Here is a 288,358-nt window from a genome sequence, read left to right as displayed (position 1 = left end):
CAGTATGCACAAAGGATATTTTACAATCAATTTTTATCTTTCTTTGTAATGTGAAAACTGGAAACCAAATGCAGGTAGCATATTGATTTGACAAGTACAGTTCCTGTTCAAAACATGTCTGTTTGGAATGGGCCTATTGCTTGGCCTGTGGTATTGCAGCTTGTAGCTTTCTATACCCAAAACTTACTTACAGAAGGACCTCAAAGCACTTAATATGAAACCACACTGTATACTACTGACTTACTGTGTACTTCTACCTTAGAGGAAAACATTGTACTACTACATTTACCTGACAGAGAAATGTTACTGGTTACGTTGCAGATTCAGATTTTACTCATAATATGGAGTAATCAGACATGATTCACCATGCTCCTCCCATCTGGCCCGTTTTGAGAGCCAATCGGCAAAAATATGCGTTCATCAACCACCAGAACCGGACAGAGCCTTTTCTAGATGGTAGAATTGGCACTGCACTAACATTGTGCATTGAATAGACTGTCTGCCAAACGCATCCAGAGGCTGGCTAATAGTCAAAAGGAAGACAGATGATGATCAGGCCAGGTGCAGACAGGTAAGAAAGTGATTGACAGCTGTTCTCTTCAGGATGCAGCAGCTGTCACCATGACATAAATAAGGAAGAAGGATCTTATGCTTATAACAGTTTTCCTGTAAAATTAATGATTAATGGGAAAATTGAACATACTACAGCATGTGAAGGAACATTTTAACAAACTGTTAGAGACAGTCAGCTAATAATTTATACCTCACGTTTGCAGTAATGCCTACACCTCTGTCGTTTTATCAAGTGGATTACTGCTTGGTATTGAATAAAAAGTCAATGGCAGTTTCACTATATGACATAAATCCATCTCTAGTCTTAACGACCTGTCAAAGCCCTTGACACTTACTACAGGCAGATTCACCCACACAGCCGGTGCCAGCTTCTCATCCGATAAAACTTCATGCACGTTCACACACCCTGTGCCATTATTTCAGTGTAAGCATTTACAAAAGAAAGAAAGCTTCATTAAATCTTTCATGGGTATGATTTGGAAATTTCATTTTAGAAATCCCTGGCGTTAGCTCAACAGTGAGTTTCATATTTTGCATAAGCTTAAATCAGACGAGACATAAAATCTCTGCCGAACTGTTCTCTATTTCTCTAGCCTGTTAACATTGCTGGTAAAACCTAAGTTGGGTTTATAAAAAAATATGTTTTCACATTGCTGGCTGGGTTATGGTCAAGGTGCATTTTTCATAAAATGCACTCCGTGCAGTGCAGAAGCAGTTTTTCTTCCATATAGAGACAGCTAAGGCTTCTATTTTTCAACTGACAACATTTTTGTTGACATTCTCATGTCTTTCTTCTTCGCCTCCTTTTGAATCAATCTGAAAATGTAATTTGTATGCCGTCTTATCCACAGCCTCTTACTGGGTAGAAGGCAAAAATAAAAAAAAAAAAAAAAACTCAAAAATCCTGAAAAAAAAAAAAAAAACAGAGCCTCATCTTGCATTGTATGGGTCACCTTATATGCTGAACTGTGTAAATAACACATCACAGAGCCTGAATATTGTTTTGTATGTAGGTCACCTGTTGGCAAGCTTCAAAAAGCTTCTAGTTAATTTTACCCACAGAGAGGGCACAGCTTTGTTCTCCTTAATTTATTTCATGGGAAAATATAGCCGTACTTTTCAGGTCACCGCGGGACTTCAAGCTGTTAATAAATCTGTTACTAAGGGTGTCTCAGTGGAAACAGCTACTGTACCCAGGGTTTTATTAAAATTCTAATGGTTATATATTTCTCTCACCTCATCTCAATTCAATTCAATTTTATTTATAGTATCAAATCATAACAAGAGTTATCTCGAGACACTTTACAGATAGAGTAGGTCTAGACCACACTCTTTAATTTACAAAGCCCCAACAATTCTAATAATTCCCCCAAGAGCAAGCAGTGCGACAGTGGTGAGGAAAAACTTCCTATTAGGAAGAAACCTCGGACAGACCCAGGCTCTTGGTAGGCGGCGTCTGACGGTGCCGGTTGGGGATGTGATGAACAGTGGCAATAATAGTCACATTAAAGATAATGGAACAGTGACTTCAAATGGTAGTTGTAGTAGTTCATGTCAAAGCAGAGCACTGCAGGGCTCTCTTCCTTAATTCACTGAGTGCACCATTTTTCTAAATTATGCCATGAGGTGGTATTCTGTATTTTTGTATTGTGCTTTGAGTTTACAGTGCAAGTTTGTTAGGCCAGGTAGTAAAGGTGGAAGTTACACAAGCGTGAAACAACTCCACATTTGTGTGCTGTTATTATATTTTTTTATATATAAAATCGGAAATCAGGTTAATATTTTGATTTCTTGTCCTTTGTGTCTTTTTTGCCTCTTATCCTGACAATCTAAAAGGTTTTAATGATAGAAGCCAAAAAATCCATGGTCCATGTTGAGTTATATCCTATCTGTTTAGAAATGCAATATGTCACCTGTTCCTTAATGGTATTTTTATAAAATAAAGTTACTATGCGGACTTGTGCTCCTTAAGGTTTCTGTTCTACTACTACTAATATTTTGTTGTTGCCATTTGTTGGTTTTCTTTTGCTTTTTTGTGGATTACCTACATGGGCATCAGTAGCCATCACATCTCATTACTCAGTATGTATAACTTAATAAACAAAAAAACTAAATATCACATCTAACGGTGCAGTCACTTCAACATAAAAAATACCCCATTACTTAATTCCAGTGCAACTGACAATCAAATATTTAGGCCTACAGTAAACGCATACATTTTGACTCAGAGGGCTTTGCAATCTCAATTAAATAATATCAACACTTGGAAACTGAAAACATGTCAAGAATGCTGTGTTTCCTGTTTTGGGTGGGGCAAAGCTAACCCCTTTATTCAACTTTGACCTTTTACTTTTTGAAGAGGTCAACCGCAACAGGTCAGCAACATTTGTAGTATACAGAACAAGTTTATAGTACACTAAAGTAAGTGCAGGGCAAATTCATTTGAACCATAACGTGGACCTGTTTTTTGTTGACCAGAAACTGTTCAAAGAAAAAATAAATGCTAATATCTTATTTTTTCATATTTCTGATGTAGAGCATCAGCAGGTTAACGGAGTGAGTGACATTGACTCGATGCCCAATGTCAACACTAACATTGAAAGCAAGCATTTCAAAGATCCTCTCTGTTTGACAAAAGCAGCAGGGACTGGTGGACCTGCAGAAAGAGAGCAACGTGTGATTGCTCAGTGGAGTAAATGGACAGCATAGTGCAGTCCTTAGAAAATGTGTATGTAAAGCGTGATAAGGCTGTGGTGTTTTTAGTCAAGAACATACTTTATCTAATCTCTGTTTCCAGGGAAATGCTCTCTGCATGATTACATTAGACTACAGAGAAAGAGAGAAAGGATATTTGCCCAGAATTAATAGAGCTAAGAAAATTGCTCCTTAAAGAGCCTAACAGCCCTAAACAGTAGCACCAGCTGTTAGCAGAATGATGTTTTTATTTTGAGAAGCACACCAAAGAGAATTTAAGGAAACCTTCTCTACAACCTTTAACTTTAGTTTAACTGTTGTTTACAAAACTATGGAAGTAAAACTGTTTCATCGGATTTTGAAATTAAAAAGCCATCGAATTTCTACCACTAAATATTTATGCATTGAAATCATGTATCTGAATTTTTTGCCTCTGAATTTTAATCTTCAAATTTTCAACAACTAATTGTCACCTTTATTTTTTTTTTTTTTTAAAATTCAGTGTTGACCTCCGTTAACACAAGGAAAAGCAATTGATTCTAGAATCTAGATCGGGAGTTTGCCATAGTAGCAGCAGCCAACAACTGGAAACGTTTTACAATTTTTGTCCGCTATTTCACCACTAAATTCACTTCAGGCTTTTTTATGTGAAAAATCAACTGTGTAGAGCAGGGGTCGGCAACCTTAGGCACGCGTGCCACCATGGGCACGCGGGACCTTAACCAATGGCACGCTGGCAATATGTGTGCAAGAGAGTTATTGATGTGTTGAAATCATGGTTGAAATGCTGAAGCACTCTCTCATCCGCATGCCAAATTACAACGTTCACAGTTGCCGACCTCATAGGTGCCGATACCGTGGGTGCTCCGGAGCTTGAGCACCCACAAAAAATACTGAGCACCCACGTGTGCCAGACTGCCAGTTCATTTTTATATTAATTTAATATTAAACATTGCAGGTGGTGCTAAGTGGAGCGTCTGTCATAGTGTGATTGGTCATGTCGGTGGCATTGATTTATAATTTCCCACGAAGCTGATTAAACTTCTCATCTCCAATCCTATCTGTGAGAAGTGGCGCTGTCCTGAGTTGAAAGCTAGCTTACTTTACGGCGTGTGTGTTCGTGTCGGCCGCTGTCCATTTCCTAAGGTTCTGAAATGCAAACATTGTTGACTACTTTTTTTTTTAAACTGTGTGCGCGTGTGAGCACCCACGGAGGAAAACATAAATCGGCGCCTGTGCGCGACCTGTTATTTACGGTAGTTTGATTGACTCATATCTCTGACTGGGAACAATACAAAGAGGATTACCAACGGCCGCTGGGGCAGATGAACTAACGCTAGTCTCGTTGCTGTAAGGAGGCTACAATTAAACCTTCGTGAGTTAAAAGTCAATACTTATCAGTGCACTCAGCTGTGTAGACTGGCATCAACATGTAGAAAGCGATATTTCAATCTGTTCTGTCTGCTCAGTCATCTCTTGTCCACCGCACTGTTTTACGCAAACACAGCTCTACTCTGCAAATAGCTAATTTTTACAAAACAAGCTAAAAGAAAAGCTGTCGGTTTGTAGTCTATTTTTCTTAGTTTGCAGGGAATCTTGAAATTTGGACAAATTCTTATAAACTTAAGCTGTCTGAAGAAACCATCCTCTCCGCTGGAGCGGTAAATATGGATGCATTATTAGACCAAAACAAATACATGTGGCTACTTAATATGCACGTGAATGACGCAATAGTTATGTTGGTGTTCTTCATTCTTGATAATGACGCTGGTTCTGTTATTATTTTGCCACAGCATTGTTTCATTGAAAATGAGGCATACAGGACCTGCTTATCAGTCCATTCGTCATTAAAGCTGGGCTTTTCCACAACTTTTCGCTTCAGGCTCTTTGACAGTGATATTTTTGTCAGCCCATTTTCCACCAATCAGGACTGCATACTAAAACCATGTTTCCATAATAATAATATACAATAATAATAATAATAATAATAATAATAATAATAATAATAATAATTACAAGGTCCTGATTATTACAGATTCCCTGGATATTACATTTTGATGTGATGTCATAAAAAAAATTTATGTTAACATGGCACACTAATAAACAAGAAATTTTGAAAAGGGCACTTCATATCAAAAAGGTTGCCGACCCCTGGTGTAGAGTTTGAATATGGGCAGTTTTACAAAAGTTGGTGGTGATTTGCACATTCACAACTGCTGGCTGTCACGTCAGACTGGAGAGTCTCAACTCCGACAACATGCAATTGGCCATCAACTTTCGTAAAACTGCCCATATTCAAACTCTACACAGTTGATTTCTCGCATAAAAAACTCTCAAAAGTGAATTTAGTGATGAAAAAGCAGACAAAGTAGTTGTTGGCTGAAGCTGCTATTGCAAACTACCGGTCTAGATTCTAGAATTGATTGCTTTTTCTTGGATTCCTGGGTGGTAACACTGAATTTTAACCATTACATTTTGCAGCTGAATTTGGCCTGTTGAATTTGAGGAAGTTGAAAATATATTAGTTGAATTTTGTATCTGAGGTTGGTATATTGAAATTGTTTATGTTGAATTTTGAGTTCTGAATTTATTAACTTAGAAAAATAAAGGTGAGAATTAGTTGTTGAAAATTTGAAGAGTAAAATTGAGAGGCAAATAATGCAGATACATAATTTTAATGCATAAATATTCAGTGCTAGAAATTCAATGGCTTTGTAATTTCAAAATCTGATGAAACGAATGTACTTCCATACAAACCTTATAAAATGCAACTGCTTGGGCTGCTTTGTTTTTTCTCCTAAAGCTTTAAGGGTGGTTGAGTGTGTTCACGCAGCGTAGAAACTGTTGAGAAAACAATTTCACCATGGGCCATTTAGTAACTTTGTAGCTTTTGATCATGATTTCCTTCAGTGGATGGAGTTGTCAGGGAGTTGTTCGGTAATCAAATTTCCTTTTTTCTGAGCACTTAAAGGTTGTCTCGTCCATATTTGCCTAAAAGCTAAGGTCCAAAGTTTGTTCCTGAGGTTGAAATAATCTCACTATGGTCACATTCACAAGACCTTCATTAGCAACTTATTATTGGGTCAATATGATTTGCTCAGAAAAGAAATAATTTATTACTTAAAATTATCATTTTCAATTCCACAACATTGGGCAAAGTCCACCTGCTGATGAAGATAATGTGACATAATCAAAACCTCCAGAAGTTGTAGCCCTTTATATAGATAATGCCCCAATTTTGGGACAAGGCAACTGAACAACCATCTAAAAGATACACACAAGGAGTTTACATGTGACAACACTGAGCATGAACTGCAAAAAGCTGTGGAGCTAACCACTGTTTTAAGGGTATTCAACGGCACAAATCAACTTTACATGTTAGGCTATAGGCCTTATTTTTGAAAAGGAAATCTGATTTGAGTTGTGGTTTAAGGCTCCATATTTTAGTCAGAGCTGCACTTTTGGAAAAAATAATAGAAAAAGTCTCTCCAGCCTCCAGAGCAGCTCTGATTTTGAGAAATTATTGTAATAAACTAATCTGCAAGCTGTCATTGCATTACAGAATGACGCATTTTACTGCAGGTTGTATTCATTTAATTTGTAGTCATAATACATACTTGACATCATGAAAATAGAGACAAAATAAAGACCACAGCCTCAGGTGTTAGAGAGCCATCTGATACTGACAGTCTGAGAGATAATAAAAGATGACACCTCTCACAGATCTAAAGCTTTAGTGTGGCTCAGAGTTTCAGGGCAGGTTACAACCCACCAGAATTGAGTATTTTTGAATGAAATGCTTTAACTCACTTTTGTGATGTGGGCACCATAGGAATTATATGCTATTATGCATCACAAGGCCAGCTACACACTGGCTGCGTGGTGGGAGCGTGTATTTTTCTGACTCGGCGCTGCTGCTGCTAGTCTTGTCTGAACACATGTATGTTTCCCATTGATTACTGCACTCAAGCAGTAGTATACTTCATGTTAAACATGAGGCATTGCTCAAAATTCTGGGCCCTGTGGAAAGGCATTTTCTATGGGCCCCTCCCTGCATCCACAGCTATTAATTCTAGTATCTTTTTGGGCCCTCCTCACATGAGAGCCCTGGGTTACTCAGTCCCCTTTTCCCCCCCAGTCCAACGCCCCTGCTCACGCCACGCAGGCAGTGTGAAGCCGCCTTAAGACCTCCATCTGCTGATGTTTTCTATCTCAGAAACAGACTGATAGAAAGAGAGAGCCAAAGTTTGATGTGCTCAGCAAACAATTTGTATTTACAGATCAGATCTGTCCGCCTGCACCAGTGTTACAAAGCTAAACTTGATAGGATTCAGTCATTCACAGCAGTTAGCTGCACCGTTTTGTAAAATCGGGGTCCTAACTTCTTTATGCATTTAAAAATTCATTTAAATGTATGTCTAATGCATTGTTACAACTCTGTACTTCATTGGGCTAATGTCAAACTTCCCACCCTGGTTAATGCCATCAACCGAATGTTTTTTGGATAGTGAGTGTGGAAGCAGCAGGGTGCATGAACCAAGCTTATCTGAACCAAGGCAAGCCAATTGCAATCAACGGGATAAATACATTAGCAACTCAGGAACTCAGTTATGTACAGTGCATACGGAAAGTATTCACAGCGCTTCACTTTTTCCACATTTCATTATGTTACAGCCTTATTCCAAAATAAATTAAATTACTTTTTTTCATCAAAATTCTACACACAATACCACATAATGACAACATGAAAAAAGTTTTTTTTTTAAATGTTTGCAAATTTATTAGAAATAAAGAACGAAAATATAATATGTACATAAGTATTCACAGCCTTTAATCAATACTTAGTTGTGGCACCTTTGGCAGCAATTACAGCTTTTTGGAATATGAAGCCACAAGCTTGGCACACCTATCTTTGGCCAGTTTCGCCCATTCCTCTTTACAGAACATCGCGAGCTCCATCAGGTTGGATGGGGAGCGTCGGTGCACAACCATTTTCAGATCCCCCCCAGAGATGTGCAATGGGATTCAAGTCTGGGCTCTGGCTGGGTTACTCTAGGACATTTACAGAGTTGTCCTGAAGCCACTCCTTTGATATCTTGGCTGTGTGCTTAAGGTTGTTGTCCTGTTGAAAGGTGAACTGTCGCCCCAGTCTGAAGTCAAGAGCGCTCTGGAGCAGGTTTTCTTCCAGGATGTCTTTGTACATTGCTGCATTCATCTTTCCCTCAATATTGAATAGTCTCCCAGTTCCTGCTGCTGAAAAACATCCTCACAGCATGATGCTGCCACCACCATGCTTCACTGTAGGGATGGTATTGCCCAGGTGATGAACGGTGCCTGGTGTCCTCCAAACATAGCGCTTGGCATTCACGCCAAAAAGTTCAATCTTTGTCTCATCTGACCAGAGATTTTTGTTTCTCATGGTCTGAGAGTCTTTCAGGTGCCTTTTGGCAAACTCGAAGCGGGTTGCTATGTGCCTTTTACTAAGGAGTGGCTTCTGTCTGGCCACTCTACCATACAGGCCTTATTGGTGGAGTGCTACAGCGATGGTCGTCCTTCTGGAAGGTTCTCCTCTCTACACAGAGGAACCCTGGAGCCCTGTCAGAGTGACCATTGGGTTATTGGTCACCTCCCTGACTAAAGCCCTTCTCCCCCGATCACTCAGTTTAGAGGGACGGCCAGCTCTAGGAAGAGTCCTGGTGGTTCCAAATTTCTTCCATTTACGGATGATGCAGGCCACTGTGCTCATTGGGACCTTTTAAAGCAGCAGAAATTTTTCTGTACCCTTCCCCAGATCTGTGCATCAAGACAATCCTGTCTCGGAGGTCTACAGACAATTCCTTCGACTTCATGCTTGTTTTGTGGTCTGACATGCACTGTTAACTGTGGGCCCTTATATAGACAAGTGTGGACCTTTCCAAATCATGTCCAATCAACTGAATTTACCACAGTTAGACTCCAATTAAGCTGTAGAAACATCTCAAGGATGATCAGTGGAAACAGATTGCACTTGAGCTAGATTTTGACCTTGATCGCAAAGGCTGTGAATACTTATGTACAATTGATTTCTTCGTTATTTTATTTTTGATAAATTAGCAAAAATCTCAAACAAACTTTTTTTAAGTTGTCATTATGGGGTATTATGTGTAGAATTTTGAGGAAAAAAATAAATTTAATCCATTTTGGAATAAGGCTATAACATAACAAAATGTTGAAAAAGTGAAGCGCTGTTAATACTTTCCGTATGCACTGTATGAAGAGCATTATGAATGTGGTGTTTCAATTTTGTGGTATTCCACGTAAAAAAAGTTACCTAAAGTTTAAAGCGCGTTGACTAAAGAAAAGATCCAGTCTATCTTCAGTTTGTGTCTTTGATTACATTTAAATGTAATGCTATAACATGAGGTGTGCTGCACACTAACGCAACATTACATCATCCTAGATCTGCCGCAACTTGACTTCAATCATTTTAAGCCTTTACAACCTGTCGGTTGAACAAAACAAGAACCTGTATGACATCACCTTGGGTTTCAGGTAATTGTGATGGCAATTTCTTAACAATTTCCCGACACTTCATTAGCCAAACAATTATTTGATTTAATTGAGAGTAATTTGCAGAATAATCGATGATGATAGTAATGACTAGTTGCAGCCAAACTCTTATTAGAATGAAAAAACGGAATAACTAGGTAAGAAAAGTCACACTTTAACTGTGGCATATCATAAAGTTCTGCTTCAGAGAGTGACGGAGCACAATTTTCCTTTGATTTTTCTTTTCTCCCTGTTGTATCACTACATCAAAACAGCTTTTTAGCCTTCACCACCAGAATACATTGATTTGTGCTGCTGTAACAACCTTACCTCTGCTTAATTGACTCAATTATTCAAAAGGGGCTTCACCACCAGCTTATTATATTTTGCCTTTCCTTCTCTTTTGAGGAAAATGTTTTTTCAGTAGTGTCCTAATAACACTACTGACCCTCTCTGAAGCCTTTTGCAGAGGCATTCGAATTTCAATACAGATTTTTAACAAAGTGTAACTCTCGCCAAAATGCAACATAGGGTCTTTTTGTGAATGTACCCGAGTCAAACTTTCGTTTGAAAGCATAATTAGGACGGAAACGGTATTCTCGTTTCCGGTCAAATGGCCTTTTGAATGGGAGACACTACTATGATAGCATCAAAATCACTATTTTTAAAACACTAAGAAGGCACGACACAACATGTAACTTCGCTCGAAGTATCACCAGGGGCTCTACACATGAACTCGAGCATTAAGAACATTGTTTGTGTACACAGTTTACTAAAAAAGGTTTTGAACAACTCACTTTAGCTGTTGGTTTTTCCGGTCGCCGTCCATCTTGCCAGTCAAAAAGAGTCGATCTCCAAATGCAACGTAACAGGGAGGACCGTAAAGATGGAAAGCTCCTAAAGCTTAGTTCCATATAAATGCACGGATAATTTGTTGTTTTGTCGTTAGTGAAAAACAATATTGACCTTGTAGTTGAAAAAGGAGCCTCATATAAGAATGACATTTCCTCCTATGTGTCACGTCTAGTCCCTTTGTCAAGTTTCTTTGTTTAGTTTTATGTTTTCTGTTGGTTTTCCCATTTCCTGTTATATTTTGAAGTCCGTCTTTTCTCCCTAGTCTTTTCTGGTTTACTTCCTGTCTTTTGATTTTCCCGCCCTTGTGATTGTCTGATGTGTTTTACCTGTTCCCCAGCCCTAGTGTCACATGTCCCTCGTTTCGTCACTACCCTGTGTATTTAGTCCCTGTGCTTTCTGTGTCTGTGGTTGGTGGATTGTCATTTGTTTTTCCTCGTCAGTCTTTGGTGTAGAGTTCTACTTGCTGCTGTGTTTTTGTGCTCCTGGATTTTTACCCGTTTCTTCCTTGTTCCTGGATTTATTCACCTGCCCTGCTTACAAGTTTAAGTCTCCTTGTGTTTTCATTAAAATTCTATTATTTCAACTGCTGCACTCTCCTCGCCTTCCTGCATTTGGGTCCAAGCCTACAACCCTGACACTATGGAGTCCGTTCATTCGCATTGGGAGATCGACACTATTTGACTGACAAGATGGTGGATAGTCGTTCAAAACCTTTTTTAGTAAACAATCTGTACACAAACAATGTTTGTTTTGGTGAGAGTTACGCTTTAAGAAATGCTGAAATAGATTTTTAAATTGCCATTTTTGTCTTTTGCAAAAGATTGTATGGAACAATTGTTTTCTGGTTTGAAACTTAGGCTTGTTTTGGACTGTTTATCTATGTTGACACTTCTATTTCATATGGGTAGGTTACTTTGATGTTATTGAAATTATCCCTCCATTCCTTTTATTCATAGATCTGACCTCTCCATCTCATAGTATCTGATGTTATGACACCCCTTAGAAAGTAACGCTGTGGTCCGCATGTATACAGTACAACAGCCGTAGTTTTAGCCGTACACTTTAAAGCTATAAATATGAACATCACACAAATCTCTTAAGAAGATAGAGGTCCAAATTATAGTATAACGAGTGTTAGTCCAGAATGAATGACACATAACTGTTTATTATAAGAAAAAGCAGGATTTGCTGTTTAAGCAGGAGATTCTTTTGTCATATTTGTATCTGTCTCTATAAGTAGAAATGTTTCTCTGAGCCAATCCCAAGGATAAGTGGATCGGCAGTTAGTGCTGCTTCTGAATTGTATTTGGTTATATATTGACAGGTGTTTTTCTATTCATTGAAATGGGGTGGATGAAATTTAAGACTTTAAGACTAAAATAATACAATTCAATGGCACCACAAAACTGCAGCCTCAAATGACCATGCAGTTGAATTAATAACACCTTTTTAGAAAACCATTTGAACAAAAGCTTAACATTACAACCTTCTGTCAGGGTATGATATTATTGCAGGACTGAATTACTTTTATCCACCAACTGAGCATATCTCTACATAGATTTAAAAAAACAACAACAACAATCTCTCTAGTATATACTACTATATAGTATTAAAATGCAGTGGAGCATTGTTGTAGTAGAAACGGGCATCAGATTTCCAGCCATAGTTAGAAAGTTGCTTCTAGGTATTTTGTAGTCTATACCGACGACGTTTCATTTCCAGAAATGCCAACGGAAATTCCGCCGGATGTCCGTTACCTTCCGCTTTCTTTGTCTTGGCAATTTAAACTTTGTTTAATTTATGAGGAATATGGTTAACTGCTCCTCAGATCTCTGCAGGGTAAATCAAGAAAGCTAGCTAGAGTATCTGTCCACTCGGAGTTTTCTGTTGCATGACAAAAACATTTTAACGTAAACATGTTCCACCAAAACAAGTTCCTTCCCGAGGCTATTTTGCAGAGGCACCGTGGCTCTGTCCGGAGTTTAACACCGCCCAAGATGATTGTGATTTGTTTAAAGAAATGGCAATAAACCAGAGCAGAGAGGAGAATGCCAGCCACAGTGCGCTAACCACAGTGCATTAATTGTTGTCTTTGCACTCTGCACTTCAAAAGAGTGTTAAATTCAAACAAACCCATAATGATTGAATATGCAAAGGCATGTAGAATTCTTAAAAAGGTGCTCTATCATGTGACCGGTCGGCTAATCTAAGCGACCTGACAATGTTACCATCATTTTTTTTTCATTCAAACCCATTAATGAGAATGCATTGACGTGTGAGATTGGTTTATTACACAAAGTGTGAATTTAACTTCTTCCTGAAGCTCTTAATGTAAAATGTAGTGAAAAAAATATAGGGAAATGTTTTCTGCATTTTCTGATTTATTCTCAATATGCAACATTTCACTTTTAGCTGTCTTGTTAGTTCTGCCTTCCTAGCTGGTCCATCTCAAGCCTGAACACTTGTTACTCATCTTGATGGGCTGTCTAAAACACCATATTGCCTGAGGGTAAGACAAATTGCAACCAAAAAGCCACCGCATGAGCTGAAAGAGCAGATGGTTCATGTACTGTAGAGGATCTGCCATTAAAGCTGTTACACAGCAGAAATATGAATGAGTCTTGTCTGCTGCATGTTCTTTTGTTGCTCACGTCTTTCCACCATCGTTGTTGCCAAGGTGTCAATGCATATTTTATTTGGTTATTTGAATGTGAAAGATCCAATGCATTTTAGCTTTAAAGCTTATACGGGTAATTTCACACGCTAGGGGCCTTAAAAGGCATAAAGTATGAAAGGATTGAATTTTGAGGACTGCATTACCTAGAAATCATGTAAAGCAAAGCCATACACTGCGCATTTGTTGGATCTATAATTGCTTGCTGGTGGGGATGGAGTTGGTGAGAAACAGGTTGAAGCACTCACATGCTGCTATGAGTTTTCTATTTCACTCTCAAGTTTAACTTCATAACCACCTGTGCAACAAGTGGGCTTCCCATCAACAACTACACACCAATAACACTAAAATTAGGGTAAGTACACATAAATATGGTCAATCACTTGAGATTGGAGGCACAACACGCATGCAGTGCAATTTTCTGATAGGATAGGCATGGTTCAGACCTATACTTTATTGCCATATGCAGATTTAAAGACTTTTATCTGCAAAGATTTATATTCATATAGGCCTACATCAGCAAACATTTTTCTGTCCTCGCTTGAAAATTGGCAGCCCATAAAATTGTGTGTGTTGGTGGAACAGTTTTCTCTTGTCAATTTAATATTTCTGTGTAGTGTGTCATTTTACAGGTAGTTTTTTTTTCTTAGATCTAACCTTTTGGAAGAGACTTTTTATTCCAGTTCTGCATAGATTACAAATAAAATGGAGGCCAGCTGGCAAGTTTTTTTTGTACTGCTTTTTATTCATGTTTTCAATCTCTGCAAACCATTCAGAGAGCTATTTCATGAAAGTTTGATTCCACTTCTTTGATCAACATTTATAACCATCAAACATGGTTTGCCGTTTTATACAGCAGCCTCAGTGAAAATCTTCCCGCCTGTACATTGAAGGTTTCTGACATTTGTTTGACACCTATTTGCTGCTTCTGTCCATCAGTACAGAACTACATTGTCAGTTAGACCTTCAATTTGACACAGGGCAAACTATTATCTGATATTCAGTGGACTGTTAAATTACTATTTTCTCTTCAATGTAAAGGACAGGAAATGTTGAGATCAGGCATATTGACAATCTATTTTTTCTCTCAGCTCTGGTGAACGACTTACAGTACGATGGGATCAATTGTATTCAACCTGTGAAGTAACCGTACATTATAGCATGAAGGAAACAAAAATATGACACTTTTGATGATAATTTATTATCATAAAGTGCTCATATCTAATTTGCAATTCTAGAAAACAAGTGCCAGTTAATAATTTTTACACATACCCGTAGTTTAAAGTTTATTCAGGCATAATTAAATACTGTTTAAATGCCTCCTTAAATACTGCAGTTGCCCTGAGCTGTACTCATACTCTTACTTAACTACTGTTTAGTTAAATGCCATGTAGCCCTTTAATGAAACATGTCACTGTATTTACTCTCTGGAACACAGCGAAGCATGTAAACGGAAGAAAACTATACTTGAACAAAAATGTATTTACATAAAATCTGTCTGGGTTCCTCCAGAAAAAGCCTGAAAAGTAAAGACACAAGAAACTCCAGTAATACCATTACAGCTGATTTTTATTTTTAAACAATCTTATATTATGGCAGTTGTTAAGATAATTAGAAAAGGCTGATCAAATTTCAAATGTTTTAAATGAAGTCTGTTGCTAAGGGCAACAATGCTGTACATGTGTGTTTCTACAGTGGACCAATGCACCTTGAATTATTTTAATTGATTAATTTTGTTTAATTCTTTAACAATAAAGGATCATGTTTGTTCCTTTTCCAAATTGTGAACATCATCGCCAGATACTTCAGCAACCTGCACATGTGTTTCACTCTAGAGGGCTACACAACAGGATGGCAGCAACTAGAACGCGGAATTGCGATGGGATGCGCCTTCTCCCCCATCCTGTTGGTGATGACCTTCGAGGTATTCCTCCTAAAAAATACGGTTATGGGTTTGGTGTGTTTTGTCTTATTTTGGTAACTTTTTTTTTCTGTTTTGTATTTTTGCCCCGTTTCCTGTTTTTATTTTGACGGTCTGGTTTTCTTGTCTTGTTTTACTTCCTGTCTTTTGTTTTTTTCCAGCTCTTGTGATTGCCTCATGTTTTGCACCTGTTTCCCAGCCTTGTGTCACCTGTCTTGTGTTTCCTCGTTACCCTGTGTATTTAGTCTTTGTCTACCCCCTGTCTGGTGTCTTTTTCTTCTGTTTTTGTGTTTGCGCGTGCCTGTCGTGTCTCCCAGTGTCGGTTTGTTTCTGCTTCTTTGCTCCCTGGGTTTCCTTTGTTCTCAAGTTTCTGCTCTTGATTTTTGGTTTCCCAGTTTTTGTTTTCTACACTCTGGATTAGTTTTTGCCTGCTGCTTTCAGGACTCCCTTTGTTTATTTGTGCTTTGTTTTAATGGACTAATAAATCTTCCACCTCAAACTTTCTCCCGCCTGCCTGTCTGCCTGCTCTCTGCCTTTAGGTCCTCAACTTCCCTGAACCATAACACTCGGAACCGATTACTAATATTTAGAACCAATATGCATTTACTGTGAAAATGAAAGTAAAGTCAAAATTAGGATTTTTGAATGTTACAAACTCCAACACAAAACTTTGTTTAAATGCTTTAAGCAATTAATACATTTAACGTTTCAACCTAATACACAGTAAAAGATAGTCAGTCAGATAGTGTTGTGGGCGGGACATTAAAGGGGTGATAGAATGCAAAACTGATTTCACCCTGTCATAGTTGAATAACGACAGTTCGGTGGGTAAATAGGACATACATAGAAGTTCAAAATCCCATTGACGCCCCTTTACTATGAAAATCTCATATTTTGAAACTGCCGCTGAAAACGGGCGAATCTCAACAAAGCTGGAAGTTGACGTCAACCTCCCAAAAACCGGAACCTTGGTCAGCCCATGGGTGTGTTAAGAGAACGGTCACGCCCCAACATTTACATAGGCTACACAACTGACCTGAGATCAGGTAGTCTTCTGAATCTAGGTCACGCAGATCTCTGCTATTCCATTACAAAATTAACTTCTGAAACTTTTTTATGTGAGAAATCAACCATGTAAAGCTCAAATATGGGCCACTTTATGAAAATGGATGGCTAATTGCAAATTTTGTCCAACTGTGTGTCGGAGTTCAGCGGCCGCTGCTGCCTGTGTTGCTGCCTCGCCGCCTGGCCTGACTTCCTTCACAGACCCCGGCCTGCTATGAGGTAGATGGAGCTCCGTCACGACTGGCAGCCCACAGCACTCCATACCCGCGCAAAGTCACCGTCTCTTGGGGTAATAGACAACCAAATGCCCCTGCCCTGACAGAGCTCCAGTGCCTGTAACTCCCCTCTTCCTGCTAGTTAAATGGCCCGTTGTGTGAGTGAGAGCGCGGTCAGCGAGCTTGTTACACCAGCAATCTCTTACCACATGTTACACACAATGTCACGCCACTTAGCTATACAACATCTAAATGTCTTATAAAGCTAACAACGGAACGAAGGCAGGCCAGGCGGCGAGGCAGCAGCACCGCCGCTGAAGTCCGACACTTACCATACGTCTTACCATATTTGCAATAAGCCATCAATTTTGGTAAAACGGCCCATATTTGAGCTTTATATAGTTGATTTCTCGCTTAAAAAAGTCTCAGAAGTGAATTTGGTAAGGAAACATTGCAGTGTCTGGAATATGAGATTCTGTCGCTTCTCTAATGTGTGTGTATTGGGGATTCACTCAACCAATCAGCGCGCATCTCTAATGTCTGCGTATGGCAATTCGCTCAACCAATCAGCGCAGCTCATCTAAATATTCACGAGCATACCATATTTGGAAGAATAGCTCTTGTTACAAATAGGGCCAAAACACAGTGATGCATAAGGGCCCATACATTATCAACCAGGCCATTTTCAGCCCAACCAATGTTACATACCCCATTAGGAGACCATAAGAAACGGTGTGAAATACTCTATATAATCATTCTATCACCCCTTTAAGTCAGACTCTGTGGGTAACCGAAGCAGAGGGACAGACACAGAGCTGTAGCTGAGCCAAAGTAGCACAATTTTTGATTAATTGACTTTATCGTTATCAGGCAAATAAAACGGCGATACATATCTGTACAATCTGGAAACTGCCAAAAACAGGCCAGGGCCGATAATCGGTCTATCCCTACTACATGGGGCAACAACGTGCAGCTGGAATTGTGCTGATCCCCAGAGCAGGTTTGAATGAATCTTGTTCTACTACTTCTTTGACCTGCTCAGATGTAGCTGTGTACTTCCTTGTCTTTGCTGGGCCTACAGAAGGTTAAAATAAGTCTCCATTCCCGCAACTCTCCAGGCTTCTCATATTCTCCTGCCTAGATTAATGTGCATCACCTCATCATACCCTCAGCCAAATTCCATTTTTTACCCTGCTTATTTATTAGACAACCCTTGGACAGACTTGATATCAATTCATGATGATAATACTTACTGTAATGCCATCTCTACTTTTGAACAGGCCACCCACTTCGGTCTTCAGGCGGCTGAAGCAGCTGTTTATTTCACACATTTCTCACCGCTATTTTGAGTCCTTGAACTTGATCCTCGACAAAGAGACGGCAAGTTCCGCTTTTGCCCCAAATTCAGCTGAGCTCCCAGGAGGGAAGCACTCCTGAAGGTTTCCTCAACTTGAGCGGAAACAGACGGAGAGGGAGCAGATCAGGGACACTAGGAGAGAGATGGACGGCCTGTCCAATATAGCTAATCACAGAGACCGCTGGAAAATCTTGAAAGGATGGACTTTGATACAAGTTGGAGGATGATCTGTCCACTTCAGTTTTCATTATTTTAACACTCTGGACATAAAATAATCACCAACTGCTGCCAGCCCCTTGAAGGCTCAAAGGAATTAGATTTGCATATTCGGTTCCAGAGGATCAGCATATTGTCAATCAAAGGAGGCAAAATATACCATAGACGGCTGATCAGATATTAATGTACCTCACACATGTTTGATGCATCTCATTTATAATACAACTAACTGAATTTTTAGATTAGACAAGACCAGGGGCCTGTTGCACAAAAGTAGAATGAAGAAATCCAGGATAACTGAAAAAGTGCAGCTTGACTTAGTGTGATCCGCTCATCGCTGCTTAATTGGTTGCACGTTTACCGAGCCAGGATAAGAAGGTGAAGCTATGTCAAGCCAGGTGTGCATAGTTGGGATAAGTGCAGGTTCACGGCTTTCTTAAATAGACCACGGTATCGATCACAGATTTACTGATGCTAAAATGGAGAATACGCATTGTGTATTCTTTACACAGAGTGAGCAGCAGCTTCATATGGAATTATGACGTGAAACACATTTGTAAAAAACAAACAAAAAAAAACAGTGCCGCTGTAATAAAACAGTGAGAGAAAGCGAGGCGATCACGGACCGACTGAATGCGTAAGTAGCCTAAATCTATACATTTACTGACCACTGTTCTGAACTGAAACTGCCATACCATTCAAGAAGTTAGGCTAATTATTTGCACAAATGAGCTCTCTCTCTCTCTCTCTCTCTCTCTCTCTCTCTCTCTCTCTCTCTCTCTCTCTCTCTCTCTCTCTCCCCCCCTCTGTCACTCTCTCCTTCCCCTCTGTCACTATATATATATTAAATGGTTTTCATTTAAGAGCAGTAGTTCGTAAAGGTATATTTTTAGATATATCAATAGGCTAGATATATCAATAGGCTCAAGTCGGACAGTTTTCCAGCTGATTCCAGCAGCCTTCAGGCTGAACAGGAAGTGACACAAACACAGTGGTCTGATTCCGATTTAATAAAATGTTATCAGACCCATATATCAGCTCCTACACAGTCTCCAGTTGATTTTATTATGACAGAGTAGCTGTCAAAATTCTCTACATGCGATCTGTTGCTGATTTTAATTACCAACAGACTGTAGATGATCCATAACCTGAACAGATAGTCTCTCTGACTTCTAAACGTAACTATCGTCCTCACAACAGGTGTTCTGTACAGAATAAGCCTTTAAATCAGACAAATAGCAGTTAAAATCCCTCCGATTAAAAATCAATAAAAAAGTTTATATAAAACGTCATCATGTTGAGTCGATTCTGAACCAATCAGCTGTTCGATCAGCTGAGAGGCCGGCGTTTCCCAGCATGCCCTGGGTCCGCCTGCGTCTGCCTGGCTCTTGCAGTTGGTGAAAAGCAACTGCGCTACCTGCGTCTCAGAACTGCGGCCGCCTTGGTCTCGTGAGATTATCGTTGCCCACGTGTGCATGACGTCAGAGCAAGTTGGGATCAAGTCGGACAAGAATCTAGGCATGCATTGGGCGGCGATCGCCGGTGATCGATTCTGCGCAGATCTGGCTCATCTCGAACGAGCCTATTCAGTCAGTCCGCTTCTGCCACGCCTTTTTTCACTTTTTTGTTTTTTACAGAGGCAGTTTCCTTCTTTACATATTATATGCTTTGCTTCCTTTTGTTTGAAGGCTTATTAATGGGCATATAAAAAAGAGACGCTAAAGAAATTGGACTCTTAACATCTAGAAACTATAAAGATAATTAAGTGATACATGTAATGCACACTGTAAACAATGACTGTAACAGTGTATTCATTCATTCATTCATTATTTTCCCCCAGCAAAATATAAGGTCAAAAACCATTGAGGTGTCCTCTCCCTGTTTCATGAATGTACAGTAGCCTCAACTATATAGTTACTGGTCCAGTGAACTAAGACTATAATTAGGGAGGATTGTACAATTATAAAAACTTATAATTGTTCAATCCTTCCAAATTATAGTCCCAGTTCACTGGAGAGAACACAAATTGTGTGCTAAGAATGCCAAATACAGTGCACATGGAAGAGGAACATACATGGTCCTTTGTTAAAGAATACTAAAAGAAATAAATCAACTAAAATAATTAAATGTGTATTTGTGCCTGACCAGTCCGCCATTGTTAGAACCACTAACATGTGCATAGGACTTTATATAGTATCCATCACTGACTTCATTTAAAACAACTGCATTAGCCTTTTCTAATTGTCTCAACAACTGCCGTAATGTATTCATCAAACTTATAAACAATATGAATAGCGGTTTGCATACAGCCATATAACCGTAACAATGACTGTCACATAAATAATTATTAAAAACAATGGTCACAACGTTATATAACAGTGCTTTACTGAACAGCTACAATATGCACCTGTTGTATTTTAATGCAGGCTAATAATAATAATAATAATAATAATAATAATAATAATAATAATAATAATAATAGCCTGAGGGGGGCATTGAACCCGAGTGGACAATGTTCAAAGTTTCCATTGCTGAAGGTGCGGCGAGGAGCTGTGGTCTTAGGGTCTTAGGTGCCTCAAGGGGCGGTAACCCACGAACACCGTGGTGGACACCGGTGGTCAGGGAAGCCGTCCGACTGAAGGAGTCTTTCCGGGATATGTTATCCCGGAGGACTCCGGAGGCGGTTGCAGGATACCGAAGGGCCCAAAGGGCTGCAGCCTCTGCCGTGAAAGAGGCAAAGCAGCGGGTGTGGGAGAAGTTTGGAGAAGACATGGAGAAGGACTTTCGGTCGGCACCAAAGTGCTTCTGGAAAACTGTTCGCCACCTCAGGAGGGGAAGGGGAACCATCCAAGCTGTGTACAGTAAGGATGGGACACTGTTGACCTCAACTGAGGAGGTAATAGGGCGGTGGAAGGAGCACTTTGAGGAACTCCTGAATCCGACTAATACGCCCTCTATGTTAGAGGCAGAGCTGGAGGATAACGGGGGATTGTCGTCGATTTCCCAGGCGGAAGTCACTGATGTAGTCAAACAACTACACAGTGGCAAAGCCCCGGGATTGATGAGATCCGTCCAGAAATGCTCAAGGCTCTGGGTGTGGAGGGGCTGTCCTGGTTGACACGCCTCTTCAACATTGCGTGGAAGTCTGGGACGGTGCCAAAGGAGTGGCAGACTGGGGTGGTGGTTCCCCTTTTTAAAAAGGGGGACCAGAGGGTGTGTGCCAATTATAGGGGTATCACACTTCTCAGCCTCCCTGGTAAAGTCTACTCCAAGGTGCTGGAAAGGAGGGTTCGGCCGATAGTCGAACCTCGGGTTGAGGAGGAACAATGCGGATTCCGTCCTGGTCGTGGAACAACGGACCAGCTCTTCACTCGCAAGGATCCTGGAGGGAGCCTGGGAGTATGCCCAACCGGTCTACATGTGTTTTGTGGATTTGGAGAAGGCGTATGACCGGGTCCCCCGGGAGATACTGTGGGAGGTGCTGCGGGAGTATGGGTTGAGGGGGTCTCTACTCAGGGCCATCCAATCTCTGTATGACCAAAGTGAGAGCTGTGTCCGGGTTCTCGGTAGTAAGTCGGACTCGTTTCAGGTGAGGGTTGGCCTCCGCCAGGGCTGCGCTTTTGTCACCAATCCTGTTTGTAATATTTATGGACAGGATATCGAGGCGTAGTCGGGGTGGGAGGGGTTGCAGTTTGGTGGGCTGGGGATCTCATCGCTGCTTTTGCAGATGATGTGGTCCTGATGGCATCATCGGCCTGCGACCTTCAGCACTCACTGGATCGGTTCGCAACCGAGTGTGAAGCGGTTGGGATGAGGATCAGCACCTCTAAATCGGAGGCCATGGTTCTCAGCAGGAAACCGATGGAATGCCTTCTCCAGGTAGGGAATGAGTCCTTACCCCAAGTGAAGGAGTTCAAGTACCTTGGGGTTTTGTTCGCGAGTGAGGGACAATGGAGCGGGAGATTGGTCGGAGAATCGGGCGCAGCGGGTGCGGTATTGCATTCAATCTATCGCACTGTTGTGACGAAAAGAGAGCTGAGCCAGAAGGCAAAGCTCTCGATCTACCGGTCAGTTTTCGTTCCTACCCTCACTTATGGTCATGAAGGCTGGGTCATGACCGAAAGAACGAGATCCAGGGTACAAGCGGCCGAAATGGGTTTCCTCAGGAGGGTGGCTGGCGTCTCCCTTAGAGATAGGGTGAGAAGCTCAGTCATCCGTGAGGAGCTCGGAGTAGAGCCGCTGCTCCTTTGCGTCGAAAGGAGCCAGTTGAGGTGGTTCGGGCATCTGGTAAGGATGCCCCCTGGGCGCCTCCCTAGGGAGGTGTTCCAGGCACGTCCAGCTGGCAGGAGGCCTCGGGGAAGACCCAGGACTAGGTGGAGGGATTATATCTCCAACCTGGCCTGGGAACGCCTCGGGATCCCCCAGTCGGAGCTGGTTAATGTTGCTCGGGAAAGGGAAGTTTGGGGTCCCCTGCTGGAGCTGCTCCCCCCGCGACCCGACACCGGACAAAGATGGATGGATGGATGGATAATAATACTAATAATAATAATAATAATAATAATAATGTAAAAGCACTGCTGAGTTAACAGAAAAGGCTCTGGGATTAATATCCTGGCTGTTAGCCTGGTCAGGAGCAGGCTAGCTGCACAGAATAAATCTCCATGGTAACTTAGGTGCCTCTGCTTTTATGCAACCAAGTAAAGGCTAAATTCATCCACGATAACAGGTATATCCCAGCTTAATCCCTTATCCTGGCTTTGTGCAACAGGCCCCAGTAGTTCATTTTTAATAAACTTTATTTAGACTAGGACCTTTTCAAAACCACAGTTACAAAGTGTTTTACAATAAAAACAGAACACATTTAAAACACAAAGGGAAATAAAAAAAGGGTATTTAAAAGAGTTGACATCAACTTTGTGTGTGAATCTGTATGGGAAACTAATCCCATAAATCTGGAATCCAAGGATCTCAGGGTGCAGGAAGAGACATAGGGCAATAAAAGATTGCATAACTAACTTTGGGCTCAGGGCTTTGTAGGTAACCAATAATATCCTAAAACCAATTCTAAACAAAACAGGTAGCCAAACACATCCTCATACTTACACAACATTATAGGTTGATCTCCAAATCTATCATGTGACCTTTTAATTTAATGTAACGGCCACAGTTTTTAAACGCGTTGTAAACATTGTGAAACGGGACTAGTTAAGTTTAGGCGACAAAAATATATAGGATTACTGGGAACAGGGACTGGCTTAAAATGATTCATGTAAAACGATTAAAATAACGACGTAATGTGATGTCATGGATGTCATTCCGTCATGGACTAAGGACTGTAAAATTTGTTTTTTTCGCAATTTGGGACGATGAGCTGCTTCCATACTGTAATTGACTCATACAGTCGTTTTTTGGGTGAGGACGGGCTGGGTAAAAAGTGTACGTGTATGTTTCCACCACCTGTGTCAAAAATCCTGGCAGCAGAGTTTTGGATAATATGGAGGCCGTGCGTGCATGCGTGCGTGCATGCGTGCGTGCGTGCATGTGCGTCTCTCTGTCTGTCCCCAATGATGCATTATTCTCATCTGTTTACATTCATTTCTATTCAGTTTCCTTTGTGTGACAGCAATGATGACACACCTCTCTCTGGCACATTTTCATCTGTTCTGAGTGACACAAAGTTCAACATATTTGAGCTTCTGCTGGGTGATAGACCGCTCTGAGCAATTCCTGTTATTTTATTTACTCAAAAGCCTTAAACAGACAATGCAGAGAACACCAGCATCACAGAGACAATAAGAAGAGGAATAACTACTAAAATGTTAATGTTCTCTTTAAAGCAGGGATCTTCAACAGGGGGTCCGGGACCCCTAGGGGATCCTCAGAGTCAGTGTGGGGGGGTTGCCAAATTATTATTAATTTTTGAAAGTTTTTTTCATAAATGAAACATGAATCCAAAATATTATTAGCAAATATAAATCCCCACTGCTTACTGACCTATAGCGAAGTTAGTCACTAAGATAGTCATCCACAGATACAGTTCATCCTAAGCATTCACTGTGCCACATGTATGTTTAACATTAAAACATGATTTATAAAATCATGGCAACAATTTTTATGTTAATAGCTTAATATGCTATGCAAAAAAGTAGGGCTGTCAATCGATTAAAACATTTAATCAAATTAATTACATACTCTGTGATTAATTAATCGAAATTAATCGCATACATAACTAACGGTGCCTGAACCGATACTTTTTAAGAAAGTAAAAAAAGGAAAGAAAAAAGAAGGGTACTAAACAACAGTCGGTGACATTAAAGAAGGGCTTGTTTACTGCTAAGGCCATATGGTCAAAATTAAATGATTTGATAATAATCTATAACAATAACTTATTTCACTAGTAAATTGCTGTTGAACGACAAAAACAACCACCAGATGGGAAAAGGACATTTACAATAACTTCAAATGCACTACGAGGTTGTAGTTTACCAGTTTCATTGAACGCACCGTCTGTGTTGTTTTTCCGACGGCAGCCATGGCAGATTGTTAGCCTAGAAATCTAGACGTACCCTAGTGGCAGCTGGCTTGTCAGGCTAGCAGATTGTTACATACCGGAGTTGAATCCTCTACAGTAAAACACAGTCAAACTTTACACCGTTTAGCGTTAGCTGTCAGCATTTTAACAGTGTTTAATCCAGCTACTAGCTAGCGGTAGGCTAACGTTAGCTGCTGTCGAGTATAGTGTTAACTAGCGTCACATTCAGCGGTGTTTGTGTTGCCTGTATCGTCCGTTTCAGAGCATCAGAGAGAAGAGCAGACATATCAGTGGCACCAGATTTTGGTAGCCAGGGTTGGCAGGAAGAAGTAACAAGTAGCTAAATGTTCCAATCAATGATCCAGGCAGCACATTCTCGTCTCCCTCCTTCATTTTACAGTCAAATAGTGGCAAGAACGGCTCCGGGTCAAATATCAATATGGAATGGATTAATCTGCGTTATTTTTTTTAACGCGTTATTTTTTCTCAAATTAATTAATCGAAATTAACGCGTTATTTTGACAGCCCTACAAAAAAGATATGTATAAAGGCTTTAGGCCACCCTACACATTTGTTGTAGGCCCAGTTTAATTTTTGCTTGTATACAATATATGTAGTAAGGGGTTCCTGCTCCATCTCTCTTTCAGTTAAGGGGTCCTTGACTTAAAAAACGTTGAAGACCTCTGCCTTAACCCTAACGCTCTAGTGAGGCACCGGCCGGCTGAGCATTCATTCACACACACTGCGTCATCAGGTAGTCCGGCAAAAACACAGGTCTTTCCGTTTTTTTTGAATGGCTGCAGCAAAAAGTTGAGACCAATTCAACTGCAACAAAAAAGGTTTTAAACACTATGAAGGTAAAAAAACGAAACCAAAACACTGAATGCCCGGGAGTTTGTGTAACTTCGCTGCCTTCACGTGCGGTGGGACTTTGCCTTCAAGGGTGTCTAAAATGTGACTGGTTATTTATTTATTTTTACATGTAAAAGTGTGTAGTCTGCAGTGTGATCAGGAATAACCTGTCTGGAAATCTGTCAGGAGTGAAATATCTATTCACGGTGCCTCTCGCTCTACTGCCATCTACTGCATCTGTTACTGAAAAGTTCACTCTAGTGTCCTCTGTGTCACATCCTGAAGTCCTCCTCTTTTACTCACTCATAACAAACATTTTTCAAAATTGTGTTGTACTTTATTTTAAAACAGGCTGAAAATGGGGAGTAAAACTGATCTTTGACAAATAACTTTCCATGAGCTATATATGTCATGTAATGAGAAATTGGCAACACGGCCGTGCAGGCAGTGATGTGGAAACACTTTACTCCACTTTGCCTTGATATTAAACTTAAAAAAGTTATGGCATATCCCACTGAGGGCTAATTTGGCAGATTGCAATGTAAGAAGATTTCTTTTTTCCTCCAGGCAGTAAAAAGAAATGTGCACATAAATATGAGTATTTGTATTTTTGGATTTGGTAAAATCCTGAAGAACAAGTCATTTAAATAATCTAATGATAAGAAAGTCCTTCTCCATTTTTGTGACTCCAAACTAAAAAGTTTGCAGCCAAGGATCGTCTGTAGTTTTCACTTACAAAATGTTTGTGAACCTATTTTGTAGGGTTTTTTTTTTTTTTTGCATCCAACTGCATTTGCACCAATGCATTTCTGGTAAATCTAAGCCCATATCTGCACACAGTATGAAATGAAATAAAAAAAAGTGCCTAGTTTGCACACATAGTAGTCTATATCCTCAACGCTCCACTTCCTGGATTGCTCCGTTGCCAAGGTAAATTACGTCAGATTTCAGTCATTTAGGCCAGATATCAATCGTCTTGGGCTTCCTTCGGGGTGGCTTTTTAAACTCTTGTCAATTTATGAGAACTATTGTTAACCTTTTCTCAGATCACTGCAAGGTAAATCCAGACAACTGGCTAGACTATCTGTCCAATCTGAGTTTTCTAAAACAACCTTATATATATATATATAAAGCATCACTGTTATTTTCCTGTATAAAAATAAGTTAGTCATGCCGTCATTAAAGAGAAATATGTAATTTGTGAATAACGTATGCACAAACATTGTCAAAGATTATGATGGGCTTCATGCAATTTGTAGATGCTCAGACACATGACACCTTCACAAAATGAGTGTTAGATGTCATAATATTACAAATTCATTAAAAAGCTCTGGGTGCACATTTGAAGTGGATGAAAAATATGTTTTGTTTTTTAGTCCATAAAAGATTCCAAGCTCCTTTTCTGAGTGAAGCATACAGATTTTCAGAAGTTTCATTTGCTGTTTTCATTTGCATTAGTTTGACAGCGCTTTACTTTTTGAGGTAATTTACTGACTACATCACTGCAAATCAAGGTTATTTTACTCCTTAGTTTTACTTTTATTTTTATTCTTAATTTAGGTTGGTTTTTTTTTATGCTGTTGAGTTTTTTATATCAAGTTTTTTTTTTTTTTACCACCATTCAGAAAATTTGTATGTATGGTGAATTTAAGCAATGAGCAGCTTCAATTGGCATTTAGAATTTTTGGGTCCAGCATGCCCCAGTGTCTTTGAAAGGCAGTATACCATTTTTTTTTATATAACCAGCACCTGTATCTTGTGTACTGGCTGTGCAGCAGCTTTATTGAAGCACATTACAGTTTCCCACGCACGCACTCATGCTGGCTCGTATTGTCAGCCACCATTTGGATGTCTTTTATCACATCCTAACAGAATCTTATGTAAGCAGTTGAAGTGCATTTTTGAGAATTGTTGGGGTTTCCCTTCCTGTTGAAGTCTGCTGCCAGCTGTTATGGTACAGTTGGTATTTAAAATGACTAATTCACCATCTCAGGTTCTCACTTCCAAACATGCACTCTTTTAGCTCAAGCTGCTGTCTGCTTTAATTGGTTATCACTGCAATCCACACTAAAAACAAAGTACATGGAGGCAAAATCACCCACTTGTTTATTGTGTGTTCTTATAGGCAGAGATAGATCACAATTAAGATTAAGAATGTGTTTGGAAAAAGTTCTTCAGTATCTGTGGTCATGTTCACTTAACCTACCATGTACCTAATGTGCTTCTTCAGTACACTTTAGGGACTGGGACCACTACAGAAAAATACAACCTGTCTAGTTTCTATCCATGTAATGTTTTTAGATTTGCAAGGCAAGTTCACAGAGTGCAGACAACTAGCTAAACTAGCTAAAATATGTTGCTTGTACAGTTAAAACAAACTCCTCATCTCTTCTTTGACATGATTTTGACATCAGATAATGTAACTGCAGAAAAGTGTCCTGGTCCTAACTTCTGGCATTAAAGGAATGTATAATTTATCAGAATTATTTTGTATTTTCGTATTTGTATTATTTTGCTAGGTAAAAAAACCTAAACCAACATTGTGTTAAGATTAACTGAGAAATTCTATGGAAACAAATCAGTGACATTACTCTGAAACAACAGACTATTCATGTCTACGGGTAAAATAAATCAACCAAAACACAATCGTTATCTGTTTTTCTGTATCCTGGTTGTGGTGTAATTAAACATAATTGGAAAAAATTGTTCTACGTTTTATCAATACGGCAAACATTGAATAGCACCTCCGACTACATGGCTTATTTTCCCTGTGTAGGTAAATGGCTGTCACACAGCAAACCACTTTGATACAGCCGAAACTTTCAGGGTACTATTCATTATAACCATATTATATTTGATGTGAACACTGAGTCTGTTGTGAAGCGGGGGAATCATAGAATTTACCTCCTCTTCTAAATCCCTTTTCTGTCAGGCCCGTCATCCTCATCCTGTCGTTTTTACCATATTTTATTGAGTGTTTTGAGCTCTTATCTGCTGGTTACACAGCCTCACAGTAAAAGACAGAAACAGTCTGAACAACGCTGTTAAGATCTGTTCTAAGATCATCAGAGTGAAAACCGACCTGAATTCTCTTTGCAACCAACAAATCCTCTGGATAGCAGCATGTTCTTGCAAGTGGATTCTCTCTGCCATCAGGGTGTTGTTGTTTTACATGCTTGTCAAACTAACCACCATTCAAAATCTGCAAGCCGACTTTTAAATACTCAATAGGTTGTTTTTTTTTACCATTGTTATTGTTGGGAATGATATTCAGCAACATTGTTTAGAGATTTTTATTTCACATTTTAGCTCCTTGGTGTATTTACTTGTTTGCACATTGTTGTTGCTGTTGTTAGTGGGATAAATAAAGTTGTTTTCAGCTTGAATTTGAGGATGATAAGACATTAAATTCCATTTCATGGAAAATTGTATTTGCAATGAAAATTTTATAAAAACGTAAAAAGATTTGGTCCTGCAGGAGCATGTTGGAAGTGGCTCATACATAAAGAGTATGACACTGAAAGCTGTTTTTTACATTAAGTGTCAAACATTTTTTCCACTGTGTGTATTGAAGGCTTTCAATTGTGATAAATCTTCATCTATCATCAGATTTATTCAAGCTGGTTTGGACCATAATTCAGACGGATGAAAGGAATCGTCTCGGCAATTCATCATCATTATCTGCCATTTTGCACCTGTGAATGCATCACATCAACTGTGAACATAGTAGCTGGGCCTAGTTTGTCTCTTTATCGGTCCCTTTGCATCAATCACCTTTTGTCATTTATATGACAGTTACTTGAATGTGAAATCAATGTGATTTGATGTACAGTATTTACTTGAAAAGTTCAAAATGCCTTAGCATAATTAATTGGTTGATATACTGTGTGTATATATGTGTGTGTATATATATATATATATATATTACGTCGCGATCTTGCGATAACATGCAACGTGGCGAGGCCACGTGGTGGGTATGTTTACATCAGCTGTATACAGCATAGGCATACACGTGGATAGCTGAAAATGCGTACAATAACACGCCATTTTGCTTTATGAAAGTGGCGTGTATATTTACGCAAAGTCATGGTGCCATGTTGTGTGCGTATGTATATATTTATGTGATTGTTTGGGTCGGCTGGCTGTGAGTTTTCTGTTTTGTTTTCTGTTTTGTATCCGGTCCCCTCATCGCAGCTCCCTGCTCCATCCTGCCTCCGCTCCCGCTTCCAGCCTTCCCTCCTTATCGTCTCTGCCTCCCCAAACTCCAGTGCCTCCTCCTCGGACTTCTTGGCCGCAGTTTCCTTGCTCCCCCGGAGCTCCTTCCCAATCCCAGCCCTTGTGTCCTCGCTCCCGTCTCTGGTGTCCACCTCCCCACATCCCGGCTCCTGCTCCCCTGTGCATTATCCCAATAAAACTTTTGTGCGTATAGCATTTGGTCTTATTGTTATTGTCATGCTAAGATATTTTGTCTGAAAATAGCCAAAATCATATAGAAGCAGGTCAAAGAATCATATAGAAGCAGAAACACATATGTACCTGATTATTTTTAGTGTCCTCGCAGGTTATTCCCATAACAACTCCAGCAGTCCTGATTATAGAATACATTCTGTTTCAGCCTTTTTAAACTTTTGTAATCAGAGAGCGCTATAATGTTAATGCAATATGTCAGCCAGCCCTGCTGCAATGCTACAGATCACTGCATAAAGTGAATTGCACGACTGAAAAGATTTAGATTATTTTGCTTATCACGGCCCGGTGCCTATCCACAATCTACTGAATAAAATTTCAGTATTTTCCGTATCTTTGCAGCATTTGCAGAGATACTGCTAAAACATTCATCGTCTACCTGTACTTATGCTCCAGTGCGAGAACTGACATCAGTCATACATTTCAACCCAGTCTCATGGCAGTTTGTGAAATGGTCACGTTATTTAATCTATTGATACGTGTTCACAGGGACGTTTTTTGTCGTTTTTTTTGTGTTGGCCAGCACGAAAATGTAAACTAATGTATTTAAATGGGAAGCATATGTCGTGGTCACAGCACGACTACGGTAGCGAGTAGTATGAAATGCCGAACGTCCCCCGCAGCCATGTCCCGCAGCGTGTGAGGTGTCCTTTCCCTGTTGTTTTTTCCTAAACCCAACCTCCGTCATCCCGTTATTGGCGCGCGTCCCCCGCGGCCGTCTCCCGCGGCCGTCTCCCGCGGCCGTCTCTCGGCATGTGAGGCCCCCGTCCCCCGCCGTGTGAGGCGTCCTCCCCCCCAATCTCCGTATAGACCATTTCGTGCTGGCCACCACGAAAAAACGTCCCCGTGAACACGAATCAATAGATTAAAATAACGTGACCATTTCACGAACTACCGTGAGACCGTGTTGTACATGTATGTGTGCTTTAAATAATCTGCACACGGAGACTTCCGGTATGAGACGCACAGGGTAGACGCGCGCTCAATTTGCTCCCACTAACGTACTTTTAATTACCTTTTTAAACCTTGAATTTTTCAATATTTCTATCTCAAACTGTTTACAACAGGTTTATAGTGCTGTACTGGCTACTCAGCAATGTCCAAGTCTAAAGGAAAAACTGCTGAAAAGGACAAGGAAACTTCACCGGCTGCTAGCATAACTTTGTCCGAGATTAGCTTGTTACTGGAAGAGCACAGGGCGGCTCTGGCGGCTGATTTCAAGTCATCCTTCGACTCACTGACATCCACGCTGGATAACATCCACTCCACTGTGTCGGACCACGAACAGCGGGTCTGCTCCCTGGAGGCTAACGCCACCGAGGTTGACCAGCGGCTTCAACAACTTGAGACTGCTTGCGCCGCATTGCAGGGAGAGAGCAGGGCACTCGCAGTCAAATTGGCGGACCTGGAGGGGCGCAGCAGGCGCCAAAACATCCGCATCATCAGCCTGCCTGAATCGATCGAGGGCCCTCGTCCACTGGCTTTTTTCTCTCAGTTCCTCGTTGATGTCCTCGGCACGGAGGCCCTCACTTCACCCCCTGAGCTGGACCGGGCGCACCGGAGCCTCGCACCCAAACCTGTGCCGGGAGGCAGACCACGGCCTGTCATTCTGCACTTCCACCGCTTCCAAATCAAAGACTTGGTGATCTGCGAGGCTCGCAGGCGCTCGAGGTGATCTGTCCTACAAAGGCCATAAGGTCCGCTTCTACGATGACTACAGCCCCGACGTGCTAAAGCAGCGCGCCGAGTTCAAGACCTCCATGGCCGAACTGTATTAGCGCGGCTACAAGCCGGCTCTCCTTTACCCAGCGAAGCTGCGCATCACCATGCCTGATGGGGAGAAGACCTGGCTCCTGTCTGCTTCAGCGGCGGACAAATTTGTCCAGGGTTTACACAAAGATCCGTAAGCAATTGATCTGGTATATTTTCCTCTTGTTATTTTATCCCCTTGTTATTTTTTCAGTGCAGTCTATGGCTTCGTGAGTTTTTTTTTTTTTTTTTTTTTTGCTTCGTCTCGACCTGTAAACTTTGTTTTTCTGCCCCTGACACTGCCCATATAGGCTAACTGATCCCATCCGTTTAACATGTGTACCGAGTTGTGTGGCCTTGCCTTCCGGCTCACTGTTGTACTTTTAATATACATATTCTAGGACTATGTTATATCTTTTGTTTTGGCGGGTGTTAGCTCTTGCCATTGCAGTCACGCCCCACACCCCCCATTTATATAGTTGATTTATTATATTACTCTTCTGTCCCAGCTATATATATGTATGTGGTGGTATATGTGTATATATATATTTATTTTATTATTATATATATATATATTTTATTATTATTATTTTATTTTTCTCTCGTATCTGACTCGCCTGACTAACTGGAAGTGGAAGGGATGATCATTACCGCTGTGTATATTTTGTAACGGATTGACTGCAAGGCTATTACTGCTGTAGGTTCATGTTCAGCTGGCCATTACTTTAGCTGAGCCTTAATGTGTGACTGTTATGATTGTTATGTTTTTCACTTGAGGTATTTAAAAAGGTTGAACTTTTGTTCTTAAAGTTTACTATCTTTATGTTGTGGGATTGGAGCGGTAGGTTTTAGGAAGTATTAAAATATGCTGATGTATGTTTCAGAGAGTTGTGAGTTGCTGTTCCTTGCAGCAACTTCACTGGGGTTTGGGCTAAGGGGAGGGGATGGGTGGGGGGCGGCTTGTATGTTTGATGTTTCTTCTGTTAGGTTTCCCATCTTGTCGTCTGATCCATGTATTTTTATTTATTTTTTCTGTGTGCTGCTCCTGCAACTTGGCATGCTCAGTCTGGCCAGGTGCCATGCCCTTTTTCTTCAGGCTGCTGGCTTGTGGGGTTGGGGTGTACTGGTACAACATCCACTCAGGCCCCCTAATATCACTGTATGTATGTTCTCTTTCTTCTCCCCTGTCCATGGTACTTTCTCCCAGATTGATTTTTTTCTAATTGACAGCAAATACTCTCCTCCCTAAAACATCTTCTGGCCTGGATAAACCCTTTACAGTGGGTGAACTCAAAGGAGCTTTGTTGTCCATGCAGAGTGGGAAATGCCCAGGTCCCAACGGCTTTCCAGCTGAATTTTTAAAAACATTTGCTGATAAGCTGTCTCCACTTCTGCTAAACATGTTCAATGAATCACTACAGTCTGGCATCCTCCCCCCCACACTACGCCAGGCCACTATTTCTCTTATATTGAAAAAGGACAAAGATCCCCTATTCTGTAGCAACTTTCGCCCTATATCTCTGCTCTGCGCAGATGTCAAGCTATTGGCTAAGATGCTGGCAAAACGCTTAGAGTCTGTTCTGGCTACCATTTTTTCCACAGACCAAACAAGGTTTATTAAGGATAGACACTCCTTTCACAACGTCAGACGGCTGTTTGATATAATGTACTCGCCCTCGTCCTCAGATTCTCTGGAATTAGTCATCTCAATGGATGCTGAGAAGGCATTTGACCGTGTCAAATGGCCTTATCTGTTCCATGCATTAAGACACTTTGGATTTGGCAACATATTTATTTCTTGGATAAAGCTCTTATATACATCCCCCCTAGCCTGTGTCCGCACAAACAATGATTACTCTGATTATTTCCCCCTCAATCGTGGTACTCGGCAGGGCTGTCCTCTTTCCCCGTTACTGTTTGCCATCGCCATTGAACCTCTGGTGGTGGCCCTCAGGTCCGGTCGGTTCCAGGGCATCTGGAGGGGAGGTGCTGAGCACAAACTTTTGTTGTACGCAGATGACCTCTTACTGTTCATCTCTGACCCAGATAGATCTGTCCCCCTTGTGTTGGCCACGCTGAAGGAATTTGGGCAAATTTCTGGTTACAAACTAAATCTTCAGAAAAGTGAGCTTATGCCCATTAATGCTGCAGCCGCAGCCTATCCCCTCTCGGACTTGCCATTTAAGACATCTTTAAGTAATTTTAAATATTTAGGCATTTGTGTAACCAGAAACTACTCGGATTTGTTCAAATATAATTTCTCCCCTCTGCTTGCTCGACTGACTCAAGACTTCCACCGCTGGTCTCTCATACCTTTATCTCTGGCTGGCAGGATAAACTGTATTAAAATGAATGTGCTTCCCAAATTCCTCTCTTCCAATCTATACCCCTCTTTATTCCAAGACATTTTTTCCACTCACTCGACAGCTTGATCTCTCAGTTCATATGGAACAAAAAAACTCCCAGAATTCGAAAAGACACTCTACAAAAACCCAAAGAAATGGGTGGGCTAGCACTACCAAACTTTTTATGTTATTACTGGGCTGCTAACATTCGATCTATACTGCACTGGTATCACATTAACAATCAGCCTCCACCGTGGCTGCAGATTGAGGCTGCCTCATGTTGCTCCTCCTCTCTAATGTCCCTTTTGTGCCTCCCCCTGACATTATCACCAGTATCTTATTGCAGTAATATTATAGTGAAGAACTGTCTCAAGATCTGGACTCAATTGAAACGCCATTTGGGGTTACAGTCAATCTCTCTTTTATCCCCTGTGCACTCTAACCCTCTGTTTACTCCCTCTATCAATGATCGGGCTTTCGCAGCCTGGGAGGATTATGGGATTGTATCTGTCAAACATCTTTACATTGAGGGAATATTTGCATCTTTTGACCAACTAGTGGGTGTATTCAAATTACAGAGATCCCACTTCTTCAGGTATTTGCAAGTCAGAGACTTTGCTCGCAATCGCTTCCCTGGTTTCCCTGCTATTCCTCCTTCTACTTTGATTGACACTATTTTAAATATTAACCCCTACCTCAAAGTTTCCATCTCAGAGCTCTACTGCACTCTCCTTACACACCAATCCTCGTCCTCTGATAGACTGTGCACCATCTGGTCCGAGGACCTTAATATAGAGATAGAGCTTGAGGTCTGGCAGTGTGCTCTGAAATGGATCCATGCTTCATCTATTTGCGCCCGGCATGGGGTTTTGCAGTGCAAAGTAATTCATAGAGTTCACTGGTCTAAAAGCAAACTATCTCGCATTTACCCGGGCACCGATCCGAATTGCGATAAGTGTCACTTAGGACCAGCTAACCTCAGTCACATGTTTTGGACCTGTCCCGCTCTCTCTCGGTTCTAGAATTCTGTATTTGTCTCACTCTCGGCCATCACATCTACCAAAGTCCTCCAGTCACCCTTAGTAGGCCTGTTCGGTGTCCTACCCACTACCAACCCTCTGCCATCCTACTTCACTGAACTGGTGGCTTTTCTCACATTATTAGCAAGGCGTGTCATTCTGATGCACTGGAAGAGCCCGTCTCCCCCCTCCCACACCCATTGGATAAGGGATGCCTTATCCTTTATGAAATTAGAGAAAATCAAACACTCCCTCCATGGCTCCAATGAAAATATTTTAAAGATTTGGCAACCCTTTCAAGAGCATGTCCAGTCCCTCCGGCTGGATGCTCCCCCCACTGGCTAAACAACACCCTGTTCTGCACCTTCTTGTGAGTCCTGGCTGGCTCACGTTCTCTCCCTGTACTAGCAGCACACAGTTTGTCTCGTCTGTGAGTGTCTGTGAGTGTCTATTAAGTGTCTCGCGTCTTTTAAGTATTTTTTATTTTTATTTTATATTTTTATTTATTAATTTCTTTTATTTCTTTTATTTTATTTTTATTTTTATTTTTTGTTTTGTCTTTTTTTTTTTTCAATTGGTATTATGTGCTTCCAGGTTTGTGATTTTATGTGGATATTGACGAACTTTATCCTCTTATTTTAAGTAACACCACTTTGTTATTAGTGCTTACCTCACCTCATTCGATGGTCTGTTGCACCTTACTCACTCAGATGTATATATATATATATATATATATATATATATATGTATATAGGGTCTATGTCTGTTCTTTTTGTTGAAAACTCAATAAATAAATCATATTTAAATAATCTGCACACAGAAACGGATATAAAAAACTACCACAGATAAAAACCCAGGCATGCTAGTTGTGCACTTACCTTCAGGCATGTGATATGTTTTTAACGGCTACCATTTCTGAAATTTTCATTTACCATAATGGATCCTCAGCATCTATTATGCTAAATGAAAACCTACTTTTATGAAGCTTTTTTAAAGGGGTTAGAAATTAAGAAGCTAGAGGATTAGACTCAAGTATTTTACCATACCCTGAAATGTAAAATCGTTACTTAACCATTACAATAAGTAAGTAAGTAAGTCAGTAAGTAATGCAAGTAGTGCAACTTCAGGTCATAATTTTTGCTGTAAAAAATAAAGAGAGAATGAGAGCTAAGTAAAACAGGAAAGTAGCTAAAGCAAATGAATCAGTAGATAATCCACAGATATGATACAATAATTAAACCCCGGATACGAGTGGGAACAAGATTAACTTGAAATATGATATTGTGCAATATTCATATGTTTCCACCCATTATACATGGGCTTGGCCATCATCTTGTCAGACTCTGGGACCTTTATAGTCATTGTAGGAGTGGATTCACTCTGTTTGACAGGTGCTGGTCCTTTTTGTTTTGCAGAGTAGAAAAAATTAATAAAAAGACTAAAGGGAGCATAAATTGTGTGCATGCGCTGTCAGTGAAGGTGAACCATTATTTCCTCACTCTAGTATGAGATAAAACTGTATTTATCACTACTGAGAAGTTTGAACCTTTAGTTATACAATGCAGTGATCCGATTTAAAGGACTGTTTGTAGTGCAGATACAGACCTCATTAAGTTAAAGGGTTATCCACCACGACATGTCTGATCCACAGTTAATTAAAAAACTGTTTCCCTTATTAGTTCAACACAGTGTTTAGTGCCGTAGCCTCATTTTACCTTACATAAAGATGATTCCATTGAGTTCCACACAGTGAGGTGAAACAATTTTAATATGGGAAATAGAAAGCATTGGTATTGGATTGATAGTTGGAATTGGAAGATAACTTGAGTTAAGGTATATTTGGAAAAGAAAAGTGCAATCAAACAAATAGAAATGACAAGTCCTCCAAATTAAACAATTATGTATTGGATGTTGTTTTTGTAATTGTCCACCAGAACATCAAATATGAGTTAGTTTTTTTTCTGATCTGACGTCACAATGATTAAGCAGTGGTCAGGTTTAGGCACAAAAACAACTTGGATAGAAAAAAAGATCATGGTTTGGGTTAAATCTACTACTTTGGTTAGATTGGGGAATGAACATGGTCATTGTATTTTTATTTAAGTTAGCTGTTGGTAGAAGTCAGGAAGCAAACAACTGTCTCCTGTGTCAGTCCATTTTTATAGAACTACAGTTTCCTCCTGCTTGCTTCAGGCAGATAAACTCTTAATTCGTACAGCCATTAGAGGGCTTTGTGACTTGGACGTTAACATATGTTGCTTTTGGGCATTTGCTGAAACAAATGATAGTTTTGTTTTTCTTTGGAGGACAGTCTTAATAGAAACCCCTGGAGATTGTAAAGCAATCCAGTACAGACATGATGCAATAAATACTTCATTTCTGAAACATAATGTAGTTGTCAGAGATTTCAACAAGCAGACATGGCTTGAAGGCTGCAGGAGCATGGCAAAAGACAATGTGGCAAACTACTGGTTAACATTGTCGTCTATTTTTAAAAGACATGGGACAACATCCCTTTTTCAAGTGATTCACCCCTTTATCCACCACCGACTGACAAAACAAACTCTCTGTGGCTCCTGTCAGGATCAAGAGAGCTGTGGGAGGAAAATAATGAACATCTTGATAAAGGACTATGACAGTGGTGCGGAGGATGCATAGAACTATCGGTGCTAGAATGTGGACATGAAATAGAAGTCCCTGACACAGTTATGTATAGAACAGTATGTATCTTGACACAGAGGAGCACTGAACAAAGCTTGCATGCAAACCTAGTCCTAGTTTTATTTTTTAGCCTCATAAACATGGCAACTAATACGCAAAATGACATCACCTGCATTTGCTGAGCCGGCAGGTGAGTGCCTCAGGTACACATTAGTAGCCTGGTTTTGAGTCTTATCCCATTTTTGATCATATTCAGGATATCATGTTTACATAATTAGTTATATGAAAGTCACCAATACAGTCACAGGAAATAAGGCTGAAGAGAGGGAAGAGGATAAAGCTGAAGAGAGGGAAGAGGAAGAAGGACGTCATAATGAGAAGTTTTGATTCAACTCTCATGTTAGAACTTGAGGCTGTACTTTGTGGAGGTGGTGTATTGGATTATATAGCGAGGCTGGTTGGAGGGGCATGCTTCTGTACAGTGGTTTCTAATTTTCTTTATAAAGTATTGGGAATACTTTTTCATATAACAGCACTACAAAGTGCAGCTTCAAAAGGTTGCATTGCATTACATCAGGTGTTTCTGTTTTTTGAGTATAGCTTTCTGGTCTTACAATTCAGTCACAACCACTTCCAGCATATAAATCAAGAAAAAAAGAAAAAAAACAGGAAAAAACTTTTAAGATATAGAAGGTCTTTTTGCCTTTACATTAAAAACATTTGCAAAAGTAGACAGCTCTATTTTAAGTATATCTTTTAAATAAATTTGAAACGCTGAAACTTCTGAAACGTCTATGTTTTTCTCATTGTGTCATGTTTAAATGTATACATTTAAAAAAGGCCTAATCCATCAATTCATTATCAGAACTGTTCCAAACATTCTTTCTGGAAATTAATAATAATAGTAAGAACTGCAAATGTAAACATGGCCTGGAAAACATAACATTTTAGCTTTTAGAAATTGCACAAATTAATTTATCACTTATTCCTTTTTGTAAACATCTGTGAGTCAATGTTTTCCAGGGATTGTACAATCAGACAAGCGGTACTCAGTCATTATTTCAGTGAACCACAGATTTAATTACTTAAGCTCCCACACCCACATTTCCAGTATCCCTTGTTAAACTTAATTTTCGCGTGGAAGCTGGTTCCCACCCCTTTGTGCTTAAGACTTACTTTGGGCCTTCTTTCTTCTCCAAATAGTTTTTATTTTGTGAGGGTCTATGATTGATTTATTGCATCACAGATGGCATAAAGCTCATTTTCCTCTGCAGTCACTTGGCAGGTCACAAAAGTTTGAGAAATGTTTTTGTTTTTATGTTTGATTTTTGCCACCTGAGGGCAGCACGGTAAGTTGCGGCATATTATTGTCTTGACGTCGATATGGCAAATATGTAAGCAAAACAAAATACCTATTTACTTATCCAGCATACAGTGGGGGGAACAAGTATTTGATACACTGCCAATTTTGCAGGTTTTCCTACTTAGAAAGCATGTAGAGGTCTGTAATTTGTATCATAGGTACGCTTCAACTGTGAGAGACGGAATCTAAAACAAAAATCCAGAAAATCACATTGTATGATTTTTAAATAATTAATTTGCATTTTATTGCATGACATAAGTATTTGATCACCTACCAACCAGTAAGAATTCCGGCTCTCACAGACCTGTTAGTTTTTCTTTAAGAAGCCCTCCTGTTCTCCACTCATTACCTGTATTAACTATACCTGTTTGAACTTGTTACCTGTATAAAAGACACCTGTCTACACACTCAATCAGACTCCAACCTTTCCACAAGGGCCAAGACCAGAGAGCTGTGTAAGGACAGCAAGGATAAAATTGTAGACCTTCACAAGGCTGGGATGGGCTACAGGACAATAAGTAAGCAGCTTGGTGAGAAGGCAACAGCTGTTGGCGCAATTATTAGAAAATGGAAGAAGTTCAAGATGACGGTCAATCTCCCTTGGTCTGGAGCACCATGCAAGATCTCACCTCGTGGGGCATCAATGATCATGAGGAAGGTGAGGGATCAGCCCAGAACTACATGGCAGGACCTGGTCAATGACCTGAAGAGAGCTGGGACCACAGTCTTAAAGAAAACCATTAGTAACACACTACGCCGTCATGGATTAAAATCCTGCAGCGCACGCAAGGTCCCCCTGCTCCAGCCAGCGCATGTCCAGGTCCGTCTGAAGTTTGTCAATGACCATCTGGATGATCCAAAGTAGGAATGGGAGAAGGTCATGTGGTCTGATGAGACAAAAATAGAGCTTGTTGGTCTAAACTCGCCGTGTTTGGAGGAAGAAGAAGGATGAGTACAACTCCAAGAACACCATCCCAACCGTGAAGCATGGATGTGGAATCAACATTTTTTGGGGATGCTTTTCTGCAAAGGGGACAGGACGACTGCACCGTATTGAGGGGAGGATGGATAGGGCCATGTATCGCGAGATCTTGGCCAACAACCTCCTTCCCTTAGTAAGAGCATTGAAGATGGGTCGTGGCTGGGTCTTCCAGCATGACAACGACCCGAAACACACAGCCAGGGCAACTAAGGAGTGGCTCCGTAAGAAGCATCTCAAGGTCCTGGAGTGGCCTAGCCAGTCTCCAGACCTGAACCCAATAGAAAATCTTTGGAGGGAGCTGAAAGTCCGTATTGCCCAGCGACAGCCCTGAAACCTGAAGGATCTGGAGAAGGTCTGTATGGAGGAGTGAGCCAAAATCCCTGCTGCAGTGTGTGCAAACCTGGGGCTTCATTTATAAAACTGTGCGTAGATTCTATTCTGAAGGATTTCGTGCGCAAAAAAGTCGTACGGACGTGCGTTACCTTATGCGGTCCTGCACGAGCCTCACGCTCCTCCCAAGGTCGTCCCATATTTGTCCTAATAAGGTCCATGTTAATCAATCAATGAATATTCCAGCCTTGAAAGGAGCCCTTGATCACCAATCATGAAATGGAAAAATGGGGAAAAAAAACACGATTCAGTGATTGTGAGATTGATGTGCTCCTAACAGAGGTAGGACATTGAAACAAAATCCTGTTTGGAAGCCTTAACCCTTGTGTAGTGTTCATATTTTTGTTACACAAACTTAATAATGTAATGTAAAAGATTTAGCTCAATTACCAATGATACATAGGACTACATAATTTATGGTTCATATTTGCCATTTACCCCTTTGAGATCAAATTTATGATCATGTGATCATTTTCTATATTTTGTGAGGAAACAAGGAAATTCAATTATTAAAAAGGTAAAAAATAGAAACAAGATTTTCAATCAAATCAGATCAAACAAACAACGCATTTCATGTGGAGAGGCAGGGGAGAGCAGTGGAGGAAAAGCGCATTTCCTCCGCTGCACGGTGTGGGAGAATCCCCTGCCTCTCACCCGTTGCTGGCAGCCCCTCGCCGGGCGCCGCGACCGGCTCTGGGTCGGTTTAGCAAGAACGGGATTGTTGGGTTCAGGAAAAAACTGGGTTAGGTTCGGAAAACGGGCATACCATCGGAGTTCACTAAAACGCAGTCTACAAAACCTTGGGAGCATTACGCACAATCACACGTGGGGTCAAAAGGTTGCGGAAAACTGGGAACATTTTTACGCATGGAAATTCTTTATAAATCCCGACTATTGCGAGGAATGTTGCAACGACAAATTTCACCCTGCTTCACGCAACTTTTTCTTGCGTAACAGGTTATATAAATGAGGCCCCTGGTCAAGAACTACAGGAAACATATGATCTCTGTAATTGCAAACAAAGGTTTCTGTACCAAATATGAATTTCTGCTTTTCTGATGTATCAAATACTTATGTCATGCAATAAAATGCAAATTATTTACTTAAAAATCATACAATGTGATTTTCTGGATTTTTGTTTTAGATTCCGTCACTCACAGTTGAAGAGTACCTATGATAAAAATTACAGACCTCTACATGCTTTGTAAGTGGGGAAACCTGCAAAATCGGCAGTGTATCAAATACTTGTATATCCCCACTGTATATGGAGCAATATCAGCATTCATTTGGCGTCTCTGTTTGTCCCCCTGATGAATGTTCGTCCAATATTTACTTCATGTTCGCCTTGTTTGGCCTCCACCAACTCCTGAGTAAAACACATTGTTAAATGGTCCTTTTTGTTTGTCTGCTGCTTGGCTGGGCAGGTAGCATACAGTTGGTTTATCAGAGCATTTGTGCAACAAAAAAGGGACTGAATGATGCTGATGAGAGCTGTGAGACTTAACCAAAAAAGTTGCAGGCTTAGGTAAACCTGAAACAACGGAGTTGAGTCATCTGATCCATTGTTAATACAATACAACTTTTATATTGTTTATAGCAGCTTTAAAAAAAAAAATAAAAGATACTGCTCCTTCCTGATGTCTCCAAAATCAAAATGCAGCTACTGTTACTTTTCTTTTCTATAGCTGACACAGGTTGGACGGGATATGCAGGTCTAATGAAACTACTGGCAACCTAAATATTTCTCTTTTTGTTTAAAACTGCAGGCCTAAAGAGGTTTGTGTATGCTCTCAAAACTCTTCTGCAACCTCTTTAAAATCAGCTTTGTATTTACTTGTATTTATTTGCTGCAACAGTCAGAGCCACACTTTTTGTACTGATATTACTGTTTCTGTGACCTCAAATGTATTATTTAACCTAGGGAAGAAACATTGTCCAGGGTGAGACTTATTTTAGGACGGTACTTTTTAATTTGAAAAATGTTACTGATCTGTAAACACACTGCTGCTTTCCAAGATAAATGGATTGTTTAATATAAAGGTAAAAGCATGTGATGACTTAATCCAGTCGGGATCACTTCCCTCAAGTTCCCTGCAGTTTCACAAAAGGTGACCGCAAGAAATAAATTGGCTGTAGACACGGACAATTTAAAGCGCAATGTCACCAGCGTTCATTCCCAATGATTTGCGTCTTTCTGTTATTAAAAATGACTACCTTTGCATTTCCTCTGCTGCGTGATAAGAATCAGTCAAACAAAGAGAGGCAAATATATTGGCAATCAGCAGAGTTATTTTTTTAAAAGTTTTAGATTCCCACAAATTATAATAGATTAGACCTGTCCCAGATAGAAGGTATATTATATTCAGACAGCCATAGCTTTTCAGCACATTCAATACTGGAACCAATGACAATAAGCCCCAATTACTCTGCAGCTCTATCTTAACATTAATCAAAACATTAGCTGATGTTGTAAGTGGCAGAAAAAAGACTTCCTGAGAAATATTATCTGCACTCCACAATGCATTCTTAGATTGCGTAATACAACATTTTAATTTCTTTATTGACAGACTGCCCTCTCTATTTCTCTCAGGTATATTTTATCTCTTTTCTTGGTGATGTTTTTCACTTTTGCATAGAGATTATTTTCCTCCCAGGCTGTAATATATTTGGAGGAGAGTTAAATCAGAAAAGGTTTTTCAAGGATATGTAAGTACTACATACAAACTACATGATACACTCTGAATTGTAGGATCCAGGTTGATCCTATTTGGCTCATGGCTGGATTGTTCAGTAATTCCACATCATCACACTATACTAGAACAGTTTTCATGGATTTTATTCAGGTTGTAATAGTGCGTTCCATTTGTACACAAGCTTCAGCCTGTGTCTTTCAGTTGATAGACAGGCATTGACTCTTCAAGTCTAGAACAGGCATTTGCAAAATGTACTGTGATTATTTACCTGTTTGCAAGTGGATAAAAAATAAACCTCAGACAGTCTTGGCTCTTGCTAAGACAACTTTTGGAGTGTGGGGGAGTTATACCTTCATGACCTACAGACATGATCAACAACAGCCTTACAGGGAAGATCCAACATTGATTTCCCCTGGATTATCATTATCATTGGACACTAAAGCTGATGTTCAGGGTTTGGGAAGCAAACATGGAAGACAGTTGCCCTGGCAATACACTTCCTGACCTAGAAAGTGATGCAGCAACCATTTTCCACTTTGAGTGAGGCAAAAATCCCGTCTTTTCAGACTTATAACTCCCAGTTGAATGCAACAATGTCATACCTGCTGGTATTGGTTTAAATCATCAAGACAACTTACCGGTTTGAAGAAGGTTTGGGGAAAATGGGTCCACCTGATTTTAAATTATGTTACCAAATAGGAGAGGAAAAAAAACATTCTGACTTTCGATGGTGAGTGAACAGAGCTGCTGGTTGCGTCTGAACAGGTGTCTGCATTGTAGCTTCAGTGCATGACATGCCGACGTAACAGCCTAATAATGAGGTCCACCACAGGAGATTTCATTGCTTCATTGTGTCTGACTCTTTTCTGCAGCGTTTAGCTTTTTTTACCGTGCATTTGCGGAGATACACACAACATGCAATGCGAGCTGGACGTGTGCCACTGGATACTTGTGACAATTTTGTGCTAGTCTAGTGTGTGTGTGTGTGTGTGTGTGTGTGTGTGTGTGTGTGTACATACAGTATGGTCTGATCAGGTTTAGAGACTAATGCGCAGTATTCTTTGTTTTTGTTCATTCTTTAGCAGAATAACCTGGATTTTGAGCTATAAAGTCATTTTCATCCCAACTTTACCTTAACTTTTTTTCTTCTTCTGATCACAGTTTTGGGATGAAAATTACTTAATAGCACAACATCCAGAAGACTGTAAGACGGCTGCTCGGACTGAAGAAACTGAAGGATAGTTGGTGGATAGATCTATTCATTATGATTCCAAGGAAAAAGCAATGCAAATCAGTTCGTCGTCGCAATGCAGCGAGAATGCGGTATGTCTGGTATGGATGGTGATGGTGAATGAGTACTGATGATGAGTATGACAATGATATTCTTTTTGCTAGTCTTCTAGAGATAGAGCTGCACAGGTTTTTCCATTACCACCAAATCATAAAGACCCTGTTATCCTAGAAAGACAAAGTAGTATTGCACTGGATGAATGATATGATTAATGATCTTATAGATAATATGACATCTTTAAATTGGGAACAAGGTATAAATGAGGACACTGAATACAGAAGAAACGGCAGATTGAACTATGTGGTCCCCCTGGTGATGAATCAGATAAAGATTTTTATTTAAATCAAGAGAGCCGATCTCTTTATGATGGTGGTGGTTGTCAGCAACTGGTAGAGATGACTGATGGGATAGAGAGTGTTGATGATCTAACAAGTAATGGATCAGATTATCATAGTGAGGGAAATACCTTGCTTTAAGGATATAGTCCCACAGCTGCTAAGACATAAAGTGGCTGATTTTGTAATCTACTACACAGATAACATACCGTCAGTAGCCAGTTAAATGTGTTTTTTACAATGAGTGGCCCTTCCCGCCAGTGATGATGTCCGAACAATCATGAGAACATGACTATAATGCAGACCTGTTTTTAGAGCAGGTAGATCAAGCTCTTTAAAACAACAATACAAGCCTGATGATGGGTTACCATTTCTGGTATATTATTAGGTGCTATTCAGAAGAAAAACCCTCAAAGTGCCAGAAAATGCAAACAATCTATGTTTTTTATTCTGCCTTGCTCATTTTCTTATCCCTACACCTTCAGGTAAGGACAAAATTGGCTTTTGCACAAAATATTAAACCAAGATTTAGGATTTGTTCATGACCACAAGGTTGGAATTTATGCTGTTTCCAAACCAGAAAAACATCTGGATTGGAAGATAATTATATTTTCACCACAATCAATCAGTGAAATAAATGACCATCATGACCCATCACACAACAGCCTGGCTGTATCCACATGATGACCATTATTGTGGTAAAACATTATTTGGTCCCACAGCATCAGCCCGATGCAATAAGACATGATTATTGCCATGATTCTAATTAGAAAAGAAGTAGAAAATGCAATGATGGCTCCCATACACAGATTTGCATGAAAAAGCTAAAAAGTATATCAGGGTTTTACAGAGTTTTCTAAATTTTATTAGACAATTTGCTTACGAAAAAGGACTTATGCCACTATCACTTCCTGAGGATGAAGGGAATGAGTAGAAAGACAAGTGACAGCTGTACGCTGAGGAGGACACAAAAGATGTCCTAATTTCTGAGGTTATGCAACAGATCCCTACAAGAAAAGTGCTAACTATATTGGGGATTTGATAAAAAAAAAAAATGTATCTTGAACTGATCAGGGAGAACTTGTTATAAAAAAATCCCGTTATAGGAAGTTCATACATGAATGATTTGTTAAAAGGGTAATGATTATATAGGGTATTTTACACTGTTCCTTAAGGTCTCCTAATAGGGTATGTAACATTGGTTGGGCTGAAAATTGCCCGAATGCTATTTTATTAGGCCCTTAACTACCCTGTGAATATGGCTCTATTTGGAACAATAGATACCAATATGAAAATATGGTATGCTCATGAATATTTAGAATGAGCTGCGCGCTGATTGGTTTGAGCGAACCACATAGAAACACATGGGAGACTCGACAGCAGGTCTCATATTTCAGACACTGCAAAGTTATACATTGTTTGTCGGGCTATTTTGTTATTAAATTCACTTCTGAGACTTTTTAAAGCGAGAAATCTACTATATAAAGCTCAAATATGGGCCGTTTTACGAAAATTGATGGTTAATTGCAAATTTGGTAAGGTGCTGCCTGTGTTGCTGCCTCGCCGCCCGGCTCGCCTTCCTTCACAGATCCCGGCCTGCTGTGAGGTAGATGGAGCTCAGTCACAGCTGGCAGCCCACAGCACTCCATACCCGTGCAAAGTCACAGTTTTTTGGGCTAATGGACTACCAAACGCTGCTGCCCTGACAGAGCTCCAGGGCCTGCAACTCCCCTCTTCCTGCTAAATGGCCGGCGTGTGGGAGTGAGAGCGTGGTCAGCGAGCTTGTTACACCCAGTGACGGACTGGGAACCAAAAACTGGCCCTGGCATTTCCACCCACCAGCGGCCCACTGGTGGGGGGTGGGGGATAGAACTTGCAGATAGAACTTTTGACGCACGGAAAGAACACACACTTTTGATAGCCCCAGTGATGGTGAACGTAAACTCCCATGCTATAAACAACTGCACCAAAACATAGACTTATAAAAAAATGAATAAATCATCAGAACCAGCCGCTCCATAATATAATATTCTGAAGTAGTCAAACTTACTGCCTACACTCCCTCCTGCAGCATTGGTCTCCATCTCTGTTACTTCTGGTAATCCACATTCAGACCCACAGCAGGCTTGTTGTTCTATGTTGGTTAGTTCCAATGTTTAGTTCCATAGTTCATTATCCATGTCTATGTCTTCATCCTCCTCTTGCTCGTTTTGTTCTTCCTCTTCCTCATATTCCTCACTGTCCTGTCTTTCTCCCTGGTGTGCTGGCTCAGCTGTTTCGCTAACAAGCTAGCTGTATTAGCGCTAATGCTAGCTGAAGCTGCACTTGAGTTTAAAAGCATTTTTCAACGTCAGCCAACAGTGCTCTCTTATATTTCTCTCTCTTTTTCTCTGCCCCCACCCCCCCTTGTGTCGCTTGATGCCTCGATTAATGTTTTTCTCAACAACTTCCAACCACCACACTGACGCAGACCATAGACACATAAAGACGCAGACGTGGTCTACTCGGCTCTACTTGATTCTGTTTTGAAATTCCCAGAAGGCATTGCTTCATTTTAACTTTTGCAAACAAATATTCAAATAAAAGAAATGCAGGTAGATTTGTTTATTTCAAACCATGCATGTTTAAGTTTTTGAACATCTGATCTGAATAAGTAATTTTGCTACAAAACAATACAGACTGATGTAAAAGTTCGTGACTGTAGAGGGTAACCATGACCGTGATATTGAGAGACTCATATGTGGTATAAATATAAATCAGATTACATAATTAGAAAGTGTGAAGAATTTTGATACATTTGGCTATCGTTTAGCAAAAGAACTTTGTTATTGATGCTTGAAAGGGGGCCAGGAGAAATTATATGGGCCACAGTTGACAATTAAGTGGCCGCATGGCTGTGACAATCATGCGGCTCTCTGATTGGCCGGCCGCCCTGGCATCTGCCCAAATGCCAGATTACCAGTCCGTCACTGGTTACACCAGCAATCTCTTACCACAGGTTCCAGTTAATCTTGGCTGGCTGCCAGCTGCCGGCATAACTAGTAACTAGGGCCCGAGCGCCAACAGCGGCGAAGGCCCTATGGAAACTGAAGGAATTATTGTTTCTTTCTATTATTATTATTTTCCCGTCAAATGAATTGGCTTTTTGAGGGGCTTAATATATTCAAAAACTCACCAAATTTGGCGGTCGCATCAAGTCTGGTGAAAATGTACGTATTTTAATAGGTTTTTAAATAGGTTTCGGGAATAGGCGCACAAAAATGGCTCGCTAGCGCCCCCTAGAAAGTTAAGAAAATTGAGCCCCTGCAGTGCGTTTAACGTAGACTCACGAAACTTGGTACACATATGTAACATGTCAAGATGTACAACAAACTTCATTAGAGCCATACCCTAAACCCAACAGGAAGTTCGCCATTTTGAATTAAATGTTCGAAATTAGTGCGATTTTGGCCATTTCCACATTAACTTTAACTACTTTAACGAACTCCTCCTAGAGATTATTATTAAAAGAAAAACTTTTTGTCAGACGGTGTGGGCGTGGTGTGGCGGCCATTTTGAGGGTTTAGCGATGAACAAAGAAGTTGTTGTAACTTGAGTGTACGTTGTCGTATCTGCCCGAAATTTCTCACCATTGACAAGGGTCCAGGCCTGAGGACACCTACAGGCCAAAATTGACTTTTGGTCATAGCGCCCCCCGCTGGCATCAGGAAATGTGCCTTATATGACAAACATCATCCGATTTACATGAAACTCAGAATGTGTGGTCTACGTGTGATACTGAGCTGCCCCCTATAATATGGCCACGCCCACTTACCCAGGCCACGCCCCCTTTCATAACATTTGAACCGTTTAAGTTAGAGTCTTGTGTGAGGTGTCATTGAACTCAGCAGAGAGTTCCTTCTTTATTGGTGATGGTTTGGCCCACCCCCTATGCATAAGCCACGCCCCCTTTCATAAATGCTGACGCATCTAAGGTAGAGTCTTGTGTGAGGTATCATTGAACTCAACAGAGACTTCCTTCTTCATTGGTGACAATTTGCAGCGTCTGAGCGCCGCACAAATGCACGGTCGCAAGGAGCGGAGTCCGCCAGTAACCCCGATGCGCGCCGAGGCGCGAGGGCCCGTCCATCGCTGCTCGCAGCTTTAATTACAGTTCGAAATTCGTCACGCCACTTATATAACATCTACCTAAAGATAAAGCTAACAACGGTGTCCAATTTCAAGTTAATTAATTTTTGTGAACATTAGGGGTTTCGTTAGCTGCGACTGTCCCTTCAATCCTAGCTATGTGTAGCTACAAATCATGGATAGTTAGCGTCATTTTCGGCGTAATTAGAGTATATTTACAGTTTGAATTTTGTCACGCCACTTATACAACATCTACCTAAAGGTCTTATAAAGCTAACAACGGTGTTAGATTTCAAGTTAATGAATATTTGTGAATTTCAGAGGAATTCTAAGAGGAGGCTAGCTAGCTCTCATTGATAGAGCTCCATCCAGCCACAGGCTCTATCAATGAGACTTGCCGACAAAAGGCATTTATTTCAATGATCACTTGTTTAAATAACTCAACACATTATAATTACACACATTAAAAGATTAACTGGAACCTGTGGTAAGAGATTGCTGGCGTAACAAGCTCGCTGACCGCGCTCTCACTCACACACACCGGCCATTTAGCAGGAAGAGGGGAGTTGCAGGCCCTGGAGCTCTGTCAGAGCAGCGGTGTTTGGTAGTCCACTAACCCAAAAAACTGTAACTTTGCGCGGCTATGGAGTGCTGTGGGCTGCCAGCCGTGATGGAGCTCCATCTACCTCACAGCAGGCCGGGATCTGTGAAGGAAGGCAGGCCGGGTGGTGAGGCAGCAACACAGGCAGCACCGGCCGTTGAACTCCTTGAGATCTGCGCGACCTATTCAGAAGACTAAGCTGACCTCAGATCAGTTGTGTAGCCTATGTAAATGTTGGGGCGTGACAAACAGAGACTAGAGCCAAATGAGGAGCCGCCGAATTGACGTCAACTATGCGGCTTGTTGAGATTTGCCCGTTTTCAGAGGCAGTTTCAAAATGTGAGATTTGCAGAGGAAAGAGGTGTCATTGGGATTTTGAGGTTTTATGTATGTCATAGTTACCCACTAAACTGTCATTATTCAACTATGACAAGGTAAAATCGGTTTTGTATTCTATCACCTCTTTAAACAATGTCACAAATCCATACAGACTACTATTTGAAACCAATAGGATGGCATGGATTTTTAAGTCTTTTTTATGTATTGTCTTATGTGTATCTGTCTGTGTTAATTAATAAACAAGTGTGTTGTCCACAAATTGTTGCAGACTTGTTTTGCACTCACCTTCTAGAATAAATCGCATTTCTGCAGATCAGTTTAATCCAACTTTTTTGGTCTGAGATATCCCCACAGTCCTGTCAGATGAACTCATGTACCACTTCATCAATTTAGAATGTATGTCCGAAATGTATAACAACTGTTCATTATATAAAATGGCATGTTGTTAATTATTTCATACAATTGAAGTGTTATTATTAGGCTTGGTTTGGTCAGCAGTCATACTACTACATGGATATGACACTGCCTTTGGTTGCTCCACCCGGTTCGGTTCCCTCTGACATATCAACCAATGTGTCCCTGAGCAAGACACTTAACCCAGTAAGCTCCAGAGGCGTTGGATAAACATATGTAGCAATTGTAAGTCGCTTTGGATAAAAGCGTCAGTTAAAAGACATGTAATGTACTACAAGCCTTCTAGGCTACTTGGAATGTTTCAACTGTTTATCCATTAATGTTACCATAAGCCATTACATTTAGCTAACTATTTCAACCTGTTAGCTATTTTAACCATTTCTCCATTACTTTAGCTGATCATTCAAACTAAATAATGAGACTCAGGCTGACTGGTAAGGGGGTGCTAACCACAGGAGTCTATATGTGGTTTCGCATTAATTAAAAAGCTAAACTAAATTAAAATCCACATGCTGATCATGTACAACCAAGAAAGCAATGTACATACAAATTTCTGGTAACCGTGGTAACACAGTCATTGTACACACAGCATGTTACTGGGGGGGATGTTTCCTGATCAATCACAACGTAAAAATCAAGTGAAATGTAGCCACCACACAGTACTATCCCCCCTTGTACTAATAATAATGTATTTGATATAGCACCTTTTACAGACAGTCGCAAAGTCTTTCACACAATAAACATTTGGTAAAATATTGTGTCATGACAGTGTCATGTGTTCATGACAGTGTCATGTCACTCTTATGTAGATACCTTCAAGTGAAGTGTTACCGAGAAATGTTCTCCCTTCATCCTATCGGTCATGAATCGATACTAGTGTAGCCTACTTCCTTGTTTAGTGCTGCAATGAATAAAATGCAGAGGAGAAAAGAGCACATCTGTCTTCACAAAAATCATCTGTTGAGTGTTTGATGGTAATTTATTTGTGCTTTAGAACGTAATCAATGTAATGTATTTCTCTGTCTACGGTACAATGACAAATTTAATTACAAAACATTTGGTCTCAATGGTCTCAAGAGACTCTCTCCACCGTATATGGAATAAGTAACAGTGTAACTGTTAGTTATACAGGAGAGAAGCCATACATTTGAGTTTATGGCAAAACCTTTCAGTGCTCGTTTTTAATTTTGTGACTTTCGATTGAATAAAGGACTAGTCTTGTACGACTTTCTTCATTGAAGTTTTCTGTAAAATAGTGTTAAAATCTTCGTCTCGATCTCGTGAACCCAATCTTGTGTCTCGTCTTGTGAGCTGGATGTCTCATCACACCCCTAGTGTATACTATTATTGCTTATAATAAAGTATATATTCTTAAACTCATCAGAGAAGATCAATAAACATAAGGTGCAGCTTGTGTGCGACGATAACTGCTGCTGCTGCTGCTGCTGCATAAAAGATAGAAGAACATTCTGTGTACACCAGACGGGTTTCCTGGTTTCTATAATTATCACCAGATAATCAGTACTTCAGTGCTGATTAATTACTTAAGCTGTGTAAAAGAAATTATGAGTTATGCATGTCAATGTATGCAGCCATGTAAACAGGTTAATCAGACATTTCATTAAAAAGCAATATAGCCAATTATTTCATTATTGTGTTCATGTAAACGCATGCAAGGGTGACTGAGAATTATAGCCTACATTTAGTAGTATTTTGTGCTTTCAGTTGATTTGCATTAATAGAGCAGTTTGCTCCAGCAATGCAGTTTGAGTGCCTCTTTTTCTTTTGTCATTAATGAGCCTGAGGGGAAGTTCACTCTTACTGCCTGTTGCAGAAGAATAATCGTAAACCCATATAAATATAAATTCACAACAGAAAGTATGGTCTGTAGTCTTTGAATTGTACCACACTGTTATAGTAGTTAGGATGGCTGTCAAACACTGAGTGCAGTTGCAGATGAAGTGGGCACAATTTGGTTTTATAATTCATGAGATTGATCCAGTTCAATAATCTGCTTTCCATGCTAATGTTTCCATTCCTCAATTTATTAGTTAGACAAAGAGTGCTAAAAGTATGCCGCCAAGAATAATTTCTATAGTACAAAGCACTTTTGCAGAGCTCACACAGATCAGTAGATACGAATCTGGAGCTGTGCCACCCAAAATGCTCAGAGAATACATCTCTGAACACCCACATGCTCAGCGTTTTATGTCTTTTGGGAGAGCTTTATTAAGTGTCTGTATCTGTACATGGGTGGCCTCTATGGGAATCAAGCTGTGGGTAGTGTCAGTGTCAATATCTATCCATGCAAGGCCATCTAGCAAACACAAGTGTGGCTGAACTGCAGAATGTATCGATCAATACCTGTTATGGTGATTTTTCTGTTTTCAGCAGGTTACCACTGATCAAATTATAAGATGTGGCAGCCAGCTGGAGCCTCGTCAAGGCTCATATCAGCAGAAGACTGAATGTTATTTTTCAGATTCAGACTTACATTTTCGATTGTTGTTCTTTTATATGATGGAAATTGACCTATGGCTCTGTTGTTATGGGGATCTACACTCTTAAACATTATCTCATAAAAATATCCTATAAGGAACCCCAGGGTTCTGTAACCCAAATCAAAACGTATCCCCAAAATTGTTTAATATTAGATTTGTACGGGAAATATAACCTTTTATTTCAAAGGGGGTCTTTGGCTTGCTACTTGCTTCTGATAACCCTATATGCATTTTAACTGTCTCGGTTTCTTCTGGGTGATAATACAACTTAGGTGCACATATTGAAACATTTGTCATTGAGATGTCAGTTAAATGTCAGTTAAGGCTCTGAATTCATCAAAACGCAAACGTTTAACTAGGTTGAAATTTGGCCCTGGGGAACCACGCGAGTTTCAGGGTGCAGCGGTGGAGTTGTCACATCACATTTGGAAAGCCTCATAAGACCTGACTGCATGGCTAGTTGGTTAGTGGTTAGTGGCATGGTTAGTCAGAGATTGACAAAAACTATTTCAGTCAATAAACGTGTCTTAGTTTCAGTCTAAATGCCTTTTCTTTGTATCAGGGTTTCTGTGTTCTTGTTATTCATTTTGATAAAGATTAACAACCAGGCAGAGAAAAAATCTGCGTTCTTAATAAAATGCCTGTTAAAGCTAAAAGTGTCATGCATTCTGCTAATTGTTTCTGCTTTATAGAAGTGTGCACTGGCTGTGCAGGTTGGGTGTCATCAGTTATAGAAACTCAAAAAAACTGTTCCTGTATTTTAAGGAGTTCCAAGACTAGGATATTTTTGATTCCAACCATGAGGCCTAAAATTACAGTTCCAGCTATTTCTTTCAAGCGTTTTTATATTCAGCACATTCAGGAACAAAAGCCAATGTTTCAAGTGAGGTAGTGCAGGTTTAACAAAGGCAACAGGAAAACAAAGAACATGAGCAAATACTCGACATGCACATGCATTAAAATGCAAAGAAATTGCAAAGCTCAGTGCCTGGGCCCTGACATTTCCCCGGGCTAGTGTCAATAAAATAAATCATATAATTCCTGATATCAAAATACTGAGTGAAGTGGCCGGGTTCCCCCTCTCTCTCACCTAGCTGTCCTGTCAAAAATTAAAGGTGGAAAAGCCCCAAAAATAACCTTAAAAAAAATACTGAGTGAAGTTTAGAAAGACTGAAGAACGCAAAGTCCAATGACGTCATTAACGTGCAAATTAAGTACCCTTGTGGATTTACCGATCCAACGGAGAGGATGGTTTGTTTACGCCAGCAGCTAAGTTCACAACATGTTGTCCAAATTTAATGACTTGTGGCAACCTATAACAGATAAAACAGTTAGACTACACACCGAGAGCTTTCGTTAGCCTGTTTGTGAAAAGAAAAAAAATTGCTATTTACAGAGTAGCACTGTGGTTTTAAAAAACAGCGCTGTGTAGAAACCACATGCAGACAGAGCAGATAGAAATATCACTTTTTTTCACATTTATGCCCATTAAGCTGATGAGAGGCATTGGGCTAACACCGCTACTCCAAATATCAGTGGTGAAGTTTACGGGCAACAGGCTGCTGATGTGGTTCTTCACAAAGCATCTTTGGAAACACGGTTTCTGTGATGTGCTGACGGCTGGGAATCTTACGGCTCCAATAAACTGAGAAGACGTCGAAACCCAGTATTATTATTGACTGGTAATGGTTGGTCGTCAAGTGCAATCATGCATTGGGCAAGAGCCTAGTTATTTTGTTTACAGCCAAACATCTCCAAACGGCTGGCATTTCTCCTCTTCCATAATTTTATGACTACAAGTACGAGTACATGCACACGGCATCGGACCGATACTAGCATCAGTATCGGTGCATCCCTACTTTAAATAAATCATAGTCGTCTTGGGTGGTGCTAAGCGAGTCCTAGAATTAAAATGACGTGTAAAATCCCTCTCTCTCACTCTGTCTCTCTCTCTGGTATGGGCTGAAATATTTCGTTTGTTTGTTTTGTGGAAATATAATTTTTTATTTACAGAAGCAGAGTTTCCTTATTTACATAATATAAGATTTGCTTCCTTTGCTTTGAAGGCCTATTAATGGACATAGAAAAGAAAGAAACTGAAAAAATTGGACTATAAAATCTAGAAACTATAAAGATAATAAAGTGATAAATTTAATGCACACGTTAAACATGACTGTAACACAGTGTATTCATCCCTTATTTCCCCCCAGCAAAATATAAGGTCAAAAACCATTGAGGTGTCCTCTCCCTGTTGTTTCATGAATGAACAATAAGGTAAAAACCACTGCTGAGTGAACAGAAAAGGCAGCAGGATTAATAAATCCTGGCTGTTAGCCTGGTCAGGAGCAGGCTAGCTGCACAGAATAAATCTCTATGGTAATTTAGGTGCCTCTGCTTTTGTGCAACCAAGTCAAGGCTAAATTCATCCAGGATAACTGCAATAGCCCTCTGGTCAGATCAGACACATCTCACCCCGTACTGCCTGATCCTGCTTATATTCTCTTCTTTATCCCTCTCAACTTGAATCTGTAAAATCTTAGCTCTAACATCCATCCACCAAAAACAACTGAGAGACACTTTGCACACTAAAGAAGCAAAACCCCAAAATAAATATGCAATCCCCTTTTTACAAGAACATAGAAAAGATTTGAAGATGTGTTTGAGGGTGCTTTCAGTGGTGTAATTTACTGACTGCCAAAACAAATGCAAGCTTCAGTAGATTGCCAAGCACCCACAGGGCTTGTTTGTATCTAATGATCTGACAATCTTAGGCTTGTCAGCGACTCCGAACCGCAAAAAACAAACGCTTTCAATGCTTTGAAAGCCGTGTGTACTTTCAACCTCAAAAAAGCTCTTGGAATGTTTTAACCTACATTTAAAGGTGCTCTAAGCAATGCTGGGTGACGTCACTTCTTGTTGACGTTCGAAGTATTGTCAAACAAAACGGAGGCTAGCTCGCCCCTCCCTCCTCCTCATCCCGTCTCCTCCCCCTCCCTTCCGCGTACTAACCCCCCAACGCCCACCCCCAAATCCTTCTTGTCGGTTATTGGCTGGAACACTGTTTGTTATGTTTCATGGTGCAGGTTGGCGCAGTTTGTCTTTGTTGCCGTTTGCGGAACCTGGGCTGTCTACAGTTTTTACGGTGTGTTCAGGGGACAGGCAGCTAGCAGATAATGAAGAGATGTTTGCTGTATGTGATAAAAAATGTTGTAGCCTAAAAAACGTGTGACATCGCTTAGAGCACCTTTAAGATAAGTGCCCAAAGGTCCAACGCACAATCAGATCAAAATGTGTTTTTGTGCAAAAAAGGTTTTGGGACAACTTTGGCTTTAGGGATGGTGAGAGTTGAGGTGAAATTGTATTTTCAGTCTAGTCCATATACAGTATGTTGCATAGGGATAATATATGCATGTAAATTTATGCGTTATATATATTTTATTGTACTCCAACACCAATTAAAAGGAACAACATGATTTGCCTGTGTATTTCAGGGTAAGAAACCGAATTTTCCTATTTTTAATTCACTTTCTGCATCCAAGCATTTACTATTTATAATAAGAATATCTCTTTAAACCATTTCCAATTATCAAATAATTTGATATCTATCTACATTGTATTTTAAACATTCATACAACCTTAAAGCAGCAATTTTTTTTCTTCTACTTTTTTAGCAACTTGGGGAGAGCGGAGAGGGCTGTAAAAACAGCATTGACATACAGTATAATTACCTTATAATATTTTTGGTTCTAACATGTTATCAAACTTTTTACACATCCAGCAGAAAAATAAGCATTTTTTGAAGTTGTGTCTGACTAAGTGACCAATGTAAGTCCAATGTTTACTCTCCGTACTCTTCTTTTCAGTCTCCACAAACTCCTGAAATAAATATCTGGCTCTTTGACTGCTATATGCGTCAATAAGGCTACGTCCAGACTGCAAGCCTTGATGCTCAATTCTGATCCCCTGTAGTCTATATCCACGATGCTCCACTTCCAGGATTGCTCTCCTTCTGCCGGAAATTGCGCTGGATGTCACTCTTTTCGGATGTCTGATTTTGGATGTCCATTACTTTCTGCTTTCTTTGTGTTGTAATTTTAAACTCCGGTCAATGTATGAGGACTATGGTTAACTGCTCCTCAGATCTCTGCAAGGTAAATGTAAAAACATGTAAAAATGTGAGATTTCCGTTGCACAATTAAAACAACCTTTGAACATACACAAGTTCTATCCCGAGGCTATTTTGCAGCAGCACAGTGGCTCCGCTCAACGCTTAGCACCGCCCAAGACAATTGTGATTGGTTTAAAGAAATGTCAATAAACAAGAGCACATTTTTCTCTTATCCTGGATTGTTGTGGGGTGTGTTGTGGAGGAAGGTCTGGCAATGTGAGACTAGATTCCCTGCAATAAGAATCATAGTGCTTTTTTGTTTAAAACGGCCGCCTGCCACATCTGCAAATGATGTGAGATTGAACCAAAACACTAAAGTTTCAGGCCCATAAAACCAAAACAATAAGCTGAAAGACACACAAATGCTCCATAGATCACTTGATCTATTGTATAAACTAAAATGGCACTTGGAGAGTGCAGACCTCTGCCAAGAGCAATGGGCCATTCATGTGCTCCTCAGATGGTCCCATTTTCCGCCACCGAATGAATGCAGCACAAAGGCCCTGGCTCGAAATGTTAACAAAAGTGACAAATATTGAGTGTATCGTCCCAAGATTTGGATCAGCTCCCAAATGTAATGGTTTCTTCAATGGCCTAAGCTACACCCTTCCACCATTTCCATGAACATCTGGCCAGTGATTTTTTTTCTGTGATCCTGCTGACAGACAAACAAACAAACAGACAAACCAAGCTGAAAACATGACCTTCTTGGAGGAAGTATTTCTTGCACTGGAAGAATGTGGATGAGAGCATCTGTTGGACTGCACTTAGGTAACCTCTAGAGACTATGTAGGCAGAGAAGGTGGATAAAGAGAAGATGACCCAATAATAAGAATCAGATTTCAGGGATGGATTACTCTGCCTGTCACAGCAAAGCCATTGCCTGCCAGCAAGTCCTTTCTGTGAATATATACAAACTGACAACATCCAACACTTTTTTGAAAAATAAAACCTGGAAGCTGGTTTAGTGTTCTGACTATTGAAGAGAAGATTTGTGATGCTCTCAAATCATCTGCAGGGGTGACACACCTAATGAATGCAAATCCGCAGAGCACTGATGAGCAGTGGTTAGTTTTTAACGTTTCCTTAAGAGACTGGGTTCCTCTCTTTTGCAGAGTCCCAGATAGATACCTCTCTCTCTCTCTCTCTCTCTCTCTCTCTCTCTCTCTCTCTCTCTCTCTCTCTCTCTCTTTCTCTGCACCCTTCTATGCGCGCTGCACCTGTGCTGCTGCTCGTGCGTCATACGATGGCAACTGATTCTTTAGACCTTCGGCTCTGTCGGACTGGGTGCAGACCGAGTCGACCTTGTATAGTGGTTACAGGTTCTCCGGGTTCTCCTGGAACATCTCCACCCGCTTGTATTAGCTGCAAGCTTTAATCACACAACAACCGCACGCAAACAAACTTTCTTTGTTAATTTTACGCACAGGTTCCCAATTCGGACATTTGAGAATACCGCTGGTCCTTCCCTACCACAACCCGCGCGATTTTCACAAAAACTTCAAGAGGGACCATGCAAGTTTATGTGGCTGTGATATTCGCGTATGGAGTGTCGGGTAAGTTCCGCAACTTCTTATATTGACGAATTTACGAAGTCGTTTAAGCTTCAATCTTTGCCGTTTGGAAACTATCGTGCACAATATGTGCTATATCGTCTTAACAACATGTATAAGATATTTGTTAATCAAAGAATTGGCCCGGAGGTTATCGGAGCGACTTTATCAGAAATCCGCACCGATGACTAAAAGAAAGAGAGGACGGCTACTTGGAGATTGATTGTAGAAATGAGAGATTAAGATGTTTTTGTCGAAGGGCATTTCACTGTAACAGCAGGTTCTGTACATTTTATATTTGATGTAACCTACAATATATTCCCTGAATTGGGTTTAAAACACCAGGGAGCTGTAGCTTATTAACGTTTTAAAGGCGTTAAATCGCCCACTATGCATAATGTCTGGCTGGATATTGTTCAATTATCTGAAAGTGAAAGAGATTGAAATCAGTGGGAGGTACACGATGCTTAGTTTTTATGAGATATCTTCAGTCATATATTCTGTGGATTTAAACTCAGACATGTTTCCTGTTTCACACTAATGTGGAGTAATATTAAGATATTTTTTTAAGATTTATATTTATATTTTGCATTTTGTGTGAGGTTGCTCAGTGCTGTGTGGAAAAGATTTTGTGCATGAGCAGACCATCCATCACTACTGTAAGAGTAAATATGCAGCCACTGGCCAGTAGTTCTGTGCGCATCCTGCATTAGGGGCAAGTGCAGGGTAACAGGTCCGTGTGAAGCCTGGAGGACTAAATGTGTCCACACACTGAATTCAAACTGACAGCGTCAGTTCTTGGCTGGGGCAGAACGCCTTGCCAAGAGCATGTCAGTTTAAAATGTTGCTTTCAGTCCATAAGGTACAGGAGCTTTAATTCAGTGTGTACTTTAACCCAAATTACATCAAGTTTTGGCATTTCAGCTGTAAATTCTGCCACAACAATGAACTCAAAAGCAAGATATGCTATGAATGATATATTTTCAAATCCTAAACAAAGATGAAGTCACAAAATAAACAAATTTTGTAGCCTGATTGGTACTTCAGAACGTGCTAATTGCATTATTTTGTTGGCTGTCGACCAATTTACATTTGTACATTGAGGTTCATACTGCTTATGCATTTGTGATACTGTAAGGCACAGGTCAAGACATAAATCTGTTGCATAACTGTCTGCATGCATCTTGCCATGCACCCAAGATCTGTGGAGGAAAAAAAATTTGAAATCATAACTGGTCCCACTGTGTGCTGCCATGGGAAAAATGAATATCCTGCATGAGGAAGCGCCAATTTATGTTGTCACAGTCAACATATGATAAGCCATTTTTTTGAAGCTCACAGATCAGTGTTTGAAAGATATCTTGGATCCTGATTCATCAGCGGCAGAGGCAGTCAGTGAGAGCAAGCTGTGTGGCTGTTCAGCCTAGCGAATCATTGTTTGCACCCATTAGTGTGGAAAATGGAAGAAACCTCAGGAAGAGCAACGGAGGAGGGATCTTTCTCCATGGTCGGACAGACGTGCTGAATAACTAACATAATACAATAACAGTATAGAATGACAAAATCATACATAGAAGGTCGTAAATGAATGAATGAATATGCTGACTAGTGCTCACAAAGACATTTTGTGAAAAACTCAGTTTGAGTCTTATTTCATCCAAGAAAGATAAATAAACAGTGGCATAAGAATTTTAATATTTATGGTCAATCTTCATGCGATAAATGCCAAGCAAGTTTTCCCACAAGGACAATAAAGTGTACTTAAATAGTTTTTGTTTGTCTTTCCATGACGTTTTCAAATATTAATACAGATGAGTAGCTATTTCCTCTTACGCATGTACAATTACATGCATGTCGGAAGTTAGCTGGCCAACAGCTTTTGTCTTTGCTGTGTGTTTGAGTGCAACTTTTAACTGAAGATGCAAAGCATTTGATTACGTGTCTTTGTCGGCACTGGTCAGCAAAGCACCAACAGTAAAGGATCCGATACATGAAGCTGGTGGCCCAACAGCACCAAACGGCTGAATGCCAGCTCGGTGTGTCAGGGCTCTCAAACAGAGCAAATATACACTTTCAAGTTTAGCGTTTAATTTGAAATATAAATTACACTTTTGCTGTCTCAGGTGGACTGAATATTTCTTAGTCTCGACCTTACATGCAATTATAAGAATATTGCAATTTGAACTGCAGTGCTACAAACTGCATGTAAATGTTTGCAGTGCATGGTATGGGAATACTCTGCACACTGACCCAGTATCACTAAAGAAAGACACATCATAAGATGTGATAGAAATATGTTGCACATTTATAATATGTAATCTGTACTGCACCTACAGTACGATATCCATTTGTGATATAATTTCTTTTAACATGCTGTAAAACAGGACCAGTCAAATGTGATCCAAGACATCCTTTTTTCAATCAAATCTTAAAGGTATTAAAGGCTTTATGGTCTCTTCTGTCTCTTCTTCTTAACTCTATCGATGTGCGTTAGCTGGTTTAGAGCATGGATGTATTGTTGAGAGTGGATTCCTCTGCGCCAGTATTGTGTATTTCCTGCTGGAAAGGTTCAACTTTTACAGACAAGCTTAATTAGGGGCGTGCAACAATGGGGACTTTCTGATCCAAAGCTATGGAGATGGTTCTTATCGCACTGTTGGACTATCTTAGTTATTTCTTGTTGGATACATATTTGCACAGATTTGTAATGATGACATGTATTTGTCTGTTGGTTTTGCTGCTTTTCTTAGCTAATCATAAAAATATCAACTGCTTCCTTAGGCTTGTGTATTCTGTGATCTCCACTGGAATTCCTTAGAGTGAAATAATTTGGCTTGCTGATGTATTGGCAGGTGTTATGTATCACACACAATAAGAGGACGTCTGGTTCTTAAATAATTCATTGTTTGCTAATACCATCCAAGTTTATCCTCCAGGGAATGGTGATTTATGTGCCATTTGTTTTAGAGAACAGACATCTGAAAACATCCTTTCCATCTGGCTTTGAAACAGAGTTGACTTAGTGTAATTCATTAGTACGCTTCCTGTCAGATGGGAATTTTACAGTTAAGTAGTGGCACTTAACTGTAACCTTGCAATTGTAAATGTGATTCAAGTCTAAAGCAAAGCTAAGCCAATAATGGATCTCTTGTGCTTTAATTCAACACCACATCCCTTTAGAAGTGTACAGAGTCTGAGCTTAATAGCAAAATAAAAACAGAAATCAGAATAGATTTAGATTTATTATTTTAGTATGTATTTTTTTCACTCATCTTAATTCTTTTATTGCTTTTTGTGCTTCGGTTAGATTTCCCAGAATGTCTTTCCATAAGAGTTGGTGTAAAGTTACATTTAACTTTGATCGTTTCTCTTTTGTGATCAATTCTTTATTTAATATTCGTGTAAGTTAGTTTAAGCACCAATACAGTCATAAAAGTAATACCACAGTTTAATTTAATAGCAGACACTGTACATGAGGGATGGCTGTCTCAATAATATTAGAAATGATACTTACTACTAATCTATTGTTCTCCGGACAAACCATACTGTATGAAGAAATGTGCTAATAGTACATTTTGTCTAGACAAAAGTCACAATATGGAGTAAAGCTCTGAGTTTTATTCGTTGGAATCTTCGAGGTGTGAGAAAAGACCTGTGAATACATCATGGGCCCTATCTTGCACTCAGCGCAATTGCCTTTTTACACCAACGCATGTATCATTCCTATTTTACACCCGACGCACAGCGGACTTTTCCCTCCACAGACGCACGTCGGTAAAATAGGGAATGTATTTACTAAAAATGCGCTTCAGGTGTTTGGATAAATCAGGAGGCACTTCACAGTACAATCCTCAAAAAGTCGCAGCATTCTTTGTGGCTTGTTGTGATTTACACAACATTTCCATGAATCATGGATGTGTTGATGACATAAATGAGGAAATATTAGAGGACTTAAGGAGACGTGATGTTGAACTACGGCGGGATTGGACACTCCGGCGGGATCTGGTCCGGGAGTAATGCGCGATGTGCTCCTGATGAAGCGGGTGGACAGAGATGGAGTCGGGGGAAGAGGAAGGGGAACAACAGGTGCGGGTGGTGCGTTTGGAGACCCACGCTCCATGGCTGCAGCAATCCTCTCCAGACTTGAGGAGATGCGCCCGAGAGGCCGCAGCAACATCGCCACCCGGCCAATACGGACATTTATTACTTTGCCGCATCCCGGACAGCTCCCGCTGGCGTGCGCCAGGCAAATCTGCCGTCATAATAGCAATCCGCCATGGAACAAGCGCGCCTGCTCTTAAAAGGAATGTGAGATGCAATCTGATTGGTTTATTGCACATTACGCCCAAACCACACCTATCTACTTCAGACCAACCCATTTTAGATTTGCGTCGGGCGCAAGAGTCATTTATCCTGCCGGTATAATAGCAACAGCGGCCGAGATCCGCCCACAAAGCTACTTGCGTTTTGCGTTTCATACTTGTGTTTCAGATCGTTAAAATAGGGCCCTATGTATCATCTGATGGTTTGGATTTGTGGAGGGGATATATTTGACCATATATCATTTGGCCGTGACAAAAGTTATGATTAGGCAACAAAATGACTAGTTAAGATTAGGAAAAAGATCGTGGTTTTGGATTAAAACACTCCCAATGAACACGCATTTCTTGCTCCTGATTTAGTTTTCCCAGGGAAGCGAACTCCACTCTCTGGATTGAAAGTCCTGTATGTTAACGCTCACCCATTCACCCCGACCTCCCCACGCGGCCAGCCACGTTTTTTATACAGCAACTGTCAATGTAGTGAACACAGCAAAAAAAAAACATGGATTGCTTACAAATTACAGTGCTTAACTTTTCGTAGCTTTTTGGTTCATGAGAACAGGCGTACCCTATGCAGATGAGAGGTTCTCGCAAGATTTTGAGTATCTTCTTAAACAGCACAGAAAAGTTAATTCTGATTTAATGGGACCCTGAACTCTTTAATCTTCTACAGCATTTTACTTACATGTTCAATGGAAAGAGTTCTGTAAGGGCCCGGCAGGATGAATAATAATAATAATAATAATAATAATAAAAATAAATGTGTCCAAAAAAGTAATCATAATTCTCATTCATATTTGACAAATCAAAATGTATATTTACAAAGATGCAGAACAAGGTAGATGGGATAAGAGACACAGTTGCCTGTCGTTCATAATTAGGACTTAAGGTGAGGAAATGTGCAAAGTCTTGTTAAGACATAATGACATGATAAAGCAATAATTTTGCATGGGTCCAGAGTGTTGAGTGCCTTGTAGATGATGACCAGATTCATAAATTATATTCTGTTCTTAATTGGGCAGGGATGCCAAATGTCACATGTGTAATCTGCACCTTGCTTGCAATTTGCCTGTCTCCTGTATTTGGAACCAGAGGCATGATAAGGCTGACTTACTATGGCACATGAATAAGGGAGTGAATAATCATCTTCTAGCTGTCAAGTCATATGAGATCTGTTTTACATTCGCCACATTTGTCAGTCTGTAGTGTTTGTTCTATGTCTCTGCATAATTTAGACTGAAGTAAAGGAAATTAGCCATATAAGACTGTTGATGTGAGGGTGCCCTGAAATTTAGTTTCCCGTTGTCACACATAGACTAAGTTACACACATAGCCTAAGTTACACACACGCAGATACGCACCCACCTCCGCCGTGGTTTTCTAAGTGAGCGAACAAGAGGGAGAGAGAGATTAATTTATGTTTTTTATGCACTAAAGTTGCGCCATAAAACCATAAAACCGAACAAATTTCAAACACCAGCCAACGAGCCGGGTTTACACATCATTACTGCAGCTTTCATGCAGTAGAATACAGTATATGTGAGTAGGCTAATGCAGCACGCCAAATACACCACACACAGCTTACCACACACATAAACACGTACAAAAACACACACGCACGCATCCTCACACAGTATACTTGCACACACAGTAAAATTAATGTAGTCATATCTGTAGTTATTTATTATATCTAAATAAGCCACTGATCCCCTGTTCTAATGTCATTTTCTTTGTCCTGGTTGGTGACAGGTTCACCATATCTCTCAGTCTCATTTCTAGGTTTTGTTAAGTCTCCACATGTTGATGTTTAGGGAATAAAAAACGATCCATTGCTAACGTTACACTCACTTCACTAATCCTAACGCTACCAAATATTGCGTTCTTCTTCTTCTGTGTTCTTATAGTTTTCTTCATGTTTTTTAATCTAAAATGAATCGGTTTGTTTTATTAATGTGCTTTTTTTTTTTTTTACATTTTTCAAATATAAATAATAATATTTATACATTAACAAAAATATTTTTTTATAAATATACCACAGCAATTTCTTGGGGTTACTAAGGGGGTGCTATGGGAATCCTAGGGCTAGCTAGAGCACCCTCAAGCCCCTCCCTGGCGCCTCCTATTCTCTCAGTATGTCTCTAATAAAGACAAGTGGCAGACATTGTACATTCATAATCATACTCTTGGATTTTCTGCTTTGTTTATAGCACTCAATATCACAGAGGAGAAGGCGACGTGTCCTCTTGGATATTTCCCCTGTGGCAACCTGACTGTGTGCCTCCCTCAGCTCCTGCACTGCAACGGCATCAATGACTGTGGAAATCAAGCCGATGAGGAGAACTGTGGTAATTAATTGTTTCTACTTGGAAACAAATTTGTATATGATCTTGTGCTGTTTAACCCTTATGCAATTTACCAGCCCAGTGCGGCACATTAATAATTCACTGAAAATCAGAGTTTCCAAATGGACTCTTTTAATTCGGTAGAGTAACATTACAGAATAATCAATTCAAGTCTGGGTAGGAGTGTCAGTGGTCTTTGATAAGCACGAGTTTGAAGGTGCTGCTGGGTGTCTGGCTCTAAATGCCTTTTTTTATTTATTTATGAAGAACCCGTGTTCAAACTAAAACAGCGTGTGAAGCTGCTCTTTAAATGTATCCCCCTGTGGTGGCCAATCAAGCCACCGCTGATCAGACTTGTCAGTCCGTTTTGAGGCGCTGTGAGAGTCCCATACAGTAAATGGGGTTAACATCCTTGTCTCTATCGATGCCACAAGAGAGTTTTAAAGAACTATGAGGGTAAAAAATTACTGTAATTGTTGGGCTTTGTAAATTATAGAGTGTGGTCTAGACCTACTCTATCTGTAAAGTGTCTCGAGATGATTTTATACTATAAATAAAATTGAATTGAATTGAATTAAAAAATGAAACACAAGCACTTAACTGCCCAGGAGCAGCTGACTGCTTCTTGCAACAAGCTCCAGCACAAAGCACAGTCCATCTGTCTATTTTCTTTCTTCTTTTCTCTGTGAAATGAAGCTGTCTTCAAGTGCGGAAATGTCAAGAACTATATACGAACTGAAGAAGAAAAAAAAAAATTGTGAAATATGAAGTCTACTTGTGCTACAATTGGGGGTTAAAGACACAACAGGACATCACAGAAATGGGCCAAGTGACACTCCGACCGCCCCACAACCCTGCGGCGTGTCCCTTTCTTTGATCTGAGCGTACCCTTACAGACGCCCTCTTTGGGCAGCTTTGGCTCAGGAGGTGGAGCGAGTCATCCTTTAACAACATGGTTGACGGTTTGATCCCCAGTTCCTCCTGTCCACATGTCGTATTGTCCTTGAGAAAGACACTGAACTCAAAGTTTCTCCTGATGGTAGGGCAGCCCCTTGCATGGCAGCTCTACCACTGTCAGTGTATGAATATGTGTGGGTGAATGAGAGGCAAATTTGAAAGCGCTTTGTCTGATAAGGTAGAAAGGCACTATATAAATGCAGACCATTACTCTTCATACTGCATGCTGATTGATCAGTTTTTAACATGCTAATTTGCTTCTATGGTGTGCCTCAGAGTTCTGAACGGGTTCAGAGCTGGTTGCTTGTGTAGGCAGTATAGATAAAACTATTGTGCATCAGGGTACTGCACAACAGTCTGGTTGATCATTAAAAAAAAAAAAAATCACTGTGCAGATTGCATGGTGCATGTTTTCAGTTGATTATGTTCACTAGTGTTTCTGCCTTGTCAGTAACTCATTGCAAATGGAGGTCTGGCAGTAGCTCAGTCCATAGGGATTTGGATGTAAATTTCCCCTTTCAAGATGATCTTTTTCAAATCACCGGTTGCACTCATACCTCCACAATCCTGTGTATTTTTTTGCACAGCTGTCGCAGTGTGGCTACCTTCCTTAGTTATACCACAACACCAGGATTGAACAGCAGCTGTACTTTTCTACGTGCTGGTGAGCTGTTCTAAAAGCTGTTTAATTGCAGTATTTTGGTAAATACATGGATTTAAAAGACTGTTTTTTCTGATTTTCTTTAGTCGCTCCCAATCATTTCACCCACAGCCCTACATTTATACCCATAACTCAGATAAAATCTATTTTTTACCCGTTACAAAAATCTTTTGTGAGTTACCGAAGCACCCAATTCAGTGCAGGAATCTAGTGTACCTCTCAAGAATTGTTGAAAGAACTTACTTATATATAGATACAGAACAAATGTATGAAGGATGTCCAAAAATATATCATTATGTAATTACACTGACGCTGCAGCTGCATGACTCAAAGGGACATTGTGCCAATAACAACGGTGTTATTGTTAACAAAATAAAGTGCACTTTCAATCCAAAGAATCCCAAATATGACAGGTAACACTTACAAAAGATAACTTTTATTGTGGAAGCCTCCTTACCTCTGCTGAGCTCCAGGTTGGGAAAAAAGGCTCATGCATGACTGAGTATCCTGAGGAGGTGATAATCAATCATGACTCCTGTGCTGAAACAGGTGCAGCTTATAAAACAGCTGTCAAGTTATAATAATGACAATTATGAAATCCTCTGACTTCCGTCTATTTCCCTCAGACACCCTGCAGGAAGGATTTCGATCTGATGTCAGCTTTGTGTCCTGTAAGTGCTATTGGTTTATATAGTCCTATTAAAGTTGGAAACATTTCCCCACCTTTTATATTAACAGAAGAAGAAAAAATAGTAATGTCTCCAGCCATATTTAGTACGCTATCACAAATGTTATATTAGTACATTGCTGGCTAACACAGTGTTAAATGACATGAATTTACTCCGTAGTCAATGGTCCTCTTGTATAGAGGTTGATTGTGTGACTAAAACAAAGCTATTATCTCCAACAGCATACAAAGTGCTCCCATGAGAGAGGGAACAAAAGCTAACAATTCATGTAGTCCTTTAATCTTCCACTGATGCCTACTACCTGTGACAATAATATTGTCCCATGTAACACTCTCCAAGCACAATTCCTTCCTGTCTTGTAAAAGAAGCTCGGCAACAGAATTACACTGAATGTGAATGAACAGTAAGTCCCCTGTAGAAAAGAATGGGGGGTGGAGGGGGAAAAGAATGAATCAGTTGATGGTGGATGAAATCAGGGTGCTGCAGCTGGCTATACTGCAGCAAAACAGTCAACACTGGCAAGAACTGTGAATGTGAAAGACAAAACCTATATGAATAACATTTGGAAATAAAGCTAAAAGTAGTAAAAGGCCTCATTTTTTACTAAGTATTAAGTAAGTCATCTCTGACCTCATGTTGACTTAGACATTGCAACAAGATCCTCAGTATCTGCCCACCTCTCACCCATCTGAATTCATATTCATGATTATTCAATAGGGAAAATATTGCTCTGTGTAATGTGAAAGGGGTAACTCTTACAGATACAATACAGATAATTATCATCCGAAACTAAAGTTTTCCTCAGCTTTACAGAGCGTTTTAGCATCTTTCAGCTCATGGTTTTGGTTTTAGTGGCTGCAATTTCTTGATGTACTCTCTTGGCTCTCATCAGCATTGTTTGCAGTAGCAGGTTTTCTGGAAAAAAGAAGCTGTAAAAAACACACTGTGCCCTACCTGTCAATTACCAAACAGCAGACAACGTTTGCAACAGCTGGTGAACTAGTGGAGCATTTAGCAGCTTAATATTATTATTATTAGCCATATTATGCTCATTTTCAGGTTCATAATTGTAATTTGAGATTGTATCAGAATAGGTTTACATGGTTTAATTTTCAAAAAACACTATATTTTTGTAGTACTGCACATTGCTGCAGGTCCTCTTTTCACCCTGTGTCAGGTCTCTGTTTTAGCTACAGAGTGAGACCTCTCAACTTCTGTAACATCTTTGTTGACAGTCGCACATGCGCATTAGCTAGGTAAGGATTACATGAGTTAGCTAGCTGTTTGTCCAACTTCGGCCTGTACAAGGCAGGATTAGCTGGGAGACTTCTTCTAAACGAGGGCGTACTTCCAACTTTGCGTGGAATACCTGCAGAACAGGGACATGTATGTAGTTCTATACAATTTATTTTGTAGATTAGGGTGAATTTGTGTGTGTTGTATCAGTGTTCTGCCATTGAGAATAAGCTAGCATGCTAATGGTTAACCCCCTAGGCCCCTTGTTTCGGCTAGTTACGTAGAAAGCCGTGCAGACTTTGAACAGCTCACCCGGAGACTGAAGGCAGGACACATTCAGAAACCCATATCTCACTCAAAACAGCATGGATGGGTTTTTTTCAATTTTGTATGCGTGTGGAAGCACCAAAGACACAGAAAAAGAAATGTATTCATAATATGGGCACTTTAAGAGCCACATATTGTGGAGTACCTGGGTAGCTCTCCTGTGAGCGTGAGCCTCACATACAAAGGCTCAGTCCTTCCCGCAGCGGCAGTGGGTTCAATTCCGACCTGCTGCCCTTTGCTGCATGTTATTCCCCTTCTCTCTACCCTTTCCATTCTAAAGCTGTCCTGTAAATGAAAGTCTAAGAACACCCAAGGAATAATCTTAAAAAAAAAGAAGAAAAGAGCCAATTGTGTTTACAGGTATTTGATGTTAAATAAACTAAAGTTCAGGGCAGGAATAAAAGGTGATACGCTCAGCTATTCAAAATCACATAAAACAATTACAAATAGCCGCCCCAGGCTGCTAAAATGTGCTCTGTCTGATCCTCATCCCTGAACATGACACCAAGCCCCTATTTCCCTTGGGTTAAGTGTTAAATGCATCTTCAGGAAGAATAGTGCAAAATAACAAATAAGTCAAATTCTTAAAGTCGCAGCACTAAACCAGACATAACATAAGTTGTTGAATTGTATTTTGCTCCATTTTTCAGGCAGACTGATCATCATTTACATTTTGGTGTGATTAATTCAGCTGGGAGAGTATTATTTTGTCATTATCAGCTTTCTACAAAAGAGTTCAATGCTTTCTTGAGTCCATAATTTTAAGATTTCTTACACAGCATCCCTTAGTCATAAACTCTTGCTGAAAATAGCAGCCTGTCTCAGGGGTGTGAGAAGCAAATACGCTTGTCCCACTTGAAAAGTCAGCAGTATGCATGTGGGGAAGAGTTTAGACAGAACAAGTACAAGTGTCATGGGTGCGATAAGCCTGATATGTCAGACTCATTTGCTATTTTGTTGCCTCTCCAGTATTTAGTCTGACATGCCTTCTTGCTAGTCATTTTTAGGGAGGAGTATTTGATATCCAGCTGGTCCGATGTCAGCTGCAGTCAACACTGGATGATCTTAGTACAGTGAGTTTATAGAGACCTGTCCTAACTAGCATGAGGGTTTCTTTAAGGGATTCAACTAATGATTTTAAACTACAAAATGTCTGAAATATGGACAAATGCCTGTCACAATTGCCTAAAGCCCAAAAGACGTGTTTTTGCTCTATTCCTGAGGTTGACTAACTAAACTAAACTTCTAATATCAATTGATGTATCGACTACAGCATTTGAATTTGAACCCTTTATGAATTTAACAAACAGTTGATTTGCATTCAGAAATCTATAGCTCCCATGAAGCTTTAGTTGCATGACAGCACATGTAACATGTCACTTTAATCTTTGGTCTTTTTCTTTTCTTTTCTTTTCACACTTAAGGAACAAACTACTTTTACTCATATACTTGTACTTAAGCACAATTTTGAGATACTTTATACTACCATTTAATGCTACTTTATTCTTCTATTTCACTACGAATAAATATTGTACTTTTACTGACATATATTTACTTTAAAGATCAAGATTATACACACAAAACATCTGATCAACTTATAAAATATGATGAAGTTTTTAGACTGAACTACTAGAGGGTATATAATTAGTGTGAGGCTATTTGCACCCCTGGTACAATTAGCAGTGTATGCTATTTGTACCCTGGTGCAATTAGAAGTGCTATTCGTACCCTGGTGCAATTAGAAATTAATGCTATTCGTACCCTGGTGCAATTAGAAATTAATGCTATTCGTACCCCGCCGGTGCACACAGCAATGTGTTCTATTAATACCCCGTCTGGTACAAATATCAATGTATGCTATTTGCACCCCTGTGCATTTACAGTACCTTGGCATATATTTACACACAGTTATCCATACCACTCATGTATTACACCTTTTTGGAATATTATCGCCCTGACATTCTTACCCTAACCATAACCAATCCCACTCCTCTTGCCTAAACCTAACCAACCCAACCAGAGCAGGCATATTCATGAGTCTTCCCCTACCACCCTGCAAAAAAAATATTTTCGCGTTCGCAGGCCCTGACTTGCGCAATTGCATGCAAATGATCTAATCCAAAATAAAAAAAAGAAGAAATAACCTCACAGGGGAATCAAACTCCAAACTCCCATACCAAAGGTAAGCACTCTAACCACTCACCTAGCAATTCTTACTGAATGTTGGATAACTCTTTACCACTAGGTTTTATTTGAATTGACTGAAATGTTGCCAAATTCAGGGCTTGGTGAATCCTGCTCCTGCTGTATTCAGAGCCTCACTTTCAGAAAGCCTTCAATGTGCACTTTGACTCAAATAGAAGGTGTAGTAGTTTTGTGACTGAAAATTCTACACAACAATGAATATAAGATTTTAAGTGGGAGATTGACTTGCCTCGGGTAACCTTTTTATATATACAATCAGTGATAACAGAATCCCTTTAGAGTGTAATACACTTCAATACAGTAGTTCTGCTAGCCCTGAAAAACGTATTATCTTTGTGGAGCTTGTACAAGTTAAAGTTTTATTTGGAAGGTATTGATTCAAAGATGGTTAAAAGCAATTTGTGGTGGTTTTGTCAAAGATTCAATTATATTGTAGCTTAAGGTACTTCTGTTATGTTTTTAACCACAAGCAACTTGTTTATGTGCAAAGCTGAGGGTTGTTTTGTGTGTCAGTATTTCATATGTGAAAATGGGTTCCTTAATTGTCAAAATTAATAAAATAGACTACAGAATTTTGAAGTGCATTATTAAATAAAACTTTTTCAAGGCCTTCCCCCAAGGACCATCATACTCAACTATTGTCCAATCCAACCTGCACAAACATCAGCCATGCTTAATTTGCATACAATGATGTATCAAAAATTGCAAAGCAGCCTTAAAGGTCCAGTGTGTAACGTGCCCGTTCACAAACTTGTCCTTTTTCATGAGTATTTACCACCACCATCAATTCCAAGTATTCATTTTGGCTTAAAATTTTACATTTACATTCGCATGAACTGGGGTAGACGCTCCATATTCATGGGCCATCTTCAAATACGTTAGCCGGTGAGGGACATACAGGACATACTGCTCCGCCTTTCGTGTTTCCGCTGTCACATGATAAACTCACAGGTGCTACTAATGCTGCTAATGGGTATCGTAGCTTCCTGGCCCCGGCAACTTTGAAGAAGGAAACATGGAGGACCACACATATTCAAAATCCAAATTTCAGGAACAGGAGGATATTTCTTGGCCCAGAAAAAGGATATTGAAAAGAGCAAGAGACCGGCTTTTTGAAGCATGAAGGCTACCTTAGGTGTAACACGTACTTTGAACTGCGTGGCGCATGAGAGTTGATTGCGATATATGATCTCAACACTAGATGGGATAAATTCCTACACATTGGACCTTTAACTGGTGTGTATAGCTATAGGATGATGTAAACTTTTTAGACAAACCTGGTATACCTTGCCTCCCAATTTAACTGCTTTATCAGCCAGAAGGTTGACCAAAATATACTGTATGACTGACAACATACTAAGTCAGATGTGATCACTGCTGAGAGCGCAGTTATCTTGGTTTATTACTTTATAACTTCACAAAACAAGCTGGATAAACAAATGTAGAACATCATCTACTTTAATTCACATCAAAAACAGTCCCACTCAAAAGTGTCAAATCGTCATGTGGCTTTTATGAAAATAACTCCTGTAAAGGTGTGGAGCACATTGAAAAGCATATTGCTGTTCCTCCCACAGCAGTGCTTAGATCACCTTGACTCCTGCTGTATTCACTGTACTATTTGGCTAGCCTCCATCTGATAAATAGCTTAAAGCCAAGTGACCCTGAAGTCTGTGTAGATGCAGGAAGAGGCAGAGAGAGGACAGATTTTGAATGAAACTGCAAAGAAATCAAATATAGTATTGTAAGCACCATAAAACAGATATGTTTCAGGTGTTTAATAAGTTTATCAAATCCTATTTTTAAGTACAGTCAGTGGGAAAAGAAATGAAGCAGAATCTCATCATCGAGAACTCATCCTGATGTTGCCTTTCACTGTCAAGATTATAATAGACACTTAAGAGGACTGAGAAATCTCTAAACGTCAAAGAAAGTCAAAGCAGCAGGGGGCCGGAGTGGCGAATGTCCCTTGAAGGGATATGCATACGAAGGCATGTGGGTGGATGATAATTTGCTAGCTTTGATGAATGATGATAATGAGTATAAAAGAGAATAGACAATTGTATCACAAAAGGAGATGAGAAAGATAAAAGCTTCTAAGTGGGTTCAATGAATTCGAAGGGATCACAAAATAAAACTTGTGCTCCATCAGTAAGGCTTGATTATTGCTACTGGAAATTTTTCTGTTCAAGAGACATATTGCAGGGCACTCAACTAACTACCAGGAAATACTTTTAAATGGTGTAAAGGGTGTAACTTATTTTCGTAACAATCAAGTATCAAAAACTGAGGACACGCTGGATGCTGTCCTCCGTTCCTACTTTAATGCCTAACAAATCTATCTCTTTCTCTCCCTGACCCTGACCCTGTCTTTCACTGGTTGAAGCTTGAAAATATTGTAAACAAATTAATAACGTAACTAATTAGACTGTTCAACTCTGTTTCAGACTGATACGGGTTTGATACAGTTTATTTTGACTGGCTTTGTGCACCAGATTTTCATAAAAGAATGTTCCCGTAATTTGTTAAGATACGAGTGACTTAACCTCATCAACTACTCTGCCCCTCACAGGAGTTCAGCCTTTGGGTAGGGAAAAATAAATAGCATGAAAAAACAGGCACAGGAACTGACAGAAAGTATCAGCTCCGGACCCTCGCGCACAGATGGTAGGCATTTCTTTAAACCAATCACAATCGTCTTGGGCGGTGCGGTGCCGCTGCAAAATAGCCTCTGGAAGGAACTTGTTTTGGTGGAACATGTGTACGTTCAAAGGTTGTTTTAGTCGTGCAACAGAAAACTCAGATTGGACAGATAGTCTAGCTAGCTGTCTGGATTTACCCTGCAGAGATCTGAGGAGCTGTTAACCATAGTCCTCATAAATCGACCGGAGTTTAAAATTACAAAACACAAACAAAACAGAAGGTAACGGACATCCGGCTTAAAAGAGTGTAATCTGGCAGAATTTCCAAAGGCAACGGAACAATCCTGGAAATGGAACGTCATGGATATAGACTACTGTGATGTTGACATCATATTGGTGGGAGTAAATTACTTGCAGGAGTTTGCGAATATTTTCTATCCCATACTATGAACATCAGGGCAGAGTGACTGATGTCTGAACCTCTTTCTTTCCATCATTATGCAGAAAAATATTTTTAGTGATTTTTCCTCCACTTTCCTCCTTGAAAATACAGTGGGGGAAATAAGTATTTGACCCCTTGCTGATTTTGCAGGTTTGCCCACTTACAAAGAATGCAAAAATCTACAATTTTAATCATATGTACATTCTAACAGTGAAAGACAGGATCCCAAAGAAAATTCCAGAAAATCACATCATATGAATTTATTAAAATTGATAACCATCTGATGAGGAAAAACAAGTATTTGACCCCCTGGACAAACAGCATGTTAATATTTTGTAGAAAAGCCATTATTGGCCAGCACAGATGTCAAACGGTTTTTATAGTTGGTGACAAGGTTTGTGCACATTTCGGCAGGGATGTTGGCCCACTCCTCCCTGCAGACAGCCTCCAAATCATTCAGGTTCCGAGGTTGTCGCCTGGCAACTCGAATTTTAAGCTCCCTCCAAAGATTTTCAATCGGATTCAGGTCTGGAGACTGGCTAGGCCACTCCAGAACCTTGATGTGCTTCTTCTTCAGCCACTCTTTTGTTGCTTTGGCGGTGTGCTTAGGGTCGTTGTCGTGCTGAAATCCTGAAAATTTGATGTAGACAATTGGTTTGGATTGGGGCTGTGTCTTAAAGAAAGACTAACTGGCTTGTAGGAGCCAGAATACTTGCTGTTTGTCCAGGGGTCAAATACTTGTTTTTCCTCATCAGATGGTTATCAATTTTAATAAATTCATATGATGAGATTTTCTGGAATTTTCTTTGGGATTCTGTCTTTCACTGTTAGAATGTACATATGATTAAAATTGTAGATTTTTGCATTCTTTGTAAGTGGGCAAACCTGCAAAATCAGCAAGGGGTCAAATACTTATTTCCCCCACTGTATATCAGAAAGGAGATTTAAGCATCATACTTGGGTCTTTCATGCTCCAGCTGTTGCCTCCCATTTGACTTCAGCAGCAGTGCAGTTTCAGATGAGTTGGAGCGAGCTCATACTCAGTTAACATTTTACTTTTGTAGTCTTCCTGAACTTTCCCCCTTACTGGCTCCTCTTTCCACTTGCATTGGCGCAGTTGGTCCCAAAAGATGAGAAGCTGTTGTGGGTATTACTTACTCCTCAACTCTTGAGCGTAACAGCAATAGGACTGAGAGGATGAACTGTCAAAGTGATATCAACTGAAATACAAATAGGTCAGCTAAAACCAAAATATTGTGGAACTGCAGGGCAAGACATGAACCTTTACAGACAAGCACATTAGACATCTTACATTATGTTAAAAGGTAAGGTTTGGTCTGGTTGTGAGCAGGCCAGCTGAGAGATTTTTCTTTCTTTTTGATATTTTTAGAATTACACAAGTTTCTGGGTGAGCACAATTTTGAAAGGAGCCTTTAATACATTCCTGGTCCTTAAGACCACACAGCTCAAATGCTTTAACACTATCTAACACGCTCTGTCAAACGCCTTAAAATAAAGCCAATACCTCATCCATATCTCATAATCCTCTCTGCCATATACGCCATTATCTGTTCCATAAGCTTTTCCTTGCCCACTTTGAGGCTTTTATATGTCTTCAACAATATCAAAGCAAACAAAAGACACAGAATCAATAATAATAAATGGCGTAATTGAACACATTTCAAGATCACCCATTGTCAAGAGACCTTTTATCCTTCCTCCATGTGGTCTATACAGTGTACATAATCACTATGTTCCCCTTAAAGCCCAGAAGGTAGCAGTTGCCATTGTTAGAGATTCAATTCCCACTTGAGGAAGCCAGATGTACTGTACCTCACAGCAGTTTAAGCTGGTTTGTGAAAAAGCTTTCCCCAAATAGTATGCATCAAGACAATTGATTGGGAAAATGTGATTTAAAAAATGCAAATCTTCTAAGATGATGGACTTATTATGAGCCTGTCAGCAGTACAAAAGTGTCTGTGACATAGTGTTTTGTATAATGACTTGAGAATATGCATCACAATTTTAATTAAAACTGTAATGGGTCTCTAAGGAAATTTAGTCAACGATATGGGGTGTCAAGTCAGGGCATGTGAGGAAGCTGGATATCCTTTGAAGGTTTTATTGTGAACTTAAATTTAGATGCAGATGCACAGGCACTATTTCTAATATAATACTGTGTAAAAGCGTGGTTTCGAAAGGAGAGGGGAACAAAACATCAATGTTTACTGACCTAAACCTCGCAGGTGGGACAAACAGCTCTGCACAATTACAGTGCTAAACAGGTACTGAAGACTTTAAACTATAATGGGAGTGTTACAGGCTATGCATACAACCTAATACAGGCTAACACTTGAAACAAACTCGATAGTAAATTGCTACGTAAACAGCTGGTAATCTCAGTAAATAATATCTTTACAATACAAAAATAACACTTATGGTCATGGACGCACACAAACACCAACTGAAACTTAACTTTGTAAACCGAGGCTAAACTAACAGTTCTCTACAAGCCAGCTCAAGCAGTAACACGAGGGGTTGTAAACGTCACTTTCCATACCTCCTCACGTGCTTTTTGTACAAAAACATCAAAATACAGAGCTGAACCTCAATTTATCAGGCGTAGGAAACCGTACAAGTTTAACTTTATTTGCTTTCTCTCTGTCACTTGGGTAACACTTTACTTGAAGATTTCTACATAAGAGTTTCATGACACAGTCATGACACATGAACTCTAACCCTAACCCTAACCATAACCATAACCCAACTTGTCATGACAAAACCGAATGACACTTACTAAAAGAAGCGTTATGTCATAAACGTTTATGACTTGTTTATAATGTTTTATGACACGTTCATGACAGTGTCATGTCACTCCTATGTAGAAACCTTCAAGTAAAGTGTATCCGTCACTTGTCTGGGTCCGGACTTTTGAATCATGACATGAAACAGCTGTTTCTCGGTTGAAAAAGCAATCGATCCAATGAGAAACGATTAGCCACTCAGCGCCCTCATTGCAATGGTAGTTTCTTTCAGAAAAACTCAAGTAGTGTTGCCCTGTAGACCAAAAAGAGAATCTGTGTTGCCTGGTAGTCGTTTGGAGTTATATTTTGCATACAACCAAGTAGTACAAAAGTGTGTCTGGTTTTGATTGCATTTTTTTTGTTTATTTGATTGAATTTGTGATGGTGGTGTTTTTAAGCCAAAAGCAGGGTGTTAAATGTGGAGTCCTTGTAGTGCCATGGAGCAATGTTTTTGACAAGTGGCTCCCTGTTTTGTTTGTACTTTGACCACACGTTTTCACTCTATATCACTGATTGACAGGTGACAACAGTAATGCTCAAAGAAGCATAGTGCACTGAAGAAAGGTGAGACAGAAGAACACCACAAGCAAACATGGATCTAAATGTTGCATGAATTCAAATATATATATAAATGCCTTTCCAAATATTTTATGAGAAAGGAGTTGCGTTTAACACATTTAAGCCTTAAGCTTACACACTACATGTGGTCCCTTTAATTTGCTCTTTAATTATGTGTTAATTACAGTATGTGGCAAGTGTCATTTATCCCTCTCCACACTGTAAACTGAACAGCATGCTCAGGTAAGTCGGCTCGATGTGAAGTGACTCTCCGGAGATAAAAAATACAGTGGCAAAGTTGTATGAAACTGCACTATAGGACTAAGTATCTTGAGCATAAGCTTTATCTGGTGTGGTTACACAGTCAAAACTTTATTAATAACAAGTCTTAAGACATGTTATTAATAAATCATGTTATCAGAAATACAGAAGAGGTACAGGTTGTGAATCCTGCAGTTCCATCCGCTTTCAAAAATATATTTTGGTATCTACCTTTGTTGAAGTACCTTGCCATACGCCCACAAGTAAGGCAATTTCTGTATTTGATTCCACTCTCCTGCACAAAATTAGAAAAACCTAGAGCAGAATGTCAGTCTTCATTTTGTTGAATCTGTTTTCCCCCAAGCTTTTCATTTTCCTACAATCCTGCAAAACTGATGCAAGCGTCTGATCAATATGGGACAATTTTTAAGAAATTCTGGTGTTGCACTGAAAACACTGCAGTTGTTCCTTCCCTTTATTGTGGCCTTCAAATGTTGTGAAAACAAGATTTATTAAGGGCAGCATGTGTTTTGTGCTGTGCTTTTCTTCCACTACTGCTGCACTTTTGTTACTGCTTTAAAGGTCCAATATGTAATACTGAAAGCTAGTGTTTAAAAACGTTACTGCAGTACAAATTCCAAATACTGGAGAGTCGTCTCCCTCGCCCCCTCCTGCCCAGACTCGAAGTTCACGGAGGTTGCCAGGCTGAGACCGCAGCATCCACAACAATGTTGCTAGACGCTAGTCTCACACAGTCAGACATTACTTCACAGCTAACGATAGATGCTGGCTATATTGACAATTATAGAAGCCCGTACTCAGCGGGGCTCTGTACCCAACTGACAGACGTTGAATTACGGCAACAATCGCTAAACACACTGCAAACTCACAGTCCTCTCTTCCCGATATACAGCCTCCCTCTCGTGGCTTAAAATAACTCACCGTTGTCGGCTCCGGCCGCTGAACTACACGTTGTAAACAGCCATGGGCTGCTTGCCTGGTCCTCTGACGTTAGCAGTTAGCAGGGTTAGCGTGGCGGCGTTAGCCAGGACTAGCCAGGATCACTTTACTGGCTGTGTCTCAATTGTTTTTGCGAGTAACCAACTCGGGTACTCTAGCTATATAATTCAATGTGAGTACACAAATGTTGAAATGACAAAATCATAGCATAAAATGCCCATCCCTTGCAGCCGTGATAAATTAGCCTGAAGCTAATGCTTACCTGTTCAGGAGAAAATAAGCCAACTCTGCGTCCTTTTGGGATCTAAGCTGTCTCCATCTTTCAAATACATCTCCAATATTTACCAGGGGGTTTGTTACGTCTCTAGTCACGCAACTGTTAGAAACATGCCGTTTGTTTGTTTTTTAAGTTCGGTACAATCTATCTCCGTTGATCCTGTTCGTTTGTTTGCTGCTTTCATGGCTGTACTAACATTACAGCTGTAGCGCGCTGGGTTTACATTTTTATAGGTATATCTGTCAACCCGGCCTGGCTGTCAAACTGGGTCGTTGTTAACAACACACAGGCCAAAACATAAACAGAAATTCCGTCACGGAATGTAAATTTCAAAAAGAAAAAATACTGAAATCAGCATTGTTGTCAGAAAAGATAGTATTTCAACTTAACATGTTTTCTTAATATCTGATGAGGCATTGGTGTCATTTTGGGATTTATTACAGTAAATATATTACATATTGGACCTTTAACAACTAATTCTACTACATCTTTTAAGTATAAACCTGCTTACTGGCCTTGTTAGGTCAATTACTTTACAGTATATTACTGCCCAAATTTTGATTAATGCGTTATATTTCCACAGACCTTTGTTTGTTACTTTCACTGGTGCCTTTAAAAAAAATATATTATTCTGATTAATGTTCGCTGGGAGTTTGTGTGGTTTATAATGAGATCTGTTTCTGAATAAAATATTGCACAAGCCCCCAAACCATAGTAATGAAAACATAGTAAATAACCATGTAGCCCCCAAACAAATCGCTTAGTAGAAAATGTGGATAAATCATACAAGCACTAACTGAATGACAGCAACAATGTATAGGGCAGCCATGTACAGCCCTGTGGGTTGACATGACATTTAAATTTAAAGTCTGCTCGCATGTGCTCAGAATTTTTTAGTGCATTTTCACATGGCTGTGTAAATACGCTTTGTCATTGTTACTGCCAATATTCAAAACTTAGGATAAATATTTGGCCATGGCTGGCAACATATAAACTTTCAATTTCCATTATGGCTCAGGCATCATCATCACTCAGGTAACATTGGCTGTTTGTCAGAGTTTGCAGGACATCAAAGCCAAAACATTCAGACATCTGAAAGTTGAAAAATGTTTTTCCCCTGGGAATTACTGAGCAAAGAGCACTTCATATAGGTTCAAAGTGAGTAGGATAAAACAAGTGTGTTGTTGTCTTATGCGTCACAGAGAAGGGAAGCATTGTTAATGATAATTTGGTATGTTAAATGCATCTCCTTCGTCATTAAACTTAAGTCCATCATTGTTTTCATCCATGTCTACTATCTTCCCTGACGAATTGCTGGATGTCTTGGCGCATCACCTACAGTATGTATCAGTGGCATTTTGGAATTTGTATTGCGTCATCCATACATGCATGCGCATTTATGCACGAGATGGAGACCCACAAAAACCCACAAACCTTTTTCTTGTACAAATAAATCCTGTGCAGAATGAATTTGCCACTCTGCCACTTTGTGGCATATGAACTCCAGTGTAAACATGACCTGGACATTGAAAATATTTCTGAATTAACCTTAATGTGTGAAAAGGGTTTAAGTGCAAAACCTGATCTCTTGAAGTCAATCTTTGCAAACACCCGCTGTTTATTTGTTCCAAAATGAATTCCTCTTTTGTGCTAAACCTTAATGCCTGTGGATCAGTTTGCAGGTGTGACACTGGTCTTTCCAGGTTAATCCTCCTAGAGAACATCAGGTTCAGTGAAGAATAAGGAAAGCCTTTCCAGGTCCTATGGTTAAACAGTTGCCTCATTTCAATCCCATTGTGCCATGGTGATCATTTTTAAGTAGGCCTAAACATCAAAGGACTTAAAGTGGACGACATGTTTGCTGGGAATTGATTTATCCAACAGCTTTGGGCTACTTTGTTCCAGTGTTAACAAATGCTTTCTCCTGCAGAAATAAGAATTTGCATGTAATAGAATAGAGCATGGAAAAGAAAAGACACTTCATATAGGTTAGAAGTGTGCTCCCACTCGCTCCTGGCTGAAAATGAATCAATTTCCCAGTATAGAATACTGTATGTGCCCACATACTGCCCAATTCATCTTCAGATGTTTCTCTTTCAAGTAGCATGTATCATGTTTGCACTTGAGAAAACCCAATTTTTCTCTGGATCCTAGAAATGTTAAAACCGTGCAGCTGTGATAAGATATGGTTACACACATCCCCTGTATTACCAGTCCTAGCCCCTGCTGCTGTCCTGTCCTACCAGCAAACTAATAACATTTGCTTGGTGTCCCAGGTAGTGCTTGATGAGATTTCTTGAATGAAAACAAGCAGGGGCCTGTTTAGAATATTCGTAGGAACAATGTAGGTCAGACCTATTGCTTGAGATCATATTTCTGTATTCTTTTGAAAGATCTGAAGTGGGTTCATTTTAACACATTAACGTGTGCCAGCACTCAAGAGGAGCGTGAAGCCTAATTCTACCTTGTTTAAGTCACTTACATATTGTTGAATTGAAATGAAATTATTATTTATCCAAGTCCTGTCTGTCTGCAGGCATGTCATGTGGATCTCTTTAAATTTGACTTCAAATAGGTACACCACACCATTTGAATGCTACATCACAGTGTTCCCACAGATTGTTCCTCCCTACTCCCCCTTTTGTATCAGTGTGGCTGTTGATCTCTGAACCGCAATGGCAGCATCAGTTTTTCAATCAGTGTTTTTTTTTTTTCGCATCAGTCTGTTTGTGCTATTTAACTTATGTGTATCATCACAATAATATGAGTCTCCAATTAATCTGCCTTTGAAGCCAAAGTTCAAAGTGACTGAGTGAAATTCTGATAATTTCACTTCCATGGTATATTAAACCGTGGAATCACATCTATGGTTTTCTTCCCCTCTAAGTACACTGTTGACTGAAAATAATATAAACTAAATATAATATTGCAATTCATTGGGGGTTGGTGACTAATTGTAAAAATTTATATTTTCTCTGTGCGGGGTCTTAACCGGGCATGGGTTTCATAAATGTAGATTACTTCCACCCTACAACTTTGAAGATTCACAAATGAATAAAGAAGCAAACCCAAAAAAGGAAAAACTTTCTTTGTATTCTCTCTTTTACTTTCTATGATGCCATTGACCATTAGCTAAATCCCTCCCCAAAACAGATTGTCCAATTGCAGCAACCGTAACTTGGCACAGCATGTCTTTCAAACTTTCTCCTCATGGTGAAGCAGGTGTATATTTTCAGCCTTTAAAGCCTTTTCATTAGTAAAGAATCCACAGTATGTTTATCTGCTCTAACTTTAGCTGCAATCATTAGCATGTTGGGCTAACTGGCCTACTACCTGTATTAACCAAGTGCTATTTCCAAGGCCAAGAGATCATTCACTAACATTTTGTGGGGTTACAGGTTAAGTTTAAAAAGGGCTACATTCAATGTGTAGTATTTCCCCACTGTGGGAAGGCTAGCCTAGTGTTAGCAGTTTGGTTATTTAAAAAAAAACAGCAACACGTTGTTAGGAATATGATGTATGTTTTTTCAGCCATTCTACAGTAGGTACAGTATGTGCTATGTTTTTGCAATGCCATTGATCTTAAGAAGCATTGACACAAGACGTAAGCCAGCTCGGGTCAGAGCGTTGCAGTCTCATGGCATCAGAGTCTGGGTCTATTTTTAGGGGGTTGTGTGTATGGTCTTGAAGGTGGATTTCTGTGAGTTTCTGCCTTAGTGGATTGCTGGAACACTGCTCCTCCATGATTTCTCAGCTGTATCTTTTACCCAATTTGAGCTGCTGTGAGTTTTTAGACGTATGTTGAAATGTTTCTCTATGTCTTTTGCCTCAGTGTTTGTTGGCACAATCTTGGCCTGATAATGAAGGGGTCCACTAACCCTGAGCTTGTTTTCCATTGATTGGGGTAAATATGGGCTGGGTATTGTTAAAAAAATGTCGATACCGGTACTGATACCAATACGTGCCTTTGATTACAGTTCCTAAACGTTTTTTCAATACCAATTTTATAAAACAAAAAGAAATTACATTTACGTCACCAATCTTTTTATTTATTTTTCAGCTTCTACTACGTGAGCCCCATCTCTGTGCTTAACATAGAGTTTTTCCTGCCTGCCTCTATGACGTGTAACGTTAGACAGCCAATCACAAACGTTATTAGATCTTGGTAGATGCATGCTGCATGCTTATAGGTTCACTGAGGCTGAAGTGATTTACTCCTTAGGTATTGAAATTGGGTATTGAATGAAAAGGCATTTTTCGATGCTCAATACTTTAGAGCCAATTCAGTCGGTGCCTAAAAAGTATTGAATCCGGTATCCAGCCCTAGGTGTGATTTACATTCCTGTAAACTTCAATAACCAGGTTAACATTCCTTTAGGTGTGCACAAAAAAACATGTGTCTTCTTGTGTAAACCTTATGTTTGCATTCACTGAGTTGACATGCATGCACTTCTGGGTGCGATTAGGTATGATTGTGACTGAGGTATCATTCACATCTTTGCCAATGGTTGACTAAAATAATCCAAAAAGGAAAAGCATGCCTGTTGTATCAAATCAAAATGTCTTTCTCTCAATAACGGAAGTTTGAACATTGGTTTGGAACCTAAGACTAATCCATCACTGTCCTGTTTCAACAGGAAATACTTGACGTTAAGGAAGTAGCAATACAATCTAATGGGAGCTTTAATGGCACAATTAGTCTTATGTGACATCAAGGTGTAAACAATCAACTAAGGATTAAATCAAACCCCTATGGCAATCTCTTCTTGTCTGATGTACATGACCAAGAATCCTCATATACACTGAATCCTAATGAACTATTTAGGTGACCAGGATAACAGAGACAAAACATAAGAGGATGACTGATGTAATTTGAGTTGTAAGAAACCCTTACAGGACAACAATGGTAAATAGGGGCTTGTTAGTGCAACAACTGACAAATATCTTATAAAAATATAAACAAAAACATTACTCTAAATCTGAGATGAGTAGCATAATAAACCAGTTGTGAACACTACTTTGACATTTGAGTTAATATGGTGACTTGTTATCAAACAGTTGCTTATTTACACATCCAAAAGTTACTGCCCAACATTATCATTCATTTTGAGTCATGTTTCTCTCTAAGTCCATTAATCACTTTCACTTAATTCTTTTTTGGTCTCCACCAACATCTGAGGGAAATATCTGGCTCCTTAATGCTCCACTGTTTACCAACTAGACTCTTATTGTGTCTGCGTTTTGGTGCCAATCGGGTGGTGAGTTTTTAGAGCTTTTTCAGTAAAAACAGCTGCCTGTTATGGCTAAAAATTACGATATGAGAGCAGTGAGAGTAAAAGACAAAACATCGTCATTTGAATATTATAAAAAATATTGATTATAGCCATTATAAATACACAATACTTTACTGTATTATAATGTGTGTCTGTATGCACTTAAAGCGAACAGAATTGCTGCCATTGTTTCATTTTGCTTTGGCATTTATGACATTAACACACAATAGCGGTGCCTATGAACCAATATGCTGCATGAATATTTAAAACAAAATTATGCATGTGATAAAACTATGGTGCTGTCTGAAAATTTCTCTGTGTACTTTGATATTTCTTTGTGTATCTTGTGATACTGTTTGATCTCTATACACTACATACAACAGTCTCTGTACTTTGTTGTGGTGCTGCCTTAGATTGCATCACATTGTAAGGTGTTTTTTGGACCAAATAAAAGGCATCATTGTTGCTTAAGTCAGAACTACACTGATAGAATCCATAAAGGAAAAGCACGTTTTCATGTAGCATGAGAATCCATTTATCATAGCAGTTTCCTTCATATCTTTCATTATAATCAGGATGCAGAGATAAATGAAGAATCGTTGATTACACCAATCAATATGAAAATCAATATAAAGTCCAGGGAGATATCATTATCATGATCAAACAAGAACTAATCTTAAAAGGAAGATGTGCTTCAAAAGACACCATCAATCATCAGGAAATAGCTGAATCCCATTAGCCATGACTACATTAAAAAATCTGACATGATCATAAACCTGGGGGGGGGACCATTGGGGGACAGAAATGGAAGGGCAGGTTAAAATGTCATCACCATTCAAGAGCAAACTCACTCATCAATTTCAGGCTTGTGGTTTCATGGATGCAAATATTCTGGAGAGCATTATCAGATATGGAATCACAGCATGGTTTGGCAACTTAACACTGCAGCTAAAAAGCAGGTTGGTCAGCACACACAAGACAGCTATGAGGATAATAGGGAGGAAAGAGTTCAAGCCCATACAGAGCCTGTACGAGCAAGTTGTTAGAAAACAAGCCGTAAGAATCACTGCAGATTCTCTACACCCTCTTTTTCCTGAATATGAACTTCTGCCATCAAGAAAAAGAGTCTGTGTGCCGAGATGTAAAACAGACTAAAGTTATCATTTATCCCAACGTCCATCAAGCTGCTGAACACCAATAGTAAATCTTAGCACAACAGAGCAGGGGTACAATAAATACACCAGCACTTTTGCACTTTGCACTTTAATTATTACAGTTAATTCTTAGGACACTTTGTTTTATGTTGATTTTACAATATTTTTTTTCTGTTACATGTTTATATTGTGAAGCAATAGTGTATTCTATTCTATACGTGCACAAGCTGAAGAAGGGCGCTGCCAAATGTGGCAATAAGCTATCAAATTGGAGTGCTTTCCTAGTAGCTTTATTTATATCCCATAGAGACAAACAACCATTCACAGTTGTATGCAAACTCCATTGTTTATCTTATTATTTTCATAGCCTATGTTTCAAACTCAGCATTATTCTGTTGGACGTATGATATTAGATAATGTATTGGCTTACACCTGTATCTGCAAATGGGATATCTGCACTTTTTACTCTCATTGTTATTAACTAGAAAGAGTTCCTCAGTATTGCTCACTTTTCTCATTCTTTGAAATGTGTGTCCTATATCCAAACACATAAGGAAGCTTATCAGTTGGTGCCAGGAGTGCTGTCTTGTTATAATAGTGGCTTTTTTATTTTATTTTTTTAAAGCTGATGGAATACAGTATGCTCAGCAACTGCGCTTTGTGAGTTTTGCATTTACACCCACACTGCGATAAATCACAGTCACACTGTGGGGGACCTCCTGCTGCCTTTTGAACTTACTCAACGAAATGTAAAACGATAAAAATAAATGCACTGTGAATGACAGAGGGAGGACAGGGTTTCACCGCCCTAGCACTCTTAGTTACCGCTGGCACTGTGTGACAAACCTCAGGAGAAAGTGTGTGTGTCTCCAATTATGTATTCCTATACATCATTTTTTTATCAATAATAATAGAATAAAGGTCAACAATGCTAGCAGCTATGTGAAGCTGTACTTATGCTCACATCATCATGCTAACATTTTTTCAATGACCACAACAGAGAGCAGTGAAGTCTATTAGAAGCACTTTTCCGGTGATGGCTGAGCGTTACTGTGCAGCCTCCAACTGAGCTTGACAACGTAGAGGTGACGTGAGCAATCTGTCTGAAAGTTGTAAGTCTTCTGGTAGCTGTGCCAAGAGAAATCTCAATAAATCCCAATCTTGCAAAGATGGAGAGTGTAGGTATGTGTTAGGAAATTACATAGGCACAGGCTAATTATTGCTAACTAAAATGCTTGTTAAGATTAGTAATTAAACTATAACAGCTAATGTAAGTCGAAACTGCCTGCGAGCTTCTCCTGTACTGTACAGTAATTTGTATATTATGCAACAGAAAGTCACATGGTTATGACACAATCACCTACTTTTACAAAAACACCTGCTACGGAGCCATAACTTGAGATACAAGGTAATGGAGCCTTTTATACATTGTCATGTTTCTTTAGAAATAAACAATGGACAAACAGAGTCTTTAAACACTTCAGATGTGAAGTTATTTGCTGTCAAAGTGACGCCAAAATGAATGGCAGTCAATGGAATGCTAACGGCGGGTGTTGGCTTATTAGCATCAAAATGGCTCCATAGTAGGTACGCTTTGCGGAGGCTGGCTTACCCCCTTGCATAAAGCAAAGCTGAGGCTGATCAGAGTATCATTAGTTTTGCAGGTATTTTGTAAGCCAAAGTATTGGACAAACTAAAAACTATGACCTGATGATGGTGTTAGATGAAAGGTCAGTGGTATTAAGTTTATGCAAATTATCCTCTGGACTATGAGTGTTTGTACCAGGTTTCATGGCAATCCATCCAATAAAGGAAAAGTCAGGGAATCACCTAAGTCATTTATTTATCTTCAAGCAGGTTTGAATATTCAATATTTTCAATATATGTAACAGTCGTTGAGATATTTCAGTCTGAAGTAGTGGGCCATCATACAAATTGTCCATTTATTTATGTTAATATGATGTTAATATATATATATATATATATATATATATATATATATATATATATATATATATATATATATATATATAATAATAATAATAATAGTAAAAGTAATAATAGAAATGCAATAATTTTATTATATAATAATAATATAATTATTATAATAATTTATAATATCCATGGGAAGGTTTCATTAAGAGGAATGCCCAGCAGTACATTTTCTTTGTCACAGCACAGCCAGATAACTTTGTCATACCAGGAGAGCTGAACAGACCTGTTACTTTGCCCTGTCTTTTGCACTAAATCAATCTTAAGTGTTGATCTAACCCTGTTGCTTAATTCTAAGTTTCTCCTCATAAGGAAGACTTTCAAATGGCTTCGCCAAAATCAGGTCGACAATATTAGCATTGTCTGCCATCGTGTGCAGTTTGCTAGCTGGCTAGCTCACCCCTACAACACTAGCCTAGCCTACTGTACGAATGAATGAATGAACAAACGATCTAACAAAATGATATTAAACTCAAAGGAGGAAATGTGGGAATTAGGTTAAACTGAAACAAGGAATGTGGTGTATAATTGTATGAAATGTATGATGAAAATTGGCTAGCAATTTCGCCAAGCCACTACCAAGAAACAGGTTGAAGCAGTTCATCTTTCAACTAGACTTGTAAAATCCGCGATGGAACTGAGGAGCTGAGTTCTGCTTGAAGTTGAACAGTTTCGGCAACTTTTTATAGTACAAAATCGCTGTCAATCAAAAGGAGATACAGTCCTTCGACAGACCCTCCAATTATCACGCAGAAGCCCAGCGTCCAGGCCAGCCCACTGCTCCATTGACCCCCAGAGACGCTGAGCATCCGTGGGCGGGACATAATCGCAGCATTTATCCAATGACCGTCTAGTTTCAAAGCACTGAAAAGAACTGCTCAGAGCAGTCCCATTGAAGTCAACGGACGCTAGGCTTCAACGGGGAAATGCACTGAGACGCTACGGGAATGTATGAGAAGGAAATCGAGTCAGCCAATTCTGAACCAACTCGTCTTCGAGATGAACGTATTCTAACGCATTTTAGTCAATAAAATGTTAACACAATAGTACATATTTGACATTTTAAATTTTAGACATTTTAGGGGAAGCTGAGCTTCCGTTGCAGTCTTAAAGAAATCGCCACTGTTTTCTACTGATATCCAAATTCCATATACTTTAACCATACCCTGTTCTTATTATAAACTGTTTTATTTCAACCTGTACCACCAAATCTCATTGTATCCTGAGGACCAAACAAACAGTTTTGTATCCCACTAAACATTTGAAATTTCTTGTTGTTTGTATATATTGAAACCTGCTTTCTGTACAACAATGGCGTTCTTCTGATTCACCTCTTTTATTGGCTAATTGTTACCTTATACTGCCATCATTTTTGACTCAAGCTTGTGGCATACATGTGCATCCTCGTGTGTTTATAAAAGACCTGATACAAACAATACAAGCACCCACACATCAAAACATTGCTCCAACTGTAATTCAGTATTATTAGTACTATTAACCCAATCGCTAGACTAGTATTACTACTATAACTTTGGTTCCTCCTGTGATTTGTAATAATGGCAGAAGTCATCTGTGCTGTTAATCCTGTGCAAAGTTGCCTCTCTCTGTTAAATAGACATTCCACTGAAAATAACACAAAGAGGGCATCTGGTTAGTTATGCCAGTGTGAATCGGCATCTTACTAATTTGGGGTCTGTGTTGTATTTTTTATGTGGCCACAGTGCAAATGATTAAAAACTTCAGTAGCATTTTGGCTGCAAATCCAAGAGGCTCCTCCAGCTACTCAGCATGGACACCCATTTGGACAATGTCCAAGTTCTAATTAGTACAACAGAAGATTTTCATTGAAATATACTTTGTTTGTTTCTTATGCAGTGCAGGTTTCTTAGACGATGGTGGCTAATGACTTTGAGGTTGGCAGTTATGTTTTTGAGTGGAATAGCTCAACAAGTATTCTTATAAATTATTTATAATTTGGGTTACAGTATGCCCCCCTTAGGGTGAATTGTAATAAAGTCTGGGATCCTTTAATGTTTAGTCTCGAGTAAGTTCAAAATTGTGACCAAAGACTGGAAAAATGAATGGCATTCCCATCCGCCTTAGCTGATAGCATCATACCTGCGACTCATTAGCATGTTAACATTATCATTGTCATTGTGAGCATGTTAGCATGCTAATGTTAGCAGTTAGCTCAGTACAAGTACAGTACAGCCTCCCAGATCTGCTAACGTGGCTGTAGACTTTTAGTTTGTATATGCAAGAGATATTACACTAATGCTGAAGTAAAACCAAAGTCCTGCTCAGAAAAGTGAAAAATAACAATTAACCTGGTTTCCAAACTGAAACCTCAAAGATAAGGAAAGCTCCATCCCTTATAGATACTTCAGGATTTAATTGTAATGCAGCTGTAAGCTACATTGTACACATTTCAAAAGACATTGTCAGTCAGACAATAATGATTTTAAAGTTCCAGTCCTTAACCATTGTCGAGAACACTCTTCACACCATGTGAACAATTGGAATGCGGATCATGTGGACACTCAATCACCTATTGAGCATTGTTCAAGGTCTTTGCCTTTTAAATCGATACACAATCATTGTGCTTTATTTCAAGTGATTGTTGGGGCGAATCTTTGTATTTCACAACGAGCCCTGAATCTGAAGGATTCATATATCTTACAAATGTTAAGACTGTAGGAAATTCAAATTGTAATGATAAAATAATTAGGCTATAATACATATCTCCAATACAGAATTATTCATTCAATTAGTTAATTTTTCAAGAGCCTTGGTTATGAAAAAGAAGAAGCCCTTCCTGCAGACCACACGAGAGTCTGATAAGTGACAGGATGGTGTGATTATTCTCATTATTGCTGGGGTTTTTATTATTATTATTTTATATATCATCAGCAAGGGCATATTTTCAGGTTTCATGATTGATTTCTAACCACACATTAATTTCCACCATTATGGTAATACATAGTATACATATACTGTACATACAGTACATGTAGAAGAGGCTTTATGTATCCATGAAATGGCTGGCTCATACAGATGAAGTGACAGTTACCTGAGACACACTAGCAGTATATGTGTTTTAAGGATTCATTTCTGGCTCAAGTTGCAAGTTACTGTAAAGCACTAGGGTTTTAGGAAAGTTGGACAGTTGGAAAATCACTTTAGAGGAGTCTTCTTTTGAATCTGGACTTGGACATGTGTCAAGTCTGCCAGGGAAGGATAAAGGGCTTTTACAACAGTTGGTTTGACCACCTCAAACGCTGCATAAAAGTCTCAAAAGGATTGAAGTAGAAGCTGAGTAATTTCTGTGCTGTCCTGGGGGTAGCACACCTCAAGTTTGACATGGTCTTGTATGGTTCAGATCAAGAATCTGACATGTTTTGTTTTTTTCTTGTAAATCGTCTGAAATGTTGAGGAAAGTAATCATGTATGTCAATTAATCAACATTTGATAAAAAATGTAAGTCACTTTTCAATCAAACACTCCAAACATAATTTCAGGTGAGGTGAGAGTTTGCTGATTTTCTCTTTTTTATATTAAAGCAAACTAAGTATCTTTGTGATTTGAATTGTTGTCCGAACAAAGCAAGACATTTAAAGTAGACTACTTACAAGCTTTCAACTACATACTCACAGTCTTCTTCAGTGGATGGAGTTTCAGGAAATTGAAAAAGTAGTTGTTCCGCACATCTACACTTGGAGGTGGTTATAATGTGTGACAAGGCACAATATTGTTTAAATACAGGTATAATTATAGCTGCTCTGCAGCAATGGTCAGGGCCGAGCATTTTAAGCTTGCAGGGAAGGTGTCCAAAGCACAGTGGCTGAATTTGTATAAGATGTGACATTGTGACCGTTGAGCTTCGAGCTCGCAATCTTCCGGTCCAAAGGCAAATGTTGATCTCAGTGAGCTAAAAAACAAAGGTAATAAATCCTCCAGCTCTTTGGGCTAAATTGTATTGAGTCAGCCTGGGTTGGCTAAATAACATGACTTTCCTAAACAGGAACTGGACTGATTTTTTATCAGAATAAGGTGTGTTAATGCAGACACATAAAAAAAAAAATGCAGGGCGGTTGTCCACAGCACAATGCCTGATTAGCTATGTGTATGATCATCTTGCAATACCAGGTGCTCAAACTCGGAACCATTGAGGCCGTAGGCAGGTTCTGATCTCACGGAGCTGTTATCTGGGGGATGTCACAAGTGGCATCGCAACACCTAGTAGATAAGGAGCAGGCTTGCATGAAAATGCAGAATTTAAAGCTGCTGTAAAATTGTGTACTTGGTTAAGACAACATAGAGATGCCTGTAATTTATTTTCAAAAAGATCAATACATGCCAAACTGATGTTTAAAGCTCTATTTAGCATTAACTGCAATGCGATGGGGACACAATTCTGATATTTTGCACACCAAATCTACAATGATCTTTGAATATTTTTCTATGAACATCAGAGATTTAGTTTGGAAGAAATTGCAGTATTTGTATACACTACTGTATACACTACTGTACTGTAAACCATTTGAATGCACTGTGGGCTAAAATTTTAATGGTAAATTTGTGGAGGACAGTCTGAAGATGAAGTTGCCCAAATTTGGTGTCAATTCAAACAAACATGTGGGAGGAGGTTTAGGAAGTTTTACAGTTTTTTGTAGAGTGATGGACTTCAAAATTGCTACAAGGTAACAGCAGGGCATAGTTTCTGCTCTATTGGAGCTACAGTATTGCATTAGTTGCAACGTTGTAGCATTTACGGCTGATGTGTTATGAATTTTTAAAGTTTAGAATTGTAGATGGCTGTTGTAGCACCACCATCAGCACAATAAGCACACAAATCAGACTGATTAAGTTTAGAATAGGACAGGACTTAGGCGCAAAATTTGGTGAGTTTACGTGCATGGGAACATGGATTTCGTAGGAAGAAGAAGAAGAAGAAGAAGAAGAAGAAGAAGAAGAAGAAGAAGAAGAAGAAGAAGAAATAATATAGGCAAAAGAAAAAAGCTTCGCTGCTTGACCCCTAATGGCACATTCTCTCCTGGAAGGCATTCATAATGTTGCACACAGTTTTACCCATGAAAAGTGACAGAAATAGTTGTGTCATGATGAATAAAAACAGAGTGAGAGAGAGAAGTTCAAACTGACTCCTTTCTCACCTCCGCCCTGCTCGCAACTCACCATGTAAAGAATGTTGGATTGTCAGTTACAAAAAGTAACAATTATGGGGAGGGGGTGGGGGTCCAAAAATCAATGTTGTACATTTGGTTTTCTGGGACTCACCAACAAACTTATAGTCCTTTCCTATATGTTGCCTTGATACATTTAACACATTTGAATGGACATTAAAATACAAGTTTAAATGCAACAAAAGCAGTCAGTATTACATTTAATTAATGGGTGATTCTAAGCACTAATCTTGTCTATAATTGCTTATATTATGTGCAACGCCAATCACAAGATATTTGTTAATGTGTATATACCTACAGTATAGCCATGTTAAAGGAACAGAGTGGCCTTCATCTCGCATACAGCTACACATAGAAAAGATTTGTGTATCACAAAAGAGCATGGAGCGAGAGGAACAAACTGTACTGTCTGACAGAGTGGAACATTTCATCGGAAATATCTCAAATTATACTTAATAACAAATGTCTGATTTTGAAAGAAAATTTCTGGGTTGTAATCACTGTGTTTGTCTTATTTTCTTTTCCCAGGGGATAATAACGGATGGCCCCATCTTTTCGACAAGTATTTTGGAATGCCCAGCTATAACACTGGAACCAAGTCAAATGCATGCTGTAAGTACTGCTATTCTTTTTTTAAACTGCATATTTAAAAACATTTTTTGGCTAATTTGTGCTGATATATAAAACCTTGTTTTACTACTCTTGAAAATAAGTTATAGGTGTCATTTCATTGCTAGTGGTATAATTGTCCTGGGTTTTTGCATTTATTGTCATCACTGCTGTGTTAAAGAATTTCCCTTTCAAAGGAACTCGGGGGCAGTGAAATACACTTCACAGACCAACATACCAACCAGTCACCAGCTGCATTTGCAGTTCAGCACAGGTGCATAACCGTATACAATTGTGGGTGGAAAGCCAGTGAGGGTGTTAATATAGACAGTTTTTTTGCCTGTGTGGGATAAGGTCTGGGGGCAAAAGATTGAACTTCTGGATGCATTATGCCCTTCTCATGAAGCTTCTCCCTGACAGATAAGAAGAAGCAACAAAATGCAACCAACTACATATATGAAAGCTTCAATTCTAATCATTCTAGATGTGGTTGTTCACAATATCTTAATGGCATGAATCAAACTGGCATCCAAGAGGGTAAACATTTAATTTCCGAGCAATGCCAAAAACAAAGTCAGTGTGATAAGGACTTCCTTTTTTTACACCTTCCATCACTTACAAGGCAATTGACTTTGTTAGTTTGTGTTGATTCTAGCAGCCCCTTTGGACAAAAGCGGTAGTGTTTTTACAGCACCTGCTGTCATAAAGATCTTTTCTAGCGCAAGCCGGCTGGTGCCGTAACGTAACGTCCACGGGAGGAAAGTATTATCCACTCTATTACTGAGTTAATGTTACCAGGAGGTCATATAGTTGCGATGAATGTTTTGGTCAGACAGAACATCATTCAGATTGATGAATGGTTGGATGGATGGACTTTAATAATCCTAAACTGGGAAATGACTATATTACAGCAGCAGACACACAACATCCACACAGAATAACACAAAATAATAATAAATAAAAATCAAAATACCAGAACACCTACGCAAACTTGAAAAACAATGTACAACATATATACAAGTAGAGAATAAAAATGTGCAACCGGCATACATACATAGTATAAATGAAAAATATATAAACTATGCAGTCCAAGTAAACATATGAGTGTTGCAATTTGTGCTTAAATACAATTTTGTAATAAATGAGGTAATGACAGTGTTATCTCACATTCAGCGGTGAAATGTTGAATTTTATTTCTTGTTGTATGAATGATTTTCTGATGTCACCGATGCATTGTTGCATTTCTACATCACTTAAGATGTATCATGAGCTAAACCGAGCTAAACTGGGTGACACTGTCACCGTTTGACGAGCCAAAGCATTAGCAAGAGTTTGTTGTAGCAACCAACATAATAATAATAATAATAATAATAATAATAATAATAACTTAGATTTATATAGCATTTTATTCATGAAACCAAAGGATGCTTTACACCAGTACAGGGGGACAAAAATAAAATAGTAGGCCAACACAAGCACGGACTGAAAATAAATAAAAACTGGGCGCTAAATGGAAGGGTCGGTTTTGAATCATTTACTGTACAATCCTGTAAATTGTCTTCATCTATCGAAAGCCCGGCCAACTTCTGTCACTCCCTTTCAGCTTTTAGTTCTTCGTTTTATTTTCGTTTTTCCTGGGATGACCCTGCCCTAGTATCAGCCATAACTACAACAGTCAACAGATGAAATAACTAATAAAATATATTAAAAAATATATAACTTATGAAATAAAATGAAAATACAATTAGGCCTATATAAAGAAATCTGCTACCTTTTACCACTGGATACTCAAACACAGGCTTTCCCGGTGTTACAACCAAATCTGTGACCCATCAGAATGTGTTACTGTAGAGCCGGTTGCCTGCCGTAAATCATTTTGTGACTTTGCGAGGAAAATCGGACTCGGGCAAAGGCATTAATAAACACTATATACAGTTCCTCATAGTTACTTTAACTAACCCCTTCAGGCTCATTCTCTCCTCATTTAATTGCAAACAGCTTTTACACTACAGTCTTGCAGCATTAAGGTAATCCATCACCATGAATGAGGAGTCAAAAAAAGACATTTTGCGTCAAGCATACATCACAATAAATTAGGGCAGAAACTTTTGACAATACAGGAGTGAGCTTTGAGCTTCAATTTTTACTTGTAAAGAAAGCAAAGCTTAAGCTAAAATATGGCTTCACTAAATCTGTCAGATCCATTGTATTCTACTTTATTCAGATTAAAACATTTTAGTTTCCAACCTTTTGTCAGTCACAGCCCAGTCAATCCAAACCATCAGACAGTAAGTGTTGGGTAATGATAGAAAAGAATTAGGTTGTGCAACGTGTTTTCTCACTGATGTCAGATTTCAGTACTGTTCATAGTTGTTCCAAACTGCCACAGTTGAAGGCAGAGTGAAAAGCCAGCCATCATAGAGGGGGAGATACGCAATTACAGTCTCTCCTGAAAAGCATTAATGGTGTTGTCCTGATTTGTACACATGGCTAGCGAAAAAAGAGCTTAGAGAGAAAGGGTCTCTTTTCTCACTTTGGCACAGCTGGTCAATATCAATTTCAGAAATTGTTGGACACAGCTCCCCCACGTTCGGAAATGTGTTAGGTGAGGGTGTTTCCGAAGCTGTTTGACCATCCAATACGCAGTTTTGATGGAGCATATTGGGAGCTCAATGGTATCTACTATGTAACCAAGACAGAGGAGAAATAGACAATGACTTATGAAATATCGACAGAGGTCTTAAAATGAAAGAGAAAAAGAAATGAGAAAATGAGCAAATCCTTCAATCATGCCCGCTGCTGACTTGTTGATGTTTAGTGGCTGTGTTGTGCTACAATAGTCCTTCACACAAAAGCGGCAATGAAGCTCTACTTATTTACTTATTGGATTACATTTGTCAGTAACAAGCCAAATGAGAAAAGATTAAGACAGAAGGTTCTCCGTGGACTCTTCCCCTCTAGAAAATTGCCTTTTAAATTACTTTCTTGCCAAATGGATTTATACTCAACACAATTTTGTATCAATTACATTTTATTACTCAACTTTTGCATGTTAACAAACCCATTTTATATACATTTTCCCATTAACACAATCAGTGGTGGAATGTAACTAAGTACATTTACTCAAGTACTGTACTTACAAATTTAAGGTACTTGTACTTTTGAGTCTTTTCTTTTCATGCCACTTTCTACTTCTACTCCACCACATTTCAGAGAGAAATATTGTACTTTTTACTCCACTACACTCATCTGTTAGTGTCATGGGCTATGTTCCATTCAGCTTAAACACTCCCAAGAAACTCCAGGACACGGCTGATTCATTTCCATGAAGTTTACTGGGAATTTTGTGAAACTGCAATACAGTACAATCCATCTTCGTCCGCTTATCCGGTGTCGGGTCGCGGGGGGAGCAGCTCCAGCAGGGGACCCCAAACTTCCCTTTCCCGAGCAACATTAACCAGCTCCGACTGGGGGATCCCGAGGCGTTCCCAGGCCAGGTTGGAGATATAATCCCTCCACCTAGTCCTGGGTCTTCCCCGAGGCCTCCTCCCAGCTGGACGTGCCTGGAACACCTCCCTAGGGAGGCGCCCAGGGGGCATCCTTACCAGATGCCCGAACCACCTCAACTGGCTCCTTTCGACGCAAAGGAGCAGCGGCTCTACTCCGAGCTCCTCACGGATGACTGAGCTTCTCACCCTATCTCTAAGGGAGACGCCAGCCACCCTCCTGAGGAAACCCATTTCGCCGCTTGTACCCTGGATCTCGTTCTTTCGGTCATGACCCAGCCTTCATGACCATAGGTGAGGGTAGGAACGAAAACTGACGGGTAGATCGAGAGCTTTGCCTTCTGGCTCAGCTCTCTTTTCGTCACAACGGTGCGATAGATTGAATGCAATACCGCACCCGCTGCGCCGATTCTCCGACCAATCTCCCGCTCCATTGTCCCCCTCACTCGCGAACAAAACCCCAAGGTACTTGAACTCCTTCACTTGGGGTAAGGACTCATTCCCTACCTGGAGAAGGCATTCCATCGGTTTCCTGCTGAGAACCATGGCCTCCGATTTAGAGGTGCTGATCCTCATCCCAACCGCTTCACACACTCGGTTGCGAACCGATCCAGTGAGTGCTGAAGGTCGCAGGCCGATGATGCCATCAGGACCACATCATCTGCAAAGAGCAGCGATGAGATCCCCAGCCCACCAAACTGCAACCCCTCCCCACCCCGACTACGCCTCGATATCCTGTCCATAAATATTACAAACAGGATTGGTGACAAAGCGCAGCCCTGGCGGAGGCCAACCCTCACCTGAAACGAGTCCGACTTACTACCGAGAACCCGGACACAGCTCTCACTTTGGTCATACAGAGATTGGATGGCCCTGAGTAGAGACCCCCTCACCCCATACTCCCGCAGCACCTCCCACAGTATCTCCCGGGGACCCGGTCATACGCCTTCTCCAAATCCACAAAACACATGTAGACCGGTTGGGCATACTCCCAGGCTCCCTCCAGGATCCTTGCGAGTGAAGAGCTGGTCCGTTGTTCCACGACCAGGACGGAATCCGCATTGTTCCTCCTCAACCCGAGGTTCGACTATCGGCCGAACCCTCCTTTCCAGCACCTTGGAGTAGACTTTACCAGGGAGGCTGAGAAGTGTGATACCCCTATAATTGGCACACACCCTCTGGTCCCCCTTTTTAAAAAGAGGAACCACCACCCCAGTCTGCCACTCCTTTGGCACCGTCCCAGACTTCCACGCAATGTTGAAGAGGCGTGTCAACCAGGACAGCCCCTCCACACCCAGAGCCTTGAGCATTTCTGGACGGATCTCATCAATCCCGGGGCTTTGCCACTGTGTAGTTGTTTGACTACATCAGTGACTTCCGCCTGGGAAATCGGCGACAATCCCCCGTTATCCTCCAGCTCTGCCTCTAACATAGAGGGCGATTAGTCGGATTCAGGAGTTCCTCAAAGTGCTCCTTCCACCGCCCTATTACCTCCTCAGTGGAGGTCAACAGTGTCCCATCCTTACTGTACACAGCTTGGATGGTTCCCCGCCCCCTCCTGAGGTGGCGAACAGTTTTCCAGAAACACTTTGGTGCCGACCGAAAGTCCTTCTCCATGTCTTCTCCAAACTTCTCCCACACCCGCTGCTTTGCCTCTTTCACGGCAGAGGCTGCAGCCCTTCGGGCCCTTCGGTACCCTGCAACCGCCTCCGAGTCCTCCGAGATAACATATCCCGGAAGGACTCCTTCTTCAGTCGGACGGCTTCCCTGACCACTGGTGTCCACCACGGTGTTCGTGGGTTACCGCCCCTTGAGGCACCTAAGATCCTAAGACCACAGCTCCTCGCCGCAGCTTCAGCAATGGAAACTTTGAACATTGTCCACTCGGGTTCAATGCCCCAGCCTCCACAGGGATGCACGAAAAGCTCCGCCCGGAGGTGTGAGTTGAAAGTCTGTCGGACAGGGGCCTCCTCCAGACGTTCCCAATTTACCCGCACTACACGTTTGGGCTTACCAGGTCTGTCCAGAGTCTTCCCCACCCCTGACCCAACTCACCACCAGATGGTGATCGGTTGACAGCTCTGCCCCTCTCTTCACCTGAGTGTCCAAAACATACGGCCTCAGATCAGATGAAACGATTATGAAATCGATCATTGACCTTCGGCCTAGGGTGCTCTGGTACCAGGTACACTTATGAGCATCCCTATGTTCGAACATGGTGTTCGTTATAGACAATCCATGACTAGCACAGAAGTCCAACAACAAACAACCACTCTGGTTTAGATCAGGGAGGCCGTTCCTCCCAATCACGCCTCTCAGGTGTCTCCATCATTGCCCACGTGTGCGTTGAAGTCCCCCAGCAGAACAATGGAGTCCCCCACTGGAGCCCCATGCAGGACTCCAGTCAAGGTCTCCAAGAAGGCCGAATACTCCGAACTCCTGTTTGGTGCATATGCACAAACAACAGTCAGAGTTTTCCCCCACAACCCGCAGGCGTGGGGAGGCGACCCTCTCGTCCACCGGGGTAAACTCCAACACAGCGGCGCAGCCGGGGCTTGTGAGTATCCCCACACCCGCCCGGCGCCTCACACCCTGGGCAACTCCGGAGAAGAAAAGAGTCCAACCCCTATCCAGGAGTATGGTTCCAGAACCGAGACTGTGCGTAGAGGTAAGCCCCACCAGATCTAACCGGTAGCGCTCCACCTCCCGCACCAGTTCCGGCTCCTTCCCCCACAGAGAGGTGACGTTCCACGTCCCCAGAGCCAGCGTCTGCCGCCCGGGTCTGGTCCGTCGAGGCCCCTGACCTTCACAGTACAATGATATGTCTATATTATTAATTAAACCCAAATACACATCAACAGTGTAAATAGTACCGCCTAGCTAACATAGCAGTGTAGCCTATATGACAAACACAATCAAGCTAGTAAAAACAACCAGCAGTAATAAACATAAAGCTAACTTAGCCTAGCACAAACAAATTAGCTTCTTAGCCGTCTCAATAATCTTACTAAATTAAAATCAGCAGTAACCTAATGTTACACAATGAGAAATACTTACAGACGTTGACTTAGCAAAAAGGGAGAAGGAAAAGCGACTCAAACTGACAGCTGGTAGAGCTCACACATTCCTGTAGCTGATTACCGCATGGCAATTTTACTTCCTGTTTCCCAACATGCACTGGTACTACGTTACTATGGTTACAAAGATAAACAAACCATACTGAACTGCTGAAACAAAGTAGAACACATTTTCAAGTGGCATGACACTCCCCGCTTGGGGTCTTTTAAAGAGCCCACATTAATTAACAGAATCAGTCTTTGGAGAGAGAAGCAGAACCACTTCTGTAATGGGCTGAGAAAAAGTCTTTCTGGTTCCATCCTTGACAACTTCCACTTGAACCTTCCGGACCAATCCATCTTCTCCTGGAAAGGTTTTTGCGATGATGCCCTTAGGCCATTGATTTCTCTTTGCCTGATTGTCTTTCAGGAGAACTATGTCTCCTTCTTGGAGGTTCTGCCTTTTTCCTTGCCACTTGTGCCGAAGCTGCAATGTTTTGAGGTATTCATGTTTCCATCTGTTCCAAAACATGTCTGCTAGGCCCTGAACCCGCTTCCACTCCTCTCTGACGAGATGCGCTTCCTGAAAGCTTCCTGACGGAGGAGGAGGTGCAGAGCCTGTCTTGAGAGTCAGGAGCATTGCTGGGGTGAGGATGAGAGGTGATTCCAGATCCAATGACACTGGGATGAGCGGTCTAGCATTCATGGTTGCAGCTACCTCGGCCATGAGTGTGGTCAGAACCTCGTGTGTCAGGTGAGACCTCCTCTCCTCAAGCAGCATGCAGTCCAAAATACGGCGGGCAATACCAATCATTCGTTCCCACACGCCACCCATATGAGACGCGTGGGGCGGATTGAATACCCAGGTGCAGCTCTGTGTGTCCAGGTACTCCTCCACACTGTTGAAGCCTGGATTGGTCTTGTCCATCTCTAGTTCACGAGAGGCGCCGATGAAGTTAGTTCCGCAGTCAGAGCGGATCTGCTTTGCAGGGCCCCTGACTGCAAAGAACCTCCTCAAGGCGTTGATAAAGCTGCTGGTGCTCATTGCTTCAATAACCTCGATGTGAACTGCCTTTGAGCACATGCATGAGAATATCACAGCCCATCGTTTAGAGTTGGAGACTCCTCCTCTTGTGCGGCGTGAGACGATGTCCCATGGTCCAAAGACGTCCACACCTACGTAGGTGAAGGGAGGTGCTACTTGTAGTCGTTCTGCCGGCAGAGCTGCCATCTGCTGATGTTTGGTCTTTCCTCTCAGTCTTCTACAAGTAATACATCTGTGAAGCAGACTGCTAATGCAGCGTTTAGCTCCCACCAGCCAGAACCCTGCCGCTCAAATGGCACCTTCATTAAGATGTCTTCCTTGGTGTTTCACTGCTTTATGATAGTGAGACACAAGCAGGGTTGCAAGACGATGCCGGCCAGGAATGATGATGGGTTGAGTCTCGTTCATGCTCAGATCTGACTGTCCAATCCGACCTCCCACTCTAAGAAGTTGATCTTGGTCCATGGTGGGGTGCAATTTCCACAGGCTGCTGGAAGAAGGGATGTTGGATCCTGAGTTGATACACTTAAGTTCTTCTGTATAGCACTCATTCTGGACACTCTTCACAATACACACTTTGGCCCTCAGCAACTCTTCCTCTGTAGAGCGACAGATGTGCCACCCCTGACATTCATTCTGAGTGGAGTGGGCAAAGGAACGAGCCACGTGGATGAGGTGCGCTATGGCTGTGAGGAGAGTGCTGAACATGGAGAAACGTTCGAAGCATTGTGGGTGTACCACATCTCTGGTAACATGTGTGAGATTTGTCACCACCTGGGGACGCACTTCAGAGTCAGTGTCGGGGTCATTAAGGTTATAAGTCTCTTGAAGCTCAGGTGAATGCGAAGACGCATCCTGTAGAAAGGCTGGTCCTTTTAGCCAAGTTGTGCTGCTAAGCAAGGCTGGTGTCACAGTTCTTGACCCAATGTCAGCTGGGTTGAGGTGCGTTGGAACGTACTTCCACTGGCCGGAATAAGGTGATTGATGGATACGTTGGATCCTGTTGTGTACGTAGACATAGAATCTCCTTGATTGGTTCTGGATGTATCCCAATACAACCTTGCTATCTGTGTAGTATGTGATGTTGTCGAATGTTGTGTCCATCTCTGTGACTACCATCTCGGCGATCTCGACGGTGAGTACGGCTGCACAGAGCTCAAGTCTCGGGATAGTCAAGCCAGGCTGGGGGCTAACTTTGCCTTTCCAAAGACAAAGCCAATCTCAGTCTGTTCTTGGTGGTTTGTCACCTTGATGTAGGCTACGGCTGCTCTTGCCTTGACTGATGCGTCTGCAAAGACACAGAGCATCTTGAGCATCTTCTCCATAAATTCTAGGAAATCAGCTTTCATCTGTGGTCGTTTTTCCAATGAGCGCCGTAGTGAGACAAGGCGGTCAAAAGCCTGTTTCCTGTTGTTAGGCAGCCGCTGTCTCGGTGACCGAAAGGGTAGAGGTGCAACCCAACTTTTGGAGCTGTCCTGGTAGCACTCAGCTTCCATTATCTTCAGAAACTCTAGATCCTCCATGGATGGAGCGACTCTGTGGTCGTCGGGAGTACAAGCGAAGACAGTCTGCCCCAAGCAGTCTACACTGAGCATCATTGAGCCACGGTTGGAGGTTAGTGCTGGATGATGTTGATGTTTAGGCACCTGACCAAACAACTCTTTCACTCTGATCTGGTTGTCGCATGGCTGAAGATGACTCGTACGACCATTCTCTAAGATGGCTGTTTTGTAACTCCTCACCTCAAGTGGTCTGTGAGCACCTCCAAGGCACACATCACCGACGATGACCCATCCCAGGTCAAGCCTTTGAGCAAACGGTGCATCTCCTGGGCCACTTATCTGCTCTCGGACCTTGTGCGCCCGTAAGATGTCTCTGCCCAGTAAGAGGAGTATTTTGGCGTCCGGATCCAGAGGCGGAATCTTGTCGGCGATGCGCTTCAGGTGGGCATGATGGTAGGCTGCTTCTGGCGTAGGAATCTCGGCGCGAACGTTAGGGATTTGGTTGCACTTGAGGAGTGTAGGCAGAGGAATGCTTACTTTCTTGTCCACTGGCTCCACAGTGTAACCGCTGGCTCTCCTCCCCGCTGTCTCTGAATGACCTGCACAGGTCTTGAGGGTATATGAGTAAGAACCTCTGGAGATCTTAAAAACCTCGAAGAACTCCGACCGTGCCAGGGAGCGATTGCTCTGCTCGTCCAGCATGGCGTACATTCTCTTGGACTTCTCCCTGCATCCGTTTGGGAACACGCTGACGAGGCAAATCTTAGCACATGCTCTGGCACTCAGTCCTTCACCACATACTTGTGTGCACGTCGACTTGACCTCCTGGATGTCTGCTCTGTCCTCCTCCCCGCCATCCTCTGAAGTGGAAGGGGACGACTTAGATTTCCAGGTAGGTGGGCAGGGGTGAAGCGCTGTCACATGAGCAGTGCTCTCATACTCTGTACATTTTATCTCAGCGGTGCAGTTCTTTGCGAGATGCTCTGTAGAGGAGCAACAGCGAAAGCAGATGTAATGCTCTTTCAGAAGCTGTTTGCGATCATTTATGCTCTTCTCACGGAAGCCTCTGCATTTCCTCAGAGGTTGGGGCTTCTTATGCAGAGGACAATGTTTATTTGGATCGATTCGTTCCATACCTTCTCTACACTCTGCCTTAGCAGTCCCTGAGACCTGCGTCTTGTGAACATATATGGATGTCTTTGTAGGCCTCTCCCACTTACTCTTTCTCTCTGCTGGGGCTTGCATGAAGAGGTTAAAGCTTGGGTCAGTGCGAGCTCTTGCCTCCGTGGCGATGAAGTTTACCAACATGGAGAAAGGTGGGAAGTTAACAAAGTGTTTCTGTTTGTAGCTTGTACCAAAGTAAAGCCACTTTTCTTGTAAGTTGTATGGGAGTTTCTCAATGATAGGCTTAATTCCTCTGGAGGTATCCAAGTACGACAAGCCTGCAAGGTATCCATCTTCCTTGGCGGCTTGTAGCTCTGACAACAGGTCGGCTAGATCCCTGAGTCTCTATGGATCCTTTGTTGTGACTTTTGGAAAGTTTTCTAGTTTGTTGAACAGAGCCTGTTCGACGGCCTCTGGCGAGCCATATATTTCATCCAGGCGCCCCCATGCCATGTGCAGTCCAGTTGCTGGGTCCTTAATGTTGACTGTTTTTATTCTTCTTACTTGTTCTGCTGACTCTTTTCCCAGATACTTCGTGCACGATCTAGCCACGGCACCTCCGATTAATATTTAGATAATTTCATAACAGTTTAATGTAGCTGCTTACCGTTTTTTTCTGCTACAAGCTAAGACGCTAGGCATCGCAAACGTGTCTTTGGTGTCTTTTTAGCCTTTACAGAAGGTTTTATATCCAGCCTGGAAGTTGTGCCTCTTTACGGAGTTGTTCAGCAATAAATCCACACTCTTACATCCAAGATTTATCCACTTGATATCCGTAATTTATCTCGTTTTCGGTCATTTCTGGCGCTAGCTTCTAGCCAACTTCAACTGCTAATAGCTAAGAAGCTAACGATTACAGGGATGTCTTTTTTTGTCTTCGTAGCCTTCACAGAAAGCTTTCTATCCAGCCTGGAACGCGTGCGTCTTTTCGGAGTTGTTCAGCAATAAATCCAAACACTTACATCCAAGATTTATCAACTCGATGTCCATAATTTATCACGTTTTCGGTCATTTCTTCAGCTGGGTCTCTGTTACAGGGTGCTGCCGTCTAGTATAAATCTCCCATGATGCTTTGCAAGTGTGTTTACGTTTTTCATCAATGGGAATGCACGTCCGTCACAGAAAGTGGAAAGGTGAGTTCACTGACCGCAGGAAATCCGAAAATCAAGAAATACTGAGAAATACTTACAGACGTTGCCTTAGCAAAAAGGAAGAAGGAAAAGCGACTCAGACACTGACAGCTGGTAGAGCTCACACATTCCTGTAGCTGATTACTCGCATGGCAATTTTACTTCCTGTTTCCCAACATGCACTGGTACTACGTTACTATGGTTACAAAGATAAACAAACCATACTGAACTGCTGAAACAAAGTAGAACACATTTTCAAGTGGCATGACAGTTAGCTTAAGTTACTAGTTACTTTTCAAATTAAGATTTTTGCACACAAAACACATGTAGTTTATAAAATACAATGTTTTATTATAAATTAAACTACTAAACAATATAACAGCTTACTGGTCAAGCTGAAATGACTTTTTGAACTTTTTTGATCAATTCCAGTTTTTAAGTACATACATCAAGTATATTTTCCTGAAGATACTCAGGGGCATCGGACTGGGGGGAAAAGGGGACTGAGTACCCAGGGACCCTCATGTGAGGAGGGCCCAAAAATATGCTAGAATGAAGAGTAACATTTTCAATGTGAGACATTAACTTGTAACGGAGTATTTTTTCAGTGTGGTATTAGTACTTTTACTTAAGTAAAGGATTGGAATACTTCTTCCACCACTGAACACAATCATGTCTTGTTTAGAAAGTTAAATGCAGTGAAATAATCAATTTACTGTCTGTTAATGCTGCTTGTCAGGTACTTTCGATTAGATACATTATATTTGACAGTTGTAAATTTAATTGGCCTTTGGTTTGTCAGAATTGATCTTTGTAAAGATGAATAATGTGTGCATGGCCTAATTGTTGACATAATTAAATATTTAATTTGCCATCTGGAAATTAAATAACAAATTCCCAAACATGGAAACTCAAACAAGTTAGAGGCCATTTTATGAATTTTGTGCTCTCAGTTAAAAACATTCTTCTGAATTCAGCTCACGTTTCTCGACTCTCCCACTAATCTAACAGTAGAGTACAGTATGTGCATTGTATATACTGTGGCAAGCCCAGGGGTGTGGGTGTCCACGTCACTAGTTCAATAAGACAAGCCGGCACCAGGAGTACAGTTGAAAATAGTTGAAAAGTTTATTAAGGATAAGTTACAGCGTAGGAGGGGAATTTCCACACTACTTCATCGTCCACTGCTTCACTGTCCACAATCCATTCTGGTCGTCTTTTATCCACAGGTAATCCATAAAAGGGTCCTCATCCAGAACAGTTCGGTACACAGAGGGGGTATAATCAGCCAGTCCAGGTCACGTCACTTAGTCACACAGTTTTAGTTCAGTTCACTTCTCAGTACTTTCCACCACTCTGTCTCACTCAGCTCCCCTCCTTTTTCTCTCTGGTTCTTTTTATTCCCCGTTCAAATACCTGCTTCCCCTTTTCCCTCACCTAATTAATCCCAGCCTCTCCTTGTAGGAAGAGGAAGTCCATATAAGGCTCAGGGGTGGAGCCAACAGGCCGCACAATACCTTCCTTCAATTACCACTCCCCTCATCTCTCCCTGCAATCTACCAAAATACTATATTATTGTGCTTATGTGACCCACCCATGTTACGTTTTTTCCATCTCTTAACTTCTGGTTGCTCTTTCTGGCTACTATAAATACAGAAGGTGACCTTTCCTGTCGCTATAGCCAGTTTACAGAGCCAGACATCAATTTGTCAAGGCATTCTCTTCCCCTGCTCCCCGACTTGACGAGACTCCAGCACCAATCCTTGCATGTGGTGAGGCAGATGCTGAGGCCACATGGCTGCAGCCCCATGTTGTCCCTTTCTTCTTTCTGTTTCTTAAGTTATAGATGAAGGTGGTCTGTGTGAATGTGGAAGATTTTCAATCTCACAGCACCAGTCTGAAATTTGTTGTGAATCAGGCATTGGGGGAAAAAAATTACATCTGCCATAGTCTCAATGTGAAGGTGCTAGGATTTCTTGAATTATAATCAGAGGAAAGGCATCATTTAATACAAATCTGAAACCCCTAATACTGTAAAAGTGGAATGTAGTACCAATCAAGCAAGAGGTATGCGAATGGCGGTACACCATGGGCAGATCGCTCGGTCTGTAGCAGATCCTGGTCGTTCCGATGTCGGCCTTAAAACATGAGGATTCAGTGGAGATTTCTGAAAGAAAAATTGGTTTCATGCAGGAAAAGCTTGTGGCTTTCACTATGTTGTGAGTCTCCAGTTCCAAAAGCCACAGAACAGAAGAGGCATCTAGCCCTCTGTGAAAACTGGACTTTTTATAAATTTTGTAGATTATAACCTATATTTGAATGGCATTTATTGACTTTATTTTCAAACCATTTTCGTGGACAGATTTACCGGCAAAAGGCCTTAAAAAGGGAAATCCGCTACAAACATTTCAATACATTGGTTTAATAAGTAAGAGGCCACTGCCGTAATGGCAGTTTGTCTACACGAAAAACCTGGATTTAAATATATGTACAGGCCTAGTTTCAGGAGGAGGTCCAGGTTTTCCTTCATCAGAGAAAACATCATCAAAGCTGATTTGGAGGGGTCTTTCAATTGCACTTAATCTGGCTCACTTGGACCAATTTGGGTGACCTGACCCAGAGCTTGTGCCCCTAACAACACCTCCTCCACAACAGATATGTCGCTATTCATGGAGGGGATTTCTAAATGATGTTTTCCTAAATTCCTTTTTGTCCTTACACTAAAAGGCAGTACTGTAAACTACAGTTGTGGGCCTCAGCAGAGACCTCTGCACTCACTTTTTATCTCTTATCTTCTTTTAATGTCGAACTCACATAACATACTGTATATTTTAAGGCTGAAAGATGTTCTTGTCAGATACATACTGAAGAGATGCACTATCATGGCTGTATGATTTGTAAGATGTGTACAAGCACGTTCCTATTTTCTAACCTTGATATGCTTTCCCTACCATTTTGTTATTTTATGAAAAGCTGAAGTAGATATGCAACAACATGGCAGCACAATGCGTGTCAACTACTGTTTATAAAAGCCAAAAAATAAATTCATTTGCAGAATTTCAAATTACCTTAAACTGGCACTGCAACATTGAATGCTGATGTTGTATTTGTACAAACGCATGTTGCTATTTTCCTTTTTGTTATTTTCTTTTCACAGAGCTGCAGTAGATGTCCAACAACATGGCAGCAGAATCCTTGCACAACTATGAAACCTAAAGAGCAAGATGATTTTGTAAATGAGTTCAAATTGAAACAGCATCATTATGTAGTTACAAGGACTTACACTTTTCTATTGTTATTTCCAGGAGCTTTCATAATATTGTATTGAGTGATGATTTATGAGCTTTTGTGTGGCCCTGTATTACAATAAAAATGTTAGAGTTAAGCATTTATGTCCACTATGGGTGCCCATAAAAGTAGTGCCTAAATGGCATACTTTATTTTCATACAATCATTCAAATTAAGTGTAGCAAAGCTGTACTCCCATCAGCAGATACACAATGCAGAACTCAAGACACATAAATATAGGATCGTTTTTGTCTCGTGAAATATATTAAGATGAAATAAGGCCTAATGAGCAACTCAAAAGAACATTATGGTACTTTAGAGCACTTCCAAAGTGTGATGCCCCTGCTGCAGAGATTTAAAAACAAAAATGGCATCATGACTGCCTAAAACTGCTGGATTATTTACTTTACTTTATTTATATTACTTTCTGTAGTTTCATTCATGAGAATGTGTTGGTATATCTCTAAGTGTTAGGAGACAGTGCAAATTGGATGTATTTGACTAGGCATACCTGGAGCACAACATTTGTAATGAGTCACTTTCAGAGTTACTAGACCTTGTCTTACCTGAAATAATTTGTCTTAAATGTGTAATAATCTCTGTATATTGAAACTAGGTTTGCATATCAAAGGGGAGTCTTTCATTATCTTCCACCTGTGACTAATTCTGATGTGTCACAATTTGCTTACATTGGAGCCAGAAATGCCAAAGTTAAACAAGCTGCTCCATTTCTACTCATCTTGCATATCCAAACTGGGATTTAATTAAATATAATTAAAACTTGCTTAACCCAGGAATATTTAACAATCAATCTTGAGAAACCTAGTTCTTTTATTAAATATTGCCAACCTGTGATCATCCTCCAAGTCACTCTTAATCAATGTTGCTTTACTTTTTTCTCTGCTGCTTTCAGCACAGGACTGACATTCTCTTCCAGCAGGACTGCGTTCCAGTTCTTCCAAACAGCTCAAGTGTTGACACTTTTGGCACAGTATGACCAGTTGATTGACATATCCTCCAATGTCCCTCTCCCCTCAATCTCTCCAGTGCTGGGTGCTATTCCTGAGCTCTGCCAATGCCGAGACCTGGAGCTGGACTGTGACAGCACACAGCTTCAAGACATCCCAGTGGTGGCGATAAATGTCACCATGATGTGAGTAGAAAATAACCTTTTATTTTTTCATTATTGTAAAGCTAAATCAATCCCGGGAAGCCTTCATCGCTGGCTGTGACTGTCACACCAAGTGAGCCAGAATTTCACATGATTCTGTAGTGGTAGTGACTAATGCAACCCCTCCACATATATATGTGTATATAGTGTGTGTGTATGTGTGTGTGTGTGTGTGTGTGTGTGTGTGTCTATAGTATATAATTCAATGTATTCAATATAATTCAATGTATTATTTTGAGACATTTTAACATGAATTAGACCTATAAGGGCATATTACCCTGTAGTTTTTGCAAAGTTTGTCAATGTTTGATGACAGTATATTACCCTTTTTCGGTCACTATGTGTTATTTAAGAACACATTAATTACCTGGTGTTGGGGATTGGCCTGTCCTCATTATATGCTTTGTCATTGGCACAGCATAATTTGCTCCATGCAGCTAACCAAAGCAAGAAACTTTTGTCATCCATCTAAATTTCGATTTAGAACAAAAGAGCACTCAGTAGAGTTCAGACTTCTACCAAGGGCTGGTAATCTACGTAGTTATTTGTCACTTTCAAAGGCAACATGACTCGGGGTAGATGACAAAATAGCTATATAAAAGTAGCCAATTTGTGGCCTGATCGTGATCTAGGGGGATTTGTGCTGGGCTCTAAAGAATCAGGAGTCTTTCTCCTTTTTGGAGCCACAAATGTGATAAAATGAAATTTGAAAGTTTGCCATGATTGTGGCTCAACGGGAAAGGTCACAGAGTCACCAATATGTTTTATCCTCTTGGAAATATGTAGCTAGTTCCGTTTATTGTACCGTAACTGATGTGCTTTTATGTTTCCACACAAAAAAATGGTGGTAGTACTAGAATTGTAAAAACATAACTTCTTTTCCAATAGAGGGATTTCTTCAGGACAAACTTGAAGAACTTGGAAGTACCAAAGTGAAATTAATGACTTAAATCACTGTGTTATGTGAATTAGAAACATTAAAATAAAAAATAAAACAATAATAAACATTTAGTTTAGTTATAACTGCTTCACAATGCACTGTTCTGTTTACACATAATGGTATTGGCCCGCAGGACCAGTTTGTTATCAGAGGACTTCAGTTTTTAGTTCTGTGCAAATACAACACCTTTATTTTAAATACCATTATGCTGTCACTGTCTTCCTCCATTTGTGCATGTATAGGACCTGAGCATGTGTGTGTGTTTCAGGCCTGTGTGTAGTGTGCAAAAGAGTGAAAAAAATTGTAATTTCACCCCTGGGGATCAATAAAGTAAAAATGTAATACATTAAATGTGTTTTGGTAGGAGAAGCATAAGCAATACTCCTCAGTGTACATTAAGTGTTGCACAGACATGGACCAGAGTCGTCTGACTGTCGACCAACACATACAGTGTTAAAGAGCAGCCAGCCCAAGGAGACAGTATTAACATTAAGAAACTCTTACAATGTCCCAAAATTGACCTCTTTCAAATGCTTGACATGACGAGTGTGTGAGTGGATGAGCCTTTAATCAGCCTTTAATCCGTTAAAAGCTTTGGAATCAACAGCTCAATCTACGTGTTCATCAACCGAGTCACTTTGAGATGATGAAATGGAATTATAAAGGCCAGGGGATGATAGTTTGTCATGTTTATGGTAGTGCTGTTAGTTAAACGTGTTGTTAACGGCGTTAACGCAAACCCATTTTAACGGCGTCAATTTTTTTATCGCGAGATTAACGTTCTTTTTGGCCTAGAAAACTTTGTAGTTTTTTTCACACGCTGTTGCAACAACTAGTAACGTTAGAAAAACTACAACACCACACCAGATCTAGCTGGACCGGAAACAAAACAACAGGCACACCGCACACACTTGTTTGGGCTTGCGAGCCGGCCAAAGAGTAGTAGGCTAACGTTACATTTTGAGTGGATGGCGAGCGCGAGACGCCGAAATGGATGCCAATAAGATTCTGAATGGAAAGTTAACTTTTATAAAGTTGCCAAATGGTTCCATTGACAAGACCAACGTGATCTGTGTGTGTTTTGTCATTGTGAACTGAGCTATCATCGCAGCACGTCCAGTCTGAAATACCACTTGATGGCCAAGCACACAGCTGATGCGAATTCTCCGCCCCCTCGTCAAAGCCCAGCGACAATGGATGACTTCAGACAGAAGCACATGGATACCACAACTAAGAACAAACTTACTGCAGCCATAGCTAAATGGGTGGCTACTGCATGTAGGCCTGTTAACGTTGTGAATGTTAGTGTGAAATTGAACACTACAGTATATGCCAATGTTGTTTTCATTAAAAAAATATTTGCACAAAGCAAGCAGAGCCACTTTTCCATGTTGATAAAAGCATTAAAATGAGAAAAAATAATGGGACAAAAAGAAATCAAGGGACATTTAGAATAGATAAAAATGTGCGATTAATTGCGAGTTAACTATGACATTTATGCGATTAATCGCGATTAAATATTTTAAACGTTTGACAGCACTAGTTTATGGATGTTCTGGTAATTGATTCATTTCCCGGGCTCGAAAACCCCATTAATTAGAAACTTTAACACTTAATAATTGAAACCCACATGCTAAAATAATAACCTTGACAATCTAAAGGGATGAGCTGGGCAGCTGTTCAAATGCAGCAGTACTGAATCATGTTGATTGTCGTTCGTGGTGTAAACCTCATACCATATTCTGATTTTGAGCCTCTTTCTATCTCTCAGGTCCCTACAAAGGAACCGTCTTCAGAAACTGAAAGCAAACGCATTCTTTAGGTACCAGAGCCTACAAAAACTGTGAGTTTATTATGACTTTATTCTATTTTATTTGACATTATATTCTACCTATTTTTGTTCATTTTTTTAATTGTCCTTTAGTCAGTGTTCTTTCTTGTTCGGAAAAGCACCATATATAATACATGAGAAATATTGGCATGCATGGGAGCCTACTCTGTTCATTCACTAAAGCATAATGCCTTCATGTGATTCCAATGAGACAAGATAATGGCCAGCCTTTGAGTGACAAATGCAACAAACGATTTTCACAACTACAAAGTGTGTAACGCTACAAGGACTGCTGGGAACACTGCCAGAAGCGATTACTCTCCTCAGCGTACACATTCATTCGTTAGTTGTTTATCAATCTCACACAGTGCCACTGACTGTGGCTGCAGGAGAATAGGTCTAATCCTCCACCAGGAACTATTTGTCTGTGCCAGACTGTCAGCTTTAAGTCACTGCTCTGAAGGTTTGACCCGCTTGAAAACTTCCCTGAGATATGCATAACTAAACAACAGAATGAATTCAGCAGCTGTGTAAAAATATGCAGACAAAACACAGCTGTCAGTGGAGGTTTGTTGAGCTCACAGTATGTGCTATACAAGATGATCCTGGTACTAAACAGATTGGATTGTCTGATATCAGATCCTAATTTATCGCAGCTGGGCTACATTTATTATTAAACCAACAGGCTTAAGGGTTATTTGATGTTTCTCTCATTGTTCTTTTGAAATAAAAAATGATTCACAAAATAATAAAACAATAACATAACTGTTTTGTGCTTGTTTTATATAGATATCTCCAACACAACCGAATTCAAGATGTGAGTCCTCACGCATTCAGAGGGTTGTATAATCTAACAAGACTGTAAGTTTGTTCATTTTTGTAACACATACGATGCAGTAATAAAGCACTTGTTTAGGCTGTCCTTGGTAGTACAACTCCATCATACTATGTACGTTATGTACAAAAAAAGAAGCAAAATGTTCAGGCTACGAAATTTGTTGGCATCAGCTGTTTCATTCATGCTTCACAACAGGGATAGCACAACGACTCTTTGTACTTCTGGCTAACTTCCGACTTTTCGGCTATTTTTATATAGCTATATATATATCATTTGTTGCGTCTAAATATGAATGAGGATTAATCAAATTGTTATTGTTGTTCTTATTATTATTTAGGGGGGCTTAGGAACACTTTGGGGTAGCTTCAGCCCCCCTAAAATAGGCCTAACGATGTCCCTGCTTTACAATCGCTGGCTTGTTCGCAGCTGTGTGGCTCACCTGATGAGCAACATCCAATCTAATTCATGCAACATGGCCGTGATAACCTGACACTGTTTTTTATTAAGTGCACTAAAACAGTAAATAGCAATGCTGCAGATTCACCACCATACAAACGTCCTTATTATTTAATATTTTACCAACCATTGTATAAATTGGAAATTTACTTCCCTAGGCAGAATCCTTATTGCTGCTCATGTTCTCTGAGAGCTCCCTCCGAGAACAGAGCCTTATTTCTATTGACCTATGTAACTATTTGCTATAAATAGTCCACTGCTTGGCGTGAGCATTTCTGACTGAGATGCTATATATATAGTGGTCCGGCACTAATGAGGAAGACAGACTGTGTTATTCATGTGATCTCAATAAAATTGAAAATGGAGTTCATTTTGTTTTGTATTGTCCATATTATCGCATGATTTAAGATTGCAATTATTTAACAGAGTTGAAGTAAAAGACATGATGCAGGATATATACAGTATATATGTTAGTTTGGTTGTTTGAACATAAAACATTTTTATTTGCAGACTTTTTAGAACAAGTGTGGGCTAAAAGAAAGATGGCTTTGTATCCATGATGTCTGGAAGTGACATTCCCTATTTATTTATTTATTTATTTATTTATTTATTTACTTATTTATTTATTTATTTATTTATTTATTTATTTTTCTGTGGCTGTAGTTTTGTATTATGTATGCAATGTTTAGTTCTAGTAATGCAAGATTGCAGTTATCATGGCTTTAGTAAGTCAAGTTATTTTCAAAATGGGTTAACCATTGGAACCTTACAGTGAGTGAGCCAACAACAATCTTTCCTCCGCATTACTATATCAGTATGTATTGTCTTCATATTATATAAAGAAAGACAATTGTAACAATTGCTATTTATCTATGAATCATAGATAAATGGGATGTACAGTATATCACAAAAAATAAATGTAAGTATGAATATAATGCAGCTAACGCAACCACAAACTAAAAGATGGAGCTTGCTTATATGCACATGTACATTATAAGAGTGCATATAGTAGTTAAAGAAACAGCTGGGAAACAATACGTATAATCTATGAAATGCAATTACAACACTTGAAAATGACTTAGCTAGGCAATAAAAGCATAATGTAGCATTAGTTTATCCAGTGTGTTCAGAGAGCATCCTCTTCAGGTAAAACCTCCAAACTTGTCTTTCCTCTGTTAGATATCTGAGCTATAACAAGATATCTGCCCTGATGCCAGGGGTGTTCCAGGACCTGCACAAGCTGGAGTGGTTGTATGTTTATTTTCTACTGGCAGAAAGTTCTGCAACAAAAGAATAAAAAATGCTGCATGCGTAGTACATAAGGATGTTTTACTTTCTGTAAATATTGATTGAGGCCGAGAAGCCGAGTTTTGTGATAAATAATTCCTACTGATAAAGTGTTTTTTTGTTCTCTAACTTTTTGTTTTCGTCTCTTACTTTTATTTTATTTTAATTGCATACAGGTGATAAATCACACATATCTCTATCGATGCGGTTTCTTCCGAATCAGTATTCCGCAAATGAGGCTGAAACGTTTTTCTTGTGTTTTTGTTGTAGGATCCTGGAAAATAACAATATCCACGAAATGTCCTCCATGACCTTTTCAGGACTGAACTCCCTCGTTTTACTGTGAGTTTATATTTTATACTTCATGCTATGGCAAAGCCTTTTTTCTTTTTGTGATGTCTTCTCAAATCTTCAAACTTTCTGGTTTTAAGAGCCTTTGTTGACCGCCAAGTGCATGCTCATGGGGGAATGTTTTGTCTGTAAATTATAGAGGGTGGTCTATTATTATTATTATTATTACTGTTATTGCAAGTATAAGTATTATGCTCTATATGAAATATGTGATAACTTCTGTTATGATTTGACTCTACACCTTGTTACATTATGTCTCACTGATTGACAGGGTTTTGTTGAACAACTCTTTGACAGAGCTGGATGACATCTGTCGGGAAATGCCGATATTGAATTGGCTGTAAGTAGGATGTCAAAATGACATGTCTTTTGATGACTTTTTCTGTGTGTGGGGGGGTTTTGTGTGGTATGTGTCTAATGTTTCCTCTCTGTGGGCATTTCATAACATGTGCTTGCAGGGATTTGGAGGGAAATCTAATTGAAACCATTGGAAATGTCTCATTCTGCTCGTGCAGTATGCTGACAGTTCTGTAAGTGTGCATTTACATGATTGAAACCATTGCAAAGGCAAATTAAAATGTTTGACTTTTGCTTGAATTTCTTTGAGATGCTTGCAAATCAGCCTCAGTTTATCAAAATGTTATAAGCTTATGCATGGAATCAATGCTGGCAGTTCATTGGATTTGGTTAAAAAAGTAGTAATATGATTTGAATTTTTGTATTTGTTGCCTTTCTCCAGTGTTTTACAGCAGAACAGGGTCAGCCATATACACGAACAGGCTTTCTCTGTCCTTCAAAAGCTTGGAGAATTGTAAGTTCATTTGTTTTATTGTGTAAATTATTGTGTATAGGAAACAATATCACAACTTTGAGGAATGTGCCAATATGAAGCTAAAGTATGAGGCAATTTTGAAAGTGTCTTATTCTAAAGATGTACTACACATGGTGACTTAAGAAATATCTGCAGGAGAGAATAAAATTGACAAAAACTGCATGAACAAACAGTAAAAACACTGTCGAGAGAAAAGTTTGTGAAGCTTTTGGACCAATCTGATTTCTGCTTTATTTATTTTCCCCAAAATGATCTTGAAGGAATTATTTTTTAACATCCGTAGTCTGTGTGAGCTTTAAGACTAACGTCCTTAGCAATAAAAACGTCAAATACATAGCTGCAGGCAACGAAAGACACCATTTAAGACCATGAGTCTAATGATCCCACTTTTAGAATAAAGACTTCAATGAACAAATACATGTCATTTTGTTAATGAAGACCATTTGTTCTTTTGTGCCCTGTTAGTTGTTAGGCCTGAGGAATCGTCATTTGTGTCTTTGGTTTGTTCAAGTTTTAGTTAGAGGGTGTGTTTGTCCAACACTTTGTTCTGTAACAACATATCTTTGAACTTCTGGGCAGATTGTAGATATTATGTCTAGATTTGTGTTACCATAAAGATTATTTTGGTGAGCCTCCAACGTTTTCGTCAGGTCAAAACTTTCCCTTGTGACTGTAAAAAGTTCAAACTTTCCCGGAGGTATGATCGTTGTAGATGTCTCTATTTACACATATAACCCACAGCTGAATATAGAAAGTTCATGTACATTGACTAATGAAAACTGTGGGTGCATCAAAAAGGTAAATTACATTATAAAGTTATAGAGACACCATTTATTGTAGGAGTGTTGTTTTCGGTGTGCATGTCATGCAATCTGTTCCCTGTACATTGCAAGAGTTACAGAGGTTGGATTTTGGTAATGATCTCTTTGCATCTTTCAAATAACCAGTCATTAATACGTGTTTGGTGTTTTTTGGGAACTGATGTGGATTTGTCTCTACGCACAGGGATCTATCCAACAACAAATTGGTGGCGATCCCTCCCAATCTCTTTGTCTCGCTGGGGGATTTGCTCCAACTGTGAGTTTACAGAAATACATCGGGATGTACAGTTCTATATACAACCAAAGCTATTATTATTATTATCATCTTTGTTTTTATAATCAGCTGCAAATATGGCTTGAACCCAAAAAAATAGTATCAGATGTACTTAAAAATATACTAAAAGTTTACCAAAGTTTGACTCCAAGAAATGCCCCATTTTCAAAATGGCGGCCGTCAGGTCCTTAAAATCTTTTTTTATTTGAGCATGTTGATATATATATATACAGTATATATATATATATATATATATATATATATATATATACACACACACACACACACACACACACACACACACACACACACAAGTACATACATCCATATACATACAAATGCAATTAGATCGCAATATGCTCTTTTTAATTTTCTTTGAAGATATGTATATAGAATAACAGTAATAACTAAAAATATAAACTACATACTGTACAGGATAGAAAGGATAGAAAAATACAATTCCAGACCCAGTAGGTCTTAAAGGGGTGATAGAATGCAAAACCGATTTTACCCTGTCATAGTTGAATAACGACAGTTCGGTGGGTAAATAAGACATACATAGAAGCTCAAAATCCCATTGACACCCCTTTACTATGAAAATCTCATATTTTGAAACTGCCGCTGAAAACGGGCGAATCTCAACAAAGCTGGAAGTTGACGTCAACCTCCCAAGACCTGTACCTTTGTCAGCCCATGGGTGTGTTAAGAGAACGGTCACGCCCCAACATTTACATAGGCTACACAACTGACCTGAGATCAGGTAGTCTTCTGAATCTAGGTCAGAAATCAACTATGTAAAGCTCAAATATGGGCCACTTTACGAAAATGGATGGCTAATTGCACATTTTGTCCGACTGTGTGTCGGAGTTCAGCGGCTGGTGCTGCCTGGGTTGCTGCCTCGCCGCCTGGCCTGACTTCCTTCATAGACCCCGGCCTGCTATGAGGTAGATGGAGCTCCGTCACGGCTGGCAGCCCACAGCACTCCATACCCGCGCAAAGTCACTGTTTTGTGGGTTAATGGACTACCACTGCCTGGACAGAGCTCCAAGGCCTGCAGCTCCCCTCTTCTTGCTAGCTAAATGCCCAGTGTGTGTGAGTGAGAGCGCGGTCAGCGAGCTTGTTACACCAGCACTCTGTTAACACAGGTTCCAGTTAATCTTCTAATGTGTTGAGTTATTTAAACAAACGATTGGGGAAATAAACACTTCTTGTCAATATGTAAATATACTATAGTTATGCCAAAAGTGTAGCTAGCTAGCTGCTATAGTTTCCCATTGTTTTAAATGGGACATGTAGCTAGCTAACTGCTCGTCCTAATAAGACGCCTGACGTTCATAAAAATGCCTTAAAATCAAATCGGACACAACGGTTAGCTTTATAAGACATTGGGGTAGATGTTATATAAGTTGTGGACGAAATTCAAACCGTAAATATATTCTAGTTGTGCCGGCAGCCGGCCGCGGAGCCCCGGTAGTGCAGTATCCACAAAGGGTGACTTTGCGCTGGGTATGGAGCCCAGCAGGCTGCCGCTTTCTCGTCAGACTGTGTGGAGCTCCTAAAGTCCGACACGTCTTACCATATTTGCAATTAGCCATCAATTTTCGTAAAACGGCCCATATTTGAGCTTTATATAGTTGATTTCTTGCATAAAAAAGTCTCAGAAGTGAATTTGGTTAGGAAACATTGCAGTGTCTGCAATATGAGATTCTGTCGCGTCTCTAATGTGTGTGTATGGCAATTTGCTCAACCAATCAGCACGCAGTTCATCTAAATGTTCATGAGCATGCCATATTTGGAAGAAAAGCTCTTGTTACAAATAGGGCCAGGGATGCATAAGGGCCCATACAATATCAACCAGGCCATTTTCAGCCCAACCAATGTTACATACCCCATTAGGAGACCATAAGGAACAGTGTGAAATACCCTATATAATCATTCTATCACCCCTTTAACTTTGGGAAATAAAGCGAAGCTGTGGACTAGTCTTTCATCTGCTGAAAGAAAAAAATGTGTGTCACATGTAGTACATATTGGCTGTAAATGGTCTACATTTATGTCGCACTTTTCTAATTTTAGCCACCACTCAAAGTACTTTACACTACAGCCACCATTCCCACCCATTTAGTAGGATGTTTTGTTCTGTTTCATTGTAGAGAGAGTGAACTGTAAAGAGTGAGGCTGAGAATTGGATAACATGCTGTGAGTTATTCGTTCTGGATTCCGCCACTGTATGCGCTATTAGAGAGATAATTACAGCTTTTAAAATACATGAATTACCTTTTGTGAGGAAATGCAAACCATACATATAATTTTAAAATGGATTTAATGAAAATGTTAAGGATTATATCTTTAAGTAGTAGCCAGTTAATGCACTGAATCCCAACATTGTGGTGGGTGGATAATAAGATGTCATCTTCAAAACATGCAGCAGAAGGTAGTACAAGACAGTTGTGGGAGTTGAAAGAAACTAAATATTTTGACACTCAGAAATGGTTACTTAAATAATAAATGGAATGTATTTACATTTTATCTAATTGAGAGTTTCTTATCTTTATCTTCTAGGAATATATCATACAATCCCATCGTGGAGCTCCAAGTTGACCACTTTGACAAGTTGTATAAATTGAAGTCATTGTAAGTATACGTTGCTAAACACTGAATAACTCCAGGTGCAGAAGAATAGCAAACGTACAACACAGTGTGTGATGAACATGGGTGATGAAAATGGGGCTGGTAGACGTGTTTGTCATTTAGTACTCAAAAAGCTATTTGTTAAGAACCTATTGTGCTTTTGAAGTCTCTTATAGTAGTGCACAGTTAATAGATATACTGTAATTTGTAACTCTATATGTGGACTCAATCAATATGTCTTCAAATTCTCTAGGAGCATAGAAGGGATAGAAATTGGAAACATACAACGGAGGATGTTTGAACCTCTCAAATACTTGACTCATATGTAAGTACTCCATTGTGCCTTTATGTTTGTACTGTTAATCCTCATCATTTGGTCATTTTGACCGTAGCCCTTTCACACAAATTTCTAATAGATAGCCAAGAGCAGGCTTATCGAGACTGTCAGTCAAGCTTAGTGTAAGCCATCTTCTCTCTGGGTAAAACAGCTCGGCATACACCCATGCTGGTCCTGGAAAGGATGCAACAGAGAAACTCAATGCCCTTTCAGCCTTGCATACAATTGTGTATTCTCCCCTTAGGCCTTTTAGGCTGTAGAGTTTCATTCAAGTTTCAGTAAGATAGTAAGACGTTTGTTTTGCTCAAATCATATTTATCTAATCTAAATCAGGTGGGAATCTGTCCAGCCATGGAGATTTTTGCTTTTATATTACCAGATTTTGAGATGTCTCTCTCTGGGATTTCTGCCTCTGCAGCAACATAATGGAAGTGAATGGATATTAATTTGGGGTGCTTCCAGCCTAAAAGAAAGGATATTTACCTTTCCAAAAGCAACATCTCTTAACAAAAAACATTCTCCCTTTTACTGTGGATAATCATCAGATTATACTGTAAACTGTTTTCATAAGGTACTACTTCTTTGGTAGTAAGAAGTTATACTACTTCTTTGGTAGTAAGTAGTAGTAGTAGTAGTAAGTAGTACGTAGATTTTAGCCACGCTATTGACATGGCTCTAGGAATGTTGGCCAGTTGGTCCACCACTTTGGTCCAGACTGAAATATCTATTCAGCTTTTGGATGGATTCTCACAAAGTGTTCATCATTTATGATGAATCCTACTGACTTTGGTGTTTCCCTGACTTTTCCTCTAGCCCACCATGAGTTTTGACATTTGTGATTTAGAGTGAAATGTCTCCACAACTACGGGAAGGATTGCCATAAAGTTTGGTGCAGACCTTCATGTTCCCCTCAGGATAAATTGTAATGCCTTTGGTGATCCCCTGATGCCATTCCAATCAGCCTCAGCTGTATTATGTGCCTAGTGCTGATTAGCAAATGATAGCATGCTAACACACTAAAGTAAGATGGTGACCATGGTTACATTACCTGCTTAACATTAGCATGTTAATATTGCCATTGTAAGCATTTTAGCATGCTCACTTCAGCCAATGCTAACCTTAGTTCAAATTCAAATCCCCAGTCAATATCATCCAAACTTTTCTGCTGTTTTGGCGCTTTTGCAGTCACTGTTTCTGCTTTCCAATTTTCTCAATTAATGAAAAGAAAAACCCTGTAAAAGAGTGTGGCTGTAAAAACCTCGCAGCTGTAAATGAACAGGCTCCCTTATATTTTGCTTAACGTGATACTCTTCTTTGATCTATTATCACAGCTACTTCAAGAAATTCCAGTACTGTGGCTACGCTCCCCATGTGCGCAGCTGCAAACCCAACACTGATGGCATCTCGTCCTTCGAGGACCTGCTGGCCAACATCGTGCTGAGGGTCTTTGTGTGGGTGGTCTCTGCCACCACCTGCTTCGGCAACATCTTTGTCATCTGCATGCGCTCTTACATCCGATCAGAGAACAAACTCCATGCCATGTGCATCATTTCTCTCTGCTGTAAGTCACACTGCATTTAAAGGAGAGATGTAGTAGAAACAAGTTTTTTATTTATAGAATATTCTTTACCATCATAGTACATTACTTATTACTAGTAGGCTATTACATAACAAGTGTTATCCCATTTTCGTAGGTCATGAGGGAGGAGGGGGTGTGGTATTTTCTGTCCATAAACACAATTTTTTAGAATTAATGAAAACACCAGTACACAGTTTACCCACATTTATATTCAGCACTTCCTTATGTTTATAGACCTGACAATAGTCTCTGGAATTATGGAAGATACAACTACAGAAGTGACAAATTCTGATAAATACTTTTTTTGATCATAAAGTAAACAGGCATCCAAACTCAGTAGGAAAGTTTAAATAAGTTCCCAATGTGCTTATCAGTGTGTTTCATCAACACTGATTTCATATTGCACACCCTTTTAGACACCCTCATGAATAAGACTTAATGTAAAAACAATGAAATCTCGTTCTAAAATATGATAGTTTCCACCTGAATAAAAGATTCACATGCTCCCAATAAATGATTCATAGCACAACATTGAAACCTATTTTGGAAACTGCTCAAGGATAACGTCTATGGTTGATTAAATAACAACACTTTTCACTGACTCATCTAAGATAGATAATAAAAGGCATACATATGTATCTATATTCAGTATAGTTGTGACTTATATACATTATGTGCCCCAAGTTTATATATAGTTTTGAAAAGTAGCTTTCTTTATGCTATTTTTATGGCATATACACTCAAAAGAAAGTTGCAATAACGACTTTACACGAATGAATTAGGTTATATTATAAATGCGTGAGTGGTGTTTGGATATGTAACCTGATCTGCTGCTTACATACTGAATGTGATGGCATTCAGATATGGGCTGTGAGAGTTTGTTGCAGGGCTTACTCTTCTACGGTAACAAATTGTTTGCAGGGAGAAGGTCCTATAGGAAATAATGCAGAATTTAATAGGAGATCCTGGAGTTTTTTGGTTTGAAATGGACAATCTACTGAGTATAGTGTGTGCAATAAGGTTAGATGTGTGTGCTGACATGAAAAGACAGAAATAATTATAAGAAGATCAGAAATAACACTGACAATGCACAGGTAAAGGATTAATATAAACTGCAGTCACTCGTGGGTTTTTGGCACGTTAGCTTCTGATCAACATGCAGTATGGGTCTCACCGTGTAAGTCATAGGAGGAAATTGTATGAAACACATATGTTGTTGATAGAATAGAGTGCTGCAGGAATGAGACCCAGCTCAGTCCTCCGTGTCGGGAAAAGGGCTGAGAGAGTCAACTAATTCTAGGAAAGGGTTCCATCTATTTAGGAATGTCAAGTAGGAGCCTTTTATAGATGCTTTAAGCTTCTCGAGCTTCAAGTTGTCAAGCACTTCTTTAATCCAACGGTCATGCGTAGGGGGGCAGGCAAGCCTCCAGTTGATTGTCACATACACATACAGCGAAATTCGTTCCCTGCACTTTAACCCATCCCTCAAGGGAGCAGTGGGCAGCCACTTACAGCGCCCGGGGACCAACTCCGGATCTGAGCCAGTGCCTTGATCAAGGGCATTGACTGGAGAACCTAATCTACATGTTTTTGATGGTAGGGGAAACTGGAGCACCCGGAGGAAACCCACGCAGACATGGGCAGAACATGCAAACTCCACACAGAAAGGCCCGGGACGACTGAGATTTGAACCCGGAACCTTCTTGCTGTGAGGCCACAGTGCTATCCACTGGGCCCCTGGGCCATTTATAATACAATAATATAATACAATCCAATAATGTAACATACATTACTCTGAAATGGACCATTCCACACAATGAGTAATTTTACTTTTGATATTTTAAGTATATTTTGATGCTAATACTTACAATCTTTTCCTTAAGAAACATTTTCTATGCAGGATTTATTTGTAACAGAAAGAGTATTACAGTGTGGCATTACTACTTTTACTTACATAAAAGATCTGTGTATTTCTTCCAACACTGATGAGTCCTAAAACCCAGAAATTTGTTGGCATTTTTGCACTTCGGTTTCCTCGTCTCGAAGTCAATGATTTTTGGTAAGATGCCTGAAATAAGCGATAAGGGATTTTCACGTTTGTTTTATGACATAAAATAAATCAGTAAATAACCCCACCCTTGAATTTTGCATCTGTATGTGTCTTAAAATTGGTGGTAGCTAACAAGTGGTTAAATGAGCCCACAGATGTTGTCAGGGACATTGAACATCATCGAGCCGAATACGCAAAATCAAATTACAAGTGGAAAGCTTAGTGGTGGTGAAGTTGAAGTCGTGCGACCGGGGTGTAGTTAATTTGCCCCAAAAAATAATCCAATAGAAAGATCCCATTGGCTTTTTGAGAAGGGAACCAGGGCTATGATTACTTCCAGGTTGGCCTATGAAAATATGTCCTTTTTGCATAAAATATAACGCAAACAAGTCCATCTGTGAAGGACGTCATTGGTATAGAAAGCCATTGAAATGATCTATTCAGGTTTAAAAATCAATGACTTTATTCCAAAGAGATCATTTCTAGTAACTGCACAGAGAGAGAAAACATAAAAGCACAGAATATATAGGAAATATGACTATTCAGACATGTAACATCAATAAGTCTAGTATAAAGGACCTACAGTATATGCACTTACTATAAGTCTCCAAGCAGCTGAGTTCAAAGAACTCAGAATGTGCAAAGCAGAAATTCTATGATATAGCGGATATCTGTTCTTTCCTGCTCCATCCACAATAAAAGCCAAGCGGAGGATGGCTGTTTTATTCATTATTTCATTTTGGTGCTCACTTGCTTATGTCGACCTGGTAAAAGTATTAGTAGAATGTCAGTAGATTTTCAGTAGCACACTAATTTCTTATGGCTGAGATCCAGACAAATCAATATATAATCAATATATTATTTATTCTTTGCTTCTTTTTAATAGCAATGAATTATGTCTCTCTGTGCAAGCAGTAGGAGTCTGAATGTTGCTGTTAATCCAGCTATTAATGTGGTGGAACAAAGAAGGAAGTCGTAAACAAAGTAGAGACTTGCAGATCAAATTTGAGTCAGCGGTATTGTGGTTTAAAGCCAAGAGTTTTCGTAAAAGAATGGTTATTTCTGAAATGAACTTGTTTGTGGTAATTCAACATACATTACGCTTCCAGGCTCTCAGTATTTCACTTTTTCTTTCCTAACGCCTTCTTTATTATTTATTTCTCAGATTACCTTTTTCTTACTCAACTCAGAGCCCTGTTGAGTTAACCACATGTCGACTTTAATCTTTTACACCTTGATGTACTCGTGGGAAATGTATAAAAATGCAGACTGCATGTATATCATATTAAATAACTAAATAACAATTACCAAAGCAGCTACAAAAGCAAACACATATTACGCTGAATCGCATTTAGGGGTATGTGTCGGCTTTCAAAGTTGAGAATCATTCAGGTAAAGCACAACAAAGCCTAACCTCAGCTGTCCCATTCAATGTTCGCATGGCGAGTCTTTAATGATGATATATATTGTGCGTATATTATGCTCTTTGAAGGGCATTTATGTGTCCATATCCATATAAAGAGTTAGACTCTGAAGTATAAAAACTTTAACTTAAGGTCAGGGCCAGATTCAAAAACATCTGTGTAGATTTAAAGCATTAAAGCCAACAGTCTATGCATGAAAGCAGAACTATGTATATACAGTCTTTCCACTAGATGTACAGAATAACACCCCCCTTATAAATATGTCTCAACCCCTCTTGTATAAGTCTTGTTCTTTGTCATCATGTAATTATGCGCACATGAGTAATGCCTAGTCTACAATTGTTCATAAATATCCATGTGTATGTCAAACCTATTATCCAATGCATGTCTTTGCCATGTTTCTTAAAATATGACATTTCCTTTCTTGCCGAGAGTTGCATTAGAAAATTTATACCACTCTCATATCTGTATAGTAAATATGCCAGCAGCCTGTTAGCTTAGCATAAACATTGAAAACAGAGATGCAGCTAGCCTCTGTGCAAGTTCCTCCTGTACCTCTGAAGCTCACAAATTAATACGTATATTGATTGTTGTATATAATATATAATAATATAATGTTTCTGTTTTAGTGGGGGTCTTGCTAGATTATCCAGGAAGTCTGGCACAAGTCTTTTTCTTTAATGCACATTTGGTTTTTGCTGTGCTAAAAAGATGAATGAGCCAAATAAATATAGCCCAAATTCCCGATTTTACTCTCTTTCTCCTTGACAAATTGTTATATAGAAAGGTCTGTGTGTGCTTGAAGTAAAGCATCTTTGGAAGTAAGTACATTTACAACATCTGGCCCTTGTTTTGCAGTCAGGAACTGTCAGTTCATATTTTGTGATTATAGGCGTGTATGTATCATATAGATGTATCTGCTGGGGTTTGATTATTATGATTGAGCTGTTGAGATCAAATTCCACTTCAAACACTGCAGCGTGACAAGCAGGGTACTAATTTTGATTTTTGAATGTATGCTGTTGTATGCCTCTATATTAAATATTGAGCATGTCAAATAGGCAGCCTAGTACAGAATGTTTTTTGGATCTTGCAATACTCATGCACTGAGTTTGTTTTTCTCAGTTTTTCTTTCTTGACAACAAAGCACAACACGCTCTGCGCTCTACTGTAATTTACTTATATTGATCAAAATGGTTCAGAATGTATAAAGCCCTAGCTGAATCTCACGGTTGTCCTTGGTTTCTTTTCTTGTGCATGGATTTCCAACGTTGGATGGCCGCTGTCTTTTTTTTCTTTTCATGTAGGGTTATACTTAGTTTAATTCTATTCTCACTTGAAGAAATGGCATTGGTATCGTTCAAAAATGTTACAAAAACGATCCTTTTTTTGATATCAATTTTATAAATCAAAAAGAAATTACATTACACATGACAAATCTTTTTCTTTCTTTTTCAGCTCCTACTACGAGTTTTTCCAGCCTCCTTCCTAGACGTGTAACGTTAGAAAGCCAATCACAAATTATTAGATCTTGGGAGAAGCATGCTGCGAGCTTATTGGCTCACTGACGCTGATGAGATTTACTGTCATAGTGCGCTAGATCTGAACGTATCTTTGAAGTTAACCCAGACTGAAAAAGTCAACACTGGAGATATTCTTAATGTATTGTAAATTATAGCTCTCCTTCCTTGCAGGTGCGGACGGGCTGATGGGCATCTACCTTTTCATGATTGGTGCATATGATTTGAAGTTCCGCGGCGAGTACAACCGACACGCTCAGGCCTGGATGGACAGCAGTCAGTGTCAGGTCATTGGCTCTTTGGCCATGCTGTCCACTGAGGTATCCGTCCTTCTCCTAACTTACCTCACTCTGGAGAAATATATCTGCATTGTCTACCCTTTCCAGTACTTGACGCCTGGCTGGCGACGAACTGTCACCATTCTTCTTGGGATATGGGTGTTCGGCTTCATTGTTGCCATCCTGCCGCTGGTGTTCAAGGGGCTATTTCGCAACTTCTATGGGACCAATGGAGTTTGCTTCCCACTGCACTCTGAGCAGCCAGAGACCCTTTGGGCTCATGTTTACTCCATCGTCATTTTCCTGGGTGGGCATTTGTTCTTGCAATAGCTTTTTTCTTGTGTTCATTTGTTGTTTTCTTTATTCTTTATTTACTCTCTAAAGCTCATTGTAAAAGCAGTCTCATTATTTAGTGAGCTTATTTGTATTTATATGCTGGTGAATTTATAGCTTTGTTATTATTGTGCATCCACAGTGCAAATATGAGCTAGAAACTAACCAAATATCTCTCTGCAGGTCTGAACTTGGTGGCATTTCTCATCATTGTCTTAGCCTATGCAAGCATGTTCTATAACATCCAGAGAACAGGGACTCAGACCACTAAATACAGCAACCACATCAAGAAAGAGGTGACCATCGCCAAAAGATTCTTCTCTATCGTCATCACTGACTCCCTTTGCTGGATCCCCATCTTCATCCTCAAGATCCTGTCACTGCTGCAGGTGGAGATTCCCGGTACAGTAGAAGGGCTTTAACCATTTCAAGGAAAACTCATAAAGGAATAGTAAAATAAATGTACCGTATAGCGTATTTAAAAGAATACTCCACTGAAAGTCTACATGTTGAGTATCAAATACTCCCCATCAGTAGGCTGGCATTGTGGCTCTAAAAAGTCTGTAGCCTGCTCTTTTGAGCAGGAACAGCAGCTGTAGTGTGCTTCACAGCAATTGAATTTGATGGCGACCAAGATTCACTTTAGAAAATGTCCATCAAAATGGCCATAGAAATTTCTCCAACAGCTACTGCATCATAATCCACGTCCCTACTGTTGACTCCTATGCTCAGGATGTTCCAAATAACTGTTGATTTGCCAATAAATCACAACAATTGCCACTTTCCACAGCTATGACTCAATAGCATGACACAGAAATGAAGAAGGCCTATGTATTAACTTTGTAGAGCCACCATCTTATAGGGAGATGTACTCAAAGAAAAGATTTTTGTGGTGGAGTGTCTTTAAAGTATTGCATTTTCTGTGTGTTATTACATTTCAAAGTAGTCTAGCAGGTATCGCTACTAGGTTTTAAATGTTTTAAAGGGACTTTTCACTGTATAAAGAGCATTTAACTGCAGCCATCAGTTTGCACTGTACATACCCAAATGACCCATTAGTGTTGTGCATAATCCAATGTATACATAACCTGGTGAGCCGTGGCTCCCTAGTATCCTGTTAGGATAAAAAGGGTTTTCATTTATTATATAAAAGGGTTTGACGAAATGAATTTATGTTGAAGTATTCTCCCAACTCATAACCGTTAACTTAAAATCTTTTAGATCATATGCCAGCTGTGTTTTTATTTCTCTCTGTGTCTTTTCTGTCTCTGCAGGTACCATCAGCTCCTGGGTGGTCATATTTATTCTGCCCATCAACAGCGCCCTTAACCCCATCCTTTACACGTTGACCACACGGCCCTTCAAAGAGACCATTCTGCAGGTATGGGCTAACTACAGGCAAAGGAGGCCTCTGCTCAGCGGTCACCAAGCTCATCAGCCGTCGCTCACCTGGCAGGAAACGTGGCCCCTGCAGGAGAACAGCCATGGCCCCGCCACGGGCCATCCGCTGGAAACGACAGGCACGATAGTTAAGCTCACCCCTGTGGAAAATACTAACGAGGGATACAATGACATTACCACATCCACACAGCAACTCCAGAAGCAATATACAGTGCTGTCAGTATGCTCAAAGAAACAAGCACCCACCGCCCACACATACACAAACAAATGATCTGGGTGTGGAATAGCAGATCTACATGGAGCTGTTTGTGATTTCATCAAAACATTACATCATCTGATTAAATGTAATTCAAATTCATTCTTTTCAGCAATTAAAAATACACTGTTTAAAGGGACAGTCCTTGATTTGTGCCCATATTTCTTATTTGTACTAAAAAAAGCATTAGTATTCATTATTATCATTGGAAATTCCACTGCATGCATGTCTTGCCTGTGCAGCAGCCATCACAGCAGTGGATTAAGTCAAAGTGTGGATACCTTTACATAGCAGTACAGCTCCTCTAATAAAGACTACATGTTAGCTCCAAAAAGATATCTATCAATACAGAGCAGAAGCCATGCCCCACTTATGGTTTGTCTTTTGTTTCACTAGCTTTCATTGCTCAGTTTAATTTCTCACAGAGGGCTTCTTTCATAGAGATAAAAGACAGAATAATTTCTTCAAATCCAACAACTACAGCTCTCATGTACCCTTTGACAGTGCCTCTGTGGCTAAGACTCATTTAATAGATTGTTGTTGAATGTTAAAAAAAAAAATTAATTGTTGAGTGTGTAAATTAATTTTTGACTTTGGAAACTGTAGTTTGACAACAACAAAAACATAAAGATTCACTTACCAGCTTGTTCCAGAGCTTTTTTGGCACATCTTGTGGTCTTTCTCATGGAGTTTAAAAAGAAAAAAAAGTAAGTGTTTATATCTACAGTAGAATATTTTTGTGTTTGTAATATGGACACAATAAACCTTATCATGGTATTATAATACCAATAGCTGTAAATCAGCCCATGCTGGTGTGGCAGCCAGTGACAGTAAAGTGCAATGCTGGTGTACCGATGACACTAATGCAAAGGGATTGTATGGGAGACACATTGCAAAACACCACAGCAACGACAAGTTATGTTCCAACGATGTTCCTAAAAATTTAGAATTATAAATAGAATAATAATTGTAGATTATGTAAACATCAAAAACAGGAACCAATAAGATAGCAGCACACGAGGAAGTAAACATAGAGAATATTTAAAGCTCTTTATAGCCTAGTGCTCACTATTTATCTGAATTACACTAAACTGAAAAGGACCACGACTGGTATTTGTTTGTTTTTTAACTTTGCAGCAAGTTCATTGTAGTTCTTAATGCCTTTTTCCAGGCACTGAGCAAGGATGTCTTATGGGAACATTATGTGTCAGGGAAAACTGTAAAATTTGCAGCTTGAGGCTTTGAAGCCTCAGTCACTGGACAGTTCTACTGAAGAATATTGTAGAGTGAATCAACCCAGTTTTATGCCTTTCTCTTTATAAAAGGGAATAGCCATCAGTATACATTTCATGCTGCTAGTTTAATCTTGTATTGATAATAATACATGCACCCTGTTTATGTTTGGTATTTAGTCCATAAAAATGTACTTTCTGTGTTGCCTCTGCCACCAAAAATTATCTTATGGAAATATTGAATGTAATGTATGAGATATGTCCAGTATGATTCACAAAGAATGTACTTAATTTGGGCAGAATAGATTTCCCCAGCTGGTCTGGGGGTTTAAACTTGGACTCAACCAACTACACCACACGACACATATTTTACACTGATCTGTACAGTGAAGATTTGTACAATGACCATAAACTCTTCTGTGCATATTTTGTTTAATGAACTAATGATTCCTGTGGAAATTGATCTTTTCAGACATTGTAAATGTAGGAATGTATAGCAAACATGCTAGAGAGTAAATTAGTTATTAGAATATGTGAATTCATAGTATGTGCCATTTGTGTCAACATTACATTCCCATACGTGCTGAAAAGACTAAGAAGCCAGCAATTTCTTTGAGATATATTGATAGTATCTGCAGGCTTACATTTAATATTGATAGGTATGTTTAAATATTTGTTGTATCGACTTGTGTCCTACTATAATTATTTACAAAGGTAGTCTTTTATTTTTGTTTGTCTTGTGCACAATAAATAGTCCTTGTATCTGCTTGTCGACTTGTTTATTATTTGGTTTAGATTGGTTATCCTATTAGTTTAGGCACTGTTTGGATTTTGAAACTGAAGCAAACACTTTCTAAGTAAAGGAAGCACTGTAAAAATGTGTCTTGATTATTTTGACATATTTAGAATAGCAAACAATGGTGGGAAAGGATTCAGGTTATTTACTACTGTAAGTAAAAGTAGCAATATCCCTAGAGGTTATAAAGTTGAAAACAGGAGTTGGCCATGGAAGAATGTGCCAAACTTTGAAATCAGTGCGCTAAAATTGAAAGCCCATTTCCACCACTGTGATGAAAAAAATCGTGTAGAAAGAGAGAGAAACTTTCTCAAAATAATTACTTAGTTAACAACCGGTGTACAGTGGCCTGGGATTGCTTAATGCATTGCCCGATTCATACACATTACCAGCTCGGATTCACCATAACTCGGACAGAGAGTGAAATGTAGAGATCTACATTTGCGCAGTTACCACTCCGCGCAGCAGCGCAGCAGCGCAGCTTTGGACGCGCTCGAATGTCTGTGTTATGAGACGGATTTGGGAGGTAGCTATCAGGACTCGACATTTGTTTGCTAAGTGGGTTACACAAACTATTCACTGACAGCGAAGTGAGGACACCACACCGCAACTTCGCTTCGGTTGGCTTAAAAAGAAATCCCGCTGGAGCTGACACATAATGTTTCCAGCCAGCAGATATTCAAGTAAAGGTACGTCAGCTTCTGGCTTGTTAACTAGCTAGCACATTGCGAGCCTGCTGTTTTACCGACAGATTTGTCAAATGTCGCTAACGTTGCACAATTTATACAACGTTACTGACCACAGCCTGTTAGGGTGCTGAATATGTGTTCTTTGTGCACAACTTTGTTTTTAGGTTTTCTACAAATTCTAGCCTTATCATTAGGCAAACAGTCCAGCATGCTTATGTATGTTAGCATCAAGCTAAAATGTAGGTCAAAGTTGAACTAACATATAACGTTAGGTCACTTGAACAGTGTCCTTGTCCTGGGTTATACATCCAATGGCTTTTCAGAAATATACTGGTGTTATTAGCAATATTATTATTATTTATTGTATTGTCATCGAAGGTGTTAGATTATGTTTATTCTCAGCTTTGGACTTTGAAATCAATTTAGCTGTGGTTACACATATATAACTCTGCTAGCTAGCGGTGCAGCTGGTGCAGCTAACGTTATTGCAACTCTGTGACAGCTGCTGCTTTTCATTTCCACTACATTAGCTAACGTTAACAGTATCTATCGTTTTCTTGTTTGTTTGAGTTGTTGTGTTTTAAGAAGCCCCTTGATATAGCTAGTGTGCCACCTGCTTAAACCTGTAATTTATTTTTCCTTTTCCATTTGTGGTTCAACATTTGGGAACCAGATCAGGCTCAACTATACCAGTGAGCACAATAGTATACAGCCACATTCCCACCATTTTCAGCTGGTCTTAAATGGGACCTGTTATCTCTCTTGCAGCCCACAGGTGTATCAGGGCATTGAAGACTGTACAGACAGAACATGCTGCCCCTCAGCTGTACTCATTACACAGAAGGAAATGCTCTTCGGTGTCAACACCCCGCATCACAACACACTACACCGTCCATTCGCGAGATAAAGATTCAAGATGGGAAGGTAAGACACTGTACTAATCTAAAGTTACTTCAAAGTTAGAATTAGATGTTGTTATAAGTACCTACACTCGTCTGGCCATTTAGATGATCTAGGCTAGATATCCACTGGCACCCTTGAGAGGATTAATATTTTTGTAGCTTGATCTGTGTTGTGTCATGTCAATAACAACATAGTCTATAAATAACCATCTTTACCGCACTCTAGTGTCCCTGTCAGGAGTCAAATCCTGTTATTGTCCATATTTGAAATATGATGTTTACACTGAATAAAAGTAACCCAGTCTTCATATAACTGTGTGATTCATTAGCCAAGTTGATGCTTGTATACGTACAGGAATGTTACTTCTACTTTTTGTTTTTCCTACACTAAAAAAGCTTACAGTGCACTTTTATCTTATGATATACCTGCAACAAAATTATTCAAGCTAGTTAGACGTGCTTGAAAACTGGATATGTTAAGAAAATATAGCCTGCATTACGCCTTACCTTTTACTATAATATGTTTGAATTGTAGCCTTGTGTTTTGTAAATCCAGAGAAAGAGAAATGTTAGAGTGGATTTGCAGTCCCTGGAATGTTTGACAGGATTGAAACCCATGAGCATGAACTAAAGTTTTTTTTTTTTTTTTCCAAAATGTGTTTCACAATGTGAAGAATCCGTGTGAATAATCCCAAAAAACATTACCTTTGCTTATTGAACTTTGGTACCACATAGTTTGTCATTAGTTTGGTAGTTTGGTTGGCTTCCCTGCAAATAGAACCCTACCTAATCCTGCCAGTTTTGGTGCAAGGCTTTGCTGGGTGTGCCTCACAGAGCTGCAGCTATCATTTAAAAAATATTGCCAACTAAATCAGAATGCAGTGCCTCTCTCATTCTCAATATTTCTTTCTCATGGTCCTTTCCCAGGGATCGAAATGGAAAGGTTTGCCGATGAGGCAGATGTGGTGATAGTTGGTGGAGGCCCTGCCGGTCTTTCCGCAGCCATTCGTCTGAAGCAGCTAGCTAACGAACATGAGAAGGAGCTGAGAGTGTGCCTTGTGGAGAAGGCTTCTCAGATTGGAGCACACACCCTGTCAGGAGCCTGTGTGGAGCCCACTGCCCTCAGCGAACTCTTTCCTGACTGGAAGGAACGAGGAGTAAGTGTCTTATTCAACAGTTCTCTATTTCTGAGTTTAGAGTATAGATTGGTAAAATGCCCTCTTTTTATAACATAACCCTAACCCTCCATGTGTATATGCTGGGTAATATATTACGTGTTTGTCAACAATGGTTTATCCAACATTGCTACACATACTGTACACAGGAATACAGTCCAGATTAGTCATCAGCATTTGCATATACATACACTGGCTATATGTATGAAGGAATATGCATGTATTTATACATCCAAATCTCTATGAAGTCAAAATTTTAGCAATTGTTCACATTGTTCTTATACCTCAGGCACCCATGAACACTCCAGTGACTGAAGATGTGTTCAACATTTTAACGGAGAAACACAGAATCCCTGTCCCCATTTTGCCAGGTAAAAGCCTGTTTTATTCTGTTTGAATAATAATGGTGACCATTGGTATGTTAAGACATTAACACCCTCTCTGCCCCACAGAGAGGAAGTGTTATTGATATCAGAGATCAGAAGGACATTTGTAAATATTAGTTATTTACCACTGGGAGAAAAGGGGCTCCAAACAAGTAAAACCAGCAGAAAGGATGAATCTGCATTTCAGTGCGAGTATGGTGGTGTGTGGAGTAGAGTTTCAACTAAAACAAACTTAGTGAGATATATATATATATATATATATATATATATATATATATATATATATATATATATATATATATATATATATATATATATATATATATATATATATAAGGGATGTAGATTTATACTATTTTTTTATTGAAATGTAGGCTACTTGCTACAGGCAGAGAGGGCAAAAGAATTAAATCAATGCACATAATTGTGCCGATCTGAATTAAAATAGTCCTATTTTCCATTCGCTAGGCTGAGGAAATAAAACAATACAAACTACAGTACAAACAAACTGGCTCATAAAATTATCAAGTGCCGACTAGAATCAAAATAATTATAAAGAAGTGTCTCTCTGCAACTCTCGATGCACATAGGCCTCTGCCTGACGCCGCTGTGCTGTTTTGATCCAGTTCCGCAGGGAGAAGCCATTCTCTGCTGGCACACTGGAGGCATGTTTTATGCATGCTACTTTGGCCAGTTTGACCCACTCCAGATAGATTTCACCGTAATCCCAATATGAGCATCGCAGGCTGTTGACAAAGTCAAGCATCCGTAACCGCGGACGGCTGTAATCCTATCTTAATATGCGTCTGTGGCATTAATAAGAGGGGCTGTATCTGGTGCAGACTGGTCCTTGCTGACAATTTCTTGGCTTCATTTACGTTAGACCGGCCGCTGCTTGGTTTTATAAAGTAATTCACAATATTTCCCTGTTTCGCCAGTGCTTGGGCTTTGACGTTCCCGCTTGCTTATCTCCGTTTGTTGTAAATCTACGGTAGTCTTCTGCATTCAATCAGAGAGAGAACACAACATATAGTTTTTCCTTTATCAAATACGCTACAGTCTACATTTCTAAATGAAAAAATATGATTGTTCATTGTTTTTTTTTGACATCATTACAGTTTGTTAATAGAACGGAATATATGAAAATCACTGTAACTTATTTTGACACAATTCAAATTGTGCAGAGGGAATTATTTCCACTGGTCATTCTGACCGGAGACAATTAGAATTTTCAGTCCTGATAATTTTTTTCCAGTCAATGACCGGTAATTACTGGACAACGGAAACTCAAGCATGGAGGGAGCAAACATATTGTTTACCTAAAAAAAACAATTATAAGATAACAATGCAACATTCTTCAAAGGCACTGTCTGAATATAACCACAAAGGTTGCCACACCACTAATGTTTTAAACCAAGGAAACTTGCTAACAAACAAATTGTACCTTGACAAAAAGATGGGGGAAAATTACCACTTGGTATCATTCTGGTTTATGGATTTGTACTGAGGTTTTCTCGTTGTCTGTAGGTCTGCCCATGAGGAACCATGGTAACTACATTGTGAGGCTGGGGAACTTTGTGCGCTGGCTGGGCGAGCAGGCCGAGGAGCTCGGAGTGGAGCTGTACCCTGGTTATGCCGCAGCTGAGGTGAGACTTCCTTCGAATTGCTTTGATGTACTGTATGTCTTTTCATTTTTGTCTTTCTCAAAATGCACTGTAGTTAGGTAGGTAGACTATGGCTATGTAGATTATATGTCCATGAAACACAGTATCTCGGCCACCCTTGGTATGATTTCTACAAAGCCTTTTTTTTTTTTTAATAATTGTACCATTTGGCCTGATTTACGTGCTATGATAATTATCAAATTTAAAAACCTTTAAAAAACCATCTACTATAAATTTGATGATTCATGGGAGAATTAATCTTATTTCTGTCTTACTTTGTTCAGTTTCTGCAGTTTGCTGTCAAACAGTAAACTTTCCCACATTGTTTTTTACAATCATATAACTACCTTGTATTCCATTTCCATCATCCTGGGTTAAAAAAAAAGTCATTCACAGGCATACACGCAGGCATTTTCATTATTGGCTGATTATATTTGAAACTGTATCAATGGACATGTCAATTGTTAAGGCAAAATGTGCCCCCTTAACATGTTTACAGCTAGTGTTAACGTTTATCTGTATTACATTTGTCAAGGTTTTGTTTCATGAAGATGGAAGTGTAAAAGGAATTGCCACCAATGATGTAGGCATCGCTAAAGACGGCTCACCAAAGGTATTGTGCAGTAAAACATTTATTTTATAATACTGTCCAGCTGTAGTCCCTTTGTCACTACTTCATTGTTTAATGAAGTACACAAATATAGGCCACTCTTTACATATAAACATGAATCGCCTGCATACATCGGGCCCTTTGGAAGGATATTAAGGGAAGAAAAACTACAGGATCACTTGTTTTGACCTATAAAGCATACATATTCTGGAGTTTGTATGTTGCTTCAAAGGAAGAATGAAATATTTTCTCGTATTTGTACTGTGGTGGAGTTGTTAATGCTCCTTTTTAGTCCTGGTGATTTTGTATGTGAGGCCACATGAGCAGACATGTCACCATCAAGTTGAAGCTATTGCCTCATAAAGGTGGAGGGTGGGGGTGTAGCCTTGACCAACTGCCACTTTGCTCGTTTGAAAGCCATGTAGTTTCTCTCTCATGGGTGGGCCAAATTCTCTGGGTGGGCAAAGCAGAGAAAGGGGAGGTAACCTTGCTCCTTATGACCTCATAAGGAGAAGATTCCAGATCGGCCAATCTGAGCTTTCAATTTCTCAAAGGCAGAGCAGGATACCCAGGGCTCGGTTTAAACCTATCACCATTTCTAGCCACTGGGGGACCATAGACAGGCTGGGGGAACTCATATTAATGTTAAAAAAATAACAATTTTTAATAAAAAAAAAAAAAAAAAAAAACGTGGACCTTGTTTTTGAAAAGTTTTTTTTTTTTGTACAGGTAATGTTTTTCCTTTTTGTCTGATTATACCAAATGTTGTTTTCCTCCACATAAAAAGTGATTAATTGATTGTTACCCTACTAACCCTACTACTACTACTACTACTACTGCTACTACTACTACTACTACTACTACTACTACTACTACTACTGTTCTTCACTTGCTTCAGGATGTCTTTGAGAGAGGAATGGAGCTCCATGCTAAAGTCACGTTGTTTGGAGAGGGCTGTCATGGCCACTTGGCCAAGCAGCTATACAAGCAATTCAACCTGCGTGAGAACTGTGAACCCCAGACCTACGCCATTGGCCTGAAGGAGGTAAATGCGATGTACCACCCACATAAAGATTTAGTTTCCCCTTAATCTGGTTTGACCGATCATTCCTATTGAGTAAAGTCAATTCTGGGGAGAGTGATCAAAGTGGTTGTTGTAATGTTTGTTTCTACACATACAAACTTACACTTTAAATTCTTGTTTTATTTCAGTCACACTAGAAAACATAAATGCAAGTAGCAGAAAGGCATGCTCACCCTTTTATAGTAAAGCCAAACATATTCCGTGTCAGCAGGAAAGTGTGGCTTGATAGATTTAAAGTAGCAGAGTCCTCTGCTTGTTGATAACTTTTATCCCCTCTGTTTTTTTAGGTATGGGTGATTGATGAGAAGAAGTGGAGGCCAGGCAGAGTGGAGCATTCTGTGGGCTGGCCCCTGAACAGAAACACATATGGAGGATCCTTCCTGTATCACCTGAATGAAGGAGAGCCACTAGTTGCCTTGGGCTTTGTGGTGACTGACTTTGTACACATACTGACAATGAAATAACAAGACGGCTGGATGCCATGCAAAGCAGTAAATAATCACAGCTTGAGCTTCTGAGTAAATAGGCGAGCTGTGGGCAGTTTTACATTATTACAGTTGATTATTGATCCTGCTGAGGAAAAACAAATAAAACCTTAAATTGATTTGTTTCTGTATTAATCTACTCGCAATACTCTAATAACAAGGTAAAAGCATGACTTTTAAATATTTTGTAACTAAATTAAAAGTTTCAACAGCCAAGAGAGAAGTCGGCTTGTAAAGTCCGCTACAAACTATAGTAATAAAATGATCCATAATCCATTTTTTTTCTAAGTTACAAACAGCCAAGTAGTCAAAATGGCACAATTTTAGACTGAGGCTCAACCACCTCCCGCGAGCACGGTGCCGTTATATGGTCGAGCGAGCTGGAGAGTGACTAAAGAGAGGGAGCGGCGTTAGAACAAAGCAGTGAATCGGAGAAATAAAACCTTGTTGTTGCCATTTTATCACTACTAGAAATACACTGTTTCTTCACATTGGTGTAGGAAAGGAAATATGGAAAAACTAATTGTATTTAATTACTTTTCTAAGCCAAAGTAGCTTCAGAAAACCCTTAATCACTCAACCTTTTCCTACTTTATATTTGTCTATTAGGTTTATTATACCGGTTTTGTTAAATGACTTTAATTAAACTGGCATTTTTTTCCCACTCCAGGTTGGTCTAGACTACACAAACCCTTACCTGAGCCCCTTTAGGGAGTTCCAGCGCTGGAAACATCATCCCTTTGTAGCTCCCACACTGGAGGGAGGCAGCAGAATTGCATATGGAGCCAGGGCATTGAACGAGGGAGGAATGCAGGTATATAGGTCACGCTACACATTTTCATTAAACATGCCTGTCGTTAAGTTGCTTGAACCCTAAAACAAACTGACCTAATCTAAATGTCAATTTATTTATAGAGCACATTTAAAACCAACCTAGGCTGAACAAAATGCTGTACAAAGTTATATTATGTTATAAAAGCAAAGAGAGACAATACAAATATAGACACAATGAACATAATACAAACAGCATACTTCTATACAAATGTCCCTAAACTAAATCATACACCAAAGAATAAAAATGTGTTTTAAGATGAGACTTAAAGATCTCGGCAGTAGAGAAAGACCTAATATGAATGGGAAGTTTGTTCCAGAGTCTCTGGGCCACAACGGAGAAGGCACGATCACCCTTTGTTTTCATCCGAGACTGTGGAATAGCTAAAAGGAACTGATTAAACTATCTTAGGTTCCTGGAGGAGTGATGTAGGGTAAGGAGATCAGCAATATATAAAGGGGCCAATCCATGTAATTTATTAAAAACAAGGAACATTACCTTAAAATAAATTCTATATTTGACCGGTAACGAGTGAAGAGAAGCCAATATCGGGGAGATATGATCCCTCCTTCTGGTACCAGTCAACAATCTATCAGCCGCATTCTGGACAAGCTGCAGGCGTCAAAAGATTGAGTGAGAGTGCAGCTCTGTCGCTGGAGGAAGCACAACATTCCTTTGCAGTTCATATTTGTGAAATACAGGGAAGAATATTGTGCATGACTCCATTAAACTAGCCAGTTTCTCTACAGGGATTATTTAAATGTATTCCTACTTTCATATTTAATTAAAGCCATCAGCAGAGTCTACATTTAGAATCTAATTCACGCAGCAAACAAATAGATGTTGTTCCAGCAGAATGACAACAGAAACAAGCTACTAATTAAATCAAGTTACTGAAATGTTTTCACTGCTACTGATAGATTACTGTGTTTTTAGTCTTTTATTTGTTGTATTCATCAAATGTGTCTGTGAGACTTTGTAAATTGTTAGTTTGATTTCTCAAATCTGTGTTGGTTTCTGCTGCGTCCTCAGTCAGCCTCATTTTATTATTACTGTATTTTAATAGTGAAAGTTTTTAGGCAAGGCTAGATAACGTCCTTTGATCTGTCAGATACGCAATATCACTCTTGCTGGGCAAAGATTTTAGATTAGATTTCAAATAAGATTAAATTAAAACATTAGGTTGTTTCAGTATATTCTGATGTTTTACTGAATGAATGAGTAGTTTCATTTTTTTAACTGAAAATAAAAGTGTCATGTTAATATGTATTTGAAAATAACAAATATTACGAGTAAGCACAGCCACTGCTTATTCACATTGAAAGCTCATTTGAGGTAGTTGGCCCATCTGCTAGATTCCTCCCCAGTGGAAGTCCAACTGGGAGGAGATCCATTTGCTGACTTGAAACCGGCTTGAGGGATTATATATCCCACCTGGTACTGGGAACGCTTTGGGATCGTGCAGGATGAGCTGAAGGCTCATTTAGTTATCCTTCATCCTGAGCCATCAAAATTTAATCTAAGAAAATGCCAACTGTTCGCTGATTGACACTAACCACACTGTTTTAATTTAAAGACCTTCACGTATATAATATGATTTCACATGTGATAATTGCTTTGTGGCTAGTCTATATCCTCCACGTTCCACTTCCGGGATTGCTCCGTTGCCGCCGAGAATTCCGCCGGATTTCACTCTTTTCGGCCGAATGTCCGTTTCGCTTTCTTGGTGTTGGAATTTTAAACTCCAGTCAATTTATGAGTATTATGGTTAACTTTTCCTCAGATCTCTGCAGGGTAAATCCAGACCGCTAGCTAGACTATCTGCCCAATCTGAGTTTTCTGTTGCACGACTAAAACAACCTTTGAACGTACACAAGTTCCTTCCCGAAGCTATTTTGCAGCGGCACCGTGACTCTGCCCGGTGCTTAGGACCACCCATGACAATTGTGATTGGTTTAAAGAAATGCCAATAAACTAGAGCATGTTTTTCTCCCATCCCGGAATGCTGTGTGGACTAGCCTGACCCTCCTCCGCGGCGCTGTGGAAGAAGGTCTGGCAAAGCGAGACTGATAACGTCCAGTAGAATTATGGACATACTGATTGTGAAAATAAAATGAACATGAACTCTCTCCTCTTCCTCTCCAGTCTATACCGAAGCTGACTTTCCCTGGAGGGCTATTGATAGGCTGCAGCCCCGGCTTCATGAACGTCCCAAAGATTAAAGGCACGCACACAGCCATGAAGAGTGGCATGCTGGCGGCTGAGGCCATTTTCCCCAAAGTCACCGCAGAGGGCCTGGATTCCGAGACAACAGGTACAGCGGTCATAATAGCATCACCAGGAGCCGTTTGTATTTTGTTCCAGGTACTCCATGATGAGTCACAGCTTGTCAAGGTAAGTTCATTTCAGAAACCACGCTGTATGGCACCTGGGTAGCTCACCTGGTAGAGCAGGCGCTCATATATAGAGGTTTACTCCTCCACGCAGCGGACGCAGGTTTGAATCCGCCCTGCGGCCCTTTGTTGTCATTCCCCCCCCTCTCTCTCCCCCGTCTTCAGCTGTTCTATATAAAATAAAGGCCTACATTGCCCAAAAAAAAAAAGAAACCACGCTGTACCAGGTGTAGAGAAAGTGACGTCCTCATGGGGAAAATGACATTTACGCTGAAGTTACATAATCACAAACACAAGGCTAGATGGAATGCCAGGTAGCAACATTTGTCAGCTATAAAAGGTCAGGCAATAAACTCTTTAATATCAGTTTTTGAAGCAATCTGAGGATTTATCAGAGGTCCAAAGGGGACAAATTCTTGCAGGTACACGACCGGTCAAAAGTTTGGAGTCACTTAGAAATTTCCATTGCACTCCATTATAGACAGAATACCAGCCGAGATCAGTTGCATTTTTTTTTTTAAGATTATTTTTTGGGGGCTTTTTTCCCTTTTTATTTCAGAGTGACAATGGATCTAGACAGGAAAGGTGGGAGAGAGAGATGGGGGATGACACGCAGCAAAGGGCCGCAGGTCGGACTCGAACCCGGGCCGCTACAAAGGACTCAGCCTACATGGGGCGCACGCTCCTACTGGGTGAGCTAGAGGTCGCCCCAGTTGCATTGTTTTGTTTTTTTTAACCAGGGCAACAGTTTTCAGATTACATTATGTGCTTACAGAATTGCAAAAGGGTTCTCCAATGTTTTCTCAGTTAGCCTTTTAAAATGATATCAGATTAGTGAACAGAATGGGCCTTTGGATCACTGGATGAATGGTTGCTGATAATGGGCAATGTAGATATTGCATTAAAGATCAGCCACTTCTTTCTACAACAGTCAAGAACCCTTTTGCAGGTGACTTATTTAGTACAAAGACAAAAAAAAAGAATGGCAGAAATTCAATAACAATACTTAAATCTTCCCAGGACTCCATGTACCCGAGTACACTGAGGCTTTAAAGAACTCGTGGGTCTGGAAAGAGCTGCATTCAGTGAGAAACATCCGGCCGTCCTTCCACAATTACTTTGGCCTGTATGGTGGCATGATCTACACTGGAGTTTTCTACTGGATCTTCAGAGGAAAAGAGCCGTGGACACTCAAACACGCTGGTGAGTATCATTGTACAGCTGGGTGCTAACTTCAGACCTTTGTTTTGATTTGTATGCATTCACTGGATACTTGATCGCTCTACTGGTGTAGCCTAAAATTATAAAGAAGGCGATTTAAGTCAAGCTACATGTTCAATTTGCAAATGCCGATTTGTCTCCTGGTGGCAAGGACCTTAAACAATACACAACATCACCGCTGTTAAAACATTTGCGTATGAAACATCCGAAAGAATACAAGTTGTGCATGAAGGAATCTGCAGACAGCAGCCAAAATGCATTAAGTTCAGGTACAGCAAAGGAAGGACAGAAAAGGACAAAAATGCACTGCTGTCGACGTTGTTTACTTCATTAATGTGTTTACTGTGTTAATGGACTGAGGATGGGAGTAGGATTCGGTATTCGGATTCGGCAGAATCTTAACCAGTGGATGTGGTATTTGGCCAAACCCCAAACATCTGGATTCGGTGCACCCCCCACCTTAGCTATATGTTTAATGAATTGAGCTTCTTTCAATGTGGTTTAGTTGTGCTGCTGCAGATCAGCAGCACAGCACAATGCCAGGGGTTTGTCTTCAGGTGAGGTGTGAGGTCATTTCGTAATCGTCTGTGCTCCATCTGTCTCAGGCCTTGACGCCAACCAGCTGAAACCGGCTAAAGAGTGTACACCTATTGAATACCCCAAGCCTGATGGAAAGATCAGCTTTGACCTGCTCTCCTCTGTGGCCCTGAGTGGCACCAACCACGAGGGGGACCAGCCCCCCCACTTGACCCTAAAGAATGACAGCGTCCCGGTGGAAAGGAACCTGGCCATATACGATGGGCCCGAGCAACGTTTCTGCCCTGCAGGTAAGCCATCATGGCCTCTGAAGAGCATCCCCCACACAGTCTGTTACAGTGCAGAGAAAAGTCCATCTTTTCCACATACTAAAGTGAGATAAAATTCAGAATACAATACCTTTTTATTGTCATTGCACCTTGTACAATGGGATTTTGGAATGTGTGCTTGATCAGGGACTTAGATGATTAATTCATAATCAGAATAATTGTCATTTACTTTTCTCACATTGAGCGTTACTCCAGACTCTTTCTTGTTTGCTCTTGTTGCTTTCAAGATTTTAAACATAACTGCCGGCTGTTAAATTTCTATGTCTCTGCTAAATTCGAAACCGTGTACAACCATGCTGGCTTTTAATGAGAAAATGCGTCATGGGCATGTACGTTCTTCTACAAACGACAGCCTAATTTTCAGCAGAGTCTAATTGTTGAGATTAAATTGCATTTTTACAGAACAGAAAACATTGCAATACCTTACTTGTGTTCTAAAGGTAATGAACTGGAACAGCTGCTAATTCTAAATGTCTAAAAACAAAAAGCCCCCAAAAAAAGTCTTAAAAAATGCAAAGAAAAAAAGTGTTTGCTGTAGAAAATAGTTATTAGTTGTAATAATTTAAATCCTTCTGAGAGCATGTGATTTAACACAATGTCTCCAGACAAAGACCCCTTTTCACCTGGCTTCCTTTTGAATTCTGAGGAAACTTAGTGATGTGTGGTCAGGCGTTCCTAACGTGGCCAAATGCAGCGGTTTGTGGCCCACAGAGGTCAGCCATGACAAAGAGCAGGGGAGATTGGATGAAGCAGGACAGCAATTACTTCAGAAGGTCAGTGCACACCGCAGCTTTGGAAGGTTAATCATTTTTATAATTAGTTAGGGGCTCAGCATTGTTTGCTGGCATGAATCCACTTGTTTTTCAGAAATTTGTAAAATGGTGTACTGAGTATGCAAAAGTGACCGCTGTTATATTATCTAAACTTTGGAATATATAACTTTCCCTTTTAAAGCCTAAAGGATAGGATCACTGTTTTTCAACCCTGACCTTGTACAACTCATTTAGAGTCTCATATAGTATGTCACCAGATGAATCCGTGCTGTAGGCAGAGGTAATTAAGCTGCATTAACACTCTAGTGTATGAAAAGGTTTTAGGTTTAATTACTTCTGTACAATTTTTGCCATGAAATGTCCACAAGATCCTGTAGAACTTGTTACTTGTAATAATGACTTTTTTTTTTTTTTTTTTCTTTCTCAACTAAATTTACCCATTTTTATAGACACCTAGATGTCTTCTTTACTTGCAAATAGCATCAAATTATCAGGCTCGAACAATGATCTTCATCCCAAAGCCATTGTCCTCGGCAATTTGTTTTGAGAACAATAATGATCCACACTGCTGCTTTAATCATCTGCGAAATCAATCATGATCAATCTAAGGATGCACGTTCAAAAGGGCGCCGGTGAAACAACATTTTGCAATCAATGACCAAAGCCATTGTCATTGGCAATTTCAAACAAGTGTTTCGAGACCAATAACGATCCACACTGCTGCCCTTATTCATCTGCGAACTCAGTCGTGATCAATCCAAGAATGCAATGATCAAAAGAGAGCCGGTGAAACGGCATTTTGCAATCAACGACCAAAGCAGTCTACAATCAACTCCGCTATCTTTCATGGGCGTTCACTTATACCACGGTTAAAACGAGGAGGCTCAGATGTGTCCACATCGCACTGCTGCTGAAAAGCGTTCCCACACCAGGTTTCCTGTTTACCACCGAGCAAAAAATAGGGTTGGAAATTATAGGGTAATCTCAGTTTTATCATAGGTATCGTACGAGAACCAATGATTGTACATTCATTCCTGCATTGATTACTTGTGTGTTGTACGCTGTAATGTTCCTTGTTCACGTCTGACAGGTTGGATATTTCAGCATTCAGATTTTCAAGTTCACTTCATATCTTGTATTGTATCAATTCTGTCATTGGCTAGCTGTTAGCCAATCAGATTCAAACTAATATTAATGAGAACTGGCAGAAATCGAGCCGAGTCTTCCTGTAGGCTTTCTATACCACGCTAGAATGACTTGAAACAAGGTAACCAAGGCATTTTTTTCACACAAAAAATGTTACAGTAAAGAGTCCATGGTAGAACTTCAGATATTACCACAAAGTAATGAAATACGTGTGGCAGAGCACCTTTTAAAGTCTTCATCTCATTTCCAGATATTTTCCCCATATATCAATGTCTTCAGAAGAAAAAGGAAAAAAAAAAACCTGATCAGGGCCCGTACTTATCAATCCTCTGAGAATTCCTCACACTGCTAAGAATTGACATAACCCTTGTGTTGTCCTTCGGGTCTCCGAGACCCGTTCGGTTTATTTGACGTTTTTGCATTGGCCTGGTGTTGAGCTTCGGGTCCCCCGGTGACCCTCGCGTACTATGTGATGTGAACTGGCACGGGGGTCCCAGATGACACGAAGGACAATAAAAAAATTCTTTGCTCAAAGCTGCACTTAAAGTTAGTTATCAAGCATCTCAGTCGGAATTTAAGTGAAGTGTAGGACTATATGTTAACCCTTGTGTTTTCTTGCTGTCAACCTTAAACCTTTTTTTTTTTTCTATGCTTTTGTTTTTGCTTTTTCCAACGTTTTAAATCGTTAAATTTTTCTTCTACACATTTTCAGCACTTTATACGTCCTATATTTTCTGGTACAAAACAAAAATTGAAAACCGGTCAATGTGACCCGATGTCAACACAAGGGTTTTAAGTGTCACTCTTAGAGATGATTCACGACACTTTGCTGTGCCACAAACGGGATTTTGGATGACCACATAGGCATGGACCAATCACTGAATAGATTTCCTTATTTAAGAATATTCTCAGATGAATTCACATTGAATGGTGAAATTCCTAAGAGGAGTTTCCATTCAACACGCATTTGACGATAAAGAATTTTTTTTCAAGAGAGTACATTATGATATACACATTGGAAATGAAAGTTAAACAATTTTTCCACCATGTTGCCGACATGGTACAAATTTTTAGTTACACTTTACTTATCTACATAAGAGTAACATGACACTGTCATAAACATAAGTCATAAGCGTTTATGACATAACGCTTCTTTTAGTGAGTGTCATTCAGTTTTGGTCAGGGTTCATGTCATGACAGTGTCATGTCACTCTTATGTAGATACCTTCAAGTAAAGTGTTAGCCAAATTGTATGTGTGCTGTTAACTGAGCTGCCTAGATTTATTTATATAGTAATAGTAATAATATATTTTGCCTGCTCTGTCCCAACATACCGTTTGATGAACTGCTTGTCGTGCAACGTTTCAAAAACATTCTTCCTCTCCTGAAAGATTGGCCCACTCTGTCTTCTCGGCGCCATCACAAGCCCCCTACTGGCAACTCCTAACCACTTGAGACCTCTTAAGCCGTCTTAAATAACTGGGAGAGTAAGAGTAATTCTTAGCTTTAAAAAAAATTTGATAACTTGCTGTTATACTTCAGTTTGAAAGTAGGAGTACATTTCATGAATTCTCAGCACTTGAGACTAAAACGGCACTTTGAGAAGCTTGATAAATACGGGCCCAGGAGAGAAAGTGGAACACAAAAATAACATATTTCACATCCTGTTTCACAAGTAGTTTACTTTTTTTTTTGTTATCTCTACCAACCCTCCCAGGTGTGTACGAGTACGTTCCCCTGGAAACTGGAGATGGGATGAGATTGCAGATAAACGCTCAGAACTGCGTCCACTGTAAGACCTGTGATATCAAGGACCCAAGCCAAAACATCAACTGGGTTGTGCCTGAAGGCGGCGGAGGACCAGCCTACAATGGAATGTGAACTTCGGTTTTTAAAGACTTTTTGTCTAGAAAGATAACTCTAAAGTATCATTCAGGGTTGCAGTACTTTCCAGGGATGGAAAATGTGCCTAAGTATACAACAAAAATGTTTTAGAAAAAAAGCAAGGATATTAATACAACTGCATTTTGTTATAGACATGAATACTTAACTTACACAGTGGAATATCAACTTTAAAATGTGGTAAATATAGGACCATATATGAAACGATTCACATTTTGCCGTTTTTGCCTCACTGATTCCCCATTTTGGGCATTTAAATTAGTTTGAAAGTGGCTCTTTTGTCTTTGAAAAAAAAACTACTTGATTAACTGTAATAGAAGAAGCAAACGGGCTGTTCTCAAATTAAGGTTTATTTTTGCATTTCTTCCAGGTATATTTGGACAGTATTTAATCCATATTGTACATAAAATCATTAGATGATATCACAGTAATGAATAAAGAACTCTTGACTGTTATCCCTTTTGTTTTTGACCTCTGTAAAAAAACAAAACAAAATAAAAGATGGATGGATGTGGCCAGGGGAATGGTATCAAAATCCCTACCATGAAACGATATAAACATACACAACTTTGCTTTGCTGAACTACCTCAAACCCCTAGAACAAGGGCCAGTGTTAACCCAGTTTTTTTCAGAGCAGTGGGGTCAGCCGTGCGTCAGACTAACACTCAAACTATTCATTACAGTGAAGACACTTGTCAGAATTAAGACAGGCCAAAGCTTACAACAGTTATTCCCTTAAAACACTGACAGTGAGAAATGTGCCGCTTGAAAACATCAAATCATACTGTATATTTTCACCTGGTTACAGACTCCTTATCGGAGTGCAGCTTCCCACGTAGAGATGACTTCAAATATTGACAAACGTTACTAACAAACTCATTGCATCATTAGGTGAAATGTTCACGCAAACATTTTGGCATAGATTTTCTTTTCTTTCTCCTTCTCCTCCTGGATTTTGAGATGAACCCTCTTCATCTCATTGCTGATAGCTGTCAAAAGAAAACACTTTGAATTAGCAAGGAAATCAACGGAGCAAATGTAATTACATCCGTTTCATCTCGAGCGCTGAGACTTCAAACATTGGTTTTGATGTCCATGCGTCTACTTTGCTACATTTTGTGTTTTTTCTGCGCACTGTCAATTTCACTTTAAAGATTGCCTGCTCCTGAAGGCACAAAGCATGACAATCACTGATAGCTCTTATCTCCTAGCTAGGAGCCCAAAAACTGCTGCTTACAATATCAAAAAGGAGGACGCCTGCCTAGCTCACCTGGTAGAGCACGCGCCCATATATAGAGGTTTACTCTGACTCCGACCTGCGGCTCTTTTCTGCACGTCATTCCCCCGCTCTCTCCCCTTTCATGTCTTCAGCTGTCCTATATAAAAGATCTAAAATGCCCAAAAAATTATCTTAAAAGGTTCTGTTCTTTCAAAAAATTGGAACATAAACCGTAACAACCTTTTAGGGCAGCTACATTAAAGGTCAACCACTGATAGCTGAGGGAGTTTTAACATTAAAGCAGTGTTGTCTGTCTTTAGCTGGCAAAGTGCTTTTGTTGGCTACAAAATAATCTCATTTTTGGAAGTTAATGTGGCCATTCTCGTCATATTCTTTCAACTTTAATTCTAGATTAATTTGCATCCTGAGGTCTTACACTGTGTTCCAAATTATTATGCAAATTATATTTTACGCTGATTTTCCTAAATAGTCGATTCTAATGACAGTCAGTATCATTTTCTAGTTACCAACCGTTAGGGTATAAGTCAAATTTCATTGAACAAACCACCCAATGAAAACCGAATTTTTTCAAAAATAAAAAGCTCAAAATTACTATCCACAACAGAGTTTCTTTACATTTTATAGGTTGTAAAGAACTGAAAATGGTCATTTGCTGAATTTACAGCATTAGGTCATATTTACTGAAATCAAAAGCTATTTCAATCAAACCCTTCTTAACAGGGCAAGTTACATGTTAACATAGGAGCCCTTCTTTGATATCCCCTTCACAATTCTTGCATCCATTGAACTTGTGAGTTCATGGAGAGTTTCTACTTGAATTTCTTTGCAGGATGTCAGAATAGGCTCCCAGAGCTGCTGTGTTGATGCAAACTGCCTCCCACCCTCATAGATCTTTTGCTTGAGGGTTCTCAATAGGGTTGAGGTCAGGGGAGGATGGGGGCCACACCACAAGTTTCTCTCCTTACAAGCAGAAACGGTTGCAGTGGGCCCAGAAATACATGAAGACTAATTTTCAAACAGTCTTGTTTACCGATGAGCGCCGTGCAACCCTGGATGGTCCAGATGGATGGAGTGGTAGATGGCCACCATGTCCCAATAAGGCTCTCTCTGACTAATCACTTTCTTCTATAGTACAAAAAGAAGAACCGTGCCTTCTGTAGCAAAATCATCTTCATGCATGACAATGCACCATCTCATGCTGCAAAGAATACCTCTGTGTCATCGGCTGCTATGGGCATAAAAGGAGAGAAACTCGTGGCGTGGCCCCCATCCTCCCCTGACCTCAACCCTATTGAGAACCTTTGGAGCATCCTCAACCCAAAGATCTATGAGGGTGGGAGGCAGTTTGCATCAACACAGCAGCTCTGGGAGCCTATTCTGACATCTTGCAAAGAAATTCAAGCAGAAACTCTCCATGAACTCACAAGTTCAATGGATGCAAGAATTGTGAAGGGGATATCAAAGAAGGGCTCCTATGTTAACATGTAAGTTTGGTTTGATTGAAATAGCTTTTGATTTCAGTAAATATGACCTAATGCGGCAAATGACCATTTTCAGTTCTTTACAACCTATAAAATGTTTTGAAACTCTGTTGTGGATAATAATGTGGAACAGCGCATTTTGAGTATTTTTTATTTTTGAAAAGAAATACTGTCTTCATTGGGTGGTTTGTTCAATGAAATTCGACTTATACCCTAACGGTTGGTGACTTGAAAATTATACTCATTTGCATTGACAATTTAGGAAAATCAGTATAAAATATAATTTGCATAATAATTTGGAACACAGTGTGGATGATGATGTTCTGGTTGCATGCTGCTCATACAGAACAGTTACTCAATTCCCTAAAAAAAAAGTTCAATTAGGTAAACAACGAACAAACAGGACGTTCCTGCAGTCCTGGACTATTTTTCTTCATGAGCTTGAATGCTAAGTTTGAATAATACATGTGATTATGCATAAAATGCTAAAGTAAATTATCTAAATATGCAAATGTAGATGAAGAAACATATTTGCAGCATTCTTGGCAGCGCTGAAGCCTAAACAAACACAGAAAATGTTCCAAGACACACTGCCCACCTTTGTCTTCTGGAGCTATTCCCTGAGCTTTCTTCAGATCAATCTGAAAAATGCAGAAAACAATTTGATGAGTCAAACTGACCTCAAACTGCTCTAAATACTGAACATCTCTGAGATCAATGCGTCTGGATCTTGTACAAACTAGGACATGTGACAATGAGACAAATAAGCATAGTTATTGTCACAAAACGTGTTTCTACTACATCCAAACTATATGTCCAATTGGCAATAGTGAACATGAGAGTCCTGAGCTGATATAATGCTGTATCAAACCAGATAATCCATACAGACATTAATAATTATGTACATTTTTACCTGTTGTGTTGTATAGTATTTTTTTTTTTTTTAAATGTAAGTGTGACGTGCTTGTGTGGATGTTACCATGGCTTTGCTGTTTTCCTTTAACCCCTGCCAGGCCTGGGCCCTCCGGAAAAGTGCCTTAGTATTGGCTTGGTCCAGCTCCAGAGCCTGTAAGACACGACAGAAATACACAGCAGAAATGTAATTCTATCCTCCTTGAATCTTTTATTAAAAGTTGGCTGAATTAGTTAGTAACTTTATTTTTTAGTTATTAACTCAATTATAATTCCAAATGATTACGTAGGTTGGGTCCTAAGTACAAAATGTAGTGTATACTATCAGTAGCTTAAAAATCAATAGTGCCATTTTTGGGAAATTTGCTTCAAGGAATAGTCAAACACATCCCCACTAACAAATGTACCTCATTGCAGCTGTCCAGAGCATCCTGCCACAGCTGCATTTTCAGATTACAAGCAGCTGTGTTGAGGAAGCAGCTGAGGGCGATGGGCTCCAGCTTCTGCTGCGCCGCCTCCTCCAGCAGCTCTCCACTCACCTCCAAGTACCTGACCATGTCAACAAAAAAAATCACACTCGTCAGTGATCAAGTAGGAGCGATTTGATGCCTATTCACAAACATTGTTGCTTGACTGTAATCTGCCACAAAGTGGTTTCTGTCCTCCAGTTTCTTCGTTCTATATCTTTATTTGTTTTGCAAGTGTGACAATTCTGTATTTAAATGCATCTTCCTACTGAGAGGCACACTTCATTTAACAGGAATAGCACTGAAAACAGGTGTGGTTCTGTTTAAAGGATAATGCTCGTCATCCTTTTCTTATTGTCAACAAATCCCATTAAAAGACCAAAACTAACAATGAATCAGTCCTACTAACAAATACCATCTCTGTAGCCAAATCCTGAAATAGCACACAATGACATAGGCACTCTTGTTCATTCTGACTTAATCCCACATACAACACATCCTGCTGCTACTATACTGACATACTAAAAATAGTCCCAAACTAACAAATGTTCTATTTAAGTAAGGTTTGCTAAAACCTACAGTGGCCAACTGCTTTAGGAGTTTTACAAAAAGAGACATAGTAGTAACAAATGGGATGTAGGCACATTTCCACATATACAGTAAGGCGTTTTTCCATTACATGGTACCTACTCGACTCGGCTAAGCCGTGGTGCCCCGTCCTCCATTTTCCGTTGCTTAGATTTAGTACCGCCTCATGCATGAGGCGAGCGTGGCCGGTCGTCATAGCGACGTCGCAGGAAACTGCCGCGACCTAACGCAAAACGTCAAAGGTGTGTTGTTTTTGACTCTCGGCATGTAGCTGTTGTCACAGCCAGAAGACAAATTTTGTTTCAAAAGAAGCTGGAGGCAGCAAAGAAACATTGCTGGCTAAACTATTTAAAAAAGCCGGGTTTGTTCAGGACACCCCCGTCTGTCGCTAGCAATGATGACGCAGTGATCAGTGACGATTCTCTTTGATCAATCAGTAGTCTGCAGGTTTTCACGTCACCTTTTGTTATAGCCTCAGCTCGCTTGGAACCTCAACGGAGGTGATACTAAAAAAAGTACCTGTTGGCAGGTACCAGGGACTTTTTTTCATAATGGAAAAACAAAAAAGGCGAGTCGAGCAGGTACCATGTAATGGAAAAACGCCATAAGCTGGGAAGACATTATGTATTAGGAGATGGACAAAAGTGAATACCCTTTTCATTTAAGCGTGTTCACTATTTTAGCTGTTAAAAAATATTTAACAAGGTTATTTTTGATTGGTACATCTCCATAAACTACACCGATGATCAACTACATGCCTGAAGATGAGGCTCCTACACCACAGCAGACATCACACGGCCTCTACCACATGAGCCACAGAGTTCATTTCAGATACTGGGTATAATATTTATTAAATGTATGTAGATTATCTGAAATACAATTTAATTTGGATGGTTGCTTTAAAAAGGTGTGCTTCTCAGATTCTCACTTTTAATAGAATGAAGGCGATTATAATCCTCCACATATGCAGTGACACAGTATATTACCTGAGGGCTTTGCTATATTTGTTGACAGCAGCTTTCCAGTCTTGATTCTTAAAAAGACTGTTTCCAATGTTCTTCACATCCTCAGCAACAGACAGAACTTTGTCAACCTAAAAGCAAACAGCAAGAAACCGAATCAGATCGGTTGTGAACGAAACGGCAGATCTAAACTACTTTATTTTGAGGTCAAATCAGACTCACATGTATAATAAAAACCCACCAACCCTCATTTTGGGGACAAACCCTTCAACTTGTTTAATATGCTTAACATGCATCTTCTCATCTGATTTTGGATAAGTAACACATGCATTCCCCAAACAGCCAAAGTGGTCCTTTAACAGAGTCCCTCAGAGCTTTTTGCTATCTGCCACAGTTCATCCCTTTCCTTGAAGATCAAAGACATCACGGATACTTGCATCTTTAAAGTCGACGTCGGAGTCCTCGGGGAAGTCTGGGTGCGTGTCTCCTGATCCATCGCTTGGTCCAGTGCCCCAGCTGTCCCCATCCTTATGCTCACCACAGTCTGCTATGGCACATGGCTGAAAAAGTAGACATTAGCAGAAGTTTAGCACTTACAGTTTGGCACTTACCTTTGTAAGACTAGCTGCTAACTTTGTAAAATTGTAAATGTATTATTTTGGAATTAAACTCTACAAATTTTAACTGAAAACCTTTACCTTAACAGGAACGTCCTCGTTAGTCTCAATAGACTCCAGCATTTTTACGATTCCCATTCCTTTTAACACTTGTCCGAAGACTACATGCTTGCCGTCTAAGTGTGGAGTGGGCACAGTAGTTATGAAAAACTGTGAGCCGTTGGTGTTTGGCCCGGCATTCGCCATGCTTAGCAGACCCACTTTGTCATGCTACATTGAAAAGGAAATAAATGATTACAACAGACAAAAGAAGGCACTACTGACACATAGAGACAAATGCACAAATATGGACATTTTGATTATTTCTGTTATTCAAAAACAGCTTTGAAGTGTTATGCCTTTTTGCCTATTTAGATGATCACAATAGAGGTAGAGTCCAGGGACATCCTGGAGGGATAGATCTATTGTTTGATATACACTAGGGCTGTGCTCGATTGAAGAAATTCTTAGTCGACTAACACTCATTCAATTGTATCGACTAATTGATTAGTTGATTTAATCGACAGATCTGTAAATCTGAGTTTCTCCGAAAAGAGTCATGCAAAAGCACCACTTTAATTCTTGTATTTACCAGAGATGTGCTTGTACGTCTTTTGGAAATAAGTTATTCAGCATGAAAAAAGCATCAAACATGACTAATCGACTAAAGAAATATAAGTTGACTAAGACCAAAACGACCGATTAGTCGACTAATCGACTAAGAGGGAGCAGCCCTAATATACACTCACCTAAAGGATTATTAGGAACACCCTACTAAGACCGTGTTTGACCCCCCTTCGCCTTCAGAACTGCCTTAATTCTTTGTGGCATTGATTCAACAAGGGGCTGGAAGCATTCTTTAGAAATGTTGGCCCATATTGAGAGGATAGCATCTTGCAGTTGATGGAGATTTGTGGGATGCACATCCAGGGCACATAGCTTCCGTTCCACCACATCCCAAAGATGTTCTATTGGGTTGAGATCTGGTGACTGTGGGGGCCATTTTAGTACAGTTAACTCATTGTCATGTTCAAGAAACCAATTTGAAATGATTGGAGCTTTGTGACATGGTGCATTATCCTGCTGGAAGTAGCCATCAGAGGATGGGTACATGGTGGTCATAAAGGGATGGACATGGTCAGAAACAATGCTCAGGTAGGCTGTGGCATTTAAACGATGCCCAATTGGTACTAAGGGGCCTAACGTGTGCCAAGAAAACATCCCCCACACCATTACACCACCAGCACCAGCCTGCACAGTGGTAACAAGGCATGACGGATCCATGTTCTCATTCTGTTTGCGCCAAATTCTGACTCTACCATCTGAATGTCTCAACAGAAATCGAGACTCATCAGAACGGGCAACATTTTTACAGTCTTCAACTGTCCAATTTTGGTGAGCTTGTGCAAATTGTAGCCTCATTATCCTATTTTTAGTGGAGATGAGTGGTACCCGGTAGGGCTGTCCTCGACTAAAGAAATTCTTAGTCGACTAACACTTATACAATTTTGTCGACTTATCGGTTAGTTGATTTAATTGACAGAGCTGTGCACTTTGAGAGGTGGTTAAGACTAGAAAAGCACAATATAAATGTAGTTAATTAACCATCTGTAAAACTGAGTTTCTCCACAATTAATCCTGCAAAAGCACCACTTTAAATCTTGTGTTTACCATAAATGTGCTCATAAGTTTCTTGGAAATGAGTAATTAAGCATGAATAAGCATAAAAAATGACTAATCGACTAAAGAAATCTTAGTCGACTAAGACCAAAACGACCGATTAGTCGACTAATCGACTAAGAGGTAGCCCTAGTACCCGGTGGGGTCTTCTGCTGGTGTAGCCCATCCGCATCTAGGTTGTTCGTGTTGTGGCTTCACAAATGCTTTGCTGCATACCTCGGTTGTAACAAGTGATTATTTGAGTCAAAGTTGATCTTCTATCATCTGGAATCACTCTGCCCATTCTCCTCTGACCTCTAGCATCAACAAGGCATTTGGGCCCCCAGGACTGCCGCAGACTGGATGTTTTTCCTTTTTCAGACCATTCTTTGTAATCCCTAGAAATGGTTGTGGGTGAGAATCCCAGTAACTAGGCAGATTGTGACATATTCAAACCAGCCCGCCTGGCACCAACAACCATGCCACGCTCAAAGTTGCTGAGATCACCTTTCGTTCGCATTCTGACATTCAGTTTGGAGTTCAGGAGATTGTCTAGACCTGGACCACACCCCTAAATGCATTGAAGCAGCTGCCATGTGATTGGTTGATTAGATAATTGCATTAACGAGAAATCTTACAGGTGTTCCTAATAATCTTTAAGGTGAGTGTATGTAAAATAGTCCGACTTATTTTTAAAGCGTTATTTTTCTCCTTAGTATAGCGAAAAACTAATGAACAATGAGTGTTGGGTAACATGATGGATGAAGAAACCAGTGTACATAGTGTAGAAATATTTTAGCAGTGGACCCAGATAATGGTATTAAAGGGTAACTACCGTTTTTTTGGGTAGTCTGTACAGAAATGATAGGCTCCTGTTATCTAAAAGATTTTCAACGTAATGGCTCAATATTTAAATGATTTCAACAATGTGGATGAGGTCGTTTTACTTCGACGACCACATGTAGGCTATTCATTTGAGCCGGAGCAGGCTACAACATTAGGGATGAAGAGAAAGAGAGAGAGGCAGCGGACAGAGGAGGGTGAAGCAGCGGCTGAAGGGCTTCGAGACTCGGATATTGGTAGCGCTCCCGTGGGTGCTATGCCCCTGTATGCCCAAAGAAAACGTTGTCAGGAGTGGGACCTGTTGCTGCCAGATCTCTGTGGTCTGGATGTGTCCAGTGATATACCTCGGACACAACACTGCGTTACCACGTCAGGATTTCCCTCCTCTACAGTAACCAACAGGGTGAGACATGAGCAAATACAAACCATTGTTTTTATTGAAAATCTTTTAGATAACACAAAACCATGGATGTATTATAGCCTATTGACCGCACAAAACACTGAACAGCTGCAGAATCTCTCTCTCGCTCTCTCACACACATCCATAGACTATAGCCTACTCTGGCTCAAATGAATGCAGGCAGCCATCCAATTATAACAACCTCATCCACCTCTCCTTATGTGCTGTCTCTCTTAGTTACGCTGTTATAGTTTTAGACTGCCGGGGGACTTCCTTCCTTTGACACACTGAGCTGCTCTCTCCTCTCCCTTTCTATTACCATTTGTGTGCATCCCGTCCCAGAAATGCTTGTAATTAATCCTAGCTTCTGGGGAGTTTACTCCCCGGAGTCCTTATGTTTTTTCAACCAGCGTATTTCCTTGGAGAACGTTGGCACCAAGATCCTGGTTGCAGCTGTTGCCGTGGTCCTGTTGCACTCCCTCATGAGCTCAGCAGTGCCCTGCTTGCTCTTGAGGGAATTACTGGAATTGTTGTAATTGTTGGGGCTTTGTAAATTATAGAGTGTGGTCTGGACCTACTCTATCTGTAAAGTGTTTCGAGGTAACTCTTGTTATGATTTGATACTATAAATAAAATTGAATTGAATCCACAGTGAAATCATTCGAATATTGAGCCATAACACTGAAAATCTTTTAGCTAACAGCAGCCTATAATTTCTGTAGCGTAGTGATGGTCAAATGAAGCTTCGCGAACCACTTTATTTTCTGAGCCCACTAGATGGCGCTCTCTGTTCAACAAAGGGTTGATGACACACTGAATTGACATTCCTTTAACCTTTTTCTTTCAACAGAGAGCGCCATCTAGTGAGCTCAGAAAATAAAGACGGTTCGCGAAGCTTCATTTGACCATCACTACACCATAACAACAGACACCTTTGTCTCGTCTCGCGTTCCAGTCGCCAAACCACTGTCTTTGGACAAAAAGTCCCATCCTGAGATCGATAATCAGACACTTTTAGTAACAATCTGAGCCTTTCAGTAGCAAAAAAAAAAATCCCTTTTACTGGACAAAAAGCAAGGCTCCACAATTGCCCCATTAGGGTACATTGTAGCTCGGTTCGCGCCGGCTCGTCATTGCGATCTCGCTCAATACTGGACCAAATTCAAAGATTTTTGGTCACATCAGTCTATTAGACAGAAATGAATGGGAAATGGGGCCCAGGTTGAAAAAACGGTAGTTACCCTTAAAGTAGTTTACCTTGTAGTGGAAGTTTTCATCCTCAAACTTCTCCCCGTAGATGCTCTCGCCCCCGGTGCCATTATGGTTGGAGAAGTCACCTCCTTGGATCATGAACTTCTTGATGACTGGCAAAAACAAACATACAGCCAAATTACTTTTCAGATAAACCAGGCTGAATGTCAATAGTACTTTAGACTCCCTGATTTAAAAAAGCCAAGAGCCAAAGGCTCAATAAGCCTGTTAAAATCAAGTTAGTTACTTTACATATTATATACTATACGGTCTCATGACATTCATGCTTTAAAAGCGTTAATAAGTGCCTTTTAGTTTAACAATATTCAACAGTGGTTGGTTTAACTTTTCCCCCCACTCACCCCTTATATAATTTAGCCAAGCATGCAGTTTTAATTTCGATGGATTTTGGTGAACTGACAACTGAAATAGATGTTTTTTAATGAGTCCACTAAAGTAACTACAAATTCTCCAAATGGCCCGCAGCATTGGGTGTCATTTTATCTACTTTTACGTGTGTGTGTACTAAAACCTCAAGGTGTCTTTTCAAACTGAAATGTCACATTATATGCAGATGTGGAGGGTTTTTACTTCTGTGGAAAGGGCATCCTTTGAAGTGCAGTGGTTTCCCAGTTGATTTCCCAGTGCCTTTCTCTCCAGTGCAGAGCGCCCGGAAGTTTTCTGCAGTTTTGGGGGTGATATCAGCAAACAGCTCTAGAACTATCCGGCCAGCTGTGGGCAGAAAAAGAAAAAAATTGTATAATATTATTGTACAAGTTTATTCACAGATACTACAGTATAGTCTAACTTACAGTATAGTCTATGGGATAGTATGGACTAACATAAAATCATTATTTTTATCTGTACTAAAAGCAAGATAAAGTGGAGCATGGATACTGAAGTAACGTTATTCAGGAACTGACTTAACTAACGTTACATCTACCCGACAAAATAGGCCTTGCCAGGCTAACTGTTACAGTAATCAATTTGTGGGCTGCAGCCAGTTAACTATGTAATCAATAAACCACTTGAGCTGATATTAAGCTATCTACACAAAATTACCATCGGATTTTGCTATGACCATGAACGGTATCTTACAGCGTTATGACAGCAAAGCTAAATTTACAAGTCATTCTAGACAACACAGACACACGTGGTTTAAACTTAACGTTTACTAGCTCTCTAAATTAACGTTACTATTTGTTAGACTCAAAGCTAACTCACTTTAAATATTAGCGAACTGGTAATGTCAATGTTTTACATATTGTCTTTTTTCTAAGGTTTAATGCTATTGGAAGCTTCTAGCATAAATGAATCCGTTTCAGCCACTAGAACGGGCGGATTGTGCTAAGCTAAAAAGGCTAACGTTAGCGGTTAAACTGGTAACGTTAACTAACATTAAAATTAAAATGTCCTGACCTCTTTCTCCTCCAACGACTACGTCGAGGAAGACGCGAGGGTTTTCGGGGTTTGAAGGCTTGTCAGACGGTATTGAGTGAGACATTTTAAGGACAGGGCGGTTTCAGACACTTGTTTCGGCTAACTTAGCTAGCTAAACCCGGCCGGCTGGTGTAACGTTACTGGAGCAGGTTAAACCTTAGGGTTAAACGAAGAAGAATGGACGCAATAACTTCCGGTGAGCAAATTCCAAAATAAAAGTATCTATTGAAAATGCATTGCAGGATTTTTGGGTGTTATGAGCATTGTTATGAGGTAAAGAAAATAAATGATGCTTGGCTTTACAAATCGGTTAAGGCAACAACAAACCGAATACTGAAATTTCCCCAAAATGTAATTTTCATAGCAAAATTCCAGTAAAAAAAAAGTGTTTCCTGATTCTGATAAACAGGATTTAAAATCTAAAGAATATTAATGTTGCACAAATTACGACGCTCTTCTAATCTTTAACTGGATGTTTCTACCTCTTCGTGCCTCAGATAAAACAGGAGAAATAAAAAAAAATCTTGGGTTGACCTAGCATAGACATATTCAACAGACCATAATTTTCCACATGTGTACATTGCTGTGTTTTCTGGGGCTTTTTTCTTTCTTTCTTTCTTTTTTTTGGCACACGCCAAAAGTTGGGGATCAGCGGTTTAACTTTAAAAGGTTCTAACTAACAGTAACCCCTGGACCCACTGCTGGTTTAGGATGAGATAAGATAAGACCTTTATGGATCTTTATTGATGAAATTCGGTTGTTGTTGTTGTTGCAGCAGTAGGCCTAGGCTGCAACAGAAACAACCAAAAATAAATACAAATATGTATAGAAAGTAACATGAAAATAAGAGATGCATAAACTAAAATAAGAACAGACCAAAAAATAGAAACTATACAAGAGCATTTGGAGACAAAGTGAGTGGTGCTGATAAAGTGACAGTGGTGTGATTAATATTAATAGAGGTTTTTGACTTCCACACTGATGCCCTCGTATACTGTCTTACAAAATTCCATCACAACATTCCATCACAACATGCCTTCAGGCGGGTGTCAGATTGAGGCCAGTCTATTATAGTGATGGCTTTGCCACAAATTGCAGTTGACCTCGAGAAATGGATGTCTGTGTGGCTCTTTACATGATAATTGGTGGTCTTTCTTGTGGTAAACAATCCGTACAGTTATCTGCACCAGACATGACTTAATAAGATTGCTTTAGCTGTGGGGGGATGGATTACCAGGTGCTCCGCATACAGGAATTGAAGGTCTGTGACGCTGTGAGAGGGGAGAGGGACCTCTGATACTGTAAACAATACCAACTTGGTTATTGCTGTTATTTTTGGAGATGATCTTCAGTTGGATGAATCAGTGCCATATGTATACTGTATGTTGTGCTGCACTGAGCAGATTGTGAAAACTTTGACAAAGAGACAATTCAACCCTTGTTTGCCCAGTTTACATATCAGATTCCAATCGTGAATTACAATAAGTGTAAGTGAACTCAATATGAACTTTCACAGGTATAGAATTATGCACGGAAACAATCTGAGTCTATACCTGATATATAAAAAAAGTGTGAATTTCTCCTGAATCATTCAGGCTGGAAAGGTGTGAAAGATAAAGTCAACATGTTACGGAGATTAAAAGATGTTTATTCAAACTTCACACATCTGATTAACAGTCAGGTCCTCCAGCCGCCATTGGATAGTAGAATGCCATCTGCAGTTAGCACTGACTGTCTCTGTGAAACTTGGTGTTGAATTTGAGTGAGTCATCCGTCACGTTCTTCCTGAGAGGAAACCAAAACAGACAATTCAAAGAAATGAATCAGGCAAAATGCAGCTGACCTCAGTGACCTACATGTGTACCTACAGGGTGTGTTATGTTTGAATTTGTTTAATGTTCTTTCAGAGTCACTTTTCAGAGAGTCATTTAGTTCTTGCCTTCATAATGACTCACATATCCAAAAGATATAAACAACCAATTGATTTGGTTTGAGAATTACTGGGAGCTAATGGCATTCAATGTGTTCTTTAAGTGCTATTATCTTAAGGAAACTCATTATTTTTTAACTTTAAAGCGCCCATATATGTAATTCTCATGATTAAAATCAGGAAAATCTGTTACAAATATGTGCAGTTTAGAATAAGTGATATCAATTGAATGAATTGGCAGACATAAGATCTCACAGAAAGAACAATAACTGTAAAATACTTGACCCTGGCTGACTGATAAAGGCAACTATTCTACTTAAAATTATGTCCACCTCCTTAGCAGAGTTTTTCTACTTTCAGTGCTGGAGTTTTGCTTTGGATGTGCACTGGAAATAGTTTTTTTAAAGGATGGAATTTGAAAAATGTAACCATTTCAACCACATTTTGACAGTGGCCTGTGAAGGTAATTTCATTTTTTGTCTCTTTGTGGTAGTTTGGCATTTCTTTGTAGTGGTTTACTTGACTGTCCGACAAGAAATGTTAACAATCACTTACATACATACAGAGGCTCTGGTCCAGGGGCTCCTGGGTCTGTACCTGGTATGGCCCTGTTCAGTTATCCATCCATGATACTAATAAGCCAACTACCTCTCCCCTTCTGACTCTGGTAGGGGGAGCACCTGTCCCTGTGTTTTTCCTGAAGACTTACTGTACTGTACATGTAATGGATGGGAGGCTTGAGAGACTAGGAATCAGCTTATCCTTTAGTATTTGTTGTGCAGCTTATAGATCTGTGTCAACACAGATGTGGATTGCAACTACATCCCAGAATGCCAGCCTTTAGAAAGTCATTTATCAGACTATCTCTCTACGTTTTGACTGATGTTTGCCTGGAGTAGCTTGTTGTCAGCAGTATAATAGCTATTGTGTATGCCTCTGCATACTTTAAGGGTCTAATGCTATAGTGGAACAGCTTGGGTCCTATATGCTGTTGATAATGCATATTTAAACAACCATCTACAAAACTGTGATGCATGTGGCTCCTTCTGCGGGAGTGATGCTACAGAGAAATGAAGTAGCTGCCTAAACTGAGACTGGTCGCCTTGAATCACTTATTCTCGGTGATTATGCGCGTGATCGGTTAGGTTTTGCACTCTGCATTTTAACGAGTTGCAAGTTGTTAACAAGTTGTTGTTGTTGTCATGTGGGACATCCTCAAATTCTTCTTGAAAGTAGATTTTCTTTTTGAGTTCTTCCCTTATCAGATCATGTATGAGCCTTGTTAGTACATCCTAACACATTTTTACCTTTGCAGCATATATTCTTATTGTTTGTCTAAAAACAATAATGCACAGTTATTGGGTATTTTAAAATTTTTCCTGGTAATATACAGTATAATAATTTTCTACCCATGAAAGCCTGGTGTCTGCCCATATAAGAATTATTTTCTGTTCTCTTGTACAATATTGATTCACCTGGATTAATATGTTATTGTATTGTGTGTGTGGCTGATTTCAGGAAACGTGTCGTGGAACACGTCTGAGGGATTGTGGGCCTAATAACAGACCATTTCAACAATGTGCCCATTTGATAACTATTATGACATATTCACACTCACGGATTACCGTTTATTTGTTAGAACTGCCCAGACTTGGAACTGCCTTTCATTGCATATAGAGAGTTTGAAACCTGTCTCAAATACAGCCAGAAGTGTCTTCCTAACTAGCATCTGCATGCATGTCTGTCTGTTCTCTGCATAGCTATAGCCTGTCACAATATTTTTGTCACTCCCCAGTTTTATTTTTGTCTCGATGGTTAATGTGTCATTTCAATATATATATATATATATATATATATATATATATATATATATATATATATGTGTGAAATGAGCATGTCGTATTTACTGTTACATCTCGGTTAGGGATTACATGAAAGGTAGTGGATTGTAAATATGTTATTTATGAAAAATGTCAATAAAGTTGAAGACAAACCTTCCAAAATGTTTGTTTAGGTCAGTATATGTGTCATTGCTGTAACTGTGTCCATGTCTGTCTGGCTGATTTATTACCTACGGCTTGGGGCGGTGTGTGTTCCTGCAAAAGTGGAAGTGATGCATTATGGATGTGGAAGCAGATAACCTACAATGCAGTCACTCAACACTGTGCAAACCTGAGATGTTCTAACTCATCCATTTGACCCAGCACACACATGTAATATGATTCTGAGGGATTCAACGTGTGCAACGTGAGGACTACAAACACTGTCTTACTGTTGGTCCTGGAACCTGTGAGTCACTCTGTCCTCCAACGCTGTCCGCAACTCAGTTTTCTATCAGAAAAGGAAGGGCTGAGTTCAGTTTAATTTTTCCCTGAAATGTCATCTCCTTTCATCTACACAGCATATTACATTATCATAACTGTAGTTGTCCTGAGAAGGAAAGTTAAAATGCACATTCCTGGTTAAGAATGTGTGACATTTTGCCAATAGGAATATCTAAGGCAGATTTAGCACTGACAGCTTTATCACTCCAGCAGGGATTATTCTTTGCCACTGCAAGAGTCATATACTGACTGGGTTAAGCTGATGAACAGATTGAATTGATGATAGCTAGGTTTTTACCAGTTCTGGGATAATTCTTTATATAAAAGATGAAAATAGGTGCCTATAACATGTAAGGGGAGGAAGAATATTATATATAATATATATATATATATATATATATATATATATATATATATATATATATATATATATATATAAAAAAAATAATTAAATAAATAATGGGGGGTTGTATCTTAATTAAACATGTTTGAATTGTTTGTATTGAAGTGTTTGTTGATTTGCTTTTGGTCTTTTTTACGGTATATGATGTTTGAATAATTCAGAATTTAAATAAAACATTTAATTGAATTCTAATAATGTTTTTCTCATCTAAACCATGTAAAATGAATATTCATGAAGTCTCAACTCAACACTGATTAGCTATAGAAAAAGCTATGAGCTGGTATGTTTGCTAAATTAAATAATAAAAAATAAAAGATCAATAAATCGGATCCAGATTTGCTAAATTGGCCATGTATTACTGATGTGCTACTGTTTATACCAACATTGATTAAAATCCTGCATATCGTATCCAAGCATTTCCAAGTAATGCTCAGTGTGACCTTGTAGCACATTAGCTGAGGATATAATGCCTTTACTTACTCATTTGCATAAGACGCACACAGTGGATTTTCACCATACCTTAATTTGCATGTTGCTGAGCAGCGTCCCACTGTTCAACAGCTGGTTATACTGCCAGCCCCAGCCAACCTCCCCCACATAGCTCTGCTTGGGCGTAGGAGGGGGGGCATGGGGTGTAGCTTGGCCCAAGTAACTGAGGTCACCTGAAGCCTCAGGTGATGAGGCACCCGCACCGATGTACCGGGAGAAATAATTTGATCTTGGCCTGTAGTCTCCAATTCCATCTGGGCCTTGTTAGAATCAGTGGGCGTGTGAGAAAAAAAGGTAAGCAAATGTCCAAATGAATCTGAACCCGTTATTCACAACTAAGATTCTACAGATACAGATAGAGAAGTTAATAAAAAAGAAAGAAAGAAAGAATAAAAGAAAAAAAACTAATTTGTTAAAGAGTGCATCAATTCAGTATTCAGCTTAGGGTGATTTGTTAAGAGGTATAATAGCAAAGGATCAAACTCTTTAAGAACATGCATTCTCTCTGATGTTCCTTTTTCTTTTTTTTTAAACATTTCCATAGCAGTTACATAAAGGAAACATAGATTATTAATCCTTAGACATGAAATAAATTACACAATGTTTGCAAATTACGCTCTAAATGGTGTAATGCATAAATTATTGCAGCGTAACATTATGTAGACATCTACATGAACACTGACCTGCCCTAATGCATACAAAACAACATACTTTACAATTACAGAGACTCACAGAGGCACACACAGGTGCACAGGCAGCATGTTAGCTATCTTTTGGCCCTGGTTACAGTGCCATCGTGTGTCCAATTACAATTATATGTGTGTGGACACAGACCATACGCTTAGACATCATATTTAAACATGTTTTGGGTCTATAGCATAATCTCAGGAAACTGGATTATAGAAGTCTTCTTCCTACAGACCTTCCGACCAATTAGCTATTGTGGTAGTAGGCTAATTATAATAATAAATAGCATGTTGTAGATACAACTTCTTAGAACAAACTACCTCCTAGAATTGCACTCAGTTGAATGATGCAGAGGTACATGCTCTCATATGTTTCTCCTACCTGTAAAAATCATCCTTTGTCCATGCTGTGGTGGCCCGCCTGCAGCTGCTTCACTGTTTTGCATATTTTGTTGACAGTTATGTTTAGATTAGTTGTAGACTAGATACACATATACAATGCCCCCCTTGGGTGATAACTTCAGCCCAGCGTCTGCTCTGTCCATGGGGTCATGGTCGGTTGTCATGCAACCAGTGTTGTCATGGTGTCAGCGGTTGTGGTTGTGTCCTAGTTACATTCATAAAACAGGGGGTGCTTCTGCTAGTGAACCATGTCCACTACATATCACTTTTAATGTAAATGTATTACAGATTACTTAATAAAATAGATTAACATGAAGGCAGAAATAAAAATAAAAATAAAAAAATGGTTTTCAATCCTATTTTATTAGCCTAACTGAATTATAAACAACTTCAACAGCACAACATGTATAGTGTTATAGTATACATGTGCAGGCCTAATAAAGACAAGGCCTGGACAAATTGTGCATCCATATGGAACTGCATTGAAAAAGCAAATTCCTCTATATAAAGTTTACTTGTGAATTCAATGCCACTATACAGCTGACTGTCAAAATCTAGTGTTCCTACTGGACATGGGATAATGATAAATTTACATCAATTTAATGCTCTATAATATTCTTCATAATCTGATTATAATGCTCAGGAAATTGTGTCTCTTTCATCTTATCCTGATAAAATGTGTAAGGATAACTAAGTAACTATATAATAACTATTTATGATCAAATCCTGCAGGTTTGTATCCATCTAAATGTGTATTACCTTATTAGGTCACTAGGTGGTCCCAAAACATCAGTTTGTCACATTGTACCCCCCCATTCCTATTCCCACTTTTTTCTTTTTTGTAAAATGGACTCGCCCATGAGCCGCCCCTTGTGACAAATCTCCGTCAAATGAAACACAGATCACAACTGTTAGACGGAAATTAAATGATTTTGCCTTCAAAATAAGAAGAAAAGAAAATTGTCATCTGAGTAAGCAAACATAATAAGATGTAAGTAATCGAGTCACTGAATCAGAAATATTGATCGGATTATAGGAATAAACAAAAACAGATATCAAATTATTATGTTACGTTGTGTTGCATGGTAGACTAGCTAGTAGCCTAGCCATTGAATGTCAGGTAGTCTTCTGTAGGCTATAATTAGCATTCGTCCGTTTTATTCGACTTTTTCGATGTAATGCACAACTAAAATCATCTGTTTAGCCTTCATAATTTTCAAAATAGCCAATGTTTTGTGTAGGCTAGTCTATTTAAAATACCAGCACATATGCTATATTACATTTTGTATGCTATATTGATAGTAGGCTACTTTATTGATACGTGCAGAGAAAATACATTTTGGGGCAAAAAACACAAAAGAATGTTGGATATTCATTTAACACAGACCTCGTTTCCTGTATTGTCTCTTTGTACGTTAAACAAGTTGGAGATGTATTTTGAAAACCTTTCAAGGAAGTGTAACCGTTAACTATGGCTGACTTTACTCTGCTGTGTCAGTCACCATGGTGGCATACAACGGAGCACAGCGGCGGACCTATCTCCACTTTTAGACCCATTAAAAACGTTAATATAATGAATTTTATCAGTGAGTGTACTCGGGTCTACCTCTCATGATGGACGCCAGGTTGTTGTTGACGGGATAACTGTACTTTTTTTGTTTGCTGGATCCTACATGTAATTTCTTTTCGTCGCTAGCAGAATGCCGAAGAGACAAGGAATGGCTTTGATGAACGTTTGCTTGAATAAAGGGGCATTTTTTACACAAGGAAAATAACTCTAAAGAGACAGTTTGAGCCGCGCTTTTAAAACAAGTTTTCTCTCGGTGGGACTGGTGTTGGCAGCCGGCTTCGGCTCGGGCAACAGAAAGACAGACACCCCGAGGAGACTGCTCGGCTGTCTGGCTCCAGTCGTGGCCTGGCTCTGGGCACTCCCAGCTTATCCGCTAGCATTGGACCACAGGCGACAAGAATAAAGCAAGACAACAACTTCTTTTGTGTATATCCGTGGTGCTGGATATTTATAAACAATTATTTAGGATAAGGAATTCAATACCCTCCGGACGACGTCTTTCAAAACAATGGCGTCCTATGTGGATAACAGCTTTCGGCAAGCTGTGATGATGAATCCGGCTGAAAGGACGCAACAGGTCAGAAGAAATTAATGATTATAACTACTAATGGAATGTGTAGGCTATCTCAAAGTGCTGATATCCGCTGTGTTTATTATTGCTACATTATAACATTGCAACATTCACTGCCTTGTAACGTCCTACAACAAAGTAGCAGTGTTTCTGTTTGCAACTGTTGCCATTCAGCTTGTTCCAGTGTTACGTATAGGCTATAGCTACATCCCGCTAAGCCCTCTATCAGCAGAGATAATCAAGGCTACTTAACATAACAGGAGCTGGAGCCTTGGTGGGAATCCAAGCTAAACTAGCAGAAGTTTGTGCATCCTGCTTTAACATGCCTTGTGAATTTCGCAGTCTAAGGAAAACATTGCATTATGCAAAAAAAAAAAAAAAAAATGGTAAAAGTAGAGTAGGCTAGCCTAAATGAGAGGCACAGACTGGCTAATCCCAACCTAGCCAATAGTTTACTAGCATACCAAAACAAGATGATACCCCTCGTCATTTATTTAATTTTTTTTTAAAATAATTTTTGGTATACTGAGACACATTTAAAGATGAGTGCTTCTTAGTCAGGTTTATCGTTGTTAAAGTCGTTTTGTCTTTGTTGTGAATGTTTTCTGAAAATAACTAAGTAATGCTTTATTACTTGTTTAAAGCTCAGTGCTGTCAATGCACACTATCACCTCCGTATCATTTAATCTATACCAGTAGGTTCCTCTGGGAAGTGTGGAGTTGTATGTCTTCTGAACATTCAAATCCTGTGGGCTGTGGTTATAACTTCAGCCACATATACAGACACACACAGCCAAGTTTGCACGATACCGTCAATAAATCCTGATACGGCTGTGAATATGGCATCATTTCATTTGAGCCCTGCTTCCACTGCAGATGGATGCAGCTTCAGCAAAGGCTTCGCACACAATGGACACTCAATAGGCCACCACTTAAACCAGTGGGCCACAGTTAGTGGCACAGCCGTCTTCCCTCGTCTATCCGACATTGAGGAAACAATTATGGTGTCATCGACGGCTTGTTAGCTGTACAAGCTCATGGTCTTTACAGCTCTATGAAGGCTATAATTTGTACGAGTGACGGATGTCATTATGGTTATGGAAACAATGACTAGGATACATAATTTGGTTGCCATCAGGAGCACCAATGCTAATCTAAAATGGGACTAAGCATTAGTTGTTTAGGGCTGAAACTAATGATCATTTTCATTTTTGATGAATCTGACAATTAGTTGCTTAATCGTTTTTTCGACATGATGAAAAAAAATCTCAAAAATGCCTGTCAAAAGCTCTGAGGCCATAATGGCATCTTCAAACGGTCTAAATATCATACTAATTTGTGTTCAACTTCCAATAAAACCGGTGATTGGTAAGACTATAGTTGCTGCCAGCTTTGATGATATGATCCACATATAAATAGATTTTTTTTTTGTGTTCTCCATTGTTATGGAAGCAAGAATGTGATTTAAAGCTGCCAGTCTGTAACACCTGTGATAAAACTTGCCTCTTCATGCTAACCCATCTGAAAGAATTTACGTCAGAAAGGTTTTCAATGTCATATCAACGTCTGAAATGTCTGAATACGGTTTGTGAGACTTTACTAACCTGACAAGAATATGTGAGGGGAAACTAAGTACTTGGAATGTGGGAGCTGGAAAATAGTCTGATTAAAAAGATACTGAGGCTTGGATAAAATATGTCCTACTTGGAGATTTAGTAAAAAAAAAAAAAAAAAATACTGGTATGTCCGTGATCCTTTAACACTCTGGAGGCATACTGTATGAACTGTGTCAGTATGCAAACATTTCATCCAGCTTAGTCTGCAAGTCTTTGAAATGATGAAAAATGAATGGAGAGGTGAACTAGGACAAAGACGAAATGACTGTTTGAAAATGATTTAGTCGGAGGCAAAAGTGTGATATCCTAACATGATTTAAAAGTCTTTGCAAACACTGCACTCCATATATTTTTTTTCTTCCTGTGATTGTTCTGCAGAAGAGCAAGGAGACATGTTCATAATAACTACACAGTCAACATTAATCTTCATGGTATTGGATATCATGTGCCTGTGTGGTTCTTTTCCTCTGTACTTTTCAATAGCAGCACCTTCCCCAGTGTTCTTTTCAAGTGTCTAGGGACTGTACCTGGCTGACACAGTTTATCCTAATGGTGTTGGCAGGGCCTCTCTGTCAGGATTAGCTAACTGTTAGAGGGATCTGTCTTTATCGCTCAGGACTGACCACAGTGCGGATTTGACCCTCTGCCTCACCCTATTGTCACATGGCAGGTTAAATAACTGACCACTTGACAGCTAGACAGCTCTGTCTGTTTCCTTTGCATGATTTTGGACTGTAACTGGAGCTGTACTGAATCTTGACAGTGTACAAAGGACATAAGGTAGTATGATAGTCAAGGAAGCAGAAGGGGGAGCGGACCCATTGTTTTCTGTAAAGCACTGCTTGAAGTTGTAATATGATTAAGACACTTTGACAAAACGTCCATGTCCAAATTCAATAATGTATCCGCATTATACAGTAAAACATTATACACAGTTATATGATGCCTTTTCCAACTATTAGCCCACACATTTTATCTATTTACAACAAGATTTTTTTAACTGAGCTGTACGGATGATGGATTTCACCATGTAGACTCGACTCGTATCTTAAAAGAGCTTCTCCTCCACTTGCATGCCCCCCCATAGGGATGTCTTTTTAATTCTCTGTAGATGACTGCAGAGGAGACATGATCAGATTTGCAGGCGAGACAGTGACAGTGAGCCTGCCTCAGCAGCAGGACTAGTATGAGCCCATATTTAGGTGCTGCATAGTCATGTTTTAGCAGATTCTTAGCTAAAACCTAAAATTACATAAATCAAAGATATGACCGTTGATTTTGTAGGACAGTACAGACTATCAAACACATGCACTGTAATGTAATTATCTAGTAGAAATACCAAACATTCTGTAATACAACTCATCCATTTTTAGCGGCTGTTTCCTTATCACTTTTCATATCATTGTAAATGAAATTTTTTGACTACAAAATAAGCTGTTATAAGGCATCTCTTTGGGCTCTGATAACTTGTGATGGCCATTGGTCATTATTTTGTGACCATTGTATTAATCAGTATCTAAAATGAATGCTTGAATGCATGTTCATTAGTTTGTTTGTCAGGTCACTAGGTTGGGGTTGGGCTTTCTTTGTCCACTGAACTCTGTTTTTAACTTGGAATAATTGGTGATGTGTGTGTATTGAGTATTGTTTGTTTATGTTCTGCCTTATTTTATTCATAAGTCATTGCTGTGGACCATAAAAGCATTGAGCTGCACTGATTTGAACTGTATATTTTGATGCAGCACTCATTTCTTCATCTATTTCTTCTTTTCTTCATCTCATCATTCAACTCTGGGTCATGCAGTACCAAGATTATGAAACCCACGACTGCACCACCTAACCAGGGATAAATGAGTGAAATCCCTTTCTGTATGCTTAAATCTGCACACACTTGGCTGTCCGTGGTGCACAGAAGATCAGCGGTGTAGTCTAATGTATTGTAGTGGGTATACTGTACCACATTTCTTTCTTTTTTTTTTCCTGGCTTAGAACGGGCCAAAAGTTGACCCCAAAGCAACGTGGGCAATATAAAACAGGCTACTTATATTTGTCTTAACTGTGTGGTGAAGGGAGGATACTGCCGTTAGTGTAGGTGGAGCATTTGGGTCCGGTCGCTACGCACACACTACGCACTGCGCTCAGCGAGGAACGGGTCGATGAAAGATGAGAAAAGTCTCTCTGCTTGTTCTGCAGTGTTAGTTTGGTTTGCTGTCACGTTACTCAACCCCCTATTTGTGAATACAAATATCTGAATGATGAATGATTCTGCTTTTTGCTGGTCTGTTTATCTGCAGCAAGTAGCTGCGCTCAAGACGGACATTGCTGCCTCTTGTTTAGCCAGGTGGCAAAGCTAAAGGCCACAAACAACCGCCCTCCGCTGTGGTGACCCTGCTTCACAGTCACGTAGCTGGAGGGACAAGCTGCCTACTTTACATTGTTTCCACATATTCTGCACCAGCACAGGAGATCAGTGCAGGTGTGCAGTGACTGTACTAGAAATTTTGGGCATTTAGTTGATATTCTTCACCTCAACTTGTAATGAGCAAGATCAATCTGAATATCTCTGCCATTAGCCGGTCATTACTCAAAACTCAAAACAGACCGCAAGGAGTTCAATAGTCCAGCTAGAACAACGAACATTAAAAATAACAAATGATCCTTTTGTCTACAAAACATGAAAAAGCACAAAAATAAAAAGGGTCAAGAATAACCAACCTCATAAAGACTCGTTTAATTTTAAAACAATTTAAAGAATTATAGAATTATAACCTTTTGAATGATACAGAGCTCTAAAAGCCTGAGTTATGCATGCATGTGCATATGAAATTTATATATGAAATAGTGTAATACTGAATTCAATTTTAAATATCCGAAAGAAGAATAACCAGGTTCTTGACGATATTTCCGTATCACATTTTGTTTAAAATGTTGGCTGTTAATACATTCACTTTCAGAGATACTAATGAATACTGTCATTTTACCCTAAATTGTACAGCCCTACCAAATGAAGGTATACATAACTATAAACCTGCAGAGAAAGTAGTTGCCACAGGTTGTAACATGACTGATGAGCACAAAGCTGTCCTGTCTCTTGGCATCCTGCTCCGTATAAGTAGCAGGAAGAGGAAAAGCGTCAGGATGCTTTTTAAACTTAAGCCGGAAGAACGGCCCGACAACAGAACGCCCTCCCCAAAGCTGTTTTTATTTTCTGAATCTGGATGTGGTTTTTGTGACTGCCTTCCTATTTTTGTCATGGCGTCAGAAGCATGTGAACATCTATTTTCAAAACACTCCACATCGCTGGCTACAAGAAGTAAGGCAGACTTCTTTAGCAAGTTTTTTTTTTTTTTTTCTTTACCGGAGTCGTAATGGTGTAATTTTCCCAGGCGAATCAGGGTTTCTAAAACTCCCATCCATTCTGTAAATTTAGGTGCTGCTTGCCTTGGCATTTTGCTAGTGCTCTGCATTGCTAACCCTGTAGAAGTAAAATGATGTCACATGTTATTCTTGTGTTGAAAGTGGAGGCTGAGTACAGGCTGATGTGGTTACACACACCGCGGTCAGTGACGTATTCCTCCCAGTTTAAATACAGAGATGATTTCAAGAAAGAAAGAAAGAAAGAAAGAAAGAAAGAAAGAAAGAAAGAAAGAAAGAAAGAAAGAAATGCACCAACGTATGATGCCCACGCAGAATACCAGCACGGCTTTTGATTGGCTCATTTCAATCATGCTTTTAATTTCACATCAGCTTTTTTTTTCACGATATTATGATGGCAATAAAGCACAGCCAGCTAGTCAGCGGACCCATAAAAGGTATTAAATATTTTATTACAAGTATTGATTCTTCAGTGTTATGACTGTACAGGGAGCAACTGATGAAAAGGTTACATTTAACCTCTTTACTGCAGGAAGATGGCATTCATTTACAGTTTAATTGTACAGACAAATGTCTGGTGTCATGGTGGACTACAAGCCAGAAAACATTTGCATTCCAGAAACGGTTCCTTATTGCAATACACCAGGATGTTTGTGTAGCCCTGTGCGCCTGTTACTCGCTAAAATCTCATAATGAAAAGACCAGTCCAGTGCAGTTTGTGTTTAAATGCACCACTGAGATTCAAGTAAGTTAAACACACGGTGGCTTTCACCCCATGAAGCATAATTTAACACTAGTGGAGCACAAAGCTGAGCTAAAGCTCCTCAATGTCGGCTAACGTTTGTGTTTTTCTACTGGTTTGATTTGATATGCTTTTTTTTTACTGACGAAGGTAGGTGGATATCTGAATTAACGTCTTGAAGTGTCGATGTAGTTTAAAACGTCAAGTAATATTTCAGCCTCAGTTTCTCCTTATGAATGCCTGATATCGATCTAGGATAATTGTGTCGAGTAATAATGACTTTGTTTTCCCTTGCGTTTTGTCGCCTTCTGCTTCAAATGTGATTCCCAGTATACAAGTTTGAGTTTAGAGGTGTTTCAGTGTGGGGAAAAAAACTCTAAACTTGTAATCGTGTTCCTTCCTTGCTTGATTATGGTCTATATTATCATGGCGCTTGAGATCTGCAAAGATGCGATCTGTGGCTGCATTGCATGACATTCGAGAGTTCTGTCTGCTCTACAGAATATTTCTCCCCGTGTGATCATTAAGTGTTGTTTCACAAAATTAGGGCTGCATCTAATGATTATTTTCTTGAATGATGATTCGTCCAGGTATTTGATTGATGTCAGAAAATAGCCAAAGTTGACCTACTCAGACTGCTTGATTTGTCCAATCAGCATTCAGAACCCAAAGGTTATTGAGTTTAATATCACACTAAAGTGACCAACAACTATTCACATTAAAGTGAAATGTTGGCATTTTGTCAATACCCATAGGACCCAATGCTCAAGCAACTGTCACTAAACCTGCCATTTACTAGTAGATGTCACATTTGGTTCAATTAAACTGTGCCTGTGGTAGAAGTATCTCAAGATGATATGTCATGTGCAACGTTCTGAGGAGTATGGAAAAAAGAATACACTGCCAAATAGTATAAGATTTTTCTACAGTGTTTAAGGTGGATACCTCCTCAGGAGGTGCAAGTTTTGGGAAGTTTGCAAAAGTAGCCTTGATATCCTTAAGCACAATCATATCACTGTTCCTTTTTAAACAATAGAGGGGTGAGAGGAATTTACAGAAACTTTTTTTTGAGAGACCTCATGCTGACTTCTGAGTTCTTTATTCTGCAGTCTTCTCTCTGTTGTTGCTGCTTTCATATTCTGATCTCCAATGCTGTCATATATTTAGGGCTCACTCCAGGTTATTTTATTCATGCTCTGGTTCCTTTGATTTATTGCAAAACTTGGAAAAGAAAAATAATGCCTATTTCTTTTTTTGACACAGCAAACACTACATCTTCCACTTGTACTTTTGGTGCAGTATTTAAATGAAAACATCACTAGCCCCTTTCACACAGCCTGTTCAAGGCAGGACTGTTGTGCCTTTAAGCCGCCTTGCCGTCTGTGTGAAAGTTACAAAGACAGAAGGGGGGGGGAGACACAGAGTTGTTGTACCTTTGAGCCGGCAGTGGAGGTATTCAAAGAGTCGTAACAGCGCCAAACCAGCGTCTGTGTGAAAGGAGCAGGTGGCAGGGCGGAACTACACACAGCAGTGATGCGCCAGTCTACCCACAGGCAGGTCAAAAAGTGATAAAGCAGTGTTTTGAGTAGCCAATGTTTCTAATAGCTTACAGAAACGTGCGTGCAGTAGTCCACCTTCTCTTCCACTCGCTCATTCCCTCTCTCAAACATACACACATGGTGCGGCCATCTCTGTCCTTCTCTCTACTTACAATTAGGCTCCTATAATGCTTAAAGTTGGCGGTTTGTGGGTCGGTCGGGTTCGCGTGGTTAATTAATGTTGCAGACCGGCTCACGCGCACTGTAGACACAACTCTGTACCCCATTCCTTCTTCGTAACTCACACAGATGGCGAGTCGGTTTTAAAAAGCGCATCAGTCCCGCCTTGAACAGGCAGCGTGAAAGGGCCTACTGATCATGTGGAGTCCTGGGGTTGCATTGCCCCCCAGCCTTTAACTTATCAGATGGACCAGGATGTTGCTTTCAGGGTCACGCTGTACATTTGTTGCAACCGAATCGCACACACTTTATAATGTCAAAGGCATGTTTCAGTTCCTTATGTTCGCATTCCTTGAGATATTTTGGAAGCAAAGAATAACCGCTCTGGTGTCGAGGCTGCAGAAATTCCATTGGCCTTCACAGCAGAAGAAGAACCTCATGCCACTGAGCAGCCACAATCTTTACATAACTTCGCCCGAGACCCACTTGGCTGCTTGGAGAGCTTAGAGAACAAACCACACCTGACGTGCAGTATTTACATAACTGCTATAGAGTTACGCTACTTTCTGTGGCTGTCATTAAGAGCTTCATTCCTAAATGAGATTCTGGAAATTCCAGCATTTGGAATAAGTGACATCTACATTACAGAAAAGATTGATAGCCCAAGTGAAACATATTTTGGTACTTTTTTCAAAGATCAGTATATTTAGGAAATTCTCTTTATTTATTTATTTATTTATTTATTTATTTTTATATATATATATATATATATATATATATATATATACACACACACACACATAAATCTGTGATGGTTGTAATGTCATTGATGTAAACAACTCCCCACTTCTTTGAGTGAATTTGCTTTTTAGCCTCAGTCCCACGCAGTACAGGCTCACCCTGGTGAGTAATCTGCTGTATAATCCTCCCTGTCGGTGAACTGCTCAGACATGAAGTGGATCAGATGGAGAGCTGATTAATTTGTGTGATTAGAGATCTCTAAATCCCAGTATACGGGTTCACCGTGCAGCTAATACTTGTTTACAGTATTTGCAACAATGGCACTTAAAGATGGTTGCTGTTGCAAGAACAGGGTCACTATCAGGGCAGGGTTTTTAACAAAAGGCTGCTTATTAACAACATTTTTAATGCTATTGTATTTGGACATTTTAATTTGGAGATTAATGTAAGAGTTGGGCTACACATGCTTACAGCTTTTTACAAAAAAAAAGTGTTTTTCTTTTCAATCCTAATTGGAAGGAAAGATTGAGAAATGAATGCTTTAATGCTTAGGTTTTGCGTAGGTTGTGTTGTCAGTAAAGCATTTTTTGTTTAATTAAATGTATTGTGCAGACCTGTTTACTATCAGAAAAGTTTCATCAGCAGAAATATGTCATCGGCACCTTATGTCTCCATCCTACTACCCGGCTATGGAACCACAGCCAGGCTCATTAACATTATACAGCTCTTTGTATCTGTCCACTTGCAGCAATTGGAGCCAGCTTCATTAACACCATGCCTCTGGTGGATTGCTACCTGCAAGTTAAAGCTTTAAAATATTCATCAGCGAGGTACTGGTAGACTTCCTCACTGCACTACTCTCAAATTGTTTGCTGGCCATATATCAGTATTGTCTATGGCATGCTACCAATCTCCCCTTTTTTAGGATATTAACATACTTGCAAGTATTCAGGTAAGCAGTGTTGTTACACCTTTTGATGTCACTCACACAGGACTGTTGGCATACATATCCTGCTGTGTGTGTTTTCTATAGTGCTGGAAAAGACTTCTCTTACTTGCAGATTAAATATAATGATGTTGATCATTTTATGACAAAACATATGGCAGAGTTTAGTTCAGTTTAATTTTTTATTTTAATTTGTCATGGAGTGTGAAATCATATCACACACAACTACAAATGTCAAATGATGTCCAAGACGTATTCCTGTTGTCATCCTTGACGTAAAGGTAGCAAAGATGCAGGAGTCCAAATGACAAGATTCTTAAGTCAAGTGTTCAAAAGATTGTAATAATGACATACGTTTTTTAAAGATTTTTTTTGGGGGGGCATTTTAGGCCTTTATTTGATAGGATAGCTGAGAAGTCTTGAAAGGGGAGAGAGAGGGGGAATGACAAGCAGCAAAAGGCCGCTGCTTCAAGGACTGAGCCTCTGTACATGGGGCGCACGCTCAACCAGGTGAGCTACCCAGGCGCCCACGACTTACAACTCTTAACAAGGATGGGAAGCGTACAAGTTCCAAGTTCCCATAATCCATCATTTGGCCTTGTTTTAAGAAAAATGCCATTGCTTTATGCAAGCATTGGGTAATTGCCACCCTTTAAAACAATCAGATTGAAGCAATAAAGTTAATCTCCTTCCACCAGTCAATTGTGTGTCCGTATGCAAAGGAAATCCACCCCCTTCCAGTGTAAACAAATACACACTACAGTGTGGACGAGGGCCGGTGTTTAAAGTGAAAGTGTGGGATCATGGCAGATTAGAAGTTATTGTGATAACCTTTTCAGCACGTCATTCAGCTAAGACATCTTTTGACCTAATGGCTAATGTTACATTCTTTTGTGAAGACTTTGTAGTCAGTGTCGAGTTGTAATGTCTGTGCTAATGGATGCTGTTGTCAAAAGTGAAAACTGCTGCAGGAGCAGTCCTTAAGTTCTGCCAGTGGAAACATTATTAGACAGCCTAAAAAGAGAGCATAAAAGGGGAAAATAGCCCTACAAAACATTGTTTTCCCCATTTATAAATCAGTGATTAGGAATAGTGTTGTTCCACTTCCTGCACGCAGTGGAGCAGATTGGTGTAGAATATATGTCTTGTTGAAACCTTATCTTTGTAATTGGTCCCTGAGGCTTTGTCTAACCTGCGGCTGGTCACGTTTCCAACTCCGCAGCCCTCTGTCCCTCCGTTGCCCATCAGGGAAAATGTCCGTTTATTACCCAAGGCCTCAACGTAATCTGATTCTAACTGGCATGTTTGACAGTTTCTCCCTGCTTCCTGCTTTTGGGAAGAAGGGGATAATTATCTTAGCTTGCCTGAACTAAACCAGAGAGAGAGAGCGAGAGAGAGAGAGAGAGAGTTTTTGGGATCTTACCTCTGGGAAATGTTTGTGGAAACATTCATTCCTGTGATGCAACCTTCCCCTTTCAGCCCAGTTGACATTTATTTCACTCTGGTGACATTGTGGTATGCTGTTTTCACACCATTCGAGCAATAATTCTTCACTAAATGCTGTGATGTCAGTTACAGCCCAGCATTATTTATTAAACGGCATTAGTTCATCGGCGCCTCAGACCTTGACCGGGCTAATTGACACTTGCCTCGGTTGACCTCAAACAGCCATCCACTGTCAGACGTTTCCCCAGATGGCCCTATATTTCTACATTTCTGCTGAGAGCAAACCCTTTTCAATAATCATTTTTTGCCATGATTAGTTTGTAGATCACCTTATATTTGTTATGTAGCCTTGATGGAGAAAAGGCCAAGTATCAAAAATAGGATTACATAATGCCACATGAGAGGCTACTGCGAGTACAATCTTCTTATAACAGTATTTGCTTATTTGTGATTAATGTGATTAGCTCCAAACATTCACAGGAAAAAGCTGAACATCACACTGTATTATTGAGGAAAGGACCTCAGTTGGAACTGTACAGCACTGCAAAATGGGCAAGAATCAATCACAGTAACAAAGAAGCCTTGCACCATTAGTCAAAATGACAGAATCCTGATGGTCCTGCAAGTTTATTTACTGTGAAACCTCAGCCCCCCCCTGAATGCATTTCGCAGTTGCATCATGCATATTTTTAATGTCATTCTGTGTCAAGAATGAATAGTTGTAGAGCCTTGCTCACCACTGCTGATTAGTCAGACACTGCTGTGTATGTGTGAAATGAAAACACAAGATGATGAGACATTATTCAACCCAAGGACAGAAAGTAATGTGAATGGAATTGAGTGAATTGTAACTGAAACATTCCTAAATTCACACATTCCTTTTATTATTTAAAATAATTGAAGGAATTTCTTAAGAAATGCTTGACTTTAAATGATGAGTAATATGTTTTATCTTTTCTAATGAAACATACTGAATTGGCTATATGGGAAGTCAAATGTATGTATAGTTCATAACATTTTTGATGCTTAGAAAATTAAATCTAAATCCTCCTCATGCATGGAAGAAATTCAGTTTGCTATCTGTGGTAGAAAGAAATAGGCCTAATACTTGCACATTGTAAAACAAACTTGAGTGCCACAGTGTCTTGAAGAGTGTTCAGTAGGTGTCGTTGTTCATGGTATGTTTTTCTTATAGTAATAGTTTTATCACTCAGTCATTTTTGGAATATCAGAAGTGAGCTTGACAGAATTGACAAATATGAAATAGATGAATGTCGTTGCAGTTTGACTTTTTGTGACCATATCCATTGTGTCATGTTCTAGAGTAACTTTGTACTGTAAGTACTTGCTGTTATGTTGGTTTTCTAAGTCACATAAAATATTTGACTCACATTGGGACAGCGTTCTCATATAATGCTTTTACTGCACTGTCCACCTGTGTAGGGCTGACTGCCTGTGGCTTTGTTATTATTGGGCTAAGTGAAGACTGTATTTGATTATAATTGGAGGGAAAGATGCAGGCCATTCATGCATGCTTCCCTATAGGCTCGGGTGCTTTGAATCCAGCAAGTTTGGTGCAGACCCAACACAATGACTCCCTGTTACAACCAGCTTCTGCTTGTCAAAAACAGTTTAAATCACAGCAATTATTATGTCGCTGCACTGGGAATAGTTGTTTTAGCTAAATTGTACCAACTGCGGTTGTACTCATGCCAAGTAGACTTAAACAAAGACTTGTATTATAGCCCAATAACCAATAAGTCACAGTCTAACATCTAGCTTAGTTTTATAGAACAGTATATTGAAAAAGTTCATAATTGCAACAAGAGAACCAATAATTTGATTCCATAAATTAGAGAATTTAAACGCATTTTTTAATAGCTGCTTTCATATTGGATTTTATTGAAAAAACATTTAATGGGCTAAAACGTCCCAGTTTTCATCCTTGTGATCATGTATTTTTAAGGGGTTTAAGCGTTTTAAGTGGTTAGTTATCTGAATAATTCAAAATCACTAAATACACGCAACAATATGCTACAACATGAAACTCAAACAATAAATAGCAAATACAAATTGCAAAAAATCTACAATTACACTAAATTACATAAAAAAACAACATAAGATCAGAAACATGTAAAGTAAAATGAAATGGGGAAAACTAACCTCTGCAGTATTTTTCCTTTTGACTAGCTTAAGTGATGCCAAGGAAAGGGAAAACCTTAACTTGTGACAAGGCCCTAAAGATCACAATGGTTCACGTGTTTCTTTTGTAAAACATCCTCAGGATATAGCCTGAAATCCCCGTCCGTCTGGAGTTTAGGCCTATTTTAGTCTGAGTGAAGTGAAAGGCCTTGGGTGGGATCATAAGGCAACTCTGTAAACAGGAAAGCTCCATTCAAGACTAGGCTAGCTGGGCGCACCAATTTGGTGCAGATGCTAAACACAAAAAAACTATGATCAGTTACTGAATAGTGCATACCGCAGATCATTAGCAGGCCTTCACGATTGCAGTACACAAATCCCTCCCAACAGACATGAATACATAGTTCAAGATTGTACTTGTACCTCTTTCACAGCGATGGCTGTACCAGGGTTACCCAGGTAGACTGTGTGTTTGAATGGGGTAACCTTCCTCAATCTACTTAGCTTCGCGACGTGGGTAGCCAGGTGGGTTTGATCAGGGTAGACTAGGGTTGGTTTTAGTGTGAATTGCACACGACCTGGATCGCTAACAGCCAGGGCGGGGCAAATGAGGTGATTGGTTGGAAATGACTGGGGCAGTCATCACATGTTACTATGTTTGCCGCACACTTTGAAAAAAACAACAACATAAATTTCACCATAGACTGTATAAAGCTAGGATTTTAAGAGGCAGCTTCAACAACAGCAGAGCGGAGCGATCCAATTCATTTCCGAACAGACTTCTGGCAGTGGGTGCCCGGATGTTCACTAGTCTGCATTTTGCTGAGGGGTGGCGGAGTTTTACAGGCAAAACTGCCTGTAAAAACCCAGTGTTAGAACGTAAACGTATGAAAATAAGTTTTGTTTAATTCTCTCGCTACCGCCGCTCTTACTTACTATCTCGGCACCCGGCAGTTCAGTGTGGCTGCTGCGATAGCTTGAATCTCTCTTTTTTTCTCTGTGTTTTTTTAAAATGAGTCGTGAAGCCAACAACAAAGCCCAACTTTACTTTAAAATTACTCTTAAAATAGTCAAAAACCCTGAAAGGACAACCCTAGCCCAACCCTGATAGTTGGTGTAAAAGGGGTATTAGCAGGAGGCATAGTTGGCTTTATATTCGTAAGTGGCTCTCACAGCACCACTATCTCTTTGTAGCTGTTGTGACCTTAACTGGCAGCTCGCCAGATACATCATCAGCTCATATTGACTGAAGTGTTTTTTTGTCACTTGCTTTTGAAGACAACACTGTCATTGTCTCCTTTTCGGATGGAAGGTTTACAGTGTGACAATCACAGCCTTTGAGATAAAAAGGTGAGGAGTAGCACCTAACACAGGCCGGTGCTAGTCCCCGCTCCATTGTGATTGCAAACCATGAAAGAGCATAGATGACAATGTTGTCTAGATAGAACAAAGGCAACACTGCTGGCTCGCTCCCAGCTCAAAGGGAACATGATTTTCATTTGCTGATAGTATTGCAACCCAGAGACCCTCTGGAAACACTCCAAACGTGAGACCACTGGCACTGCCAAGGTTGCATCTAAACCTTATTTAGGAATTTAGTGAACCAGATTACCAAAATGAGAACAGTAATTTATATTAAAGTAATATGTTTATATATTTAGTATCATGCATGCACATGTTTTGATGTGGCAAATTATGCCTCTAATAGATTTAGGTTGATTTGTTTTGAGCCGCAGTTTTGTTTGTTAAACCTGGTAGTACATGTTTTTTGTACCACCTGCATGTGTAATGCAGTATATTTGACAAAGGACGTATTGGCAATGTAGGTAATTTTGTATTATTTAGGTGACTATTTTCTAAGCCATTTTCTTGTGCACAAAAAATGTGTTTTGGTACAACAACAAAACCAGACTAACCCATTAAGGGAAAAACTGAAAAAGGCACATCATTAAATATAAGTTAACTTAAATAGTGAAAGTGACAAATGTGCAAAGAAATAATATGTCCCTGTCAAGACGGCATCTATTAACGTTATCTGAATGTCCTTTCTCTTATGTGGGTATTGTTTTACAGTGATAAAACACATCCTTTTCTGCTGCCACAACAACATCAATATGTGTTCCTAAATTACAGTACTGCAGATTTTACATGAGATTTCCCTCTAGTGACCAGGGAGTGTCTGTGGCCTTGAGGCCCTAACAGAGAAAATCTAGCTTGTGTGAAAGCAGTTTTCGTATTGAAAGACTTTCTCTGGTTGTTCCCTAGCAACCAGCAGCCAGAGTAGCATTGTAATGCTGGAATTACTTTATCCAGAAGGCCATAGGAGAAAGCAGCAGACATTTAAACGATTGATTATTAAATTCCATAAATATTTAAATGGGATTAATGGCTGTGCAGTTGGGGACACCGACCAAATGAATCCGCTCACAGCAAATTATTGAACCCAAGAGTTGGGAATCCGTGTTATTTTTCTCCCATTGCGGAACTCTGGGGGATTTCATTAGTAACTCTCCTCCAGCCTTTGGCTTCTTTTTGCATCAAGCTAATTGGACAGAAAAAAAGGGGGGAAGCTTAAACCAAGCATTTTTTTTTTTTATCATTTAGGCCACCAAGCAAGCCATTTGCCCCTGGAAGATTAAAGCACATCCCCATCCAATTTTATCCACCCTACCCTTTCCTCCTTGTTTTCCCTTTGAGCTTTCATGAATTGATCTTTATACAATGTTGCGTAACTTTGTGATTACTGCGCTGCACCTCTTTGAGGCCTTTGTTTGAACGAGATGGAGCGGGTTTCATTTGGCTGGACAGTTGGCTTTGTTCCCGGGTATGGAGCTGCTACGATGAGGTTCAATGACAGAACTAAGAGACCCCTTTGTGTCCAGTATTGGTCAGAGTCCACTGTTAAATCCACATTAAGCCATTGTTGTGGTTAAGACTGCATGTTTATGGCTAAAATAAGTGTGGTGGTTTACTTGAGACATCATGATAGTTAGGCTAGTCTTCATTTAAACAAATATGTTAAGATTTATTGTGCTGTTTTCACATCCTCTTTTAATAAACCATTTTCAATAGACTTTGTTATAAAAGAAGCTAAATCAATATTGGTGATGCACCAGAGTGCTCCAAAGTTTGTCAAAGCAGAAATTTGAAATTTCTTATCCTAAATATGACACATATTCCATTAGCGCTGCAAAGTTCTATTATCAATTAGTTAGGGTCAGATTATTATTTCCATTTAATAATTTGGTTTATAAAACAGAAAATAGTGAAAAATTCCCGTACAATATTTAAAAATCCTAAAAACACTAACTATAATGTAGGCTAATGACAATTAAAAGCAGCAAATCCTTTGAGAACCTGAAAATGTCAAATATTTGGCATTTTATCTTGACCCTTATAATGACTTGACTTGAAAATGATTAAAGATGCAGTAGGTAAGACTTATAAATCTAACTTTCTGTCATATTTACTGAAACTGACCCTATGTTCAAGTAGAACTATATGAAGCTGGTAATAAAAAAAAAAGAATCCGGCTCCTCTGGCTCCATCTAGCCTGTAGTGCAATTTGCATTTGCAAAAATCCACCGCTCCCTGTTCAGATGCACCAATCAGGGCCAGGGGGCGGTGTCTAACTGTGTGTCAATCACTGGTTATGCACACGCATTCATTCTCCCTTGTGGAGAATGAATGCCTTATTATTATTATTATTATTATTATTATTATTATTATTATTATTAATTGTGCAGACCTATAGTAGATGGATGCAGTTTGTGTGCTAATGCTATGTTTATAGTTGGATACAGTAGTTGACTCTGAGTAAGGCTGTGGTCAGAGCAGCGGTTGTCATGGTGCAACACTGTGATCATGGACTGTGTCAAGAGGCTGCGGACTGAAGGTTCCTTATTGAGTCTGCATCAGTGACAAATACTGGCCCTGATTTTGGTGTAAAATTGTGACTTGTGTTCAGCCCAGATATGGATGAAAGATGTCATTGGTATCCAATCCAAGAACAGACTGTGCTTAAGCTTTAGAGGTAATTTTGACAGCATATTAGTTGTTAGACAGCAGCTTGAAAAAACACTTGTGGTGTCATTTTGGGCTGTAGCAGGCAGTTGTTTTCAGTGAGAAGGCTTTAAAAACCCACTGTTCCCTACCTGCTTAGCAACAAACGGCAAACAGACACAGTTAGTGACTAGCTGGTGAACATATTAGAGCACTTAAGAGCCAGATATTTCAATCAGGAGTTGGTAGAGACCAAAAACAGCTATTAGAGACAGTGAATATTGGACTTATTACATTCATCATGCTGCACCGTAATTGCAGGATGGTAAATCACATCTTCACAACTTGTTTCTGGGGCCCAATGTGGCAATATCAGTTATTGCAGGTAATAAAAGTGGTCCAAACCTGCTTTGTGAAATAACAGCGGTGGCTGGGTAAATGTTAAGGATAGCGTGACTGTCCAAATAACAACGGCATGTTCAAGACCAGGTGTATCTGAGCAGGTGTTTAACTTCATTTTCCTCATCACACACTTTCACAGTCTAATCCCAGAACTTTAATTTATTCGTATGATGTTGTTGCCTGTGTGACAGTGCTCTGGTATTATGGGGGGTGACCGAGTCAGCATATCATTCAGTGTCAATTAGATGGCTGTGAGATCCTGTGTCAGTGTGGCTTGAGTCAGTGACTAATGCAATCTGGATAATATTGAAATGGCAAATGCAGGAAAGTTAATTCTTACTTTTAGGACAGCTTGGTTTGTTTTTACCCTCAAGGACAACAGTGCAGCAATGTGTCCTTACAGTGTTTACTGCAGAGTCTGAGTTAGTAATCAGTACACGTGCTAAGCAAGAAATCACCCTTTCTTAGCTGGTGCAGTTCTTTGTATAAATCCCACAGGTATTAAGTAAATTAATAAAATGTTCTGTACTTGTATTGCGAACAATGCAGCTCTGCCTTAATGCTGACCACAAGCTCCTTCCTCATTCTCCTCATAAATAATTTCCTCTCTTAGCCCGTAACTCAGAGCAACTCTCCTCCTCAGGTATAAAATCCAGCTAGTAACTTCAGTATTTTTGTTATTCTGTGGAAATAGAGAGGCCCTTACATGTATCTTTACATTATTATTCATAGATGACATATGTCTGTGTCACGTCAGAGTCATGGCAGGGGGCCATAGTGTAGCAGTGCCGGGCTAAAGACACACACGTATGCATACCCTTCCAAATCTGTGTCAGCTGGCTGCAGCACTGATCGAAGCAGATGGGTTGGAGAGGGCAGTTAACCCTTAGCATTAATTTTGAAATGCTTACTGCAAAGACACGTTTTTTTCTGATTTCTATGAAACATGCACGCCTTTTTATTATTCATCATCCTCGTGAATAGCTGCACAATTCTTACAGATTACTAAAACTCACTTTCTGATGCCACTTGTGCAGTCTGGCATGCATCTAATTTGCATGGCTCAATAGACTGAGTGCCTTTCAGTTCTTGAGTTCTTGAGAGTTTTACACTGGCAGGCAGTTCAGTAAGTGCTGCTAAGCTCATTCACATGCCTCCCTGAGTCCTGTTCCAGCTAGTCACCATGTCCACCAGCTGCTTGACCACAGTGGGAAACAAACAGCAGCTCCTCAGTGCTTTTAAATTTTGTGTGTGACTGCAAAGTTGTTCTGCTCCACCGGCCACTTCAGCCACCCACCTTCATTTAGGGGTGTAATCTTACTCAATAAATTCCATCAAGCTTGTGTAGAAGTGAAAGTCGTAGGATGGCTGGATGTATTTGAAGCCTTCTTGTAAAGAAAAAGAGTCCCATCTTCTTCTAAAACCCTTCTGAACAGGTGGCAGTGGAAGCGTGATTGTTTGTCCAGCACCTAGTTCAGCATCCGAGGCAGAGCAGAAGAAAGAAAGAGGGCCATGTGCTCTGCTAGCTTAACCTGTTGAGTTAACATCAAGTGCTTAATGTTAATAAGACTGCTAATTAGCTTTGTGTGGCATGCCATGTGTAGTGGTGTAACGGACCATAGTTGATCCGTGGTCCGTACGGCTCAACACGGTTCGGATAGCATGTGAACCGCGGATGAATTGCAAAGTTTGAGAAATGCTTATGACCTCATAAAAGAGAGAAGATTCCAGATCGGCCCATCTGAGCTTTCTCAAAGGCAGAGCAGGATACCCAGGGCTTGGTTTACACCTATCGCCATTTCTAGCCACTGGGGGACCATAGGCAGGCTGAAGGAACGGATATTAATGTTAAAAAACCTCAAAGTGACATTTTCATGCCATGGGACCTTTAACGAGCGGCATCTAACGCAGATTTAAAAAAACACAAACTAGCACTTGGTCACTGCTGTTGTCAACCCTTGTGGTGCATTCAAAGTTATTGTAAAATACCAGTTTCTCATCTGTTTGTCATTTAACTGCAATTTACTGGGGAAAGAAGTAATTATTGTTGAAAGTTAATGTTATTACATTTTTAATAATTAATTTAAGTTCCCCCTTTTTTGTGTGCCAACTTCATTTAGGTGGCACATGGTTTTAACGCAGCCCTTGTGGCAAAACATGAAGGACTTAAACCGTTGTCTTCTTTTTCATCAACAGTTTGTAAAGTGTTACTTGATTCTCTCATTCTTCATCAGTTCAAAATATGAATAAATAGTTGTTAGATTGCAGCAAGCAGCATCATTCCAGGTTTGATGACACGGATACTCTGTCTGGATCCTTTTTTTATTTTTGAGGTCTTTTGAAGGGTTAACTCCAGCTCATGTTTTGTTTTGTTTTTTTCCCCCAAGGAATGAATGTTGTGTTTTAGAAATGAGCCAGTGAAACCCTTGGCTATCTTCACATGCTGTGTCTTTGTAAAAACGGTTGCTCAGACCTCGGCGTTAGCCACAGATAGCGGCGTAGCGGCGCTCGTCACCGTGTGACCTTGTTGTAGCCCACAAAGCCTCCACCTGCTCTCTCACACAGGCTAATGGATAAATATACCCAGCAGATCCCACACTCTCTGTCAATACAGATTCAAGGACAGCTGCCGGCCACCCTGTTAACACAGGGAATGTACAAACAAAGGCAAGGGAATGCACACACACACACACACACATATGAACACAAACAGAGACAGACATCCACACAGTGGCACCTGGTGGAACATCATACTGCGGCCCCTGAGGTGTATGATGAATGTTGGGCACATTTGCAATAAACTGCCGTCGCTGCTGTTTTGTCTGCTTCAGGGGGGCGGTCCTCCTCAGTCCCACTTGGCACACTGATACAGACATGCTGCGGCATTTGTGCTGAACAGACAATATAATGCAATATATTGCCATTAGCAGATACTGCACCGTAGGCAACATGACCTTCCAACCTTCAACACTAGCTGTCTGACTCCCAGTGGTCTGTTTACCTCGTTACGTGGCTACAGGCTGTTTACCTCCTCATACAGCAGCTCTGTCCACTTCATTATGCCCCAACACTCAATTTAAATTGTTATTCAGTCACTGATGCAGCCATATGCTCTATATTAGACAGGCAGACCTTGATGACACTGACATTTCATTCTATGCAAATCCGCATTAAAGTCTAGTGTGGGGAATCTAGAAAATGAGAGGTGCCTTTTGTGGTTGGTATAAATGGAAATGACATTTAGCAGTTTAACTAATGAACCCCCGCTAAGTCCTGAGGGACAGTGTGCTTTGATCTACTGCCAAGTAAATTATGGCTATGACTAAAAATTATATTCCTTGTGGTTTCATTTGATTACATTTTTGACCTATGAAATGTCAGAAAATAGCCAACATTGCAATTTCCCCCAGGTGACATCTTCAGATGCCTTGTTTTGTCTACCCAGCACCCACAAATTTACTTTCACATGAGCCCGACAAAAAAGCATCAAATTCTCACAACTGAGAAGCTAGTAATGAGGACGTTTTGGCATTTTTGCTTGAAAATTCCTTAACCCATTACTCAATTATCAAAATAGTTGCCAATTCTTCTTTTCGGTCCGCTAATCAAATAATTGACTAATCGCTTCAGCTCTAGTGTAAATATAGTAGTGACTGCAAGTAAATGTATTACATTTTAGCAATCATGAGGGATAGTTTTAATGGCCTATACTAAAAGGTACTTTGAAGCATTCAACTTTTTTTTGTTTTTGTTTTCATCTTTAGGCTTAATCTTTTTTAATTTGTATACATTTTTTTGTGGGCAACTGCTGAAAGTGTGTGTGTGTGTGTGTGTGTGTGTGTGTGTGTGTGTGTGTGTGTGTGTGTGTGTGTGTGTGTGTGTGTGTGTGTGTGTGTGTGTGTGTGTGTGTGTGTGTGTGTGTGTGTGTGTGTGTGTGTGTGTGTGTGTAAGGGAATATTTAAGAAAAGCAACTCAATTCAAATGCGTGTCAATATCTTTTAGAGCTGAACCAATCAGTTGATTTGTTAGCCGATTAACGGACAACTACTTTGTTTTTATAATTGATTCCTGAATTAAGTTATTCTTCTTTTTGTCTTATGCAAAAGTGAACTAGAAATTGTTATTGGGAGAATTAGTGTTTTTTTTCTTATGTTTTATAGACAAAACAATTGTTTATTTCATCAAGACAATAATTAGCAGATTAGTTGATGATGGAAATAGTCAGTTAGTTAGTTGCAGCCCTAGTACCTTGTAGGGCTGCCACCTCTTAGTCGATTAGTCGACTAATCGGTCGTTTTGGTCTTAGTCAACTAAGATTTCTTTAGTCGATTAGTCATTTTTTATGCTTATTCATGCTTAATTACTCATTTCCAAGAAACTTCTGAAGACATTTATGGTAAACACAAGATTTAAAGTGGTGCTTTTGCAGGATTAATTGTGGAGAAACTCAGTTTTACAGATGGTTAATTAACTATATTTATATTGTGCTTTTCTAGTCTTAACCACCTCTCAAAGCGCACAGCTCTGTCAATTAAATCAACTAATCGATTAGTCGACAAAATCCTATAAGTGTTAGTCAACTAAGAAGTTCTTAAGTCGAGGACAGCCCTAGTATCTTGTAAGGCTGGTAGTGTCCCAGCAGGCCCCCAGATGCACGGTCCTAATCAGTGGACCCAGATGGCTCCTCCACTTGTTATGCCATATAGTACCTTCCATAGGTTAGGGAGCAGTAGGGGGTGGGAGGCACGAATGAGATGGCCTCTTAAGGCTGCATGTGTGTGTCTGTTGGTGTGGACACTGAGACATTATCTAGCCAGTGTCATCTGAGGAATGCATGCCTCACCCCGGCCTGACACACAAGATGGCCCCTCTGCTGTCACGGTAACAGGATCCAGGAATACCGACGCATCACTGAATGAGGGGTCGGCGCGGAAAAGCAAACCTGGAAAAGGTCAAACCTTCAAAAGGGAATGTTGTGGATCATGCCGTGCTGTGGGGCTGCACAAAAATTAATAAACATTTTCCCTAATTACAAGAGGCTACACTTGCTTCAACCGAAATACATTATTTGCTTTTAGAATGAAAAATTGTTAGGCATTAGAATCTCCTTTTTTTGCTAACCAATGAATGAGAAAGTAATATAGAAAATCCACACGTCCACACATTGTGTAGTGCAGACATAAATTTTCACTTGGTTTTCTTTAATCATTGTTCCGTCACCCTAATGAGCTGTTTTTGGACACCACGTCCTCGTTGTTTGATTCCAACCTTGAAGCGGCCACAGTAAAGTTCAGAGGGTGAAGGTACGGAGTGAAAGCCCCCGCAGTGACAAGAGAGAGAGCAATTGTTATAAAACTAGGTCGTCCAGGCTCCCAAGTCGCGAGGGATTAATTTGTGCTTTTCGCAGCTATTTTCTGAAACAGAAGACAACAAATCCTCCCCGCACAAAGTGCCGTGATTAAAACGGCCATTCCGTCTCTGAGTGCCAGGGATCAAGGTCGTAAGCGTCTTAGACAGGGACGGCGTAACGAGCCGACTGGTAGAAAGACGCAGCTTGTTTCCCCAGATGCAGCCTCTCGCCAACTGGAAACTGCACTCGTCAATACTGCAGTCTTAACGCGATGTGCATTGCATTATTTTGAGTCACAAGTAAAGATCTGTGCAATGTATCGGCACTTCCATGTTCCACTGTCATGTTCCCATTTAGTTACAGACTAGGGGAAGTTGTTATTAGCTTACAAGGATTTAAAACGTAGCTGATGGTGTAAAGTGTGTCGGGCTCTACGGTTTGTTCTATTTGAACTCCCAAACGTCAGAGCGCAGGCCTGCTCTTCTGACCGCCAACACAGACAAAAGGGAGGATTAATTTGCCAAATTTCACAATTTGCCAGTGAGATGTTACTCAGTGTGAAAACACATTCAGACAAGTTGCCAGGCGGTGCTGACGGAATTCATATGCCTCACAGTAGGCAGCCACCCTGGTTTCTCTTTCACGGTCTCTGTTTATCTCCCCGTTGGCTTAAATAAGAATAGCAGTAGAGTTGGCAGACAGACTCTTTGGATTTTAAGTGCATGGGGATATTAATGGATAATGATAGGCAATGGTCATTGTAGCCCTAGATGAATTGTATTGATTTTGATTTATACCACTATGTAGTCTCACTTTTACGTGGCAACTAGATGTGAAACAATTGGTCGATTAATCAGTATTTAATCATTTTATATTAAATAGTGTATATTGTCTTTTCATAGAGCTTCGTGCAGTGTTACATCCTGTGTATTAAAGAAACTATCTACAGTGCAATGCCCACCCAAGCCCTTTTATTTTATTTTTTTTAATTAATGCAGATAAAAACCTCCACTGATAATAGAGTTGGTTAGGTGAAAGTACAACATGTCTTGCAGCTCGGCCATGGAATGACAAACATGTAATTGGGATCACTTGCTAGGAGGATTCCCTCGACAAGCGCGGGGTTTTGCATGTACCAACGCAGACGGCTGAAGATGTTGATTTTGTCAACAAAGGAGACACGGTCATTGATTTACTCTGCTGGGTGACTCGGCGAGGGCAACGTATAACTGAAGCAGCCAGCGTGTGTCTGGTTTTATGAGGTTATAACACTTAATCGGTCAATCCTACACGATATAAAAGCATAACCTCACGCTACATCAGTCCCTTGACACGCATTTAAAGATCATTTCTACCGTATGAATTACTGCTCTATAAAAAAGTGCCGATACTCATTTCTATCCACAGTTTTTTACAGTAGTTTACGACAGCAGACATTAAAGGTGAAATTTACAGTTTGTATTGATTGAAACTAAACTCGTGGGATGTGTTGAAATATCAGTATCTGATTATGCATTAGATACAAAGGCTGTTTAGGTCATCAGAAATGTCCTTTACCGCCCTACCTGAGGCTTGTTTTGTTTATCTCTCCCACAGTGTCCCATTGTTTATGAAAGGTTGCAGCCCCTTTCTTTGATGTGTGTCTACAGTGGGTGATAGATGCATGCAGAGGTCTGCTATCTGCACTCAGCCAGAGCCAAATGAATAAATGGATTGACCATGTGTGCCGCAGTTACAGGACCCGACTAGAGGAAAGCTTCCTATCTGGCAAACAGACACTGTGGTGTTAAAAGATAAGAAAAGCGGAGGCGCTTCTCATAGTTTAGGGTGACCCAGGGCTGTTGAATTAATCGAAACAAATACTGAAATCACAGAAACGTTAAATGGACTGCATTTATATAGCACCTCGCTACCTTAGCGGACAAAGAGCTTTACAATTTGCTTGTCATTGACCCATTCACACACACACATTCAGACACCGATGGGGTTGGGATTGAACCGCCAACCTTTTGATTAAAGGACAATTTATCAGTTCAATCATTTGTGTAAATGTAAGGATTAGCAACTTTTTGACATAGGTATTTTTTTGAAAGCTTAATGTCTTGAATCTATGCCATCTAATCATGGCGCATGAATATGGAGCATCTACCCCAGGTCATGTGAATGTAAATGTAACATTTCAAGCCATAAGGAATACTTGGAATTAATGGTGGTGGTAAATATTTCTGAAAAAGGCCAAGTTTGTGAATGGGCAACACATATTTTGATAATGAACAACTAAACGTGTTGTACACTGGACCTTTAAATTTAGATTTAGAGCTGCAACAATAAGTTGATTGACAGACAATTAATTGGCGACTGTTTTTCATATCCGATTAATATTTTAAGTCAAGGAAAAATGCAAAACACTCTGTTTCCAGTTTCTCAAATGTGACTGTTTGCTGTTTTTCTTTGCCATATGTGGCAGTAAATTATTAGTAGTATTAATCCTGTTTCCTTGTGTCATCGTACACGTCAAACAGTCGGTATGCAGCAAAATGAACAACATTCTTTTTTCTTTTTTTTTATCACTTTAGGTCACTGATCCTTTCTTTTTACTCCGATAGCTTTTCACATGAAACTGTATTTGTTTTCACTGCACCCTTAGGCTCCTCTGTTTTCTTGTAAGTCTCCATGAACAAAATGCCGGAAAAACATCACAACTTCCTTGACCTCTCTTTGCCCACTGAATGCTTTGCCACTCAACAGGCTGGCACCGGGCCCAACACTGCACCCTCTCCTTCTGGGGCCTAACATAATGGGTGGAAAACGGAGGACGTCTTATTCGGTGTGTTTGGGCCCCAAACAGGGAAGACAATGCCTGCTATTGTTTAATTTGTATCCAGGAGAGGAAATGCCTGCATTTGCATTGCACTGCTACCACCATTCTCACACATAAAGGTGTAAAGCGATGACATATTTGTTGCAGCAAGGAAATAACTGGGGAAGTTTACAAAGATGTTTGTTTGACAGTATGTAACTGGTATGCGAGGAATGCCATTTGTAGTTGTGTGCAAACAGCTTTTGAAGTGGGCACATGGTTTTATCAAGAACAGCATCTTGGTATGTTTTTCTCTCCGTGGGAGTCACCTGTGTTCCTGGAAGGATTAGTTTGGAAAAGGAAAGAGGAGGGATTAGACGGTGTTACTGGTGTAACCTAGGAGGTTAAGCTACCCCCAAAAAAAAAAAAAAAAAGCCAGCAGTTTTTGTTTTATGAACAAGCTTTGTCTTTATTCAGCACACACAGTGAGCAGGATTTTGGCTATAGCCTTCATCGGCATGTCCTGGTTATAGCTACCCACTACTCTTGGTCTGATCTCCTTCCTGTTTCTGTTCTATGGGAGGCTGTTGGCCCTGCTTTCAGCCAAAGATGTAAATGAATATGAAGCAGGCTAAGTGATGTTGAAAGCATAGATCAAACATCCTCCGCTTTTGATCTCTCTACTAAGAGGCAGAAGCACAGCAAAAAAAACAAAACAATCAGCTGTGAGAATAATTAAAGTCCATGTAAGGTCTTTTGTTTTTTGAATGTTAAATTGTTACAAATAAACAAATGAATCACATGAAAAAAAAAGCGCTGAAACTGTCAGTGAAATTGTGAAGTTTTTTTTTTTTTTTTTTTTTTTTTTGTGATTTGATGATCCGGTCCATGTCCTAAAACCGTCATGTATCCTCCCCCGTGTGCACTTTGTGGTGATTGTGTTTGGCTCCATCTTTAAGGAGGCCAGAAAGAGAAAAAAGAAAGAAAATCCGACCGGAAAATGTAGGGCCCGGGGAGTGGAAAAGATGGGGTCCTTTACATTCTTTCCATACAGTCAATCTGAAATATTTGAGACTGAAGCCACAATTGATGGTTTTGGATATTTCTCCCTGTGAGGCTGCGTTTGAGTGGCGCTGTTTTATTCCCTGTGATGTCACCGTGGAAGGGGGGGGAAAAGAAACCCTGCAACACTGCCACCTAGTGGTGACCTTCTGTCTGGATTATTAGAGACTTGCTCCTAGGGGATTTCTTCCTTCCACAGCCAGAGCTGGTCTGTGTGTGGTTTCTTTCCATCTTCTCCACTCGACGGATAGTAATCACGTTGTATGTAGGCCCATATGTATACTGTTGTTTCCTTTTCAGTTAAACATTAGTTTTAGGTTTTCAAAGTCTCTGAGGGAGATTTACTAAAGCCAGAAGTGAGTTCAAAATACTTTTATTCTATTCAAAGTTACTGGAATAGTTTGAGACTCCTTATCTCTTGTATGGTGCTCAGGTCTGTGAACCCATTTTCAGTGTTTGCTAAAAGAAAAAGTATGCTATTCATTATTTCTTCTAACTCAAACTAATTGGCCTTGGCTCATTTTCTTGTGAAGAACATAAAAAAATAACTTCTTTTCAATGACCGCACTAGAGGTGTGAATCTTCACTGATCTCCCGATTTGATTTGATTATGATTATCATATCTTCGATTTGATTTGATATCTCGATGCATCACGATGCCTCAAATAAATGTTTCTATTAAAGCCATGTAGGATATTTAATTCATAGCTTTTCAAGCTTCAAAAACCAAACATTCTGCAGTGCTCTAATACTAAATAAATTGGTTACATAAACCTACAGCACTGAGCACATGGCACTTCCTGAATGTGCAAAACATACCAGAATATCTAAACAGAAATGTTGTTAGGCCTACATTAAATTGTAAACAGAAATAATTGATTATGAGCCGGCCAATTATCGATGCAGCATCGTCCATGTCCACGATTCGATGCATCAATTATTTGATTAATTTCAACACCTCTAGACTGCACATGGTACACCTTCCCCCCCCCTACACATAACTATTACATAGGAGGTGTTCGGGTCTACTGGACCCGAGTGTATTTAAATGTAGGTGTTATGAAACTATGTTGTCTTTCTGAGCCTGCTATTCCCACACAAGGTTACAAAAAGGTTACATTTCAAGCTCTTTCACCTGTTCTGATTTAAGTTCTAAGAAAATGATCATAAATGTGATCTCACAGGGGTAAATGGCAAATATGAACCATAAATGATGTATATATCATTGGTAATTGAGCTAAAGTAAAGTATTTTTACATAAATTGTTATGGCTGTATTGATTTTAAAAGCCTGATAATGTGGTGGGTCCACCAGACCCGGGAATATTGGCTGTGTAACAAAAATATGAACACCACACAAGGGTTAAAGTAAGGAATACTTTATAGTTTGTAGCACCCAAAACAACTTGTAAATCAGGGCTTTTTTACTGAAAGAATTGTTGATGAATTTGCCAATCAGTATCCTGATGAATCAATAAATCATTTGGTCTACTTTTGATGCCTTTTTAGATTGCATGATTTATCCGATCAAACCTGCAAATGAAACTTAGATTTCAGGCACTTTTGCTTTAAAATATGACTTAATCAATAAATGAATCAATATCAAAATAGTTGGCAGTTAATTCTGAGCCTATCAAGTAACTGATTTATCGTCCTCATTCAGGTCTACCCCTGCACACCGTTAAATACATTTACTATTAACCTGAATGGTCACCTTCATATCCAGGTTATTGCTCTCCGGCCTGTAGTTTGCATCCATTTTTAACCTTCTGTAAATGAATAGGACATTTTAATTTGCATTTGCAGTTCAGCATACATGTGTCTCACGTGCCATTTACTCTAGTTTAATATCCAAAATGTACTCAGTTGATGCTGCAGTCCCTCAGTTACCCTGCAGGTGGCACTATGTGTCTGAACATTGCCCCTGCCCAACCCTGTGCTGTGCTGCTTCACTGACCACAGACACTTAGAACATAAGGATTTGGTTAGTGAGGATATCACTGTGTGATGTAACAGGGCCAGGCAGCCCTGAGGACACTTTCTTTCTCTGTGTCCGCTTCATAAAGGCCAAACCCAAATAACAAAAAGCGCTTATGCTGACATCGAGGGACCAAGAGCCGGTTGTGTAGTTTCATAACACCGCTTGGATGTTAAGTCAGTCTGTAGTAATGTGTCGCATATTCGATGACTATAAGAGTTACATGGTTTTTTTGTAACAGATTTTACTACACTTTTTTCAACTGTATTAAGTGTGGTGTTTTCCACTTTGTCGGTTCTAATAGGAACCTCTGATTTTAACTTTTGAATTCCATTTCAACACTGAGCAAATAGGTAGAGTTTTGGGTGCGTTACTTATTTGCGGGTTGGTTGTAGGATGTTGTTTATTTCCATGCATCCGTTGTAGGGTGTGATATAGGGCTGGGCAATATATCGATATTATATCAATATTGTGATATGAGACTAGATATCGTCTTAGATTTTGGATATCTTAATATCGTGATATGACATAAGTGTTGTCTTTCACTGGTTTTAAAGGCTGCATTACAGTAAAGTGATGTAATCTTCTGAACTTACCAGACTGTTTTAGCTCTTCAATTATTTGCCTTTTACCCACTTAGATATTATGTTCACATTACTGATGATTATTTATCTAAAATCTAATTGTGAAGATATTTTGTTAGAGCACCAATTGTCAACCCTAGAATATCGGCGCAATATCGATATCGACGTATTTGGTCAAGAATATCGTGATATCTGATTTTCTCCGTATCACCCAGCTCTAGTGTGATATGTATAAAACATTACTAATAATAATAATTTTTTCAGACGTGGACTCCTCAGGCTTTAAGTCAAACGCTACAGTTTGTAGATAGTGGCTGAGTGTTTCATGATAAGTGGTCTTAAATTGAACATCAAGTTTTTTTGTGGGGGGAAATTGTTGGACTAAAAAAAGATTGATTTGATTGTGTTACAGATGTTTCTATTGATTATTTTCTATTTCTTGAATTAGCTCAAACTAACCATAGTAAGGCTTCGAAACACTGGTGGGATTCTCTCCTCTGACACAGACATTGAGACACCAAACCAGCAGCAACAAAGTGTTATTCAGCTCTTCTGGTCAACATTTCATCAAAAATTTCAATAACCTCATGATTGCTGCTCTCAGAAACATAACCCAGAGACAAGGTTGTCATTCTATGTGGTTTCATGTGTGTGTTTGTGTATGTCTGGAAAGGATCTTAACACAGAGTCTCTGTTTTCCCTCCACTCTGCTGTCACCACATCTACCTCCAGTTGCCGCCAACAAAGGCATCCCAGTAGCTGCAACCAGCACCGCAATACACACACACACACACACACACACACACACACACACACACACACACACACACACACACACACACACACACACACACACAGTCAGTGCCCTAGTGTGTACCAATAGACAGTGGAGTAGCTGTACTGGCTGCCAGCTCTCAGAGAGGGCCACTTTGTTTCACCTCTGACTTGGATTCACGCCAAACTGAGAGTCGCTCACTGGGTCACTTGATGAAGTAATTGAATGGGGAGTTTATAGTTGTGTAGTGTAGTTCCTTTATTTTTTTCTCTGCGAGTTGCTTTATTGCTCTCTAATCCAATGCTGTCGCACAAATCATTGTGACTCTTTGTAAAATGTTTTTTTTCGTTGAATAAGTAGCCAGTTTGTCTGCTGCAGAATAAATAATCAGTATTTTAAGCATTAATGCGACGATATAATCATTACTGGGCTACATTTGAGTTGGTTTTTGTTGACATGTTTTGCTCATTGGGATTGTGTAAGACTGTTAAGTAGATCGTTTGACTGAAAATGAGTCGACAATTCTGAGAAACGATTGATCTTCAAATCATTTGTCAAATAAATATGCCAAATGTTCATTGGTTTCAGCCTTACACATTTTGAGTATTTGCTGCTCTTCTTTTAAAAAAAACAAACAAACAAAAAAAAAAGTTCCATAATGAAAGTAATCTTTAGTGGCAACCCTGTCGAGGATTAAAGGACAAATCCGGCACAAAATTAACCAAGGGGTTAATAACACGTGAACCGAGTCGACTGTTTTTATTTTCATGCTAATCGAATGCAACCAGTTTTAACGCAAACTGCTAATTAGCTTATAACGCTAGTCGTCTGGGTAGGGGTAAAGTAAAAAGAAATCGCTATTTCTATATCACTAACAAGACTCACAATAGCACCACACGTCCACGGCATAATGAGCTTTGTAATTAAAAACATAGCTTAGAAAGACAGTACCGTTCATGTATACAGGCGGGCGCCATCTTGTAGCAGTAACCAGTAACATAGCGCTAGCATGTCGTTACAAAGTTCTCAATGCATTGGTTTACATGTAGGGACCCTCATTATGCTACCGTGGAAGTGTGGTGCTATCGTGAGCCTTGTTAGTGGTATAGAAATAGCGATTTCTTTTTACTTCACCCGTGCCCCGACGACTAGGTTATAAGCTAATTAGCTGTTTGCGTTAAAACTGGTCACATTCGATTAGCATGAAAACAAATCCCAGAGAACGGTCAACTCGGTACACGTGTTATTAGCCCCTAGGTTCATTTTGCGCCGGATTTGTCCTTAAATGACGGTTTGTGCTATCACATTAAAACTATAGTCATATTTCACCATGCATTATCAGATATTTTGGCCACCTTATTGGCATTGCAACATGATGTGAACATCGACATACAGCACGATCACCTCAAAAGGTTGATGCTGAAATTGTTAGCAAACAGTTGCCTATTTACACATCCAAAATATCTTGCTCTTCAGCAGCTAAATGCTCCACTATGTTCATTAAGTATTCACCAATTTTGTCTGTCTGCTATTTGGTGCTGAGGAGGTCTATAGCAGGTTTATCAGAGCTTTTTTTCAATGAAACCTGCTGTGAACGGAAAGCGGTTGATGAGAGTGGTTAGAGTGAATCAAAGCAGTTACAAACATAGTCATAGTCCATTTCATGTATTGTTCATATAACAATAATCATTGTAGTAGCTTTAAAGTTCTCGCTCTGAGCTCCTGTGTCTAACCCTTTCCCTCTGTTCCTCAGGACCTGGAGATTGTCTACTCGTATCTCCACGGGATGGAGGCCTTGTCGAACCTGCGAGAGCACCAGCTGAGGTTAGTGTCTGCACTCTTTCCTGGTACTTAATTAAAATAACTTAGAACTTAATATTCCAATCACATGAATTTCAAATGCAAATTAAAACACTGACAACTCCTCAGTGTCTGCTCCATAACGGCTGTAATCAAGGGTGAAAAAATTTACACTGCGCCGCCAGACAAATGCTGGTGAAATTTGTCTGGTTTTCTAATCCAGCAGCCACTCTGCCCTACAACCACTCGTCAGCCCTAATTACTTCATTCTCTTTTCAAAGCAAATCTGCTGCTAAAAAGCCAAAAATGACTGAAATCCATCTTTTACTGTGACTGGCACACACATTTTCCTGATTGGTTTAAACGCATTTTAAGCATCATTAATGTTGAAGTCTGTGTTTTAGTCACGTTGCTATTTAGCAAAGTGAGAAGATCTGTTGGTTCTTGTAGGTGTGTACACATTAACATAATTTAAAATGTAATGTGTCTTCACAAAGAGGCATTTCATTACCTTTTAAGCTAAATGAAATTCACACCTATGTTACACAGCATTTGGTCAGGTGAGCAGAGGTGTGAAAGGGGATTGACTAATCTCTCAAACTCTTGTATTCTTGATAGTATGATACTAACTTAAATATCTTTGAGTTTTGGACTGCTTGCAAAACAAGCAATTTGAAGACTTGGACTTTGGGTATTAGGAAATTATGATAGACTTTTTACACTTTTTTTAAATTTTGATTGTAATCATTAGAATGTAATCATTAGTTACAACCTACATTTTAGCTGTCACTTGCTGTTGTTTTCTTTTCACTTTCTATTGGAATCAGAGTCCAAATCTGACTCTAGACTTTGATTTGCACAGTAAAAGTCAAATTGATGGGGTCCATATGGAGCCGTTCTCTCTATTGAAGCAGATTTTTTTCCGATTGAGACTGAAATCACAGGTGTGCCTTTACATAAAAATCTTCAATTTGACAAAAACTACCCTGATGTGAACATGCCGTTCTGTTCTCCAAACAAGGTTTTGCCTTTTTTGAACTCCTGGCTGTCACCACGTTAGCCTTCCAGTCTTTTCTGTGTGGCGCAGACTTTCCAAACACTGCATGTCAGAAGCCTGTTCCCAGCATGCCTTCTGTGCATACATGTGGATTATTGTGGCGACGGAACACTGTAGCAGTACATGACCCGCTAGCTGGAACATTCCATTGTGTGACCCCGTCAGAGGCCTCCAACCCTACAGCAACCCCTCTCCCTCCTGCCCTGTTTGGATCCTGAGGAATGTCCCCATGGTCCCACAGACCAATCCACCACCCCTGCCAACTTTGCTTTTTTTTAACTTTTTAAAAACCAACAATTCCCAGCCAGCTATAGCCACCCCACCAACTATGGGATTATGTTGTAGTTCTTTTTTTTTCCCTCCACATTTCATCTGGGAGGAATGTGTTGTTTTTCTTCTGTAGATCTTTTTTTCACAGCAACTTGTTTTTTAGAGCTGGGATTGTTTTTCTCTGCCGTTGTGCAATGGGGGGGGGCTGCAACACGATGACCGCCCCCAGCTATTTTTGAAGCCTTTTGTGTTTTGATCAGCTACTGTTTACTATGGTTGCCTGTCTGTAAAGTTGAGGCGCATTTGTCTTCTCTGGAGGCATCCTGGGAAAGCCTTATGTGGATGACGTTTTTACACTTTTTATGTTGTGGGGGGGAAAAAGCAGGTTTGATTAGAAAATCAGAGATCTTTGATTTGAAAAATTCAAACCATTATTTACCCTTACAAGTGAACTGAGTGAGAAAAATATGAGTTAAATCTTTGGTTGAATAATGATAGTACTTTCAAATGATTATTATTTTCAGATTCTTCATGTTAACAAAACACCATTTCACTAATGGGAGCCGTTGGAGCACAAAGTGAGTCTGTGCCTGATTGAGGAAGAGAAGGTGCTGCACAGAGGAAGCTCATCTCTGACCTGGATAAATGACACTTGTTTTAGGAGCAGAGGCATAAGCAGTCTTGTGACTGTAAGGTTAATTGTTCCAATACTAAAACAAAGCTTTGTCATTATCAGTGAATGAGTAGTCTCGCTTTCCCAGACCCTCCTCCACACAGCATTCCGGGATGGGGGAAAAACGTGTTCTGGTTTGTTGGCATTTCTTTAAACCAATCGCAATCGTCATAGGCGGTGCTAAACTCCGCACGGAGCCACTGCAAAATAGCTTCAGGAAGGAACTTGTTTTGGTGGAACATGTGTACATTAAAAAGTTGTATAGTCGTGCAACAGAAAACTCAGATTGGACGGATAGTCTAGCTAGCTGTCTGGATTTACCCTGCAGAGATCTGAGGAGCAGTTAACCATAGTCCTCAGAAATCCAGGAGTTTAAAATTCCAACATAAAGAAAGTGGAAGGAAACGGACATCGGCGAAAAGACGTGCATCCAGCGGAATTTGGAAAGTAGTGGATATAGACTAGTTTATGAGTAACTGTCTCCCAACCTTTCATCAGTGCTGCCATCAACAACAAACGATAAAAGTGAATATGAAAACAAGCACCATGAGACATGACAAACAAACACAATAAAACAAATGGGAAAAATTAAATATGGCAAAAATAAAAACTTCAGAACTGACAATAAAAGTTTACCGCCAAAAAAGTGAGATTAAAAGATGGGTCTACTAATGACAAGAACGTTTTTTCTTTCTGAGATAAAGAGGAAGGGTATTCTATGGTGTTTAGCATCATAAATACATAAAGCAGCCTCACCACATGTTATAAGTAAGACCTAAAAGAAAGCGCCGCAGCGTAAAAAAAGAGGTTATACAATCAATCAATCAATCAATCAATGACCTTTTATTTTTTTTTTTTTTATTTTTTTAAGATTATTTTTTGGACATTTTTAGGCGTTTGACAGGACAGCTGAAGACATGAAAGGGGAAAGAGAGGGGGGAATGACATGCAGCAAAGGGCCGCAGGTCGGAGTCGAACCCGGGCCTGCTGCGTCGAGGAGTAAACCTCCCTACATGGGCGCCCGCTCTACCAACTGAGTGCCCCAATGACCTTTATTTTAACTTGTAAGACCCTGAGGTTGCCCTCATTAACAATAATGATGCCATATATGTATAGCCCATGAAATAGTTAACAATCCGATTCCATGTCATTTCAAGATATTAACCGCATTGCAACAGTAGAGTAGAAAGTAGAAACTATCTGACATTTTAGCAATAAATGTCAGATTTTGGTGTTGGCCATTTTGCAATAAAATATTAACGGCATCTTTGTAACAAACTTAACTAACCAGGACAAATCCACTGTACAAGAAGCAGAACAACTGACTCCCCTTTCGAACCGTAGCTTCAATAGACCACAATACTCTCATGCTCTGCTGTTAATGTGACATCTCTATTCTCCTCATCAACAATCTGCATCAGAAAAATAACACATCCAAACTATACTCCGATTTTTTATGTATAATTATTATCAGCCACACATTCACTGTGTGTCACTGTAGGTGATTAAAAGTCATTTTGAGGAATGTAGGTGCATTTCCAAAAAAATGGGTTGGAATTTCTTAGCATTTCGTACTTGAAGCTACATCCTTATTAGAGCTATGTCTGGATGTATTCCTTTTGTTTTCTGTTTTGTTACATTGTTAACCAACCACAGTTATTATTTCCTCCTATTGTTTTCTGACTGCCACTCCCCCCCCCCCCCCTCTTCTCTGTCCCTGCAGGATAATGTGTGAGACGGTGCGTTATGAGAGACATGAGGCCAATGAAGTGCTATACTAGTAAGTACCAGGAACCACACTGGTGTGGACGCCCCTGTGTGTAAATGGATATTATAATGATATTTGATTGAATACTAACCTCTCTACCGGCGCATGAACACATGAAAAACAACAGTGGACAGCCAATGGAAAACTATTTCAATTCTGTTCAAAGCACACTTTGGCCTGGGCCGTTACTCAGAGTTATTGATGAGCGGAGGCATGTCAGGTCCACACAACGGAGCAACCTGGGTGACTTAAATGAAAACAAATGTCTATAAAGCACAGAAGCAGTCAGTCGATGCCTTTTATGAAGGTGTGTGTGTGTGTGTGTGTGTGTGTGTGTGTGTGTGTGTGTGTGTGTGTGTGTGTGTGTGTGTGTGTGTGTGTGTGTGTGTGTGTGTTTGTGTGTTTGTGTGTGTGTCAGTGTCACACCAAACCACTCTACAGCACAGCTGGAGAGAGAAACAAACCTAGAAGGGATTTACAGTCTGATTTCACCTTGATTCAATAAGTCGGTACGTACACTGAATCCTCAAAGAAAGACTAATAGCCTAAATGCAGTTTCTTCAGTGCTAGTTAGTCCCTCGTGGTAATGCTAATATGCTTCCTCCTTTCAGCTGTGTGCTGTGGAGGGTTAATATGATCGGAAAGCTGTATTGACAGATTCTTGACAGCTTCTGAGTGTGTTTGGACCCTTTTTTGAAAGGCTGCCACAACTGTAGTGAGCAGAGAGAACACAGTGTTTGACTGCTGTCACATGTTGACGTCTTCTGAACACCCATGGTGAGGATTAAAACTGTTAATTAATGTTATCAGCCTCTCGAGGGGCTACAGAGGGTGCATTGTCCCTTCTCTGCCTCCTGATTTGTGTGTGTGTGTGTGTGTGTGTGTGTGTGTGTCTGCGTGTGTGTGTCTGCGTGTGTGCGTCTGCGTGTGCGTGTGTGTGTGGAAGATGGGGAAGAGTCAACACCTCATTAGAAACCCATCGGTGGTGTGGGAGATGATTAAACAATAGGAATGCAGATTAGGCTGTGGTACCATTATGACTCCAGTTACAGCAAGATTCCCCCAGGTCCCCCCACACCAGTCACTACACACACACACACACACACACACACACACACACACACACACACACACACACACACACACACACACACACACACACACACACACACACACACACACACACACACACACACACACACACACAGCCCAACCTTCTTGGACGTTCTAGTCTAAATGTCAAAATTTAAGTATGCAAATGAAAACACCAAAGTGGATGCACACAGTTTCAATATGTTAACTGTTTTTTGTGTGCTTATTGTGGAAGCAGTCTAATACCTCATTCGGACCAGTGCGGTGGCGTGGGTCAAAGCTGCATCAGCTGACGCTTCTTAAGGACCCTCTTCCTGACTTAGGTTGGACTCTGGTGGACTTTGGCATGAATGTGTTCCTCATCATTGGTTGCCACAGAGAAAATTAATTTAATGATATTGACACATAAACATCATTATATCTACTTCCCAAAATGAAATGAAAGAAAAATGGAAAGAATGCAAATTAGAGCGCGAGGGAGTATGCGTTAATGAACAGGAGCAGATAAGTGAAACTGAAACATTGACTTTATTTGGTAATTGGAAATAATGTAATGCCATTTTGCAAGTTATTGTCTTTGTGGTTCATGTATTTTGCATGTGTCTGCATCTAGGTACAACTGTTTGTATGTGTAGGGTTTGCATGCATGTGTGAACCTATAAAAAGTCTGTCAGGGCTCTTCCTGATGAGAGCTGGGTGTTAAACGCCAGCAGATCAGATTGACTTTCCTTCTGTGCAAGATCTTAATCAACCTTCTTGTGAAAATACGTGCTTTTAACAGCCTTCCTTCATTTCCTCGTCTATTTATAACAACGGCAGTAATCTGCTGGGAAACGAGGGCTCTAAAAGTCAATGGGGGAATTTAATTGTGATGGTATCTCTATTAAGTTGTAAAAGTAGTCTAGCCTGTATATTGAGTCATATGTCAGAAGGCTGTAAAGAGAGTTTATTTCCTAGAAGGAAAAACATTTTTTTTAGCAAAGCTACAGGCTGACACATCAGTGTCCGAGGTATGGAGACTATTCAGAAAGTTGAACTTAACATTTAGATGTACATTTGTATTTGTAGGGGGTATTCCTTCCCATAGTTCAACTACAGTGTCTGACCTATGTGTTGGGGTGGAAGCAAAGGGAGGAAAACCAAAGGAGAGGGAGGATATTCCCAAGGGTGTGAGTAAATGTGATTTAGATATTCCAAGGAATATACCGTATAATTGATATAGTACATTTTCTGGAAATTCAGTTTCCAAAATATTTCATAGATGAAATAATCAGATAACCTGAAATACTCAAATGTCGTGTTATTTTAAAACTAATATGACAAATTAATGTTGGAACCCCACTGGGAAACACGGATGACCAAACGGAGGCTGAAACTAATGATTATTTTCCTTATTGATTGATCTGACGATTATTTTCTTGAGTGACAAATTCATCTTTTGGTCTTTAAAATGTCAGAAAAAAAAAATTAAATAATTCCCATCACATTTTCTTTAAGCCGGAGGTGGTCACTCCAAATCACTTTTTTGTCCAATCAACGATCCAAAATACATTTAGTTCCCAATCACATAAGACACAGAAAAGCATCAAATCCTTACAGTGGAGAAGCTAATCAATCTTTTCTCTAATCTATAGCAGCAATCTAAAGCTAGCAATCTATGGCAGCCATCTTTCTGGAAATTCCTCCCTTGATTTAATGGAAGACGCCATCCAGACCAGGAGAAGAACATTTTACATGAAACTAAATCTTTGCTTCATATTTATGTTTTTTTTTCCTCATTATACAAACACCCATAATGTTGGATAAAACCACTCAGATTCATAGATATGACCTAGTTAATGACTCGCACGCTCACAGTCTCACTCTGACTATCCCTGACAGTACTCATTTTCTTCTGCCTGGGGCTCTAGATTGCTAGAGTGCTAACACTACATGCACACGTGCACGCACACACACACACACACACACACACACACACACACACACACACACACAGTCACACTCAATATCTCATGAAAACACCCCATGCTGTGAGAGCATCCAGAGATTATAGTGCCAAAGCCCTCCTGAGATGGAGGCTGACCTGGCACATTAAACAGTAGCTGGTGAAGAGGGTTAGTACCTTCTGGTCAGCATTTACCCTCTTCCATGTCAGCCCTTTCAATGCAACCCTTGGCCTTTAACCCCCACTGGTCTGTGTGGTCTAAATGAAAACTCCATGTTTATAGATGTGCAATGCAAATTTTTTTTTTGCTGCTGTTGTTTTTTGCTGGAGTAGTAGAATTAGTTTGTTTGTGAGTCTTATTTCTTTTTTGCGTCAAACTACAGGCATTGGAATCAAATATCAAATGGTGTACCTTTTCCATTGAGTTAGAGCTGAAAAAAATGACTAATGAAAAATCATCATCAAAAACAAAATTCACCAGTTCGATGTTACCTTCTGTTTACAAAGGTGAATATTTGCTGATTTAAAAAAATAATAATCTGAATATTTTTTTATAAATTTTTGAACTGTTGGTCAGACAAAACTAGACATTTGAAGACGTCACCTTGTGCTCTGGCAATTTTTCACTTTTTCTTTTTACCGTCATCAACCAACTGATTAATCGAGAAAATAATTGGCAGATTATAATTGGCAGATTAATTGATAATGAAAGTAATTGTTTGTAGTGTGTTTCAGTGTATTTCAAGTTAAAGGGATACGCCACTCTTTGTTGAAATAGGGCTTATCACGGTCTCCCCTAGCTGTAGATAGGTGGGCCAACGCATTTTTTGTGCATGCATTGTTTTAGTCCGGTGCAACACCGGCAGTGCCGCCGCTAGTTAGCTTAGTGAATGGAATGTTATGTTGCCGGTTAGCATATTGTGAGTAAAAGTGAGCCAACAAAAGACAAAAAAACAACCTAATTACTTGCACTGAGACAAAAAATGCGTTGGCCCACCTATCTACAGCCGGCGTAGACCGTGATAAGACCTATTTCAACAAACGGTGGCGTATTCCTTTAAGCTGGAGACACACTGACCAGATGGCCGACCCTCGGCAAAAAAGGCAGTTGGACTGATCAGTCTCCCCGAGTTGGTCAAAAAAGTGCCACAGAACACACCAAAGCGACGAGATGTAATATGTCTCCATAATAGCATCCAACGCTAATCTGTATTATCACCCAAAAATGAATTGGACAAACGCGTCACGTGGGTCTGGTTTCTCCGGAATTTCAAAGACCTACTGTCATGGCGGCTTGTTCAGAATACAATCTCATATTGTACTAAAATAGTTCACCGAAACATGTTTCTGAAAACATTTTAAGCAAGAAATAGGCCATGCAGTTGCTGAATCTGTCTTCATTTCAGATCATCTGCAGCTATAGACACAACAATTAAAGGTTAATTCCCATTTCCTTTTTCTATTTGTTAGTTGTATTGTGTGCCCATGAAAATTGAAATTTACCTTATACACACGTCACCTGTATGACTGTGATGCTAAAATCCCATTTTACCCGAAATTTACTAAAAGAGGAAGAAGAAGAATTTGTCTCGTCAGCAGACTGCATCAGTCCAAGTCAAACAAGCTGTGGCCAGGAGAGAAAAACAAACACTTTTCTTAGAACCATTACAGCAATAAGGTTTGGCAACCCATACATTTTAAATAAACCATTCTATTTGAAAAAAAGCCTTGGTGATACTGTATCATGACAACACTGAAGAACAGTTAGCAAACTGTGATATTTTAACCCCTGGTCAATGTTCAGAGTGACCGAAGCTCCCATGCAGCTCCTGTTCCCTGTGACACGGTGTAGCTGCTGGCCTTCAAAAATGTCACAGTAGGGTAGATGAGGTTTAAACTCAGTGGAAAATGGAACTGAAAAAGTCCTGGAACTGAAAAAGTCCTCATCCCAATGTCAGCTTATATAGTTACAGTATACACAGTATGTACAGTGCTGACATGAAGACATTAGTCATTTAACAAGCATCTGTAATGGTGGCACATTAAATTGGTAGAAAATGGCCGAAATGTCATGGCATGTAGTTTGGAGCTTTTTAATAATGTGCATCAGAAAGCAGAAATATCTAACTATGATCAGATCTTGTCTTAATTGTGCTATCTGTTAGAGCAGTGATTCCCAACCAGGAATACCCCAGTTATCTTTGTGCAGTTGCCAGGGCATACAAAGTTTGGGGAGTAGTTCAGCTACATTGAATAAATATAAATTGTGAAGTTGAGTAGAAGCATACTGTATATAATCTCATATTTGCATTTAGTAGGATGTATAATAACACAAATGTGATTGCAAACTGGTATGAGGCTGATTTTGTTTGTCTAGGTTTTTTAGTGTCACAATGCACAACTGCTAGCCTCGTGAGACCGTCCTGATCTCGTGAGCTCCAGTTTTCCACTCGCAGATCAGTCTTGCATCTTGAGATAGAGAAAATTTGGAGCCGTTCACCAAACGACCGACCAGTCCTCGTTGGTTTTGAGGGGGGTTTAGGTGTGACGCAACGAGAAGCGACCGTTCAGTCTAAACAACATGGCAGCTTCCACTGATGAGATGAGCGTAGCTATCGTGCAAGTTTTATCCGAATTAGAAAGTATTCATTCATTGAAAGAAGGGCAAAAAACGGCACTGGATGCTTTTCTCGGAGAAAAAGATGTTTTTGCTCTTCTCCCGACAGGTTTCAGGCAAGAGTTTTATCTGATTGGTTGATTTGGCCCGTCTATCACAAACCTAGGCGGTGATAGACAGATGGTTTATCCAATCAGCTAACCAGTATTTTCGTCCCTTCCCAAAAGTTCTTCAACAGAAAGTTCCCAGATGGATATGCCGAGCAAATGCGAAGCGATCCATCTGGCGGACTCAGGTTACACAACTGCACAGTTCCCAACCAACCTGAGTTAGGTGTAACACCTGTACACCACCTGTTGCAATTGAGTCTATTAAAACTAGTCAACAAGTTAGCAGAGAAGTCAATATCGATATCTGAAAGTAATGGATAAATGACTGTGGTAATGGTAGTAGTTTAAATGCAAAGTTGACCAAAACTACTGAAAAAATATTGGGTAAAATAATGAGAAAAATATTGAAAATTCCAAAATCCCTATGTCTTGTTTCAAAAATATTGTATCCATTTTTATAAAACTAATTGTGTTGATAATAATTTAAAATAAATTCAAAGTTTGGGAGAGGAGGGAAGTTTGAGGCGGCTTCCCAAACACAATATGTTGGTGTTTATCAAAGACCCCAGTCTGCTGGTCAGAAACCTTTTCATATATTCAAACATTAACGACTAACCTCTACCCTACCTTGAGCTTTTTTTTTGTTTTAGATTAAAAAAACAGAAATGAATTGTTTTTTGCAAAAGTGGTATAAATGCTTTTTTCATAATGTCACAACACCAATTGTGGTCTCTTGAGAGTTTCATGATAAAAACAACAACAACTTCAAATGGTCATATTTTTAGCTGCTTGTTTATAATGGCCCACTGAATGCGCCTGTCAGACACTCTTCTTTTGTTCATCATCAGTCCAAACCCTGTGCACCCCGTTAAAAAAAGAGAATCACTTGAGCATGATTGGTATCAGTATTAGACAAATTATCATATGAAGTAAAAAGTTAAACATTTTAAGGGAATGTCTTGACTCTACCGATTCATTTGACAGCCAAACGTTCACATTTTCAGAAAGGGCATTTGATTCTTGAATAAAACCTTTTATTTTCGTAAAAATTTAATCCTCATTTCACCAAATTCTTGATGCTATAATCACCCTTCCTGTGTCATTTTACCCCCATTCCACCAGCTCCATGGCACTCGTATAACCAGATTTCCCCGCTGTTAAAGGCTTCCCGAGGGGCTTTTGGTGGATGATGTTCTGCGTTTGACGATCGCTTCCAGTACGCGTGACCCAGTTCAATCAAGCTGTCGCTGCACATAAGAGTCTCCTATCTCCTACTTTTTTGGTGTTCTATCTTCTCTCCCTCAGCCATTTGAGGGGCTCCCCTCGCTCGGTGCATCCGCGTGCCAGCAATTAATAATTGAGCATTTCATTCGAGTCATCTCTGAATGCAAGGAAGAATCATAAAAGGACGGAACAAGTCTGGAGGGAGGTGGATGGAGATCAGCAGAAGGAAAAGGAGAATGGATGCTGTTGGAGGAGTTTGCACTGTGTCAGTAGGGTGTGCTGTCTACAGCCTCATTAGTTCTGCAAGGAAAGTGTTGAGAGGAGGAAGGAGGGGTGAGACTTTGTTCTCAGTCAGCATAGTGATGCTGGGTGTGAATATATGTGTCTGTGTGGGGGCGGGTGTGTAATAAGTGCACCCATCCTTTGCCTTTCTGTAAGCAAAAGCCAGTCCCACCTTGCTGACGTCTGACTGGTCATTGATTTTGCTTCTTCTTTTCCTCTCTGGTTTCAATTAAAAAGTCTCTCTCAGACCAGTTGAAAATGTTCAGTGATAATCACACATGCTGCTGCCTTATTAACGCCAGAGCACCTTCAAGTACAAGGTCTGATTTCAGCTTGATACTGAACAGACAGATGGAGGTTTCACAAAGAGAAACATCCATTTCCATTTAAATTGATGCTGTGCTTTTATAGCAAAGATAATAACAGGTTTGTTTTTTTTAACAGTAATACCTGAACTAAAGCGGACAGATAATACCAGTGTTTATTTAGTTTTTACACTTTTGCAAATAATGTTTTTCCTCAGCCATTTAAGAAATACTTCAATATTCTGGGAAATGAGAAGTTTGATGAAATTGGGGGTGGCAGTAGCTCAGTCTGTAGGGAGTTGGGTTGGGAACCGGAGGGTCGCTGGTTCAAGTCACCAGACGGACCAAAGTATGGTTGTCCGCGCAGGGATGTTGTTTGGGGTGGCGGATGGGTAAAACACAGGACTTTCACCCAGGAAAGCGGGGATCATGTCCCGCGTGTGATTTCCTAGTAGTTTCCTTTCCACGTTTGTTGTTTTCCTAAACCCAACCCCGTTCTTCTTTTCTTAAACCCAACCCAGTTCTTCTTTTCCTAAACCCAACCGTAGCCTCGCAATAACAAGTAGCCTCACGATAACCCGCCACGTGGCTTTAGAAAGTGCCACGTGGCGTGTATGTTTACGCTGTGACGTTGCAGACTGCCGTCTGCTGTGTACAGTGTAGACATACACGCGGATAGCTCAAAATGCGTACAGATAACACACCACTTGGTTTTTGGAAAGTGTATGTTTACGTGAAGTCATGATGTCCTATTGGGTAGCTGAACAGGTGCCAGTTCCTCTCGTGTGCTCTGCCAAGGTGCTCTTGAGCAAGGCACAGAACCCCCAACTGCTTGGGGCGCCTGTCCACAGACCGCTGCGGCCCCCTCACTCTGACATCTCACCATTAGTGCATGTATAGATACTGAGCGTGTGTGTATTTCAGGCCTGTATGTAATGTGTGTTCTAACAACCGAGTGGAAACATTGTAAAATTATCTTAGCATAAAGACTGAAGACCTACCGGCACCTCTCAAGTTGACAAATTAACACTTTATATCATCTTTGTTTTAATCCATACAAAAACCGAAGTGTAAGAATGCTATATTGTGTTTATCAGGAGTCTGCGTGCCAGACTATTTCCTGGAGTCCTATTGTCTCTGTTAGGTTGTGAGGCAACCAGCAGAGACTTCAGGAATTTACATCGCCTTGTCAAGAAATAGTCCAGCACATGAGCCCCTATAACAGATGAAACAAACACGATATAACATGTTAGTAAGCTTGCTTATAAAGCTGAGCTTTAGAGCTTCTGGTAGGCCTATTTTATTACCCAGGCTTATGCTAACCAGCTGCTGGCTGTAGCTTTCTATACACTGTACAGACATGAGAGCGGTATTCATCCTCTCATCTAAAGCAAACAAGCGTAATTCCCTTTTCCTTATTCCAATAACGAATAATAAAAATAATTGTGAATGTAATATGTACTTTAAAAGACATGCAATAAATGAAGCTTCCTAGATTAGTCATGCATAGTTCTATTTCACAGTTTTTGTAAAAAAAAAAGACAATAATTCAAACATTTACACACTTTGAATGTCTGTTGGGTTTGTGTAAAAATAGTCAGGATGCTGAAATAAGCAATAAAGGCACCAAACTAAGACTGTAAATCCTAAAATCTAGCAAAAAGAATCCTAAATGTTGCCGTCATAATGCAGATTTGGTTGTTAAGAATCATCAGAGCAGATTTAAAGCAGTTTTTGTTTACTGGTGTGCCTGTTTTTGTCTACCAGTGCTGAAACTTCAGTGCTCAAGTCAAATTCCCAGCCCTGGAGAGCTATGTTATCAGTGTCATGAGAATACTTTCCTCTTTGGGTTTCTACTTCCTCTGTACTGTCAGAGGGCTGTAAGGTGAGATGTTTGATTCGGTCGGACTGTCAATCAAGGAATTTTAAAAACTACACCTAAATGTTAGTTAAAACATGCACTGTTGCTACTACGGCAACATTCTATTTAGTATCACAAGGAATCCTATATTTCAAAAAAGAGACTCCGCAGCTATTCTAAGAGAGCAGTTTGCTCTGTGATATTTAAACTGACCTGCACGAAGATTGCATAGGTTATGTTTATCATTTGAGCCCTCTGGCTGGTTGCATATGAATGAAAGCAAGCATTAACTTCCCTATCCGTGTACACAGCATTTGTTTACGTTCTCGGTTGGTTAACATACACGGCCTCTTTGATAATCCTGCATGTACTGAGCATAGAAGATTCAGTGTATATCCGCCTTGTGAGATTATCTCTTTGCAATCCCTCTGGTAGCCATGAAAGTCTTGAGATAAGCTAGATGAGCAAGGAAACAAAACTGATACGTTTTTTTTTTTTTTTTAACTGTAGCATCCTTTAAAAATTACCAGCATGCTTTATTCACACTTAGTGCTAATTTAATTTCTGAATTTCATATTCAGTGAGTTGTTTATCTAGAGGCAAACTCCCCTCAGTAGAATCTTTGATGTTCCTTAATAAGGCCTCTGGTTCACTAGTTATGCCACATAATACGTCTAAAAAAAAAAACTCTCAGTAATTTAAATTAAATTGCCAAAAGTGTAGCATAAGTGTGTACGTGTGTACTTGTGTGTTTGTTTACCAGTCATGTAAGAAGCTGACAGGCAGCTACGTCATCCAGAGGTCAGTCTGAGTTTACGTTGTCTGCAATGCCCAATTTCCTCGTCTGTGTGTTTCAGCAGGGCCATGGGTGTGGGAGGATGAGTGATGATTCCTCAGTTCATTCATAGTTCATTCATACTCTCTCTCTCTCTCTCTGTGTCTCCCTCTGTCCCTCATGTTTTCTTCTTTTCACTTTCTTTTTTGTAAAGCAGCAATCTGTATTTAGCACAGTGAACAGGAAAGGTGGCAGCCACCTGGGTTTGAATCCAGCCTGCGGCCCTTTGCTGCGTATCATCGTCTCTCTCTCTCCCACCTTTCCTGTCTCTCACTAGCACTATCTAATAAAAATAAAAAGCCCAAAACATAATCTTAATAAATAAATAATTGTTGTTCGGTGTGTCGCAGAGCCTGTACATTTGACTTTTGTTTCTAATATACTATATATTAAGTAGAAAAAAATGATACCTGAAATTGATCATTTAGTAACGTGAAAATTAAGACTATGTATTCCATAGCAGTATTAGGATTTTGTTACATGACTAACTTGTTATCATGTACTGTACCTGCACAAGATTTATTTTTAAATTGTATATACTCGTGAAAGAATAGATATTGCCTTAAAATTGCACAATTGTCCTTCAAAGTAAAGGCCTATATCTTTTAATACATCTTATCTAATCATATGGATCTAATCATCCATAACTTGTGCTCATTGTCTCTTTTTCTGTCTTCCAGCCCTGACGACATCGGAAGCTGCTGGTACATCCTGTTGTCCGGCTCAGTCTTCATCAAGGAGTCCATGTTCCTTCCCAGAAGCAGGTAGGATCATCAGCCGTTTTTGTTCGGGTAGCGTTTTTTGAAGGCTTGATCTTGGCACTAACCTGCGAGCAGCTTTCACCCTTCCAAGCCTATTTAGAGGAGTCACATAGGGAGATAAAAACTAATCCTACACTCGCAAGAGAGCCAATTTTAATTTATATTATCTCAAAAAAGTTTGTTATTCTATCTTATCAACTTGTTTTTATCCAGAGGAGTAAACAGAGGTGATGGCTTTTACCCAAATTGTCTTTTTTAACATTGTTTGCAGAGTTAAGGTTACAAAGGGCACACCTGCTTGTTGTGGATTTCTCAAAAGGAAAAGTATAAATCTGATAATTCCTTTTTCTATCACAAAAATAAATTGTATTTATGTTGTCACAGAAGAAAATCACTCACGAGAAAGTGACCGCTGCTGCCTTTTCAGTGATTTTGCAACTTTTGTTTCAGAAAAGTAACTTTAAATTTATTTTAAAAAAAAATGTCAAACCGCTGAACAAAATGTTAATGTGTTAACATCTCAAATATTTTGCAGCAAATTGCTACACATGATTTCAATTACCACTGCTTGCTGTTATAATCCAAAAAAGCCTGATATCCCAGTACTTCCCATACACAGTGTGTAGTTGCTTAGATGAGATAGATACTTTATTGATCCCCAAGTGGATCAATAAAGTCTCAGCTGAGAGAAGGCTGGTGTTTTGCATTTTATTGCAAGGCACCAGAGATGGCATCAGCATAACCTTCCTGCAATTCTGGAGAAACCAAGCATTCACAGGTTCTTCAAGTTCTCTCTTGCATAAATTCCTTCTGTGCCTCCCCAAGAAAAAAGTCCTGAACAAGAGGGAAATGAAGGAAGATGACATGGACATCGATGTTACAAAATGATACATAAAATGATCTTGAAATAAAAAGGGAATACAGTCTTTCTGAAAAATGTTAGACAGCAGAAAAATAGCCACGCAGAAACCCACATACCTGCAATTGTAGAGAAACAAAGAATTCTCAGGATCTCTCTTGCATAAATCCTCTCTGTGCGGAAAAAAGTCTCAACAGTACACTCTAGCATTGCAAGCTACTCTGCCTCTAAAAACATCTCTCCCAATAAGCAGTTTTATGTACAAAAATAAATAGCTTTATAGCTTTCAAAATTTTAAAATATCATTGCATTCATTTTTGGTACACACACAGAAAGTAAACCGAGCGAAGAAAATGTTCACCTCTCCAGGAAAAAGTATATAATAAGCTAGTGAAATTGCGACCCGTCCAGTTGGTAAAATAACATAAACGCTAAACAGAACATTTTTCATCTTATAACTCTACATTAGGACATGTTTACTCTACATTATAGTGTGTTACAAACTATTTCTTAAATGTGTATTCTTAGAAATGCTAAATATGGCGACTTAAAAGAAAAAATTATACAGGAATTTATTATTTATATGTCCTGAGCAGCCGCCAACTACTTTGGTTGTTGTGTTGTTAACATTGGAGGGACTATTTGTTGGTTAAAAAAGTGTTTGATGTCATTCTAAACCTAATTTACATATAATTTCAGCCCTTTTTTTCTGATAGCGTGTATTAAGAAACACATATTATAGTCTGTGAGAAAAAGATGTGGTAGAAAGCCAGTTTGTCACCAGAGCCCTCCCCCATGATGGATAATAACTATCTACGACCCCATCAGAAGACTTAAGATTCATGTTCCGCTCTCCAGCTCTCAGCCATCAGCTCATGGCAGTGATCACCACCTCTGAAGCCAAGGCGCAAATGTTAAAAAGCTGTGATTTCACAAGTGGATCTGTTGCGTGAACCATCTCTGTGGGTGTCTCGAAAACAATGATCTTTTCATCCATTAGGCTTGACATAACACACACCTACAGCCACTGAGAGCACTTCAGTGTCCCGGCAGTACTGCGAGGGTCAGCCGCGGTCATTCTCCGGATTCACATGAACGTGGGAGGCATTTAAAATGCAAGACTCGATTGGAAATGTGCCACAAAGCTGCTCCCCTCTTAAATATAACCTCTTCAGTTTTGCCAAGGTGAAAATGTGTGTGTGTGTGGGATGCCGGAGGGCGGATTTGCAGGTATTGGCAGATTAATGCCCAACTGCAGTCACCGGGGAAGAGAGGGCTCCGAAAATGTTTACGAAGCATAAGTTGCTAGGAAGACGGTGTCCACTCTGCTGCATGAGACTGTATAGGATCATTAGCTCGCTTCTTCTTAGAGTGCACAACACAAGTGTTGTTTCTGTGAACTGCGCTAGTAAATTATACTCATGATGCACACAATGCACATTGAGAACTTTTAATCAGAATCACTTAAATCACAATATAACGCAGAAGAGCATAGCAACAGCTAGACCAACCAAGTGACAGCTGACAGGCAGTGGAAAGAGCCTCTTGTTGGCTCTGGAACAGGCGGGAGGGGCTGGGCTGGAAGCCAGGAGAAGATGGGCAGTGACTGGCCACCGCTGCCGACCCGCCAACTGGAGGATGATGTTGTTCATGGTCGCAACGTCCAATGAGTTGAACCTTACCTAGCCACCTAACGACAATCATCTCTTACTTTCCTGAGCTACTGTCAGTCAAGAAAGTGACTGAAGGTTCTAGCATCTAGATGTATCTAACCGCATCCCATATCCCACCCACATTTAATGTAGGTTTCTTTCAACCATGACTGCAATATTCCCATAACCTACTGTAAACCAAGTACTTTCAGTGGCCTAAACCTTAGTGTGTCAACCCCACCCAGCTTGCAAATATAAAGACTCATTAAAATTTGACTTAAAAGCAAATTAGACTTGCAAAGTACTATCAGCAAACGCATATTAAGTAGGGCTCGTGATATACTGCAAGTCCAGTACAAAGATAAAGATAAAACACTTTAGCACTCTACTTAGCACTCTAGTATAGTCTTAGACTCTACCAGAGACCTTGGTGTGTATGGCTCCCTCATTAAAAAACAAATTCTTTGGGAGGAAATGAAGCGAGACCTATTCCCCTAGTGACAAGAAGACATTTTTGAAATGACACATTCATAATGACACATTCTGATTCAAGTTTTCAAGGGCCTCTGGGTCATGAAACTCAATGTCGACTGAATGTCAGTGTAAATGTTCTAAATCAAGAAGGAATAAAAGAACCCTTTTTTTTTCATGACAGCATTCATATTAACAGTTTTCCCAGTAGCAGTACCAGATACATTCTTTAACACAGCATAGTATGATACCATCAATCTATAACTGGAAGCCATCTGACGTCACAGGAGGATACATAACTGTTACACTTCCCGCTAAAACAGGTGTGGCAGAGTTTTTTATCAGTAAGTGACATGTTTGAATATTGACTGGTTGTTTACGTGTTGTGTGCATTTCCTCATTAGCAGCCTCTTAAAGCCTAAACTATTGTGCCATTTCTAAACTATGTGACATCACTTTCAGTTTTATTTTTCAACATTTTCTTTCTTCATACTTGGAATGCCCATTAAATGTTTTTTAATGGCCATTGCGACAAAGAGAAAGTAGAAATGATGAGGGCTCAGAGGGGAAATTGGCTGTGACAGGAGGAACTGAATGGAGTCCAGCGGGACTTCCTGAAGCTTTTAAAGATGTGGTGGAATTGGGTTTCAGACAGGCCCTACCCAGAAATGGCTGCTCGTATCTACTCTGGCAGCAAGGTTGAAAACTTGATATGCCTCCATAATGTTTTCTCCCTCTCCCCCCCCCCCCCCCCCTCCCCTCTCATCACTGGTCGCTGTAGTGAGATGTGATCCAGGGGAAGAGCAAAAGTGAAGAAGCTGGAACTCTGTGCCTTATTTAAGGCCAGAGGCGAGTGTGAAATCAAATACAACCCAAATAAATACATCTTAGTAAGCGGGTGACAGATTTAAAGACTGTAGAAACGCATGCTGTGTAAAACACGTAATTAAAGGGAATCAGTAAATCAGGCCAGGGTCAGGCTACATGATAATGATCTTCATCAGATTAGACAACAACAGAGTGATTCATTTTCGCCAGGGCTCGGCTGAGAGACACGGCAGGCTGCTGTTGGATTTAGACCATTCGTAGCCAAGCCATCTTTTATGACATACACCAGTGAGGCGTAAGGGACTGACTTGATTGTTCCACCTGGCAGCACCAACGACAAATGTTTATAACCGTTTTTTGAATGAAACTGAACCTGGAATTCATTCATCATCACTTATTGGCAAAGGTAGGCTCTGTCTTGCCTATCCCGTGTCATAGGAAAAGAAAACGGTTCGGTGTGTAGTATACATACGTGTGTGCAGAGGGTGACACAAGTAGCCGCAGGTGTGATTGATTTGGTATGCTTCTGACTCAATGAAATTTAAATATAACTTTATTGCGCTTAGCTACGCCATATTTTACAGAGGTGTCTGTGCTTCTGTTGGTCTATGTCACGTAGCATGTTGTAGAAGTTGTCAAACTGGGTGGAAGGAGGCAATTCTTTTGACACACTAGTCTTGTTGTTGTTTGTCACGTCTGTCATCTTCCACTATAACGCACTAAAACGGGATAAAAACAAGCAATTGTCGCACCTGAAGTTAATTTTCCTTCAAGATGCCCTACATCCGTCGGTCGGGCCGTATCAAGCTGGTATTGTGTTGTCTGATCTTGGCATTAATTGTTAAGTTTATGTCAAATAAGTGTGATTTTCTGGATTTGTGTGGGTTGCATTTTCCTTTTTTTTTAAAGTTTCAAATAGGGCTGGACAATAGGGAGAGAATCAAATATCACGATATTTTTGACCAAATACTTCAATATCGATACTGCAATGATATTGTAGTTTTGACTATTGGTGCTTTAACAAAATATCTTTATCTAGATAAATAATCATCAGTCATGTGGATATCATGACTAAGTGGGGAAAAGGCAAATAATAGAACAGTTACAACAGTCTGGTAAAATGACATCACTTTACTGTAATGCATTCTTTAAAACCAGGAAAAGACACTTATGCCATATTACGACATCCAAAATCTAAGACGATATCTAGTCTCATATCACAATATCGATATAATGTTGATATATTGCCCAGTTCTAGTTTCAAATGTAGAAGTGAGTTAGAAATTATTTGTAAAATTAATTATTCATAAAATGAGATGCGTTGATCCTGCAACTCAGCAACTTTTTTGAAGCAATAGACAGAACCAGAATTAGTCAAAACATTTCAAGTAGGCTAATAGCGGTCATAATTTTTCCCCAAAACAACCACATTCTTGATCTCCATTTTCAAATGTTGTGCAATGAACATGTTGAAATATTTTAGTTACAGTTTCAATAACCTTGCTACTGAATGGAACTCTTAACTTCCACCACGATATACTACCCTTCATTAACCCTGGTCTGGTTTTTACTTCCCCCTCCTCCATGCTGCTGCCTCCATTTATTATCACTATCAGTTGACTGCTGTCAGGACCTCCGGTCATTCACTGAACAGTTTCCTGATCATGAGCCTTATATTGGCTAACAAAAACCACCACTCTTAACTGAATCAGCACCTATCAGCAGCCAGGGTTCAAGTTAGCGGAGGAATGTCAGCCTCATCGCTTTTGTTTGCGTGAACTGCTTGAAGAAAAGGTCAGTAAAGCATTGAATCATTTCTTGACAGCCAGCAGCAGCCCAAGCAGAGTCATCTCTGACTAGATGACAAACTGATCCAGTGATAATTTATTCTGTAATCAAGCAAACACAGATCTCACTCATGTCTTCTCAGTATTGCTCTTATACTGTACTGTATGTTCTGTGGAATAGGCTTTTTAAACTCCTCAACATGGATGAAAACAACGCTTCCTATAACTGCGAATTTCATGTTTTTGCTACTTGGATTGAAAGCTAATGCGATCACTCGTGGTGACTTTCGCGACCTTCGGGATATTGAAATATGTCTACTATTGCGTATAATTACAAAACTGATTGTGCAAGCCATGAGAATTGTTTTCCTCTTTTTGGAGATAAACATTTAAAAATAACTTTTCTGGTTGCCAACAGTGACTCATGTGAGTGCTGGTACCAGAGAAATAAGGCCACTGACCAATATATCTGGCTTCACTGTAAAAAAAAAATAAACATTTGATGGTTTGACATAACATTGTGTGACTAGGCTCCTTCAAATGTGGAATTGAACTGAACCAGTGCTGAATAGTTCAGTTTGTTCATGAGCTGTTCTGATGTAAGACTCACAGATGTAACTAGATTTAAAGGGGCACTCCACCGATTTTTACACAGCCTATGAAAACAGTTGTATAATGTCTTCCATGGCTCTGAAGCTCGTTAGGGTTATCGTGGCTTTGGTTTAGATGAGTTAAATTTTTTATAGAAAGCTTTTGATAAAATATTTCAGCTGACTAAAAAACCTGGCAAACATGATTTTGTTTCTATAGAATTCATTATAAGAAATGTCATGAGTAACTTTTACCGAACAGCGATGACAGAGGCTTTCCACTACCCACCGCTCCATTACACACACACACACACACACACACACACACACACACACACACACACACACACACACACACACACCCACACACCCACCACCCTTTTACTCACTCATCTCATCTCTGTAGCAGGAAGGGAGTCGTACGCTGTCTGTAGTCAACCCACCACATTACACAGAGAGAGAGAGGGAGAGAGAGAAAGGGGGCAGAGCCATTGGGCAGAGGCTGATCCATACACACTTTCAGAGCCACACACTCCCATTCTCAGGCAGCAACACTTGGGTGTGCGCAGGACGATATGCCGCAGTCACACCAAAGTCTCGAGACCTGGACCATGCTTATCAGACTGTGGACTAACGGCAGGGGGATATTTTAGAAGAAGGGATCCTCTTATCTCATCTGCTGGTGTTGTCACTCTGGGAGCAGTTTGGAGAATCGGTGGTGAGTGTTCAGAATACAGCAGCACTTAACTCCTGCGTATGGCTCACTGAAGCTCTGCCGAGAACCTCCTGTGTCTTTGGTTGTAATTTATAAATCTGACTCGTATCCGAGCCGGGAGCTGGTTGCAGTAAAACCTTCAAGTCTGGAATGTGAAACGCAACGTTGATGTTATTTTGGATCTGTCAGTGTGCAGTGTGTGCTGCCAGTAAAAGGGGTGTGTGTGTTCTTTATGTTTGGGGAGAGGGGGGGGTTACACAAGACTTTTGGCAACTTTTAAAGCAAAACAAAGATGGAGCTCCTTGATTGATGCATATGTCTTGGAAAAGTTTTCGAAAGGCTAGCCTAGTCTCTCTCTCTCTCTCTCCCTCCCTCTCTCTCTCTCCAACTCGAGTGCCCTTGTCTCTTTGCCATTATGAAGTCAGTAAAGTTGTATTTTGGGAAGCTAAAGTCACGAGTCATTTGCACATTCTTGGCTTTGGTGTCAGCTTCTATTTCAGAAGTGGCGGGGCAAAGGTTCGTTGTATGTGTGTGGTGCAGCCACGCGGTTACTCCAAGGAATTCTGTTTATGTTTGCAAGGTGAGAGGTGGTTGGATGGTCAACTGCAGCTCAGAGGGGATGTTGGTAAACCCTTTTAAGCCTGGATGCTGTTTTCATTGACAATCACTCCTGAGAACTCCTCTGACCTCCCCTTCCCTCCTGTTCCGTGCTGGGTCTAAAGTCTTGCATAACCAGCGAGTTTAATCGTTGTCCTTCTTAAGGGTCTGGTGGGTTAAAAAAGCCGGTGTGCCCTCTCACCACTTACTCAGTTAAACAGATTAACAGAGTGAGGAGCCCCCCTCTCCACCCTCCTCCTACCAGCTCAGACCATTGGGTGCAGATTAGGGATTGCACTGGTTCAGTCAGACGGCAGAATGGATCTTAGGCTTTGGTGGTGGGCTGATGGGCTCGGAGAGTGAAAGGCTGTTGACGCATGGGGAATGACATTCCAGACGCCCAAGCTTGTTGTATAACGGGAGGGGAATGCGAGGCCACTGAGGCAGTGGAGATGTCAGTCAGTCAACTGAGAGAGACCTTCAGTGTTTCATTTGAAAATGAGATTCTGGCTGCCTGTCTGACACCAGATTATACAAAGTGTCTGATAGCAGCACATTTGGGGAACCTTTTCAAAGGATAATAGTAGAGGATATTTAAATAATCTCTTGTTTTATTGGTGATGTGTATACTATCTTGCTACTAACTTGTCAGTTGCATGTAAAGCACTTGTATGAAAGGTGCTATGCAAATGAGGTTTGATTGATTGAAAGTAGGTAACAAACCCAGTTTTATTGGCAACACAGTCAACAGTCAAGCTCTAAAAGGAGACATTCATGCCAAAATGAAATGTTTTTAATTCAGACAGAAAAATGATGTTCATGTATTCTAAGGCTTTCATTGGATATGTGCTCTCAAGGAGTTTTAAATGTATTAAACAGACGGAGTTTGTGAAACATTATGAATCAGGAAAGTTCTGCATGTCATCTTTAAGTTCTACTACAAGCCAGGTGCATTATGGTCAAAATCACCCTTTAAAGGAAGTGGTTTAGCTTTCACCTTTTTAACTATGAAAGCTTAAACCATGTTTTGTCTTATGGGTTTGAAAAGATTTCTGTGTTTTTACTTTCCATATCATAAAGTGACAATTTGAATATATTGAGTTTTCATAAAAAATCTGAGTCATAATTACGACTTGGATGTTCACGTAAATGCTATTTAGACGTCAGAAACTGGTAATTAGGGAAACTGTGGTATGACATAAATGGGGCATTAAGCTGCTGTACAAAAGGTAATTTTTTTTATGTCACGTTCTAGCCTTTCTTATATTGCAAAGTTGTTGATTTAAAATTTCTGGCTTGTTTCTTTTTTGATGAGTGGTTTTTGGAGGGTTTTCTGTCTGTGTGCTGCGTCTTTATCTATTAATGTACCGCATGTTGTCTGTTGTATTTTTAATAACTTCTGCAGAGTGAATTCCCCTTGAAGGGACAATGGAGTGAAGTGGAGTGAAGATAAAGATTTTTTTAACATAGGTATATAAAATGGTTTGAACGCAGCACATATATATGTACAACAGTATTTTGCTGTGCAGAGTGTGACGAGAGAATCTCTGCTCGTGCCGTGCTCTGTTATAAATAAGTTGCATACAGGTTCAACCATCTGGCACATTTCTTAACTTTTTCTTATCTGGTTTTACAAGTTTGTCAGCCAACACACACTGTAGTTCTCCGGAAAGAAAGCACAAACCTTACATCATTTTGTGGACCTGAATGTTTCGGTGCTGAATTATTAATGGCAAGTAGATTGTGCACACACATTTCGGCAGCATTAGTAGAGCTAATAAAAATGACATACTGTGTTTGCATGGGTCAAACTTTGCAGTGTTACGGTGTTGATTGCTGCAAGGATGCCAACACCCCAAAACAACCAAGCATCCACTGGGAGAATCGCATTTTCGTTTTAGACCCATTTGTTGTCTGATATGCATTCACCCACACAGCAGATCTCACACTTTGTATTTGCTCAGGACTAGTCATAGAGCAGTAGAGGCTTTAATCTCCAAACAAGACACGTTTGTTAGAAAAACCCTCCCACCCCCTCACTCTCCACTTCCATAATCCCTTCTTTAATATCTCACATTGCCAGTGGCATTTGCCTCCTGCAAAATGGAGGATTGGATTAGTAATGTCAGGAATGTAATGGAGGAACATGATTGAGCATGTCACTTTGGTGTTTGCATTTGGTGGCCTAACGTGTTTTGCGATGCGTAATGGGTGGAATCACTACTCGCTTTTCCAGAGTAGAGCCAGCCGAGGGAGGCTCAACAGGATCAGAGCTGGTGCCGACTCCAAATGTCTGTAAAACCAGATCAAAAGCACTCGTTTCTCTGAAGCTGCTGCCCAGCTGACAAATCATCTTTGGAAATAAGTTGCAAAAGAATTACGTTTGTCTTCTTGTGAGAGAAAATACTGAGCTCTCCATACTGTAACTCTGTTTGAGCCTGTGGTGGAGTTCAGGCTTGTGTATGTCGGGGATACAAGCAGCGTTAAAACGCATTAAACTGAAGCTTGAGCAAAGGAAACAGCAACCATCAGCATTAACCCCCTCACTGGCTTTTATGCGCTGAGCTTGCTGTGGTCCAATTCAGTCACTCGCGTTGTCTTTGATTCCAGTTTATGCTTCTCAGCAGAAGTTGACTGTAATCATGTGGACTTATTTGACAAAGGGCTAGTCAAGAGGCATCAGAAAGTTGACAAATTAGTCAAGTAAAATTGCAGCCCTGGCAGAGAAACAACACAACAGCTGTCAAAAGAGGAAAAAACACAAAACCCAACAAAGGCTTGTCTGTGAAAGGAGGCACAAAAGAGAAAAGCAAAGCAAGCTAAATGGACTTTTAGAAAATAAAGGCACCACACAAATCATTATTTGCTTTTTGCCAAAGTGGCAGGAGTATCGCCAGGTTTGCAGTTGGCTGTATTTATTTTCCAGCCTGACCAAGCTGCACCCACAACATGTAGCCACAAGCCCTGGGCTCCAAAGCATTTAGAACCATGCTGTGCCTGAGGTCTGCACCTGTCGGTGTGATTGATGAAAGCTTCGACGCAGGTAGCTACACACCTGAACTCCCTGCTCACTTCACTGTGAGCACCGAGGAGAACTTTCTACACCTGCAGTTACTCATTTTGTCATTTTTAGTTACATAGTGAAGTAAAAATAAAGGCCTCAACACACCCAGTTTATAACTTGAGACAGAGCAGCTAGTTAATCCAAGACACGTGGATAAAGACTGCAATTAGAGATCATTTCCATTGGTGATAAATCTTTCACTTATTTTCTAGATTTATTGTTTAGTCTTTTAAATGTCAAAAACTATAGTGATAAACGCCGATCACAACTTCTCAGAGCCTGAAAAAGACGTCCATAAATTGCTTCTTTTGTTTCACCAATAGTCCAAAAGATATTTCATTCACTATCATATTTGATGAGTAGCAAATCTTCATATTTGAGATGCGAGAACCAACAAAACTTAAGAAAATGACTAAAACAATTAATTGATTATCAATATAGTTAATTTTCTTGTGACTCAATAATCGAATAATCATTGACTTGTTGGGCGCCCGGAAAGATCAGTTGGTAGAGCGGGCGCCCATATATAGAGGTTTACTCCTCGACACAGTGGGCCCAGGTTTGACTCCGACCTGCAGCCCTTTGCTGCATGTCATTCCCCCCCCTCTCTCCCCTTTCATTTATTTAGCTGTCCTGTCAATAAAGGCCTAAAAATGCCCAAAAAAGAATCAGTGACTTGTTGAAGCTCTTAAACAGTTAAATAGAACATGGAAAGGAAATTAGAAGGTGTGAAATAAAATAAGAAAATACAAAATGAATGATGAAAGAAATAAGTAAAAAAAAATAGTTGCAGATTAATCGTTGTTCTAGTAGTTTGTTCAATTGTATGCATGCTGTATATTATAATCATTTCAGCTCTAAAACATGAATAAATAAATGTTGTCCACTTCCAGGCCACCTTAACTCAATGTAAATTTAAAGATGAATGTGTCACTGGGCTCCCGGATAGCTCAGTTGGTAGAGCAGGCGCCCATATGTAGAGGTTTACTCCTCGGCGCAGCGGGCCCGGGGTTCGATTCCGACCTGTGGCCCTTTGCTGCATGTCATTCCCCCCTCTCTCTTCCCTTTCATTTCTTCAGCTGTCCTGTCATTAAAGGCCTAAAAATGCCCCAAAAAAGAAAGACGAACGTGTCACTTGTTGGTTAAAATCCCGGCTAGTGAATGTAAATAATGCCAAACAACGCTGCGCAACACGAGGCAGGCACACAAACTCGACAGTGGTCTGTTCTTTAGAGTCACTTGAGTTTATCTAACTAAGCAATCAACAAACCAACGAGATGTGGGTCACATTCTGAATGGAAAGATGTAGATGTCAAAAATAACAAACAAGGAAGTCCTTGTGTCTCTGCATTGAGGTCCGTTGCTGGACAAAGGCTGCATTCTTCACCAAACCCACAAGTTGGATCTCCTCATGCTCAGAATTTCCATGGCTGCTGCCCTTCTTTGAGACATTTCGGTCTCTGCTGCTTTTAATATTCCCCGGTCCTCCCCTCATTAGGAGCGAGGCATACTGTACAAACTGTGACGTCACGAAAGTGGACTTTTCCAGAGGCGGGTGTTTCCCTCCAGGTGGGAGTGGTCACAGCTGAAAAGAGGAACTGTCTGTTCAATGCTGCTCTGTTCAACATTTTATACAGAAATTCCATACTGCATATTTAAATTGTTAGGCAGAGACTTACCTATAGACTCAGACATTTACGTGATCTGTCTGTGCCTCTTGGCTGTCGGTGCGAGAGTCCAAACTCTAAAGAAACATAGTATTTACAGATTTCAAATACACATTAGACGGCACCGATTTTATTAGATGTTTGTGTTAGATTGTGTTTCTCATCATTTTATTCATTTCCTTTTTTCCAATCCAGTTTTGGGAAGCGATCAGCTGGCAGCTTGCGACGTGGCTGTGAGTGCATCGTCCTGGAACCCTCAGAGATGATTGTGGTGAGTCCGGTTTTTCAGACTTTTAGTGTCAAACACATGAAAGAGAATGGTTATTCGTATTTTGACAAAGCTTTTCCCACCCAAATGATAATTTTCTATCACTTATAACCCCAAAACCTATTTTGTTATTTTGTAAACTATAGTGGCCTTCACTTAACTGCTTACGGTGTCAAACTCTGGTTGGAACAATATTCCGTTTGACATCTCATCAGACTGAGAAAAACAGCATACCCTCACAATTGAGAAGCTGGAACTAAAACATGGTTTGCATTTTTCCTTGAAAAATGAATTGCCTAATTGTTATAACTCTAGAGATAAATACTTGTCCCAAAACCATTTAGTCATCCTTATCCACACTTTGTATTAACAGAAAGATTGAGATGAATGAAGATACAGCATAAGATAAGAGGAAACATGTGGTGTTTTATAATCTATTTTCATGGTTATAAGTGTACGTGTCCTATCATTTATAACTTTCAAAAATCCATCTTCAAACAGATTCATCTTGAAGAAGGAACACAGAACACAATTAACATGATTAATAATTTTTGGGCCGGCTGCAGGCAACAGTGTGTTGCGGGACTGAACAAAGCTGTTTGAAATACTGTGACTACTTCAGCCAGCAGAACTGTGCACACTGTGGCAAATAAAGCCAATACATGTCACCATTTTGATGGCTGATTGACCATTTATATGTTCATTTTGGATTTGGTTTAGACCATATTATACTGCTAACCTTAAAATCACACACATGCATGCACCTACACACTCACTCTCTCCCATTTCTAGCACACACAAATCCGCCCCTTTGCCATTTTTCTTTTTTTAAAAGTAAGACGTGAAATATAAGCCACGTCTTAACAGTATATAATAACGACTAGTTGGCACTGCTGCAGCCACAGCACATCCTGTAATTGCTGTGTCTCCATAAGTGTGCATCGTAGAACGAGGGGCTTCTGTTAACTGAGCCTGTATTAGCAACTCACAACCCCCAGTAATAACACCCTCTCCTCTGCTCGCTGTAGACACTTTCTGGACTTACCCCTTTTTTCTATAATAGGTGCCAACCCGCCCTGTAATTACTGAGGAGGGTTTTGTGCTGCTGAAATATAGATATGTATGGATAACACCCCCCCCACCCCTGCTGCAAGTTTGAGTTACACACAGAATGATGCGCACACGCAGTTACAAATGTAAGCAAAGCAGCTATCACTTCAAAAGAAAAGAAATAATAAGCCGCTCACATGTCCGTACTGTACACACATACACCCATGCATGCACGCGTTGCTCTGCGATTTGCAATTAGACACACCATCACACTTACACTCTCGATCACACAAGGCTCCCCTGCCGTTGTCATGGCAGCAGTTGGTACGGCAGAGAGAGATTTTTGTGGTGTAATCCCAAAGGCTGCGCGATGTGAAATGTGAAGCCGCAGTGAAAGTGGCGAGTGAGAGGAGGAATGGGTCCAAGATGAAGAAAAAAAAGAAACTTCAATATGCCATTCCAGCTGTATGACCCAAAGCCGCCAGGCAACCGAGTGGTCCTATTTAACCAATAATACTTTAGAAAACTGCAGAATATAACTTCACTGCCTGCTCTGTTGAAGTGGCAGTCTGTGCCAGTTTCCACTTGGAAAATGTTCATTTTTTTTTTTCCTGCATTCAAATCGTTAAAAATGGAAACATAGATTTGTTTCTTGTTTGAACATGTAATTTAATTGTGGTTAATACGTCGAACAGAGACGGCGTGAGTTGAGAGTGTGTCTATTTCATCAGCTCGTCTTTTACTCTATTAGACTCCATCTCTGTTCATCACCGTCTAGTCAATCAATCTCACCATCTCCCTCCCTCACTCCAGATACATTGCTCTCTTTCTCCCTCTGTCTCTCTTTTCGTGTTGCGAGCACCCTTTGACGTAGGTGTGCAGCCCACACACACTTCTATTTTTACGCAACGAGAGGGGCGGGAGGCAGGGAAGAGGTGGAGGTGGGAGGAATTGTAAATTGAGTATAGGAGGTTGGGTTTTTTGGGATTGTGTGTGTGTGTGTGTGTGTGTGTGTGTGTGTGTGTGTGTGTGTGTGTGTGTGTGTGTGTGTGTGTGTGTGTGTGTGTGTGTGTGTGTGTGTGTGTGTGTGTGTGTGTGTGTGTGTGTGTTTTGTGTTTTGGGGGCGTGAATGAAGAGGAAGAGAGCCACTCCCCCCCCACTCACTCTGTCTCCCTCCTTCACTATCATTTCCAGGTGGACTATATGGATGAAAATGAGGAGTACTTTCAACGGCAAGCCTCGCACAGACAGTCCCGTCGGCGCTTTCGGAAGATCAACCAGAAAGGGGAGAGGCAGACAATCATCGACACCGTGGATCCATACCCCACCGGAAAGCCGCCCATAGCCCGGGGATACCACACGGTGAGTTGCAGCCCTGCGCTACAGTTCTGTGTTTACCCTCGCTGCGGTGGCTCGCTGTGCGCTCAGCGTAGCTCTTGTTCGTGTGTTGCGCTTCTTCTTCAGAACCTGTTGTGCACTCTTGCTTCAGATCGTAGCTGAACATGTGTCTTCCCTGTTTCCCGACTTTGTGTTTTCTCTCTGGGCTATAGCCGGCCCTCGGTTGTAGTTTGCTATGTTTTGATGTCTTGTGTCCCGGGGAAGGGTACCCATGTCCTCTAAAGGTGCATTTACGAGCCTGTTTTCCTAATCTTTGCACCGAGCTGTCCTCCCTATAGTGTTTAATTGTTGTTTTACCCATCCTTGCTAGATTACCACGGCTACACTTGTGTGTCATGTTTTTAGCTTCTGCTGGCTGTAGTGTGTCTACCCTCTCCGTAATAAATGTTTGTAGTTTGTTGAGCTTCTTTAATACTGTAGTTTCTCTGCGCTATACGTGCGACTTCGAAAATCTGTTTGTCTGTTTGTGCTTCTCATGGTTGTCAGAAAAGCTTTCTGATGTGAATGATTTTGAGGTTTTTAGCACTTTTCTGTTCAGCGTTTGCACCATAACACACTCCTCACCAATGCTTCGTTTTTATCACTTGTCTGAAGTTGTCTCTGCTGTTATGAGGATGATTAAAATGTCAGCATATTCCAAAGCAAATTCAAGGTGCATATGGTTCTATAACATAATATAACATGTATTTTATATTATTATGTTATATATGTAACAATTCCTTGGATTTACAGATAAAGTGTGCCCTAGAGAATTAAACTTTTCCTCAAATGCATGTTGCTGTTGATGATCATTGAACCAAAAGAAAAGAAAGAAAGTAGTTTAGCTAGAAAGTTGTGTTTTTGAAGCAGCTGTTCCCAACCTGGGAATTGGGACCCCTACAAGGGTCCCGAGATTAATGAAAGGGGTCGCGGGACGATTTTTGTGGTAGAAAATAATAAAAATCGAAACTCTGCTACATACAATTCTGTCCGTTTTTGGACTTTTTCTCTAAGATTTGCTTCTGTCTTGTGAAGTAGTGCACAACTTTACATCCTCAGACCTCACAATTCTCATAAGCATGGCTTCATATAATTAAGTCACAATCAAAACAGGTTGAAAACCACAGTTTTAAAGAACTGCACAGCACCATGCATACTGGTGTATCTCTGTTGACTGTTGAACATTTAAATGAAACATATAAAACAATATCTTTTAGTAGTGCCATTTTGTAAAGGCATTTATTTACAGGTTAACTTGGGAAAAGTCAGACTGTTTAGAAGAAGTTCCAGCGCCATTAAGATGTCATTTACATAAAGATAATCTGTTCATTTATGAAGACAAAATGTGATGCTGAAATGTAGCACTGTCTTGCTTTGGAAAATTACAGGCAATTTCTTTTTTCCGTACATAATATGCAGAAGAGGACAGCAGTTGACGATGTGAATACAGTATATTGTGATTTAATAGTTTTTTACATCAGAACTACAGTAAGTAGAGAGAGGAAATGGAGGAGGAAGAAGAGAGGTTGAAAAAAGAGAACATTGTGGGGGTCAGATGGTGCCTTCTTTCACGAGTCTTACAGCTGTTCAATTCCTATAAACTCTCATTTACATACTCAACAGTGCAACAGTCATGCACCAGTGCTAAATGCTCTATGTTTGAAACAGTTCTTAGACAATACTTCTACTAATTAAATCCTGTTTCGGCATGTTAGTGGCTGGACAAGTCCGCAAACTCTGTTTTATGTATAGTTGAAAAATAGATGGATGATAGAATGAAAGAAGAAATGGGGTTTGGTGCTCTGACAGTGTGAAGCCTCATCCAATCACAGTGTGCATACTTGTGTGGAGAGTATTGACTTTAACCATTTGAAGGGATTCGACTCCAGCAGAGAAAGAGTTAGTTTCCCCGTTGTGTTGCGCCAGGCCTCTTCCCCTCTGTGCTTTCTTTCCCTGTGAATAGGAAGCACAGCATTTTCACACTAACGATGCAAATACCCAGCATGCAGTTGTTACACACAGCATTTCCTGTTCTGCACAATTTCACTGCATTCCCTTCATTCCTGACGTTCCCACGGGGGCTCGGTCAGTGTACCCAGTTCGTCTTGGAACATTGTACAACAATCACGCTTACAAAAGGGGGGAATGCTGCAAACGTCATCTTCCTCCAGCCTCCCTCCAGCCCCACCCTGTTTCCTAAATTTAGACTCGCTGTGTTTTTGTTTCAAAAGACTGCACTGAACTTTCGCATGGCCCGACATCTCTTGTCACACCCTCAACTCTCCTCGCTCTAGTACCGTTCCTGTGGGAAGGATGGAGCGGGTGCCATGGCAACCAGCAGTCCCAAATTGGCTCTGCTCGAGTGCACTTAGCAGTACAGTAGGGAAGGGAGCTAACTTAACAAGAGTGCAGTACGCCGCCGCTGCTGCTGCTGCTGCTGCTGCTGCTGCTGACAGAGGGGTGGAGGGGAGCAGAGCGACAGAGAAGCTGAATCTGGGCGGATGCTAAACTGACATAGCAAGCTAATCTCCAGCATTTAGAATGCCAGGCACCGCTCAGATTTTCCTCCCTCCTACCCCAAGGCGTATTTAGGAGGTGAAAAATGCACCACGGAGAAAATTGGGATTGAAGAAAGGAAATCTCTCCAGCAGGCAAGGTTTTTATTCAGCTTAGTCACTCCTATGAAGGCAGATGTGATGAGAGGTACGAAAACATCAGAGGAGCCACTGATCTGAAGGTTTTAAAGCTCTTCGAATGTGAGAAATACTCTAGACAAATCTGTTTCATTTGGGGCTGAGATGATTATTTTCATTGTTGATTACTCTGTTGATGACTGTTTATTTTATTGTTTAGTCTATAATTTACATAAAATACTGAAAAATGCTCATCACAACTTTGCAGAACCCAAGTTGATGTCTCAAATGTCTTATCCAGTCCTAAACTCAAAGATATTTAATGTACAATTCTAAAAAACAGAGAAACCAGTGATTGCTAGGCATTTTTGCTTGATAAGTGACTTTAATTGTTAATCAGTTATCAAAGTTGTTGATTCATGCTGATTGATTAACAAACCAATTGTTTCAGCTCTTGTTTTATTTAAGCCATATCTCAAATATTGGATTTTATCTTAATTCTTGTCACAGACAGGACGATGCTGGCAGACCATAATACCCTTCTTAGTATTAAGAGAATAAACAGTGTTGGAAGAAGATCTTTTTGTTGAAGTAAAGATATAAATAGCGCAAATTAAAAATACTGTGTTACAAGTAAAATTGTTATAATCAAAATGTCACTAGGTAAAACTACAGTATTATCTTCAAAATGTGTCCAAATTAAAAGTAGTCATCATGCCGTACACATTGTGGCCCCTGGTCGGAGTTGTAAATATTTCAATATTGGATTATTATTACTGATGCATTTATACTGTATGTTAGTAGCATTGTTGTAGCTGTTAGTTACTTTTAACCATATTGTTGGGTAGTTAATTCAGTAACAATGCAACATATTTTACAAATGCCTCAAAATGATCTTTAAGTACTTGAGCAAATGAACTCCGTTACAAACGTTGCATTTGAAGAGAAAACGGGTTAGGAAACAAAGTGAAATTGTTGGTTATTTGAAGCTTAGGTTACTTCATTTTATTATTAGGTGTGAAACCTTTCATTTAAAACTTAACAGCTGAGCTCTGCTTCTGTGAACATGATAAGATGTGACATACCAAGGCCAGCCTCCATCCTTTAGTATTGCATTCAATCCTGAAATAGCTAATGCTTTGCCAGTAGCAGAGTGGCCTTCATGGACCTTTTTCATGGTAGACATGTTGACATGTCACAGTAGGAAAAGCACAGGTGTATTCAAACCCATTAATGATGGCTGTATTCCACTCAGAAGAGGCCCTGGTATTGTGCATGCTGACTCACTGAAATAGCTTACTGGGACACTTGATGGAATTGAGCCATTGTTAAGGTTATCAATTTCAGCTGTGCTTTTCCTACTATGACAAGTTAAAATGTCTGCTATGAAAAAAGGTCCATTGTTAGTGAGAAAGTGTTCTGTAACTATTAGGTCACAGGTTTGATCCCTGCTGTGGGCAGAGTGTCTGTGAGCAGTTGTGTGTCCCTGAGCAACACACTGAACATGCTCATTCATTGTAAGTTGCTCTGGAGAGTGTCAGCTTAATACCTAAAATATAAATGTAATTGTAACCCAGTGGTGGAACTCCCACTGGGAGTGCTGACACACACACACACACACACACACACACAGCTCGGCCCGGCCCCCACTTGCTATTTTATGTATGAAGTGAGGATTATTTGGCTTTCAGGGTTCAAACATAATTCAAGTTATTTCTTGAACGTTTTTAAGTACAGAGTCTGGCCTTATATTCATGCAAATGAATGGCTTCATTTGGATCTGTTATCACTGGAGAGAGAATAAGTGTGAGATAGTCTTTCTTAGATACGTAGACCGTTTCATTGGCTGGTTAAAGTTTCAATATCTCTATCGGTCTTGAACTTTTCTTGAAATCCATTAACAACTTCAGAATTCAACAACATAATGGCAACATGAAATGGCAATTAAATAATTTTTTTGTAATATTTGTTGCCAATAGTCTCATGTATCCTCAGGTCCCTTGTAAGGCTGATTCAGAGCCAGAATAGATGCTAAAAAAATGCTTTTGTTTTTGTTGTAGTCTTTGAGATTGATAAGAACGGTCACCAGAATATATGAAGGGTCTGTCTGAAATGCATCTATGAAGTAGTCTAAGAATGAATTGAATTTTGTTTTTCATCATTGATATTATTAGTGTTATTGTTATGATTATTCAGTAAGACTTTGCGTTCATGTTGGCCACTATATGGTTACGAAATTATGTTATTTTGCCTTGAACAATCAGTAGTGACAGACGTATCCGTCTCGCTGACACAGAAGCCAATAAGAAATATGTGAATGTAACAGCATTTCTGTAAATTTACTTAAAGCAACCTGTATCAGTGTTAATCTCATCCATAGTTGATTGATAGTTAATAGTCACATTTTTTGAACTCACCGGAGTCCCCATTCTTAATCCCGCCTACAAAGCTGTGATTGACTCTGTTGTTTTTGCAACCGGGAAAACAAAACAGCCACCGGCAATGAGCACAAAACCCAACCTGTGTGAATCACTGTTGGCAGCGATTAAAGTTGGGTTCATGCAGAAGTCATGGCAGAAGTTGTACATAAGCTTCTGTTTTTGAATTACAACAATGCAGGGTTTTTTTTTTGTGCCTGAGCATGCGTTAGTGTTTCAGAGGAATTTTCAGAGGAATAGGCTGACCTTTGCAAAAATACTAAGGTAAAAGATGACAGTTTGGGCTACACTTTTATTGCACTGGTCAGATTTATTGTCAAAGACCACACCTACCACTAAACATTGAATGCTTTTGTTTTAAGGTAGGATGTAGGACAATCCTCTTTTAATTTTTTTTACCTCTGTCTCTGTCCATGAGTGAAGTTTTATCTCCATGTATCTGAAGGAAGTTATGCTCTTCTTCTTGTTAAATGTATCTTGTTATGTGAAAAATGTCACATTTTACATGTAGCTGATGCTCATATTTAAAATGCCTGAAAATGAACACAGCTGTCAGTTTTAGCTTAAATTTGTAGTTTGCCATCATTAGAAGCAGAGATCCAGGAATTTATAAGGATTGGGATAGATATATAAAAATACATTTCTGTTTCCATATATGGGTCCTGGATAAATCAGGGCAGTGAAAGAGGAGAGTGTTTATGATTCAACACGTCTCCTGTGTGCTCAGAGCAGTCGGTTAACACTTGGGTGCCTTATTCAGAATGGACAGCGGTTATTTCTAGCATCTCTTTCTCTATCTATCTATCTCTCTCTATCTACCTATCTCTCTCTCTCTCTCTGTCAGTGATGTACACACACACACACACACACACACACACTTGATCTTTGCATATTCTCCATCGCAAAGGCTCATAAGCTCCAGTTCTCAGTTCCTCTTAATTTTGCTCTTTATCTCAAACATGCTATCTTTTACTCTAATATCAACAGCCATTTGTGCTTCACACACACACACACACACACACACACACACACACACACACACACACACACACAGATTTTCTCCTTGTGCTGTCACTCAGTTTGAAATAAAATGTTGACGTGGCTGCCACCAGGGCCCTTCTCGTCTCTTCTGCTTTCTTTTAAACTCTTCCTTAGCCCCAGATACCCCAAACTCTCTGAGCAGATGAGTAATATTCCTTCTCTGGGTTTACTCAGTGGCCAGTAGGGCATCTAAGACTCCAAACAGCTGTTCTATAATTATACAAGCAGCAGGAGGCAGACAATCAATACTCCTTTTACCCTTTTCCTCCACCCGGGCGGCCTGCTGGTTAGCGAGGCCGCCCTTGTAATCATAGGTCACAGGTTTAATCTCTGCAACAGCCCATGTGCCCATCAGCAACCGGGCGCTCTGTTGGAGTGTCCTTGACAGTGACATTGCTCACTTAACTTCTGACTACTTTTTAATTGCTTTAAGATGTATATGGAAGGGGAGTTATTGCAGATAAGCGTGATTCCCTCGTCAGTTTCTCTGACAAGTATTCATGTTTGAAAGCTCTTAAAGCTATAGTGCGTAGTTTCTGTCTCCCCCATGAGGAATTCTAAGCAATGACGACACCAATTTCTAAACACAGCCATGCTGAGGGTTGTGTGGAGCTGATAGTCTTAATTAGCTTTGTATCAACTCATTTGGCAATGGTTTGAAAGTAACGGACGTTCATTATTATAAAAAAAAGTTAGGCACTAAAGCTTTAAATATAAAAACCTCTGTATGAGATGATTCTGAGACAACAATATAATTGTACTAAATGAATGCAAAGATTGGCAGTCTCCACAGGGTATTATTGTATGTGGTTGCTTTATAGCACAGCTTCACTTCACATTCACTTTACTCCCACTGTTCACTAACCTGTTATTAGGGCTGAGAAATGAATTGCATTTGCAATTCAGAAGAGTGAACTTTCAATGCACAAGAGCTACAATTTTAATTCCTTTCTATATTATAAAGCGACAGCCAGCAGGCAGTTAGCTTAGATTATGTTAGCGTAAAGACTAGGAACAGGGGCAAGCAGCTAGTCTGGGTCAGCCCAAAGGTAACAAATCAGCCTACCAGCACCTCTAAAGCTCACTAATGAAGAAATGATATCTCATTTTTTAAATCCCTTCACAAATCAGAGTATAAAAACATTTTGTGGTTTTAAAGGCCAGGCTAGCTGATTCCTTCTGTTTCCAGTCTCTGTGCTACACTAAGCTAACCGGCTGCTGGCTTTTTTTTAACATGGTATTGCTCTTTCCATCTAACTGTCAGCAAGAAATCAATTAAGTGTATTTCCAAAAATATCCAGCTATTCATTCAATAATATTGTGTATTGAGTTAGCTCATCCAGCCCGTAAAGCTCGGTTAGCATAAGCAGCTAAATTGCGGAGTACTATTTTGGTATATGTGAGCTTAAATTCAAGTATTTTCTTTACTTTGAAGTTAGCTTTTCTCTGGCTGACTGATTTGAAAAATAGAATCTCTCGTAGGATCATTTAACCTGGCAAAGCAACGAGCAACGTGTGATTGTTTTCATGTAGAAACGGGCTAAATTTGAATTATGTCTGGTAGAGGAATGAGATTGAGGCTCAGGGATTTCTCCACTATTGTCTTGCGTGTTTAAAGGTAATTGTGCCAGAGGTTTCAAAGTTAATTTGAAAAAAGATAGTGATTTTTAAAACCACCCCACATCGCACCTTATAATCAGAGTCTTATTGTCTGTTTAGAGGTTGAATAATGTCCTGCAGTGGTAATGAGGAGGTTCAGAAGTTAAAGTGATCTGTTCAGTAATCTGGAGGCATGCTGAATGGATGCATGTGTGTGCAAGACAGAATAATAATGTGCGTATCTGTGTGTTCCCCCTGTCCTTGGCTATGAGAGCACTTAGAAAGTAGAATTTTCACCTTGAAAATGAATCAATCTGCTCCCAGAACAATGGGATTCTGCCAGTAGGTTGATATAATATTTGTTGTCAGTACAAATAAACTTGTTTCAAGGTGTTGGTTGAACATTGACAGGAGTTGAATTGTCTGCCATAGGAAGTCATTAATACAAGTTTGTATTCTCACTAGGCATAATGTAAGTTTTTGGACTCACAAGATTTTATAGGATGCAGTCACATGCAGCAACATTCAGTCTTTGTCTAACATAGACATTTTATCTCAGTTTGGTGCAGAACGCTGCATTTTAACATGTCGGTGAAGCTTTCACCTGCAATTTCTCACATCCTCGACTGGCAAGTGGCATGTCTGATAACTTTCATTTCCTCTGCTTCTTTTCATTGCTCTCTCCTTTAACCTGGCTCCCAGGAATGCAATAAACCTCAGGTACTGTATCTATTAACAATGTTGTTTGTTGTGTGTTTACTGTATGTGAGTGTGTGTGTGTGTGTGTGTGTGTGTGTGTGTGTGTTCTGCTTTTCTGTGTTTTCTAGCTGCCTGTGTTTGTGTTTCTGCTGGTGCTTTTATCTGTGTCTGTTCCCTATTTGTGGTATCTGTAGCTTCTGGTAGACTTCCTTAATAAACACCTTCCATTTGCTGGCATTCAGGCTGATAAAGGCGCAAGGGGAAGCCTGCATCACACTCCAATTGTATTACCTCAACAGCAACGACATCAATTTCTTTTAAAAACGCTCGATCTTCTGCTCATACATATTATCCTGTTTTTGATCTGAAAAATGAGCACGCTTGGTTGAGAATGGACTTCATCACGTCGCCGGCTGATGAAAGAGAAACGATAAACATCACTCTGGTACAGCTTATGGGCCTGTAAACTGAGATAATGGCAACAATTTAGCTGATTGAGGTGCATCATATCTTAAACACCATGCCTCTCTGCTGATGTGCTTGGTAATGGTATTGACTGTCTTTCGGCTCTATGGATTATATTATTCCTGCTGTGTGGGTGTGGTTCTGTTGGGTCTTGCCTCACTGTTGAGGCAATCCACTCATGGTGCTGTTAATGTGCTAAGTGTTGTGATTATGATGGCTTTGAAAGACATTTATCCAAGCATAACAAAGCTGTTCAAAGATGAATTCACCATTTGTGCTGCATGTAAACCTAGGATCGCCATTCCCCAGTTGGTCTGGAACCAGTATATATCATATCTCAGTATTTCATCATGGAGTCCTGCCGTGTTCAAGCTGAAATGGATGATGAGGAAGAGGTTTAAAAGATCAGAGCTCAAGGTGTTGAGCAGTCAGACCTGCTGAGAAATGGGAAAGCAGAGAGAACAAACCTGCCACTCTCGGGCCGCAGCAAAGCAGTTCTCCTATTTTTAGAGCTGTCCTTAGTGACAACCTGCTCGGATTCAGCTGTGCAGATACAAAAGCCTCAGTTTTGAATAGACATGTAGGAACCGTAGCGGTGAAAGAAAAACGGTTCATTGTACAGTTTTCTTCTTTTCTTGCCTCCTGCATTCCTTCATCTTTGGGTGTTCCTTTAAATTTATTCAGAGGAGCTTTTTAGGGCAGCATCAAACGATTATTTCATTTTCGATTAATGGGCAAAAATAATTTATCAATCATTTGCTCCATAAAATGCCGTAAAATAGAAAAAAAGACCCATTCAAATTGCCAGAAAAACAGTCCAAAACCATTTAATTTACTGTGATTTGAGATGCTGGAACTTGTGAATAATTGGTATTTTTGCTTAAAAAGTGAGTGATGAATCAATCATTAAAATACTTGCCAATACATTTATTGGCTATTGACTAATCATTTCAGCCCTAGAGCTTTTACGTTATTTTTAAATCAGTAAAGACAGTTTAAAAAAAAAGCATTATTTTCAGTTGTAGTGTGTCTTTCTTTGTTTTGTTAAATTGAACACCCAAGTGTCTCTTTCCCAGCACAGACACCAAAAGCTATATCTGTATTTATAGTTATTAATAGCCAAATATCAGACTTTGATGGAAATAGAACAGATATTTTTGGTAGTGTTCATACTTGATAACTGATGAGCTGAAATTGTGCCTTGTGCAAATGAGGGAAACAAGCTACTCATTTACAACTGGCTGTGGTTCATTTCTCAACCAGTGTTACAGAACATGCTTACTGACATTTGATTTGCTTTTCATGTCAGTTTTGACATTCAAAGACCTTTTTTCAAGTTGAATATTTTAGATAGGGTTGACAGATGACATTTATTTCGATGGTAATGAGCCTGCTTGGCTAGGATAACAAAGTACGCTGTTTTTTTGTTGTTTGTGTCTTATATCTTATATTTGATGAAAATCTCTCATAGCAGAAGTGTTTGATCTGTTCAATGTGAGCTGGTGTTAGACAATGCTGGATGCTGCAGGAAATACTTGAGGTATTACAAATGATCCTGATTCTGCTTGTCTGGTTAAGTAAGGGTTAAAATATGTTTTGTATGAGACTAAAAATACAAATTGTAGAACTGGCTTGCTTCATGTTGGGTGCACAGTTTGGTGGATGCATGTCAATGTTGAGAAAGACAAGAACAGGATGAAAGACTGTGATCATGGTGGTTTGGTGTTTTAGTTCAGTTTGAAACTGAATAAATACATCAAAAAGAGACTTTTATTACACCTTCACATGATATTTTTGTACTTATGTCTGCAACACTTGGTTTATAATGGCCATGATGTACCCTATTCTTACGTAAAGTCGCATCTGATGAACTGTTAAGCTGTAAAAGATGATATCAATTAACACATCAGATTTCACATGAGCCATTACTGCTCACCTAGAGATCCATTTGTATCTGATTTGACGCACCTTCCATCCAATAACACTATAAAAGCAGTTTTACATCCTGACATAATTTCCACCCTAGACTTTTCCCTTTTACACATCAACAGTTTTCCCCTCATAGTTGTATGTATTTAAAGCGAGGTAGCCAAGTAGTTTGAATATTGGATATTTGAGAGACTCTGTGATAGTTCCAGCCCTACATTCTGGTTCATTGAGGCTACTTTGTTTGTGGGAAACTGCCTCTTGCGTGATGGATTTCATCCTGTGTGGTTTTAGTAAGCAGTGCAAATCCTACAACACCACCATATTGTCTCCATTTGACCAATTATCTTCTGAAATATGAGCAACATTTTTCTTCTAAGGCCTGTAGTGCCTTTTAGAAGATATAGCCAGAGCTGTTTTTAACATGGTGATTTCCGTCTGTCCTTCAGTCTACCACATTGGTCCAGACCAAAATATCTCAACTAGTGGATGGATGGGTTGCCATGAAAGTTGCTACAATATATATGTGTCCCATTCAAAATGATACCTGCTAAACATCAGCCTGCTAGCATTGTCATTGTGAGAAGCATGCTGATGTTAAGATAGCTCAGATTTCTTTTCTCTCCCTTTCTTTCTGATATGGAAAGGACAGAAACGGGAACATTGGGCAAGAAACACAAAGGTGAAAGTTGCTCCCCGTAGCTGACTGATACACTAAGATCACTTCACTCCTTCACACCCCCACCAGCATTGCACAGTTAAAGACCTCCAGTTCATAACCTTCCACAGTTAGTCTATAACCTTAACCGGAAACCTTACTGATCAGCTTTTCACTCACTTGTCAACAATCGTACTTTGCCACTTATTCTCCAAGAGCTTCTCTTTTCATTCACTTTTTTTTGATTGATGCACCTTGTAGCAGGGGAGCGACAGATGTTTCGCCCCTGTGAACCTACAAGTGTAATCTTTAAAACGTGCCCTGCTGCCTGTGTTATTGCCAAATTATTTTCTGAGCAGCATGCAGGTGACAACAGCTTGATAAATGAATTAATCCCTTGGGCTGTAGCAGCTATGAAAATGTAGTCTTTATTAGATCATCTCTCTCTCTCGTTCTAACAAAGCTATTTAGAGCCGTCGTAATGGGACTGACATCAAGGATTAATGCACATAGCTGGCAGTCAGGAGCGCTGTATTTCCTCTACATGAGGCCTTCTGTTGGCTTACAAACACAGTCACTGAACAAGGATAGACACCGATCAATGAATCAGAGTATGTTGAGTTTGATCTTATAATAGCCACTGTGTGTCCATGAGAAGTCACGTGTTCTATTGAAATCTTCTTGAGCAAGATACTGAAAACACTACCGGCTCACTCATTGTCAAGTCATATGTAGGACGTTTCTTTGTCTGGTGATAAATGATTTAGTTTTTGTTTGTTTGCATCCTGATAGGTTGTTCCTACAAGCTGTCAGATGTTCAAAGTGCAGGGTTTTTTTTTTCCTGGCGTTCTTGATGTCCTGGTCTTCTTGGTTAGAAAATCTTCTCCTCTGCACTGCAGAATTGTCAGTGGTAAAATGTTCAATTTTAAGTAGAAGACTGGCAACACTTTTTGTTATTGTCAAACAAATTCCATGAAAAACTAAAAATGTGTTGATCCTACTAACAAGTATTGTCTGTGTATCCAAGGCCTATATCTCTTATTATTCTTTGCTCCATGAAAACACAATTTGGCCACACCATGTTCCTTCATTATGATGAATTTAGCCACTGTAATTTGTTTCCCACACACCATCCTGCTCCTGTACATACTCACCAGTGCACCAAACATCTGCTGCTGAAAATAGTCCCTAACAAATGCACAATTTATTGTATGGTTAATGTTTGCTAAATACTACACTGTTCAGCTGTTTTAGGATTTTTTTTCACCTATTCTAAAAATGACCTTGCATATTTGTGACCAGTTTTTAAAGACTTGCATATTCAGGGAAAACAAGTCTGCAGGTACTGAAGAGCACTGGTACCAGAAAAGTCAGTTGATTCGAGGAGAGCCATACCATACAGTGGAAATGTGGCTTTTATGTCCCACACAACACAGAATTGTGGGTGAGGAGCTGAAATACTTGATGAGGAACTGAGCCTTTAGTGATCTATCTCAGCTGTGTTATGATTTCGATGCAGACAATATGCAGAAAAATCTCATCTTGCTCTGCTGGTTGTGTGCTCTGTGAACTGAACTTATACTCTGTTTCTAAACATAAATGGCAACCAGTAGAATTTAGGAGTTAATGTAGGTAGATGGCAGATGTTGCCATGTAATGATACGTTTTTCTGTTATCACCCTTGAAACACTTGCCTGTGTGTACCATGTGTTGGTGCACGGGTGTGTCATCCAGCAGTGTAATGAGGTTTTTATGACTCTAATGCTACGCATCAGCAAGCAAAACAGCATCACATGGCCAACCTTACAAATGCAATGAACAATTGATCCCACGCTGGGTTCACAGACTGTTTACAAATGGTAGATGAGGCACCGCCCCCACCTCGTGCGTTTAGCACACACTGCTATTGAGCAACGAGTACATTAATGTTATTCTCAAGTGCCGTTTTCACGTCACTGTCACAATCCTCTAAGATCGATGCTCCCCTTGCCTCTCTCCCTTTACATTTAGCTTGTGATTAGTCAGTAAAAAAAAAAAAAAGATTAATTGGCTGGTTTGTTCCTAGAGAGCTTTAAGCGAAGGGGGTTGGGCAGGAAGATCTGATATTCCCCAGACACGACCCCGTTGCCACGGTGATGTAATGATGCCCCGGTCCTCTTTGCCCCTCCCCTGGCGATTGTCTGAGACATTAATGACAGGCTGCACAGTAAAGCACCTGAGCTTTTTTTTTTTGTTGTTGTGGTGATACATTACATCATGGCTCGGTGCAGGAGAGGTGATGTCATAGCGGGTCTCCAGCTTCCCTCCCCCTCACCTCCTCCCACACAGCTCCCCATTTCTTTGACTGGAGTAGCTCCAAAACCAGAAAACAGTATGCTGCTTTCTAGGCATTGTCTGAGGCAGAGCATCCAGGCCCTTGATATACAGCATAACAAAAAGCTCTAGCCTCACTGGTCTGCGTACATCAAAAGAAATTGTGCAAAAAACCTCATGCAAAACTTTTTATATTTGTGGGAGTTTGTATGCTGGTGTTTGTACAATTTCTTCACATTTTAAACCCAATTTAGCTCAGTTTCAGCATCATGATTCTTTTAAAGCTTATTGCCCGTTTTGATTTTTGAGCTATTGGCGAATAAATTGTTAAAAAAAAAAAATCCCATGAGATGTTCCCAGAACCCAAGGTGACATCTTTGTTTTGTTTAACCCACAGTCAAAGTCTTAAAAGATAGACAATATAATAAAATTAAATAGAAAAACCGCTGAGATCAATACATGTTTGGCATTTTCACTACATTAATAACTTAAATCAATCATAAAAATATTTGTAGTAGTTGGGTGCTTGGTTTAGTTGCTCCTTTTTCTTAAGATGCAAGTATTGCAGCTTTATACTGTTATATTGCACTCAAAGGAATTGACTTGTTCTGTCTTATTTTTTTAAACATCAAAATGACAAGAAAATAACAGCAATGGAACAGGACAGCAGAGAAATGATTGACACCAGCAACATTTCAGAAAAATGGTGTGACAACAAAATGAATAACTACTTTTTGAGGTGTGACACTTCTTGATGAAGGGAGCTATAAAGCGTAAATTATGACTGCTCCAGTTGGTAATATTCATTCTTTTTGTGCCTTGGTTGTGAACTGAATTGGATGTTGCTTTTGTGATGGGGATATATACTGCAGCAGCTCTGTTGTTTATTGTCTCGGTTGGCCTTTACACCCCTCCATTGTTCCCTGTGACGTCTTTTTGTCATTTAAAGTGCCATCCTAATATCTCTTATCTGTCAGGAGACCTTCATATATGGGACCATCTATGTATGTATCCAGTATCCAGAGTCTCTAGAGGCATGGCCTGCCACCTGAGCACACACAGAATACACATTTCCCCTCTTCCTTTTGCTCTCACAAAGCAGAAAGGTGTAACGTACAGTATTGTTTATTTGTTGGTGACGCTGCTGCTCGTTGTACTACAGCTGACTGCAGTTAAAGTGGAGGTCTAATGCCACTTCTAGTGTGTCTTCTCTTTTACACACACACACACACACACACACACACACACACACACACACACACGGCTCCCCTCCCTCCATTTTGCCTTGTCTCGCTGCTCCTGTCGCCACAGCAACTGAAAGCCCTGGAGGGTGTGTAGGGGGCTGGATGGCTGTGTTTGTGTGTGTGTGTGGGGGGGGTGCTCAGCCAGTTGCCATGGCTATTCCAGCTGAGTGACAGAGTGACATCATTGCTGCCAGTCTCTGTGTTCATTTTGAATACTTTTTTTTTTCTCCTCCATCTTCTAGCTTCATCTCTGTCTTTTTTGACTCATTCTCTCAAGACGTTACGCGACTCTTTTCCCATTTTCTGTGTGCCTACCTCCTTTACTCACTCTCACTCTCTCAAGAGGAAGTGCTGCTGTCTCCATTTCTGTCTCCCCGCCCAGGAAATGGCTTTCCTCCGTTCCGTTACTATGCCAACCGGCTCCAGCCGCGGTCTTGTGCCGAAGTGAGCGTGATAATGGCATTACCCGCACCGTGCTCCTCTCCTCCCTCCATCCCTTCACCCCTCTATCATCCATCTACCTTTTGAATGTACTGTATGCACTTCCTCCCACCTCTCGACTGTGTGTCAGCTCTTGACTAACGTTTTGCTCTTTGTGTCACCTCCTTTCATCTCTCCCTCTCATCTCTCCTCCTCACTTTCATTTTCTCATCCGCCCTTCTCCTCTTTCTATCTCTCTATCTGCGCTGGGTGTGTATGTAAGCCTTCCAGAGGGACACAACCATAGTGGCAGCTCTCACTGTCTGGCAGGGAGGAGGTCCTTATCCCCCCCCCTCCCAAAACCTCCACATCCAGCACCACCACCCCTCCCCTCCTCCACCCCCTGACACACATACACACACAACACACACACACACACACACCCATCCCCGCCCGCTCCAGTTACAAACAAACCGCTGGGTTTAACGTACAGTACCACGGTGGAGGCTGCAGGCGTCTCAGTCTTCAAATAATGTAATCGTGCGTAAAGTCGTTTGTGTGCGCGCGTGTGTAGCTTTACTTTCGAGAGAGGGAGAGAAGAAAGAGAGAGGGAGAGAGCGAGGAAGGCGGAGGGAGCAAACGTGAGTGAAAGTGTTGTCAGCCATTTTTTTTCTCATCTTTTCCTGTTTTCTGCTTTATTATCGGCGCGCCGCTGTTCTCCGGTTGGAGATGTGATTGTCAAGTGCACGGAAAGAAAACATATCTGGCTCGTCTTCGCTTGGATAAAAGGGTGTTTTTCTCTCCTCCTCCTCCTCCTCCTCTTCCTCCTCCTCTTCTTTGGTTTTAAGATATTTCTGTGGGAAGCAGCGGGGAGGCTGGAATAAGCGCAGAAGCTGGTGTTGGTTTGGAGAGTGTTATCAGGCCGAGGAACAGCGGATACTCCCCAAAACTGTCAAGCCGCCGCCTCCTTCCAGAGAGACAGAGCAGCCGAGGGAGGGGAGAGGGCAGGCGGCTTGGATGAAGATGGGGCTCTGTGCTGTAGCGTAGAGCAGGTCCGGGGATGTTAGATTTTAGCCCGGTGAACATTTTTTCATTATGAAACCATTAGCAGCATCAGACAGCAATGGAGTCCCGAGCCAGCAAGATAAAACCCCGGTAAGTAGCCTATCGACGTGCAACGTCTTCTCCTCGTCTTTCTTTTTTCTCTCTCTCTCTCTCTCTCTCCCTCATTTATGACCCACTAGATATGATTACCGGCCGTATAATGGACGTGCATCGGATTTCTATCGAACCTCCACAAGATGAATGAACGCAGGGCAGGCCAAGGACGCGTCAGAAACCCGAGCGGGCTCACCGGAGGCTGCTGATTGCCCTGTCGAGCCTCCGATGTGTGTCAGTGTGTTGTACTAGAAACGGCCGCCATGTGCTTGCTGTCACTCACGCGCGCAGACACAAGCGCACTCGCGTGAATGTTGAGGACTCTGTACGTCGTACAGGCCTGACACGTTCTCAGTAAAATAATAGGTTAGGCTGAATGTATTTGAACAAATATAATGCCCGTGTCAGTAGGCGGTGTGGCTAATAATCATTCAGAAACGCATATTGTATCGATGCCCTTACAGAATTTCCCTTTTTCGGTTAAAGGCGCACACTCCCATCCAGCGGTGCACATGTGTGTTTAACGACCGACGTCTCTGCCCTCGTTATGTTTTACGGCGCACTGAGATGACAATATTTGATTGTAGGTCCCTAGGATGGTGCTCATGAAATGAATCACGCCAGGTGTCTTTTGCATTGGTGATAAGTAAAAATCTGCACAAGCAAAACATCAGGGTGGTTTGACGGGAGGTGATGTCATGTGTGCAGAAATTAATCTGCCCTAAATTCTGCTACCCCCCCCCACCCACACCTCTTCACCTCCGTGAGCTCTTACAGCCTTGGTATGGCGTTATCGTAGGCTACGTGATGCAAAACGAGTTACTTTAAAGCAGAAAATGACTACAGGAATACAGCTGATATTTTTTTTTGGGGGGGGGGGGTGTTTCTGCCTCACAGCTGAAGAACTAGTTTGACCCTTTAGTTTATCTAGTGCTGCTGCTGCTGGTGGCGCTGTCCGTGGTGCTGGAAGCAGCTCCAGCAGACACTCGGAGGCTTTAGCTGATCTGCACTTGAACGGTAACCGGATTGATCGGCTGTCAGCGCTGCTGGCATCACTCACAAGTCGGGACCACATAGACACACAGAGGCAGGGCTGTAAATCACACTGATAGACGGATCCTGGTTCACAGAGCACAGATGCTGAACGAAAAATCCCCTTAATATTCCTATAATAGTCATAGATGTGTCATTGTTAATGACATATCTCATCCGCCTTCCTGGCCGTTTGTGCAGCAGGCAGGCCTTATACTGTAGGATACCAAGGGCCCCAATAATCTCTTTCTAAGAGGCTATTTTTCATAACATCTAAAACTATATAATTGCATGTTTTAAACCCAATTATATTTTATTTTACTTAAAAGAATGCAATGTAATACATTTTTTTAACGTTTTTTTTATATGCAAAAGGATACTCTTCATGTGGATAATAATGTTTTTTTCTAACATCTCTGTGATTTTTACAAGGTTTTAGGTACTACATACAGTGTGGTGCTCAATAGTATATTGATGCTGACTATACCTTGATGTCAGCATAATTGGCATGTCTTGCAAATATAGTATGATTGTTATAATCTATAGTATTCAAGTAATTTCAGTAATAACCTCATTGACATAGATCTTTCAATGTTGATTTGACTGGTTTCCAGGAATCGAGCAAACACACTTGGCCAAGTGAGGAGTTGCTACTCTACACACTCAAAAATATCCTGAAAATATTTATCATAGGGTTACTACTTTTAACAAAGCAAAATCGCAAATCTGTTGTTATTGGCAGGATAGAATGTTTTCTACAGCCAAAACACGATAAAAACTTGACACACGTTCACTTCAAGTTAGACAAAACAAGCAGACAAATCAGCAAGTTAACACAAGTAGCAATTAAATAATATATAGTGAAACATGGGTGCTATAATCTAAGTTTGGCTTGTTTTGCAATTATCTTTCAGCATGTTTAAATTAGCTATATATTCTGCCGTCTTGTTTTTTGGGGGAGGATCTTTAGATTTGTTTACCTCTTCTGTCTCTTTTCTTTTTTTATCTTCTCTGTCTAACCCCCTTCATTTGATTTTTGTTTTCTTATGTTTTTAGCATATAAATGGAGGCTTGTGTAAATATTCATTTAACCCAGCGGGAAACCCACCATGGGTAGAGTCAATAACAGCCACCAGATCTTATTACAGTAGTGACGACAGTAGGCTCATGACCATTGGTTGCTATATGTATACTTCCCTGATTGCTTATATCCTCTGGAGACCTGTGATTTCCGTTCTTATAGTTGCATTTTATCTTTACTGCAACAAGGCACACGTTGACTCCATCATAGTACAATTAAAGTTGATTTATTAGGTTTTTATGGACATTTATGGCTTTATCTTTTGGTGAGTGTGTGGCCATGAATGCTGTCTCCTTATCTTTGAACATTGTAATGAAATAATGTCTATGCACTCAAGGCATAGGCCCAAATGTTTTAGCCTTCCTGGGCTAAATCAGGGGACTAGACATAGAGACTCTTCTCTTTACCACTAATATACCATGTTTTTCTTTATTTACTTGCAGTTTTGTCCCTCATAATGCTTATAATCTTGCTAACCACTGGCAGGAATATGAAAACTGTGTAAACAAACATACTTTTTGGAGATTTGTTACGCATCCACTAACATTCGTTAGGCAGGAGAAGTTACTTTTTACAATAATTGACATCTGGAACAGCATTGATTGTAATAGCAGTAAAGTGGATTGTATTTCTCCATTGTAGGTAATCATCACCCCTTGTCTAACTGCTGGTCTGTGTGGTACTGACTGGTGGAGCTGTAACTAGGGAGGGGAAAGCCCAGAGAGCATATCAGGCCCATTTAATCAGACACCCTGCCGAAAGGGTTTTAATCTCTTGATCCACGAGGCTCAGGAAAACGAGAAGCTGTCACCATGGTCAGGGGAAACTCTGGGATGTGCCTGCTGTCTCTTAGCCTTCCAACATTGGCAGCTCTCCATTTTTTAACAAGTAGACAAAGTTAAAACCACATGTGAAATGTTGAAAGGAGCAGCAGAAAGAGAAATTATTTTGTTGTGTTTTGCTCCATAATTTAAACCTATTAAACCAACAATTTACATTTCGCTCCTTTCAGAGGAAAAATTAGGGTATTTTCAAGACCCATTAATGCTTTGTACACCTGGCAGGGTTGCATTTCTGAGCTTGGCCACCCACAGTATTGGACATCTAGTTCAGCACAGATTCACTCCCAATATATAAAGGCGGTAAAGAGATTGAGAACCAGCCAGCGCTTCCACGCAGGGCTTCCACCCAGCAATCTAGGTCATTAGGTCTACAGTGTAATTTAAGGAGCACCACATCTGCTCATATGTAGGCAGAGCTGAGTGTTGTGGCTTGAGCATTAGAGCGATGCTTAATCCTCCTGTGACAGCTGATTGTACGTATTTTAGGCTCGCGGTTCTGCAGAGCTCACTTCATTTGTTTGCGAGAGAGCACTGAATTCGGAGCAAAGGAGTGCAGAGAGACCGAAATAAGGTAGGAGAAAAATCACAATTTCGTGCTATTGTTGGTGGTGAGCATATCACTAATAGATTTAAGCAATAGCGTGCTTGTACGGCCTCTGCAGATCGATTTGGGTGAAGAACGCACTGCACATGTACTGCTGTGTCGTCGTGCCACTGATTAGAAAAGCGTAACGAGTGTGTGTCATTATTGTTGTGCTGGTGTTCATCTTGGCCCAGTCTCTTGCATGTCTTTGGGCTGAAGAGGTGAATGGCCCACATGCTTATAGACAGAATGGACGCTGGCTCATTGGCTGACAGACAGATGACCTAAATGAGTGGAGAGAAAGGATTAGGTGTTTTTTTATCCTCTCCCTTTATCCCTCTTTCCTGCCCTCCCTTTATCTCTCCCTCTTTCCAGGGGGAGGGGCTTGTAGTTTATGGGGGTTTGTTGGGAGGAGGTGGGACCTTTCTAGCTGGTTGTGGAAACCAGTTATTATTGACATACAGACCACTCCAGTGGCTGGTTGGAAGGTCATATCGATAGACACCACAGGGACCGGTCATGTACTCTCAATAATGAGAATATTCAATTAATTTACTCTCCGTGCATTTCCATTCATTGAATGTGCAACCAAACTGTTAAGAATATGTTAATAAATTAGGTATTTAATTTACAGGTTTTCTTTGATTCCTATTGGGCAGTGGTGTTTTTAAATTTGATTTATTGATATTCTAAAAGGATAAAGCTGGTGATATTCTATATTTTTGTGATTGTCAACAACCCCAAAAATGGGCTAGTCCCTCTCGCAATAAAGTTAAGGCCTCAAAGCCACAACACTCGTACAACAGATGTCCAGTAATACGTATAAATGGTCATAGCCGTAGCTCCAACATAACTCCACTTCTAAAGTTTGTATTACACGAGAGTGATAAACTGCACCATAATCAGTTTTGGTCCCAGAAGTCATCAGAAGCAAATGTGATGAGGCTTTATCCCTACAGTTACAAACAAAGAGATTCGTCACACTAACACAATAATACCCAGCCGGTAATAATAACAACGTGGAAGTCAGCTGGAGGCGTTCAGAGTGAAGGCGACCAGACGAGGGGATGGGAAATAGCAGCCTGAGGGGAGTTAGTGAATGACTGGGCCCTCCGGTCGACCATTTTGGTTAGTGCAGTCATCCAGATAATTAAACGTGATGGCAATCTTTGACACAGTGTAGTCACATCACACCTCAGTGCCACAGGAGCTGCACTGTCTGGCTCTCTCGTCACTGACACATAGAGGCGCTTTGCAAGTAGGTATTTCTTATTTTCTCAGCTCAGAAGGGTCTCAAAATATCTTGTCACACATTCTGCCAAATCAATTCAGTGCCGCAACACCTCCACGCTCTTCAATTTTATTGTGGTTCTGTCTCAAAGGGCAGATCATGAATATTGAGAAGTCCTTTATATTACTACTTAGCTAGTTTCCAATATTCCACAGTGATAATTCTGCCAGAAAAACCACCCATTTCCAGAACTCTTTAATTAAGCCGTAATGCAGACGGGTGCTTCAGAAGCTGTGACGTTTCTCAGAGTATGTTCAAGAGCAGATGACGGCTCATACCCATTTACTTGCAAATGAACCTCCCAAGATGTATTTCTATCCAATCTATTTCATTTGTCATTGAAGAAAGACTTCATAGTGTTGCCAATGTTGAGGCTAATTTCCCTCCAATTATCTGAGGTAGGGTAGTTATTTACAGCCCAAAGTGCATTTTGAGGCGGATGGCACTGACGCCCAGACTACTTTTCTTCAGAGACCATTTTACCTTTTACAGCTCAGATGAGAAGAGCTAAAAGCCTGGCTAGAGGCTGCACAATCTGTGTAATGTCACACCTACATCGGGATTTATTGGAGCAATGTTTTTTTTCTTCTATGAAATAGTCTGGTCTTTATTTACTGGCACTGGGTTAAAAGTTTTTACTGTCCAGAAGAAACATATAAAATACATAAATAAAATTCAAAGACTTGTGTACCATCCACATCTGAAATCATACAGCATGTAAAAGACTGTTAAACTTACTCTCTAGATGTTTAGATGTAGCTCTGATATCATATGATGAATGAAGCAACCTAGTTATATCAGCCACATTTGACTTTTAGGTGTAAACATTTAATATTGATGATCTGCCACAGCCAGAAGTGGATGTTAAAACTGCTCAGGGCGGTCTCCCTGCTGAGTATCAAATATATATTGGTAAATAAAACATTTAGCCATAAAATATTAACATCTATACACTCCATGAATCAGTTCATGCAGTTTGATTAAATTCATAATTCACCCCTGTGGCTTTTTTGTCAGAAATTATGGGCTCATTTCGAAAATGCTAGCCTATATATTGTGCACATTTAAAAAATAATATATGAAAGGTCAGTTGAAATTTATACCATAATATTTACAGATTGTAAATCAAACGTATCTTAATATGTTTTAAATAGAGGACATCATATAGCCAATTACTGAGATGTGCTGTCATTATAGGTACAATTTAATCTAATAGTTGAATTTCCCCAAGGACGGAAAAATAAAAAAAACTTCTAATTTCATTAGAATAGCACGTTTGAAACCAAAGTGTTGATGCATAGTACAGTAGTATACAGTTAATTAATGTGCCAATTAGTTTTTTTAAGGTAATTGATAATCGTTTTCAATTAAGTGTCAGAAAATAAAAAAAGGCCTTTCTTTTACAGTCCAAACCCCCCAAATATTCAATTTATAATGGTAGCAAACAGAGATTAGTTAAGAAGTTGCCACCTGCAAATGTATGGCATTATTGCTTGAAAAGTATTGTAACATCTTTTAATACTATATATATAAAAACAGTACAGCACAAACACAAACACAAATACTGTTGATGTACTAACTGCTATACTTGTTTTTATTTGAATCATCTGCAGTCAGGGGGGTTTCTGATGTGTTTTACATTTCAGGGTCATCTCCATAGAGAAGTGGGTTGGCTCATTTACAGTATGGCTAATTACAGCAGGGCTTTCTGTTACTTTATACAATATTAATTACTCAGAGGGGTTTTCCCCCTTTTCTGCTTAGTGTTTATTTAGGTTATGCGAGTTGCGTGCTTTAATTAGGGTATTTCCTTGATGTATGCAGCACTTCTTGTTGGTTTACTCATACAAAGGAAGTTCCAGTGCTAACAGCTAATATCAGGAGCTGCATAAATGTTATAGCACTTGAACTGTTAGTTTGTCACTTAGACAATGAGGCTGAGTTCATGAGACCGATTAACATGAGGCTCCCTTTAAGACTTTTTGATAAATGGACAGTGGATTTAGTGTGCTCTTTAACTGACACATAGAGAGAGGGTGAGGACAGAGACTTTTGTATTCACTCCTATGTTGTGTTAAACTTAATACGTTTCTGACAGCTTCTTAGGAAGTTGAATTAGTTAATTAGCATCTCCTTTTTCTTTGCTTTGATTTGAAATTGTGTGTTGAGCTCTTGCAGTGGGACTAATTCATGTGTTTCGTTCTGTTAACCTTGTATAATCACAGCTGTGAAATAAAGACAAAGATAATCCGTAGTAGTCATGAATAGAAGAGTGCTTTGGCTACTTTCTAATTAAGATTAAAGGGGCAATATTTTTGTGTAGTCCCTGTAAAAAATTACATGCAAAAAAAAAAAAAGCCACTGTTCACTTCAATAAAATGACTCGGCGTCCTCTGTTAAATGATGAAATAGGAAACAAATGCAAGGAAAAGAAAAAGAAGACATTTTCTTTACACTGTCTTCAGACAAACTGATGGACAACATGCTGCTAAGTGTGTTGCTACTTGGCTGGCAGCCAACATGAGTGTTAGCGTGAGTGACCAGTGGTGACAGCTGAGCTGGCTGATACTGACCATCTGTGGGTATGTTGTGTGTGTGTATGTACAGCTCCCCGCAGACTTCAGCAGACTTCACCTGGCCGACGGCTTGCACCCACAGGTGACCCACGTCTCCTCCAGCCACTCAGGATGTAGTATCACCAGCGACTCTGGAAGCAGCAGCCTGTCAGACATTTATCAGGTAAGGACGCCCCCCCATTGGCCCTTGATCCCCAGTTTGGACTCCACCGGATAGTTCAGTAGGTGTGATAGTTTGATCACCGGACAAACACTAAACAGGTTGGTCCTGTGAGATTAAACCTCTCCCGGTCTAGCTAGGGTCGTGGTTCTTCAGCCAATTTTCTTTTCTTGTCTTTTTTTGCTCACAGTTAAAGTAAATAAGAAGCTGCTATCAGCAGCTGGTTAGCTTAGCTTAGCATAACTGAAAGACTGGAGTCACAACTTGTTGTTTGTACACTTCTGTTTTTGTACGGATTAAACAAACATGTTTATTAGTTTTATTATGTTTAATAAGCGGTAGAGGTGCTGGTGGAATATATTTTTTAACTTTTTTGGATAGAGCCATTTCCAGTCTTTGTGCTAATGTGAAGCTAAGCTAACCATGCTGCCTCTAGCTTTTTATAAACTGTATTCAGACAAGAGTGTGGTTTTAAACTGCTCATGTAATGCTGCGTTCCAGGCAACCTGTAACCCATGTTTTCACAACCTCCTACCTGTGGAAGTGCCCTGGAACGGCAGTCAAACCCGTAACTTACTACCCGTAAACTCGTACCATATCGTTGTACTCCCAGTTACAGTTTTTGACGTCACACACATAAATAAGCAACGTAAAGTAATTCCGCACATTGTAATCAAAACAATGCACATACAATTGTGTACTACTACAGGTTATATTTATTAAATGAAGCCCAAAATATGTTGCAGACTAGAAATCGCTAGTATCATCTAGCGCTACGTTAGGTAACCACTACCTAACGTTAACGTTAGGTAGCCTAACCTGAACCCTGGAACGCTACCAAGTTGTGAGTCGTGACTTGAAATTGTAACTTTTGGACTAAAAATTGTGTCTGGTTACTCTCGGCAACAAAGCAAAACAAGCATATTTCAAACTTTTGAAACAAATGCCAATCTATTGATTTGGGTTTAACTTCCTTTGACAATGGCATGTGTATTTGTTCGCTTACTTTAGGCTCTGGGAAATTATGGGAGGCATTTTCAACATGTTCTAGACCTTGATGAATCAATTAATTGAGAAAATAATTGGCAGGTTAATCAATAATGAAAATAATCTGTATGTGCAACCTTGTTTCAATTCAACCGCAGTCAGCTAGCTGAGAGAAAGCTTCTGATGAATTAAAACCATGCAGTTTATTTCTACTTAGAAATGACCCCTCGTCATCAGTTGGATATATTTGTCTTTGGGTTGTGAGTAGTATAAATGACAAATGGATGTGTTTCATAGTTTAGTTTGAATATGTCTTAAATGTCTGAAGAAACAGGAATGTCTAAAATATATTTATATTGCAGAAATATGTCTATTTGCCTCTCCTCTTAATCATCTCCTGACCTCTCAGATTAATCTTAAGACTGCTTGGAGTTACTGTTACACCACCCCTGTACTTTGTTGAATCAAATGCCAATCTATTGATTTGGGTTTAACTTCCTTTGACAATGGCATGTGTATTCGTTTGCTTACTTTCTAGTTAAAACTAACATGACATGGTAATGAGTGTAGAGCATTAAAAACTTTCTGCAAATGGTTCGAACCCAACCTGTGTGGCTAAATGAAGTAAGACGGTTGAACTGAAGCCCAGCTCATCAGTTATTCCAAGCTGGTGAGACTCTCCTTGGTGCAATGACAAATATGCCTCTGGGACCGCAGGTTAGTCTCATTAAGTAGGATGAGAAAATTTGGGAAGAATATAAATGCTTGGCAGACAAGGGGGACGAGCAGACAGGCGGGTGGCTGCGAGCAGGTGGTCCAGCCTACATCCTGACTCCAGCTGTGACGTACAATCTCGTGTGATAGTAGTGGTAGGAATCACCTCAATCAGTCCTCACGACACGATATCATCACGATACTTATATCACGATACTATATTATTGCGATTTTAAACATATTGCAATATTCTGCGATATATTGCAATTTATTACCTTTTTTCCCCAACGTCAAATTTTCCCCAATTTCAAATTATGTTCCAAAAATCTGTTTTATCTAAAAAGTTACATTTCTCTTTTTGTTCATTTCACTTCAATGTTATTGCTGCAAAATGGGATTGTCAAGCAGACAAACTGATCAACACATACATAATAATAGATTGATACTTGGCATCAGTATTGCCACGGAAAATATCGCGATACTATGCTGTATTGATTTTTTTCCCCCACCCCTATGTAATAAGAGCTTTATGAGCCGTTTTTATGTGCTACATTATCACAGAGAGCATCATTAGACTTGAATATGTTTTTCTGGTTAGAGTGTGACTAAGGTAATAAATAAGTTAACACTTACGAAAGACAAGAAAGACATTTTATATTGCAGCAATCGTATGCACCCACCCCCAGAGGTAAATAACCCACGATTCAGCTCAAAAGAACACACAAAATCTTGTGATTGTGGACGACGTGCCCCAAAACCCTGCAACTAATCCTCTTAACACCGAGCACCCACCCTATTGGCTCCTAATACTGCCACCTGCTGTGTGTCTATTTGTGTGTTTTTAAGTGTGCTCAGGGGCATCAGTCAGAATCACTTTGTTTTATTTGGACCTCTTCTTGGCTCGTGTTTGTGTGTGCTGGAGCATTAGATCAAATTGTTTACAGTAATACAGCTTTATAATTGCGTGTTAGGCCTGTATGAGCGTGTGTGTGTGTGTGTGTGTGTTAATATGTTTGGCCATGCTGGGGCTGGCTAGGGCAGGTTGAACAGGCTCTCCTGTCCCCAGTCTGTGATCCTGGTCTTGCAGCCATCTGCTTGCTCTGTCTCTTGATTTCTCTCTCTCTCTAAAACACACTGCCTTGTTTTTTTTCTTTAGGCTCTCGACCCTTCTTTCCCAACTCTTGACAGCTTTCAATCTACTAGTAGCAGCAGCTGCTCTGTCTCTGAGTGATATATATATATATATATATATATATATATATATATATATATATATATATATATATATATATATATATATATATATATATTCATACACCTAAACTTGTTATGTCTCAATCTCCATGTGATCAAACTTCTCTGCTAACTGGTGATCTACTTTGTATGTGTGCTTGTGCTACATCTGTTTTACTTCTTGGACAGGTATTATACAAGCTCTTTTGTCTGTACACTTTTCTTCACAGTCCTGTGTAATTACGTTTGAGTTAGAGCTGAAACAAATAGTACATTCTTAGAAAGTGAATCGGCAACTATTTTGATAATCGTTTTGTCCACTTGAAGCAGAAATGCCAAACATTTGCTGGTACGAGAGTCCTGTATTTGAGGATTTGCTTTTATGTTAGTAAGCTAAATATTTTGGGGTTTTGAAGTGTTCGTTGGACAAACAAGCGATATGAAAGTCGCCTTTTAGGCTCTGGGAAATTATGGGAGGCATTTTCAACATGTTCTAGACCTTGATGAATCAATTAATTGAGAAAATAATTGGCAGGTTAATCAATGAAAATAATCTGTATGTGCAACCTTGTTTCAATTCAACCGCAGTCAGCTAGCTGAGAGAAAGCTTCTGATGAATTAAAACCATGCAGTTTATTTCTACTTAGAAATGACCCCTCGTCATCAGTTGGATATATTTGTCTTTGGGTTGTGAGTAGTATAAATGACAAATTGATGTGTTTCATAGTTTAGTTTGAATATGTCTTAAAGGTCTGAAGAAATAAAATGATCCAGTAATTCACAGGAATGTCTAAAATATATTTATATTGCAGAAATATTTCTATTTGCCTATCCTCTTAATCATCTCCTGACCTTTCAGATTAATCTTAAGACTGCTCGGAGTTACTGTTACACCACCCCTGTAATGAGGATGAAGTAGCAGTTGTTAAATAAAGGAGGTAGTTTGTCTTTTACTTAAGTCAGCTAGTCTTCAGGGTCGAACTGCTTTATGCTCACAAGCTCCCCCCTCACTAACTTTTAGAGCATTCACAGACTCCGCACACAAATATGTTAAAATACATAAAATGTACAGGCAGTAAAACATGGAGAAAAGGATTCAAACTCCTCTTACAGTACTGGGGTACGTGACATGACTTCCCACCAAACTGTTTGTGTTATGCAAAGTTAGTTTTTTATTGTGAGCTAAAGCTGCCCCCTGCAGATTTCAGAATTAATAATGTGGCGTAGTAGATCACAAGCGGTGTTTGTGGTCTTCACTGGGTGGTGCTTCCTGAATAAGCGGATCAGGGGAAGCCTGGTTCTTTACACTTGAGACCACAGGAATTTGATGGTACAAAGAAATATGGTGTGTTAGATTTCAATTTTAGAGTTACAGAGGAGATCGGGGTACAGGTTGTTGATGGTAAAGCATTGACTAGTTTAACCACTGGCCCACCCTGCTGTCTCTAATCTCGGGAAGAGTCTCACGTCACCGGCAACATGGCCGCTGTTTTGTGTCTGAATAAATCATGAAATTGGTCCTTCAGAAGGACTTTGAAAGCATTGATCCAAGAATAGCCCTGATGAAATATTAACAACACCTGACTTGCCTGCTGACTTGTAATGCTTACTGCGCCATTGATGGATTTTTGATGCATAGATGACAGGAAAACGAGCCTGTACACAGATACAAAGCCACACAGGCAACCTGAAATACAGCGTGCTCACTCTCAGATTTCATCTCCATGTCTCCATGCAAAATAAAATTACCTCACTGTGGCATCTATGAAGGAAGATGCATCCTCACTTAAATATATATTTGCTGCAGATAACAAGTGCGGTGAACATGTCTGGTGTGTCCTCTGTCCATCTGTAGAAAATGGGCAATGAATATGCAACTGTCTGTGGATAAAGAGTGCTCAGGGAATACTATTGAATTATCTGGATGTTCAGCTCCGGGAAGTCAGTATTTTTCACAGCCTCTCTAACACTACATTTATTTTAGTGCATCCACTCTAGAAATACTACACCGCTTGTATTGTATACTGCTTCTTACGTGATCCATGACTCTCCATTGCCAAAAAGCTTCACTCGTACAACCAGATCATCGCCCCCCCCCCCACCCACCAGGGTGTGTGCGCCGGTGACGCCCAAATGGCCACTCAGACACTGGCCTGAATCATTAATGAGCCTTTTGCACATGGCGTGGTGTGGAGAGATGACATAGGGTTTCTGCGAGGGACCGGGCACGGGGACTCTGAGCTTTGAAAAATTCAAAGCAGACTGACAGTCTGGGAGGTGAAGATGCGTCTGGCTCTGGGATTTTGTGGACAGTTTGCAAAGGCAACCTTTTCTTCTCTTTCTATTCAGAAGCTTGAGGTTGGGCACCAGATTGAGGTAAGAAGGGTTGTTTTCTGCACTGTGGCGAGGTAGCAAGGCTGATGCTTTGTAGTCCGTTTTTCATGAACCAGCCGATATGGCACTTCTGTCATTTATAGAAACAGTTCCTTTGATGATGGCAGAAGGAACTCTGTTAGTATCACTCCTGCACAAGTAATTGCATTACTTTCGCTCCTCATCTCGGTTCATTTTTCCTCATCTCTGCACATATTTCCTCCTTGTGCTTTCAAAGAACAGGATCTGGCTTCGAGGCAGGCGGTGGAGTTTGCTTAGGGGGAGAGGAGAGGAAAGTTGAGAGTTAATTAGCCTCTTACTATGCATAGCGAACGGTTTGTTATGCAGTGTTGACGTCGGTCTTTCCTATACTGTACTGAATACCTGTAATCCATTTCATTAAATAGGTCAAATCTACAGTTTTACAGAGGCTCTTTTTCTTCTGTTTTTATTTTGTTTGTTGGAAACGCAGCTGATGTTTGTACTGTAAAATGATTTTAGCTGTGTGTATTGGCATATGCAACCTCTGCCTCTGTATCCCTATTATGTTATATAATTATTATTATTTTTTTTTTACACTGGCTGTTTACAAATGAGTTTACTCCGTCTGAGTTTTGACAAAAAAAATGAGTATGGTCATTGGCTTGGTCATCAGATAACATCCTTTTATTCACTTTTTAGGCATCTAGCTGACGATCTAAAGCATTGTTTGTAACAAGCACTCAGGTAGGTGTCTCGCTCAAAGACATGGCTATAGATGGACATCTGAACTCTGACTTTTTGGTTGCGTTATGTTTTCCATTCCGTTGGATGGAGACCCCAAATCGCTCGCCTTGTTTATCTTTAATGGCAGAGAACTAATTCCTCGTCTTTGTGCTCTTTGCAGGCCACAGAAAACGAACCAGGTGACATGGACCTGAGTGGCTTGCCAGAGACCGCCGTCGACTCCGAGGAGGATGACGATGAGGAGGACATCGAGCGAGCGTCTGACCCCCTCATGAGCCGTGACATTGTGCGGGACTGCCTGGAGAAGGACCCCATGGACAGAACCGACGATGACATAGGTGAGCACCCAGTTGGTTTTTTTTTTGTTTGTGCTGTAAGTTCTGAAAGAGCTTTTCGTAAGATACGTGCTGCTTATGAATAGCACTATTGTGAATAAAGTTATTTTGCCGTGCATTGTTTACTTTAAAAATATCCAATCTATTTTTTGTGCATGCCTGAGAGTGCTGTCTCTGCAAGACTTCTTTAGAACGCTTTTCAAAAATATCAGTAAAAAAGCACAAGCAATGTTGTTCCCGGCTGGGACAGTACTCCTTGTCCCAATTTTAGATTCATTTGGTGCTTGTGTAAAAGCCACACCCACCTTTGTCATTTAAATCGGTCAAAATAAATCTACATTTGTTTGAAGCCTATTTTGCTTTCCTGCTCTCATTTACAAGGTAGGCTTTCGAGTAATTCTCAAAGCCACATCAGGCTTGCAGTATCATATCCCTTAAAGCTATGACTCAACTCCAATAATAATGATAGGCATGTTTTAAAAAAAAAAAAAAAAAAAACATACACACTCTCAAAGCTTAGCTACAGATGTGGACTTGGGGAGGATGATGCACTGGATGTAGAGAATGAGTGCCAACCATTCTCCCCCCCCCCTTTCGCTGATTCCCCCCCCCCGCGGTACACCCCTCCCTCTGCCAGCAGGCTTTTCTAGGTCACGCCGGCACATCCTCTCCCCTCACCTCTCCCAGCACATTAAACTTTCATTGCTTCCGCAGCATCACACACGAGGCTGTTGCCATGCCAAGCACAGGTCAGCCAGTAAGCCAGACTGCTGATGGCCAGCCAGCAGGGGAGAGTTGGTTGGTAGATGGCGAGAGATAGGTATTTTCCTACTTTGGACCTCAGAGTAGGGTGCTACAAAATGTCTTGAGATAATGTATAGCATTTCCCTTGGTGACACCTTCACTCAAATACATCCAATATTAAAGCCATTCACCCAAAATCGGGTAATGGGTATTTTAATAACTGATTGATCATGTTAGTCAGCAGTAAATGCCAAACCTTTGATAGTTCCCGCTTTTCAAATATCAGGATTTGTTGCTTGTCTTTGTCATGAACTAAATATATAGGGTTTGTTTGTCAAATAAAACAAGTCATTTGGGCATTTTTTTTTTAACTATTCTCAGATTGAAGTAATCAAGGACATAATAGGCAGATTAGCCCTAAATGTCATTTTCAATGCTTCCAAGTTATACAAATATATATATATATATATATATATATATATATATATATATATATATATATATATATATTTGCGTTAATTTCGGTGATCTGATCCATTACACTTGATCAGAGCACTAAATGTGGTTTCAGTTTTAGTGTCTGCAATGGCTTGCCTTGGAAGTTATATCAATGGAATTGATATTTGGCTTTATTGTTCTCCAGATAATGATTCCTCTGTTGGCGATTCACTGTGGTGATGATCCATTTGGATGCTTAGCCTCCAGCTCGTGCCTTTATTGGCTGGATGTGAGGGCAATGCAGGCTTGCCAAGAGCGCTGCCTGCCCTCTTTCTCTCCTCTGGGTGTCAAAACTCTGTTTGCTCTTTTTTTCTAATCTCCTCCACTTCCTCCGCTGTCTCTCCTCTGTCCCTCTCACAGAGCAATTACTGGAGTTCATGCATCAACTGCCAGCATTTGCCAACATGACCATGTCAGTGAGGAGGGAACTCTGCGCCGTCATGGTTTTCGCTGTGGTGGAACGTGCCGGCACCATCGTTCTCAATGATGGAGAGGAGGTGTGTGTTGGTGCATATTTACGCACGCATAAGCCCTGTCTTGTGACTTTGTCTTGCCTTTAATTATATTTATGTATGTGTGTGTCTGTCGAGGAACTGAACCTTAGTCTCACCCTTCACACCAATGAATCTTTCGTCTTCCATTTAATGTTTTTTTCTGCTCTATTAAATCTGAATGGCAGACAACCAGCATCCCTTATCTAGGATCCCTTAGGCAACTAAAGCAGGCATCACTTATTCTTATTCTCTCTCTCTCTCTCTCTCTCTCTCTCTCTCTCTCTCTCTCTCTCTCTCTCTCTCTCTCTCTCTCTCTCTCTCTCTCTCTGTGTGGTAAAGACACAACATGACTTACAATGAAGACAATTTGATTGTTATTTTTGCTATGATGCACTCAAACAATGAAGAGCAGACCTTGCCTTGAAGGGCTGGTCACTTTAGTAAATGTCTGGTCACAGAGAGTGCAGGGGTTCAATGAGCATATTGTTGCTGTCGGGGTAAAATATGTGAATTTCTTAAATGTCAGCTTTTCAGGAATTCTTGAAAACATCCTTATTTTCACTTAATCCCTTATAAAGGATAAGAAATAATAAGACATATTTTTTATTTCAATCAAGCGTGTATGACTTGTAACAATACTTTGACTGGATTGCGTCTTCACATTCTGGTTGTGTTTTGCTGGGCAGCTCTAATAATCCTATTGTTATTATTATATTCCTCTGAGGGAAGTCAAAAACCATCTGTTAGTGCAGCAGTCCCCTTGTAGTTTCTGCATATTGTTCTTTTTGCAAAAAAAAATTGACTCTTTAAGGGACACCAGCTGTTCGGAATATTGACTGAACTTAATCTGATCTAAAAACTTATTGTTGTTGCGGTTCCTTTTTCCAACATTTTGTTGCTTTTCTTTTTGTTCTCTTTTCTTGCAACACCTAACTACTATAATTGCGTGTTTGTTCGGCTCCAGCTTGACTCGTGGTCGGTGATTCTGAACGGTTCGGTGGAGGTGACGTACCCTGAGGGCCGGACAGAAATTCTATGTATGGGGAACAGTTTCGGGGTATCACCAACCATGGAGAAGGAATACATGAAGGGCGTGATGAAGACCAAGGTGGATGACTGCCAGGTAGGATCTTGGTTGTAAATGTTCCTGCATACTATCATGGGATTGGTTAGCAGTTCCATTTCATCTGCATCTTAGTGTGAAAGCCTGGCAAGAACCCTGATATCCTATGATATTTAATCCCCAAAATTAAGAAAAACACTGTTACAATATATATATCCCACTGTGACCCACTTCATGCAGGCATTGTTTTTACTCATGACAGTGCAAATTGCTTTGGGCAATAAATGTAAGAAACAATCATTTTTAAAGAAAATAGGCCAGCACATGTAAAGAGCAATGACATGTCAATATGTGTCAAATCTGTTTTTAACTCTTGTTTGATCTTGTCTTGTCCAGTTTGTGTGCATAGCCCAGCAGGACTACTGCTGCATCCTCAACCAGGTGGAGAAGAACATGCAGAAGGTAGAAGAGGAAGGGGAGATCGTTATGGTGAAGGAACACCGCGAACTGGACCGCACTGGCACCAGGAAAGGACACATCGTCATTAAGGTGACAAATCAACACTCAGCAAATTTACATTTTCAAAAAAAGAATTAGGAGGGCTCAAAAGAGACCAGATTCACTCAACAGCCAACCAAATAAGTAAGGCAAGGCAGCTTTATTTGTATAGCACATTTCAGCAACAGGGCAATTCAAAGTGCTTTACATAAAACATTAAAGAGCAGTTAAAAACAATAAAAAAAATTAAAAACAGATAAAATACGAGTATAAAATTTACAGTGAAGTATAAGAAATTATTTATTAAGTTATTTAATGAAAGGCAACATCAAAAACAAAGGTCTTCGGCATTGAGTTAAAAGAACTGAGAGTTGGCGCAGACATGCAGCTTTCTGGGAGTTTGTTCCAGATATGTGGAGCATAAAAACTGAACGCTACTTCCCCCCGTTTAGTTCTGACTCTGGGGACAGCAAGCAGTCATGTCCTAGACGACCTGAGAGGTCTCGGTGGTTCATAGTGTAGTAGCAGATCAGATATGTATTTTGGCCCTAAACCGTTTAGTGATTTATAAACCAGAAATCAATTCTTTAAGGCACAGGAAGTCCGTGTAAAGACATCAGAGCTGGAGTGATGTGATCCACATTCTTGGTCTAAGTACTGCTAGATATTTAAACAGATCTTTGCAAGCCAATCAAATTGCATGAACGGGTATTTTAAAGAAATTACACCATCATTTTTAACCTCAGGGCACATCGGAGCGTCTCACCATGCACCTGGTGGAGGAACACTCAGTGGTGGATCCCACCTACATCGAGGACTTCCTGTTGACCTACAGGACCTTCCTCTCCAGCCCCATGGTCGTGGGCAAGAAGCTCCTGGAGTGGTTCCACGACCCCAGTCTCAGGGACAAGGTACGGGTGTTCGACTGTACATCTGCATGAACTGATGAAATCATTTCAATATTAATTAGAGACAGAATGTCTGATTTATATACTGCAATTACATGCAATTTAATAATTGAATAGACAACTGGCATGAAAATGTAGACACTCAAACACCCTTAAGCAGAGATCTTCCATGAACCCATAGCCATTTTAAGGTCAGGATGTAAACTACATAATACATGCACTACTAGTCAACCAGTAAACTGTATATTAACCCGTGTTGATGATGTGATTGCTCCAGGTTACACGGGTAGTCTTGCTGTGGGTAAACAATCACTTTAATGACTTTGAGGGTGACCCTCCCATGACCCACTTTCTGGAAGAGTTTGAAAACAATCTGGAGAAAGAAGTAAGTAGAACCACTTAAACAGGGATGACTCACGTGCAAAAAATATATTTTGTGTATGCTCTTTACTGCATTTTCCTCACATGTCTCATATTTCTTTCCAGAAAATGTGTGGGCACCTCAGACTGTTAAATATAGCGTGTGCTGCTAAAGCCAAGCCACGGCTGGTGACGCTGACCAAGCCTTCCAGGGACTCTCCACTGGCCTTCAGCCTTCTCGGAGGTCAAGAGAAAGGTTTCCGCATCTTCATTGATGCCGTGGAGCCTGGGAGCAAGGCAGCAGAAGTTGGCCTTAAGCGTGGAGATCAGGTAAAATATTTTCCTCAGCCAGAATACATTGTTTCTGCTGTAAGAAAGTGTCTGTGGTTTGTTAAAATCTTGGGATTTCCTCTTCCTGTTGGCAACTGTAGGGAGGGAAACTGTAAATGCAGCTGCACATAGCCTTCAACTTAATCAAGTTTTTTTGTCTTTGTCTTTAGGCTACAACTGTGAGCAGAAATCACTTTTGTCACAGACCAGCACTTGAACTGATCTTTTTTTCTCGTGTTGGAAGTTTCTTTTTGTTGTGAAATTGGTTTTACATTTTGCTCTAACTTGCATTAAAAGCTTTTTTTTTTTTTTTTTTTTTTTAAGTCTTAAATTGAACTTGCCAGTAGCTGCAGGCATCCTATGTTGGCTTTCTCCTCGCAACTTCACTTCTCAACCATTTTCACACTCTGCAGGCCTCAGGGCTTTAAGCAAAGTCCCTTAATCCTTGAAACCATCTTAAGAGTGTCTGGATGCAAGTTAAGCCCTCTTGACTCCAAACATCCCCTGCAGCTGTTTCCCCAAAAAGGAAACGGAGAAGCTGGCATCCTCGGAAGCATTCACTCTCTCATGCCCTGCTCACACCTTCCGTTTTTTTTTACAGCTTCAGTTAAAATCATCATTCACTCAGGATCTATAATTTCCGAGCTTTAGTATTAGTCCCTTCAGGCCATTGGAGGTAAACTCCATGCAACGTCTTTCTAATTGCTGCTGATCCCAAAACAGACGTTTGGTCATCTAAGTCAGTGTTAACCGGCTCCACAGCAACAAAGGATGGCCTGTACTTATGTTACAGTCAAAGGTGACTTCCTCTTCCACTAAAGAGGAAGCAGCAAAGGCTGGTTAGCAGATTGTGTTAAAATGCAAATATTTGGCTCACATACAGAGGTCAAACTGTTAAGGCAATTTGAAGGTGACATGGACGACAATTAACGTTAATATCAAAACCATGTGTTGGGCAAAATGTTATGATGTGTAACATGCCAGAGGATTGCCTCTTTGTTCACTGGATAAAATATATAGTTTAGAGATCATTACTGAATTTGTACATTAGTTCAAGGCTCAACACAGATCCAATATGGAATGCAGTTCATTGTGACACTGTGACAACTGAGGCAGAAAAGACATTGAGTAGTTTACTGGCAGGTTTTTCTTGCCCACCACTGCAGTAATTCGACTATTAAATCTACATGCGTATTTTAGGACCAGGTAGCCACAGCTTTAGATTTTGTTCATGTTATGTTAATATTATGGACTGTTTGGTCAAATGCACCAGATATATTTCTTATTTTTTCTTTCTGCAGATCTTGGAGGTCAATGGGCAGAACTTTGAGAATGTCCAGCTCAACAAAGCCAACGAGATTCTGAAGAACAACACCCACTTGTCCATAACTGTGAAAACAAACCTATTAGGTAAGGTTTCATCATATTTATGAGACACACCTTGTTAGCATTTTATAAAATGGGGGGGTGTGAGTGACCGCTCGCAAGGTGATTAAACTTATTTCTTGAGTACAAAATTATTTCTGACTTTTCTCAAATCGTTGCTCTTTTCTTGTGAATTAAAAATAAATAACTATAGCATAAGCAAGCAAAATGACTCAGATTGAATTGGTCACAACTGGTAGAATCCATGTAACCGGTGAGGAGGGGTCGCAAGTAGACATTGCTTCGTTTTAAAATCTCACAAACCAAGTGCTTTGGGAACTGGTGTATTTATTTAATCAATTATAGCGAAACTTCATACTTTAAACAAAGACAATCCTATTATGACTGAAAGAATAGAGAGTGAGTGACTGGGGAAGAAATCCTATAGCAGCCATCATTGAATGATCTTCACAGTATTTTCATTAATACAAATAATTTGCCCTTTTACCAAATGTTTGTCTCCTTCGTCCTTTTGTCCAGTCTTTAAAGAGCTGCTAACCAGGCCAGAACAAGACCACGATTTGGATGGTGAGGAGGAACATGACCGAAAGAACGGTGCGCCCCACCTTCCAAAGATCGGAGACATCAAGAAGGCCAGTCGCTACTCCATCCCCGACCTGGCAGTGGACGTGGAGCAGGTGATGGGCCTGGAGAAGGTCAGCAAGAAAGCAAAGGCCAACTCGGTGGGAGGACGCAACAAACTGAAGAAGATCTTTGACAAGACACTCACCAGCATCCTGCCTCCTAAACCATACAAGTAATAACACCATGTGGATTGTAACTTTTTATCAGGGCAATAATTGTACCTTTATCGTAAAGCTGCACAAGATAGCATATGTAAATTTTTGAGATTTAACATTTAATTACCCTATATAATTGTGTTTGATGATGTCAGAAAACTGCACACAGCTGCCTATTCTCCCCACTAGCAGGTCTGTGATTGTTTTACATCAAAAGGATTCTAAAAGCATGAGAGAGAGAAATGTGATGATTTTGATTGGTCCTATGTTGTGAGATGCAGAGAGGAAGCAGTGATCCACACATCCCCATCTGATTGGAACTGATGTTGGGCTGTTTGTCGCTACCTTATCCAATTTCTGTAAAAGCGCAGAAAGTTTTTCCTGACATTGCGACGTGCTGCTCTGATTCAATCACTCAATCACCCGCTGAGCTGCATCAGACAGATCTTGATGCATCTCATCTCGTTATCAGTGTAGTTACCAGATGAAAGTTCAAACAATCACCCCCAGGGATAAAATATGTGACCTTTGCTGTGTGTGGTAGCGCCAATGCTCACTTTCCCTTATGCTTAATAAGCCTAATATTATGTTTTATAAAAATATCTGAATATCTCTTGATTCCTTGCAAGATCTGGTGCCTCCACTGTGAATAATGACAGGCTCAGACAAATTCTTAACATAAACTCTGATTGTAGAAAGCTGAGATAAATTATAAATAAAAAAGTAAGTTTGTAAAGTTTAGTTTTCAGGTGTGCAAATGCTGAGTATTTTGTAACTAGCTCCTGAGGACAGTGGGATTCTTGTTCAGTTTGTAATTTTAATGATCTAGCACCAGGTTCAGCTTTCAGATTGATATTTCTGTTCACTGACCCAAATGTGAAACTGTCACAGCACACATCACCAAATATTAGTTCTAAAAAGAGGGTTTATTTCTTGCAGAATATAGTCTATGGATTGCTCACCCAAAAAGGAGTCTACAGCTTTCAACTCCTGCCAACACTAATATCGCCCCCTGCCTTTTGTTGACAGAACTGCTGTCTCACCCCTCCACCTCTCCCTCTTGTTTCCATAGTGACGTTTGCGTGGGCCAATCGCAGGACGACATCATTGTGGGGATGAAGCAGTCCAAACAGATCGCACCAGCTCTGCCCGTTAGTGGAAACCTCTCGTCTTCAAACCCAGACCTCCTGCAGTCTCACCACCGCATCCTGGACTTCAACAACCAGCCTGGTGTGTATTACATTGCTGTGTGGATATAATGTGAGACTGGCAAGTTTGTAGCAACAAATCACTTTTTTATTTCCTTACCTTTAAACACTTGACATCATCATTGGCAATTAAGATCTAAAAAATATGATTATGCCCTGAATTAAAAGTTTTGTATTGCTAATTTGCATTAGCAGCAGTTGCAACTTTTTAATATTGAGGAAGCCTAAAACATGAAATGATAGAATACTATTCCTTTAAGGGGGTAATATGGATATGCTATGTTACATCATACTGATATAGATTCTGATATGCTGAATTGAGAAACCAGCTGACAAAACAATCTCACCTCAAGGTCTTTTTAGTAGCTGTTTGTAGAAGCTTTCAATCATAACACATGAACTTCATCAGCAGGTGAAGTTAGCCCAGTTTGTCAATTGCTGTTTACAAGGTCTAAGATGAACTTAACTTAATTGAGATGCCATTTGAAGATAAAATAACCGGGTATAAATGTCTTTGTGGGGTAATTAAACCGCACATGGATAAAGGTACCTTATCATATTGATGCTTCAAATCTGTAAATCCTTATTGCTGTAAAGAAGACCTGCTCACTGGCCGCAATGGACTAATCCAACTAGAGATGTTGATGGGATAGCTGCCTAAACAGTCTGTTACCCTACCAACTGTATAGAGCCAATGATAGAAATGTGGTTTCTGTATTTCTATCTTCATTAACTCATGTCCATCACATGGTGTTTGTGTTCTTCCAGTCCCAGTCATACTGAGTGAGTATCTTTCTCTCCCTGTGTTCCTGCTTCTCCTGGAACAGTCATGCTTTTGTCAATGCTGTCAGCCTCTTTGTCAGACTTACAGACATTAATCAGCTGCTGTACTTTTAGTTTGTACACGTAACATAAACTAAGTTAATCTGCATTCGGGCTTGTCACACTAATTGAATCAAGCTAACAGTATTGCGCTGACTGCTGACCTTTACATTTTCTGTGGGCACATGGGTATTGGTTTGTATTTAATGGTGATTTGGGGTCATATGATCGGTGGGGTGGTGTTTCTGATCAAACTAATAAATGAAGGGGAAATGAGGTTTGCCGGTGGCATCCCAAAAATGCTGGGAAGATGGAATGGCTCTCGATATATCTTGTAAAACAAACGGCAAATCATTGCCATTACTTTTGTAATGAGATTTGAAAAACCTCAGAGTAAAAACAACGCTGATAAATAAACAGTTATCCTCATTATGTGTTCTGTTCATCCCCAGATATGTCGGACCAGGTATTACGAGTCTTCAAGGCGGACCAGCAGTCTCGATACATTATGATCGGGAAGGACACGACGGCGAAGGAGGTTGTGGCTCAGGCTATCAGGGAGTTTGCCCTGACTGCAGCAGCAGAGGCTTATTCACTGTGCGAAGTATCCGTCACACCTGAGGGCGTCATCAAACAGAGGCGGTTGCCAGACCAGCTGTCTAAACTAGCCGACAGAATTCAACTAAGTGGCAGGTAATAACATCTTAAATTGGATGTGCTACTGTAAGTGCCACCTTTTTATGTCGGGATTATTGTTTTCCCTCCTTTCCTTATTCTTCTTCCTAACATGAATGTTGATGTAACATAATTGTGCTGCCGTTTTAGCAAGGGCACTGATACAACAACATATTTTTTTTTTTAACCTCAAGAGACCATCCTGGTTAAATAAAGGTCAAATAAGAATAAGTTAGGGCTGCAATTAACAATTAGTTTCTTGGGGCGACTGGCTAGCTCACCTGGTAGAGCGGGCGCCCCATGTACAGAGGCTTAGTCTTGACTCAATAGCGGCCGCAGGTTCATTCCAACCTGCGTACCTTTGTTGCATGTCATTTCCCCCCCCCTCTCTCTCCCCTTTCATGTCTAAGCTCTCCTATCAAATAAAAGCCGAAAATGCCAACAGAAAATCTTAATTGATCATTTAGACTTTAAAATGAAGAACACAAGGTCAGGGCTTTAAATTGCTTGTCTTGTCAAACACTCAAAAAACTAAATGTTATCAGTTTAGAATAAGAAATAGAGAAAAATAAGTAAATCCTCTAACTAGCAAACCTGAAACCAGCAAATGTTTGCCATTGTTGCTTGATTTAAGTGAAACCAACCCCGCATTCTCCCCTATCATCAGATACTACCTAAAGAGCAACATGGAGACAGAGACGCTATGTTCAGATGAGGACGCTCAGGACCTCCTGCGAGAAGGCCAGATCTCTTTGTTACAGCTCAGCACGGTGGAGGTTGCCACTCAGCTCTCCATGCGGGCCTTTGAACTTTTCTGTGCCATCGAGCCCACCGAATACATCGACGACCTGTACAAGCTGCGCTCCAAGACGGGCTCGGCCAGCCTGAAGCGCTTCGAGGAGGCCATCAACCACGAGACCTTCTGGGTGGCCACGGAGGTGACGCGGGAGCCCAACCAGCTCAAACGCATGAAGACCGTTAAGCACTTCATCAAGATCGCCCTGCACTGCCGCGAGTGCAAGAACTTCAACTCCATGTTTGCCATCATCAGGTGAGACAGGGAATAATGAATACATGTGTAGTGAATTGTGCATTTGGTCCACTTCGCCATGACCATGCTTAATATGTCTTTCCCCCCCACTCCCCACCCCACCCGCTTCACAGTGGTCTGAACCTGGCTCCAGTCTCCAGAATGAGGGGAACATGGGAGAAGCTGCCCAGCAAGTACGAAAAGCTGTTCGGGGACCTGCAGGACCTCTTCGACCCCTCAAGAAATATGGCCAAGTACAGGAATGTCCTCAACAATCAGAACCTCCAGCCACCAATCATCCCCCTGTTCCCCGTCATCAAGAAGGACCTCACCTTCCTACACGAAGGTAGATGGCATGAAAAGCATGTGTGTCTATATAAAAGAAATCCCTCCTCTAATCTGGTAGTATTTTGTGAAGTTTACAGTAAGTTAATCAGTGACTGAGAATCTATTCTAGACTTCGTAGTTTTCATAGCCATATGATAAATTATAAATGTCACATTTTACATGGAAACAATTGTAAGTAGAAGTACATATACCATTTATTTCACTGTGCAATGGCTATACTGCCCTAAAGTTTTGAGGATAGTTAGCCAGACTGTGTAACAGAAATATGTCGTTTATTTCATTACATGCCTAAAAAATTTAAATACTGCACTTTTTTGCTTTTGAACGCTTTTGAAATGAATGCAATGTGGAAAAATAGTATTTAAAAAATGAAAATAAGTCCTTTTAGCTATCTTGTTTTATAAAAAAATATAATATTAATAATCATTTTATTTAAAAAGGGAAAATGTAATTAACAAATGTACCCAACTTAGCTGAAAGGCTAGTTTTTGTGGTTTCCTTGGAAATTACATATTTCTTTGCCATAATATTTTTTATATGGTATAGTTGTGGCTTTGCAGGGCACTATTATGTCTTTATGATCAGGTTTTTTGATTCAGCTATGTGGAGCACCACTCTAAACAATTATTTAGAAAATGTTTAGAAACATTACTGTCACTGTCAAGTGTCAAAAGGTGAGTTGGAGATGATCATTCATGCTTTCATTTCCTCTCGTTTAGATTACTCTAACAGTCTCTTTACCTGTTTGAGGTAAGAGGGAGCTTTACCGTCTCCAGGCTGCTCAGAACTCTGCTGCAAGGCTTTTAACTCACATTAACAAAAGAGCACACATCACACCTGTTTTAGCATCACTTCACTGGTTACCAGTCCAGTATAGAATTCAATTTAAAATCCTGGTCCTTACTTTTAGAGCCCTGCACGGTCTAGTTCCTCCCTACATCTCTGACTTGATACAGCTTCATACTCCCACCCGTACTCTGAGGTCATTAGGTCAGAGGCTGTTAGTGGTTCCCCGTGCTCATTTTAAAACTAGAGAGGACCGATCATTCCAAGCAGTGGCTCCTAGGCTGTGGAATGTCTTACCTCCCTCACTACGTTGTGTGAATTCTGTCGAATCTTTTAAAAAGCAATTGACGACTCTGCTATTCAAGCAGGCTTTTAGTTAGTCAATGGTTTTTTGTATGGTTGTTTGTTATGTTTCTATTTATTAAATGTCTTGTATTTTAATTTGTGGTATTGTATTACATTTTATTGTGAAGCACTTTGTGATCTTTATCTGTGATAGGTGCTATACAAATAAACTTTACTTACTTACTTACTTTATTCCTGCAGCCCTCCTGATCGGTATTAGTTTTGTCAGCTGTGTAATGTTTGACTAATTGGTGTTCACTTTCTTTCTCCCCTCATTTCTCAGGTAACGACTCCAAAGTGGACGGCCTGGTGAACTTTGAGAAGCTGAGGATGATTGCCAAAGAAATTCGCCATGTTGGTCGCATGGCCTCTGTCAACATGGACCCGGCCCTCATGTTCCGGACCAGGTAAGACGCCTGTCAAAAAACAGATTTTAGATTAAAAATGATTCTTCACTCTCTCTGTAGGACCAGTCAGCACTCCACAGACTAACCAAACTCTGGGGTTAGCCGGTTCACATAGATTCAGTAAAAAATTTCTGCATCACGCTTTTCTTTCAAGCAGCTGTTCCCTCTGGCAACTATTCTCTGGCAACTGTTTCCCTATACACATTGTTGGCATAAAATGTGCACAGTGCTCCTGTGAAAGTGTGTCTTTGTCTAATGGTGTCACTTCTTAGTGGTGTTACCATTGAATGTTCCTCTCCTCTGACTTTCACATGGGTCTTTGGTGAAATTTGCTTCTCTTTTTGTGATCTTGGTGGTCTTTCCTGTCCTAAGCTTTGTCTCTTTCTCTTTCTATTCATCCACCCTTTGCCCTCCATGCTTCTCTGTTCATGGCACGCACCCTCTAGGAAGAAGAAATGGAGAAGTTTAGGGTAAGTTTGGTGACCCTACAACCTTTTGCTCTCCCCTGCACCACGGTCCTTTTTTCCGCCAATTTGCGTGCTTCTTTTCTTCTTCTCTGAAACCTTGTTTCCATTAACCAGTTTGAGTTGAATCCTCCCCCTAACACTGCCTGGCCCTAACTATAGTGCATTTAATGAAACAAAGGTAATGTTTGCTAACATTTGGTCACACTGGACTATTTCACATTTGGTAAACCTAACATGAACATTAATTAGACTAAAACTAATACATATATCCTGAACACAGAAGTTGTTAATATTATTGATGTTGGATTTCGGCCTTACATTAGCAAATGTGACCTTTTTTGACATGTTCTACCTAACAATATGCATGCAGCTTCAGTTTCAGAATTGTACCTGTCTGAGGTTTTAGCTGTATACCAAAGCTCCAAACAGCCACAGATTCTGGATATACAGTATTTTCTTTAATAATGCTTTACATTCCTGTGGTCAAATTGGACATCGCTGTGCATAAAACATTTACTGGACATTCAATGGGATACATATGGAAGCACATTGCGTTCACTAAAGTTTTCTGGTAATTAAGAATTTTGTATCTCGTAATTATGACTTTGTGTCTTGTAATTATGTGTAATTATGAGAAAGGCATCTTGGAATTCCAAGATCTGTATCTCTTAATTGGGAGAGTTTTCTTGTAATTATGAGATCTTAATCTCTTAAGGTGCTACGTTTTAATTACTAGTTACGAAAGTAGTACTTAAAAAAAAAAAATGATTGAATGAAATGAGCACCCATACATACCAAACATAAATTGTATATAGTCGGTATCTTGTAGAATCAACATTTTAAACTATCCACATTAGAAACACTTTGTGGAAATGAAAGCTAATAAATATATTTTCACTGATGAGAGCAAACGTGACTTCTCATGGACTTACACTGTTTTGTGTACCATTGACTGAGACTCTGTAAAGCTTTTACTACCACTCCTACTACGAGCTCTGACTCAAGCCACAGAAATGTAAAACTATGATCGTGCTACACTAGTAGAACTCCCCCTTTCTACTGCCCTGTTGTTTGACTACATCCATCGTGCCTAACCCCCTCTGCTGTCTGGAATGACTGGAATGTTTTGGAGTTGAGAGAAATACCTAAAGCTGCTCTCTGCATGTCTACGTTTAAATACCAGGCTCTCTGTGTAGCCCAGTAGTATTACCTGTACAATTATACACGTTCACACTAAAGCAATATGTTAATAAGTCTTTTGCTATTCTTTCTATTTGTTTTTGTGCGTCTTTGTCTGCGTTCGTGCCTGCACGTTTGCGTTCCTTTCTGTGTTTATATGTCTGTGTGGTGGCCTATGTGTGCGACCAGCTCCCTAAGCCAGGGTAGCGCCAATGCGGCAGTGCTCGACGTCAACCAGACAGGCGGGCACAAGAAGAGGGTGCGACGCAGCTCCTTTCTGAACGCTAAAAAGCTTTACGAGGACGCCCAGATGGCCAGGAAGGTCAAACAGTACCTGTCCAACCTGAGCCTGGAAACGAACGAGGAGAGTCTGCAGACGCTCTCGGTGCAGTGTGAACCCTCCATCAGTACATGTGAGTTTGTGACACAACTTGGCACACACACAAATGCATAACAGATGTAGGCATATTAATACAATGTATAAGATAAACCCATAATCTCCTTGCAGAGCACTCCTTTTCAAGAATATACTGTAATTAGAGTTAAACGTTGAGTTCTTTATTTTGTTTAACTGCATACTTCTCTTGAGACACATGCATGTTCCCAGGATTCACAGCAGACACAGAAAGGGTGGGACCACTGGATGAATGTGTCTTGCTTTAAGACTCATTGGCAGCGAATACAAATGACTGAATCACTAGGCCAGTTTCTCATTGTTAATGCCAACTTTACTTGCTGCTAACGCATTGATAGACAGACCCTTACACACAGTTTTGAACAGCTTTGACTATCAGTCACCAGCTGTTTTCTTAAATTTCACAGCACATTCCTGCCTTCTCATACTGTACGACCTTTTACATACACATTTCAGTTTCAGGGCCTAAAATCCAAATCTAACTTTGTAATGGGAATTTGCTTTCTCGCCCAACTTAGTGCCCAAGAATGCCGGTGGGAAACGGCCAGACACCTCCCCAGTCGTGTCCAGAGCTGCCAGCCAACAGAGGGGCCAGTTGGCCAAAGGAAACCAGGCCCTGCAGGTCCCCGCCGTGGCCCTTTACCCATCCCGAAAGAAAGTTCCAGTCAAGGATCTCCCACCTTTTGGTAAGATTAATTTGGAATAATGAGATTTGTAAGAATACCCACAACCAGTCATTTGAGGTACACTAATACATGATTTAGTTTTATCATTTTCTCTGTGTTTGAAAAGTTATATTTTAGAAAGGTATTTGTATTGAGGAGTGTGTACAAATCTTTTTAGTAAACGCAATGCATGGGACATTTTGCTTGGAGTATCATTTAAAGTAATAAATTTAATTGGATAGTTTGAAATGATTCTTGTTGTGGAATATGTCCAACAATCCTTATCAGCAACTGAACTGTACAGTCCACCAGAGTTACTACTGTACTTGTATTTTATAGTGAGGGGCATGTTGCATCATATTTCATGACTGAATGAATAATAGTGCTGTTATGGATCAAGAATAAATAAGCCTTTATAAATCTTCTGTGCACTTGTCCTCCTTCGTGCCGCCATTGCCATGTTTTCTCTTCCGCATCCTGTTATTTGCAGACAATAGCAGAGCCAGCTTCATTATGACAGTGCTGCCACCTGGAGGCTGTCTGACAACAAGCAAATACACAACAAAAATTCAGACAATGCAGTTTAGCATCCCAGCCCCCCCGGAGCGGAATGGCAGTCTTCCTCATGCTAATTCTGCTCATCTTCTTGTAAATATCCACAGGCACCAGTTCCCCTCAGTCTCTGAAGAAGATTCTGTCTCTGTCAGAGGAGGGGAACGAAAGGCACCGGAGGCAGCCAGAGGACACTGTGTCCAACGCCTCCTCCCAGCTCTCCTCCCCTCCCATCTCCCCCCAGAGCTCACCCAAGAAGGGTAAGCCAATAATCCTCCCTCCTTCCCACACCATCTCCTGTCTCCTTCCTTCTGTCATGATGTGCCACAAACGCCACCTGGTGGCTGCCAGCATGCATTGCATTATGTTTCAGATCTGCTGTTGGGTACTGGTATTCATCCTGTGACTAGCAGGCCACAGAGTCAGAAAAATATTTTGCCCTTTAAACCACAGCAGCCACAGATAAACTGGTAGTTGCCTGATGGGAAGGCACTAACTAGTATAGAGTCAGGTGCATTAAACCTATATCAACACTAATCTAAGCCGTAAACCTGCGATTTAAATTGTAATGCTAATAATTCTTTGTTTTAGGATTTTAGCAACATCTTTGCTGAGCACCACATAGATGGTTCACAGAAATCTTTGCTCGATCCGGCTGTCAGTGGTTATACACAGCATTAGAGTTAACGCTATAGCCATTACAACAAATGTTGCCAGAAACTTGTCTTGGTGAGCTCATGGTACAGGACAGACAGGCTAAAAACAATATACTTTTAAAGTGCAAAGGAATGCAGTTCAGAAGTTATAACCTAATAAGCTAAACATATTAGCATACTAAAATATTTATAATACCATAAATAATTACAATCATAATCTTACAATTGTTCTCTGCTACAAAGAGAGTAAAAATTGATCCCAAAAGGTTAATGTGGGAAGCTTGCAAGCATGCAACATGTTACTTTTTCTTTATGCAACTGGCTCTTGCTATAGAAGCTGCTGGACTGGGTGGTTTTACTGTAGACTTCACGACTCTGGCTTTATTTGCTGCTTAAATTAACTTAACTGGAACCTGAAGGGTGCTGTGAGTTCATGTGTCTCCCCTTAGGCCTGAGTTTAGACTATGTCCCCTATTAGTGGCTCATGTTTGCTCCACATCTTTATAGTTAAAGCCTCCTAAAAGTTTTCCTTTAAACATCCCCTCATTTGTCAGACTCAAAAGTATAGACAGGATTAAGGAGGTTATTGAGGTGATTTATGCTGATAGTAGCTGGGGAATACGACCGAACCTTAAAGCTGAGCTACAGCAAATGCCACAATGACAGTCGCCTATAACTAGAAAATATGTCCTTACGTTTGTCAGCAATCCTAACCAGTGATTCCTCTATATTTTCCCAGACGCAAAGGGACTCGGAATTACAAATCCGAGTCCCTTCACGCTTATTCTCTAAACTTTTCCACACTATTCAGCACTCTGTTGTAACCCTGAATGTTGTAGCAAACTGCTGTTTCAGTAAAAATCTTACGCACGTACCCTAAAGAGCTGGTTGGCTTCCTTGGAAATGGCACTCTACAATTATCCCCGCGGTCTGTGTGTGATGCCTCATTTTAAAAAGACTGACTGAGATAAGATATGTCAATTTTTTTATGTTTTATGATGAGAGTTGAAAAAAGTTGACCCACCATAAGTTATTTTGATGTTTGGAGCTTTGTGTTGGAACGTGGTTGAAACCCAGTCAGCATGTAAGGGCGCCACGTCAGGGCTTTATCATCCTTTTTCCTTTTAGGGATTTGAAAGTAATCGGTTAGGTTTACTATTTGCACGCAAAAAAAAAACTGCTGGTGCTTAAATACATTTTTTAAGAACTCCTTTATTCTATAGGTGAACATTTCTTCCTCTCTCGCCCAGGTTACAACAGAATGGGAGACGCCTACTCGGACTCCGGTCACAGTGAGATCTCCTCTCGCTCCAGCCTCGTCAGTAACTCCTCTTTCGACATGGCGCAGGAGGAGAGGAGACTCCGTCACTCTGGTGGAGTTGGGGAATCGCACATCGGAGGACAGCGGCTGGAACGAAGAGCCACCACCGACCCCGACCAGTACAGCCTCGGGTAGGAACTCAAGTGGTTTATTTTGAGGTGAAGTTCTGTTTTATTTATCTGACCTTCAAACTTGAGTAATTTCTCTTTATTTTTTTGGTCATTCCTCAGGTCATATTCATCGATGCAGGACTGTCGAGGCATTTACACCGGCTGCCCTACAGTGCTCTCCTCCCCCAGTTCGGAGGAGCTGACCCAGGATCAGGGCGACCGCGTTTCCCTTGATGCTGCAGACAGCGGCCGCGGCTCCTGGACTTCCTGCTCCTCTGGTTCCCACGACAACATTCAGACCATGCAGCAGGGGCGTAGCTGGGAGACTCTGGCCTTTGGTGGAGGTGGAGGCGGAGGGGGCATTGGAGGACTCCCTCCTGGCGGACCAGAGGCCTTATTAGGGGGGCCTGCTGCGCTGTGGGCAGCCCAGGCCAGGGGGAGCTGGGCATCCGCCAGCTCCTCCTCATCCTCCGCTGCGTACTGGGGAGAGGACTCTGAGGGAGACACTGGCACCATTAAGAGGAGAGGAGGGAAGGACGTCAACGCCGACCCAGAAACAAGTAGCATCACATCTACCGGGTCGGAGGAGGCCAAGCAGCTCAGCCGGCCCTCACCATCCCCTATCACCGCTGGGGGTAAAGGCCTCCTTTGTGAGTGACTACTCTTTACAGTCCTGTTGCTTTAATTGCTGATTGGTGATGTTTTTATAGGAAACATATTTTGTTATACTTCAGGCAGAATATTTTTTTTATCTCAAGACAAAGACAGGCCTGGGGGTTTAGGATGCACACCATGTAACTGCAAACTAGTTGCTTTTCTGCGAAAATCACCGTTTTGAATGGGAAAATGAACACATGAATCGTGTAGATCCAAAGAGTTTTTATTTATTTTTTTGGGGGTGGGGGAGAGGGATATAAATCAAATCAAAACTTTTATTACAGACTCAAGGTCCAAATCACCCACAACAATACATAAATACATATCAATAAACGCACATGCATACACACCTACCTACACATTTAATAAATATAAAAACAATATAATATGGCACCGGTGCCGTAACGACCGTTATCTACCGGAACGAATTGCAACGCGGATTTCGATGCCTTATTTAGGTGCCACTGAAATGCCTGCGCTTCTCTCTGATGCTCCATAAACGGACGTTAGAGGCAACCTAAACATCGCCGCATGTCACGCTACTTAACACTACACTCGATAGCAGGTAACGTTAGCCTACCGTTAGCTACTTAACACCACTCGATAGCAGGTAACGTTAGCCTACCGTTAGCTAGTTAACACTACATTTGGCAACAGGTAACGTTAGCCTACCATTAGATAGCAGCTGGAGTAAACACGGTTAAAATCCTGACCGCTAAACGGTGTAACGGTGTGCTTGGGTGGGGGGGGCTTCTGAGTTTGCAGGTATGATGTAATTGCAGCATTTTTTGCCTCAGGACCTTTGTTGCGTTTAATCCCTCCTTTCTCTCTGGTCATTTCTTGTTATTCCTCTACTATTGCTATCGGGGGGGGGGAAATGCCCCCGGAAAATGTTATAAATTAGTCTACTAGTATTCTAAATGTGCCCTCATCATCTTCATCTTAATTTCTTTTGTGTCATTCTAGCGCGGAAAGAAAGCCGTTACCGGGAGCCTCCCCCAACTCCCCCCGGCTACACCGCCCTGACCATCTCCGACCTCGCTGAAGCGCAGCACCCGGCCCCGTCTGTTACCACGTCCACGGCGACCCACTCAGGCCGCCGGCCACCAGACTACACCACGGCTCTGCAGCGCTCGCGCATGGTCACCCAGTCGCCCGACTCCCACCTGGCCCACCAGGGGGCCAAACAGCGAACGGGCGGCCTCCACCGCACACGCTCACCAGCCGAGGAACAAGAAGCTGAGGAGGAAGAGGAGGGTGAGTCCTTGTCTTCCAAACTAATCGCTCTGAGGAAGCCAAAGGCAGTGGCACAGCATACACCTGAGACTCCCAGACCATGAGAGTGTGTGTACGGGGGTTAACAGGCCCCAAGGCAGGTAAAAACTAATTTATCAGGTTGCCCCCCCCCCCCCCCCTCCACTCCAATGAACGTGCATGTAAACAGGAACACACACTTGGACTGAGACTGACCATTCCTTCACACAACTACCCACAGCACCAGTAGGATCGTCCCACTCCAGATTACAATTCTCCGTCAATGTTCCTAACCAAAAACTGAGAATTTAGTATTCATGATGTGGGAATTGTTTATTTGGAGTGAGACCATCACCTTTATCTCACAATACGTCATCATGCATGAGTCATACTGGTTGGACCAGAAACTCACCACTTCTCTGCCACCACACATTCTGCTCTTGTCTCTCACCGTCTCACACGCTGTGCCGAAGAGCATCCATCAGCAGGCACAGTGCTCTCAGGATCCTCTCACCCATGCAATCAAACTCAATGCCTGAAAACATGCACCACCATTCTCCTGCACCAGCACGCACCTGACTTGCCTACAGTGACTTCTGTGTTATTGTAGCAGCACTTTTTATTTTGTATTTTTTGTATTTGCAGTTGTCCAGTGTTTTTACCAAAGGTTTTTCACATCTTAATCAAGTCTGAAGTTTGACAATTAGTTTGTAGACTTTTCTTACATTAAAACATTGCCGTTGCGTACCTGACTCTGACCCCCAATGTCCACTGGACGTAGCTCTGTCCCACTCCGGCTCCATCACTTCTGCTGGAGGTGACTACGCTGCCCTTTATTCAGTGCGCCAAAGTCTGCTGGACATGTGAAGCATAGCGTCGTACTTCCACTTCACACATCTCTTTTCTCCACCCATACCTTAATGGGCTCGGGGCTTTTTTTGCCCAACAAACTCATATCTCTGAAGTACAAACTTTAAAAAAATGTTTTTATATGAATGCCTATATTAATTCACATTGGGAAGTAAGTATACTTAATGATGGATTTCATTTGTTACTGACTTTATCTTAATATAAACAGCAAAACTAGTTTTTCTCATCTGAAAGTAAGTAGCAAGAGAGAGAAGGTGAACAGAAGGAAAAGAGAGGGGGAAGGGGGGGAAGAAGACAGGCTGAATGACGAATGATGTTTTATTACATTATGGGGTAGTATGGTAATTAAACATCTGTCACCCAATTTAATTGAGCTGCAAACCGCTATTCAACGGTTGTAAAACATAAAAGATGTCAGCAAGTCAACTCGAATATATATCACAAACGTAGCTGCTAAAGAATAGACACTCCAGTGCACTTAAAGTCAACACTGAAACTGTGCACCTGAAATGTGACACATCAGCATCCAGTGGACATCCAGGGTCATATATTTGATGATGGTGCATCTCTATATGAAACGACAACGGCGAGTTCAAAACAGCCCCCTGCTCAGCCCCCGGAGACAATAACATACCTTTGAACTTAATTTATTTCAGAATAATATTGACATTTCCTTTGTAACTGTCAAGTTTGAAGTCCCTGCAAGTTAATTTTATATATATATATATATATATATATATATAAAAAACACACACACACAGTACAGGCCAAAAATTTTGACACACCTTCTCATTCAAGTGCGTTTCCTTTTATTTTCATGACTATTTACATTGTAGATTCTCACTGAAGACATCAAAACTATGAATGAACACATATGGAATTATGTACTTAACAAAAAAGTGTGAAATAACTGAAAAATGTCTTATATTTTAGATTCTTCAAAGTAGCCACCCTTTGCTTTTTTATGAATAAGGGAATACAGTCCACTAATTAACCCTGACAAAGCACACCTGTGAAGTGAAAACCATTTCAGGTGACTACCTCATGAAGTTCATTTAGAGAACACCAAGGGTTTGCAGAGTTATCAAAAAAAGCATTGAATGAGAAGGTGTGTCCAAACTTTTGGCCTGTACTGTGTGTCTATCTATCTATCTATCTATCTATCTATCTATCTATCTCATACTGACATAGATCATGGAAAAATGATGGCCTATTCTGGGAAAATGTTTGGTAGTAAAGTATACGCGATTCATGGTTTGTGCCCTATAAGAAGGCAGGTTGACATTCCAACTGAACACTGCCGCAGCTGCTCTTTTTAGTTTTCAGCTGTCACTGAAGTAAAAAAAACTTTTCTACTTTTTAACCTTTTTAAAAATCTGTTCATACATCGCATGTCCACATTCAATGTAACCTTTTCACTGTCGTTTGTTTTCACAGAGGATGAACAGGTGTCAGCGGTCTGAGGGACAACCGTGGGCGTCCTTTTGCAGTAACTTGAAGTCCCCCTGGTTTGGGGTGGGCAGGATTAAAGAGACTGACAGACAGACAGACCAATGGACTCATCATCAGTTACGTACGTGCCTGCCTCCTCCACTTGGCTCTCCCTCCTGATTGGTGGATTCCTCTGCTCGTCTCCCTCCCCTGCCTTAAAGCATCATATGGGGTTGAATGACCCTGCATGCAAAAAAAAATACTGTGAAGAAGAGATGGAGAGAAGGTCAAAGACAATGACAAAATGCCTGGCACTTTTTTTTTTTTTTTTTGGAAAAAAAAAAAAAAGACTACAGAAACCTAACTGGTGCCAGGGGGGTCAACCTGGCCACAAACACACAAAACCACATAGATGTTGGAGCGGTTCCTTAAGACCGCCCCTCCTCCCAGTAACAAAACCCCGAACCCACCTGTTAACACAACAGCATCAAGACGTGTTGAGCTTCATCTGCACTTTCTCATTTTCTACTTTCAGAAAAACAAAAAACCAGAACAAATAAAAAGGAAACAGACTATCGTTTGAAGACCGAGAGAAACCACGATTGACTTGACTCTTCAACTACCCACTAGATTTCATTTCTTTTTTCTTTTTTTTTTTTTTCGTAATTTTCTCTGACTGATTGCACTCTGGGGGCCCGAAAAAGAGAAACCAAGTCAGCCCATTTCTTTACCTGGACTGAAACAACCTATCTGTTGTTGAGCGTTTGAACTCTAAATCCAGTATTATCTCGTTTCACATGTGAAAGCTTATCGAGTGTTGGTTCAAATCAAAGCTAGGAGGAGAGCTCAGTAGGGAGAACCAACATGCACAGTGTACTGACATACCTACATGCACACACACATACACAACATACATTTTATGTACCAGTACATACACAAAAACACTATTAATTCTAAAAAATAATAATAAAAAAAAAAAATAGCACTTTCAGCACAATCCTAGATGTTACCAGACATTTGGTCTGGATACCAGGGTATGAGTGAACCATATCTTACTGTCATCCCACTTTGGAGCTCGTCTGGTTATATCAAAGTCTTTTCTTCATCATGTTGCTTGCTGTTACATTGAACGTATAATGTTTTGTTACTGGCCTGTAGATGATATCAAGAAGCACAGTGGTGATTGACTGAAAACTGAGCGAACATGTTGGACACCATCGTGTTGGTCTCTAAAAGTGCATCCGAGCTACACAAAGTAACTAAAGCTTAGCTGCAGCTGCAATAGAAAAGATTTTTTTCTCACCTTTTTAAGCCCAAATTAAAAGCTGATGTGCGTTATGGACGCTGGCAGGAAATGTTATAATCTCACAGCAACTTGTGAGTCATAGCACAAACTGTGAGCAGTAAGCGGGCACTCACTGACATTAGAAAAGTTGCCTCTCGTTCCTTTATTTTGGTATGAAGGGATCACAAACCCACATCAGCGTATTTCAGAAGCTGCCATCTGTAAATTGTGAGTGTACCTCTATGTACCTTTTACAAATGATCTTGTACAGAGTCTTATAACACACATATTTCCCTTTTTAAAAAAAATCCACAAATTCAGATTTGGCTTTTTTCCCCCAACGTGAACATATGCCACATTTTGTGAATGTCCAAAGCGCCTTACAATGCCATGATTGCATACATTTCTTTTACATGGTTGTTCCCATCACAAATCACCTTGTTTCAAGAGCAGTTTTGAATCAAGCAAATAGTGGAGTGAAATGCCTTATTCAAGATCCCCCCCTCCCCCCCAAGACTTTTTTAAAAATATGTTAAGACTCAGTACAAGATGAAGCCAAGCATTTTCTTTGTTTTGTTTTCACATGGCGTCAGACTTGCTGTGGCCATTACGTGTTACAGTGTAGATCTTTTTGTCTACACACGGAGCGACCTCTCCCTCTGCTGTCGTGCTCATAGATTCATCCTCCGAAACTCCTCTCACCTGTTACAGACACCTCAGTAGATGCTGTGTGGAAATCGCTAACGCCTGCATCCAGTTTTCCACTGTATCTTGCCATCAAAGGAAGTGACTGAAGATTTTTATGTTTTATTTTATTTTTAATTTTTTTTTTTTTATCTTGGACTCCGGTGGAGAAGTTGACATGAAGAAAACCTTTTCAAGGCTGCCAATCAGTACGCTTAGAAATCCAATTGTGAAAAAGTAACTTTTTTTTCTTCTATCACTGAGTCGCACTGATCACATTGATCAGTCTTGGAAACTACAGACTGAGAAAAAGATGAATGAGTGCAGTGTTTTCCACTGTGGTCTGTGACTAGACACTAATCATTTCCTGGGTTTCTTTTTGTTGTTGTAATTTTGTTGTAATGGCTGCAGATAGATTGTTAATAATTTGTTTGTAATACAGTGGTGACATGCATCCTTCACTTTCATTCAACTCTGAAGATAATGTGCATATTAGCGGGGCCGAGTCCGACTTCGAAAAACAAAAAGTTGCACAAAAATGTACAAGCATAAAGATAAGCGTAGTAGGTAGAACTGCTACTCCCTTTGATGTGTGATGTCAGTGAGAAATGTACATTTAGCTGGTGATGACCTTCTTTTCTTCATTCTTTCTTGTACTACTTTGACCTGTATGTCTTTTAAAAAGACAATTGGTGGAGTACGTATCAGTTGTTTTTGTATTTTTAATACAATAATTGTAAATATTGGTTATATTTTTGTTCAAATGTACTATGTTTATGCCTCAACATCCAGTTTATATGAAGCTGGGAATCAATAAATACTGCATAAAGAATCAACACATAGGTTTAAATGCACTTATTCATTTCAATGTCTTTCTTTTCCAATTATTATTTTTTTTTCCTTCAGAGGATTTCCCCCCAGATACCGTCTAGTGTTTGCACAAGTCATGGAAGCAACTTGAAAAGTGTAACTCTCATACTTTTCTATCTGACCACAGTGTGTCAGAATTAATAAAAAAAGAAATATTGAAGTCTCCCCTTGATTTTATTTACTTGTTTTGTGTTGTCTTGTTATTATAGGGCTGTGAGAATAGTGCAAGTCCCAGCTCCCATTTTTTTACTTTTCCAATTTCATTTTTTCATTTGTTTCTCAAATTAGCTGTTTCATAATAACATTCAATATCTCCAAGTCACTGTGCACTACATACACATTACAGAAAAAGTGATTGGGCTATGTTTCGGGGATACATGCTGTTATAGATATTTCTGCTGCAAGTGAAACCTTTTAATTTGTGGCTCCTTTTTTGCCGTAATTGCTGATATTTACTCATATTTTTGATAACTTAAAGATTAATATACTATGGATACATTTCCATTCATACCATTAGATTTAAAAAAAAAAAAAAATAATTCAGAAAGTGTCACCCGTGGCAACAAAGGTTGGCAGACTGAGATAATAAAATGATTAAGTAGGTTTATGCTTTTGTTAGAAAATGATTGTACTTGTAATTATTTTGGTTTCACACCACAAGAGTGTGCTGTTTCTCTGCAAACAACTCTACGGCCTGAAAAAATGTTCATAATAATGTATACAGATTATGTTTATTTGTCTGTAGTTGGTCTAAACATACTCAAAAAATGATCACTACTTGTGTTCTTATCTTAAAACAGTTAACATTTCATTAGTTGGCGCCGTGATGCCTTTGTTTCCTGTTTATCAGAACGTGGGTGCAGGTGGAGAAATGTATTTGCTTGTACAGTTTGACATTTGGACTGTAGCTCTGTTATGGTAGTAGACGCCATATCACAGCTCCCACTCCTCATGAATAATGCAAGCTAGATGGCCCTGGCTGCCTCTATCACAGAGCCGAGGGCCCCAATTTGTCACGCTCTCCAAAAAAATGATACACACTCTGACCATGAGAAATGGGGAGCAGCCCTCACACACACACACTCACACAAACTTTCAGCCTGGTAAATGAACGGTAGAAAAAAATCTCTGTTTCACTGTCCCTTGCTCCATTTCTGTTTCTATTCTCAGTCTTTCACATGCAGAGAGAGAGAGAGAAACAGGAGGATTTGGGAGCATTCATTTGATTGAATATGCACGCAACGTGTGCCAATATTCAGAATTATTTGTTATTTATTATTATGTAAAAAATGGCAAAACAGACTACAGGGATGCTGTTGTTGCCCTGCACCTGAGCATTTTATTCTTTCCATTAGTTTGTAAATCTTTAAAGTTGAAGAGGAGAGATCTCTGCAGAAGCGTTTAGCTGTCTGATTTGGTGAGCCGTTTTACCAAAGCTCCAACTTTTTGCAGTGTTGTTATCTCTTGTGTTACAGACCCACTAGAAGAACATGAACACATGTTGCTTAAGTGTGTCTATTGTCTCTTTCTAGAGAGGAAAGGGAGACAAAAAGGACAGGTTAAGGGTTAAAATCAAAATCCGTATTTGTCAAACATACTTTCGTACACCAGGAAACCACTCGCTTGTTTTGAATGTAATCTATTCAGTCAGCAACATGGGGCTTGATTATAATGAGCTGCGTTGATTTCTCATTATTCATGCGGTGTCAACACTGCAAGTAAAAAAGTGACAAGAACATAGCTGTATAACTTGTTTTTCTAATTTCCACTCAAAACAAATGGAGGTACTAACAGCCCTCTGTAACACCTCTCTAACACTGACAAATCATGTTTTCATTGAGATAAAGTATTTTAAGAAAAGAAAAAAAATATACTTACTGAAGTCGCCTGCAGTAGAAAGATAGCTGTGACTGACATGAGGATAGATTTGGAGCGCTGCATGAAATTAGAGAGGAAACACTGCTGCAATCTGTGTCCGACAGTGAAACCGCCCCCTGATTACAGTTCGAGGCGATGTGTTTACCACTCATTTGGCTCTGTAACTGTGCTGCGCCCTCAGAGGCACCAGGGGGCACTCTTCACTATGAAATGCTGCCTGATGGACCTGTCCACTCTTTCCCTGGGCACTGGGTCTTATCAAGGGGTAGCAGGCAGCCAATGGTCCTCTGTAGATAGCCGGCTGGTTATGTGTGTGAAGCCCGGGCCCAGAGTTGTCGACCATGTTCAATCGAGGCAGCCCTGGGTTATATTATGGGACTGTCTGGATTCCTTTCATGGTAAATTGGATGAAGGCAGCAGCACTAGAGCTGAAGGGAGTGGAGATGTCACAGCGTTCACCGGCCTGTGTCTGGACTCAACAGGGCTGAGCAGGCCTGAGCAGACAATTCAGTTAAAAGCTGTCAGAGTCAAAGAACTGAGAAAAAAAGATTTATAAAAGCTGTATGCTACTCTGCAGGTGCTTTCCTGCGTAATTTGCTGTAGTAAAATCCGGTGAAGGTTAGGGGGTGAGAGGAAGCTGGGAAGCATTTTAGAGCAGATTTTTGTTTGATTTTCCACATTCAACATGTTTCATAAAGGGATTGATGCTGTTTCGCTCCTAAACACTCTTTTAGAGAGCCTGTATTGTTGTCAGTCAGCATGGAGTCCTTTAGTTACTGCAGTGCTCACCCTGGATTATTACATTTTATGATTCTCTCAGCTTTGGGATATCTAGTTGGAAACAATCTCCAATATACAGCTACATTTGAAATATTTCTGCTGTCATTAAGAGGTACTACTATGAAACATTTTCCTCTTTTCCCATTTCTTCATACAATAGAGATTCATTCATAGCTGCTTTCAGCTTTTCTAACCAGAATCCCACCCTCCAATAACAAATTTCCACTGTAAAAAACCCAAACAAAATTTTGAGCATTACAGTTTGATATCTTATGACACTTAAAAAAAAAGAAAAGAAAATCAATACTACAAATCCACACAACACCTACAGTATTTTGAAGATAAGCGTCTCCAAAGTATTCGGATATGCTATTATTTGTCAGAGAGGAACCGTTTTCTTCTGCTCTGCTCTCGGTGCTGCTGCTGTTCCCTCAACTCTGCTGCTGCTCCGGCTCTCGACTCCCAAATGTGGTAGATTAACAGATAGTGAGGTCTGCCTCTGACAGAGCACCTGCAAACGTGCAGAGATAAGAAGATGGAGCCTCCCTATAAACAGGGAACAAAACCAGCCGCGCGGCTTCATCACCCTCAGAACTCCCAGTCTTTCTACAACGTCCTGTCTCTCTTTTTCTGCCTCTATAATAGGCTGTATGATAATGTCTGGGTTTATACTATTCACAAATTAGATGTATGGTCTATCTATCCATCTATCTATACATCTTTCAGCAGAGACCCTCCCAATTCTCCCAGTGTCTTTCTTCTCACTAAATAACTCTGTGCCCGACTGCTCCCAGCTGCCTATCAGAAGTGACTTGCTCGAACTTGTCGTCTCATGCAGTAATGACTCTATTTTCATTGATGGTGCACGCAGAAGAAATCACAGAGCGGGAAAACATCCACTCAGCGATCTGCTGTTAGCTCGGCTAAGCACAAAGATTGGAAACAGGAGGAAACGGCTAGCTGGCTCTATCCGAAGGTAACAACTTTTCCTGCCAGCACCTCTAAAGCTGTTTGTTAAATGCGTACAAACAAATTGTAAGAAGCGAAGTTATGTAGCCTACCACAATATTTCTAGGCAAGCGGTTTCCCTGTTTCCAGTCTTTGTGCTAAACTAAGCTAACTGGCTGCTGGCGGCATTTAGCCTACAGACATGTAGGCTATTAATCTTGTCATCTAGCTAACCTTATGCAAAGAGCATGTAAACATAATTGGCAAAATTTGAACTGTTGCTCTAATGACTGTATTTTTAGATTTAATAAATGCAGTATTGTGCCTTATTAATAAGCACTTACAGATTGGGTTCAAAAATATGCTTTGAACGTGGAATCAGAAATACATTTTAACATTAGATTAAGTAGAGTAGAGCCACAGTCAAATCACATTTCAAAACACAGTTCTAACCAACTATGTTCAGTGTACCGTACAGTCACTAACATATCAAAACAAAAGCTTTACATTCAGTCAAAAAATTAAGTGCTGGAAATGTACATTTCTTTTTGTAATGGGAAATGTGTAGGAAGCATGAAAGTCAATAAGTGACTCATTCCCTTTAGTGTTGCTGTGTTCTGCTCCTTTTCATCGACCCTGAAGGATCCTATTTGATCGCTATCCAAGCTGTAAATATAGCTGAGAGCCATGCTTTGAGATGTTCTGAATTCAAATGGATCTTTTAAGGGAACCACCACCCATGGATTCACTTACAAACCTGACTTACAATAAGCTAGTTGGCATGCAGAGGGAAGAGGCTGG

General features: G+C 40.1%; 5 protein-coding genes across 14 annotated transcripts; 3 read left to right on the top strand and 2 right to left on the bottom strand.

Moving 5' to 3' along the window:
• Positions 1–58,154: 58,154 nt before the first annotated feature.
• Positions 58,155–130,606, top strand: rxfp1 (relaxin family peptide receptor 1). Of its 2 annotated transcripts, XM_028589449.1 has the most exons (18): positions 58,155–58,484; positions 65,011–65,148; positions 93,313–93,396; positions 109,132–109,237; positions 111,967–112,038; positions 112,816–112,887; positions 114,500–114,571; positions 114,878–114,949; positions 115,230–115,298; positions 115,417–115,488; positions 115,698–115,769; positions 116,796–116,867; positions 119,448–119,519; positions 119,770–119,841; positions 121,185–121,414; positions 126,601–127,011; positions 127,221–127,439; positions 128,312–130,606. In XM_028589449.1, the coding sequence occupies exons 1-18, from the start codon at positions 58,442–58,444 to the stop codon at positions 128,707–128,709; spliced, it is 2,346 nt and encodes a 781-aa protein (XP_028445250.1). In that variant the 5' UTR covers positions 58,155–58,441; the 3' UTR covers positions 128,710–130,606. The 2 variants fall into 2 exon arrangements, with proteins under 2 accessions (XP_028445250.1, XP_028445251.1); XM_028589450.1 differs by lacking the exon at positions 116,796–116,867.
• Positions 130,607–131,188: 582 nt separating this feature from the next.
• On the top strand, positions 131,189–147,305 carry etfdh (electron transfer flavoprotein dehydrogenase). The gene is made up of 13 exons (XM_028588661.1): positions 131,189–131,411; positions 132,180–132,335; positions 133,241–133,470; positions 133,778–133,859; positions 135,402–135,520; positions 136,074–136,151; positions 137,047–137,193; positions 137,520–137,660; positions 138,388–138,531; positions 140,695–140,863; positions 141,963–142,145; positions 142,769–142,990; positions 146,666–147,305. The coding sequence occupies exons 1-13, from the start codon at positions 131,381–131,383 to the stop codon at positions 146,827–146,829; spliced, it is 1,866 nt and encodes a 621-aa protein (XP_028444462.1). The 5' UTR covers positions 131,189–131,380; the 3' UTR covers positions 146,830–147,305.
• ppid (peptidylprolyl isomerase D) lies at positions 147,183–158,959 on the bottom strand. The gene is made up of 10 exons (XM_028588662.1): positions 158,729–158,959; positions 157,901–158,041; positions 157,316–157,422; positions 153,199–153,387; positions 152,938–153,060; positions 152,525–152,631; positions 150,891–151,032; positions 150,551–150,637; positions 150,170–150,212; positions 147,183–147,839 (listed from the first exon to the last, which is right to left on the bottom strand). The coding sequence occupies exons 1-10, from the start codon at positions 158,811–158,813 to the stop codon at positions 147,751–147,753; spliced, it is 1,113 nt and encodes a 370-aa protein (XP_028444463.1). The 5' UTR covers positions 158,814–158,959; the 3' UTR covers positions 147,183–147,750.
• Positions 158,960–162,947: 3,988 nt separating this feature from the next.
• spmip2 (sperm microtubule inner protein 2) lies at positions 162,948–165,027 on the bottom strand. Its single transcript, XM_028590193.1, has 3 exons — positions 164,964–165,027; positions 163,926–164,155; positions 162,948–163,010 (listed from the first exon to the last, which is right to left on the bottom strand). The coding sequence occupies exons 1-3, from the start codon at positions 165,025–165,027 to the stop codon at positions 162,948–162,950; spliced, it is 357 nt and encodes a 118-aa protein (XP_028445994.1).
• Positions 165,028–166,484: 1,457 nt separating this feature from the next.
• On the top strand, positions 166,485–283,917 carry rapgef2b (Rap guanine nucleotide exchange factor 2b). Of its 9 annotated transcripts, none has more exons than XM_028588956.1 (30): positions 166,485–167,130; positions 198,556–198,626; positions 202,326–202,382; positions 213,322–213,405; positions 225,828–225,903; positions 228,145–228,312; positions 252,358–252,489; positions 258,680–258,857; positions 260,457–260,593; positions 261,555–261,713; positions 262,050–262,202; positions 262,898–263,062; positions 263,337–263,444; positions 263,546–263,749; positions 265,051–265,159; positions 265,655–265,931; positions 266,987–267,144; positions 267,891–267,905; positions 268,397–268,637; positions 269,287–269,670; positions 269,784–269,995; positions 271,412–271,535; positions 271,982–272,005; positions 273,371–273,594; positions 274,115–274,282; positions 274,924–275,073; positions 276,720–276,921; positions 277,021–277,550; positions 278,524–278,814; positions 281,119–283,917. In XM_028588956.1, exons 1-30 carry the CDS (start codon positions 167,062–167,064, stop codon positions 281,142–281,144), a joined length of 4,896 nt encoding a protein of 1,631 aa, XP_028444757.1. In that variant the 5' UTR covers positions 166,485–167,061; the 3' UTR covers positions 281,145–283,917. The 9 variants fall into 9 exon arrangements, with proteins under 9 accessions (XP_028444757.1, XP_028444754.1, XP_028444758.1 ...); XM_028588953.1 differs by having other exon boundaries at positions 278,524–278,933; XM_028588957.1 differs by lacking the exon at positions 252,358–252,489 and having other exon boundaries at positions 278,524–278,933.
• Positions 283,918–288,358: the final 4,441 nt, after the last annotated feature.

This window comes from Perca flavescens, chromosome 10 (assembly GCF_004354835.1).
Source record: "Perca flavescens isolate YP-PL-M2 chromosome 10, PFLA_1.0, whole genome shotgun sequence".
In the NCBI taxonomy this organism is placed as follows: Eukaryota; Metazoa; Chordata; class Actinopteri; order Perciformes; family Percidae; genus Perca; species Perca flavescens.
Note: the sequence above shows the minus strand (reverse complement) of the source record. Positions and strands in the feature narration are given on the sequence as shown.

Bases quoted from the DNA above. Each gene is read 5' to 3' on its own strand.
- rapgef2b (XM_028588953.1), top strand. From the start codon at position 167,062: ATGGCGTCCTATGTGGATAACAGCTTTCGGCAAGCTGTGATGATGAAT. The intron at 265,160-265,654 runs GTAAGGTTTCAT...CCTTTTGTCCAG, and splicing joins TGTGAAAACAAACCTATTAG to TCTTTAAAGAGCTGCTAACC. The intron at 272,006-273,370 runs GTAAGTTTGGTG...GTGTGCGACCAG, and splicing joins AAGAAATGGAGAAGTTTAGG to CTCCCTAAGCCAGGGTAGCG.
- etfdh (XM_028588661.1), top strand. From the start codon at position 131,381: ATGTTTCCAGCCAGCAGATATTCAAGTAAAG. The intron at 133,471-133,777 runs GTAAGTGTCTTA...CTTATACCTCAG, and splicing joins CTGACTGGAAGGAACGAGGA to GCACCCATGAACACTCCAGT. The intron at 136,152-137,046 runs GTATTGTGCAGT...CACTTGCTTCAG, and splicing joins CTAAAGACGGCTCACCAAAG to GATGTCTTTGAGAGAGGAAT.
- ppid (XM_028588662.1), bottom strand. From the start codon at position 158,813: ATGTCTCACTCAATACCGTCTGACAAGCCTTCAAACCCCGAAAACCCT. The intron at 158,042-158,728 runs GTCAGGACATTT...TTCTGCCCACAG, and splicing joins AGTCGTTGGAGGAGAAAGAG to CTGGCCGGATAGTTCTAGAG. The intron at 157,423-157,900 runs GTAAAAACCCTC...TGTTTTTGCCAG, and splicing joins AGGATGCCCTTTCCACAGAA to TCATCAAGAAGTTCATGATC.
- rxfp1 (XM_028589449.1), top strand. From the start codon at position 58,442: ATGCAAGTTTATGTGGCTGTGATATTCGCGTATGGAGTGTCGG. The intron at 119,520-119,769 runs GTAAGTATACGT...CAAATTCTCTAG, and splicing joins TTGTATAAATTGAAGTCATT to GAGCATAGAAGGGATAGAAA. The intron at 119,842-121,184 runs GTAAGTACTCCA...CTATTATCACAG, and splicing joins CTCAAATACTTGACTCATAT to CTACTTCAAGAAATTCCAGT.
- spmip2 (XM_028590193.1), bottom strand. From the start codon at position 165,027: ATGCAAAACAGTGAAGCAGCTGCAGGCGGGCCACCACAGCATGGACAA. The intron at 164,156-164,963 runs GTAGGAGAAACA...GATTCTAACAAG, and splicing joins ACAAAGGATGATTTTTACAG to GCCCAGATGGAATTGGAGAC. The intron at 163,011-163,925 runs GTATGGTGAAAA...CTTTTCTGATAG, and splicing joins TCAGCAACATGCAAATTAAG to AAAACTGAGTTGCGGACAGC.